General features: G+C 38.1%; 17 protein-coding genes and 1 long non-coding RNA gene across 38 annotated transcripts; 7 read left to right on the top strand and 11 right to left on the bottom strand.

Moving 5' to 3' along the window:
- Window positions 1–34,604: 34,604 nt before the first annotated feature.
- On the bottom strand, window positions 34,605–51,367 carry LOC115448769. The gene is made up of 4 exons (XM_030176331.1): window positions 50,654–51,367; window positions 41,281–41,416; window positions 35,265–35,558; window positions 34,605–34,835 (listed from the first exon to the last, which is right to left on the bottom strand). The coding sequence occupies exons 1-4, from the start codon at window positions 51,052–51,054 to the stop codon at window positions 34,605–34,607; spliced, it is 1,062 nt and encodes a 353-aa protein (XP_030032191.1). The 5' UTR covers window positions 51,055–51,367.
- A 4,261-nt stretch (window positions 51,368–55,628) lies between these two features.
- On the bottom strand, window positions 55,629–62,217 carry LOC115448767 (alcohol dehydrogenase [acceptor]). 2 transcript variants are annotated; one of them, XM_037437996.1, is made up of 4 exons: window positions 62,077–62,217; window positions 58,952–59,062; window positions 58,447–58,580; window positions 55,629–57,475 (listed from the first exon to the last, which is right to left on the bottom strand). In XM_037437996.1, exons 2-4 carry the CDS (start codon window positions 59,055–59,057, stop codon window positions 55,940–55,942), a joined length of 1,776 nt encoding a protein of 591 aa, XP_037293893.1. In that variant the 5' UTR covers window positions 59,058–59,062; window positions 62,077–62,217; the 3' UTR covers window positions 55,629–55,939. The 2 variants fall into 2 exon arrangements, with proteins under 2 accessions (XP_037293893.1, XP_030032189.1); XM_030176329.2 differs by lacking the exon at window positions 62,077–62,217 and adding an exon at window positions 59,319–62,033.
- A 5,688-nt stretch (window positions 62,218–67,905) lies between these two features.
- On the bottom strand, window positions 67,906–74,231 carry LOC115448766 (cytosolic endo-beta-N-acetylglucosaminidase). The gene is made up of 9 exons (XM_030176328.2): window positions 73,641–74,231; window positions 72,459–72,607; window positions 71,860–72,008; window positions 71,382–71,530; window positions 70,730–70,895; window positions 70,189–70,452; window positions 69,112–70,004; window positions 68,374–68,485; window positions 67,906–67,975 (listed from the first exon to the last, which is right to left on the bottom strand). Exons 1-9 carry the CDS (start codon window positions 73,934–73,936, stop codon window positions 67,964–67,966), a joined length of 2,190 nt encoding a protein of 729 aa, XP_030032188.1. The 5' UTR covers window positions 73,937–74,231; the 3' UTR covers window positions 67,906–67,963.
- On the top strand, window positions 73,735–83,168 carry LOC115448750 (beta-1,4-N-acetylgalactosaminyltransferase bre-4). 6 transcript variants are annotated; one of them, XM_037437835.1, is made up of 5 exons: window positions 73,735–73,907; window positions 77,754–77,833; window positions 78,395–78,805; window positions 80,147–80,503; window positions 80,980–83,168. In XM_037437835.1, exons 2-5 carry the CDS (start codon window positions 77,808–77,810, stop codon window positions 81,164–81,166), a joined length of 981 nt encoding a protein of 326 aa, XP_037293732.1. In that variant the 5' UTR covers window positions 73,735–73,907; window positions 77,754–77,807; the 3' UTR covers window positions 81,167–83,168. The 6 variants fall into 6 exon arrangements, with proteins under 6 accessions (XP_037293732.1, XP_037293733.1, XP_030032161.1 ...); XM_037437836.1 differs by having other exon boundaries at window positions 73,748–73,885; XM_030176301.2 differs by lacking the exon at window positions 73,735–73,907 and adding an exon at window positions 77,030–77,270.
- LOC115448748 (DNA polymerase nu) lies at window positions 83,163–89,357 on the bottom strand. The gene is made up of 14 exons (XM_030176296.2): window positions 89,237–89,357; window positions 89,061–89,124; window positions 87,789–88,838; window positions 87,462–87,578; window positions 87,225–87,345; window positions 86,848–87,082; window positions 86,400–86,641; window positions 85,996–86,126; window positions 85,650–85,759; window positions 85,271–85,445; window positions 84,525–84,679; window positions 84,132–84,305; window positions 83,684–83,833; window positions 83,163–83,429 (listed from the first exon to the last, which is right to left on the bottom strand). The coding sequence occupies exons 1-14, from the start codon at window positions 89,340–89,342 to the stop codon at window positions 83,311–83,313; spliced, it is 2,949 nt and encodes a 982-aa protein (XP_030032156.2). The 5' UTR covers window positions 89,343–89,357; the 3' UTR covers window positions 83,163–83,310.
- Window positions 89,358–89,615: 258 nt separating this feature from the next.
- On the top strand, window positions 89,616–97,419 carry LOC115448749 (vacuolar protein sorting-associated protein 41 homolog). Its single transcript, XM_030176298.2, has 2 exons — window positions 89,616–90,196; window positions 92,697–97,419. The coding sequence occupies exons 1-2, from the start codon at window positions 89,761–89,763 to the stop codon at window positions 94,778–94,780; spliced, it is 2,520 nt and encodes an 839-aa protein (XP_030032158.1). The 5' UTR covers window positions 89,616–89,760; the 3' UTR covers window positions 94,781–97,419.
- Window positions 97,420–98,944: 1,525 nt separating this feature from the next.
- On the top strand, window positions 98,945–136,763 carry LOC115448755 (regulatory-associated protein of mTOR). Of its 7 annotated transcripts, none has more exons than XM_037437829.1 (27): window positions 98,945–99,266; window positions 99,554–99,656; window positions 103,315–103,436; window positions 107,689–107,808; window positions 118,091–118,237; window positions 119,154–119,389; window positions 119,766–119,948; window positions 120,334–120,533; window positions 120,746–120,987; window positions 121,253–121,327; window positions 121,685–121,765; window positions 122,294–122,470; window positions 122,777–122,942; window positions 125,127–125,205; window positions 125,426–125,544; window positions 125,944–126,056; window positions 126,368–126,491; window positions 126,817–126,942; window positions 127,366–127,662; window positions 128,561–128,950; window positions 129,147–129,230; window positions 130,298–130,450; window positions 130,527–130,758; window positions 131,557–131,676; window positions 131,940–132,068; window positions 132,872–133,018; window positions 133,289–136,763. In XM_037437829.1, the coding sequence occupies exons 1-26, from the start codon at window positions 99,084–99,086 to the stop codon at window positions 132,936–132,938; spliced, it is 4,068 nt and encodes a 1,355-aa protein (XP_037293726.1). In that variant the 5' UTR covers window positions 98,945–99,083; the 3' UTR covers window positions 132,939–133,018; window positions 133,289–136,763. The 7 variants fall into 7 exon arrangements, with proteins under 7 accessions (XP_037293726.1, XP_037293730.1, XP_037293727.1 ...); XM_037437833.1 differs by having other exon boundaries at window positions 98,946–99,266; window positions 127,369–127,662; XM_037437830.1 differs by having other exon boundaries at window positions 98,946–99,266; window positions 120,334–120,539; window positions 127,366–127,614.
- An 883-nt stretch (window positions 136,764–137,646) lies between these two features.
- Window positions 137,647–138,463, bottom strand: LOC115448754 (EKC/KEOPS complex subunit Tprkb). Its single transcript, XM_030176307.2, has one exon. The coding sequence runs from the start codon at window positions 138,199–138,201 to the stop codon at window positions 137,668–137,670; it is 534 nt and encodes a 177-aa protein (XP_030032167.1). The 5' UTR covers window positions 138,202–138,463; the 3' UTR covers window positions 137,647–137,667.
- Window positions 138,464–138,842: 379 nt separating this feature from the next.
- Window positions 138,843–142,483, top strand: LOC115448752 (enoyl-CoA hydratase domain-containing protein 2, mitochondrial). Its single transcript, XM_030176305.2, has 3 exons — window positions 138,843–139,250; window positions 140,376–140,711; window positions 140,950–142,483. The coding sequence occupies exons 1-3, from the start codon at window positions 138,959–138,961 to the stop codon at window positions 141,213–141,215; spliced, it is 894 nt and encodes a 297-aa protein (XP_030032165.1). The 5' UTR covers window positions 138,843–138,958; the 3' UTR covers window positions 141,216–142,483.
- Window positions 142,484–143,205: 722 nt separating this feature from the next.
- Window positions 143,206–144,469, bottom strand: LOC115448753 (phosphomannomutase). Its single transcript, XM_030176306.2, has one exon. The coding sequence runs from the start codon at window positions 144,030–144,032 to the stop codon at window positions 143,280–143,282; it is 753 nt and encodes a 250-aa protein (XP_030032166.1). The 5' UTR covers window positions 144,033–144,469; the 3' UTR covers window positions 143,206–143,279.
- LOC115448751 (N-sulphoglucosamine sulphohydrolase) lies at window positions 144,113–149,607 on the top strand. 2 transcript variants are annotated; one of them, XM_030176303.2, is made up of 10 exons: window positions 144,113–144,283; window positions 144,694–144,823; window positions 145,043–145,179; window positions 145,472–145,628; window positions 146,119–146,293; window positions 146,466–146,529; window positions 147,524–147,838; window positions 147,920–148,092; window positions 148,324–148,453; window positions 148,588–149,607. In XM_030176303.2, exons 1-10 carry the CDS (start codon window positions 144,184–144,186, stop codon window positions 148,758–148,760), a joined length of 1,554 nt encoding a protein of 517 aa, XP_030032163.1. In that variant the 5' UTR covers window positions 144,113–144,183; the 3' UTR covers window positions 148,761–149,607. The 2 variants fall into 2 exon arrangements, with proteins under 2 accessions (XP_030032163.1, XP_030032164.1); XM_030176304.2 differs by lacking the exon at window positions 144,113–144,283 and adding an exon at window positions 144,602–144,621.
- Window positions 149,608–151,336: 1,729 nt separating this feature from the next.
- Window positions 151,337–155,245, bottom strand: LOC115448765. 2 transcript variants are annotated; one of them, XR_003939121.2, is made up of 4 exons: window positions 155,082–155,245; window positions 154,633–154,759; window positions 153,869–154,018; window positions 151,337–153,035 (listed from the first exon to the last, which is right to left on the bottom strand). It is a non-coding gene; the product is annotated as an uncharacterized LOC115448765 (long non-coding RNA). The 2 variants fall into 2 exon arrangements; XR_003939122.2 differs by lacking the exon at window positions 155,082–155,245 and adding an exon at window positions 154,844–155,070.
- A 512-nt stretch (window positions 155,246–155,757) lies between these two features.
- On the top strand, window positions 155,758–156,310 carry LOC115448763 (28S ribosomal protein S33, mitochondrial). Its single transcript, XM_030176322.2, has one exon. It carries the CDS (start codon window positions 155,890–155,892, stop codon window positions 156,247–156,249), a length of 360 nt encoding a protein of 119 aa, XP_030032182.1. The 5' UTR covers window positions 155,758–155,889; the 3' UTR covers window positions 156,250–156,310.
- A 709-nt stretch (window positions 156,311–157,019) lies between these two features.
- Window positions 157,020–159,035, bottom strand: LOC115448756. Its single transcript, XM_030176309.2, has 3 exons — window positions 158,656–159,035; window positions 158,061–158,208; window positions 157,020–157,411 (listed from the first exon to the last, which is right to left on the bottom strand). The coding sequence occupies exons 1-3, from the start codon at window positions 158,900–158,902 to the stop codon at window positions 157,204–157,206; spliced, it is 603 nt and encodes a 200-aa protein (XP_030032169.1). The 5' UTR covers window positions 158,903–159,035; the 3' UTR covers window positions 157,020–157,203.
- Window positions 159,036–159,456: 421 nt separating this feature from the next.
- Window positions 159,457–191,949, bottom strand: LOC115448768 (tuberin). Of its 4 annotated transcripts, XM_037437777.1 has the most exons (35): window positions 191,554–191,949; window positions 191,331–191,467; window positions 187,332–187,589; window positions 186,852–186,988; window positions 186,486–186,497; window positions 186,323–186,371; window positions 185,684–186,041; window positions 185,266–185,411; window positions 184,448–184,620; window positions 183,912–184,077; window positions 183,349–183,579; window positions 182,869–183,252; window positions 182,467–182,647; window positions 182,027–182,182; window positions 181,532–181,728; window positions 180,864–180,980; window positions 180,391–180,563; window positions 179,795–179,920; window positions 175,112–175,226; window positions 174,655–174,755; window positions 170,906–170,999; window positions 170,254–170,394; window positions 169,649–169,885; window positions 169,172–169,359; window positions 168,864–168,960; window positions 167,831–167,997; window positions 167,343–167,488; window positions 166,458–166,528; window positions 166,020–166,156; window positions 165,415–165,638; window positions 164,727–164,842; window positions 164,319–164,395; window positions 163,744–163,885; window positions 163,135–163,275; window positions 159,457–163,005 (listed from the first exon to the last, which is right to left on the bottom strand). In XM_037437777.1, exons 1-35 carry the CDS (start codon window positions 191,624–191,626, stop codon window positions 162,601–162,603), a joined length of 5,673 nt encoding a protein of 1,890 aa, XP_037293674.1. In that variant the 5' UTR covers window positions 191,627–191,949; the 3' UTR covers window positions 159,457–162,600. The 4 variants fall into 4 exon arrangements, with proteins under 4 accessions (XP_037293674.1, XP_037293672.1, XP_037293673.1 ...); XM_037437775.1 differs by having other exon boundaries at window positions 186,323–186,497; window positions 191,554–191,947; XM_037437776.1 differs by having other exon boundaries at window positions 167,831–167,976; window positions 186,323–186,497; window positions 191,554–191,947.
- Window positions 191,950–193,431: 1,482 nt separating this feature from the next.
- LOC115448762 (alpha-1,6-mannosyl-glycoprotein 2-beta-N-acetylglucosaminyltransferase) lies at window positions 193,432–199,294 on the top strand. Its single transcript, XM_030176321.1, has 2 exons — window positions 193,432–193,454; window positions 198,124–199,294. Exons 1-2 carry the CDS (start codon window positions 193,432–193,434, stop codon window positions 199,292–199,294), a joined length of 1,194 nt encoding a protein of 397 aa, XP_030032181.1.
- Window positions 199,295–215,272: 15,978 nt separating this feature from the next.
- On the bottom strand, window positions 215,273–221,040 carry LOC115448764 (fatty acyl-CoA reductase 1-like). 4 transcript variants are annotated; one of them, XM_030176324.2, is made up of 11 exons: window positions 220,944–221,040; window positions 220,464–220,639; window positions 219,724–219,840; window positions 219,275–219,397; window positions 218,692–218,817; window positions 218,182–218,329; window positions 217,626–217,727; window positions 216,985–217,171; window positions 216,465–216,571; window positions 215,918–216,047; window positions 215,273–215,684 (listed from the first exon to the last, which is right to left on the bottom strand). In XM_030176324.2, the coding sequence occupies exons 2-11, from the start codon at window positions 220,560–220,562 to the stop codon at window positions 215,462–215,464; spliced, it is 1,362 nt and encodes a 453-aa protein (XP_030032184.1). In that variant the 5' UTR covers window positions 220,563–220,639; window positions 220,944–221,040; the 3' UTR covers window positions 215,273–215,461. The 4 variants fall into 4 exon arrangements, with proteins under 4 accessions (XP_030032184.1, XP_030032187.1, XP_030032186.1 ...); XM_030176327.2 differs by having other exon boundaries at window positions 219,275–219,379; window positions 220,901–221,036; XM_030176326.2 differs by having other exon boundaries at window positions 220,897–221,035.
- A 42,323-nt stretch (window positions 221,041–263,363) lies between these two features.
- Window positions 263,364–265,439, bottom strand: LOC115451757. Its single transcript, XM_030180137.2, has one exon. The coding sequence runs from the start codon at window positions 265,437–265,439 to the stop codon at window positions 263,364–263,366; it is 2,076 nt and encodes a 691-aa protein (XP_030035997.2).
- Window positions 265,440–277,746: the final 12,307 nt, after the last annotated feature.

Genomic DNA, 277,746 nt, shown 5'->3' with positions numbered 1-277,746 from the left:
GTCGTAACGCTTGCCATCAGGCGAATGGCAAGCTCGTTTCGTCATTCAAAGCATAAAAATACTACAGACAATAGTTTAGTAATTAATAAAAATGGTTTACCCGGATACTGATGAAACATAATTTAATAACAATTTTGGGGCATTACGAGCATACATTATTAACGATCACTGCTCTGAGGTCCTTGATTCGAATCCCGGATCGGGAAAAGTGATACGAGGTTTTTCTTGTCAGTATCAGCCTAGAATTAGTGCTCGATATAACAATAGGCTCGCCCTATCACATCATTGGACGGAAACTATGTTAAAAAGTGGGTGCTTGGTTGCATCTCTACTTATCCGTTTGGGTCTAAAAGCGAGATGCATGTTATATACGGGCTTCTAGGTTTGTATAAAAATGGTTCTATGACAATTATGAATAAAAAAGTAATTTTACGGCTAATAAATTCCCAAATTTAATTTCGCATCAATATATCGTAAAGATACATGTCTATCTACCCTCATTGAGAAAGGGATGAAGACGCGGATCCCTTTGAACTCGCTTAGCTGCCCTTAAGTGAAATAACAATAACCCATTCGATAACCCTTTTCCTTATTGTGTATATAAAAATGTCTGTCTGTTGATTTGTGTTGAGTTTTCGCTTTTGATGGGACGAAGTTCGATTTAATTTAAAAGGTAAGGTTTAGTGAGTAATAAAACAAATAAAACGTATCAAAATAGGTCCATTCGTTTGAGAGGTACGCTTATACGGCCAGATATACAAACACACTTTAAAATTATAGCACCCCTCTTAGTCTGTTGGTGGTTAAAAAATATGTTTTAATCAGAATTCTTAATTGTTGAATAAATATAAATTTAAAGGTTTGTATAATGTCTTTGTAAACGCATTTAACATATTGTGAATCTAAAGGTGTTCTTGTAAAAGTATTTTGTTTCTTTTGATTTCCACCGTGTGACGTTGTTATGCCGTGTATCAAAATATATTGAAAAGTTTGTTTAGCGTACGAATTAATAAATATGAATTAAAAATCTTACTCAATTTTATTTAAATATAGTCATAACCCAACATTAATAATACATGATTATACATTATAATAATATCAGCCCTGTATTATATACTGTCCCACTACTGCACGGGCCTCCTCTACTACTGAGAGGGATTAGGCCTTAGTCCACCACGCTGGTCCGGAGACTTCACATACCCTTAAAATTCTTATAGAGAATTTTTCAGGTATTATATTTTTATTTTATATGCAGGCATGGCAACGGACCTCCCTACCTGATGGTAAGTGGAGTGGTCCAATAGAATGTCGACTGACGTGAGATGATTACCCCTCGACAGTCGACACAATTATGCCGGCCTGTTGTAATCGGATATATATAGGCTGATCCCGGAACGCGACACTCTTACGTGGGCTACTACGGCGGGTTTCAACACCTTGTGTACGGCGCTATCCGGGTGGATATTAAATATATCCTACCACCACCAAAGTTAAAGTAGATTCGTAACCAAGAGTGGGATAGCGTACTGGGGCCTTATTCTCTATGCCGCACGTTATTTTGACAGTGCGTAACAAGCACGTAACACAACACATCATGTTTAGGACTATAGAAATTTGGCTTACAGAATACCATTTCACGCACATTTCTCGAAGATAACATGACACGGCCGCGTTACGCGTTTACACTATCATACAGAATAAAGGCCCTGGGCTGGCATTATACGTCCATGGCATGCTAAATGCTAAGCAACCAATGTACTATGTCTTCAATTATATAACCATACTAATGCAAGCAAATACACGTGATACTGTAATATTAGAAACTCGGAACATATCTCGTTAAATTTGCGCACCGATGAATTCCTTACTCCAAGTATCTGTAAGTTGAGGGAATGAAAAATAATGATATACCCACGTCGAAGGAACTAACAAGGCATTAGTTTTACGCTAATCGAGTTGTTGAACCAAGAGTTATCTGTATGTAGCCAAAAGTATAATCCAGTTTTTTAAAGAATTATTTGATTGAATTTTTGTATCTGCCCGGATAGCGATCACCGTACACAAGGAGTAAAGTTTAAAGACGATTTTAAATTTCGTCGCTTGCCCGCGACTCTGCGGGTTCTGATGGCTTATATTAATTGCCTTTTTAATGAGTAGGAGATAGTTCAATGAAATTCTCTAAACGCAACCAATCCATGGCGAGACGCGACAATTAGTTGTCCATAAGGCGGCTCTTGCAGTGCTCTCTGACGGTGGGAGAGATCTTCGCACTTTCGACCTTGTCAGCACTCTCAATCTCTGAAATGACCATCACGAAGAAGTACAGCATTGCATACCAGGACCTTCGGCTGTCTACCATGTTAGCGAGCACGGCTGACAGCGAGAAATCCATCGTAACTGCTCTCTAATGCTCTCGGTGCGAGATTTTACAACAGCGTTCATGTTTAACCCAAAACTTGGTCCTAGACTGGTAATTTCTGCTCTACTCGAAAAACCGAGCTCGAAACCTGACATAGCCCTATTTACTGCACTATACTACCCAGCCAGACCCTTGCGTAGACCTATATATCAGTTAACTAAAATTGGCACATAGTACTCACAGAGTCACATCAATACAATTTACCCAGAATATAAAAGAAAAACTTATTATATTTAAGGGAATGCTAATAAAACATCATGCTGTATATTTTGACGTTGACGCGTGTTGCCATGACGACTGACGTATTTACTACACGCGAGTTACGTGTGTGTGTGTATTAGCTTTAATCGACCTATATGTATCAGGTGATAGCAATGTTTACTGGAATCTATCATTACCGAATTCGCTCAAACCGACTATAATTAGAGGTATTTGGAGCAGATTAGCGATGTGGAATGTATTAGGAGTGGGCGACCGCAAACCGCCGACGGCTGCGGCCACCGTCGTTTTATTGCGTATAGCATTGGTAATACCTCTAGTTGTACTGGACTTAATGGCTTGTATGTAACAGTCTATTTTGATGCAAGACTATGCTTGCAAGTTTGGATAGGTGTTGAATCGCATCCCATTTAGGTATTTCGTATGCGCAGTGATTTGATTTGGCTCTAATGAATGCATTTTTATATTAAACTAGCTATTGCTCGCGGCTTCGCCCGCGTGAAGGAGTTTTCCGGGATAAAAGTCCCACTATAACCTTCCCAGGGTCTTATACTATCTCCATACCAAATTTTGCTTTCTTATACCACGTCTTATGTCACGTCCCGTTCCCGTGGGAACGAGATAAAAAGTATTCTATGTCCGTCTCCTAGTTTCTAAGCTACCTCTCCATCAGTTTTCAGCCAAATCGGTTCATCCGTTCTTGAGTTATAAATAGTGTAACTAACACCACTTTCTTTTATATATATATAGAAGTATGGCAGGCGAATTAAATTCTTTTCGATTTGGTAATTTTGCGACGATGAGCAGACACTTTGAAGCAAGTTGTCTGCTTATATCGTCTTTTGTAATGCTTTTAAAGGAACTCCGAATGAGTTATATCTTTTTTCAAAGAATAATGTCTTTGAAATCATCCTGTATATATCTAAAAATACCACTTTAATATTATATTGTAAAGATAGTAATTTACTGAATCCCTAACCTATTCTATCTCGTTATATAATTTTCTATACATCTCATACTTTTTTGGAAACGTCGCGAATACAGAATATGAAAACATCTCAACTTGGTCGCAAAACTAACTTTCTCAATTACAGCGTAAAGGAACCTCCCGAGTTGTGCCGTGTGTTTTTTTTACACGTGTTCTTTTAATGGCCAGTACTTTTGAATTTGAAATTAGAATTTCTGGTCTTCATCGTGGCTGTTTGGAATGATGCTTATTTACTTTTCTCTTGTAGAAAGTGGGTAGGAGTCTAATTTATATGGTTAACAAATGACTTTCTGTTAATATTAATTATCATATGTTTTTTTTACATATATTGTGTTCTTTTAATAGTCTTTTTGAATTTGAAATTAGAATTTCAAGTTTTCATTGCAGCTGTTTCGAATGACGCTAACTTATTTTACGTGTAACAAAGAAAAGGGTTTAATAATAAAATTATCTGTTATATTTTGGGAGCGAAAATATCACTATGCAAGGCATACACTACAATTGTAACATTAATTGTAGTCTCTTATATGGGACACTGCAGTACTTATACATTGTAACTTAGCAAGAGAAATAGACAAAGCGAATATTCAAAAACACCCATACGCATTCATACATAATTAAATTAAGGAAGCGAAGTCAATCGATTGTCTGATTAAATTTTTCTGCATTAACGAAAGAATTTCCACTATCCTCATAGAATTTTCAATTGTCCGCACAATGCGTGAGGTAGTAAAACGAGCCATAAAACCGTTTCATGGGTTTGGAGCCGTGCGTACGGAACGTAAACGATGCGGTGGCGACACGATATGTCGTTTCGAAGTCGGATGTATTTTATAACTAGTTAGATCTTATGTTGTTGTCTTTATATATAATAATTATATCAGCCCTGTATAATATAGTGTCTTAATGTTGGGTACAGGCCTTTACTATGGAGTGGGATTAGGTTTTAGTTCTTCACGCTGACCTAGCGCGTATTGGCAGATTTATTACAATTAGTGTAGTGTTTTGGTGTTAACAGTATTAACACCAAAACACTTATATTCTCATTCAATAAAATCTTAACTAATTTAAACTCAAACTTCATATACTCAAAATTTTTGGAGAATTTTCAGATATGCAGGTTTCCTTACTATTTTTCTTTCATCGTTAAAGCAAGCTATAATTATGTCTGGAATTTGTGCCCGATATGGCGATAGGCTCGCCCCTGTCATATTATGGGACGGAACACACTTGGTGAAAAGTGGATGCCCTAATTGCACCACCGCCTATCCCTTCGAAGGCAAAGATGTAGTATGTGTTATTTTACAACAATAATTGTTTACGTCAAACCACAGGTGATGACAAAGTACTTTTGAGAGCAAAGCTTCACCTCTCGGTGTCATAAAATGCGTTCCACTGCTGATCCTGGCTTACAGGAGTTGTGGTGGGTGTGAGGGCGGGAAAGTAAAAAAAAACACAATTGAGTTAAAACTTTAATATCGTCGATGTGTGAACTAACTTCATATACCTATCTCTTTCTAACGGGATCGTTCGGTGGAATTAAAGTTTTATTGACGTATTTAAACGTCGGGTTATTTTAAAGTCAAATATAATTTATTAGATCTTACAACCCTGTGCTTAGGGTTGTTAGGTATACATTTTATTATGTGGTAGGACTATTTGAGTCGTATTTATTATTGCTAAGCAATGTGTAAGCATTTTTCCGATATTGGTTAATTACAGGTCGAAATGGACAATTTATGAAGGTTTTTACTTGAAAAATATAAGAATGAAAGATTGTAATTCAATTTATATAATATTTGAGGTTCGTAGTGGACTTTGTGCTGATAACAATAGGGTCATTATCTCAAGGGTTGAACTCTACTTAAGCTAGGTGCGTCTCTCCTTACCCCTCGAGGGATGAATCGCGAGCATATTATGTGTAAAAAAATTCATGAATAATACCAGTGCTGTGATGTATATCCAACCCACTCCCAAGCAGGGGCATTTTATACTATTGAGAAGGTTTGGGTCTAAATCCACCACGGCGGTCTAATGTGGATTGGCAGACTTTAAATTTTTTTGGTGGAGTTCTTAGGTATGTAGGTTTCCGATGTCTTCGTACACTGTTCAAGCGAGCTATATTTGACAAAATACATATAATATAATACAATAAAAAACTTTATTTAGCATAACAGTAAACGAAAACATAATATTATTCACATGCTGACATTTGAAGGAAAACATCGTGAGGAAAACTGTATACCTGAGAAGTTCTCTTTAGGAATTTTGAGGGTGTGTGAATTCTATCAACTAGCAGTAGGCCAGCATGGTGGACTAAGCCCTAATCCTTCTCAGTAGTAGAGAACGCCTGTACCCAGCAATGGGACAGTATATAATACAGCGCTGATATTATTTTTTATTACATGTAACTTTGAAAAGTTAGAGGTATCTTTGGGTTTTGTTGCTACTTATCACACTTCGGCAGTCAGTTGCATTGGCAACTAGACTATCGCTGCTCATAATATGCGACGTAAAACGAACGATCGGACATTTAGATTCGAATTTCAATGAAAATATTCAATTCATATTACATCGAATATCTTTTATTAGTACATGTTTTCAATCTTTTATAAGGTTATATGAAATTTTTATAGATACTTTAGATTTTGCTCACGTAGTCGCCCGCGTGTATATGCTTTCCTAGGTAAAGCACTGATATGTACTTTTACAGGTTTTGTAAAGTATTAGAGAACAAATATTCCTTATTAACTGCCTCGGTGGCGTAGTTGTATTGCATGCGCGGTACGGTAGCGTTATGAGGTCCTGGGTTTGAATCTCGTGTCGGGTATAATGATATTTGGGTTTTTCTTCTCAGTATGAGCTTGGAGTCTGGAATTTGTGCGCGATATGGCGATAGGCTGGCCCCTACCACATCATGGGATGGAACATTCTTGGCGAAAAGTGGGAGCTCTGGTTGCGCCTCAGCATACCCCTTTGGGGATAAATGTGTGAAGGGGATAAACGTGTAAAAATATATTGAATAAATCGTTTTTTTGAAATCACTTACAAAGTAGTCTTAAAGTTTTTTCAGGACATAATCTATCTTTGTGTCAAACGTGCAATTCCCTTCATTAACCAGTTACCTTCTAAATATACTTTTACTGGTCGTAGGTCTCTCATATGAAAAGAATATTATACACATTTGTATCGATGTAAATACAAACACTGATTCGAACCAAAATCGGTAATTGCTACACAAAATTCATTCACCAACAAATCTGTAGTTTACGCAGATTTATAGCTTACAAAAACAGAACGCGAAAGATAAAACTTTCCAACAAATACACGTTTCTGATAAGAGCTAGTAATCCCGTATTTATAGTGAATTTATACAGCAGTGAGATACATTAGACGCCAATTTGATGACGCATGTCGGACGAATATATATTCATTTACATAGATTTGAATACGTATTTCTGCTCTCTTTGCTTTACTTTCGCTAGCAGAACATGAATACAAAATAGACATGTTTAGCAAGCTACACGAGCTTGGACTTATCGAAAGAAGTTATATAAAAAGCAAACAGCGTGTAAAGAAATACATATTATGACATGTCTTCTCGTTAGTTACAAATTTTCGTACAAAGCGTTTAACATACATTAGTTTAGCTAACCACAGCAACAGTAAATGTCTACGATTTAATCTAAACTGATTTTTCTTAGATATATAAAATTACATTTTAATTCACTGTAATTAAGATCGGAGAGTGTATCTCGATGGCTTAGTTATATTACGTGCGCTGGACATCACTGTTCTAACTTACCGGGTTCGAATCCTTGACCAAAGTGATATAAGTTCTTCTGCATACCGTTTCTGTTAAATCTATTGTGTGTACATATTAATAAAAAATACTACAATACTATTTATAGTTATACGATGATGAGAACGTAAAATAGCATAATATATATTTAGACTTAATTAGCAACAGATATATGAATATAGTATACTAGCTTTTGCTCGCAGCCCGCCCGCGTACAGAAGTTTCCCGTGATAAAAGTAGCCTATAACCTTCCCTGTCTTAAACTATCTCCATACTAAATTTCATAACAATCCGGTCAGTAGATTTTGAGAAAATCGATAACATACAGACAGACAGAAAAGGGGACTTTGTTTTATAATATGTATAGATTTGTTACAGGGTGAACTCCTGCGCATCCCTACAACCATCGCCTCGCCGTAAAAACAACTTTCCAGTTACATAACGGATGAGTGACTGCGGAAACCGGAAATGGTTGTGCAATGCGCGTATGTGATATAATGACAAAACAACGTGGTTTATGTACTCAGCATTTACTAGGAAATAACTGTGACATCGTTTGAAAGATTTATTATAAATTGGTAGTACTAAACTTGGTATTGGTAGTACTAAAATAAATATATATTATAGATTGCGATATTTTTTTTATACGGGCACGGCAAATTGACCCCTCTGCACCTGATCGTAAGTGGAGTGGGGTCCAATAGAATGTCAACTGACGAGAGATGATTACCCTCTGCCGGCCTGTTGAACTGGATATACTCAGGCTGATCCCGGAACGCGACACAGTTACATGGGTCACTTTGGTGGGTTTTAACACCTTGTATACGGTGGTCGCTCCGGGCCGATATTAAATATATACAACCACCAGCAAATCAATATCACATATTCAAACTGTGGTAGTAATTTGTTGATTTAATTTGTGTATTTATTTTGTTATATGAAAGACTGACAGCTTAAAAAAATTAAAGGGTAACAACTATGTGTAAATAAATTGGCAAAATAATATATTTATATGTATAGTAAAATATCTCATATAAAATAATTCCTTTTACAGCTTTCTTCTTTGATGAGGTAAATTATTTATATAGTTATTTACTCCAATTTTGAAAAATTTAAATTTTGAAGCTTTAAATATTTGCTCATATATAATTGATTCAACGTACACACACAACTTTGACATTTATATATTTATTGCGTAATATTTACCGCTAGCATTCAATTTGTATTCCAGTGTCCGCTCGAGGCACTTTCACGATACTTCACTCTTATTTATGCTTTTCAGGACGTGATCTGTCCACATTTATATTTGAGTATATGCATAAGAAGCAGTGGTCACCAACCACAGAATTTTTACTAGGTGGTATCAATAATATTCTTTTTAGTATCAAAGATCCCAATAAGGAAATAATGCAATAAAAGATTCTTAATGCAAAAATTAAACTACATTGGGTGTGGAATGAACAGCCAAAACGTAATTTTGGGTACAAAATTATAATCGCATTACTGACTTTTCAATTACGAGTGTAATTATTGTTTATAAATTATAGCTCGTTTTACCGGCCAAGGAAAACGTGAAGAAACCTGCATACCGGAGAGTTCATAAGAATGTCGATTGTGAAATCCGCCTGCAGAAGAAAACCCTAACTTATCATTAGAAGCCCGAGACTAGAAGTGGGGTTTTCAATAACATATGCATACTATTTTTAACCTATTCTAATTTTATTTTAAAAAAAGAAAAATGCTTTTTATTACACAACAATATAAATTTAATCATTAAACACTGTTCTTTTTTAACCTAGGATTAGTTCGGTACGGTTTTAGCCTTGCAATTATATAATATTTAAATAAGAGTATACATTTACATAATTTAGTACCTACTACAAATATACAAACAATAGTAGTTAGCTTTCGTATATAACTCTATTATATCCACAGTTTTTGCATTAGCAACAAAGAAAATGACCTATTACGAAACTATAATTTAAAATATTTCACATTCTTTTATAGTTTGTGACTATTTCAAAAAATTCAATTAACACTGAAGATACAATTCCACGGGTATCGCAACCTAGGAGGCAGGTTACACCGCTTCTAAATGTTACTACACTCTAACGTTAATAAAAAATAACTGCGAAACAAGTTTAAACGTTATTATATATATAGAATGTGTGGAATGTTTGTCGCGACGTTCATGTTTACATACTAATACTTAATATTGATTCGGGAACTCCAAGGTTTATAATTATATTAAAAAATTAAGCAATTTTGTATACTGGGAACCTGATTATAATCTGTTTTGTGTGCAATAAATAAAATAAAAATATCACAGTCATAATCATTTTCTAGTTCGAAATTATAATACCTAAATTTAAGTTTTTTAGGTTATCAATTGCTTTATACAAGGTTTGATCAGCGGAGCTAAATGGAGCTACTACCCGCCTGAAAGAAATTACTGACCCTTAATGTTAATGTTCAAAATTATGTACTTATTTTTTAACTCCTTTATTTTTTATAAAAATAAATACAAGAATAGAGCATGGTGATGGCGCTAGTGTTGTTTTTATCGCGTCTATGTCGATGTCGATAATCGACAGATCTGTGCCGCGACTTTCTCGTCGATAAACTATAATTCTCGTGATTGTTTTTCTGCAGGTGAAAGTAACGAATTTTCTTATATTACTCGTGTTATGGCGCTTGTTTTCCACTGTGTAACCGCAGTGTTTTCGCAAATTGGTTCAATAATTGGTTTCTCATATTGCAATGTTTTTATGGATTGCGGAGCTCTGTGATCTATTGCTTTGTGCGTTAGTATAATACAAAACGTGCTATTGCGAAATTATAGGACGGGAGTTCAATTTACTTTCCTATGTAGTTGAATCCAGGAATCGTACTGCGTTTGGGGATAGCATGAACTGAAATTGCGTTTTTCATTATACACGATTAGATCTGTTTTCTAGTCCTAGCCTCCCAGGAAGATCCTGCGCTTCTGGAAGGAGTTGGACTGCCTACACCTATAGCTGGCACATCACACACAACAGCTCGACTTGCTACGGGCTAATTGCGGAAAAAAGAGCCCGTCCACATAGCACATAATCTTAGCCTGCGAACATCATGGAAGTAACTTAGCAAATGACGGCTGACAGCATTTCTGCCTACGCCTTCTAAAACCAAGCGTGAGGTTTAAAACATTCTAGAAGCAGTGAGAATGCGAAATATTTCGGTGCAGGTGGAATGTGCTGCATGCCGGCGGCGGTGTGGCGGCGCGGGGCGACCATTCGATACTAATTGCGCTGTTGCCAAACTAGCATAATGTTGCGCACTGAACTCAACTACCAAGTACGGACAGCATAAACATTACACCGTGTGAATATATAAGTACTGACGAGTTATGTGGTAAAATGTTCATAAAAATCAGGTCTTTACAATACCGTATTAATTTTAATTTTCTGTAAACTATTTCTTACGTAATTACAACTTAAAGTACTGGGTTAAAAATAACCAACTTAAATTAGCGTATATTAAACGATATTTTTGATATAGTAATCGATATCAAAGCAATCTTTTTCATATTTAGAGAATTTCTGTATTGAGATTTATACAAACAATAAACTAATATGATATAAATAAAGTAAGCCGTTATTTATTTCTTAAACACAAAAAAGTGCTTTGGGGACGGCACTTTTACTTTTATTTTAGTCAATGTCAGTACAAGAACATATTACCATAGTGTATGTAGCACAGTATGACGAGGTTTGTATATTCCTTGTCAAGCTAATCTTTTACAATACATTTGTTTGCTATCGGTACAAACGTAACATTGCGTGTTTACGTTCCGACGCGTGTGCACAGCGCTGTGGCTACAAGTAGCGTTGTTCAGTACTCTCGACACTGCAGGTTTGTTTTTATTTCAATGTCATTACTACAACGGTTCATTAGTTTTTAATAACAGTACTCACCGTTAGAGGCGTGTCGTGGTGACGACTTTATTTGCAAATGGTGGTAGAGTACGTATATTGTACGCTACAACGAAATGATATATAATATGTTATTTCAATATTTTGTATTTGTATTCTTTCGAAATAAAAGCAATATGTTGTTGCTCTGAAAGAGATATTTTTATTATAATAATTTTCATACTTTACATGTATAGATCTTACTAGCATACTAATAAATAAAACTAATCTTACCTAAAAGAGAGACAACACTTAAAACTATTACTTCACATTCATAAATATCTTAAATCTTTATTTATACGACTTAAATTGAAATGTCAGTTGTCAATATTATTGTCTATTAAAAAAACCATAGATATAATTAACAATAATAAAATTAAATGAAGTGTTAAGAACTTCATTTACATATATTATGTTAAGGACCTGATTCTATTGTGCGAAATGCGTGCCAGAGTTACTCCACATCAAGACTCTCCTTGATAACTCCGACTTTTTATTGCTTTGAATGACTAGACGAGCTTGCCGTTGGCCTGATGATACAAACGCCCATAAACAGTAGAAACATCATCCAAAACGTTGAATTACAAAGTATTGTTTGGTATGCCACTGCGCTCGCCATCCTGAGACATGAGATGTTAGGTCTCATTATGTCCAGTAGTTACACTGGCTACAATGTTCTTGAAACCAGATCATAACAGTGACTACACACTGCTGTTTGGTGGCTGAAATAGATATTGCGGTGGTATCTATCCAGGCGGACTCTCACATATGAGAGACTTACCACCGCCTACTCTTGTATAACTCCTAAAAAAGAATACCGATGTATCTCAATTCTTATTACTCGCGACCATATATGACAGAAAGAAAGAAATTATTTTTTGACCCCACTGTACTTACCATGAGGTACGGCATATACTCTTTACTAAGCGAAATAGAACAAAATTCTATGAACGAAGCTACTCGTACGCGAACTATGCAAAACCTCTCACGACCCTGGAGCCTAACGTTTATGCAACACGTAGTAATATAAAATCATAATGATTATTTGAGTTTAATATCGTTAATGTTCATTGATTTGAACATAATTATAAAGTTGCATCTATCACAAATGTTGTTAGTGTAACGGGACGGTACCGCGTAGTCATTCGACTGGCGCCGGTAACTCTAATGAGATATTATAATCATTTATATCTTTTATCGTAGGCTTTGACCCTTACTAACTTGTGAAGCCATGGTGAACCTTTAGATAAATGTCTGTCGCTATAAGCCCCACCCCCCTCCTAATCCTCCACAGTGAGCTTCATACAGGACCAGTTTAAGTATTATAAGGTAATACCTCGGTTGCTACCTTTCAGTCCTTGTGTTAAACCACATAAGCATCCCCTATTGTGTACTTATCGTAAACAATTTGGTAGAAATCTATATTCTTTGCATTTAATAATAATATCAGCCCTGTATTATATATTATCTTAGTATCTTATTGCTGGGCACGGGCCTCCTCTATTACTGAAGGTGATTAAGCCTTAGTCTACCACGCCTAGTGCGGATTGGTTGACTTCACACACCCTCAAAATTCCTATACAAAACTTTTCAGTTATGCAGGTTTCCTCATGATGTTTTCCTTCACCGTTAATGCAAGCGATAATTCACAAAGAATACACACATCATTTTTTAGAAAAGTCAAAGGTGTGTGCCCTTGGGTTTTAAACCTGTGGACATTTGTCTCTGCAGTCTTTTCCACAACCAACTAGGCTATCGCTGCTTATTATATACATCAAATATCACATTATGACTTGTAAAAGCTGGTGTTTAAAGTACATTATGTTTAGCACGTATGTGTTGTAGTGCAGAGTTGTTCTAGAATGTGTGCAGGCTAGTGCTAGGTGAAAGGGAGGGCCCTAACTCGCTGCGCCTAGATCGGACACGAGCGGGGTACACGTGCGTACAAACATGTTAAAAATTATGTATTGCTGTTTATAATAATACCAGCCCTGTAATGTATACTGACCACTGGTGTGAACGGGCCTCCTCTACTACTGAGTAGGATTTTAGGCCTTAGTTCACCACGCTGTTCTTTACTTTTTATCAATCTCTTGCACGGTGCATAGTGCGTAAAGAGTTTGCCGATCTCACACCATCGCATAGAGCCCTATATGTTTCACAAGGAAAATCCCGCTTTCGTATATTTTTCCTATCCCGGGGAGTTGAGGAGGGTTATAGTTCGAATTCACGGCATTTCAACTCAGTAACTCAGTTATATTATTTAACGTCCCGACAGGAGATCATTCTTTCTATTTACTATTGTCAAGAGCATCTTCTTCGTCCTTCTGCTACAAACGTCCTCATTATTTATATAAGTAACTACTGATGGAGATCTCAAATTCTCAACCAATTTTCCTAGACTAACTAAAAACCGCACGATGGCCTACTATACTTCTAATGGAATGGGCGTATTGAGTCAACCGCCTAAAAGCCTAATCCTTCTTAGTAGAGAACGCTCGCATCCAACAGGATATTCCAATACCTTCAGTTAATGTAGAGTCAACACTTCTGTAAGCGACTGTCCAGTCGTGCGCGGCGGAGGTGCGGGGCGGTTCGATTCCTGCGCGGGTATTTCACAAACCACTGAATGAGACGGCACTGGATTATTATGTTAAACACGAGGAGTGCGATCTAGTTAGATTATACGGTGGTTATCCCTGATAAAGCTTGAGAAATACATTTGTTCTTGTTAGAGCTATGATTAGCGAAATTGTTTTGTTAGTATAAAAGTAACTTAGGAATGAATTTGTTCAATATATTGCAAAACAATTTATAGTTTCATAAAATAAAGTAAAAAAGTCAAATTGCAATGAATGAGTTATTACACTTTTTTGGTTAGTAACCATTCTTCTAGAATGGCGATAATAAATGCTATTAAAAAAATACACCAAATATTTGTGTTTGAATAACAATAGACAACGAACCTTACCAAATACCTAAGTCTTAGCCAATTTCCTATTCGTTTTCTTAGCAATGCATATCACATACAATGCAATAAAGGATACACTGTCGAATTACAGCACCGTACAAGTATTTTAAAAGCGGCGATAGCCTAGTTGGGTGTGGAACGGACTGCCAAGACGAATGTCGGCAGGTTCAAATCCCAAGGGCACACACCTCTGACTCTTCTACAAAATCATGTGTGTATTCTTTGTGAATTTATCGTTCGCTTTAACGGTGAAGGAAAACATCGTGAGGAAACCTGCACATCTGAGAAGTTCTCTATAGGAATTTCGAAAGTGTGTGAAGTCTACCAAGTGGTAGACTAAGGCCTAATCCCTTTCAGTAGTAGAGGAGGCCCGTGCTCAGCAGTGGGCAAGTATATAATACAGGGCTGATATTATTATTATTTATTTATACAAGTATTTTTAAACGGGCTCTACAATGTGACCACACTACACCTGATGGTAAGTAGAGTATGGTGATTAATATACGAGGAATGATAGATGTAGAGACCAAAAGTGAAAAGTGTATGCTAAGGTGATTTTTGCATTTGGACAGGATGAATGATAGGAGACTGACAAAGAGGATTTATACTGCGAGTGTGGTTGGAAGAAGCAGTAGGAGTTAGATATCTAACATTCTGAGTAAAGGCCACGTCAAAGTGAGTACATTTTTCTTTTCATGCATTCGGGTTAGGGTTAACCCGGATGCATGAAAAGAAATATGACAGAATCAAGCGAAGTGGCGAACCATAGGCTCTACCTACCCCTATGGGATAGAGACATGATACTGTATATGTATGTATCTTAGACTGATAAGGTGGATATTAAAGGGCGGTAGAAACCACTTATCACATGTCCCTCTAGCACGATGGTTTTGTGTTTAAAAAAATAGTCATCAATACAAAAACATTGAAGTGAGATAATTGAAGATGTAAACAACGCAACAGTTCCCACAGTTAGTGGTCGGTGCGCGGTGATTGTGCGCAGGTGGCGCGGTCAGCTTGCGACATCAGCGGCGGTAATGACTCTTGAACCGAACATATATCGCAAGGGAAATATATATGGCGGATTTTTATAGCAGAGGGTCAAGAATGCTATTAAAATACACACACACGCAAATCACGCCTTTATCCCCAAAAGAATAAGTAGGGCTGCATTCAGGGCACCACCTTTTCGCCAAGTGCGTAGAGTTTGTTAAAGACGAAAATGTGATTTAATATGGGTGAAAAAGAAAATTAGATATAAGATGCTGCCTCCACCAATACATCAATAAGCTGATCGCGTTATGGTATTTCACAAGAAAATGATAGGTAACTCACCCTTCGACCATTTGTACTCTACGAAAAATTGTACACACTGGGTCTTCACCACTTAATTTTTATTCAATTTACCAAGAAGTGGAATGGTGAACAAATCTTCACGCATATACTACGTACGTATAATTAAATTGTATAAAATTGTTATTACAGCCATGCGAGTACCTCTAAATCTCCGATAAAACATAGAGCCCATAGAACGCAGCCTCTCCGTCTCACAAAATTAATGAATGTTCATTAAATGTAAACGATCACTGATTATAACTAACCCAATATTGACCTGTAACCCGACACACAAGCCCACATGTGGGCACCGTTATCAGTTATGATACCGTTGTGCATAAATCTATTCAGAAATATTTTTTCAAAGAATATGAACAGTCATTGCCAACAATAAATGTTTTGTAATGAACATACAATGACAATAATGGATTGAGTATTCTTTTATAATTTTTTTTTGGGACTTCATATGACTATAAAAGCACTCGTATGGAAGGCAAATATGGCTTACAAATGAATTAAATTAATTATTTCCGTTACCAGCGCTCCTTTCCTTCCAACTCTAATTTTGTAAGCCATTGTCGATAACAATGTTTGTAAAATGTGGCAATTGTGGTTCTCAAGGAACGAGAGACAGTTGCGACGCGTTTGCAACTCGCAACCGTGGCGGCGGCTGCGGTTTTTGCACCCTTACACAACACGCGTTTACCACGATACGGTTTGTAATGTATCTTACAGGCTAGATGATAGGTTTCTCCAATCAGAGTCCATCTCATTGGCTACTTACGGAAGAATTGGACATGATACAACCAATGGGGCTGACCAGGTGATTCTGACATTTTATGCACTCTAGACTGTATTTATGCATGTGCGATAAAGTCTACGTTGCTATGCTAGTATAAAAAAGGATGATCTTACTACATTTTTCGCATAATTATTGAATTGGTTTAAGAATCTATGGAACTCAAGAAAATTACATTAATCAATTGTACTGCAAACTCTACATTTTAATTGTAAAAAAATATTTATGCTGAATCCTCGTCGAATTCTTAGTTCCTCATAAAATACTATTCGTAAACAGCTACGACCAAAAAACAATGAACGGAGCAAGCAATACATACATATGTTCAGATGCAATCTGCTTACTGCGTGAATTCACTTACCTGTGAACAATGTAAGTAACATTAAAGTTGAGTTCGGTCGCACTACATAATGAAACATGCAAATAAATTAAGAAACAAGATATAACAAGTAACAAGCTTTTGCTCTCAGCAAAGCCTGAAATTAAGTTTCATTCCCGGAATAAAAATGTATAAAACCTGGAAATAATGTAGTTTTCTATTAGAATCCAAATAGAGATTAGAGCGTTCAAAATATTCATTAACTTTTATTAATTGTACAATACTGAATTTTATTACAAGTACCTTATAGTCCTAATAATTTAATATTGATCAACGAGCAGCTTTAAGTAAATCAATGTTCACCAGAATTATTATATGATATACACCAGCTGACTCCAGAACACATTTCGCCTATCTCTCACGGTAGAGGATATACATACATGTATATATTATATGTGGTACATTCTCTACCACTAGCTGTGAATGTTCCATACAAAATGTATAATTTTAGTTATCCGGACTCTACCAATATGGAAATGTTCTGGAAAAAATGTTCCTAGGTTCGGCTTCCGATGTTCTCATGTACTTCAGTCATGTTTCCGCCAGTGGCGATACTCTCGCTCGGTGAAAAGGAAAGCGGTCGAGCGGCATGCCGACGCGGGGTAGCGCCGACGTCACCCGCGTAAATACGCACGGTTTACCACAAAACTAGTGTACAACTATACAAGCGGTGACAAGATAAGTAAGATGCCTAATGGTAAAACACTACCGTCCATACTATAATTAAATTACTTACCGAATTCTTAAAAAAAAACTATGTAAGGTGTATGTTTTGTTGGCTGTTCAAATAAATAAATAAATAAATAAATAAGAATACATCAGGAACTTTGAATTACATAGTAATGTATGGCTCTACATTCGCATGTGGAAACGACTGATATTAAATCTTATGTCTAGCAATCACTAACAACTATGTTGTTTAAAATTGCAATCATTAGGGTTCACAATTCCTACTTGAGAGCAGAAATTATAAAGACACTTAGACGCACTCTCCTATACAAGAGACCTGTCACCCATGCAACCCACCAAGACGCAACAGAGATGTTTATCATATTTAATCGTTTCGAAATTTTCTTAAGCAAATTATTTGTATGACAAACGCGAGAAGTGGACCGCGCAAGCGCCGCCAAAACAATGCTCGCCGACAATTGTATTGTACTAAATTGTTTGAGTGCTCCGTGTCAAAATTACTAACTACGGGTATTTAGTTAGCTTCCGCGTGTGAAACAAATTTCTACGAGAGCTCTACTTTCAAGAAATGGCACCGGCTGTAATGTGACTCTCTCAGAAAAGCAGCGTGGAGTGACTGCTACACTGCATTTTGTACGCCTAATGCCTAATGCGCATTTGTAACTCCAAATAAATTCGCTTGATCTACTCTATCAATGATAAAATTTGTCTTCTGTAATAATAGTCGTGGCAGCGCAGTAAATCCGTACTATATACAGTATTGTCTATATCCTCGCTCTACCAAATATTTATAATCTTCCCATTATAATAAGTAACCGGTAACAAAACGTGTGCTATTAAGTCCCATCTATTGATTGTCGAACAATAAGGGTCGAGGCGGCCGGTCGTACGTTTTGCAACCTGTGTGAATGGACCGCAAAAACTACACGAACCTTCTACGAGTATGGTGACAAGTTTGAGGTTTCGTTCTAACGGATAGTGATCTAGCAAAGTTTAATATGGTCTAGAATTAAAATTGAATTTATCACGTAGATTTTCATTGGAATAATAATCATCATCATCATCATCGTCAATCGCAGGATGTCCACTGCTGAACATTAGCCTCCCCAAAAGATTTTCAGATCGCCCTATTGGAAGTGGCCCGCATCCAGCGACCTCCGCCAACTTTTATGAGGTCATCTGTCCACCTCGTAGATGGACGTCCGATGCTGCGCTTGCCAGTTCGACTATTTTATTATAATTATAAGTATTTTTAATTAAATGCAAAATTTTAGTAAACCCATAGGCAAGACTTTTTTGTTTGTATTTAAATACCTGTAGATACAACCCGGTATAATATTTTGCAATAAAACCAACAAAATTCTATGTAATTTTTATTGTAATACAGCGAATTCCGATTTAGCGAAAGGCTCTTATTTATAGTACTGTGAATGGAAAATAAGCACAACGAAAAGAGCGATTCTACCTACCCTTTGGGGTTAGAAGACGTATGTTAACGATTAAACTTAAGACAGGGCTATCAAGTAGAGTGAGCCGTGGGCTGTACGTATCACGTACCCGAGTTACATTGTAGCTTATAAACGATGTCGGCTTTCTTTAGTATTAAACGCGGCGATAGACTGCATTAATCATTACATTTCTATATTCTGTTTAATAATTTTATTTATTTTTTAATCTGTGGTTAATCTCTAATTTGTTTTTATGCATAATTTAGAATACATGTATGAACGAGGCATTTTAAACAACATAAATGACTTATTCTTTATGTGTAAAACTTTTGTAAAAGTTTTTTATTTCAAAGTATTTGTCCATTCAATCTATAAATTCGTGTTTATGATCATTAAAAAATTACAAAATTCAAAATTTCGTCAACCGTATTTTTTATACGTAGCATTAGATAGAGACTTTCCCGCCCTCACACCCACCACTACAACTCCTGTAAGCCAGGATCAGCAGTGGCACGCATTTTGTGACACCGAGCAGTGAAGCTCGGCGAGTCTCAGGGAAAACTAATATGTCATTATCCCGCAACGAAATTAATCAAATAGAAAAATAGGGAGGAGTTGGAAATATTAATTGTCCACTTCCCTCCAGAGCAATGCGGGTGACAAAATTATGATGTAAGGAGGCGATTTAACCTCAAGGAAAGGGACGTTTACAACTAGATAAGCTAGTTATAAAGCACCACGGATAAAATTAAATGAAAGGGTCCTATCACATGAGCTGTTAGATTTGATTACAATAGGCATGGCAAAAACGCCGGAAAGCACGGAAATTCCGTCTAGTCTCAACAAGGTCCATGTAGTATACAACCCCAGATGTTATTTGCATACTATTTAACATGATGTTGCGCTCTTCATGCCAGAGACCACACTCCCAAAGTACGTGATGAGCAGATTGTTCAACCTCGTAACCAGGTGTAGAGCATGGGCACGCAGGAGAATCAACCAGCCTAAATGAGAACAGTTTACCCTTAAAATTACCATGGCCGGTAAGAAATTGCGATACACAGTAATCTATTTCTAGCCAAGTTTTAATTAGGCGATCGCGAACGTACGGAAAGTATTTATATAAATGACGCCCTTTCGAAGACGAGTCCCACCTACATTGCCATTCATTTAATAACTCGTTGTGCACATCAGTGTGCGGTTTAAATAGTCTATCGATTCTTAAGAGCTCGCGAGACGTAAGAAACTTTTATCCATATCCTCTCTGGTTGAGTAATACATAGCGGCGCGACGCTGTACCTCCAAGTCGACAGGGAGTACACCCGCGAGGACAGGCAAAGCTTCTGTACTAACAGTTCTATACGCCTTGCACAAGAATATCAACGCCAATCGTTGACTCTGGAGCAGTTTCCTGCGCACAGCACCGATAGTTGCCCTATCGGCCCATACAGGTGATCCGTATGTAATGCAAGCTAAGTAAGTCGCTCCATAGATGATTTTGAGCGTAGTGAAAGACAGTCCCCACGTAGAGGTCGATATCCTTGTCAAGGCGTAAAAGTTACGTTTTGATTTTTCCCCGACGTTTTTATATGCTCTAGAAAGGAAAAATTTCGTTCTAAAATCAAACCTAAATAACAAACCGATTCTTTCCTTTTTACAACAATATTATTAAATTTTATTCGCGGCGGTGATTTTAATATACCTTTTAAAAGCAGTTGGAACGTTTTGTGAGGTGCGAATGTAAGGCGATTTCTTTCACCCCATTCAGATATTAATTGTAAACACGTATCCGCCAAACTTTCAAGTCCCGATCTACTATTAGATTCTATTAGTAAGAGGCCGTCATCCGCATATCCGGTTAAAGTGCATCCTACAGGTAAGGGAATTGAAAGAAAATCATCGAAGCTTAAATTCCATAAATAAGGACCTACAACTGAGCCTTGTGGACATCCCATACTCAGCGACTTCGACACGGCATGGTGGCCGAGTTTCAGTTTGGATGTTCCGTACGAGAAGTATGAGTAAATTAAGGAATATATATTCCTATAGCAGCCTCGTATTTTTAACTTAAGAAGTATCATAGGCCACCAAGCATTGTCGAAGGCACCGGAGATGTCTAAGAAGATACCGAGTACATATTTATGTTCCGATATACTTACTGTTCTTCTAACCGATATTGCCGCGTCTGTAGTCGACCTACCTATGGTAAATCCGAATTGATTTTTATGAAATACTGGTCCGCCCGGTAGCAGACGAGGGACAATGAGGCGTTCTAGAAGTTTACCTAAAGATGGTAACAACGTAATAGGTCTATATGACTTGGGATCATCGGGAGCCTTGTCGCCACTTTTAGGTATTATTCGAATGAACCACGTATACGTAGCATTAAAAACATCATTATATTTTGTCTCATTATTTACTAACAAAATGAATTGTAAGGCGTATAATTCTTTTTGCTTGTCCGTTGTGTCGTCCCAATGGATATTTGATAGACGTTCCCGCGTCCAATGCTAATGATATAGGACATAATCGGCCAAATGCCTGCCCACAAGACACATGTCATGCCAAAAACAGAATGTTTGAGATGTTTAGTTGAATTAAAGCTCGTTGGATGATGCTACGGGGTCTATACCCCGTTTGTCAAAGAATCAAGAATATAGTTCGGACTTCGGCGAATATATTTAAAGCCAGGTTTGTCTACTATTTATTTATTTATTTAAGGACCTCCAACGAAGGACACACAACATATAATAAAAACAATGTTGAAGCATTATTACAATTAACAATGTGACGTGCTTCTTCAATTATAGGAGACCACAGCATGCAAATTTATATAACTAAGATACTAAGATGATATTAATGGAAAATCGCATAATCAGGCTTACTCTTCATTCGTTATAAATAACAAAAGCCAAAATCATTTTGTGTTCGATTCACATGTCCTCTGGCACTCCTATGGCTATGTTGGATCTGGCAGTAAGTAGATTGTGATCAAAATATAATATCCTCCATGGTTACCAGCTATGTCGGTCTGTTTCATTAGTGGATATTAGTGACCACTTACCATCAGATAACCCACTTGCTCGAATACCGTCAAAATTTATTATATTCATCCAAACCGGTTTAATATATCCCATATGCATGTTTATAGCATTAGCCGGCAAACGCTCAAGTGGGTCATGTGATCTCCACTGCCCATAATAACCTACAATACGAGAAAATTATGGATGTGTTACGGGCCTTAAACAAAAGGAATGGAAGACAGAGTGGGGCCTGATTTCACTGACTACATGAAACGTGACAGTAAATGGTCTCTTCACATTAGTTTTCTGTGACACAATAATACGATAGTATTATTGGATACAATTGAAGCCGGCCTTCTAATGCTGTAACAGATATAGTACCTAGAACAGGCCCTATTATTTTATTATTTGAATTATCCTAGAGACACATGATGTGTGGACGCCGCAGTCGTCGGCTTTCCCAATGTACGGTCATCGACCTGTATTGTTTATGTTCCTATTGATTTATAGGTGCGTTGCGAGCTCGTGTGTACTGGAAGCGAGCTGAGAACGCTCTCTCATAAGCGCTTTCACAAATATTTGCGAAAAATTACACTAGACTGCCGATGTAAGGTATTTGTATTGCGGTACTGAGGTCCTGAGGTCTCGGGTTTGGCCCCTGGGTTCAGTTAAATAATATATTATCTGTATCAGCCAAAAGTCCGGAATCTGTGTTCAATAAGGCGATAATCTTCTCCTTTATTACATCATGGAATCGAATAAGCATGGTAACAGTGAATGCATTAGTTTCGCCTCTGCGTACCACGTAGGTCATTAATTGGCGAATAAATTAACGAAGAGAAAATAAATTGTAGAAATTAATTAACTACTCTTGTATAGATTTGCAGGTGGGTGGAAACCGGATATATTTATTGCATCTCGCTCTGACAAGTTGCTTTCCGGGGTCAGCAGCGTACATGAAATACACTCATTATTGTCATCTCTTTGTTGGATAGGATCTCCTCTACTTAAACTTTCATTTAGCACAATGATATGATTTAGGAACGATATTTATATAACCTAGCGTCGTAGTCGGACCGGTGCCATTTAACAATTAGGTTTCAATATAAAAATTGACAGTTATTTCAGTAAAATGGCATATACTTTACGAACGTTAACATGGGCTTATTCAGTGTAAACTCGCAACATGGCCGGGTTTCGTTATCTTCGTTAAATTAGCGTGGAATCTGTATGCCGATTTCAATAGACATAAACGCAATGAGGTGCGTTACGTGATTATATGAACTGTCAAACTAACGTGGAAGGGAATCAGGGCGCATATGTCAAGAGATGCCCCCGGTTGGTAGACTTGTAGTTCTTAAGAAGAGTTATCAAGTATGCGTTTCTACATTTCCTGCAGCTGTAATTAACAATGGCGCGTGGATCGCGTCCAGTTTCCACGTGGATGTCCATAAGGCTCGGGTGAAAGTCCCGCTCTGTAATTGCGTACGTTTCTACCGACTGCCCGCGGGCTACAACGTTTTTTGTGCCGCCTGTGGGTATCGACCTCTTTGAGATGGTAAAATTTTTATAAAGAGCATTTAGAAATTAATATCTACTGAAGAAATAGAGTTGTAACGTTTTGCAATAATTACCTAATAGGTGACCCGTGTTAGGCGTGTAAGAAAACTTTGACTCCTATCACTTTACTGTTAGGTTTGTAAATGTGTGCTACGGACATAATGAGGTATTAACATCTGTAAGTGTACCAGCAATACCGTACCCTATAAAATTCTTCAAAGGTTCCGCATATCTTTTAATATTCAAACTTCTAAAAACGACCCCTCTGCCTAATATAAGTGTGAAAGCAATACCATACCCTATAAAAATCTTTAAAGTTTCCGCATATCTTTTTATATTCAAACTTCTAAAAATATAAAACCCCGCTACGTAATTCTTACGCCACCATGAACGTCCCCAACATCGCACAATTATTCTAGTAATATTGGTTAGATAAACAGTAGTAAACCCTTTTTCAAATACCGGAGGTCATCTCAGTCCAAACTTTCGACTACACATACCGGATTGATAATTACATAAGTCGATGCCCGTGGGCTATCCTGTCGTATACCTAACTGTTCGTTGCGCAACCATCACCAACGACGCACGTCGCCCAAACTTGATAATAGCTGTTGGACTGTAATTTTCTTGTCTGGGACATTTATATTATATTTATAAGGGACTATGTGCGGGTTGATTATGTTTATAAATTGGCTTATGAAATATGTGTTTTGGAAATTAACTTTGTTGTGTTAGTACTAAATGACTTGAGTTTTTTTTAGACTATATAATTAAGCTAATATTTGATTGTTTCTTTGTTTTTCTAATATTAAAATATTAATTCTAGACCTTGTCTATTGTGACGGTTAGTGAGTCGCCACAACTTTGCCAGTGATCTAAAGCTCACAGCGTGTAGGGTAGGATATAACCAGGAACAAAAAAAATCAGTTGACGGTATACCTTTGAATATAAATTATCGAAACAATAATTATGCAATATAATTTTAACCGTATTTAAAATGACTATAGGGTTTAGTACACTTTCACTACCCACGCTGCGCTGAATCCATAGAATTATGAAAACAAGAGATTTAGTTCAGTACACTCCTCATGTTAACTAGGTTACCATTGCAATAACAATATAGCTGAGCCGCTTTGATAAAAATATACAACTCAAGTAAATTTTATTTTATTTTAAGTGCCAGGCGTAAAGCGCCGTAGATACTGCTAGGGTTAAGCACTTGGATCTTCGACTTAGGATATGTTTCACAATGTTTACGTAAATTAAAAATTTTAGGGCTATTGAGAACTGATATAAAAAGCACTTATTTGAAACATACTTATTTGTCACTATTTTCGATAGCGTGCCAATTTATTTGCATTTTTATATGAGTAGTATTTTCTTAGAAAAATTAAACACGATTCAGGATTAAGTAACAACGTAAAAAAAATTATGAGGTTCTCGAATTGTAATATTTTTTGGTTTTTGATAGTCTTTAGTGGTTAAATTTCTTGCTAATTTAATATTTATTTTATCAGCATATACCGATTGGTCCCGCGATATTGCGTAACGGAACGTCACCGCGGATCAATGAAATTCGTTCTACCGTCATTCGTCTCAGCAATCATCGTGTTTCGCGTTTAATGGCAATGCTGTTTCGAAATGTCAGTAGGTGATGACTGCATGACCTGGATCATTCGAGAATATATAGAAATAGTGGAGATTTTACGTTTTTTTTTACACATAACATTACAGACCAAATATAGTCGAAGTTATACCGTCAAGACCGTCAAATTTCTACACTTGCCGATCGAAGGATAGTGACGAACTAAGACGGGGATCGTGAATCTATTAGTTAACGTATCATTATTAATGAATATAATAATATTTTAGTTGATACATTCTCAGATTATTGGCGTGTCCGAGTTATTTAGTCGCGTGCCATTTCGCCATTTCTGGACTAAGTCGTCTGCATAGTAGCTTTTTTATTTCTCACTCTCAATACAACGTGTTTTATAAAAAGTATCGTAAATCAACGTTTCCATTCTATAGTTAATGAACATATATTAGGTTAGTTTATCTCGCAACCACCGAGATTACATACCGCCTTAACCGCTTCTAAACAAAATTGCACATAAAAACAAGTTTATATTATTTATAGGAACAAAACCATAAACCTCAAAGATTATAATTTCCTTATAATTATAGCATTTGCCTCAAGGAACCGCGAATGCGAAAATTACTCGCATAAAAGAAAGGTTATGTTCTGTCCCGCTCTGGCGCATACGTGCGTCTCACTCGCGCACGTCGGCACGTTTGACGGGCGTTAATTGTGCTGTTCCCGCCGGAAACGCCGCCATTATCCCATTATACTGCGTACTGGGTGAGGAATGATCGCACCCACTTCACAGAAGCGACGATCGTGTTTAGCTTTCACCGCATTGCGAGCTGTCTTAGACCTTATGCACAGGACTTCAACATAACTGACGGTGCGCTAACAACTAAAACGCGCAGTAAATGCGATGCAGTCGGAGTTATGTCTCTTTATCTTTGTAAAGTGCGTATTAAAAGCACGAGTCGTCGGAGACAATGAAACACACCATCTGCGTAGACCCTTACTTTAAATGAGTACGTTAGACGTCTACTCTATGGACTATTGTTGGTTTATGTTAACTGACGAAAATATTTAGTAACTGTCTTCTGCGTTTTGTCTAAAACCTGTCAGCAGTTTATTCATTTACAACAATACACCAGTCTTTATTATGAAAATTTTAAACAGAAAATCAAATAAGATTCATACAATTTTCTTGGATCTATGGTGTACAATGGGCAGCACATATTGACAGCAGTGTACAACGACAAGGTATAAGCAATCAAAAAATAAATATACAATTACTTGCTTTTCCCGCGGCTTTGCCCGCGTGAAGGAGTTATTCAGGACAAAAGTCACGCTATATATTTCCCCAGGATAGAAATTAGCCTATAACCTTCTCAGGGTCTTAAACTGTCTCCATACCAAATTTCATAAAAAATCGTTCAGTAGATTTTGAGAAAATCGTTAACATATAGACATACAGAAAAAGGGACTTTGTTTTATAATACGTATAGATTAATTAATATTTTGTATAGTACAATGATGCAAAGATATATAATATATGAACTTGCCCGCAAAAAATATAAGCTTATTTGATCTAAAAAACACATTCTATGCAGCAAACGACGTAATAGCTATACCGATCAAAACGCATAAAAACAGCATCTAAAGCTCAATAAAAAGGCGTTTTACGTCCCGACACGGTGTTGATAAATGTTGGCAAATGTTCTGAACTGGTTGTACTGATGTTGGCAATCCGTAATGTAGTATGAGTGGATTTCTGGAATAGTGGACTAGTGGTGAGACTTTGTAGAACTGGATATATGTATGAAATTTGTATTCTATAAACTAGTTGACCCGACAGACGTTGTCCCGTCTTATATGAATTTGCATTCTGTCAATCGCTGACAGTTATTTCAAATTATATAAAATTTATATTTTCGTTAAGTTTTCTTAAATATTTTAATTTTCCGCGCAATTTTTTGATTTTGATTCTTTCATAAGAACCTTCTCCTGACAATAACAAACACAACAAAAACAATAGTGAAATCGGTCCAGCCGTTCACGCGTGATGGCGTGACCAAGAGAAATAGGGATTCATTTTTTTATATATAGATAACTATTGCTTGTGAGTTGTGGTAGAATATTTGTCTCTGGGCGGACAATGATCATCGTACACTAGGTGTAGAACCTGCCATAGTGGTTCATGTAAATGTATTGCGTTTCGTTATTAGCCAGTGTATACCTGGTAAATAGGCTGGCATAATTATATGGACTGGCGAGGAATAACCATCTCTCGTCAATCAACAGTCTATTTGGACTCAACTCCACTTACTTGAAGGAATCGTAGAAGAAAAAACTGACGGCTTTACCCACCTAAAAATCTTCCCCAGAACAGAAGACGCACTGCATATCCGCTGGGTATATGCCTAAAGTAACACCTCCTGCTGTGTCAAACCTCATAGTAATCTATTCAAAGTTGATTAGGTGTACCTCTAAGCACTTACGAACATCTTTACAAACGTTCAGATTTATTATGAAGTAGTATTTACTCAAGATTGAATTTATACAGTGTCCATATTATTTTTCGTAAAAAAAATCTTACGAAACAATGATTACTAAAAACTCCATTTATTCACGTTTGTTAATAAGTATTAAACTAACGATCACTAAATATCGCAAACATTCGCAGCCGGTTACCATAGCAACGCGGTGAGAGACCAAGCGAGACGTGACAAAAACAAACCTCTATACAACTTGTATTAAGCTCTAGTACAATAGCTTAAAGTTTACAACCGCGTGTAACAATATTTAACAACTCAAAATCACACGCCGTGCCAGTTTCCATTGAGTTTGTTGTGTTTATTCTCGAATGTATTATTATAACGAGCGATTGTTGCACGCGGGTTCACGCGCAGTAATTACAACTGGCGACTTTATATTCCACTTGTCCTGTATACTTTGTGGGCCGTGGTATGTCCGTAAAATATTCCACATTTGAGATATCATAGTGATAATATCTACGATCTATGTATCTGTTTAAGTGCGCATTTGCATCTTGTGAGGAATGTTTTGTCTATTTCTGCATGCACAGTGTACAGAGGAATTGTTTTAGCCGTCAGATAAAATGTATACATCAAATAAATTATAACCTTATTAAATATAAAAGTGGGAGAAATTGATAACTAAATACATACAGCAAGCAAAAAAGTAAGTTTTGCCCGCGGTTCCGCCTACGTGAAAAGTTTTTCCGGGATAAAAAGTTGCCTATAGCAAGCACTCAGAAGTGTTGAAGCTTCTTCTTCTTCAGAAAAGCCCCTTCGAGCAAACAAAAAAGCTAACAAACTCTTCAATTCTGTATATTATAATCGATTTAAGAGCTTTGTTTTTCCAGGGACAACTATTACGACGACCGTCAAGGACGCAAAGTACCCTTTGGTAAATTCAGATAGTTAAAATCATATCTAGTCCACTTCACTACCATAACCATTATGGTTATATGACCAGACGTAAGTGCAGATTGGGCAAAGCAGTAAGTACCGGAGGCACACCTGTAGCGGCGGGGGCAACGCTCGCGCGGTATTCGGCACAAGGATACGCACACACTCGGCTCTGCTCACATTCGCGGACCCACATAGCTGACAGCCGCTTTGCCCTGGTTTCCCCATGATTTACACGAGATTTTAATGTTATTTAAAAATCACTTTACGGATTTTCTATGCGACACATAGACAATCTTTTTAAATATATTTCGTCTATTTTTGCCAATAATCAGTGTATGTCCACTATCTGTGCTCCAAGTTGAATATTGATGCCAAAGTTCATACTTTACATCCAGATGCAAATTTGCTTCTTAGGTCTCAGTGACACGTGCAGCCCAGTAATTGTCATATTGAGGTTTGTAAGTAATTTTAAGATCTAAATTGCAGGTTCATCTGCGTGCGAAGATGATTGATTTGCTAATATTTTGTGTTGCAGATTTGACTATTGCTAGTTTCTAGTAGTCGATATCTACGGTATAGCGCCAATCCACATGCGAATACATGTGAAGTCCAGGAATACGCGTAACCTTTGCGTGTAAATTTATATAGATAAAATTAGTGATTCTAAATACTGACGTAAATGATAGCTTCAGAACATTAATAGCATGTTAAATAACAGTTTATGGAAGGAGTCGCTCGCCGGGACCGCACGTGGCGAAAATTTGTCATAGTTGTACTTTACCGTACGTTACCAGTTTTGGGATGACCCACTGCGCGCGCAGTTACTTTGTAAATCTGTCAACTCATTGCTTATTTTCATACTAACTTATGCTCAGTTTCTCAAACCTTTGAATAAAATATCCATGAATTATTCAAATCTTACTTACATTTTTCTCTTTTAACGCGCTTACATTTCCTTTATATCGCTCTATTTTTTTGCAATCTCGCGTCTCATTGACTAAGCACTTCTTATCTGAAAACGGTGACGCAAAGGTAATAATTCGATAAAGCTACAGAAGCCCCGGGAAACTCATCTTGCTACGAGCTAGAGACATAGAGCTATGTTATATATTAGTTTTTTAACATAGCCGTGAAAACGGAACAAATAAAATCCTTTCCCCTTACAATGTCGGTTTGATACATTTTATGGTAATTAGGCACGATACTGCGCGTTCTATATTGTAATTATCCGCACGCAATACGCGCCATTTAACCAAACAATACGTTTACTATCTTCGCTCTAGTTCGTCAATTTTCAGTGTGTACGGGCGCGGATAAGATTGTGCTGAAAAGTGGGAAAGAGGTGGGCCTTGCCTGTTCGTTATTTACAATTTACTATAATTATTTTTCCTGTATAAAAACTTAGCTTTTCACGATTTGGATAAATTATATCTATTGACTTTCTCCTAGCCTTAGATTTATATTCAAACACCAACACGAGGTATATTTTGGGATCTCAAATTTTTTTTTTAATTCGTTTTCGTCACACAGCCTTGAAAGAAACTTTATCAGATCACAAAATTTTCCGGATGCAGGTTGTAATCCTGCGATTTCTAGTCTTACGTAAACCATAGCATCTACTACACTAAGGAGGCTCTTAAATTCAATGAATACAACAAATTATTGCAGACTCCGATCATAAATAAATCAAGAACGAAACAGGAATTCGCAACGACGCGCGTGCGCATAGCGGACGCTGTGGTTTTTACCCGGCTCTGCCCGTTCCGCTCTCATAGCCATTGCAGAATACTGAAGCGTGACCGCAGATTAAAAATATCTCCACCAATGAGATAACGAGGTGCACCAATTAGGGGAGACACGTGGCGGGTCGACGACTTGCAAATACTACTTGGTTAATGTCTTCATTCGCTTTTTAATGCGTTTCTTCTTCGTTCTTGTTCTTCGAATTAACTACTGGGTAATTCAATAATGGTTTGATTCAGTTTTTTAGGCTTTCTCACTAGTAGATGTTAAACGCAATGGCTGGGTTGAAACATCGATCTTGTATAAATATTATTTGTAGCAAAACCGGTAAGCAAGAAGAATCATAGTTTCGCAGCCGGATAACAAGGATTATGGAGGTGGGTGGATGTTTGGGCATCCAAAAATTTTGCATTACCAGAGATCATTAAAATTCGATCAGTGTAGGTTTATTGGCATTATTATAGTTGTCCTGTTTAATTTCTAGACTTTAAAAGCTGTAATAATATGTTTAATGAAGTTTCGCTTAACCTGCACCAAAATCCGTTCAATATTGGTATAATAACACATACCGTTCATTCGCTTACGTTATTTGCAAATATTAAACAGACTTCAACTTAAAAACCGAATATGAAAACTATTAAAAGATATTATTATTTATATTCCGTGCAAATAAAACTACTATACAGCACTTTAGTATGAATGCAATGCAAGCCAATCCTGCTTCTATGAAATATGTCTAGACCGAGCAAGATAAATATAATGGTTTGCACAAATTATATAAACGTCAACCTGCTCCGATATTAAATCATGTTTTAAAACTTCTCGGAACAATATTTTTGAACACATTTTTTGTCACGACACGAATTCTGTTCGTTTCTTTTATAAGTTGACACTTGAACTAAAGTTTGAAACAAAAAATGATCTGACAATATAAATACTCTGATATTGTAATCGAAGAGCGACAAGTGACAAAATGTTGACTTTATGATATACTTTGCTGGTGGTAGAATATATTTTATATCCGCTCGGATAGCGAACACCGTACACAAGGTGTTAAAGCCATAGTGGCCCACGTAAGTGTGTCGCGTTCCAAGATCAGCCTGTGTATACCCGATTCCAACAGGCCGCCATAATTGTGTCGACTGTCGAGAGATAATCATCTACCGTCAGTCGACACTCTATTGGATACCACTCCACTTACCATCAGGTGCAGAAGGGTCACTTTGTCGTGACGGAGGCGTGTGTGTGTGAATGTGGGTGTTCATGTGCTTATACTATTTATTATTTAAAACCTTTCCCGCGAACAGGTCCCTAAATTATTGTAGCGGTCCATGACACCATTTGTTTGAGGCCAGCGCATTCTATTTCCAGAATTTAAAAAAAATCCTACGGATGCAGGTTACCAGGATAAAAAGAGACCTGTGTGTTAATCCACGACGTGGTCTACGTGTGTGTCATATTTGACTCAAATCCGTGCAACTGTCTCTTAGTTTACTTCGAACAAACATCCAAATAGTTTTACCAACTTTCGCATTTATAAGGTAAAAAGTAAAATAGTATTATCTGTTTCTATAACATACTCCACCAACAACCAATCATGTTCATTTTACATGTCAATGTCTGAGGAGAAATCTGGAAGTTACATTTTTGGGATTCACAATGCGTATGCGGCGTCGCGTGCGCCTCCACGGCAATCGGAATTCTTGCACCGATCTCGTCTTTCTACTAAAACAATGTTGCCCCTTTCATTTTCGCGTGTCACTGGGTCGGCTGTAGTATTGGGGACCTTTCAATAATTCAATAGCTCATGTCTGAGTAGGTTATAGTGGGTATGCAAATACGTCCGGATAGGTGTCGTATGCCTGACTTTACCTAAGTGATTTGACTTCGCAAGTTATGTCTTATTTTTGTGGCGGTTTCAAGGATATTATTTCCAGTGTTATTATTATGTCAAAGATAAGAACAAGAGGGGAATCTTAATTAAGATAAAAATGACTCCAAGTTCAGGGTATCATAACCCTCAGCAATGAGGACTCAATATTTACTCGCTCAACTATCTTTATTGATAACTATTTCATTACTAACTCGCTTACGTCAAATTATGTAAGGGTCAATGAGACAAAAAAGTTGCTTATCTCTGATAAACACAACTATTTAGGTATGATTTAGGTTCCATTAATCTTGTTTTGTGTAATTGTAATCCGAAGTTATTTTGGTATTTATTAGTGTTTGTGACCGTTCACTTTCTTCTAATATGTATTAGTTGTACGGTGAAAACTACTGGATTTTGTTTTATAATTAATTTAATATGTTTAATTGTACTTATTCTATGTGTTTCCTAAATATTATAAAGAAAAACTTTTGGTATAGGATTTGATATTTTAACAAGATAATCAATGGTGTTATACATTATTTTATTATTTAAAGATAAAGATGCTATTATTTATAAACACTTATCAGACAATAGTTTCTTCCTTAATTTTAATTAAAAAAAACTGACCATACATTTATACAAATATACAACTATATATAATTATATTCGTAGTTAGTTACAGCGGGACAGTAATCAGCGTCGTATCACAAGGAAACGGTGTACAATGCGGAACATGTCCTCACGCATGCGCACTGCATACCAATTACAACCACTTTTTGTGATATATAGTTAGAGGAATTTAAGGTGTGTTCATTATGTTAATGCGTTTTTAAATACTTTATTTTTTTAGCACAATGGAGTATTTGGTTAGTATCTTGATAATATTAAAGAAACGAGGTGGTCTCTTGGAAGGTTGTGTGAAGGGACATTATTGCTGACTTTATAGCATAAAGAACATTGAAATTAATTCATCATATTAAGTCAATTATAAAAAATAAAAAAGCATGCGTTCTAAAGGTTCGACTTCCAGGAAGGATATTAAAACTAATTTGCCTGAAAAACCAACAAATATTGGTACTAAAGGAAACTTCACGACAAACTCCACAAATAAAATAACCAAATAATTGTCCAACGTTATGCCAATATTTGAAAAACCTCAATACACAAACATCAACCATTGCATAAACTTTCTCCGTTAAAAATAAACTATCTAAAGATCATGAAAAGGCTTCATGTCGGGTGAGCGTTGCGTAAGCGCCGAGTGAGGTCGCGCCGCGGAATGTGCGCACTCTCGAAGCGAGATTCATTCATTTGTGATATTACGCATGTTGGCAAAATATGTGGTTTTGTTGTATTTATTTAAGTATCATTGGAAGTTATATTGATCTTTTGGACTCTCAGATAATGCAAACTTAACAAGAGAGATGACACTGTTTCTTAAAAAATATTTTGTCGTATCTAGAAAATAAATAAATTCTTGGACATAAATAAGCTCGGCGAAAACTTACATTGGTGCTTATTTGCGACTAAATCAGAGACTTTAAATATGAAAAAATGAGACTTAAATTACATGCTGTTAACTTATATTTATCTAAAACAATCAAATTCCCATTGATCGTGAAAAAGGGCGAGTTACAAAACGCGTTGAAATCTTTTGTACGCAGACAGTTTATGTAACATTTTATAAATTGTACAAAACGAATGAAGCAATTCCTGCCGTAACAGTTTATTGACAAGTTTATTAAATGTTTATTGTGACAATAGCGGCGTAAATAAAAACTAATGGCCGTTGATTAAACATATTTGGTTGATGTAATTCGAAATGTTGATTGGTTACGAATTGTAAATATCAGAATAATTATTATTGGTTTCATTAGCGCGCAATCAATGAGAGTTAATTGAATGACAATATTAATTTAAGAAATATAATCACTCTTGCCTTTCATCAATTTTGTCATCGCTAATTGTATAGCGCAATAAATATGTTATAAAAAATATATATTCAGTAAGCTTGCTAAAATATTGGATATGTTATTCCAGTACGGCCTTTATTCGATTTCATGTTATTTTTTTGTAAAAGGCAAAAAGTACATAATAGGATATGGATTTAATATACAATTAAATAGGATGCCGTACAGTTGTTTGTAACTGAAAGTTGTAAGTTAAATCCCTTGTGTTTCAGTCACGACCGTCGCGTTAGTCAGCTGTAACAATCTACAGGCCAACAGTGGCGAAGAGTCCGTATAACCCGATTCCTGTCGGCTTCCCTTTATGTAGAATTTAATTACCATTAGAACGATTTTCAGACTGCCTTCATATTAATATTATGATGTGTCGGGTTCCCTTTCGGAAAATGTAACTTTTCGCCACTGCAGGGTGTAGAGGTTCAGTACACCGCGGGACTCACCGTGCTCGCCGGGTGCGCGGGCAGCAGCACGACGGGCGCGTGCGCGTGCGCGAGCTTCCGAGGCTTCCTCACGCCGTGGCGCCGCGCGCGCCCCGCCGTGCCCCCCGCGCCGCCCCCCGCGCCACCCGCCCCGGCCGGCTGCCGCCCGAGCCAGCGCGTCACCAACCGCTCCTTGCTGTTCGCGCTGCCGTACTCTGGACTCTCCTCCTGCTACACAGAAATATACATTAGTTAATATTATATCAAGATAAACTAACAATACTAACTGCTGGTCGGATATTCGTATCCGCCTGAAAAACGACCACCGTACATAACATCAGCGTGTAAAACCTGCAATAGTGGCCTACGTAAATGTATTACGTTCCGAGATCAGCCTGTATATCCGGATGCAAACAGGCCAGCATATTTGTGTCCACTGATGACGGAGAACGATCTCATATCACTTGACACACCACTTAACATCAGGTGCAGTGGGATTATTTTGGTGGAGCCATTATTCACCATAGCCGGTTAAAAAATTATAATATAGCCCTCACACGAAAACAAATTCCTCTATTATATCTATTAATTTATCTCACAAAACGTCATTTGTACCGTAAACTGCTATAGAACTAGATCACTCATAATTTATAAACCCACCTTCTTCTTCAAGGTCCCCTGCAGCTTCTTCTCCAACTCCTTGCAGAGCTCATGGTTCCGTACCCTCTCTACATCATGGACCCTCTTGACCTCATCCACGTGCACCACGTAAGGCTGTCCCGCCTTGAACGTGGGATCGAACTGGTTGTGGTCGAACGCCTGCTTGCTCCGGAAGCAGGGGCACACCCGCTTGGACAGCTGGTAGATGGTGATGATGCACACCAGGCAATGCACCACCGCGATGATCAACAATGCGATGTTGGTCAACACCGGCGTCCACGCTTGCATCTCATCCTGGTTAGAAAATTAACTGTTATAAAGGGTGATTCAGGTAATAATGTGTTTATTTTAAAGTAATTACATTCTATAATTTCCTGAGTAGTAAAACCTCTCTGTATTTTTGCTTGTAGTAACGCGTCACTTCAATCAGTTTTGTTCCTTCCTTTGTAAGGTCAGTCAAATAACTAGAAAACAAGTTGCGTTCCCATTTCCCGATCAATATTTCTTTATAAAATAGGTAAAGTGCGTATAATTCACATTTTTCTATATACAGGCATTCTATATACTTGTTTATCTAGTTATTATAATAGAAACTAACTTGCTTTAATGTGTGCATAGTTTTACAATTCATACTTGAACGTCTGAGCGTGCAGTGATGTTTAACACGTGTATCTATTAAATTTAGTCGCATCAGATAAGCGTCAAAGATCGTATGATAACCCAAATTCCTTACTACAGTAGAATCATATTTTAAATTCACAACGTGGATGATATATGAACTTCAAGGTTTACGTCGAATGTAGTTATGAAGTGTTTAGAAAAACAAAGTAATGTTTAATGTTTTAGAAGGCATTGAAACTAAGCCGACTTAATTTATATCACTATCTCATAGAAAATATTTTTTGTTTTATTTCTAATTCGTGCATGTAATGATATAGGAGCACTAACATTAAAAGTTGTTTAAACATTGGGATTGCGAATTTAATCCTTATGCCACGACATAATGTTTTAGTACGATAATACTATACAAATACTTAGTATAAGATTCTAGTCTATGATATGTAGAGCCGAAAATCCATCATAATGCCTATGAGACAAAATTTATCTTAGTTTGTAGATTATTTGTAACTGGTGAGATAGATTTGGAATCTAAACAATCAAATTAAATGCACATTTTAAGAATTTTATTGTTCCCTATAACAGTAAACATTACAACTGTTTAGTACAGTGCAGTCCAAATATAATGTCAGGCACCTTTGACGATCGTCAGACCGCAAAATATCGTTGTCATTTATTCTCGTAACACTCGTAACTCCAGTAAAGTCATCCACCGTCAATCACGAGTGAAACCGCGCGTTTTCACTTAACTAGCGGAAAGGCTCCAATCAGACACTCGGTGTGGCGAAACGACCATTTCGCTAAAACTATCGGTTTTACGAGTATTTGTCAGCTAATCTTAACTCCAAGAAATTTGTTTGCAACATAAATAGGGCGGCTTTTGCCTTGAATTTGCTTTTTGAAAAACCTGACGATGTTCTGAATTATTTGTTTATCAGTTAATACACGCAGTTTTGCTGCATAGCGTATAAGTGAGACGAGGATGGTGTTGTTATTCCACCTAAAACTTACGTGTATGCTTCGATATTACATTTTGTACTAGCCATGATATTGTTGGAAGCTAACACTAGCCTAATACCTTTTAATGAAGGTAGTCCATCCAACCACAAATCCACAGGTACTGTGAGCATTTATAGGTAATATTGATCACGTATCTAAGAACGGTAATTCTGGTCGAACTGGGATTACATCTGCCGTAATGTTTTCCTTAACGTTAGAACTAATCGAGGTCGCGCAGCCTCGAGTCGAATGCAATAAATACGAGATATATGACAGCCGTGCAACGCGATGCTATGTCAAATTAACATATATACATGGCATAGATATAAATATTAAACAAATGAATAGTAGATAAATTTATCTTTAGAATTTATAAATTTAGTAGTCATCTAGAAATTAAGTTTTATTTTTGTCATAACATAAATTCATACACTAGACTACTTTATCATATTAGTATAGACACCACATCACGGTTAACCAGTGAATAGTTTGGAATGAAATTGGATACATACTGGTGGTAGGATATATTTTATATCCGCCTGGATAGCGACCACCATACACAAGGTATTAAAACCCGCCCACGTATGTGTGTCGTGTTCCAGGATCAGCCTGTATATCCGGTTCAAACACGCTGGCATAATTATGTCGTTTACCGAAGGGTAATCATCTCATGTCAGTCGACACTCTATATGGACCCCACTCCATTTACCATCAGGTACAACGGGGTTACTTTGCGGTGACCATATAAAAAAAAGAAAACAAAAAAGACGAAGTTCAAAAGTTTCTACAGGCAATTTGTATTCCGAAAAACTAATTTTAATTTCGCGAAGAAAATCATGCGAGCTTACTCGAGAGTTCGTGAACTCATAAAGGATTATTACAAACACCGTGATGTTTTGAAAAGTGTAAGTCTCCCACGGGGCGCGGTCAAGGCCCGGCTCGTCGCTGTCTGATTACGAGTAATGACCCCCGAATCGAGTCACGACGCTTACAACCGCGCACCAAAACATTGCCTCATTGCGAGCTGGCGTAACCGCTCCGAAACTTAGTAATTTGTACTCAATGATGAGACAACCCGCTAGAGGATGGTAAGTGCCTCTGTCCAAGACATACCATTATTATTTTTAAGTACAAATTGCTTCATGGGTACTGTGCTGACACTTTAAGATGTAAGATGTTGTTTCATGTCAGTAAGTGCATTATGTTCTCCATTAAATCAAAACTTTTTGGGATATTATCACTTAACGGCAAGTGAGATAAAGTTGTGATATTAGAAGGGTTTCTTTTTATTGCTTTGAATGACGAGACGAGCTTGCCGTTCGCCTGTTGGTAAGCGATATGACCGCCGTAAACATTAGAAACAACATCCAATACCCTAAATTGCAAAGTATTGTTTGTTATTCCATTCGCCATCCTGAGACCTGAGATGTTAAGTCTTATTATGTCCAGTAGTTACACTGGCTACAATGTTCTCCAAACTGGAACACAACATTGACTACACATTCTTCTTGATTTCGATTCTGATATACAAGAACTAGGCACCGATTTAATTGACTAATGGATATTCGATCTAAAGAGTCACCCTCTCAGAGACGGCACAGCCGATCCATGTAGCAGTAAGTCAGTCAGTCAAAAATGTAGTCCGATTTCATCGAAGATACTCGTATCGACATTTTAGTAACGGTTTAAAAAATCCGCACCTCTCGAAAATGTCCTTGTGCCACATACTATGCCTTTTGGCGAATTGACAGGCTCAATTCGCACAGAATTACACTTTTTATAAGCGGATACATGAAATTCTAATTAAGCTGTTGTCGGTATACTTCCAGATATTAATGTGTTTGGGTAACCGCAATACGAATTATTATTATTAAACAATCAGTAAAAATACGAAATGTTTTATGAAAAGGCGTCTATATTTCCGAAGGAGTAAGCTAAGGAGGAATTACTAGACCGCCGCTACCACTTCGACGATATTTTTATACCACAAATTAACCAAGTTAGTAACTGGTAAATCACCATCAAACACCAACACTATCAGAAGAATGGTGCGAACTTTAAAGACGAAAGGAAAATTAGGCACTGCCTTTATTGATAACGGAGTGTACTAAACGAAACAGATAAGTTGCTTATTAACAAAAGTATTCAAAAATGAAGTAGTAGCTCCACCTCGCTCAAGCACCTTTTGACTAGACTAATGCATTTATCACCATAAATCCTAGTAAATGGGTTACTAGCATACCTCAGGCTTTGAAACTACAGTGATAGGGAAAGGGGAGTTGAAAAATGACGGTTCTCAGCCATTTTATAAATACTAGACTATCAAAACCTAGTTCACAGTCAAAGTAAGCTGTCATGAGACTAATGAAGCAATTAAAAAACGCAGATGTAGGTCTTAAAATTCAATGTACCTCTGGCTTGCCCCTTCACGGACACGTGTGACGGTAATTAACAACAGGAAATGTAACTCATTCCTGTGCTAAATTACTTTAGAATATTATCATTTAGCAACTAATATCCAAACACATTTGAATCAATAATATACGGTAGAAATAACGGTATGCAGCTACGTTACCTGTTATTCACTGTCGGCGTCCTAAAATCTATACTTTCACTAGCGTTTAGAGTTTAATATCTATAATCTAGGTATTAATTGAGTTTACCGGTATAAAATGCCCGCAAGTCTTTAGTCTGTAAAGCCTCGAGTAATTAGTGACTAAACAAGCCTGTACTAATCTACTGACAAAATTTTCGGTGTTCAAACACTTTTAGTTGCTATTATTCGCGACTTAACTAAACCGTTTTACCATATACAAATACAGAAATCCGCTGCCAAATCTGCGGTTTTATCTTTCGAGCTAGAATCGGTCTGATAAGTCACCAACGTAGGTGGATATCATAGCTCGCAACTTCTTTTCGCTACTTATTCATCCCACATAGATGTTAATTGCCAGTGATGATGATGATAACCAAAATATTAGCATAATCCGAACTAAGCTTAAGGTTGAAACAATAAAAATTGAGTAACTTAACTAATGGACATAATAAGACTTAACATCTCATGCCTCAGGATTGCGAGCGCAGTGGAATATAAAACAATACTTTGTAATTCAAGGTGCTGGGTGTTTCTACTGTTTATGGGCGGCCGTATCGCTTACCATCAGGCGAACGGCAAGCTCGTCTTGTCATTTAAAGCAATAAAAAAATCCCTTCATATGACGAGAGTTAGCAAAGCGCTTTAACCTACAAGTATTTTGTTCGAGATGTTGTTGACATGCAAAACACGTGTAGTTGTTAACGCTCCAATGCTTGTCATCCGAACGGGGTCTTAGTCTCCGGCTAAATGATTTATAAGGAGTACATTTTGCTGGTTAATGTTGTATCTACTTTAAACGACTGATTGGTGATAACACATATATAGTGAAAATTCGACCATAATGACATACTCGGTAGTCTGTTATTCATAAATTTTACAACGAAATCGTGTACTTTATCTACTAATATGAATGAACTGACAAATACCATACAGTCTTCACTATGCCTCTATCAGCATACAATTAGAGAGGTATCTTCATCACGTCATTGCATCACGTAGACAAACTTATGAAAGGATTCTCATAATTATCATTCAAAAGTTTAAAAAATTCCATACGACTATTATATAACAAAATGGTAATTTCAGGGAGGTCATACATGTTACCTGGGACAGATCTATCGATTGATTAACTATATCCGTCGGAACATGTGATGGCAAACCACCTAGTGGCTAGGTGAGGTGAGCCGCGAAGTCAAGGCCTGTGTATGGAGCGAACGCAAACTATTTAAGTGTAACCATGTGTGATAAGTTATTCACGATTAATTTATTTGTGATCCGCTGCCTTGCAAATAGTCTGAGATTGTGCGCACGCGCTCTGTGTTAGATCTGATCGTGAATCATATTAGGTTTTTCTGTTCAACAGGAGCCCAGAATCTTTATGTCCCGTATGGCAATAGGATCACCCATATCACGTCATAGGATGGAACACATAACCGAAACGTGAATGCTTTGATTGTACTTCTGTCTCCCTTTCTGAGATAAAGACGTGATGAATGTTTGTGTGTTGTTTTCAAACTTACGTCTCCAACATCAAATTAACATAATTTACAACAATTCTTTGTGAATTTATCGTTCGCTTTAACGGTGAAGGAAAACATCGTCAGGAAACCTACACATCTGAAAAGTTCTCTATAGGAATTTCGAAGGTGTGTGAAGTCTACCAATCCGCACTAGGCCAGCGTGGTGGACTAAGGCCTAATCCCTCTCAGTAGTAGAGGAGGTCCGTGCTCAGCAATGGGCAAGTATATAATACAGGGCTGATATTATTATATTATTATTATTAATGCTATTAAAAAAACTTACGTCAAAAGTGGCCGGCGTCGCGGGCGGCGCGCGCATCGAGTCGCGGTGGAGGCCCGTCGCGGCGAGCACCGCCGCGCTGTTGCCGCACGCCAGGCACAGCAGCGACAGCGCCAGGAACGCCGTCAGCAGAGGACTCCTGGGAACGAAACATGTTCAATAAGAGACAGCAGTGACGAAGGATACAATTTTCCAAAAGAGAACTCGACACTACTTATAGGTACTAATATTACCCTTTCATGTGTTATGAAAGGGAATCCGACAGGAATTGGATTATATGGACCCTTTGCCACTAAGAGACAGTAATGTATTTTTTTTTATATCTACAGAGTAACTAGGATACGACTAGGTCTGCCATAAGTTCGTAGAACATTGTGTACTTTTGATAAATTGACTTACAGTGATAAACAGTGTTGCATTAAGTACGGTCGATGAAATTTAAATATTGTACTACTGAATCGAAATTTGCTTAATAAATATTTGTTTTATCAATAAATTACACATGTGCGTAGGTTAAGACTCAACTTCTTTTGATGGAACCCTACAATTTAAAACATTTTACATCGAAATTATTACTTGTATAAATCTGTAAATTATAAAATGTAAATCAATCATGATTACAAATATTATAACACATAAAACTTTTATCACTTCAGAATCAGCGGATCACCGCGTAGACAAGTTTGCCGCCATTAATCCTATATATTTATTCCAAGAGAACAGGCAAAGGAACCATGAACCATACAGCTTAAATTGACTTTTTTATGAGCAAAATATAAATGCAATTACATTAAGAACCTTGTTGCAATTCGTGTTCAATTACTTTCGTAAATATATTCCCACACTTTTACGTCGAAAAAACACACAAAAACTTTAATTTTATTTGTAACACAGAACTAATATCGGTCAAATTAACCGCTCCAAACTTTTTAGACTTGAAAATAATCTTGGATCTACCCACAAATCGAGTTATAGAAGCAGAGGGTACAATGGTGCTGGATAATAAGGCAGTCATCAAGTCTACACGTTTTGTAATCAGCTGATAGTGATCGCTTACCGCAGCCGCTTTCACTAACTTCGGTTAATTATCTTTAACGTCTTGTGTTTCCTTTAGTATGGTCTTTTGTCATAAACTTAGGGTTTATATGGGTAAATTAAGATATATAAATTATATTATTATCACAAATAAACGGATTTGACTGTTATATATGCTTGTTCCTGCCTAAAAATATGGGATCGGCCTAATATACTTTTTTAAAACACATTGACAAAAATATTAGGCACTGATTTTATGACTCTACGTCCACTTAATTAAAAATATGTAAACTTTAATATGTATTATAAAAATTCGGCCAATCCGTCTGTGTAATAACTTCAACAGATTGATCTAGGTATCAGGTAAGAAATTAAAACCATCACTATTATTTTCTAAAATCTAAATTATTAAGAGACGAATAGGCGAAAAGTTTCTTGTGGCTTCGCCCGTGTTAAAAGCCCTTTCCGTCACAAAAGTTCCTAAAACACTGTAGTAATTTATAGCGCCATCTGTACGACACCAGCGCAACTATTTAAACATTCATTATTAGTTATTACCTATGGGAGCAAATTACCGTGATTAAAAGCAGCCTATATGTTAATTTGGACATGGTCTATCCCTGGGCCAAATTTCATTCGAATACGTTCAGCTGTTACTGTATTTAATGACAAACAAATGTGCAAACATTTTCACAAACTTTCGCATTTAGTAAGATAAAATTATCAACATATGATAATTTAACTCCATAATGTACACATGAGTGATTACAAACAAAGCGTTCCGGAAGTGGCGTCTACTAGACAAGTAGCGTGTGACAGAGCTGACAGACAGCATGCGCGCGCGCACGATGGGTGGCGCTGCACAACAGCAACGGTACCCTCACATGCAACTTCCTGCAAGCATCGTGTTGACTGATTGCTTTTATTAGCTAGCGTTTTTGTATTAGCTCTATAGAACGATAAATAAAGATGTAAAAGACTCTAACACGAGAGATGGGCGGTAATGCAAGAACAAACAGCTACGGAACTGATTTCATCGTCGACATATTCGATCGCAAATATTTGGTTATTATGGAACCAAATGTTCTGAAGAACCACGCGTTCACAATTACAGAAATGGTCTAACCCTGAGTGAAGCATATTGTCTCACAGAAAATCATAATCAAATAACAATAAGGTAATATTTTTACATAATATACATATACATTATACATGTATGAGGTCAGGAATAAAACCAAATAAGCAACTCCCTCCCTCCACCCCCCTCCATCGCTATCCCTTCATAATTCAAAACATAGCAATGCACTCATACATCCTCTCGATTTCGGATGTAAATGAGATTCTATAATGACTACCTTTATTCCTTATTCTACAAGATTGGTTGCTGGCACGAGACAATATCCCACCGACGCACAAAGGGCAACATCTTCCCACCAATTAAACCCAATAGAACCCAATAGATCAGCCATTATAAACTTAGATAAACAATAACAATAACTGGACATAAAACAATTCGTGAGAACATTACCATAGTGGCGGACTGTAGATGACGCGCGCGCGTGTGTGTATGCGCGTGTGTGAGTAAACAACAGGTGGTAAATTGCGGGTGCCACGCGCCGCTGCGCCTGCGCATTGGCAGGGAGGAAGTTCCCGAATAAGGCGTAGAATACTCACTGCGCATGGAGAAATTATTTAATTAGATCTTGTTTCTATGTGTAACCACGATTGCTAACATTTTGCATTACTATTTACTGTTATTTAATCAGATAGGTTTTTCGTATGAATCCATAGGAACTCTTCCTATGGTGTGCTAGCGTTTTATTTATTTCTACCGACAAATACTCTAGTTCTACTGCGCATTGTCTTTCGAGGTAAATTATAATGAAGCGAGCCTAATTTCATGGCATAATGAAATATCTAAAGAAACCTCAGTAAGTCGAGCGTAGTGAAGTATTGTACTGTTTTTAATTTGAAATTCTAGGAGTTGTTTCTGTTTGTGGAAAATGTAGTCGCACTTTGTAACAGCTGGTTTTACAAATCTTGGCGAGAAATTGAAATGGGAAATAATTATTCTTTTGTAGAACATATTTTGTTATTAATACAATAATCCAAAGAAAAATTTATAATTACTCAATACACTTAATCAAATACATTATTTAAATATGCTAGTGATAACGATCCAATTTCTCCACCGCAGTACGGTTCGCTGATTACGTACTCCGTCACTTTCTATCATACAGGTAAAACGTACAGCTGTCTTGCTTTAACAATAATTAGATGTTACAGAACACTAGTCAGCACTTGACGATCTCAACTGTATAGAGCGATATACTTACATTTGTGTAGACGTCGGTACTCTTGTACTTGAGTAAAGATCAATGAGTAAATTTAAATTTAAAATACCCGTTACTTAGCAGCGTGAAGAGATAAGTGGTACATTTTTATTTTCCAATATAGTATACCTCACACACACCTCTAACTTTTCTAAAAAATATGTAGGTATTCTTTGTGAATTATCGTTGGCTTTAACGATGAAGAAAAACATCGTGGGGAAACCTGCATACCTGAGAAATTCTCTATTAGGATTTTTCGAGAGTGTGTGAAGTCTACCAACCCGCACTAGGCCAGCGTGGTGGACTACGCCCTAATCCCTCTCAGTAGTAGAGGAAGCCCGTGCCCAACACTGGGACAGTATATAATACAGGGCTGATATTATACCTCGTTTATAATAAAAATTAAAATACTACAGATTTTAAAATATTACTTAAAAAAAGCGTACCTACGTAGTTACCATGCTATATGCAGTAAAAAAAAACTTACACAATATACGTTCATGTAATTTAGGCATAACGATGATACAAAATACTTTAATAGTCAGTAAAAAAGTGAGCTCTTCAGCAAAAAGAGTTACTCGGTCATAATCTCCTCGCACATTTAAAGTATAGTTATATAACAGCAACAATTGACATTCCACATTCAAAGATTCAAATAGAAAATTATATGAATCGGCAAAGGAACTGATTCCGCACATTCTCGCAAATATTTCTTCATTTATATGAATTCAAATATAAAGGCATTAGCACATGCAGAAATGAATACTTCTCACAAGAAATCTAGCACCTCGGAGGCATCACACATCGCTATAAAGACGTAAAAGTAATTGCGTCAATAATAATAAAAATATAATTTCATACACGGCGTTGTAATAAAGTCGTAATTGTCTAACGGATGTTGAGTATTGATCTCATGTGTGAAAGGTTTCCAGTAATTGCATTTTCACAAGCCTTTTGATGAAGAAAACACACTAGCTTTTGCTCGCGGCTTCGCCCGCGTGAAGGAGTTTTTCGGGATAAAAGTCCCGCTTTATATTTTTCCGGGAAAAGAAAGAGTCTTATAACCTTTCCAGAGTCTTAAACTATACCAAATTTTATAAAAACCCGTTCAGTACATTATGAGAAAATCGATAACATACAGACAAACAGAAAACACCTTTACTTCACTTTGTTTTATAATATTATTATGTATAGATAATAATCGTTGGTTCACTGCAACCACACCTGGCGTTGAGGAATGAATTATGTAATATTGTTATTTAAATGTGATATCATAGAGCTCTTATTGATTTTAACGGATGCATCTGTTGCAACTAAAACTAAGATCCAATGTATTCCGACTCCTGGTCTCAAGCTAGATATTTAGGAAAACAAACCTGATGAAATGTTATTATTTTCCAATTTATTAAGATGGATGTTGAGTATGAAACTTTATGAACACTAACTCAATTTATTTGCTAATCATCAAGAGAAGAACTTAATAATCATTAATCGTGAGCCACTGCAATAACTATTTGCAAAGTCCTCCAACCTCTTGCAACAATAAATAATTGTGTGCAAAAATCTGAAAGCTTTAATTTTAATCATCAAAACAATTGAATCAACCTTGGACGGTCAGATAAAAATACAAAGAAAATTAACATGTTATTCTTTATTTAAACAGTGTGATAACGTCGAAACTCCTCTTTATACGACGTTTTGTATCAATTTGAAGACCCGTACTTTTTATACACACACTTTCGGTGCATTTTTACCGCGCACATTTCACGTAAAGGTAACAAATACAGTTCCCGACTACATCGCGTTTGCCGCGCGCAAGATGAGCGTCATTAGCTTTTTTAAAGTTTTGGGCGCATAGACTCTAGTGCTGTCATTCTACTTCAATGTTATAATGGCTATTTACTTAAGTATAGAAAATGGTGGACGTTACTTAAGATTTCTTTTTTTTTGTAGTACATAATATGCTTTACAGTTAACGTCTGTCAACATTCATTGTAAGGTGTCCTCAGAGTATAAATTTAATATTCACCAATAGAATACCCACCATATTGGTTAAACACTTTGAATATTAAAACCGAAAATTGGATTTTGATTGAACAAAATAGTCGTCGTGACATGCCTAAATAAGCAATAATGGTGTAATTATGTTTCTTTTAATACAAATTTGTCTCTCAATAGGCCGTCCAGTTTAACTTTGTTAAATAACAATTACGAAATTGTTTGTGGCATTTCTATAAATACTTTCGCGGTAAATGTTGTTGTTTTTTAATTGGCAACATTACGAAACGTACTACGGAAAGGCGTACGTACAGCCGAGCCGCGGGAGAAAGCTGATCTGAACATGTTTATTATAATAAAAGTGATGTGTTGTGATAAATTAATTTTTAATTTGATACTAATCTTTTGATATAAGTAATCTAAGTATTTTAATGTTTTTATTTACAAGGAAAATGTGAAATATTGCATGCATGTCGTTAGAATGAATTAAATAAAATATTAAAAAGGTAAAAGTGGAATCAATATGTTATCAATGCTCCTTTTTATTGTAAATAACAATCAATATAGATGTTTTCAAAATCTGCAATAGACAGAAAGTGCACATAGGTAATGTAACTATTTATAAAACCTATTTGCTTTTATTCCAAATAGTAATCTTCATGCTAGCTTCTTAGAACCTTCGATAACCAATTTTGAACCAATCTGGAAAACACATAGTTTATGGATTTTTCTTGCGCCGTTTCTCAAACCGGTAAATAAGTAGAACACATCAGTACGTAGCGTTGCATAAAACATACTCTGTATTAAAAATAAAATAGTAATACTTTAATTATGTAAATATATAATCAAATCCTAGCGTCACCTCAGTTACTTTTGATGTTATATAATTTGTAAGGTAAAACGAACGTGCGTGAAACTTATCGCACACTGATCAAGGCGATGATAATATTACGCGTAACAAAAATACTTTCCATTGATGATTAATTACACTAATAAAAATACATTCGGGGGCTATAAGAGACAAGTTTTCCTTGTTGGTTTTGACCACGATTTTTTCGTAAATGTTTTAAAAATTCGATCCAATTTCAAGGAGATTTGTCTGTATTCTTGTGCCAGAACTTACTTCTTTATACTCTGAAGATTCTTTCTTTCGCTACTTAGAGCTACTTAGTTCCGAAATTTGCTGTAATGCCGGCGCCACACATAGACAAATATTTGAACAAAGACTTTGCCACACATTTGAACACAGTTACAGACACTGACCAAATTAAAATTTTGTGGCTTTTACTTTTAGGTTTTCGATATAATCGGTACTCCTTCAAGCAACTCGACAACTTTGAACGTTTTGATGCGTGTTCGGAAAACCGATACCGAATGGCAAATACGCAAACATTTAAACAAACTTTGCACAAATACGCAAATACCCGTGCCACATGAGTTCAAACAAGTGTTCAAATAAGTGTACAAATATTTTTGCTGTGTGTGGCGCCAGCTTAATGTATATTTGAGTACCATAACTTAAGTTTTATTTAGTACTTATATCAACCCATTGGATATTTAGATACTAAAGAGACCAATATTCCAAATGTAGTCACGATTACCTTTTAAAAATAAATTAATAAGCTACACATGATATGCGTTACCACACGCCACAGTGTGCGATGTACCTAATCAATATTATCAATGCACATGTCACATGCGATGTTTTATTCAACATTTGGAGGCGCAGCCGTCATCACGGAACTAGTATGTGCATGTTTATGCTGTTTTAGTGTGCCGTAGTTAAATTAGGAGACGAAACGTTGCATATTAATCATGATGTTGAATGTTAAATTTCTTTTTATACGCAGTCAGTACTAGAGATAATCGATTGAGTAGGTCTTGATGAAATTTTGAATGTTAATGACAATTGTCATCGGATAATCACTATCATTATAAATTGAAAAATATGGATCAATAATATTTTTTGCAACGATTGTTTAGATAAATCTAACATTAGGGCATCACTTAAATCTAATTTTCTAAACAATTTCAATATTTCGTACATTAAAATAAAACTATTTATCGGATTTTTACGTGATTTTTTATATTATGTGTGTTTCCCGACGCGACGTTTCGAAGACTGCAGGCTTCGTGGTCAAAGTGGAGGACTGAGGTGTTAGTCGTCCGAAAGTCAGGTACAATATCACATTTTACAATTACACAAAATTAAATTAAATCTGACAATATTTATTTATTTATTAAAAATTAGTGTGACAATATTTAAATAAATATTGTACTAATTTAGTTATTAGTTAAGTCAAACATTCGCGTTAACATTAGAAATCGATATTTCTTACTTTTAAATCTATACTAATCCAAAGGCAATTGACCCGACGTGTGCAATTCCCGCGCAATTTTATCATTTGTCATTGTTTATGTTCATTACTCCGATATTGACAATAAAATGCGTGGATTAAAGTCATAAATCACAACAATAACACCTAATGCATATAAATCGGTTTTTAGTACACTATTACATTTATAAGTCTATTAAACTTGGCTTCAATAGACAAATTTCCAAATTGTAGAAATAGTTATGCAGAGTTGTATCTGTGCGTGCCTCTAATTTGTCAGTGTTCTATTAAAATTATTTGGTTCAGGGATTATAAAACTAATTTAATTATTATTATATTAGTCTTTAAAATCATCTGCTTATTATTATACTTATAATATTGTCCTTTTCATTGAATTTTTCTTAAAAAAATCACTTAGATTTACAAGTGACTTCCCCCCCTATACATTAGAGATCATTTCTTATAATGTTTTGGCTCATTCTGAAGTGACAAAAATTATTATTAATTGTCCGATTTACAAATTTCCATTGTATGATAAGCCTCGGGCAACAAAATAAGTAACGAAAAAATATTAGCACCATAGAGTAAATAGTACGTATGTAGAATCGAGCAAATGTTTGGTTGTTTGTATAGCAACTGAAATGAAAAGTAACAAACATGACAACTTTCGGACGCAAATTGTTGATTTATGTGATTACGTATAGATGTTTTATTTGACTTTCTATACAAGCCGTCTTAACGCAATGTGTTATTTGCTAGGCCAATAACATTAACGCGTGAGATATTTACTATGTATAATTTTTATGCAATGGATGAAAGGTAACAAAAACTATATATATCATTTCTTTTTTATTTTAGGTACTTAATATTACACTAAGGAGGTCTACTTTAATATTAAATACTGGAGCCCTACAGTCAGAAGAGGAAGACAACAGGCTAATTAATGGATACAGTATGTAATAAATATTTTTAAACAGTGATTTAAATTATTTTTGTAGTCACGTACACTAATTATGATGGTTTGATAAGTGTTTATTACGAAGTAGAGTCCAGTTTCTACAAACATTTGTTAGACTTTTCATTATACATATTAGAATAAAGTTTAAGGTTGAATCGAATAAACCTCATCACGTTCAACTAGAACTACCTAAGTTGCGTTCATTACATTCAATATTGGCAGCAGATATTGAATTTTATCACAATTTGTACAAACCGCAGGCCCACCTTTTCCGTGTTTTGTTTACAAATTACTCGAAAGTAGGTCATTCAGCGAGTTAACAAAACTGTTTTTAATAATTTTAAACTAACAACAAATAAATATACTTTCACAAAACACAACTCTGGTCTCTATTTGAAACACTCCGGTCTGTTTAGAAATATTTTATTGTACTATTAAAATGACTAGTTCATTCATGTTCACACTCATTTTCCACTCCACACCTTATTACCGATTGCACGACAAAAAATTTATTCATAACATCGGAACAAGAAAAAGATGGTGTTTGAAATTTACAATAGAATCTTATTGTGAAAGACAACCGCGTTTCTCTAGAGATGTGTCAGTTTTTAACGATAGGATGTATGCACGAGAACATCACATTCTGACCGTCGATCTTAGCCCTTTCAGTATCTGATGTATGAGCATTGGGGTACTCATGCTAAACCTCAACTCACCCATTCCCAGCTACATTGAGTCCATAACAATCGTTGATGCCGGCGAGCACGCCAACCACTCCAGCGACGACAGACACACAGCCTGCCCACAGCCCAGCTCCGACCCTGGACAGCGCGGCGCCCTTCACCACAGCCACAGCGCCCGCGCCCACCAGCAGCGCTCCCAGCACCACTTGCGCCAGCCCCAGAAACACCACCAACTTCCTAGAGTTCTTATCACTGGCATCGTCGCTCTTAGTAACACTGGGTTCCTTAACTTCCTTCACTTTCTGCGGGGTTTTGCAGATGAGGTGCTCGGTGGAGTCCTCAGACTTGAGGCTGGAGACGGTGGCGGTGGGCGCGCGCTCGTGCTGCCGCTCGTGCCGCTCGAAGGCGTCCGTGGGCTCCGACTCGTCCGTCATGGCGCAGCATCCGCGCGCTCAACTCACGGCGCGGTTCGCACTACACTGCACGCTCTTCTGTTTGGACGCGAGCGGCGGACCGAGTACCCCCGACTAATAACTTGACGCGACTTTGTGTAGATACAATTTACAACTTGTGAGGTAAAGATGTTTATTTGTAATGATTGGCCTACGTGTTAATTATAATATTGATAATATCTATAAACGCTAAGTCTCGAATACCAGTTAATAGCACAACAACTCCTACTCAAATACAATATTATATCGCTTTTTTATAAAATATAAAAATCGCCCTAAGAGTGTATTATATTATATAAAATTATAATTACAAACTTAATGCAAACAAAAATAACCCAAAAATCAAAAACGCCTTCCAACTAAAATCGCCATTAATAACATTTCAAGTTATTATCTCAACAATTAAAAGACTCTCATTAATAAAAGCATTCGGTCAATGACCTGCTAATAAACCAAGTAAAATGTACGTCTCTTGCCAAGTTGTCTGCAGCAGTGCGGCGGCGTAACGCAAGGCGCGGCGGCAGGTGAAAGCGGCGGCTCTCTCGCGGCCGTCTCCGGACATTACTGACACTCGCCACTGCCCACAACACACGGTTATGTAAGCATCCCACTGCTGGGCACAGGCTTTAATAAAAGGGATTAGTTATGAAGTTTTTAATTAAGGGTTGTAGAAACAATAAATAGTTTGCGAAAAAAATGCTCATCTGAGTTAAAAGAAATTCAAATGTGTCAATTGTGTATGAAAAGAATTTTGTAAACTAGTTTTTTATGGTTGGTATTGTTAATATTCCAACATAATATGAGGCAGTCTGTACAACATAATTGAATATATAATTGGATTTCAAATCGTACAAAAGTGTTCTCGACCTAGGTATCGAACCGAAGACCTCTGGTAGTAGCCGGCTTATGTATACAGTTATACTGCGGCACTAAGAGTAATCCGATTAAACCTAATTTCCCTTCCTTAAACATTTTACATAGTATTCGAGTTTTTTTAAAGATTCAAAATCAAAACAAACCTCCGATTTACATATCTTAAAAAAACGTGCTCTATTTACAGCATTAGGTATTACTAAATACTGTCTATTGTAGCAATATAGTGTCGCAATACACGCAAAGACAACGTGGCGCAGTGGAACAGATTTGATTCCCGAGAGGAACAAATATGTAACTAGGCAGTCCTGGATTTGTAAATACTAACCGCGGCTATGGGCGGCAGCCTCTTAGGGGCGGCAGATTTCAGAGGACGCTCACTCGATTTAATCAATCATTCGTTTATTTAACTTTAGTGCCTTCCATAATACAAACAAATGGAAAATTATTAAGTATTTTAGAGTCCTACATACATACGTAAACCTAACTACATGGGGCGGCGGAAATAAAGTGACAATCATAAAAAATATAAATCCGGCATTGTGACTAGGTGAATATTTATTGCAATCATCACTAATCACACCATGGATCGGAGTCAAGGCTTCGATTTCTTCTTGATTTTTATGTAAATGAATTATACGCTATTGATTCATTAAAATCACACATGGCAACGATATATCGTAGTGAGTTTATCTGTTAGTCTGTCAGTTTATCTGTATAGTCCGTTGGCGCAGTTTTATGAAACGTGTGTAGATGTGAAGTGTGAACCAGGGGCCTTATTCTCTATCCCGCACGTTATTTTAACAGTGCGTAACAAGCACGTAACACAACGCATCATGTTTAGGACTATAGAAATTTGGCTTACAGAATACCATTCCCCGCACATTTCTCAAAGATAACATGACACGGCCGCGTTACGCGTTTACACTATCATACAGAATAAGGGCCCAGTGGTGAAGGGTCCCTATAACTTAATTACTGTCGACTTCCCTTTCGTAATTGTAAGATCTTATTTAGTTAGAACGATTTACAGATCTCATTTCTACATATCATTTGTACCAATAAATTGTGTCGGGTTTTTCGGTAAATTTCACCCTTCGCTACTGATGTGAACTGATCGACGCGGATTTTGGTGACTTGTGGTGAATATAGGACTGTCCGATATATCTGTGCAACTCAAATCGCTACGACAAATCGTTGTGATGTAAGCAGACATTAGAAAGATAGACTGCACAGTTTATTTCTTCGACTGAAATATCTTTAAGTAGGAACTATTTAAGGAATAATTGGAATACTAGGACGAGTAATGAAACGACAACTTCACAATCAGACGTATATTCGATGACTGGCGCAACCGTACGGGACGTTGAACTGATTTCAATATTACCCTCAATTTGTAATTAATTAAATACATACATTACAAAGTAGACTATAATAGATGACTTAAATTTATTCCATGAACTCAATTAAGCGACGGATGATTGACGGCTCAAAGTTCGTAAAACATTACGCGGGACAGTTGTTATTAAATATATAAACGGCATACATAGGATGAACCTAGTGTTTTTTTATTGTTTTGAATGACGAGACGAACTTGCCGTTTGCCTGATGGTAAGTGATATGACCCCCCCATAAACAGTAGAAACAACATCCAACACCTTGAATTACAAGGTATTGTCTGGTATTCCACTGCGCTCGCCATCCTGAGACATGAGATGTTAAGTCTTATTATATCCAGTAGTTACACTGACTACAATGTATATTAAGTTCAACATTGTTTCTGAAGACGTCTACGTTCAGCAACGTAAAATAATCCCTCTGTATATGCACACACGTACGGTACTCGATAGGACTGCAATATATTTATATCACCTACCTAGTGAAACTCAAGTGGCAGTGGGCAGGTCACATAGCTAGAACTGATGGCCGTTGGGGCGGAAAAGTTCTGGAGTGACGACCACGAACCGGGAGACGCAGCGTAGGCAGGCCCCCCACGAGATGGACCGACGACCTGGTGAGGGCCGCCGGAGTCCGATGGTTAAGGGCGGCCCAGAACCGGTCCCTGTGGTGCTCAATGGGAGAGGCCTATGTCCAGCAGTGGACGATTCCCGCCTAAAATGATGATGATGAAGTGTTTATTGGTGGGTAGTTTTCTTTAGTCTTCTATTTTCAATTTTACCGTCACTGCTTTTATGACTGTTTTTGAATATTAAATTGCGAATAAAAGAACATGAATTCCTGAACATTTTAGGGAGGGGCTAACACGGCGGAATTCAACACTCACAAATACTATTGACAGTTATACGATATGATAAAAAATATCATCCGCAACCCTCGTCAACATGCTGCGCGTGACATCTATATCCGGTAGGAAACACCAGCCCGGAAGTAGAACGCGTGCTCATCCGACACCTGTCAAAATATCAACCGCAAGTCACCATGTTTAGCGTAAAACAGCTACACAGTGCTTGTAGCCGTAAAAAAAACAGAAAAAAGTCACCACGTGTTGTCATAGAATTGGTTAAATATGCTTGTATTACTCCTCTACCTACCCTCAAAATAAAGTTGTATATATAGTATTAGTATGTAGATATATTATAATGCTAGATACTATATTTTTTATTACGAAAAATAATTAATAACAGTCTACGTTCCTTTTTTCTGTTCAAGCTTAATACGTACAAAATTACATGAAATAGAATTGAAAACTTTATTATTTATAGGGTTTTCTAAGCTTCGACCAACAGTAACTTCCGCAGTAACTATGAGTTTCATATTGCACTTTCCATAAAATTGAAAGTGTAATGGACTAGTAACATAATACATAAAACATAATATTACATTGATTTTTTTAAATTATATATTTTTTTTCTCTTAAAGTTAATATAATAATTAAACTCACTTATTTTTAACATTTATGTTTTGATAATACGTTTCTCTACTGCTTCAATATAATAATAATATCAGCCCTGTTTTATATACTGTCCCACTGCTGGGCACGGACTTCCTTTACTACTGAGAGGGACTGCTTCAATAAATGTATTTTTATTTCTCGTCTAGACCATAAAAAACGTAACCCAAATCCTTACAGTAATCCTATGATGTAACGTAACAATGTACGTTACGTTTGTTGCCCAACGCGGGGGTGAAACTACTGTCCCTGTATATGGAGTCGGCCTTGCGTTACATAAACATCGGCATGCGACATTGCCTTATCAGAACCAATGGGCGTAACATTATATTGGAATCTATTGTGATTGTTATATTAATTAGTTGTTATTAAATTATGTAAAGGATAGGCCCATTGTACATAGTGAATTTCTTGCAAATTACGTAACAAAATATGAGAACTACGGTCTGCATTGTGTTCTATAATTAATAAAATAATGTAAATGTCTTTAAAAGCGTCAAAGGTGTTAGTTGTTTAATTTTAAACGACATAACGTATTAGTGACATGATTTTTCAATAAGCCAAAAGTTTATATTGTAAGATATATTTGCTTTAAAAGTTATAGGCCTCTGGCTGCTATGAGTATAGAAGAATATCATTCTTGATATGGTATTTTTGCCTCAGTATATGACATATTGTTAGTTTTTACATAAACTGACTAGAAGTTAATTTCACTTGCAGAATACCATTATTATACATGAATTATTATTATTAAGTAAAAAATAGAATAAAGAAAATATTTACAAAACAATTTATTTTATTAAAAACTCGTAAATTATAACATGAATAGAATTTGACAAGACGGACAATAGAACAGAAAAATACTGTTTGCAAAACAAAGGTGCATCCAGATTCTTAGTACCAGGATGACATAAACTAAAGCAGTAAGTACACAAATCTAGTAACTTTTGGTTACCGATACCAGCATCGGCCAATCGCCAGCGATTGAAAACCAGAGACTTAGTGAGAAAAAAAAAGTCCATTACATAAAATGATCTGTTTAGACAGTGTCTTTGATAACAATACAGGTATATTTTATCTACTTCAGCACCATCCCAAATAATGCTGTTTGATGGTCTCAGCGGCTATCTCGGCCACCATCACGGCCGGCGCGTTAGTGTTACCTCTTACTACTGTCGGCATCACACTGGCGTCCACCACCCTCAAACCCTCCACTCCTATAACTTTCAGATTACAATCGACAACAGAACCCATAGCAGCCGTGCCTACGGGATGCCACGCCGTCATTGCCATGGCCGTCGCTATGCACTTCAACTCATCATCGCCTTCCAAACCGTCACATTGTTTCAGCCTAACGTCTACCACATGAGCATTCTTACTCTTGAAATATGTGGTGTTTACTAACGATCTGGCTAATTTGATTAGTCTGGGATAATGTTCCAAGTCTTCAGAGTTGTTGAAGGTACCAGCGTAAATTAATGGATCGTCCAAAGGATCAATTGAATTCAACCTCACTTCCCCTCTGGATTTAGGCTTCAGCAGTACCACGGCTATAGAGAGTAATTCGTAGTTCAAGTTAGTTGAGGTTAATGTAGCACAGAGATCCTCATTGAAGCCGATGATCGAACAACCCTCGCTGAAGCCAGGGCCCTGCGGGATACACACTGGGTAAAAAGCAAATTCCGGTAGGTTTGGCTCCGCGTTACTCAGTGGTAAGTAGGCGGCCATACTTTCTGACTTAGACAGTGTCCCTGTTCTATCGTAAAGGTATCTTATCATATTCAATGAGTTCAGCGCATCGTCTTGCGCGCAAGTGCCGTTGTCAGCTGCCAGGTATGTCAACACCATGGTATGATCTTGCAAATTGTCGCCAACAGGTAGATCCTGGACCACCTTTATGCCTAGAGACTCGAGATGTTCTCTCGGGCCTATCCCGGACAACTGTAATATTTTAGGAGTATTAAACGTTCCTCCTGAGACAATAACTTCATTATTGGCATAGAATACATACTCTTGGTTGTTAATCATAACGCTGACGCCAACCGCTGTGTTGTTTTCAATCAAAACTTTGTTCACCGTCGCGTATTTCAGGAGGAATAAGTTTGGTGTTGTTATTTTATTAAGAAGGGCTGTTAGAGAACTATGCCTTTTGCCATCTTGTATGGTGTGTGAGAATCGCCCGACCCCAATCTTATACGGATTAGTCATGTCATCAACTATATCAAATCCTAGCTCGTTGAAGGCTTCCAAAAACTTTTCAATGGCCAGTGTGGTGTCTTTAAAGCCCGCGACTTCTATTTCACCATCTTGGCTATGGTACTGCATGAAATAAGGATTGTTTATGATATTGACATCGGTCATATTTTCGGTTTTCTTGAAGGCCCTAAGCACGTTCTGCCAATTCCACTTGTTGCCGATAAGGCTGGCCCACTCCTGGTAGTCCTGCGGGAACCCTCGCGCGTAGATCATGTCGTTGATGGAGCCGCTGCCGCCGAGCATCTTGCCGCGCGGCTGTCGCTCAACTCCGCCGGTGAGGGCTTGACTCGTCCGCATATTATTTACAGTTGTTAAATTCCAGTCATACTTGCTAGCCTTGAGAGCATTCTTAAATTCTGGTATCTGAAACAAGAAAATACTTCATTAAATAATACATTTCTTATTCAAAAGTATGAGTAGATTTTCATATTCAGTAGTCTGCAATGACGACTCTACACCGTAATTTATTATTCCAATTAAGCTGGCACTCCTCTTTTTGCGACATCGTGATGACTACAAAGGTACGTCTAGTATAGACTAGATGGTGGTTTTATGTAGCCGAGTACGCCTTAAATCCGATACCGTACTATCAATAAATTCTTATTCCCTTAAATACAAAGTTAAAGTTAACATAGGTAAATATTCCTTGGCTAAAATACAAATGTGTAACTGAAGATATTCAATCAAGCCTATAGCAGAACCTTTAACTCGTCAGTATCGACTTGTGAAAGTGTGAGGAAGGCTCGGCCACACATATGGTCTAATGAGTCGGGTGACTTTCTCTCCATCATATTTTTTTCTATCCATGGTTCATTGCCTCGTATTTTCCGTACCAATGCAGTCGGCTGCATTCTCTGGTTTCATTGAAAAAAAAAACATAATTCGCTGGATTAATTTCAGCTATTGAAATAAAATTGTTATGTATATCAGGTATATTAAATATGAGAATATTATTTTCGTTTATAAATTTATAATAATAATATTTTATATAATCACACATCATTATTCCTAAAGAGGTACCTACACAGAGGTGCGACTGAAGTACTCGCTGTTCAAGATTATTTCCGCATCATAATGTAATAGGGGTGGTGAATAGTCATTTGTGAGAAAATTGCAATACCGATTTACTCACATAAATCTAGAATCTAATTACTAGGTATTATGAGATTTAACATCTAATATCTTAGAGTGATGAGTGCAGTATAGTGCTAAGGTTTTAGGTATTAGTAGTAAGCAGTAGTGATACCAGGCAAGCTTGCTTAACTCACCATTCTTTTTTATAAAATAGAACTCTATGCGCTATTGCTATAAAGTCCTGTTTGTTTGTAACTTACAATGCTCTCTTGGGGCGGGTTCCCTCCAGCCTCCAGTACCAATATAGAGAAGTTGGCCACCTCTGCCAGTCGTGCAGCTACTGTCGAGCCGGCCGTACCACAACCCACAACTATGAAGTCATATCTCGAACCATCTGCAATAATTAATACTTTCTTTGAGCAAACTGTGTTAAGGGAATAGTGTCAGATAAGCTACGAATAGAGGATTGTCCAGAGTATCATGATTCATCAACCAATTGGCTTTACTCAATTCTAAAATAGAGTCGGGACAACAAACTTTTCTACTATTACAGATAATATAATTTGCTTAGTTTGTACCATCAGTAGATTGCTTGACGTCAACCGCCTATCGAAGATCTGATCCTAAACAAATGGTTTTAGTTAACCCACACAAAATGTTACCCAATCTTATATCCCAAGACTGAGAAGATTTCGAACACTAGCAATATTGATAAACATAAATCAGAAAAACGGTTAAGGATTGGTGTACTGTAAAAATACTAACTGTATATATTAGCATCTCTTGGCCATGGTTCCGTGAGGAAGAACTGCGAGGATGCGAAGAACTGCAGCGCAGCCGCAACCGCCGCGCTTACTGTGCTGATGGCCATACTCTCTGGAATACAAAAAACTTTAACATAAGAAAACAGAAAACAAGTCAAAGAAGATATTTAACTTTATTAGTATTTCTGATCGCTGTAACTTGTGATAATATCAATAAGATGATTAATTGATTTATGATTATGTTTATTTCTTTGCTATTGAATAGATTTGTTTTGCGATAATTTTTGAACTTATTTTATAAGAGAATACAAATTAAAATTGCGTTTCGTTTTATCAGTGATATTCCTAGAGATTCCAAAGATACTTACCTTTCTATATAATATGGTCTATGTGTGTACGGCAAAGGTTACAGTATCCAATTGATAGGTACATGTAGTTAATTTAATATACGGTGAGCTAGCAATATGAGTTAATACTAATTAATATATCCACTTCGAAAAACCGAACTGGGGTCATCGTCCTGCCTTGAGTCATATTAAAATGTAAGCCACTTCAGTTTCATTATCTTTATATGTATAATTTGCATATTCATATATTTAACTGTTACAAGCATGTTATTAAAATGATGCTTATTATTGGAAAAGTACCAAAGCGTTGCTTTGTTTTACTACTGTTTTTTGCAATCGTACTGCTTCTAATATCACGTGAATGTGGCGCGAACTCCTTGTTCTAAGTAATTCGGATAAATAATTAAAAAAAAAACTAACAAAGACGTAATATAGAGAGGTATATTCTGTAAAATGAGGACTATCCCACCGCAAATATGTATTTTCCTAATGGAAATATCAAGGTTTAATAAAACGTGCACCTTAAAATAAAAAGTGAGCAAATGTTTATTAAAGTAATTTTGCAAATAAATTTAAGTAGTATCTTACATTAAAATGAGGGTAATATTGGAATTCTAAAGAAGCTACTCTGAATAAAAAAAAAACTTATTTCAGCCGAGAATATAAATACATTTTTTTTTACTTTTCAATGGCTGATTACTTACGAAAGTTGGAACCCCTTATATTTCTTATAATTTTTCGTTAACTATAAAATAGCAATTACTTATATAACTTAATAATTATTTTATCCGCGTTCTTATATTTGGAGTAAGTACTTACTTATAATGTTTTATCGGAAACTTTCCAATAACTGTCTGCTCTAATAAATCTGATAAGAGATAACAGTGCGACTGTCACAGTTGTGTATTTATTTATTCTTTTGTTTTCTATAAGAAAGGAATGATAAGATATAGTCTGACCTGCACCATTAACTAGGTACACTGCCCTCTATTCTAATGCGGATTATTCCTACAGCACTTCATGAATTAAAGTACGCACCGACAGTTGGTGGGCTCTGGGCTAGTTCTGGTTTTGGGGCCTGTCTAATTAATTAAACAATTACCGTCTTGTCGAAGAACGAGTTTCAATAACTACGTAAGTCCGCGGTATGGAAGAAATAAAGGGCATAGTCAAATATATTATTTATTCAATATGACAGAGACCTCTATCCCATGGGCGGTATTCATCTCCAGGAAAGTTGCAAAAAATCTCAACAATTCTTGCGTATTACACAATATACTTTGATAGTATACGTCTACGTCAAAAGCTCAATTCAAATTATTATTTTTTACGTTTGTAAACAATAGAATGTTTGATCAACGACCGGCGCGGGTCAGCACAAGGTGACGCGGCGGCCTTGACCGCGCCGACGCCAGCGCAGTGTAGCAAGAACTAGCGACCTGCCGTGACTCCGCTTGCCTATTACTAGGCAGGCTTCGCTAAATGATATCATTTGTATAGAATAAGGAGACGTAAATAGAGACCTGATAATCATCATAGGTGCAACGAATAAATCGGGAGAAGAATTGGCAACGCCAGTACAACTCTAGAATCGTGGTCTATTCTAGAGTTCAATATATCTTTAAAATTAAAGACTAAAATGTGGGAAGACCGGGCTACTATCAATCTCCTACGCTTTCCACTTGGCTCACTCTTTTACTAACCATACGACATAAACTTTTTCTAGTAGAGCCATTTTTAAAGTGTACGAAAACCTATTTCTCAAATCCCCACAATAACCACTGAACAATAAACATAACCTTGTACACAGCATTCTAATCATTCTAAATAATTTACGGCCATTCTATTATTTATACAACGGATGCATTTTTTCCACACTGGATCTATGATATTTAGATACGTTTTTTAGTCAGAAACTAAAAATACTACACATGTTTTCAATATAATTTGCAAACAATGTAAACGTCTCTATTAATTTAATTATTAAAATATAATAACATTCATCTTCAAAAAAGTGATCGAAGATTATAATGAAGCAAGCATTGACTCATCCACAAATATTATACCAGGTGTAGTGAAAATAATATTGGGTATAGTCTACGAAAGGAAAAGTACAAATATGTTGTCCTAATAACTCTGTTTTTATTTGATATTCGAATGGCAAAAGTAAACAAGAATATGTAATTATGCGATGTAAATGAAGTCAATAAAAATACCGTTAAGTTTAAAGCTATACATGAATTTAAAAATGTTTTATATGATAGATTATTTAGTTAGTGAGGTTTTTAGTGTTATATTCAAATCTACTCAATTATTCCGTATAATTTGTTTAAATATATCATCATATCAATATATTAAGTTTTTTTTAATTAAGAAAAATACGAGGTCCACGGGCATAATATCAAGAGCTCTAATCCCTTCATAAGAGTTTCAAAGTGACCGTACCAACTCGTAATGAGCCAACCCGATAGCCGCAAGTCCTAACCTCTCAGTCGTGGAAGCCCGTGCCCAACAGTGGGACAATACTACCAGGACTGATACGAAGATCCTAGATGTACAACATTATATAATATGCAACAGCACTGTTTGCAATTTCTTTTGCGAATTGCTCGTGCAGTGTAGACCTGTACTAATTAACAAATTTTAAACATTATCTTTATGGTAACTTCTTGTCATAAAAATTATAAAATAATGATACTAGTAACTGTTCAGAATAAAGATACAGACAGTAACTACACAATTAGAATAATATGAGCCTAAAACATTTTTTTTTACTTACACTCGCAGATAAACTCACAATATTTCACATAAAATTAAAATTCACACGCGAAATAGCACTATATTAAAATACGAAGTGTATTTTTCTCACCTGCCGGCGAGGTAATCTCTATGACTGCTTATAACGAAATCCTAAAGCTAACTGAATACCGCTCATACTTATATATAAGTGACTTCCTGTTATCTGAAGTCTTTAGTATCACCTCGATCTGAATAGTTCGTATAAATATTATTACCATAATTCTCATTCAGGTAGCCACAACGGCTGATACTGTGGGTTAATAGAATATCCACACATCTAACGCAACTCCTAAGATCAGCATGCAGTTCGTAACACCGGTCTAAAATAGCCATTCCTATGGGTACTGAACTGTCTATTTCTCTAACCTATAGTGGAACGAATAAGAAAACTTAATCAGGAATGACTGTCTCCATAGTTCAGCGGTTAACGAATCCGCTATGGATAGAGAATACGTGGATTCGACTGCTGCATTCATGATCCACAAAAAATCATTTTGTGTGAGACAGACAAACAATGGGATAACTGTATTGCTGTTAGGCTTTACAAATTACATTACAATCTAAAGAGATTAATGACAGGAAAATTATACATAATTTACCTACTGACCTACTGAGATTACTACTTTGGAGATCCAAAGGATAAAAACTGAACTTCTAACTTCATTATAGATTTGGACTTAAATTACCTCTGATCCATGCGCAGTAGTTCTCTGAGTCAATTCTTTTATCTAGCAGAAATTAAGTAAACTTCAGTTTCGAAAGTCCCAATGGTCAAAATGATCTAAATCTGATCGGCCCAGCGGACGATCAGCGCTGGTTTGTTTTATCAGCATATGATGAGCTGGTGTCGCTTTTGTGACAAACAAACAGATTTAAGTATTTCTTTTTGTAATTTTGCTTGTTACAAAAAATATTTTCTTTCTTCCCTCTAAACATTTATATATCGATGGATCTAAAGGATAATATTTTGAAGGAAAAAACCTAATCAATTCGTGTCGGTCCAGTCACCCTCGATACGTGAAAGTATTCTACATTTGTAGTTTGTACCTCTTGGCGACACGGCAGATGAGTCAGCTTCGAGAGAAGCCATAGTTCAATTACCACACGTACCTAACTATCAAATGCTTCTGCGATACGTAATGTTTTTATTTATTAATAAAGGATTATTAACGGAATTTAAAATGTCTTTTAAAAATTACTGGTGGTAGGTCTATTTCTGCCGCCAATCATCAGTGTGTAGTCACTGTTATGTTCCGTTTTGAATGACATTGTAACCAGTATAACTACTGGACATAAGTCTAAATATCTCATGTCTTAGGATGGCGAGCGCAATAAGTACTATGTAAACAATACTTTGTAATCCAAGTGGTTGGATGGTATTTCTACTGTTTATGGGCGGTCGTATCACTTATCATCAGGCGAACGGCAAGCTCGTCTCGTCATTCAAAGCAATAAAAAAAATCTACTCATATATTATAGTTATAACCACTTATGTAATTGTAGCTCTGCTAATAAACTTTCACGGTATGAGACATAATATGTAAAACAATATAAAAAACGTTAAGTACATTTTGTATTAATTGTAAACTAACAGAACACTATAAAAGTATTCAAAAATATTATTTTTGAATCAAAGAAGTAAAATCTCTCTTAGGTGATAAAAACTTGTATCTTATTGTTGATTTTGCAACAAGTTTCGAATGTCAGCAACATATGCAATAATTCAGGGAAATTTGTTGTTTTAGGAAATAATAATTTAAACTCAAAATATTTTCTTTACGAAAGAACTAAACAGGTCGATCTTACCTATTCCGGCGCCCCGAGCGAAATACTTATTGGCTTTTCATTTCTGAAAACCTTTTTTGTTTATTAAATCACAAATATATGTCCGTGTCGCCCTCTAAGAGCCTATAGCGCCTCCACTTGGAGCTAGCGCCCAACGAAACCGCCTCTCTCTCTCCACCATACAGACACCACGGGCATATAGAATCCTCCGATACAATGATCAGAGGGTGCACCCTGACCGTTGACACCTGGAGCCGCTCCATTCGCGTTATGAACGTAACGAAACTGCATTTAAAGCACTTATAGAGTGAGTAGTGGAACAGTCCCTGCAGGATTTAGCAGCCTTCAGCTCGCTTTCTCTGTTTTACTGATCCGCGAATTATAAGAATAATCTGATGACGTGGTGAAAGTCTGTTGTGACGAGAGAAAGCTTAACAGGATAAAGCGTGTGCGCCGACACGTCCGCCAAAGGGATAATAATTACAGTATGAAATATATAAAATAATTATATTTAGTAAGATTGGGAATTTTTTTTAGGAATGTAATATTTTTCTAATAATGTACCTACATCTGAAACGAATCGTGAAACCTCTTATTATTTGTTTATATAATGCACTACTATTTTAATAATGTTCAAACTTTCTCACAAGCTGTTTATGATGATTCGGTAACAAATAATTTTTTAGGGAATCAGCCTCGTCTCATTACATTATAACAAATTGGTTTTGTCATATTTAAAATTTACCTTAGTATAGTGTGGCCATATATTGTTTCCCACTTTATAAACGTTATATAATTCGTGTGAGAGCTTGGTTTACGAAATCACGTCATCTATGAAAAATTTTAATTATTACATAATCACGATTATGTACTTGCATATTTTTGGGTATCTTTCTAATAAAAATAACATGGAGAACCTTCAGTCCACTTAACTTAAACTCCACTATACAATATAAATACTATAACAGAACGTTTAAACCTACTTTTGAAATTATTATATGTAGCTTTTTTTACATAAGGTCAAAGACCTCTCTTCTAAAAAACGTACCTATATACGCAGTTTAAAATATACAAATACCAAAGGTCATTCTACTTCGCGTGCCGGATCTAAAAACTATGTCATTATGACAAAATCACTATTGAGTATAAAAATAATTTTTGTTATATATTTTTTGTTTCACCGCCGGCGCTTCAATCATCATAATTAGCAGTTGATTGAATATCATGGCCGTTTTTTTACACCATAGTCAATACATTGAGCGTCAAGTTTACAGTATCCACAACCGGGGGCGGCATTAGTGGGAGGCGAACTGGGTAACTACCCGGGGCCTTGCGCGGCGTCTTGAAGGACCTATTGTTAGAATTTTACCGACGTAACTCTTAAAACCGGGGAACTGTTAACTTAAAATCAGGTGCAGTGGAGTAACTTTGCCGTACCCGTATAAAAAAAATGATGAGCTGAATTTTTACGGTTTTAACAGTGTTTTGAAAATTCAATAAATCCTGTTTTAGCGCTATCACAACTAATTAATAATTGCAATATCATAACCTAATTCTAGGTAAGTCTGTCTCGTGACAGCCCATGCAGGCACATACCACCACATTCTTTATTGCTGACTCCAATTGGTCCTCAGCATAGAGTACCATGTGCAGTAGCACTGCGCTCATCCCAAGACGTAATAGAATCTCATAAATCCGTTCAACGTTCCGCTGAGGACTTTGCGTCGTTTAGGGCTGCTAATGTCCACTACCAATTTACTTTACCATCAAATATTCACTGCACGTCTTAATCTTGCAATAGTAGCAAGTACAATAAAATAAATTCGTGGATCACTTAGTAATTTGTCCCAACGCAGAAATCGAGCCTGCTACATCTCGTTTCATTGCCGGCTCAGGGCCTCTACGCCATTAACTGTCATTTTAATTGTAAATGACATAGAAACCAGTCTTTTGACTCTAAGCAATCGTTCAATGCATCTATCTTTTATATCTACTTTATTTAGTACAGGGTCTGTATTCTCTATAAATATGTTGATACCGCGTGGAATATTATTAAACACAAATAATACCCGTCAAATATATTTGCTAAAATATTAATGGTGAAATTATCTTACGTAATCCTTGTTGAATTAATTTTTTTCTTCAAAACCTTGACCTATACACACTTTATTTTTAATGAGTTTATTTAAACACAGAAGACAAATAATACACGGCAAATAGTTTATTAGCACAACAAAGATCGAATAAGCACCTCGCATCAATACTAATATGGTGAAATGTGGGAACCTTGGTTGGACCTCTGCCGGAATAAAAACGTAGTGTGGTGTGTTTATTGCTATAAAAAAGCGGAAACGGAATAGGAATCAATTCAGCATTAATATCACTTTTCTGATAAATACGGTCGGTTTAAGAAATAAGCAATGAGGCATGATTCGTGTCTTACGAAAATTCCACGTGGTATCTACAATATCACACAAATAAAACTAATAAAACTAATAAAAACGAATGCGGCTGTCGATGTAAGGGCGATGAACTTAAAAAAACTAGGTTGATGGCTTTTGCTTATCAATGCTTATCGTTGTCATCTTATCAGCTATGTCACTAGGCTGGATATATTAAGGCAGGTCGGCATAATTTGTCTCTTGTTTGAAATTGTGTTTGAAATTCACTGTACCTAATTACCATCAGATGATCTAATCTACTGTTGTGCTATGACACAATAGCCAATGTCCCTAATTAAAAGACATGAATGTCGGCAAGTTGAATTTCCAAGGACACACACCTCTTTTTAAAAAATTATCAGTCTTACTTATAAACTTGCTTTTGCGTTAAGCGGTGGTTAAGTATTGCTTACATAGCTTTCAAAAACATCACCGGTTTCCTAGTTTAAACCTTATTAGGTCGCAAGATGGCAGGTTTTGACTTACAGCTAATCGAGTAAATTTGTGTTTTAACTAAGCATAGCTTTGCCAAATTTTTGTAAGTAAAACTATATGTGTGTATTCTTTGTAAAATATTCGCTTTTTTTTAAATATGCGCTTGTTTTGTATATGTTTTATCATAAAAAATCTAAGTGGTCGATAGTTCCTATTGTAGTATTTAGTGACTTATATTTTTTGTTATTTATTTCTAGGCAGGAGGGTGTACGTGCACCCGCTTGCACCCCTCCCGGCGCCAATGATTGCAGAATTACATCAAATACATTATAAGCTCAAATCATTAGATAAATATGTACTAGTACATTCCTGCAACAAAGCTGACAAATATCCTTTAAATGTACGGTTCAAAGTAACATGAAAAAAACACTCTCTTATTTATGTTTAGGTGCGCGTAAACTCGTTTAGTTCACACGGCGGTTATCAGCGGAAGGAACGAATGCAACAAATACTTTATCAACAATCTACATTCTACTTTGTCGTCGACTGTCGCCCTATATCTTTTTTTATTTGAGGTAATTACTTGGAATAACGTTTTCACTTCCTTTGCCTTCAGCCAAAGCAAAGTTTTTAATGAATGAGCTAATCAAAGGATTGAGTTAGTTGACGGTGTCGTAACCACTATCTCACATGAATATGTACACTTGCATAGATATGTCATGTTCCCTGACAATTATTGTTCTATAAGCACTGTTATATATCCGTCCTGTCAGCAAAACACCTGTTTTCTATGTGATATTAGTATAAAGATTTTTTATTGCTTTGAATGACGAGATGAACTTGCCGTTCGCCCGATGGTAAGCGATACGACCGCCCATAAACAATAGAAACAGCATCCAACACCTTGAATTACAAAGTATTGTTTGGTATTCCACTACGCTCGCCATCCTGAGACATGAGATGTTATGTCTTATTATGTCCAGTGGTAACACTGGCTACAATTTCCTTCAAACCAGAACACAACAGTGACTACACACTGCTGCTTTTCAAGTTGTAGCCAAGTGTAATTTTTCCATCCAATTTTGAATTAAAAATCTTAAATGGTAGACATTGTAAAATACACCATACTGGACCATTAAATAATAAAATAAAACAGTATATTATATTTATTTATCTCGTAACAATATATCACTACATCTGGCAGTGTTAGTCAGGATTCTGAAACAAAAAAATGCACTTTAATAAACTCCATTGTGAGGTTATATACATTAAAAAAAAATACACACACACATCAGCCATTTATTCCCGAAGGGGTATACAGAGACGCAACCAGGGCACCCACTTTTCGCGAAGTGTGTTCCGTCCCATGATGTGATAGGGGGCGAGCCTATCGCCATATCGAGCACAAATTCCAGACTACGGGCCGATACTGAGTAGAAAAATCCAAATATGACTTTGCCCGACCCGGGATTCGAACCCAGGACCTCAGAGCGCTGCCGTACCACGCATGCAGTACAATTACGCAACCGAGGTAGTCACATTTTAAATATTATAACTTATAGATAACCCCACGTTAAAACGTAATAAGGGTGGGATGGTGGGGTTCGTATACTGACCTCTAGTTTGTGACAGAGGCCGAAGTGTCCCAGCAGGATGGAGCCCTGCTCCAGCCCCGTGCGCAGGTTCACCGACGTGATGAGCGTCCCGGGCAGGGGCAGCTCGTAGTACCTGCAGAAAAGTTAATAAAGAAACAGATTTAGTTATATTTGACGGAACCAGATTTTAATTGTTCTAGTGCTAGGCTATATTTTATATTCGCCCGGATAACGACCACCGTATACAAGGTGCTACAAGTTATAACCCGCCATAGTGGCTTACGTAAGTGTGTCGCGTTCCGGGATCAACCTGTGTATATTCCATTCCAACAGGCCTGTATAATTGTGTCGACTGTTGAGGGACAATATTTCGTCAGTTGATATTCTGTTAGACCCCACTCCACTTACACATAAGGTGCAAAAATTGGCGTGTAAGTAGAAAAAAATATTCGTTAACTGGAATTTTATACTGGGGTGATGGCTATCTTGCAGAAACACTGTCTGGCGCCGCAGCCATGATGGCTTTCGCAATCGTAAACGTTAACTGTATAGGATGGACATATCTTAGCGACAAATTTATCGTTCGGTATGTCATTCGCATAGCTTTTTTGTTTTCTATTAGCGTTAACAATTGTAAGGCATCCAGGCTGCGGCGTCTGGAGGATTTTGCCATTTTGTGTGTGCAATTTCTTTTTCTTTACTCTACAGTGGCGTTCCCCTCTTCCACATCTCAAACTGAAAAAAAAACTTTTAACTTACCTCACCACCCATCCATACGAGTTCTCAACAGGCATATAGAAGGCCGGCTGATTCAGCAGCATGTACTTCCGGATCTCCCTAAACTCCGCGGAGCCAGGGTCTAGGGGCGCCACATTCAGCACACCGGTCGCGTTACTATCCATACTGCGCATCTGAGCCAAAGACCTCCCCACCAGCACCACCGTCAGATCCTCCCCCTTGGCATTCTTCATAAACAACTTCACGTTGAGGTACTGCTCTTGGAAACCCATCACGGTTTTAGTAACCACGCATGCGATCAAAGACTCTTCGCATTGGAAATCACAATGGAATAATCTGGTTAATCTGTGATCTGGAGATAGTTTGTCTGACGGATTTATTTTAAGGCAAGAGCCACCTATGAAACTGTCGTCCATGAAATGCTCCAAGCATTCACGCTCTTCAGCGATATGGGCTAGCCCAAAACGGAGCTTCTCTGCCGACTGACCTAGATGCAAATACGTAGACATCTGCACCATGGAGCGACCTGACGGACCGGCTACAAACTCTTCCTCTTCAGTCTTCTGCGACTTAAACATGAATAGATGTTTGAAGGCATTCTTCATTTTCCTCTTAACCGACTTTGGTCTTTCTTCGTCTACTTCATCAGATCCCTCGTCTTCCTCATTAATGGCCAAGAGGCTGTCAGCTTTCGGGAGGATGGAGAGGTCCTTGCTGACAGAGTGCAGCTCCAGCCTGCTCATCTGAAAAGACTCGTTGTAGACGATGGCGCCGGACTGGTCGCGACGAACCTCGTGGCAGGAGATGTGGAGGATGTTGTCTACCGTTGAGAGTAGATATCCGTGAGGTCCGTGGGCGGAGTTGGGCTGGTAATGCATGTGGCGAAGGTTATACCATGGAACTGGACATAGCACCTATGGAGAAATAAAAAATTATGCCGTATTATACACGTGCTAATAAGCAGTCTTCTCCATAGCTTGAAAAGACCTACTGTATTAGGACATCACTACTATCTCGCAAAAAGAGTAGAAAGGAATGATTCAAATGATTGAATAATACAAATTCAATCTATAAAAATGATGGGAATTGTATACTAACCTCGCCGTAAAGCCGTCTCTTCAACCCCTGTCCTTTACAGAAAGAGGTCTGGAAAGGCAGTTGGGAAGGTAACCTCGTGTTAAGGTACTTCCAGATACTGCCCCAGAGCGCGCGGTCCCGCAGTAGGAACTGTCCGTAGCGGTCGAGCCCGTCAGCCATCGCCACGGAGTTGAGGTCCCCCTTCTCCTCACTGAGGCTCTCGTGAGTCCAGGCGGGCGCGAAGATCGCGAGCGAGCAACCGTAGGTGTGCGCTAGGCGTACTGCCTGAAAGAGAAAATAATTATCTTTGGTGTCGAACTGTTAATGATCATACCTCTATTCTCTTCTCGTTTTTTGGTTTGGAAATAAAAAACTGCTATTGATGCCTGCAACTGATTTTCCTCGACCCCCAACATCTTAGCAATTTCTTTCTCCCTTTCTCTTCCTAGCCCAAACTCTTCCCACTGTATTTCCCGCGTGGCTACAGTCGGCAAGCAGGAGCTTGTATGCCATTAGCACGGACCACCAGTGATAATATAACGATTCCATGATCGAAACCTACCGCCTGCACATTGAACTGTCCGCCGCCGTAGAAGTTCCGTCCCCAGACGTCGATCCCGATGTAGAGGTCGGTGAGTCGCTCGCCCGCCGTCTCCACACTCGTCTTGATGTTCGCCTCTGACCACGAATAGTTCGTGAAGAACGCATCGCACGCGTCGAAGAACGCCCTGCGAACATATTACTAGATAGAACTATGATGCGCTAATAAAAGTAGATGACAAGCAAACATCCACAACACAAGCACTTGGAGCTAAAGACAAATTAAAAAATGGGGACGTGAATTTATCCAAAAAATTAAAGAAAATCGAAAATAAATAATAAGCCGTGAAAACTGCTGTGGATAATACATTTGTATTTGTTGCTTTAAATCTACACGTAAAATTGTATTTTGTTGCCCAAATAAAATAAAAAATATTAAAATCCAAAATTAAAGTTATAATATCTACATCAATTAGCTTCTGTCAAGGTTTAATCTGCCTTCAGACGTAAACTAATTTCTACCAAATAAGAGCAAAAAAACTATCGAAAACTAAATATGTCTTTTAATAGAATATATTATCCCTCATACATCTCATAGATTAAATTATGATCTTACAATGGCCGAGAAAATCAAAATATTAAATAGAGAGAGGGGTTACAGTAAGAGTACCTACTTGTTCTTCTCGTTAAGTCCGTTCTGCCAGTTAAGGTTCCCCTGCACGGTGACGCTGTCGTACCACACCAGCACGGGCGCGGGCAACTCCTCGTGCAGCGCGCGGTGGAGGTACTGCACGAACGCTAACAGGGCATCGGGCTTTGCGATCTAAAGAACACGAGCATAAACTTACCACTGGATTAATATAAGACCCTGGTTAAATGCCTTTTACTGTTTGCCGTATATTGAGTTGGAGGTTTTCCATAGGTTTTTTAATGGAACGACTGTGAGTACACTAGAAGTAAGTAGTGTATACTATCGACATAGACGTCGCTACGATTATGTCAGCCTGTCTTACTTGATGTACTAGCTGACCTAGGAAAGTAACTTATCAAAAGAACAATAAATAGGGTAGGTTTTTGTAAGCTAAATACTCCTGATAGAAAAGATAAAATATTCTTTCTCCATCAAGTTAAAACATGTTCAATAGAATATACCTTATTTTCAACATTGAGCAGCCAACCATCAAACTTCAAGGTCTTGGCTATGGCGACAAGGGCACTCGCGAAGTTCTGGTACTCCACCTCCGAATCCAGGATCTTGTCCCAGAACACCACGCCCTCCGCCCACTCCGTGATCACTGTACCTGATGATCATGCAATAGCTGCTAGTTACATCCCATTTACCTAACACCAAGCTGTCATTTCATGTAGGTTTTCTATCAGGTACTACTCCATAAGAATTTTGCATGTGCAGCCTGCAAACTCGCACTATGACTCGCGTGGTAGACTAAACACTAAGCGATAGAGAAGGCATATGATTATATTACTAAACTACCTCTATAGAGCCTGATCACTCATGCACACATACAAGTATGACTGGCACATGATCGTGGCTAACGATTTGAGGTGCCGAGCTCCTTACAGACTGTACGCAATATTGAATTCGTAATTTCCAATCCACCCACGATACATTTTATGGAGTTGTATCAAATATTTCGTCTGCATTATAAATTGTCGAAACTAATGAATCTAATGACATACAGGTATTTTCACCATCATGTGATCGCTATCCAGCTGTATATAGCAAGACAAACCAATAACTTTGACTCCGTGCGCGTGGCCCACGTTGATCCAGCCGAGCGGCGGAATAGTGATGAGATGGTGGCTGAAATAGCAGAAGATGTCGATGCCAGACCAGTTGTAGAAGGTGTACGCGTCATGCTGGCCCGTGCCGTCTATCACACTGGAACATACCATAGAAATTTCAAACTAGATTTTGGCCTACCTTGATGACGTTATTTTGCGTTTGCGATTCGATTACCACTCTGAGATCTAGGGTCGAGGAAAGTTAATGATATTAGCTTTTTTCTGCTCAGTATCAGCAGTCTGAAAATTATGCCCGATATGGCGATAGGTTCGCCTCTTATCACATGATAGGACGGGACACGCATGATAAAGAGTGCGTACCCTGGATGTGCCACTGACAACTCCTACGTGAATAAAAGCGTGTGCTAGTATGTGGTAGCGTTTTTTTTTGGCCGACAGTCCTCCAGCCTATCCTAACATCATCCTGGCTTACCACGATACCACTCAGTAATTCCAACGTTACTAGATTAGGTTCAAGTATTTGGAAATTTTGGTGCAATCATATAAAACCTGGCCATATCGATAAAAAAAAGTAATTGTACCGCCCCAAGACCTTACTTAATCGAGCTAAGAAATAAGATATAGGTTAAATCCATTGCCTTAGTATGTTCCCTGATACAATTAAAGCAACAAAGATATCGCCTTTTAAAAAATTCATATCTAAGGTACAAATTAATTTCGCCCCTTTATTGGGGAATTGTACCCACGATTATTTGTATCTCAGCTGCTTAATACATCCAGGGTAATACTAGTTTAGGTAATAAGTCTAGACTTAGCTTCCTTCAATACGATGATCATAGACTAATATATAATACTACAACGATCGGCGCCTAACAGCAAGAACGTTGTAGGTATAACTAAAATATTAAATATTATGAGTAGTTTACTGTTTTTTATAAATAGATACTACTACGAGTATTGTACTGTGTTAGAATAAGTATCATAATGTTTCTGCTTACCCCTATGACATACAAGGTGTGTAGTTAGAGTACACAAAGAGTATGATCGTTCAAAAATCGACTACACGCGAAGTGAATAAATATGATGTCATCAGCTAATAATTTGTGATAAATAATTTTCTTATATTTCTATAAATAATTTTTAAAATTAATTATATTTTTATAACTTACCAATCGTCATGATATCCATTAGCCATATCATGGCAAACCAAAGTCTTGGGAAGTGTTTTTGCATCATGTCGCCGCACTTCTTCCGCATCCGGATTGAAATGGCAAAATGTTTCTGGCGCTTCCAAAACAGAAAATGTTTGTTTATTAATATCTGTGTTCCTTATTGATAACTCGCTGTGTGGTGTTAATTCTTTACAAAGACTCCTCCAAGGAGGAGGATCTTCAAGAAATGAAAGTATCTCGTTGTACGTATCTAGAGGTTTGCAGGTTAGCTCATCTTTCCAAACAACTTTCATATTTATTCTTTTATAATCACTCTTAATAGACACAAAAATCACAGAAAAATTAATTTCACACGTTTAACTTATCACTTATTGTAATAAAATTCACTTAATTACAGCAAAATACTAAAACATTGTTTTTGTTTACGTCGGTATGTCAGCTGACTATATGACAACGAAAATGGCGGGTGATTCGAATTGTACGTTTGTGTATACTGCAACTAACTTGGGGAGTTGAATGCGTTTAAATATTTATTTAAATAGAACACATTGTTAGGTAGTTCATCGAAACAACTAGGCCGCGTGTCAAGGTCGTTTTGCCACAGTGAATAGGAAATAACCCATTAGTAACAAATTAGATAACGTTTCTATGTACGCATTATGAATAGTTCTTTGTTTAGGACAGATAGGGCTGCTTTTTTTCAAAATATTGATAGTCGAACCATTACACAACAACAACAATACATTAGAAAAAAATCTATGAATACCGGCAAAGGCCGTAAATCGAGTTTTACTTAAAACCTTAAGGACAAACTTCCTTTTAATTTAATTCAAGTTTCGACAACCTGCTTCTATTTTCTTGTTATAGAGTACCTTATATAATATAATATACCCTCTTTCAGTATGTATAGAACACAATTGCAAGAGGGAAAATATACTTAACAAATGTAGGTCACATTTTAATTTGTTTTAACAGTTAATGTTATTGTATAACGCCCACTTTGTGATGTAAAGAATATTCATTAGGTTATTACTATCAAAATAATGCAGTCCTATGCCAATACGATAAGGGAATAAGGTATTTGGGACAAAGTAGATAAGGTCTTAATGCTTCCTGTTAACATAGTAAAATATAAAGGGCTTTATACATCATGTATGTATATAATAGATAAATATAATAGGATATTCCTTTGTTTCATAGTATACCTATGAAATTTAAATCAAGTTCTAAGTTACTTAAATATTTTTCTTTTCTTATAGTAATATATAGTCTGCGAAAAATGTTACGTATTGAAAGCAGCCTATGGTCCATTACAGTTGTAATGTGTAATGTGACTTGAATCGAATTAGAATAACTGTTTGCTCTAAATTATTTTCTACATTATTTGGAAAATAAAGAAAAAACCATTAAAATGTAAACATTTTCAGAATGTTAGCCCAGCCAATATTTGTGTTTTTCCAGGTTCAACGAAAGTTATAATCTAATTGTAATAATGTTAATAAGTAAGCATCTAGAAATATTTTTTGATAATTCACTGAAATTAAACCAAATTCAATTTCGTTCAATATTCCATGAAACACTCGACTATTTAAAAATCGCTTCTGAAAACTACTCGTGAAATCTCCTCAGGAAATAATTAGAAATTTTTCTAATTATATTTTGGTGATATGTGTGCTAAAAAAATCGTTCAATTTTAGTTTTTATAGTAAAATCTTTATAGAATTTTATAAAATATGTAAAAAAATAATGTGGCCACATAAGAAAAATGTGGCGTCGTCATAGGCATTTTCACTCAGAACAATGACAAGCATAGAAGTAGCACTATGACATTTGAGTGTACACTGTCTTTGACAGCAAGAAATTTAATTGTGTTGCGATCCCTTCTGACGTCTTATCGATATCGATAGATGCTTTGTCTATCGGCTATGGTAAATTCACAGACCTGCAAAAATAAACACTTTTCGGTCAGTCAACTACAAACCGTAGCAAATTGCTATTTTAGATAAAGGTTAAAAAAAAGATATCAAAAGCCTGATTTGGTATTCAAGTACTAAATGAAGTCTGGGTATATAAAAGCACTCGTTAAGAAGCTGTTAAATTACAATAAACTATAGAACTACCAGCGTTCTTCGAACTAAATTTTGTCCAATTTTCATTTGCTATTTACAGCAGTTTCCATGCCTTCCGAAACGTCATTTACTAAACACAAAAATGGTTTAGCATTTAGATTATTAAATTAATAAAATGTTAAAAATTTCGGAAGGAATGGAAATCGCTGTAAGTAACAAGCAAAAATCGGCCGGAATTTCGTCTAGGAGAAAGCCAGTACGCCTTCTGTTCTTTTCTGACTTTCTTAGGGATTAACAGATACCCAAGAGGTGTGGTTTGACAGAAGCTACTAAAATAGGACAGTAAAATTAAAACACAGCGGTATCATTCATGTCACATATGTTTGATAACTTATTTCAATGTTAATAAAACTTTGTCGAAATGCTTAGAGCAAACACGGTGCTGTTTTTTCAATGCCAATTGGGACGAGCTATGGCAACGATCCATTTTTGCCTCATAGCATCATCTGTGGGGAATCTGCAATGAAACACGTTGTATGAAACACACTATGAAAATCAGATAGTTTCCTTAACCCCCAGCCTTCGCGCACGGTTTCCAAGTGGCTTTTACCACTACACCACCGTATATTGTAAGTAAAACGCAATTTATGCAAAATGGTAAACTACAATATACTAACATCTATGTTATCGACAGAATATGCAGAACAACACTATTGAACACGACTACGTAAATTGGTAAAAATGAAAAATACTTAATAATTACTCTATCGAATGGCCAACAGCAGATTATAATATGACTACAGCATAATAAAGATTAATTAATAACACTTTTGCACTTATGTACAGGGCTTAAGCAAATATATTAGGTTTTTTGTTTACTCACCGATGGAAGCTGATGATTTCAGTTTCATTTTCTTTACGAGAAGAATGAGATTTACACCCCACAATGACGCAGGCCATTGCTTGTTCGTAAGGCTATATTATACTTAAACAGCACTGTGTATTTATTAAAATTAACAACAAAAATATTACAAAACATGTAGCCACTTTTGAAATGCACGCGCTGAAGTATAAGGTAACTAAATTGTGTGGGCGCGTTTGTGACATTGTTTTGAGGTTGGCAAGTTGGAACATTTGACATTTTATTTGCTTTTTAATTCGGCATCATAAAGAGGACCAAAGGTAACCATTTGATAATTTTAAAGTGTACGCAAGCCGACTTTAGCAACATAATATTTGTCTCGTTCTTTTCAACGGTTTTGGCCTATTTGAAAAAAAAGGATAAGTATATGAGGGTAATTTAGATTCCTTCTATGCTTGTTCTTGTTCTGAGCATTTTCATCTAAGCATTTTCATGCGAGCATTGATGCCATGTGGGCTGCCAGGTGTCAGGAATGTCATGTATGACATTGACATTTGTCCTTTTGAAGCAAAGTGGAGTGTTGTGAATTTTTTTAGAAGATTTGAATTTATTAATGCAGTTATCATTCTTATAATACCGATGACGAAAAACTAAACGAAATAAGTGCCAGTGATAAAAAAATAAAACAAATATAAGGTAGGCTATAAGTTTTCAAAAACTAGGTGTTTGCAAATTCCAATTTTCGGCATAATATTTATAACTATTTCCGTTTCAAAAATAAGTAATGCGAGTTAATTAAAATAACTGTAACTCATGTGCTTGTTTCGTGTTAGTGTTTGAGGACAGTTTGGAATTTCTTGGACGTAAATATAGAGTAAGCCGCATACTATTAAAAATATACAAAATAGATCCAACAATTTGTTTTAGGAATAGTACAATTTGTAACTGTTTGTATTGTATTTACGTTCAAAAAATTCCAAATTGTTCAATAGTCGTTACTTATTAGGTAAAAAGAACACTACATATATTTTGAGAGCACAATATTGTGTTGTGTAGTTATTCACAATTACATAAAATTTACAAGCACACTTTATGTGTTATTTTATAAATTCCGTAGATTAAAAAACTTTAAATAACAATTCCTTGTAAGTTAATAAATCTTTTTTATTTATACTTCAGAATGTCATAAAGAATGTACAAGTTCCTGCAATAGTCTATACAGTAGCCGCACAAATGCCTAAATGGGCCATAAAAACCAGGTAACCATTAAATATTAGAACATTTGTATACAATTATGTAGACTATTCCTTAAATCCCACAGCATGCACATTCAAAATGCCATAAATAGCAAATCTATTATATATTTATAAAATTTAACCCTTATAAAATCTGAATAAAGAGAAAAAAGAAAAGTAATACATTTGTCACAGGCAGACATGCATTTTGATAAAAAATCATAACAAGTACATTTAGTAATATAAAAAAAAACTATATCCTTGTGGCATATAAATTAAAAAAGCCCTAACACTGCATGTTAAGTGTGTGACAAGCAGGTGATCACTCAGCATAATTGATTAAACACCATTTTCAATCATAATCATCATCAGCAAAATGACCACTGCTGAAAATAAGCCTCCCACATCTCCAATAACAACCCCAGTCACTTTTCTGATTTATCTCAAAAATTAACTAATCAATATTTTTTTTGACGTTCTTACAAATGACTAATTTTGATTAGTTCATTCTCAGAATTAGATTGATGTTGGAGATATGGATTATTTATTGTAAATGGCTGTAAATAGTTTATACTTTCTATGCAGGTTGTTACAACTGCGTCTAAGCACATTGATATTTGTAGTACTATGCTTGATAGCAATAATACAGCTCTTCTCAGTATATGGTACATACAACTACGCTCACATACCAGAAGACACCATACAAGTGGAATTATACAAAGAGATCTCACCAGATTTGACACTGAAAAAGGCTAAACATGATTGTAAATATGAAGATATATTAACAAGCAAGAAGAGTACTCACACATGGGACTTGTCCAAGAAATACAATGTGTTTTCAGCTCAAGGCATTGAGAATGGTAGCTATGTGCCTGGTGACTGCAATCCGTTGTTCAGTGTAGCAATCATAGTGACGTACAGAAATAGACAGAAACAGTTGGATATATTTTTACCATACATGCATAATTTCTTAAGGAGACAAAGGATACATTATAAGTAAGTATTTGTTGATTAATATAAATTATGACACTCAAAAGGTAATCATATCTTAGTGCAAATTAATAAACATTCAATGGAACAATTTGATGTTTATAGAAAACAAAATAATAATTTAATTATTTGTTGTATAAAAATACCATGTAATAATATAAAAAGCATCTAAATAATGCTGAGAAATCGAGCAATTTCAAATATCTATATAATTCGTTTTCAGTATATTTGTCGCTTTTTAAATTATTGCCCTTCAATCGTCAGAATGCCTGTTGTTGCCTATGATTCTTATATAATATTTTATTGAAATACTTCAGAGACATGATGTCACTTGGCTTGATAGCCAGCTTTGTTGATACAAAGCATAAGTAAAAATTTTAAATCAAATAAACTGAATTTTCTTGCATAAATTCCTCGAGCACTACCCTAATCACCTAATGATAACGAAATATAACAAGTATTTACAATCCTAAATTAATAAAATTTTATACTGAATACCATTGATTTTTCCTACCCATTTCGTAAAAAAGTTAAAATTTTTAAATAAGTTCAAAATTCTTAAATACCAAAAAATACAGAATATGTAACTATTTTATTTGTAATCAGTGTAAAAATTATCAGGTTGTATATAGTGTGGCCCTAATTCCTATTAAACTATTAATACAAATTCCAGATATCCTTCAACCCCTCCTGAACACTCATAGCCTCCTTGTTTCCTGCCTCTCCATAATAAAAAATTTGTTTCAAAGAAAAGCTAATCAAAGGTAACTTCTAATAATGATTATTACTGTAAGTACATAGTAGGTGTACATTTGTATATCGCCTAGTATTTGTCTAACTCAACACCTAATGATTTGATAGGTAATTTTTTTAAAATTAGAATTTACATACTGATTGGTAAATCTAAACTTTTTCATATACTGCAATTTATTTTACAATACATTCACAACAAGAATTTCTACATTTGGATCAAAAGTAATTGTACAAAATACATTATAAAATATATTTAATAATAGATAAGTGTTGCACATACAAGTTGATGTATCTGATACAAAAATATTAATATGACGTGAAGATGCCCAGTTATCATAATCCATTTCAGCTGTAATAAAGGATTATTGTACGATAGTGTGCAACATGATCTCGGGTGGCGCTATTCGCGGTCAAGACATGCCTTTATGTCGTTAAAAATCGCTCTTAAAGCGCCAATGTTATAAGAAGCATAAATTACATTTATCTATATTTTTATTAAATCTGCTGAGAAAAAAAACATATTACACAATTCTATAATACAATATATATTATCTAGCATATTTTGTAACTTATTAATAATTAAATTTGTTACAGAATCTATGTAGTTGAGCAACAAGACGAAAAGCCTTGGAACAAAGGCATGCTGTACAACATAGGTGCAAAGAGAGCTATATCAGACAAGTTCCCCTGCCTCATATTGCATGACGTAGACCTGTTACCTCTAGACGAGAGTAATCTATACGTGTGCACGCAACGACCACGACATATGAGCGCCAGTATCGACAAGTTTCGATACGTGCTCACATATAGTTTTTTGGTAGGGGGTGTGCTGGCTATCCGCTCGGATCAGTACATTGCCGTGAATGGATTCTCGAATAAGTTTACTAGTTGGGGCGGCGAGGATGACGATTTTGCTGCCAGGTTGGAGGCGTACCATTTGGAGGTAGTCAGGTAAGTTTCATGTTAGAAACAAAAAAAAAACTTATAGTTTTACCCCCTTATTCATAAACGTTTTTATCTAAGGATGGAGTAAAGCTGTGATAACAAGCCTGTTTCTCAGTGCCCAACGGCACTGAGAAATAAACATAGGGCCGTTGTGATTGGTTATTATTGTTGTATTTCAATATTAGCCAATCACAACGGCCCTACGTCTACGCACTGCGAAGACTGCCATGCCGTCAGCACTGAGAAACGGACTTGTTATCACAACCTTACTCGATCGTTCGATAAAAAACGTCTATGAATAAGGGTGTTAGTTTCTACATTTGGATGTAACATATTCCCATACTTGATGGTGTATAATATGTTCTAAAACCAACTGACAAACCTACAACCCTACAGGGACAATATATCTTGTTAGGTTTGAGTACACTTGTTATCTATATATACAATAGTTACAACATTAATTTTAAAAATTAATTTCCCAGGTTTCCCCGTGACATGTCCCGATACACTATGCTGGTGCATCATCAAGAGAAAAAGAATGCAGAGCGGCTGCGCATCATGGCAGAGAACAAACTAAACAGGGAACACGACGGGATGGACTCCTTGTACTACACCAGCATCGAGGTGAAGCCGCAAAGGCTATTCACGCTCATAGGAGTTAAGTTATGATACCCAAGTAGGTGATATGACTGATCCTGAATGTACTTAACCTAACTACATAAAACAATTTAAGGTAATTGAAAAAAAAACTCGAAATATTCGTTTTAAGACACCATGTCATAAACAAAAAAAAAACCATGTAATGTCTATTTTGCATACAGGGTTAAAAATAATTGAAAATATACTATATGTAGATAATTTAAAATTGACTGAAATAATATAACATCTTGATATTCCTGAGTAATGAATCTATGTTTGCCTTATCGATATTATTTATCCTTATAGATAAATGCTCTCCATATTTATGGCTTGAAAGTTAATTCTCGCTTTATCTACGCCTCTAATAATATTTAGTTGCCGAAAGATAGCTGTCGTGGCGCTAGTGATTGATTTAAGGAATGCCAAAAAGATTAGATCAGACTATACTAACTCATTATTGTGTAGTTATATAGATTATTTTACCAATTTGTCTTTCCTTATTCTTATAAGACAAAAACATCTTTATTATTCTATTAACTAAATTTAAATTGTAAGGAAAGAAACTACTCATGAATATAATTGTCTTTTACTAATATTATTTTTATATGTGTATTTTTGTTTAAAGGTTAAACATTGAGATTTTATTCATTATATTTATTTCGAATCGTTTGCAAAATATTTTATACTTACACCTTTAAGTAATCATATTGGAAATATTCCATTGATATAAATTGTCTTTGTTTCACATTTTATGAAGTATTTAATTAAATAAAAAAATCATGATAATTTATCTCTTTTTTAATTTAGCTTGTAAATACATAAATAAAATTTATTTGAATGAGATTATAGTGTAAAAGATGTATAATGATATTATCCTACAATGTATTATATAATTATATTATTCTTATATGAAATATAATTGTAATATGTGGTGTAGGTATATACATACTTCACATATATACTAAAACTGGATAATTAGATGAGAAAAAATTATTCATAGATTCAAAATTGCACTAAGGAGTGAGAAGGGCGTGAGTTCTCTTTCGTTAAGTTATGGGGGCAGAGGGAGCCATAAGATAATAAGGCAGAAATGATCCAGCTTTATTTGATCGCGTACACAGTAGGTAATTTTACAGGTCACAATATTTTATTAATATTATAACGCCTTAGAAATATTCATTAATGCTGTGAATAAGTGTAAATATTTATTTATTATAAATAATTATGGGAATGTAAAATAAAATGGCGATAAGTATAATGTATAAGGTAAATGCTAAAATAATAGCAAGATATTATTTGCAACTCCGTGTGTTGCGTCACACGTTTATAGTATGCATGATAAAAGCAAGTATTTATGTTTAAAATAATATACTTAGGTATGCGGACTGAAGTTGAATTTTCCTCTTGAAAACAAACAGTAACGAATACAAACACTTGAATGGTACTTCAATTCACCTACTTTAAAGATACCATTAACCAGAATAGCACAAAATAAACACCTTTAAATAGCCCCTAAGTAGCCTATTTTTTTTATTCCAATAATTTTACGTAGGTTGTCATATAATTTATGAAAAACTTGTATAGTGGTTGCAACCAGAGAAGAGAGCGGGACGAGGTTCCATTATTTTATACTTAGCTCGTACCCAGGTGAGCCTATTACAATGATATGTTTTTAAAAATCTCAGCAATTAAAGCTTTATTAATGTGATAAGGAACCTTTGTCCTTTGCGCTTGGAAATAAGATTTATTTACATAATGTGACATTGAAGTGTAACGTCGTTAGTTAGTATGTTGTCTCTGTCTGTAGTTATTTAACTATTTTTCCTTTCTGCATTATTTATATTCATTTTAGTTTATAAAAATCGTAAAAACATTGTCAACATTCCGATGTCGAATATTTTTGGGTATGAATGAAGCTCAATTTTTTATGTATTACACTTTTACCTCTGAATGCACAAAACAGATTTAAAATACATTATGTTTACATATTTGTGTCCGTATTTTATTGCAAATAAAAGACATGTACTTAAAACAGTTTTATTTTTATTGCAGGCATGCATTCATAAAATATTTGTAAATCTAAATGCTATTGAAAAGCACTTGCTTAGGGCATAGTCTGTATTACAAAATAAAAAAAATGCATTTAGTAATTAACTGTTCTCTTAGTTAATTGCTTACTTAACGCTATATTCTGACATTTCTCCCCAGTTCTTACCAGTGTGAAGGTCTACAGGTAAATCCACAGACATGCCACAGAGGCGGCCGCAGTTCTCCATTACTTGTTTGATTATAACTGCGTACAAAAAAATAATAATTTAGGATTGATTTTGCAATCCACGGGTAGAGGTACTATCAAATAAACTATAAACTGACTGAAAAGTGAGGGTTCAGTTGTACACCTGCTTACCCCTTCAAAGATAACGGCTTCAGGTGTATGTTTTTTTTTTAATTTGGTACACTCTATTTTATTCTTACCAGTCATTTTGAAATCAAAATTTGAAATTATACATGTTGTATTATTTGACGAATATTTATATCTGATCTCACCAATGACAGCATCTACGTGTTCATCCTTCACTTCCCAGATGAGTTCATCATGTATTTGCAGCAGCAAGTGCGCCTCGACTGCTGGACAACACTTCCCCAGCTGTTCATATGCCTCTATCATCGCCATCTTGCACAGATCTGCTGCTGATCCTAGTTGATGAAGGTGAGAGGTAGATGGTTATTAGCAGTTTATTACATTCAATCTATTAACGCGTATTTCGGAAAAAATTCCATCCATCGTAAATTAAATAGTAAGTCCTAATAAGACTCGGTCTCCAAATTCCCGCTTGGAAAATTGGAATTGTCGCCAAAATTCACATTAGTATGCGTGACTGTAACTGGCGAATATATTTTAGTAATCAAACTCAACATTCATGGTTTTTGTCTCCAACTACACTACCACTGGACGTTTTGAATACTAAAATACCGCAAACGCATTGTAACAGACCTTGCACTACAAAGTTAACGGCCTGCCTCTCCGCCTGCGAGCGCAGCGTGAAGTCTTCGCTGCTTATGTTCTTGAACTGCCGCGCTCGGCCGCATATCGTCGACAATCGACCTCCATTCTGTTCACATCGCGTCACCACAGAACGTCCGAATGACTTTAATGAGGGGAAAGTCCCTAAAAATATCGGAAGTAAAAAAAGGCATTTTATATGATGTACTAATGACTTTTAAGTCGTAGTCTATCAAATTCGAGATTGGGTATTGTCTCAGGACAGTTGATAAATTCAGTCGCGCAGAAAAAATAAATATTAGTCGTAAAATATAGATAATAGCACTAAGCTATAGTATAATTTAAGGATGGAAGGTGAAGAGTATAACTGAGTGAAGGTCTCACTGTTAAAGCTGGCGGTGATGGCCAAGGTCTGGTCGTAAGTGATATTTAGAATATCCATAAGTTTCCTAGTGCCTGCGCCGTAGAGGCTCGCATATATTATACGCTTGGTCCTCTCGCGGTCTTCTGAGGATATTTCAGCCTCGGGCTTCTTTAGCCTAGTTTAAATAGTGTAATTAAGTAAGGTTATTATGTAAGTGAAGCAATTAACTAGACAAGTAATGTAATCACAAAAGTATATGTCCCAAAGGACCACCAAGTTAGTACAAGGTGAAAAATCTGGCTCGAAGGATCACATGAAATAAAAACGTACTATATGAATGTGGCTACACGAGTTTGGAATTGAGCATGAACTTTTCTAGAAGCGTCTTCGTCAATGGTGAAGAAAGTTTTTGACGAGGAACCAGAAAATAAAATCCATGAGGGGCATTTTTTTTATTTAAAGAGGGAACACGCACGCCTTCTTTCTATTCGAAAGTTTGATGGTGCGATTGTTTCGGGCCGTAATAGTTTTAACAATCAAGCTGTGGCTTTGCACGACAGCACTAGAGTGCTGGAGTAAATTACAACAATCATAATGTTTTAAAAATGATTATTAAATTATTAAAAGTTTTAGATAGGTATTTTATAAAAGTTTTTTGTAAGTTGAATGCTATGACATGCCATGATTGTTAGCGGGCCGGACTGCCATACTTTATAGTAAGTACCTCTAATCTATGTTTTACTATAAAATACCTACTGTTACCCACCATTTAGCAGCCAGTACTTTGAAGAGATCCTGTCTGCTCCTGAGAACATCTAAGAGACTCGTATCGGCAGCAGCATGAGCAAACACGCGGCATTCTACGTGCTTAAAATCCGCCGCAACCAGCGTGTAGCCGAGACGGGAAGTGTATACCGACCGAAATTTCAGCAAGGGAATTTCTTGAACACAACGTAAAATAGGTAAATCATTACATATTCGTTAGGTCAATTAGTATTGTTTTTTGGGAACAAATTATTTATTTGATGTTAGATTATACATAATGAAGCTAATTTGGAAAATTGGGGCAAGAAAAAATAGAGTCGATTGCAATATTATTGACGTTAATAATATAGAAGAAATCGTTGATGCCTTAAAGCACTTACCTTCATGATTATCTTCTAGGAACATAACGGGGCTGAATGGAGCTTTCGGTATAGCTTGTAAATTGGGATTGTTTGAAGCGATGCGACCAGTCACTGCTGCTGTCTGTACCCTAAAGCATATCTTTGCCTTCTATAGATTGCTCCAAACTTAGAATTGTATGGAATACTATAGCTTAACAACTTGACCAATTAATCTAGGTGGGTCACCATGCCATGCAGTCTTACATCAAGACTAATGCAGTTAACAGATACTTTGAGTTGTTACTGTCTCTAAGTAGACCTCAATAATCTTCACGAAAGCGACCTTATCATTCAATCTTATAAAATATCTTGAAGATGGACTCACCAGGTCGGCATGACGACACCATCCTTGACGTGGTGCGCGATGCCGGCGAGGAAGGTGGCGTGCGCCTTGTGGAGATGTCGGTACTCCAAGATCAGTCGGGGGAGCGGATGCTCCGACACCAGGCTACGAAGCTGATATCAATTAATTAGCGATGATAGTTTTGATACAGGGATTAGATTCTCCAGAAAAGGTGAAAGAGTGAAGTAGGAGAACGGTTTAAATATTAAAGACCAGGAGTGCAGAAATGTTTGTAAGCCTTTTTAGACCCAAAGTGTAAGAGCTATCAAGAGTAACGCGCAATTCCCTAGACGGTTAGGTATTGTTTCCTCAAATATAAACTTACAACTTACATATACAGCTCAAAATGACAACCAGCCTAGCCAGGATGAAACTGTTGTATTTACCATGGTCTCGGAGGTGGACTTCGCTCCCTTGCACAGCGTTTCCCGGATCTTAACGTTGCACTTGGTGTCTAGCTGCAACTCATCATACAGTATGGCCCTGATCTGCAGCGGGGAGTTTATCTGAAACGGTCTTCCCGCCGCCTTGTAGCAGCTTTGTTCTACTGACTTCATTTGTTCGACCAGAATGTTTTCCATTGATTTCAACTTTTCTAAATCCACTTGCACTCCTCGGCGTTCCATAGCTTTAAAATAACGTTAATTTCATTACAGAAAGATCAGGCAAACAAAATACTAGTGCGCTCAGAGATGACGTACTTTCTATCAAAGACAAAATTTTTCACTAGTTCTGAATACTTCCAACATCGAAAGTCTTTACCTTCATCTAATACTAGTGCATAGGTATCTAACCCTTTAAAAATCTAGTACTGAAAAACAGGTAATTAAATACCTGCAACAACAGGCAGCAAACGCATTTCAATATTGACGAAGACGTTCCACAATGAGTTCTGGATGAGCATGTCAGTCATAATCACGGCGCACTGTTTCAACAAAGTGATATACCACGCGGTCTTCTGCAGTGGACATTCTGTTGCTATCGTGTGCTGGGGCGTGAAGGACAACAGCTTCTGGACTTCTGAGAAGTTATCTGGAGGGTCGTCAGGGTTTAGTAAACTGCTTCCTATCTACAAAATTACAAGGAGATTATTATACCTGGGTACTTATACAATCAGTCCTTAAATAACAGTATATCTACTTATAACTGTAGGTATTATTTCGAGGTGCTGTATCAAGATATAAATGATTATAATTTGAATAGGCACTCACCTTCACGTCAATAATACGGGGTAGATTAATTTTGATTTGTAACACAGATGCTAAATAATTTATAACATCTTTACCTTCGTAAAAAATTACCTTGCCTTCTAAGATATTTGTAAGGATCTCCCTAGAAATCATTTAGATCGCATTATCCATTTTCGCACGTTTATGAGAGCACATGTTAATAATAGTAGGTTCTCGACTATGAGAGAATTGCGTATATAAAAGAAGTCCGCCACTTACTTTGTACCTTCAATATTTTCATTAAAATAGTAAAATTCGTCATAAACATTAACCATGAGCCCATCAATGTCGCAAGAATCGTCGGTGTAATGACTGTTCAGCTGACTGAATTTATTCCTGTCAATACATTAAGATAAATATGTTAATACCTTACCAAAAATCTAAATAAGCAGAATAGCACATTCGTTAATTAATCAAAGGCATTAGAATAAAATTTTTGAGACTGAGGCAGACTTGAAATGATGATCAGTAACAAGAAAATATTGTTAAAGTGTTTACGTTTATAAGATCACTAAGAAATATCGATGGTACAAATTCTTTTATTACCTGTAAACCAAAACAACAACGTGCTCTTGATCTGCAATTTTAAATGCTTCATTATATAGTTTAAAATCACTGCCGTTTACAGAATGAACTTCATACGTAATATCCTTCACAGGAGTTTGGGACTTTATCGGAGCAACGAATTTTGCCTTATTTCTTTTCTCTTTTGGTTTGTCTGAATTAAAGACTTTACTATTTTCTATTGTTTTTCCATCATTATTAATGTCGTTCTTCGGTTTACGAAATTTCATTACACCATCTTTATTTGCAAGTTGCGCTTGCACTATTTTCTTTGATTTATTTTTAACAGTTTTAGCAGTTGTTTTTTCTATGATAATGTCATTGGATTTTAATTGCACTACGTTAGATTCGTTGTTAGTAATGGCTTCGTCGTCTTCATGATTTTTTGTATTAATATCACTTAACCAATTTTTAACAGTTTTTGTATATTTTTGCTTACGCAAAATATCGTTGTCGTTATCTTTGGCTTTCTTCGGTTTCTTTGGTCGATTATCTGTAGATTTGATTTGTCTTTTACGTTTTGTTTTTAGTTTATTGCCAAATTCAGTATCGTTACAAACATTAAATGCATTAGAATCATCTCTATTATTATTTATATAATCAAATAAAAATGGTCTGTCTTCGTGACTTTGTGATATTACACATTGTTCATCGTTTCTCTGCGAAACAAATAATTCTGTATCAAAAATATCATCCCAAGCTATGGTTTCCACTTCTTTTACAACTTCTTTGTTATTCTGTGGTATGTTTATTTCTAAATTCAAATGAGGTACATTATTATCAAAATCACATAGCTTTTCATTAGCATGGTTCGTGTTAACCGTATGGAGTAAATCTTCTATAGAACAGCCTGCCACCGCAGTATCATTGTTATTCTCAATGGTAATTAAAAGTTTCGCAGAGTTTAGTGTATCATCTAACCCTAAAGCGTTTTCGGTGGTTGTAAAGTTAAACTGCGCGTTTCCACTACATTCATTTCCTGAATTTATTTTAGGACTACCCGTTAATAAATTAGCATGCGAGTCCCTAAACCTAAAAATAGAAAGCAAAATAAAGACTTTAGTTCACAAAACTACCAACACACATACCTACCTACATTGCCATATGCCATATTGTGGCCATTGCCTTGTTTATCCATTTCTGAGTTCTGACCATCTTACGTTTATTAAGCTAACTGAGACTCTTGTGCTTAAAATAAATAATACACCCACCTACCTACACAGATACCTAATATAAAATAGACGAAACACTTACTGTAATATCCTTTTCTTCTGAACGGGAATATCTCTCAGTGGAGTATTTTTATAACTATCTTGTTCTGAAAAACATGGTAAGTGGGTAAATACTTTGAAAAATTAACGGCGGTGAACGTTGTTTTATTTATCTTGTATTGGAAAAGTACTACATATACTTTTTAAACCTACTATTACCTTTATGATAATGTTGAATTAGTGTTTGCAAAACTTTTTTACCAAAAGGAGATAATTGTTTTTCATAATAATTATAATCAAAATTAAAATAATTATTGTTATTCATAGTTGCAATGTTTGTCGCCAAGTAGGAACTAGGAATACAGTGTGAAGTGTCATTCATAGAGAATTATTATAACTTTCGCATGTGGCAAAAATAAAATTACTGACGAGAAATGTTATGTTGAATTACAAATTCGCGCCAATCCCAGCCAAACTATAATTTTTTTAGGTTGTTAATTTTGATACTAAGGAAACGTTAAACATACAGCTTTTGTATTTTTATAGGTAAACAAATGTAAGTTTTTTGGTTCTAGCAATATAATAAAATGATATGTCAAACTGGTTTGTGAATTTGTGATTGTCAAAATTGCAGTGTCAATAGGTGTAGTAAAATCAGAAAATAACAAAAGAAATAATCGTAATAAATTAGTAAGGTCATAATGTGAATGTAAAATAGGTCGCATGGTACACTAAATTATATCATGGCGATCAACCTGGAGAGTTGCGACAGCCTCCCGCCAGACGAGGAGCCAAAACTTAAATATGATCGAATGGAAAATGATGTGAAAAAAATACTTTTAACGGACGCTGTGAGCTGCATATGTGTTCACACTAAGTTTATATGTATTGGTACGCAATGGGGAGTGATACATCTGTTGGACCACGAAGGGAACAAAGTGCCGATATCGTACGACGGTAAAAGTACAGAGTTGCAAGCTCATGCTATAGCCGTAAACAAGATATCGGTGGACCAGAACGGGGACTACATCGCTAGCTGCTCGGATGACGGGAAAGTGGTCGTACACGGCCTGTACAGCGACGAAAACACACACAACTTGAACTTGGGCAGGGTGGTCAAATCCATCTCATTGGACCCTTATTACTTCAAATCTGGGTCTGGCAGACGGTTCTTTACAGGTAATTAAACGAGAAAATAAATGGCTTCAAAGTCAAACACGAAAATATTTAGCTGTAGTTTCAATTTGCAGATCTGTTCATAAGTGAATGTAAATTATAATAACTTGTGGCACTATGTGACCAAAACTTTGTCATAGTTCATGCTCAATATAACTGCTAACCTGTTTATAATCATGTTCTGCTGGCTATTAATTTAGGTTATGGGTGTATTTATTTAGCCTATAAATACTTTTACTTATTATTTGTTTTTCCTTCTTCATATGACAACCTATGCTTTATAATAATTACGTGTAACTAAGAGAACAATTTGATATTATTAAAACAATAAATTCAATTGAAACCAGCTGTAAGAACATTGCTAAAAAAATTTTTTTTTCTTTTAGTGATTCAATAACAAAACTGCAGATCATATCCCTGTAATATAAAAATATTTGTATGGTACAAAGTACCTATAACAACATAGAAATCATAGAATTAAATGTATTGGTTAAAGTAACAATCATAGTCAGTTATAATGACCAATCATATTTTAAATAAATCAAATTATTTTCATCCTTAATCAAATATAAAAATCCATACAAACACTCACACCTATACCTTTATTCCTAAAGGGGTAGGCACAGTGCAACTATTGTGTATTCCGTCCCATGATGTAAGGGGCATGCCTATCGCCATATCAGGCACAAATTCCAGATTCCAAACTTATACTGAGTAGAACAACCTAATATCACTGTCCAACCTGGGGATCGAACCTGAGTTGTCAGCACTGCAGTCATACTATGCCAACAAGGCAGTCAAGAATCTATGTGTACATGAAATGCTTATCTCAATCTTTCTTCACTATCTAAATTTTAACTGAAAATTTAGGCTAAAGGTTAAAGGTTTAACTCATTACCTATTCTGCTACATTCACATACTGTCCACTCTTAACTTGATTACTGCATCTTAAATTTATTACGTAGTCATATAAATATTTTTAAAAAGCTAGAATAAATGAAGTAAATTATATAATAATTGTTACTTTAAAGTTGTTTGTATGGTAACCAAGCATGTATTAATGACTGATGTAATGATTCACTAATATAATAATAAATGGATCTAACTATGACATGCTCACTTATGACATATAAGTCTTGTGTTGTAGATTTAACAGCTGACTCATCACCTACTGTACTCTGGCACATGTTTCCAGTTAGCTCACTATACCTTAGCATAAGCTTTTTGAGTCACATTTAAATTTATCAATAATTTATGCCATTTAAATTGTAACACTGTAACCATGGTCAGAATCCAGTTAAAAATCAACAAGATAAACTACCCAATTGTACAGTGTAGACACATTATCAAAAGTAATACAAAAGCATACTAGATGGACATTGTCCTCAAAAAATGTTCGATGGTATAAAATATTTTCTGTAAAGTAGTGGTCTTTGATTCAAAAGCTATATTATTGATTCTGTATGGCTTAAAAGGTAAAATTGCCAATTGGTTTCAATTAAAACATTCCCAATTTATATTATCACATGATGGTAAATCCTATTTAATTAACAAAATATTTTAATCGTGTTAATTAAAATGCATTGTTATAAACAAACTTTCACTCACATGTAAATGTGAGGTTAACTCAAATAAATGTTCTTTTGTATGCCTTTATATATTCCTGCCTTTGTGATGAAATTCTATATTAATCTGAAAATATTTAAATCCACCTATCTCAATACGTAGTAATGTATTATGTAAACACAAACATGGCTACTACACATTATACCTTATACCACAAAGGTACAACGCAAGCATTTATCATACAAATCAAATTTAGTTATTTATAACAATTTTGATACATATCATATGTAACTAATAACTCCTGTCAACAGCTGCTATAATAATTTTCAAACATTTAAACATTACAGCATTGTTCTAGTGTAAGCATACTGATAAATTATAGTAGTCATACAATTTTTTGTTTCATTTGGGTACAATCATAGATTTACTTAAAGGTCCGAAATAAAAAAGATTTTTTTTAAGTTTTATTTATTTAAATGAAATGTATTCACAATTAACGGAATGATTTTATTCTTATAAGGTTACGATGGAGTAATCAATTTTAGGAAAGGGCTTTTTTTCTGGTTTTAGTAGAATTTTTTGAGTCAGGTGAGCTACGAGCAATCGGTTAGCGAGCCGCAATATGAATATAACTGAACTATGGTAATATAGCAATCCTGTCAGAATAATTTATGTGAAACCTCACAAAAATACTTATATGTAACAATCATGTGGGTACTATGGAATTATACTCATTTGCAAATTATTTAATTATTGACTTCTTAAAATATTTTCATTTGCTTGTATCGAAATTCTAGGCGTCAGTTATTTATTCAGCTGTCCACTTAAAACATGTCCTATGAGAGCCTTTAAAGAACATGCTTTTAGAACCATAAAAATAAGCAGCCCATCGTTTTCGACAGCTCAATTACATTCCTAAATACTTGTTTCCTTGCAGGTGACCATAAACTCACGCTATACGAGAAATCATTCCTGAACCGTCTTCGCGCAACCGTCATCAGTGAGTGCAAGGGCTACGTGCAGGCGATATCCTGGCACGACAGGTTCGTAGCGTGGGCCAGCGAGGACGGCGTCCGCGTCTTCGATCTCGTAGCCAGGTGTTCACTAGGTTTAATCCAATGGGAAAAAAGCCCGAACAGGTCCATAGAAGACTATCGCTGTAATCTCCTCTGGTCTGCACCTAAAACCCTCATGATAGGATGGATCGATACCATCAGAATATGTGTCATACGAAAACGAAGTCAAATCGAACTGCTCACTAGAGACGACACCGAGTATCTTGTGGACCCCGTGCATACATTCCAAGCCGAATATTACATTGGGGGCCTTGGGCCACTGGACGATCAATTGGTTCTCCTGGGTGTACCAAAAGAATGTGATCCAGAAACAGGCAAATCTCAAAGACCGGTCCTTATAGTAGCCGAATATAAAGACTGTGAATTCCTTGAGGTCTCGTCAGACACACTTAATATAAGAGGGTACCAAGAATATACCTGCAACGACTATTATTTAGAAATACTTATTGAAGAAAACAGATTCTTCATCGTGTCGCCGAAGGATATAATCATTGCTAGTCCTTATGATATTGATGATAAAGTCAGCTGGCTAACGAAACACCGAAGGTTCGAAAGAGCTTTAGCCGTTTTGGAAGAAGTAGGCGGTAGAACTTCAAAACATTCAGTTACTACTGTCGGCGTCAACTATCTGGACCATCTGATGTCGGAACACAGATACGAAGACGCAGCCATACTTTGTGCCAAAATATGCGCAAACGACAGAGTTTTGTGGGAAAATCAAATACTGAAATTTACCAAAGTGAACCAGGCGAGAGCGATCAGTGCTCACATACCAAAGACACGGGAGCAACAACTGAGTTCACATATCTATGAAGTGATACTGTATGAATACTTGAAGGTCGACTCACAGGGATTTTTGAAAATTGTAAAGGAATGGGATTCCGGACTGTACAGAACGGGAGTCATCATCAAAGAAGTTTTAGAACATTTGCTAACCACGGAAGTTGATAAAAATATATATTTAGAAGCATTAGCGTTACTTTACTGTTATCAACATAAATACGACAAAGCTCTGACGACGTATCTTAAGCTTCAACACAAAGACGTGTTTGAACTTATCACCAAGCACAAGATGTACAACGCTATACACGACAAGATCCTCGACCTGATGACGCTGGACTGCGATCGAGCAATCACGATGCTCGTCGAGAAAGCGAAAGTGCCCGTCGATGTGGTCGAGAAACAATTGCTCAATCACGAGCTATATCTCTACAAATACTTGGATGCGTACAGCAAGGTGGAATCTAACGGCAGGTACCACGGCAAGTTAGTCAGATTGTACGCTAAATACGACAAAAAGAAGCTGCTGTCGTTTCTCAAATGTAGCGACAACTACCCTATACAGGAAGCCCTAGAGGTTTGTCAGAGCAACAACTTTTATCCAGAGATGGTATTCCTTCTCGCTCGAATAGGTAACACTAGCGATGCATTGCAAATTATCATCGAACAATTAAACGATATAAACCAAGCAATAAACTTCTGCCAGGAGCAGAATGATAAGGAATTGTGGACCGACCTGATCAAACACGCCGTCGACAAGCCCGAATATGTGACGCTACTGCTCAAGAGGATCGGCAACTACGTCGATCCGAGAATGCTCATACAGAACATCAAGCCAGGCTGCGAGATACGTGATTTGAAGGAGTCGTTAGCAAAGATGATGTGCGACTACCACCTTCAACTGTCCGTGCAGGAGGCCTGCAAGGCGATCACGCTCCGAAACTACTTCGATATCCACGAGAAACTAGTGACTGGCCAGCAGCGAGGCATATCGGTGACGGACGAGTTCTTGTGCTGCGTGTGTCGAGGCCGCATCATAATAAGGGACTCGTCGAGCGCGTCGGATCTCATGGTGTACAACTGCAGGCATTCGTTCCACATAGATTGCCTGCCGGACGGTATTCAGTGTCAGAATTGTACAGTGTGCAGTGCTGTTAAGATGTGACCGGTTCGCGTATCGCTCAATGTAACCTATGTAGGTAGAAACTGTATAAACCACGTCGACTATTTTCCACAGTAAATGTGTCACTTGTAGACGAAGTTGCAGTATTAAAGATGAAATTAACGAGGAATGTAAATATCTTTGAATCTCTGTATCGCAAAAAAGGAGTTGTATTCCTTTCTGCTTTTTACTATTCACTGAAATTGGTGTAGTATGTTATCAATAATGCTTTAACTTGAAGCTACACGCTCTTGCCATTGTCGACAATTTGATTGAATTACAAGATCTGTCATATTATAATATTATTGTGGTCTCGAAACTTTAATTAGTTTAATTCTTCGTTACTGTCACTGTAACTTAATTAAATAAAAATAATATAAATCATTTACCATAAAATGTATAAGCGAAACACAGTATGTGAAGTCAAGGGCATTGGTAGGCTAAGAGGGCCAAAGCTTCCAAATACGGTGGCCAATAGTTACTTTGCAACCTAATTCCTCCTCCTAATGATACATAAAAATACCCATAAAGTAAGTTCCCACATTAAAATTTTTCATTTATGAGAAATAAAAGTATTAATCGAAAATTGTAATTAAATTGCACAAAAATAAAAATAAACCCGGTACTTAATTTTATTAGATCTAATGTCGCGTAATATAAGAAAAGGGTGGGGCATCCACCCTCTGCTCTCATGTTGACGGCAATTTATGTTATGCCTTACGCCACGAGACCTATATACTGATACTATGATTCTATAACATGTATTGTGAATTTATTTCTATATCCAATGTCACAATACTGCACTTCGTCTACAAAGCGAATACATCAAGGCATGGGGTCCAATTCGGCAGGCAATAAGGATCCGGGTCGATGGTATGACGCGCAATAGAAAACACAATAAAAACTCGCTTCCACTGAATCAGTTGTTCAGTACTATTCGTTTAAATACTAGGTACTATAAAAACAAGTGAGTCATAAGTAATCAGTCCTGCAGTCCACCCCTGTGACGGATCCTTGTGAGAAAATGGTCCATACGTAAAGCAGTGCAGGCTTCATTCGATTACAAGACGATTTCACGCCACTAGATTGTGGTTGAAAACGACAAACACGGCCAAAACTTGATTATAATTGGTCGACATGAGACTTTCACGTTGGTCTCTCGACCAATCACAACTTACCCAAGGATTTGTTTGATTCTTATGCCATATTCGAGGGGTCACTTAGCGTTGGGACCACAATTTTTATAATAGAAAATCTACCAAAAAAAATTAGCCGGAGGTAAAGAAAATAAAGGTCCTTTAGACTAGTCTCGGTTACCTACCGAGAGATTAGTACACAGGAAGAAGTCGCGGAAGTTCGAAGCTTGCACTGTGCAAGCTATTGACTTAAAATTATACCTCTTCTTTGGTACCATTAAAATCCAATACTTTAAAAATACTCTTATATTAATTGACTTACATGCTATAGTTCATAACACAGGAGGAACTGCTTGGAATGTACCTAATATTTTGTACCCAACATGATACTAGGCTGAGTTACTTTGGCAACTGTTGGAACATGTAAAATCTGATGCTAAGGCCACAATATGCTGTATATTTTAGCGCCAAATTTTAATCCGCTGCCACACAGATTTCTACCTTATTTATTAGGCAATAAGACGCCTCGTTCAATTCTATAAAGTCCTGTAAATATCTGTTTCTAAATATTTTTATACTAGTATACCCCAACAGTTATTTTTAGTCTACGTTCAGGAGTCATATTGCCATATAATATTAATGAGTTATAATAAATGTAATATACTTATTTATTTTGTAGCGTAAATTTTTATACACGAGTGTTTGTTCCATGACAAACTATAGATCATTCGTTCACGAAGACGCGCCCCTCCACTGTAGAGTGGAGGTGTCGCGGGGCAAGAGGACTGATCCAAGCCACAGCCTCAACGTTATTCATTATACATTGTAGTGTACGTGTGCACTCATGCACACTGTAAGCGATTAGCAAAAGTAGTGGGGCGCGTCTTCGAAGACGAAATGACCTTTATCTACTGCATATAATTATCATCTAATTATTACTACAATTATAATGGTATCACATGTGATGTGAGTATCGCCGCAGAATATTATTAAAACAAAAATGTTTGATGTAATGCATTTTATTATTAAAGGGAATACGTCATTGAGTGTCAAATGCATACGTTGTTATATACGTTACCTGTAAAAATAACTTGTATTACACCCGCGTGCTCGACGAAGTTTTAATGCCTCATTAGTTAACACCCATGGCAATTATATAAACGCCGATAAAACTATAATTAAATATATATGTTACCTAATCTCATTAAGGATTTGATGTACATTTTATACCTTTTTCTATGTAAATTACCAACATCATTTTTATATTTAATTGATGTTAAATTATAGCCAATATATCTGTATTTGTAAAGTTACTTTTATAATTTATAGAACCGGGATAATATTACTGTAAATGTGTTGCCACCAGTATTGGGCCCCATGTATCCGCATGTTATCAATAAAATGTATAATTAAATATTATCACGTCTGGTGCTTTTATAGTGATGTGGCTTGTGTTATTTCCCCTATGTAATTATATCTTGTAATAATTAAATAATGTTAAGTATACAAATTGTTTGATTTACATCGCGTTATCGCGGAATAGGACAGTCGTCTATTTTAGTTTGGTATTTATCAATGTTATAGCAAATACCTAAAATAAACTAGTGTGAGTATAAATATGGAAGATTAGTACGTACGTAAATAATTTTTTAATGAGGAACAACATTTCGGTGAACGCAAACGTAGTGTTAATTAGTCGTTAGGATATAAATGGACTAATCTATCGAAAGGAAAATATAAGAGCAGCTGCCATTTTTAATAAACAATCCTGATCGCCTATGTCGATCCATCGTGAAAGTCACAATATTTTTTGACATACTTACAAACGACTCATTTTTATTGGTTTATCTTCGGAATCGAAGATTGGTAACACTTATAGAAAACGACAGTAAAACATTTAAGTAAAAAGCATATAGATAATACCGATTGCAAATATTTACAAGAGAAGATTAAGCGGGCGTATACTTAATGCCAACATTTCGCATACCTAGTCAAAAAGGTTAACTAAATCATTTACTCTCCCATACTTTTCCACTGACTAGTCTTAAAACCAAGTAAGTACCACGCTTAAAAGTTGTACACTCTGAACAGTTTTTTCAGTATCGTCTTTATCATTATCTTAATGGGCGCGAAAACGAGCTGTGGACGGGGGAGTCTTAGGTTCGTTTCCCAAATCAACTCACTTTGTATAAATCTTTATCAGTGACGATTTCGACGCGTTAGATAAGGCAGCCTGGTCTTTATAACATATTTTCTATTATGTTAGTATCCGGAAAACTTCAGAGCTTGCACACTACTCTGATTAGCAACAAAAATACATGAAGTTTTGGTAGATTATTATAATTAAAGGATTGAAGTCTCTCATCGCGTAGAACTCAGAGCGTAGAAGCTCAAAGAGAATATATAATAGCGGCTAGCGCACAAATAAATTATGTATGGGGTTGAATCGAAATCACCGTTGTATGATCTTTATTAATACTTAGGTATTGCAGGTCAAACCCGGTAGATATTGATATATTGTTATTGGAAAAAAAATGTAGAACGTTATGATTTTTAAAAGGGGAATTCCGTTTTCGTAACCTTTTTCGTCATAGGATATACTTAACATGTTCCGTTTACAATGTGAACTTTACTTTCATTATTTGATGACCTTGTAATATTGTAGTAAATGTAAGAGCATAAATTGAGATAAAATCTGTAGATAAAAGCAGTTCAACAAAAAGTTGAACTGCAAAGTGCAAGAACATGTTCTTGCAAGAAACAGCAATTTTTTATTTCCATAGATGTGATGTGTGATGTGACAATGATAAGTGGAATGAAACGTAAAAATCCGCTCCGTTTCACATGTTAAAATTCTCATTAAGTAATAGGTATTTACTACCAGCACTGGTACTATCAGTTTCAATTAGATAAATTTACTAAATGAACATAAATAACAAAATTATTTCGTCAAATATATATACATATTATTAGTACAAATAATTAATAAGATTATTGATTCCTCGATAACAGGTGCCTATGCGTGAAAAGGAACATAAATTATTGTTTATTCCCATGTGGAAAAATGGACGCGCACATGATTCTGTGAGGTTTTGAAAATGTTTTCCTTGAGTGTTCGCGTGCGTTAAGCGTTGAAAATTGACCAGTACGTTGCAAAGTGTTGTGTGAAAATGACAGATATGCCTCCTTATCTCGCCGTTAAAGATGAGGAGAAAACTAGTGGACAGAGTGACAGTGATACATGTATCGACGTAGATGATTGGGATTTACCTTTGTGTTTCAATAAACCGCGGCACACGGAGCCCATAAAGGGCGCAGATCGCGTGGAGCACTCGTGGCGGGTGAAGGAGAAGGTGGGTCCCCCTTTTTGTCATGCAAACTTTGATCGATGCAGGTCCAAAACAAACGCACATGGTGGTGTACCGAGTGCGTCGGTCGCAACCGGACTCTCGGTCGTTGCCCCTCGTACAGACACCATAATACAATGTTTATTATGATAGAAAATATATTTGTTTTGATTGTTTCATGTAAACAAAAATTATATTGCGAAATTTAAAAAAATCAATAAACTTGTATGTGGTGGTGATGTATTCGAGTAAGGTGCGTAGTTGTGTAGTAAGTGCGTAATGTTTGTTCGCAGTACAAAACACACTGCGTAGCACTGGTGCTGTGTCTCAATGTGGGAGTGGACCCACCAGACGTGGTCAAAACACAGCCATGTGCACGACTAGAGTGTTGGATAGGTATGTACCATATTTCTATTACAATAAATAACTTAAATATATAATAAATAACCTACCAATACCACCTAACAAAAACATAAATACTAGACATACATTTTTGTTAGAACATAAACAAATGCATTGAATGTTTGTTATTATTTTGGCTTGAGTATTTAATGAGAAGCATTCAAATGATTGGTGCCAATTTAAGGGCTACAATTTAAACTATTGTAAGTTTTTTTTTTTGGACACCTTATTTCACACACAAATAATGTTGTAATATTGCATCATATTACAGTAAACAAACCTCTCTTATCATTCTAATCTAAAATAGAATTTACCAATCTTGTGTCATGCTTAGTATTTGTAAACTACTTGATTGGTTTCGATACAGTTTACACAATTATCCAATGTTTTTAATATTTTTGTAGAATATATAATTCTTGTGGGAAATCAAATGAGGATACTAGATATATTTTACTCTTATTCCAAAATATATTAAAGTTTTGTATCATACTAATATAAGTATAAATAAAAAGATTGTGAAAATGTTTAGTTAGATAAATACAGATTCTTTCAACAAATTTTGATGAAATTAGGCACATAAATAGCATATTAAATAGGCTACTTTTTATTTAGTATTACTATACAATGGGATGTTTATCCAGAAAAGGACATACACATAGGAGAAGCCACAAATCATTTCTAGAAGGAATGTTATAAAAAATACAAATATGTATCACAAAATCTGTATTTATATGTCACAATGTTTTTCATGTAGCTTTATTTGCATTTAAGTATTCCTATATCTCCCTATAGGAACTTTGTATTTTTAATGACGAAAAATGTAGTCCTTAGCTCAAAAAATAAGTAATAACTGTGCAAATAATGTGGTGATTTGTAATTCTGTTATTGAATTAGCGATAGACAAAACTAATATACAATTTGCAATTATGATACTCCCGAGGACAATCTGGAATTGCCAATAATTGCACTATTCTACATAACTTGTTAAAAATAAGCTCTATTTGGTCATCTCTAAAGTATTAATTTGAATTAGTAAATCCTAAGAAAAGATGTATCCATCATTATTGTAACAAGGTTTATTTCTAATGAACATCTAATTATTTTTGCAAATTATTGCATTAATAATATTAATAAGTTATCTTGCATTAAGGTGGTGAAATTTGTACCTCATGATTTGGGTGAGTGGTGCCTTAGGACGATTAAGACAGGAACTCAATCTAAACTCAAGTTGTACTAATGAAATAGCTACAGACTGCTAATTTATAATAGTTTTAATTTATCTATAGCAGTGGTGTAGGTTCCATATAACCCATTACCTGCCGACTTCCTTTTTGTAGAATTTCTGTAGAATGTAATTATCATTAGAATGAGTTGCAGACCACATTCATGCTTTAGTAGCTATATGTTGCAGGTTCTCTTTCAGAAAATTTTACCTTTCACCATTGATCTATGCCCTTTCTTGGATTGCTTTAATGTCATGATATAAAAATATAATCTTGTTACCTTCTTGCCATATTATTAAGCAAAGGTGCCACTATAAGGTCTGAGACTACTAAAAATTCCTCTACCTGTAATATTCATTTCCCAATTATGTGAATAATTTGCTTGTTTGGCTTACCTTCCCCAAAAAAATTAACATTACCTCACACATGTTCTCGTAAGGAGCAACTAATTCTCTACTGGTTCACACACACGTTAATTGATCAGACACAAATCTCAAGATGCTAGCTAACCAACGATAGACTAGTTGAGAGTGTAACCAACTGCTGAGTTAAACTCTCGGGTTGAAACCTAGCTCACAAGACATGCACCTCTGACTTATAAGTTATGTGTGTATTCTTTATTAGTTTTATATACCTAGCTTGTTTTAACCATGACAGATTTGATAATAAGTTGTATAGGCAACATAGGTATTTGTACGTAGAGAATGCACGGAGGCACAAACTGAGTGACCTTTACTAAAGGAAACTATAAATTCGGCACGGCGGTGAAGGAAATCATTCTGAGGATACTTCATACCTAAGAATATGTATGACAAAACTGGCAACCTACACTAAGCCAGCATGTTTGGCTAAGATCTATACCCTCTCAATAGTAAACGAAGGTCGTGCGCAGGAGTCTGCAAGTGTACAGTACAAGGCTGTATTATTTCATATTTTAAATCCAATTCCAAACAAATAACTTCAATAATTAAAATATAAAAGTCATGCTGATTATTCATATTGTGGGCCAAACCTAAAAATGTTATCTGGTTCAAAAAGTACGTAGTCCAGGGTAATTGGGAACATGAATAATGCATTATAATTAATGACAAAGTCCTGGAAATGTACATTAGTAAATACGCAGTGCAGTCGTTAATCACTCGGTCTGGCAGTGCTGGGGTTCTCCTATGAGTCACTGGGAGGCAGGTTGGTGACTCACCCGCTCCGCACGACTGGGTCGCGTGGACATACGAGCGAGATAAGGCTGTTATTTGTTTCTTAAACGTAGCCTTTGCTTGCTGCTCAGGCATTGTGAAAAACAGGATAAATCGATGGCTCCTAAGTAAACAATCGTGTCTGAAACAAATGCTGTATTCACTTTTTTAACGTTTCATTATCTAGGTACTGTTTACTACCAAAACCATTAAAAAAAGTTATTTTAATTGAAGTTTTTTTTTCGTTTATTAACTTCTGAATTAAATGGGTTTGGTAGTAAACAATACCTTGATAATAAACGCAATAAGTGAATATTTCTATCTTTCCAGATACGATAGTTTACTTAGGAGCCATCGATTAATATTTTGCTTGGATAAAACGAAGCTTATAGCACTCAGGAGTAATATAGTTTCCAATTAGTAAAAGAATTTTCACAATTTGTTCATTAGTTCCAGAGATTAGCCCCTACAAAATACAAATTTGCTAACTTTTTCTCTTTATAATATTGGAGATAGGTTTTTTTTGGCTGTCTGGCTGGATCTGCTTCGTATTCATCCGTCGCCAAGAAGCAGAGTACTAGCAAAATTTGTGTTCTGTTGTGGCAAATATTATCGTCAGTGTAATTTAAAATACCTCAAGTTGATGGAGTAGAGATTCGAAATTCTGCGACCTTATGCTATTTTTTATGGATCAATCTGCACTTTGTTTTGAATAAAAAAATAGACACGAACTGAAATCAATCTGAACAGGGTAATATAAAAAAGAAATGTAGGTTCTATTTAGAAGAAGAATATAGCTGGATAAACAATAGTATCGATTTGAGGCAGCTGTGGAAAAAACACTCCCGGCTTCAAATACGCACCAAGACCAATTTCTATTTATTTTGTAAATATTTTTATCGCATCTAAGTTTTGTGACTCTGAAACTTCGGAATTGTTTGATTTGTTTCGAGTGGACATCTAATTCGGCATCTTATTTTATCATCTTCATTAAGATCGGCCACGGCGAAATGTAGGCAGACACGCTACTAAAATAATTTCATGTTACTTTGTTTCATTAGGATCCAACAATCGAATACTAAGGCATCCAACTCATATTCCTTCCATGCGTAATATGATCGGCTTATATCTTAAATTAACACATAAATACTATGCATTTCATTAGGTACACAATTTTACAAATGCTATTTATTTCTATATACAAAATGCTATATTATTTTTTATGTATACCAACAGATCCGCAGTCGATGTCGCCGAGCAAGGCGCTCGAGAGCATCGGCCATGCGCTACAGTCACAGTACGAGCGATGGCAGCCGCGCGCGCGATACAAGCAGTCGCTCGACCCCACGAGTGACGAGGTGCGTGCATTCACGTCATAAAACTACTAGTACCTAATCCCTATGAGTTATCTCATTGATTCCCAAAGTTGTCCAGGCGGACCCCCAGGAGTCCAAGGGAGACTTGACTGGGGTCTACGTTGGCGTAACCAAAAATTGTGGTTCACAATTCGTAAACCATATTATAAACAAGAATATTTGTAATATGGTTTTGAGAGTAAAGAACTAAAATATTGACTTGACTTCACATATCAATGTAGGCAGATAATATTTTAAGCTCAACGACTGTCATATGTAAAAATTGCATATTCTGGGGTATATGATAGAAAGAAATTTAGCTGCAGGTGGTCCACCAGAACCAGCAAAATTTTGAAAGTGGTCTATGAGAAAAAAGTTTGATAACCTCTGAACTATCTTAACGGTGGACGTCCGACGCATAGTTAAAATAGACCAATCAGAATATACTTTATTTGACATGCTTACTGAATTATTTTGAATAGTTTATTCTTACCATTAACGTGTGGTTAACGGTTTTCTTTGGGTATCGGACCCCGCAGTCGATACCGAGGGAAACCTGCGAACGATATACTGGAATCCCCCGGCTTTGCGACTGCAAGGCCTGGAGGAAAGATGGGAAGGAAGTGTGGGGGAAGGACAAGGAATTATTTTAACATGGGAAGAGGGGATAAGGCTAGGAAATGTTCGCGAGCCCTTATAGGTCTCAATGTGAATGGCAACCATTGTATACACACTTAACTGTGTGCCTACGGCCGCGATAAATGTTCCCCTGTGCATGGGCGTGCATTTGGTATGGAGACCAAATGCACAAGAATTGTCTTAGAGGGTATAGTTAAACGTTGGGATAGTTTATTGGAATTTACTGGGGAAAAAAGATGACAAGAGTTGTAGTGTTGCGCGTATTCATTGATGCGGGGCGAAGATATTCTTAAATATTTTCACAACTTAGTCATAATTATAATTACGATCAATGAGAGGCGTTGCGCACGCGTTTTTGGTCGGTGTTATATTTTATCCGGTTACACTGGCTGACCCCGGAACGTGAGTCATTTGGATAAGCGTTTTTAGTTTATGGCGTATGACGTCATCGGGCAGGTCCCTTAGTAATACCGATAGGTAGTTTAAATGCGAGTCAATTAAACAAAAATAAATAATCGCTGTAACAATAGGTACTGTGTTTTGTTTTTATAATTTGACACAATCAGCGGTGGGCGCGGCCGAAGCGGTGACCTCTGCCACGATACTCGCCGAATTTATCACGTGATACTACTAAATAATTCTAGAATGATACTTTATTGATATAGGTTTTTGTATGAATAAGTCGGAATAAGTGTGAAATCAAAATGGTATCTTTATATTATACAAGACACGATGTTCACGGTTACAAATGTGGCCCTGAATCAATGAATTCCTGATTGTATGGAACTGTTTCATTTCATCTCCATTACGCGCCGCACACGTAAGGAAACACTAAAACCTAAGACTAACTAGGGTCTCATACAATATGCGCAAATCACGACGTAAAAATAATAGAATACTATCGTAACGACGGGATGACGTCACAACAGTGCGAACTAGTATGACATCACTGATCTATGTGGTAGATGAATAAACTACACCCGTAGTTATTACAGTATACTGGGTGTCATCAGATTGTCTATTGCTTTCTTCAAGCACCAGTGCGAACGCACTGTTGTATTTCGAAGGGCTGCTGTTGTGGGTGACGATAACCGATCCTGATGAGACTTAGCTTAGGTATTGCAGGCAGGGATGTTATGGATATGAAATTTCTGATATGGATATGGATATAGGAATAAAATTATATCGGTTTCGGATACGGTTACGGATATGTAATTATTTCGGATTATCCGGTAGTTTCGGATAGTTTCGGTTACGGATATTAGATTAAAGTAAAATAAAAATATTATGTAATACAGTAGGGCGGTGATTCCTAACTATCGTTCGTCGTCATCGTCGATTATTAAGTATCGATGGACTAATTGGGGGACATGGGTGTTCGGAAAACCTCTGTGTTTTAATTTGAGATGAAGTTTCAGTGAAGTAGTGCCATCTCCTGCCCGTGAAAAGTTTTTATCACACTGTTTACATTTTGCAAAATCAATTTAGTACGTAACGCAACACTTCTCCTTCACTTTACTAAATGAAGTACCTACCTACTCCTAAATAAAAAAAATACTATTTATGAATGAAGTTAAGTATGTTATGATTAAAAATAACAAACAAACTATATAAAATTCACGTAGCGCGTGAGCGGTGAAACAAAAATCTGTAGGGTGCGACGCAATATAGTACCACGTAGAGAAGCTGAATTAAAACTCGTTTATTTATGAAAAAAAAAAAGAGATTTTATGAAGTGTCTATAAATATTCCAACCGGCTTACCTTTGGACTATTTTAAATACTAATGCATACTATATTCCTGCATATTGGTAGTAAATAAAAGAAATAAAAATGACGTATTTCCTATATACATAAACTTACAGCGTACGTCGCCGAGAAATGCATCAACTCGCAATACCTAGTGCTAACATTCGAACGCCTCAATAGATCCATAGTTGCGTCTACGTATGCCGCTAACGCGAAGGTCGCAGATAATGCAATAATAGACGCGGATATAATAGGAATTGCGACGCATCCTATTTAAGGCCCACGCACACTGACGGTACAACGTGACGACACGGCAGAACAGAGTAGCCAATTCAAAAAATAAAGGGACATGAGTCACTGCAGAATCATTTCTAAGTGATATGTTAATTCAATGATACTAGATATATTTTGCGATCCATAATGATCATCATACACTTGCCGAGGAATTATAGAGGCTCATTTTGGGGACATTCGGGTGTCCATCCAAAATGTTGGCGCCCAACAAGTAGTGTTGTTTATCGTTGGGTATCACACTTTCCTATCACGTGTAATCGCTTAATTGAGTGTCAGGAACGCAGCTACCGTAAGACTAGGATGCCACCCGAACCTTAACTGGTATCCTTTGTTGTTGATTCACTACCCAGCGAAAAGTAACAAAGCATAAAACCTACCAAGTTTAATCGCACCAGTTAAGCATGTCACATATAAAGGATCGAGAATTTTTGGTCCTAGACACTTGTTTACCTTGCCACTGGCTAATAAAATTGTCTGCCATAGAGCTAACCGCTCCGCTGTTCCTTCACCGTGCGTCAGGCCTTAGTCGGTGCGTCGAGCGAGCGACTAGCGAGTGACTCACCGCGCCGACACTCGCGACGCACGACGCACGGCGCGCCACTTGTTTTAATTCAGTCCAATGTCACCTCGGTTTTGCGTAGTATTGCGAACTGTATGAATGTAACCACGTTTGGTATGCGATGCTTGGTTTAGGATCATTCCTATATGCTAGGTGGTTTACCCTTGAAGCCATTAAAGGTCATGGTTATATAAATTATGCGGTTTTAGTCCAATCCAGGACATAGTAATGAAAAATAAACCTAAATCATGAATTACGTCAGTTTAGATTTTAGAATGTTTGGCTGTTTATATTTCCCTGTCGATAAAAATTGTATACAACTAGATTTAAAATAAAAAATAAAATTCGACAAAATGTGTTTAGATATGATATTTATTTGAAATGCAATACAAGTAGAAATAAAAAGATGACCGTTTTAACATTGATCAAAGCTCAGTATGTTACGTTCTTACTAAATGACGACGAAATTTCAAACTATAGGTAGTTCTTACAAAATGTAATCAATTCCCAACAATCTTGTGAACACTTTCATCGTCAGCTGAACCAAAAACAAGCAAAATGAATTATTAACAAGAAGCTTACAGGTTCAAGCTGTTAGTAGGTGTTACATTTTGTACAGTTTACAATATTATTATTAAAAGCTCCCGTGGGACAGTGGAACAGTACGGGTGATGAAACAAAAAGCCGTAGATACGACACTCGAATCGATATAATTTTGCGTGATTCGCAAATCTTTTCTATATACTTACTGTAAATTCTACAGCACTCTACACTTCGTAATACCCACGACTTACTGTTAAGCCTAGTTTGAACTATACTAGTTAATCCGAGTAGCGAGTGAACTCCGAAAAATAAGTCAATTAGTATAAACTATTTAGTTACTAAATTACTCGCTACTGGACTAAAATACTAGCGTAGTCCGAAGCTAAAGAGATAGTACTCAGTGCAGTAGTTAACATTATGTGTGTTTTTATTTACTTAATAATAATTTATTTTTCATTATTATGTGTTGTAGGTGAAGAAATTATGCTGCTCCCTGCGCCGCAACGCGAAGGACGAGCGAGTGCTTTTCCACTACAACGGTCATGGTGTGCCCAAACCCACACTACAGGGGGAGATATGGGTGTTCAACAGGGTAAGATATTTTTATATAATCGACTTTGTAGTAAATTGGGTGAAGTTTAAATAACTCTGTTATAAAAAGATAAAAAATTTACTCCTGTATTCATAAACGTTATTTATCTAAGGACGGAGCATTGCTGTGATAACAAGTTATTGTTTTAAAAAGAATTATAAGTTGATTTAGAGATGTTTTCATTAATGATTATTATTCTTATTAGTAAATAAATTAGCAATAAAAATGTTTACCAATATTTTTAGTATAAAGCATTGTATTACTGTTAATTTGTTTCATATCGGTAACATAATGCTATAGCCTAGTTGGGTGTGGAACGGTTTGCCAAGACGAATGTCCGCAGGTTCAAATCCCAAGGGCACACACCTCTGACTTTTCTACAAAAATCATGTGTGTATTCTTTGTGAATTTATCGTTCGCTTTAACGGTGAAGGAAAACATCGTGAGGAAACCTGCACATCCGAGAAGTTCTTTATAGGAATTTCGAAGGTGCGTGAAGTCCACCAATCCGCACTAGGCCAGCGTGGTGGACTAAGGCCTAATCCCTCTCAGTAGTAGAGGAGGCCCGTGCTCAGCAGTGGGCAAGTATATAATACAGGGCTGATATTATTATCTTTTTATTTGTACGAGCCAATAATGCTCATACAGCAATTATCGTACATATATTCGTCGATATGTGCTAAATAAAACAGTCGTCACAAAACACTCGTCACGCGCTAAACAATTATAAACAAACGTGCGACTCAGATTACTAAACGTATATCTTTATTTACAATAAACTCTTAAGCTTCAAAGTGGTTTGGCGTTAACTATTTTGGCCTACAACAAACACACAACTACTACAGGGCGTCGTCAACGGCGAGAGCCCCAACATCCTTTTTGGTCCTTCGAGCATCAACAAAGACTGTAGGATCCTGTTTGATCCTTCAAGTCTATCATCGGTGTGCTTGGGGTGGTTTCTTCCAATTTTACGTTAGCAAATCGGTGCTGTTGGCTTCCCAGAAGCGGGTTTCCCCAGCAGTATTGAGACGTTGCACATAGCGTAGAAGAGAGAGGGCTACACTGAGTACCAACCATCAATCAACCGGCGGAGATTACGTCTACTGCTTCCAAATAACAAGAATTAACTAGCAGAGATTACGTCTACTGCTTCAAATAACAAGAAACAAGAGGTGGAGATTACGTCTACTGCTTCAAAACAACAATAACTATCAGCGGAGATAACGTCTACTGCTGAGCGGGGATAACGTCCATCGCATTCACAACTACGTGCAACAGACACTTAACAGAGATAACGTCTACTGTTACTTTAACTCCTTCATCTGTGTAAATACACAAAACCTACGTACAACTACTAATAACCCACAATGTCGAAAGAAGACTATCTCGAATTCGTGGAACTTATAAACAAGCAACAAAGCAGCTATGAAAACATCAAAGCTCTACAAACAAACTATAAAAAGGATTCTGTGAGTAGAAAATCCATAGACTACCTTAACAAGCGCGTCGAGGCTCTACAATCCCACTGGGATGAATTTCGATCAAACCATGAGATCATCAAGAAATACGAGTCTACCAACGGGGACCATGACTATTTCAAGCAGAATATTTTTGATATAACGAGAAGAATATTCGATGAAACAATGCAATCGATGACTAAACTACGTAATGAACTAATTACGGAAACTGGGTTTTTGGGTTTATCAAAGCCGAAAACATCAGGAAATCTGGGAACACCGACGACTGACAAAAATGGAGTACATCAACAAACGGAAGATGATACGGACAAGCGCTTATCAATGCTGTTACGAAATCAAATGTGCAACTTCAGTGCTTTAGAGCGAGCGGTCTCCAAAACTAATAAAGGTCACATAAAGGAAAAGTGGCAACTTAAAGATCATCTAAACATATTAGAAAATAAGTGGGAATCCATTGACAAGATTCATTGGGAAATAATCTATTTACTACAAGGCACCGATAAAGATTATGAAGCAAAATATGACTATTGGGAACAAGTCTACGATGACCTCAAAGAAGATTTGAATAGAAAATTTTTTGAAACATCTCATTATGAAAAAGAAACACCAAAAATCGAATTGCCAGAATTCAACGGACATTTTAATAACTGGATATCCTTCAGAGATTTATTTTTAGAGACGATACATAACAATCCAACTCTAAATAAGACGCAGAAAATGAAGTTTCTTAAATCTAAATTAAGAGGTGAAGCAGAAAGGTTAATCAAACACCTTCCCGTGAGCGCCGACAACTATGACTCCTGTCTGGACATCATTCAACATCGCTACGACAATAAGCGATCACTTTTCATCTCATACATAGACACACTACTCAATCAACCATCCATCGATAAACCGAATTCAGCGAATTTGAAGAAGCTATACGACACCACGAAAGAGTGTTTAAATGGCCTTGAAAATATCGGTATCGATATTCCTGTATGGGGTCCACTTATAGTATACTTACTGTCTTCGAAACTGGATGACGTCACGAGCAGTGACTACAGGAAACACATAAAACATGCAAGAGAACTTCCTGACTTAGATGAGTTTATGGAATTCCTGGAATGGCAATTTTTGTCGTTAGAAACATCTCGAGGCAAGAAGAATAAACCAAACAATCCGATAAATAACCAACATAAAAATTATAATTATAATAATTACAAGTCAACGAACTTTAAGGATTCAGAAAAATGGACAAAATCATACCATGCGTCACTTAGAAAATGCCCGCTGTGCAAAAACGATCATACACTGAGGCAGTGCTCTAGATTTTTGAATATGGATGTCGCAACGCGAAATGAAACAACAACTAAATTGAATGTATGCAAAAATTGTTTGTACAGTCACGCTGGAAATAAATGCAACTCGATTAAAAGATGTCGCAATTGCAATGGCAAACATCATTCTCTCCTTCATGATGACAACTTCAAAGTAAAGTCGTCGACGGCAAATGAACGAACATCAAATCACATAAACGGTGAACAAGAGATACTCCTGACCAGGGATGTTATGGAGCTCCGTAACCGTAACCGAAACTATCGGATATCCGAAATAAAAATATATCCTTAACCGTAACCGTATCCGTTAAAAAAGTTTCGGATAAGTTACGGATAATATGTTACTACAGATTTTTGTTTCACCGCTCACGCGCTACGTGAATTTTATATAGTTTGTTTGTTATTTTTAATCATAACATACTTAAGGCGATACCTCAAGGTCCATTTTCATACATTTTGTTTCGGCTTTAATCTGGGTAACTAAACAAGTATTGGCAAGTAAAGAATTTAAATTCACGTCTAGTTAGTGATTAGTTCTCGCAGTTGAAAGGAAAATGTAAAAATAATTAATAATCATGGATATTTCTGCCTTTAAAATTTCGTCATATTAGATTTTAAAGGCCGAAATATCCATGATTATTAATTATTTTTACGTTTTTCTTTCAACTGCGAGAACTAATCACTAACTAGACGTGAATTTAAATTCTTTACTTGCCAATACTTGTTTAGTTACCCAGATTAAAGCCGAAACAAAATGTATGAAAATGGACCTTGAGCTACCACCTTAACGTCATTCATAAATAGTATTTTTTTTTATTTAGGAGTAGGTAGGTACTTCATTTAGTAAAGCGAAGGATTAGTGTTGTGTTACGTACTAAATTGATTTTGCATAATTTAAACAGTGTGATAAAATCTTTTCACGGAGAGGAGGTGGCGCTACTTCACTGAAATTTCATCTCAAATTAAAACACAGAGGTTTTCCGAACACCCATGTCCCCCAATTAGTTCATCGATACTTAGTAATCGACTATGACGACGAACGATAGTTAGTAATCGTCGCCCTACTGTATTACATAATATTTTTATTTTACTTTAATCTAATATCCGTAACCGAAACTATCCGAAACTACCGGATAATCCGAAATAATTACAAATCCGTAACCGTATCCGAAACCGATATAATTTTATTCCTATATCCATATCCGGATCCATATCGGAAATTTCATATCCATAACATCCCTGCTCCTGACTACTCTTCAACTTAAGGTCAAGAACAAAGAAGGAGAATACATCATCCTTCGGGCGTTACTTGATCAAGGATCGCAAGTAACATTGATTACAGAAAACGCTGCTCAACGATTGAACCTACCTCGACACAAGATGAACGCTGCTGTCACTGGCGTCGGTACTGTGATGGGCACGAGTAAAGGAATGATAAAACTCGAATGTAAATCTATTCACTCTGATTTTACATTCCACGCCGAAGCATTAGTAATGCGAAAACTTATTAATAATCTTCCCAACTCAAGTATCAACGCAAAACACTGGACACATCTCGACAACATCAAATTAGCTGATCCAGACTTCAACATCTCTGGGCCCATTGACTTACTCCTCGGAGCAGATATTTATTCCAAAGTTATTTTAGAAGGAGTAATCAAACAAAGCAGTGACTCGCCAGTAGCACAACAGACTAAATTAGGTTGGATATTATGTGGCGCGACGAAGCGATTCAACTGTTTAGTCACTCTAACTGAGTTAGAGGATATAACGCGATTTTGGGAGGCAGAAGACTTCCCTTCCGAACCCGAAAGCACAACCAAGGACGACTACTGTGAAAAATATTACACAGAAACAACAAAACGAGCAAGTAACGGGCACTATATAGTAAAGATGCCCATGAAAACTAATTATTATCAAAATGTTGGCAAGTCCAAGCCTCAAGCTATAGCACAATTTCTTCAATTAGAAAATAAAATGGCGAAACAAGAACATTTTGCAAAATTATACAAGGAGTTCATCCGAGAATACATCTAATTGGGGCATATGAAACCCGTGACAGAAACCGAATGTCGAGCACAAATTTACCTACCACATCATGGCGTATTAAGAGAAAGCTCAATAACAACCAAACTACGAGCTGTTTTCAACGCATCAATGAAAACAGACTCCGGCTACAGCCTAAACGACTTGATGGAAAAAGGGCCTAATCTTCAAAAAGACATCTTATCGCTTATCATCAAATGGCGGAGTTACAGATATGTTCTAACGGCGGATATTGCCAAAATGTACCGCCAAATCCTTATTCATCAAGAACAACAACATCTTCAAAAAATAATATGGAGGGATTCTACGAGAGAACCACTCAGAGAGATGCAACTATGTACCCTAACGTACGGCACCAAAGCCGCACCATTCCTTGCGATGCGCACCCTGCAACAACTGGCCAACGACGAAGGCAACGCCTACCCTTTAGCCCAGAAGGCGCTACAAAACGATTTTTATATGGATGACGTCATCACAGGACACCATACCATAGAATCAACGAAAGGTCTACAAAGAGAGCTTTATGAATTGCTACAAAAGGGTGGTTTTATTTTAAGGAAATGGTCTACAAACGAACCGTCTATTCTGAAAGAGATACAACCTGAACTAAGGAATGGTCCCATCGGAGATTTCAGTTTTAAACAACAAGAGTTTAGCAAAACGCTCGGACTAGCATGGGATGGAACAAGTGATACATTCCATTTTATTTGCGAAGAGCTGTCTAAAAACAAAAGGCTGCGTACACAAAACGCAAGCTATTGTCTGAGATAAGCAAGATATACGATCCGCTCGGTTGGTTAGCACCAATGACCATAGTAGCTAAACTAATTTTTCAAAAATTGTGGAGCGAAGATTGTCGAAACATTGGATGGGATGAAACTGTACCAGAACCTATACAACAAGATTGGATAAAAATGAAAACTGATTTACCAAACATAAACAATATCAGTTTACCAAGATGGATAAAAAACGAAAACAATAAAACAACGATCGAATTACAAGGCTTCTGTGACGCGAGTGAGCAAGCATATGCCTGCGTCATCTACAGCCGGACTACGTCACCTGCCGGCACTTACAACATTACATTACTAGCAGCAAAAACTAAGGTAGCACCACTTAAACGGAAAACAACGATTCCGAGATTGGAATTATGCGCCGCTGTTTTGCTAGCGAAACTCCTAGAAAGGATAACAAAAATCCTTGAAGATTACGATTTAAGAATATCCTGCTGGACTGATTCCAAAGTGGTCTTAGCATGGCTTCAGGGATGCCACAAGAAATATGAAAACTACATATTAAACAGAAGAACAAAAATAATTAACATTGTGCCTGCGATAAAATGGGGTTACGTGAAGACTACCGAAAACCCTGCCGACTGTGCAACGAGAGGACTTGCACCATCCAAACTGGTTGACTTTTCCCTGTGGTGGGAAGGACCTCAATGGCTCAAAGAACACGGAAATGAAGTCCATACAAATAATGAAATTTATACTACGGACGAAGACATAAGAACAAATTGTTATACGATGAAAAGTACGGAACCCGTGTCAATTAAAAACAAATTAATTGATTTATTACTTGAACGCTATAGCAACATCGATCATATAACAAACATACTCGCATGGATATTGCGTTTCGCTGATTCATTAAAAAATAAAAGGAGGTCAAATGAGTGCATTAGACTGACTTTGACTGAAATTAACAACGCACTATGTATAATTATCGCAGCAGTACAAGAAAGTTATTTCGAAAATGAAATAAAATATCTCAAAAGAGATGGAAAACTTCCCAACCGAAGCACAATTTTGAAACTCAACCCCTTTTTAGACTCGCATGGAATTCTACGCATTGGAGGCCGTCTGAAAAATTCAGGCTATCCCGAAGAAATCAAACATCCCATTCTCATACCAGGACAGGGAAGACTAACTCAACTCATAATTGAAAAGGCTCATAAACGCACATTACACGGTGGAGCAAGATTAACGCTGGCTTTCACTAGAAATAAATATTGGATTATTAGCGGTAATCGAACCGTCAAGAAGACACTGCGACAATGCATACGATGCCGTCGTTACGCTACCACACGAACAGAACAATTAATGGGAAATCTTCCTAAACACAGGATAACTCCATCGAGGCCATTTTCACATACTGGCGTGGACTTTACTGGACACGTGGATATAAAGATAAACAAAGGCCGTGGGATAAAAACTAGCAAAGGCTATATAGCTATATTCATATGTATGTGGTCAAAAGCAGTGCATATCGAACTTGTTTCAGATTTATCAACGCAAACCTTTATAGCAGCGTTGAAAAGAATGTGTGCAAGAAGAGGCACTCCGAAACATATCTACTCGGATAATGGAACTAACTTCGTTGGAGCAGCCAAAGTATTGATTGAAGAGTTCCAGCAGTACAAAACAATGTTATCTTCAGAATTCTTTAAAGAAATCAACGACCTTCAAATCGAATGGCACTTTAATGCTCCATCTTGGCCATCGGCAGGAGGCTTATGGGAAGCCGCTGTACGTTCCATGAAGGCACACCTGAAAAGGGTAATCGGACAACAGAGGCTAACGTACGAACAATTTGGAACGCTTCTTACTCAAATCGAAGCATGCATGAACAGCAGACCACTGGGTCCTTTATCGGAAGATGTAGAGGATTTGGAATATCTTACGCCCGGTCATTTCCTCACAGGGTGTCCAACGCTCATATTACCACTTAATGAACCGGAAGAACTTAAATCTATAGACATCCGAAACAACTGGAAACTCATTGAACTCATGCGCCGACACTACTGGGATCGTTGGTCAAACGAATATCTGCATTTGTTACAAAACCGAAATAAGTGGCAACATATTAAAGAAAATTTAAAAACGGGACAACTAGTCCTCGTGAAGGAAAGTAATTTACCTCCCTGCAAATGGGCTATGGGTCGCATAGTCGAAGTGCACCCAGGCAGCGACAACATAGTTCGAGTAGTCACACTTAAGACTCAAAATGGGTTACTCAAAAGACCTATAACCAAACTAGCTCCACTACCTATTAACGAAGATAGCATGGAAATTGTCACACGAAAAGGTCCTGAGGCTGAGCATTGTAAGAAGAAGAAAATAACTCGGACAATAAAGACGAAAACAGTCAACAGCTTGTTAATAGTACTACTACTTGTGTTAACAATGCTGACAGGTGGAAATGCTACACCCATACAACATTTTAAAATAACGCAATTGACCGACAACCAACCGATTTACTTTGACCCCGTGGGAAGTATTCAACTTATACACGATGAGTGGAAACTTCTAGTATACTACAACTTGTCAACATTCTGGCAAAGTACAAAAAAGGTCGAGAAATTCGTTAATCGTCTAGATCAACTATGTGACACTATGCCGAATGAACCCTGTCTCTCTGTGATAGAACAACTAAGATTCGAAATGAATCAACTGAATGAATACAACATGTTGCTACTATCACAACATCAAAAACGTAAACGCCGCGGCTACTTCAACGGAGTAGGAAATGTTGCGCGAGCTCTGTTTGGTGTCCTTGATAGCGATTTTGCAGAAAAATACTCTCAAGACATTCAAAAAATCAAAACAAACGAACAACATTTACTACAGTTGATAAGAAATCAGACACTCATTATCGAAGCAGAAAACAACATTATGACGAAAAATGAAGACTTCGTAAAAACGCAGTTAGGTGTGATTCAGCAATTCATGGAAAAAACGGAATATAATACCGCAGTCATAGAAAACAGACTTCAAATTATGAAAACGATGAACGACGTTAACGCTGGAGCAATAACTGCAAGTTTACTACTTTCCGTATTGAGAAGAAACCAACAAATGCTCCTAGATGCATTGACAAATATTTATAATGGAAATCTCGATAGGAAACTATTCACGCCAGAGCAGTTATCAGAACAACTTAATTACATTGCCGGAATTATATCGAAAAGGTTAACTCTACCAATTAAAAACAGTAACGGAGCGAGCATTCAAAATATTTACAAGCTTATATACGTCAAAGCTCGTCTCACTCAACAATACCTACTATTTGAACTGCATATTCCGTTGTTAAGCGATGATGAATATACATTATATCGCAATATACCAATACCTAGACAGCTCTCTACCAACCAATGTCAGGTGATAGAGATAACAGCAAAGTATATTGGAGTGAACTATGTAAAGAATACCTACATACAAATGGAAGAAATAGATCTTCAGCAATGTACGACTATGATGGAGGATGATTACATCTGTCACGCCTACACACCAATAAAAACCCTGAATGGAGTCACAGCATCATGTGTAGCCAAACTGCTGAGTCAACATGTCAATAATATCACATGTGATTGGATAACACAGCCATGCTCGGACAAATGGATAAAATTACATAGGCCAAACATATGGTTATATAACTGCATCGATGACTGTTCGACCCGCATCGTATGTGAAAATCAAATTACAACAACAATTATGACAAAGGCGGGACTTCTTGCCATAGGTCAGGATTGTGTAATACAACACAACGATGCTACAGTATACTCACACAACGTTTTTAGTAGTAAAACCAACATCGGCATTTCTTTGGAAATACCTACTATTGATTCACCGAATGATATGTGGAGTACGTTTAAAAATACAAAGATTGTGCTACCTAAACTGAACTTATCAGAGGATCAGAGTTTGGTCGACAACCAGATAACCGTCCAGAAGGAACAAGAGAGATTACCCAACGAGTTGAGCATCCACGACATTGGTAACTACTCGATTAGCACTTTGCTGGTAGGAGGAATCCTCTTCGCTATCATCGTATGGCAAGCTAAAAGATATCTTCCTCGGTGTAAGAACAGTAATACCCCCACAGCAGTTAAGACTCCACAGATAGCAGAGAACATAGAAATAGGGGATAGTGCCGCTTATGCTGAAATAGAAGATGGACGTCGGAAGACATTAAAGCCTCAACCAGCAATAGAGACAAGATTTCAACTATAATAATTCTTTTGTAAAAAATTATAGTGTGCTTATTATTTTAATTGCTATTTTTGTAACATTTTTACTATTCTATGTAACTTGTAACGCAAGTTTGGTGATCTGAGTATACACATTGGTATACACACCTTTCCCCCGGGAGCATGTACGAGCCAATAATGCTCATACAGCAATTATCGTACATATATTCGTCGATATGTGCTAAATAAAACAGTCGTCACAAAACACTCGTCACGCGCTAAACAATTATAAACAAACGTGCGACTCAGATTACTAAACGTATATCTTTATTTACAATAAACTCTTAAGCTTCAAAGTGGTTTGGCGTTAACTATTTTGGCCTACAACAAACACACAACTACTACAGGGCGTCGTCAACGGCGAGAGCCCCAACATTATTTTTATATTAACATAATGCTGTGTGTTTGTGCAGGCTTACACCCAATACATACCGCTGTCGATGTACGACCTGCAGACGTGGATGGGCGCGCCGTCGCTCTACGTGTACGACTGCTCCAACGCGGGCGTCATCGTCGACAACTTCAAGCAGTTCGCCGACCAACACGAGAGAGAGTATGAGGTATACACTGATACCTGACAAGTGTCGTTGTAGATGTATTCAAAGAATTAGTGGACCTTTTGTCTTATTCAGCTTTTGGAAGTACACTGTTGAACATATATCCTTTAAAGGACCGCCTAGAGATAAATTTTATAGGGTATGTTCAAGATTATAGACAGCAAAAAATCATGTCATGCTAGAAGTATTTTACTTACTTATAAATCTAGATGTTAATAAATGAAAGCCAAAGCTAGCGTGTGCTATTTATTACAAGCGGATCTTATTTATTTCTTTGGCGCATTTGCAGTGCCAACTTTAAAAAAAAGCACAGAATTAATCTAGAAATCATGCCGACAACATGAGGTCTTCATTGAAGCTACTTCTCTTGATGTACTTTAATTTTACCATTTGAAGTAGTACATACAAACTAAAACTGGTTGCATATAGAGGCACGAGTCGTGAGCACACTCGTGATTGGTCGGATTGACGCCAATCGTGTCGATGTTTCGCGCGATTGGTTACTTATGCTCGTCGTCTATTGGCATACAGATGCCATGTGGTTATTGTACACTTTCGTCCAATTTTAACACACGCAAGCTCGTCCCCACCACTGTTCCTCAGAGCAGTCCCGGATCTTGAATTTTTTGGAGGCGGGGCAAAATCTGGATAATTCCGCCCCCGACCACCTATATTTCTACCTTTGTTATCATCATCATCATCATCATCATTTCGCGCCCCGTGGGAAATAATTTATTTGTTTAATGTACTGAATGTCATGTACTGAATGTCTCAATAGTCAAAGTTGCGTTAATGATGAGTTGTGTATGCGTTTGCCAAGTGTGAATTTGCCGCCCGGGGCACGGGCTCTGGCTTGCCCCCGCCTAGGTCCGAGCTGTTCCTCAGTGCAGTTGACTAACACGTAACATTTTGCTGGCAGGCCCTGGTGAACTCGAAGGGCGAGGAAGGCACCCCGCCGCCGCCGTGCGTGTCGTACAAGAACTGCATCCAGCTAGCGGCGTGCGCGGCGGGGCAGAGCCTGCCGATGAACCCCGAGCTGCCGGCCGACCTGTTCACGGCGTGCCTCACCACGCCCGTCAAGATGGCCATGAAGTGGTTCGTGCTGCGCAGCCGCACCAGGGTCGCGCCGCATGACGTTCACGATCTTATTGACAAGTTAGTGTCACGTTTATCACACTACATACGCTATTTGAGTTGGTAATGTTATGCAGTAGCGAAGGGTGAACTTTTACAACACACACACACACAACTTATAAGTACTAATAATATTCATAAATTAAGTCTACAAATCGTTTTAATAATAATTTCATTTTTTCATCAAGTACGAAAAGGAAGCCGGTAGTAAATAATAAAAATAAATGTAAAGCTTAAAATTTGTGATGCTAAAAAGAATTGTAATTGATGTTTCATACTAATGTCTATACTGTTCCACATCGCCTACAAGTCATTTATCGCTTAGTTCATATTAACCTACTTTCCTTTCATAGCATAGTATCAGATTTTATTATAATACAATATTTAATTTGTACAGAATCCCCGGACAAGTCACAGACCGCCGCACCATGCTGGGCGAGCTGAACTGGATATTCACAGCGATCACGGATACCATCGCGTGGAGTTCGCTGCCCTCCGATCTCTTCCAACAGCTGTTCCGGGCTGATCTCCTCACGGCCAGCCTCTGCAGGAACTTCCTCCTCGCCGACAGGATTATGAGGTAAACATATACTAATGATTAGAAAGTATTCATTTGAACTGTATTTGTAGTGTGTTGTAGAATAGGACTTCAAAACTAATACGTAATAAGGAGGGATTATTATTTATTATCCATTGCAAGATATTTATTTACCAATTTGAAACTTGATTAAACAAAATTACCCTTATTACTTATACTTAAGAAATATTTCCCTATACTTTCCTCCTTATACATAGGCCAGCATAATTGTGTTGACTGCTAACAATATACTTGTCTTATCAATCAACACTGTACTTGGACCTTTCTCCATTTAACATCAGGGTCAATGAGGTCATATTTACTCCTTTAAGATCTCATTCTTCAACGTCTTGCATAAAAGAATCCTATCAAGCGCGGTTATGTTCAGGTCATACAACTGTACGCCGGTATCGTCGCCGGCACTGCCCTCGCTAGCGAGCCACCCACTCTGGGCGGCGTGGGAGCAGACCCTGGACCTGGCGCTGGCGCAGCTGCCGGCGTTGGTGCGAGGAGACCCTCTCGCGGAGTACAGACACTCGCCATTCTTCAGAGACCAGCTCACCGCCTTCCAAGTGTGGCTCGACCTCGGTAAATGTACGATGTTTCTTTTGTTTATTTTATTTTTGAATCTTTCATTATGATTAATTTTAAACTTATTTTAATAAGATTACGTTGCTGTAGGATATTTTCTTTACTATTACATGGTGAATTTGAATAAACAATATCAATCGCTCTAAAATGCAAAAAAATTTGAAGCTTTTTGGAAGGTGGATGCCTTAAAAATGTGATGATGTCGCCAGGGTCCCGGTCGCGGCCGCCGCCGGAGCAGCTGCCGATGGTGCTGCAGGTGCTGCTGAGCACGCTGCACCGCGTGCGCGCGCTGCAGCTGCTGTGCCGCTTCCTGGCGCTGGGCGCGTGGGCCGTGCGCGCCGTGCTGGCGGTGGGCATCTTCCCCTACATGCTCAAGCTGCTGCAGGCCTCCGCGCCCAACCTGCGCGCCTCCATGGTCTACATATGGGCCAGGATCATTGCCGTCGATCCGGTGAGGGTTACTTTTTATATAAACCGCACGCGAATTGCGAGGAATATATTACGTCAACATTCAGTAAGGTTCCTCGGAGCTTGCGCGCGGAATACGTCTAATGAGCTTCGTTTTATTTAGTTGGTATTATTATATAAATCGCTAAAAACTATACAAGCTAAGCAGTAGCGGCAACCCGAAGGCAACCCGAGACGGTTGCTCGATTAGCACTCTCCCGCTATTAAATGAATATCTCAGCGATTTTAAAGGTGTGATTGTATTTCAGAGTTGCCAAGTGGATCTGGTGAACGCCAAGGGTCACAAGTACTTCCTATCCATTCTGCAAGACCCGACAGTCGATGTGAGTTACTGTGTCAGGTTATATGAACTTCAATATTATTCATTATCATATGTTACAGATCTATACTAGAATCTTAACTATTTGACACTAATTTTACCTACATACTCATACTAACAGCTCTAAGAACTAATTTGAAGAATTACAACATACTTGGTACTATAAGAGAGATACTGGATTTGACATTGGACTATACATTTATCTGCCCGTTATCAATATCAATAAAATATGTGTTTGTGAGAGATAACCTCCCGTGCCAGTCATCGATGCTTGTATATAGAATGTAATGCCTAAAAAATTGTCACTGACCAATTAATAGTAATCTTATAAGCTTATATTAATGTTATGATGTGTTCGTAGAGCGAGCACCGAACACTGGCTGCGTACGTGTTGGCGGGCATTGTGGACAACTATCATGCGGGACAGGAGGCCGCCTTGCAGGTAACTACTTCTCCATACCTCGGTTTGAACTGTCACATTTCTTAATGAACGAGAGGTAAGATATAATGCTGGTAAACCACTTCGCATCCATCGAAGTTACAGTAAAGGCTAAAGAGCCAGTGAAACATCCACTTTAGAAAGTGTCCACATGGTAGGATATTCACACACACACACCATCACGCATTTATCCCCGAAGAGGTATGCAGAGGTACAACCAGGGCACCCACTTTTCGCCAAGTGTGTTCCGTCCCAGGATGTGAACCTATTGCCATATCGGGCACAAATTCCAGACTCCTGGTTGATATTGAGCAGAAAAACCCAAATATCACTTTGCCCGACCCGGGATTCGAACCCAGGACCTCAGAGCGCTGCCGTACCGCGCATGCAGTACAACTACGCCACTGAGGCAGTCTTGGCTTAGTAGTTGTTTTAAAAGTACATTCTATTTAAATATCAGTAAAAAATTCAATCGAAACAATACCCCCCTATCCAATAACTGGTCCGTATAAACAACTTGGGACATTCCAGGGTTCTATGATCTCGATCTGCCTGGAGCAATTATGCGACGGATCTCCGCTACTGGCGCAGTGGGTGTGCATCAGCCTCGGACGGCTGTGGCGCGGGTTTGACGCCGCGCGCTGGGCCGGCGTGAGAGACCTCGCGCATGAGAAACTGTACCCGCTGCTGCAGCATCAGGACCCAGAGGTACTTAACCACACATTTAGTTAACACAATAGTACGAGCTGGTGATTATGTTTCTTACTTATTTTAAACAAAAGTAAAACACATAATGTTTTTATTTCTCGAAGGAGTAGGCGGAGTTGCAACCAGGGCACCCACTTTTCACCATGTGTTTAATACCATTATGTGAGAGGGGGCGAGCCTACCATTATATCTGTCATAAATCAAAACTCCAGGCTGAAAAACACAATACCCCTGCCCGATCTCGGCGCACGCACAACAGTATATTTCTGTAGCTTGATTTCGGTTTTGTATGATCGTTACGTGCAGGTGCGCGCGGCGTGCGCGTTCGCGCTCGGCACGTTCGTGGCGGCGGGCGGCGGCGCCGGGCCGCGCACCGAGCACGCCAACGCGCTCGACCAGCAGGTCGCCGTGCAGCTCGCCGCGCGCCTCGCCGCCGACGCCTCCTGGCTCGTGCGCGCAGAGATACTCGCCGGTACTGACCACACAACACACACACACAACACACATACCCTCGCACCGAGCACGCCAACCCGCGCTCGACCAGCAGGTCGCCGTGCAGCTCGCCGCGCGCCTCGCCGCCGACGCCTCCTGGCTCGTGCGCGCAGAGATACTCGCCGGTACTGACCACACAACACACACACACACAACACACATACCCTCGCACCGAGCACGCCAACGCGCTCGACCAGCAGGTCGCCGTGCAGCTCGCCGCGCGCCTCGCCGCCGACGCCTCCTGGCTCGTGCGCGCAGAGATACTCGCCGGTACTGACCACACAACACACACACACACAACACACATACCCTCGCACCGAGCACGCCAACGCGCTCGACCAGCAGGTCGCCGTGCAGCTCGCCGCGCGCCTCGCCGCCGACGCCTCCTGGCTCGTGCGCGCAGAGATACTCGCCGGTACTGACCACACAACACACACACACAACACACATACCCTCGCACCGAGCACGCCAACGCGCTCGACCAGCAGGTCGCCGTGCAGCTCGCCGCGCGCCTCGCCGCCGACGCCTCCTGGCTCGTGCGCGCAGAGATACTCGCCGGTACTGACCACACAACACACACACACACAACACACATACCCTCGCACCGAGCACGCCAACGCGCTCGACCAGCAGGTCGCCGTGCAGCTCGCCGCGCGCCTCGCCGCCGACGCCTCCTGGCTCGTGCGCGCAGAGATACTCGCCGGTACTGACCACACAACACACACACACACAACACACATACCCTCGCACCGAGCACGCCAACGCGCTCGACCAGCAGGTCGCCGTGCAGCTCGCCGCGCGCCTCGCCGCCGACGCCTCCTGGCTCGTGCGCGCAGAGATACTCGCCGGTACTGACCACACAACACACACACACACACAACACACATACCCTCGCACCGAGCACGCCAACGCGCTCGACCAGCAGGTCGCCGTGCAGCTCGCCGCGCGCCTCGCCGCCGACGCCTCCTGGCTCGTGCGCGCAGAGATACTCGCCGGTACTGACCACACAACACACACACACACACAACACACATACCCTCGCACCGAGCACGCCAACGCGCTCGACCAGCAGGTCGCCGTGCAGCTCGCCGCGCGCCTCGCCGCCGACGCCTCCTGGCTCGTGCGCGCAGAGATACTCGCCGGTACTGACCACACAACACACACACACACACAACACACATACCCTCGCACCGAGCACGCCAACGCGCTCGACCAGCAGGTCGCCGTGCAGCTCGCCGCGCGCCTCGCCGCCGACGCCTCCCTGGCTCGTGCGCGCAGAGATACTCGCCGGTACTGACCACACAACACACACACACACAACACACATACCCTCGCACCGAGCACGCCAACGCGCTCGACCAGCAGGTCGCCGTGCAGCTCGCCGCGCGCCTCGCCGCCGACGCCTCCTGGCTCGTGCGCGCAGAGATACCTCGCCGGTACTGACCACACAACACACACACACACACAACACACATACCCTCGCACCGAGCACGCCAACGCGCTCGACCAGCAGGTCGCCGTGCAGCTCGCCGCGCGCCTCGCCGCCGACGCCTCCTGGCTCGTGCGCGCAGAGATACTCGCCGGTACTGACCACACAACACACACACACACACAACACACATACCCTCGCACCGAGCACGCCAACGCGCTCGACCAGCAGGTCGCCGTGCAGCTCGCCGCGCGCCTCGCCGCCGACGCCTCCTGGCTCGTGCGCGCAGAGATACTCGCCGGTACTGACCACACAACACACACACACACACAACACACATACCCTCGCACCGAGCACGCCAACGCGCTCGACCAGCAGGTCGCCGTGCAGCTCGCCGCGCGCCTCGCCGCCGACGCCTCCTGGCTCGTGCGCGCAGAGATACTCGCCGGTACTGACCACACAACACACACACACACACAACACACATACCCTCGCACCGAGCACGCCAACGCGCTCGACCAGCAGGTCGCCGTGCAGCTCGCCGCGCGCCTCGCCGCCGACGCCTCCTGGCTCGTGCGCGCAGAGATACTCGCCGGTACTGACCACACAACACACACACACATACCCTCCCAACAAACATATTGTTAAATTTAAAGTACATTATGAGGTAAAAGGTTACTAATTTATTATAACAATGAAATAAAAACAAGTTGACACATAGCATTATGCTTGCAGCTCTTCAGTGGCTAGTTCTGATATTCGAACAACACTTCATCGCAGTCTACATTCAAGAGCGGATTAGGCGGAGTGACAGGTGAGGAGACAATGTATTTCAGATAACCAAATGTAATTAATATAAACCGACAGACACTTTTGTAATTGTTAATAAAGTATTTGGCGACTATCAGATGGGTCTGTAAATAAATATTAGATAATATTATAATAATTTGAATGAAGTAATTGCAATTTGTTTGCGTTGAAGTGTGTGTGTAATTGTTGAGTGAGCACGGGTAGTGAGTGCGTTGTGTGCGCAGGGAGTCGCGGCGCAGCGGGCACGTGGAGAGCGGGCAGGACGCGCTGGCGACGGGCGCGCGCGGCGCCGCGCACACCACGCTCGCGCGCTCCGCCGCCGCGCTCGCGCTGCCCTCCATCGGTACCCGCCCGCACAAACGCGACATGCGTCTTGTGTCTCTTTCTCTTAACGGCTAATATCACTTTTTTTTCCAAATATTTCAATATTAAGTTTTGTATTTTACAAATTATAAATTCTGTTTCGAATAAATAGGGAAAACGGGGGCGAGCGGTTTTCGCTATTTGATACGTCTTCCGCTTAACAGCTAATGTCATTCCACTTACTACAAAACAGTAAACAGTTGGATACAACTTTACTTTAATAATAAAGGATGTGTGTGAACGTCGGCGCAGGCGCAAGACACTAACATTCATCCATTTTGTTATCTTTAAAAATAATACAAGTATATGTTTTTCACGTTTTTCGAGCGATACATTATTATTTTTAAATAAACTTCATAATAGTCTGACATTGGTGCAGGTTTCGGTTCCGTGTACATGAAGCTGTGGAACACTCTAAGCTTGATGTCGCGCGAGCCTCACCCGCAGGTATCGCAGATGGCCACCGACATCATCAACTACATCTCTAATCAGGTAATATTTATCATTAGCAACCTCTTCTAATTTTCATGCAATTTCAACTTAATAACCTATTTCGTTCACCTTACCAATGAACGTTATTAAAAGTCACAGAGACAAATTTAGGTTTTGAGTTAATTACCAAAAAAATTAAAACCATATTCGTTTTTAAATCGATTGTACCAAGAAAGAAGATTTTTTTTAAACTAAATAATATGTGTCATATATTCCATGGTACCCAAATGTCCGGGACGTTTCGGCCCACGGACAATTTGGCCAGTTTTGGCAATTTATGCAACAGTAGTGATAATGTCTGACGTGGTCAGGTGGACAGCGTGGGTCGCGAGCTTGAGTCGGCGCGCAGCAGCGGCAGCTCCAGCAGCCTGCCGCCCTCGCCCAACACGCGCGTGCACCACCACCACGAACACACCAAAACTTTACCTACGCCAGGTAACCACCAGTATGGGGAAAAGCAAGTTGCTTCTTAGGTGGGAAGTGATTATCGACTTAAACGTCAACAATATAAGTGAAATCGTAAGCGACTTCATCAGGTATAAAAACAGAAATGAAAATAGAGCTCTCTCTAAAACACCACACATACCTCTGTATGGCACAGTTTGGACAAATTTCAATCTCAATGATAGTAAGAAACACTGCAAAACAGTTTTATAAAAAACAGTTCTTTCAGTAGACCCATAGCTGCTAATTTCTTAAATATTTCAAAGGGTGTTTTAAATATTTAAACAACAATATATAAATTCTTAATATGACCCAGGTCACCGGCGTGGCAAGTCTGGACTCCCGCACACAATATCCGAAGAGTCGGTCGCGAATCGGGATCGGGATCGTGACTCGACAAGCGAGAGGGATCGCACACGGGACTCTACTTCCTCCAATTCTAGTGAGTACGCTTTCTATGGCAAAGTGGTTGTGTATCAGTGTTCATGTTCGATGAAATCATAAATTCTTTATTTGTATTTATATTATTTGAATTGAGAGGCCTGGACCCATATTCATGAACATTGCTTAGCTAAGTGTGGATCAATGCTGTGATAATAAAACTGTTATTTTATTTATTTAATTTTAATTAACAACTTTTTTATGCTGTTCATCACAGCAGCTTTTGTAGTGTGCAAACATAGAAGCGCTGTGATTGGTTATTATTGAAATAGAACTTTATTTTAGTTGGTCTCACGGCTATAAGATAAATAAAGCCAAAAATATATTTGATTGACGACGCCATGCGTTCGGGTACACTGCGTCTTCATAGTAATACGGGTGTAAAAATATAAATTTTCGAATATCTGAAAAGAAAATGTATTAGCAGGTCAACCAACAAAGAAGCCGATAGTATCTACGCAGTTTGTGGAGTGGGCGTCGAGCATGTTCGCGCGCGGCGAGGAGGAGGGCGGCGGCGTGTGCGCGGGCGTGGGCGACGCTGACGCGGCGTCAGTGGCGGCGGCGGCGTCGACGTCAGCGTCGGCGTCAGCGGCGGCCGACGTGGAGTCGCGCGCGCACCACCAGCGCGTGTGGCGCCGCGCGCGCAACCGCTCGCTGCGCCGCGACGCCGCCGGTCAGTGTCGCACGCCACCGCCACCCGCCGACACACCCCTCCAGACATGTCAGTCGCTCACTCTCTCATACGCATGTTACCTCTCTACCTGTCTTGTGGGATTCCAATACGCTCATAGTTCCGGGTACCCAAATGACAATTATGACTTTTACGCATTCAAGCTGATCGAAATATCGTGGTAGCTCAAGGTCCATTTTAATACATTTTGTTTCGGCTTTAATCTGGGTAACTAAACAAGTATTGGCAAGTAAAGAATTTAAATTCACGTCTAGTTAGTGATTAGTTCTCGCAGTTGAAAGAAAAACGTAAAAATAATTAATAATCATGGATATTTCGGCCTTTAAAATTTAATATGACGAAATTTTAATTCTTTACTTGCCAATACTTGTTTAGTTACCCAGATTAAAGCCGAAACAAAATGTATGAAAATGGACCTTGAGCTACCACCTTAACGCTTTATAAATCTACGTGTAATATTTATTGACAGCGACGAGCCCTCTCACTGACTTGTCTTATTGCTACCTCTTCGTGTGACAGCGCCTGACGCCTCTGCAGTCGCGCAACAGCTATTGATTTGAATGCGCTATAAAAAGGCCTAGAACTATGTGTGTGGCTCTGGGATTTCTTTATATTTTTGTTATAAAACTAATATCAATCAGTTACATTTTTGTGCTAGTACTAACAAGCTAGTATTTTAAAAAATCTGCCATACATGTGTGCATTATTGTTACTGTGTGTTAATATTGGTGACTTAATGCATGCCAATAAGTTGTTTTTATTGTTTTTAAATGTCGTTGTCTATTTTACGTGTCTATATATTAATTTACTGAGCTTATATTCGTTTTGTAATTAAATAAAGCGCTGCAAAAAATCTGCTTCCGCATGCACTTGTGTGTAAAATGGAAGGTGAAATGTTGAACAATGAACAGTGTGTGTATGTGTGCAGCAATGTCTCGCAGTCGCGTGGCCCGCCTGGAGACGCAAGTGTTCAACTCGCGCTGCCCGCTGCCGCCCGCCGTGGTGGTGTTCCACCCGTACGAGCAGCACGTGGCGGTGGCGTCCAAGGAGAACTTCGGCATCTGGGACTGGGGCACGGGCGCCAAGGTGTGCGGCGGCTCGTGGCGGCGCTCGTGGGGGCGCATCTCCGCGCTCGCCTACCTCAACGCGCACGAGCGCGCGCTGGTGGCCGTGGGCGCCACGGCGGGCCACGTGGCGGTGTTCCGCGCCGGGCCCGGCGGCGGCGGCGGCGGCGAGCCCGCGCTGCTGGCGGCGTGGCGCGCGCTCGACGTGCGGCCCGCGCCCGACTACCGCCCGCCGCCCGCGCAACCCATCTACAGTCAGTACACACTTACTAACTAATATTACTTTATATCACTAATAACATTGATAAACTAAGTCGGACTGAATCGTTATTTCAACAATCCAACATCAAATTTGTTGGTTTGCTCAAAAGGTGCAAATATTTTAGCATATACGCTAAGTATAGTGCCAGCATTACAAGACAGAAATTCACCAATGTTGCCATTGCCCAGGTCTAGCGCAACTAGTGTCGGATCAGTTCACCTCGACGGACGATAAGCAAGCGAACAATAAGGGCAAACAGGCGGACCCTAACCGTGAGTCGCGAACGTACACCACAGGCGGATCCAGGGAGCGAAAATTTGTGGCGGTCGGATTGATCCCTAAAAATTTTTTAATAGAAATTTTGCCCATAAAAATAGGACAAGGAAAATAGGGAATAAAAAGCTTCTAAGTCGAGTCAATACTTATTTTAACGCGTGTTTTTCGTATAATTCAGCAAATTGTATGGTTATAAAAATTATGAACATATTGAAATTTTGAGAAGAAATTTCCAACTTTTATGGGACAGGTATACTGGTGTACTATCACTACAGTAATTATCGTAGATACGCAACGGCGTATTAACACATTAGCAAAAAATACAAATTTAAATATATTATCAGCTCGAAAGTGCCATAAAAATAATAGGCAATATAGTTTATACCGCAATTACTGTAAAAACGTCTGGATCCGCCATTGCTGTACATCACTGTAGTTTCCTTTTCTCTCTCTCTCTCTCTTTCTGTCTCTTACTCCTCTGACATGTAATCGTAGTTGCGCACTTCTCCGTTTGATAATCTTGCTTCGACGCTTTCGTAGATTGTGTTCGCTAACATGTAAACCTACCATCACTTAAATGTACTAAAATTTTTAAATCCACAAAATGTGTAGGAAAAAGAATAATTTCCTGGGTAATATAACAAGAAATTGTGTTTGAATTAGGACGGATGGCAACCCTATTTACTGATTGTATTTATTGTAATGCCGGCATAGTATTTATTAAGATACAGTTACGGTGGTGAGGCTGTGAGTTATTCTGTAAGTGTATTTATAAATCCCTTAAAAAATCATTGATATTATGCGCCAATAGTTAACTTTTTTTTTTAATATGATATCGAAACTCGGAATGAGATGAATATGCAGCGCAATCGACTGATTTAACATCTACTCTATTATAAATTTTCTTTACATATAAATCAAATTGTTACAATCTCTATTTAAGTTTCGATATTTCATGTTCATGTTTTCTGCTTACTTCTATAACCTTCTCTCTTCTATAATTTTCATTCAATTGTATGTTTATACATTAGACTCGGCTGTTAATGTGGTGTTGTGTGTTCAGTGTCCGGGGGCGGCGGCACGTACAGCGCGCCCCCGCCGGGCGTGCAGCTGCGCTGGTCGGCGTGGCGGCGCTCGCTGGCGCTGGCGGGACCGGCGCCTGCGCTGCGAGTGTGGGATGCGCATCAGGAGCTGCACTGCCTTGACATTCCCACCGGTACGAATGCTGCCTACAGTACGGCCACTATTGTAGTCAGTGACAGCATCCGTTGATGAATGATTATGACTGGCAGGTTGCGAGGCGGCGGCGACGTCGCTGTGGCGCGGCGGCGAGTGGCTGGGCGGCGGCGGCGGCGCGGAGGGCGAGAGCTGGGCGTGGCAGGTGGTGTGCGGGTTCGGCGACGGGTCGGTGCGCGCGTGGGACGAGCGCGCGCCCGCCGCCGCCGCGCTCAGCCTGCACCACCACGCCGCGCCCGTGCTCTGCGCCGCGCTGCGCTCCGACAGGCCCGCGCTCATCACGGGATGGTAACCGCACACACACATTATCGTGACTCCTGTAAGCCAGGATCAGCCACTGCTGTGTGTGCCACTGCACTTACTTGTATAACACCGAGCGGTTAAGCACGGCGCGCTGTAATTAACTTCAACGCACAACGAAATTAATTAAATAGGAGGATACGGTGGGGTTGAAAATATTTTTTATATTCGTAATTGACATTTACCGTAAGAATTTAATTTTTCAAATGCTCAGTATTATGAGAATAGGATAGATTTAAAACATAACTCTAGGTGTCACTACAAAAATAAAAGAAGCCTTCTCAAAAAACAAAGTATAATGTTTGACATTCAACAAAAACATCCGATACATAAGAGCGCGAGAGCGTGCGGCGCGCGTGACAGCGTGAGGCGGACTGCGGAGCGCGGAGCGGCGAGCGAGCACACAATACTGACGCGGCAACGATCGCTTGCGCCGGTTCCAGGCGGCATACTTTGAACAAACGCACTACGTTGTACCCATGCAGCGCAGTCTATAATTTTTATTTTTATAAAATTTTACGATACATAATAAAAAGAAAAATAATATCAAATTTGATTTATGATCGGGATTTTTCGTGCATTAATTAAATTCAACAAATCAACCGTTACCATTTTTTTTCTTTGTACTCCGTCAAAATAATATATTTGAATCAACAACCTCTATTACATAACGAAACGTTAGTGGCGTGAGAATATCCACCATCTAACTAAAAGTATGGACACCTGTTCTATATTATTTAAATTTCAATCTTGATAGCGTTGGCTATACAAACTGTGTGTTCACAGCATGAACGGCGAAGTTCGTCTGTACGACACCCGCAAACCCTCCGCGGTGGTGGAAGAGGTCCGGGCGCCCGGCCCTCTCGCCGCCATCGACCTACATCCGCTGTGCAACCTACTCGCTTGGTCAGTATATAAAATATTTTCTTTTTTATAACTGCTTGAAAATAATTATATAGAGTTTTCTCCGCTATCCAGTACAAACTATTCTGGATTCATTATATGGATGTTGTAAGCATTTCAAATAAGTATTATTTTCATTAAATCCAGCAGTAAAGTCTCGAATGCATTAGTTGTTTAGTGCTGAAGACAATATTGGCAACACCATAACTCTATCTCAAAGATTGTACGATCTATCTGTAAGTTATTTATCGTAATATTATTCACAGCGGGTCGGTGAACCAGTGCATCAGCATCTACGACCTGAAGGGGCTGTTGTTGAATACGATCAAGTTCCACGAGGGGTTCATGGGCGCGCGCATCGGCCCCGTCTCCTGTCTCACTTTCCATCCGCTCAGGTGAACCTCATAAACCTGACTTTGGACTACCACATTGGACTACTTCACTCAGAAATATTCAAATATGTCTAAACTGTGTCAAAAAACACGTCACGACTCAACTCCGTGACGTTTTATTGGAATTGATTCTAAGATTAACACTTGGTCAATCACACACATCTAAATTAAACGACATCGACTTACGAGTCGCGTTTTTTGGGATATTTTAAGAGGAGATGTTGTTACACTAATGGCAATATTTTAATAATTCTATACTTTTACTCGCCGAAAGCTTTACAAACTTCAACATTTACGTCATAACTCTTTAAAGGGTAAAAATCACTGGCAAAAGATAACTACTTTTAATGAACAGTCATGACGGATTAAGAAAGCAGCTTCCTTGTTTCATTGTATAATTTTTTTTTTTGTGTCAAATCGAGTATTGTGTGTGGTCCTTAACCTTAGTGTATAGCAATGGCGAAAGGTACATATAACCCGGTTCCTGTCAGCTTCTCTTTATGTAGAATCTTATTATCATTAGAACGATTTGCACACCGTATTAATACATACGTGTCGGGTTCCCATTCGAGAAATTTAACAAATTCAAATAATTTATTTGCTGTATACAGTACATGTACATTTATAGGTGTTATAAAATGATAAGTCTCGCCATATTCTACGAACATAATTATTAAATATAAGGACAGAAGTATTACATAACATGAGTTATTATATAATCACATTATATTTATTATATTACATTGACAAGATTAAATTTATTATGATTTGAAGAAACATTCGGCCACTGTCGTGTTGTGTTGCAGATGCGCGATGGGCGTGGGCTCGAAGGACTCGACGGTGTCGGTGTACGTGTCGGAGGCGCGGCGGTGACCCTCGCTGTACAGCCTCGCGCTGCCGCTGCCCTTCCACCAGTGACCGCGCCGCCGCTGCTGCCCTACCGCACGCTACAGGTGATACTCACGTTCGGACATGTAATTGTGCTCTGATGTCAAATTTAGACTTACTTACTGGTTAGTAAAGTTCTAATTTTGTTATTACCTTTCATGGATGCCATGTCACATACACAAGGACGGAGTAATCTCGACTAACTCTAAAAGTACTATTAGCATATCTATCTTTTCGGGGATATATACGTTTAGTTACGCAAGTGTTACAAAATGCGAAAGATACAAAATGACTAGTACACGCAGTCAATAAAATGTATATGTGTTCTTTATCAGGTGAGCGGATGTGTGCGTGAAGAGTTGCGGGACGGCGCATGTACAGCACGGGGGAGGGGAGGAGCGTCACACGCGCGCGACACTGCCCTAAACAACTACACCCAGGTGTTTATCGAAATGTCACGTGTTCCGCGGTTCATACAGAAGTCGAGACAATATCTACATTATGTAGTCCTCTTGATTTTTTTGTATACCAAACTACGTATCCAAAGTTATGAAATAACCCGGGATATTTATAGATTAATTACAGATAATTAATAGGAAAATAATATTTATTAGGTACGGTATATGTACATGACGTCACCTTTCGATAAACACCCGTCAAGTCTATCGTATCGATAACTCGTATTGTTCGGTTCCAAACGGATGTATTTTACAAAATATGGTTATTTTTTTACACAACTCTGAAAATATTTATCGAAAATTATAATAATTGCCGCGCGCGTGTGTCGCTTGTAGTGAATTGTCGCGTGTAAGTTAGTTCGCATTTACCCGACGATGTGAAAGGACCGCGCACCCGCAAACTCAGTAGATTTAATGTCATTATGTTCCTTTAACGTTTTTTAGATATTATCCGACGGTGAGAGGTGGCTTTGGGCCGCGGTCGTGTGATACCGGGACCGTTATAGGAATGTCATTTTACATGAACGCGATTACACGTCTCTAGAACTTCAGTGTCGTATTATCACGTTCATATAAAATGTACTAGTTTTGTTACTTGCATGATCTCGTCACTGCCTTGACACTGCACGACCGTGTCGTCAGAGTGAAGTAGTTACTTTTCTATAGTCAACCTGTTAGTACGCCACTGCCATACTTGTGTTGCATTTTCAATTAAATACGACAAATGAGTCAGCTGTAGTGTGTAGTGTAAGTCGGTTTGCGGTCGCGCCGCGTCCTATGAATATTTGGTGCTACATACCGATATTGTAATGAATATATATTAATTTATTGTTATTTAATGTAATAAAGGCCGTGTGATCAGACAGGCGGCGTCTGTGGCAGCGCTGTCGTCCACCACAACGCTTCAAGTATTCCTTGGCTAGAAACGCATTGAATAATTTAGTCAAGCTAGTAAGAACTATAGCATACGCTTGGATTTATCGAAACAGCGTTAAAAGCGCTTCATGGCTAACAAAGTACTCGTCACATGCTTGCTTACGAAGGAAATATAATCGAGAATTGCTAAAGCGCTACTACAGGCGCCCGCCACGAAAACACACAAACGCTGTGTGGAGATCTGTTACTCTGAGAACACGGATCTACGCAGAGATCTATAAAACTAACCCAGGCTAAAGTCTAATTAGTCATATAACAATTTATATTTTATCGATAAGCAATATTTTCATTAGAAATTTTATTAAAATGTTGCCGATATCGAAAATACCGCGTGAAACGAATGATATTGTTTTATGACTCGGACAAAGATTAAGTCGAGGTCAGTTTCATAGATGTCGCTATTGGTAGTCACGTTCAAGCTAAACTCGGCGTGTAAGTGACGGTCACCATCTGCAGAAGTCAGCGACAAGAAGAATGCGAGGTACCGCAGTCAGTGACCGGCAGTTATTCGCAGAATATAGCCACGCGTGACTCCCGGCATAGATATAACATCATGTATATAACTTGTGATATATCGATATATTTATTTGCTATAAGGCGTCGTACAGCATCGTTGGCAGGAACGAGCGATGTCTCGCGATCAAAAATACTCGTACAATTTACTGATCGCGCGATATAGGACATTACGATCAATAAACGATTCCTGTGAGCGATTTACAATTAGAACGACGTGTTTTCATCACTTCAGTTGGCGGGCCGTAACGTAGTCATCTTGTATAACGACTGCCCACCCGCCAACATGTTGAAGTTTCAGAGCGTACATAACACCGCGAATTTATTTTAATCGTGTACAGATGGCGTCAGTACTTACGATCGGCTTGAAGTTAGCTACGAGCTTTATTGAAATAAACTACAGTTGCAGAGTTCGTAGTTTACTTCACACCGATCATAAAGATTGGTGGCTGTACACAACTAATAGTTACTTCACAAACCTAACGCTTTAATGTATTGTTTTCGTGTAAATATCGTTGTCTAGATAATTGCTAACGTATCAACGCAATAGTTAAAATTGTAGTCTATAAGGCGTATGAGTACCATTCAATAGTTAGGTTCTTTTTCTACGTTTTTGGCTTGTCGATGCGAGTTAGTTAATTATCGTATTTAAATTATTAGGTGATTGTTTTATAGGCGATGTTTATCGCACGCTGCGTTCACCGTTGATATAACACGTGATTTCTACATCACAATATTTAGCAATTAGAAATCAGTATCGCTCTTAAAGGGGACTTGTTTGAAATTTTCAATAGATTTTGATTGTTGTATGTGAAGTTATGTCTATATTGTTGATTTTATTTTTAATGTAAATCAATTATAATGTTATGTCTGAATGAAATGCGTTTGGAGCGACGTCTCATATCGACGGTGCACGCAGCGTGCCCGTGTTTTACTAAATATAATATGCGCTTGGAGTATGTCTCTTGGCGTACATTATATTTAGTAAACCACACCGTACCTTAGTGTACCGACCCAGTGGCAAATCGCAACGTTTCAGTCCAATTCCTACCTCTGTACATAATTAGTAGTTGTAGTCGTACTGCGTACGTGAACATTGTCCCGCCGCTGTTCGCTAGTGACGCGACTCGACGTCCGACGTGCGAGCGAAACCAGACGTAACGTCTCACCCGATAGTGTTCAACAGGTGCTACGCGATGTTAACTAAAATAATATTATATTTAGCGCCTCTACTTTACACCGCCGCCTTGTACTGTGTACATTGTTGTGGCTTGTTCATGCGCGATACTCGTTGCCGAAGAGTGGAACATGTGCATGAATGTCGCGGTTCCGCGCCTCACAGCGACAGCGAATATCGCGCACATTGGGACAGGCTGTAGTTGCTTGTACCGCTGAGTTGCGTGCTCCATACAAGTATTGTATGTAATTTTATAAATATTTGTTTTTATTTGTTCCAAGTGAAATGTTTTTGTGATTAGCGATTTACAGAAAGTTCCTAAGACTTAATAATATTAACTAGATGCCATTTTTAGTTTACAATAAGGATTTCGTTCGATAAGGTAACGTTTGTGTTCGTCTGTAATTATAGGTACGTAATGATAGAGGTGAGAACGGCAGCTGTAGGAAAATCGATACGGGACATTTATCGAGTCAGCGATGATCGTAATCGATATGATTCGTGAACAAATAACGGGGAAACTTAATCGGATATAACGAAATATAAATATTGATTCGTTGCCATACACTCGAGGATTTCTATTAGATAGTAAGTGATAGCGGGATTACCGCCGCGCGTTGCATTTGTCTGTGAATTGGATAATTTTCGCTTTTACATATTTGTGTAATTTGAATGTACATTTTACATAATAATAATTGTTGTTGTTAAAATAAAACATGATTCGAAGTCTTTGTTTCAATTACCCTTTTAAACAGCACTTTCTTTAATGGACTTGGACCTGCATCAAATAAAATTAAGACTGCCTTAAACTTCATCTAAATTAAACAATCAAGACCTCTTGATTGTTTAATTTAGATTTACTTCTATAGGGAAGTGGCTATTGCGGGCTCCCATCACAATTATGTGCATAATGTTCAAAACATTCTGTGGACCTATTGTGGACACATTGACTGAGAATTAGTTGATGATATATGTTAAAAAACAGTCTTGGTGGTACATTTATGACATTGTGTCTACATAGGCAGTTCCTCCATCGCTCTCACACAGTCTGTGCGTATCACATTTATAGACATTATCATTACAGCTGTTACTCCAATGTGATGATTTTTTATTAACAATCTTACAAATCTAATCTAAAAAATAAAGGTATATAAATCACATGTACAAACATTGTAGTCACATTTTAGGCTCATGAATCTAAGCATTGCAAAGAAATAAATAAGAAAAGAGCAACTAAAGATCTCTCCACCTGTGGCCATTAATTACAATTATATGGGTGCAGTATTGTGCCCAGAATGTGCTCACACTTTCATAGTAAAAACTGGCTATATGTTAAGTAAGAGCACATTAAAAGGTAGAAAAACCACTATTGGGCACCCAGTTTTGTTCGAGCTAAACTTGCATGTAGTTTTTAGTATTTGTGGCCCAAAATTGGCTGGGAAGATGTAACATTTTAGCAATTACATATAAATATAATGTCAAAGGAAGTTTTGGTGAAAATTACTTTAAACTGATTGTGATAAAATATACATAATTTCATGAACTTCTTTTTGAACAAAAGGCTTATGTAGTAAGAAATAGGAGAAAAAGTGATTCACAAATAAAACCATGAAAAATATAATACCTATATTTAATGTGAAACAAAATTCTTAGTTACCATTCTACTTACAATAACATCTAATAAATTTTCATCACTCTTCAGATTATTTAACTTATATACAGATTTAATCTCTTTCAAGTTTGTGAATTTACCGAGCTCATTGATGGGTCGCTGTTTACCTTCTATTTGAGGTAGTATTTCCTTGCTGTCATCCTTTTCGGCCGTCACTACAAAACATATTAACAAATCCTGGTCGGTCTCTATACCGAACTTACTAAGGCTCTGTGATATATTCTTGGTCAATGATAAATTGTATAAAATCTCAGCAAATACTGTCCGTGTCACCATGGAATTATATTTCCCTGACACTACCGCCTTATTAGCTGCTACTGCCACTTGAAACGGGTCCAAAATAAGACTTGGTTTTATAACCGCGCAGTTCCAAATGCCTTTCATAATATTATTTCTGATTTCTGAAACGTTTTGCACGTTCTCAAACAAGTACATCTTAAGTGAAGTCCTCGTGTCTGGATCCAAGCTACATGTGTACAGTTCTGGCTGCATTTTTGCTCGAAACTTAAAGCAATACAAATTTTACTTGGTAAGAATTTGAGGTTACTTTGTGCACAACGTTACCTTCTCGGGAGTAATAAGTTACAAAGTAAATAGTAATAGAGCAATAGAAATAATCTGTGTGGTTTTGTTTCAAATGATATATGTTTATTGTTATGACATGAAAATTTATATTCTGTATATACGAGTGTATATGAGTAAGTATTTTATCAATGATAGCAAATGACAAATCTGGGATGGTGACAACTGACAGTTTTTCACGATGACACTGATAACGTTACGTTCCTATATACGTTTCGCAAATTTAGGTTTTGAATACAATTAGCCACGATTTATAATTTCCATTTAATGAGTAAAATTAAATTGGGATAGAAATTATTACTTATCACTCTGGTGTTTGTGTAAACTAAAAATACTAACTAAGTACAGTAAATACGTGAACATTTTTGTAATTGAAAAAGATCACATAAAACTTCTGGCTGTAACAGTATAACACCTTAGTCGCCACCATAATAAAAAAATATTAATCTTATTAAAACATATTTACAAATGAAATGTTGCCGTATGCCAGAAGTTTTTAAGTTGCATATTGAATATCCAATAAAGACGATGTCAAATGGTGATGTTTATCATGTAGTGGCGATAAGATTACTTTGGGACAAGTAAAAATACTTCGCTCATTATAATGACATTTAATTTAAGTGATTTCAGATAACGTTGACTGAAGACTGAATAGTTACAATCCAACATGCTGGTGCAAAGATTTGATAAACTGCGTTCATTAACCAAAATCGTGAATAGTCGTACGCTTGCGACAAAAACTCAGCATCATACCGAAAATGTAGGACCGGTAGTGTTCGAGAGGCTTCTGGGGCCAGACCGCGGCATCGCTATATACGGCCTAAACAGTCCTAAAGACAGGAATGCGCTTGGGTTCGGCCTCCTGGACGCGATGAAAGAAGTCAACCAGATCATTCGAGAAGACACCAAATTGTCGGTCGTTATACTACACAGCTTGGTTCCCGGCATATTCTGCGCCGGTGAGCGTTCTAAAATTTTTAATTAATAGTTCATTACTATTGGAAATTATTGAATTAAATGCATATCATTAAACAAGCCCCTCATCAAAAATTATAATAAATTATGTAACATAAGAATATTCATTTAAAAATGAATTTTGTTTGCATTTTGCATAGAATGCACATTGACCTTTTGAAATATTTAACACAATAAGCTTCTTCATGGCGTAACTAAGTAGTTAGTCAGTAGTGCTGCAATACAAAGTATTGACCTCTGTTTAATAATTAACTAATAAATTATATTTTTTATTACCACATTTGAATATTAAAAGCTTTTCTGGTTGATTATTCTGTAATCAAATATATAATATTATTCTGAATACTTTTAATAATTCTGCATAAAGTTTGTATATGCCTCACAATAGGGTCACTCCTAATCACATCATGGGGAGGAATACACATGGCAGAAAGTGGGTGCACCTAGCTACACTTTTGGGATAATACCTTATCAGCAGCAGTGGACATCTAAAGACTAATTTATGAAACACCTGAAAATGTTTTTATGCACCCAATTTTACAGTAGTTTTAACAGAACAATATTTACTTGGAGATAAACAGAACTGCAACTTCTCAAGGTTAATATTAAAATGACTACATAATATATTACAGATGATAATAATAGATCTTGGCACTATATCTTTTATCAAAAACCAATTAGCCTATAAATGTATTTAATTTAAATATTTCCATAAATTTCTTAGGTAACAATATCAAGAAACACATAATAATTAATATCTGTAATTAGTATTTTTATGATTAGACAATAATCTTGTCTCATATCATAACTTAATATAAAATGTTTTGAAGTAAACTGATACATAGCAACAAGGTAAATCCTTGTTGATAAATGAGTATTACATTCGGCACTCAATGAATGTAATCATTGTCACTTACCATGTATGATGTGCAGACTATGATTGCTGTTAGCAAGTGGTAAAGTGTCAATCATTAAAATATAGAAGGTTACTTATTCATACATATGTTTGATGGGTTTGATTTTATCAACATAGCAATATTTCCAATTTAATAATATGCTCCATAATTTGACAAATAAGCAAATGTATTAAAATCAATGCTGAATTCTAGGGGCCAATCTAAAGGAGCGTTTCAAGATGTCAGATGATGAAGTGGCGAAGTTTGTTCGTGGTCTCAGAGGAACCTTCATCGAGATTGAAGACCTACCGATGCCTACTATCGCGGCTATAGAGGGTGTTGCTGTTGGCGGCGGCCTGGAGCTTGCGCTCGCGTGTGACATCAGGATAGCTGCGGAGACTGCAAAACTTGGACTGGTGGAGACTGGCAGAGGCCTTATACCCGGCGCAGGAGGCACGCAGAGACTCCCGAGGGCAGTGCACTTGCCGATCGCCAAAGAGTTGATTTATACCTCAAGGGTCGTCGGCGGGAAGGAGGCAAAAGAATTGGGTTTGTTTATTTTTTGTACAATAATATTATGCCTCAATTGTAGTGACCAGCATGCTCTATGGCCGATCTGAAGTCAGCCGTTATTCCGGTCTACCACACTCGTCGCTCGTTGCCCTTTGAAATCAATAATAAGCCATTGTCTCGTAATTTCAGAGCCGCCTAATTAAAGACTCTCAAAATATAGCTATTTAGTTACCTTGAAATGCATCATAAAAGTAACTGTACATTTTGTAACCAGGAATAGTAAACCATGTGGTGCCTCAGAACAGCGCTAACAATGCAGCGTTTGAGAAGGCGCTTACATTAGCGAGGGAGATCATCCCCAATGCGCCCATAGCATTGCGCTGCGCCAAACAAGCCATCAACGAGGGGATCCAGCTCAGCATCAAGGACGGTTACGAGGTCGAGCAGAAGTGTTACGAGATCAACATCCCCACCAAGGACAGACAGGAGGGCATGATCTCATTCATGGAGAAGAGGAAGCCGATTTACGAAGGGCATTAGATGTCTGCACTTGTTTATAGAGCTTACATGAGCTTTAAATGAAGTAATTTTGTAATAATTGTGTCAAACATATCAAGAAAATATTACAAGGGTATAATATCATAGCTATAATTAATGGTTATGAACTATATGAACAATGAATAGGGTACTTTCCTTATGCTATTTCTTTTATAATATTTTATACGCAATAGTAAATAGTATTCGATGAAGTACAAATATGGTTCATTTTCAAATGATAAAATGATGACCAAGAATAGGCGCGTTATGATAACATCTCGCTATCTCCCTCATATCGCCGCACAATAATGAAAATGACGTCATTGCTGCAATATTGCATTTCTTATTAGTTACTTGACATCTTTACCTCCAGCAGATTAGACATAGATTTGTGGAATTTTTAAAATTATATTTCACGATTCAGATTTAGGCAATAAATGGCCAAGTTTTATAATAATTGTTAACAAGATTCACCTTTATATTAATTCCAACATGTTAATAAATATTATATTATTGCATTACACAGCTATGATATTTGTTTGTAAGTTTACGTTTTTTTTGCATTTCTTAAACCTTTTTGAGGTATTTGGGTGGGGTATATTATTTTTACTGCTCATACATTCACAATGTTGTAACTAGTATCTATGCTAATACAAATCACAATGATGAAGCAAAATATGTCTCTACCAAAAACAAAATACTTTTATTTACCTATACTAATATAATACATATAATGTAATCTAAAAGCATTTATAAAATAAATATATACAAGTTTTATATCCTTAGTATGCAATATATGCACTATACATTTGAATATATTTTTTTAATTTACAACTTCACAATTCATGGGCGAAGCCCATGTTCAGCAGTGGATATCCTGCGGCTGATGATAATGATACAATCTAGAGTATCCCCTTATAAACTTCAAATACTAAGTATTCTCATTCAAAAGCGTTTAATATTTTGAATTGGTGGATGACTTTACATGTTTTTGATACTATTTTATTTGTTAATTTTAAATTGCATTCATTACATTTGTCAGAAATACTAGTTTTATCAGATGGTATGTTGATACCATCTAATTGTGAATAACATCAAGGAGAGACTAATGTGTGCTTTGTTACATTTATGACTGTTTTACTTCCATTATATGATATTCTTATACACCAATTATTATTTTGATATATATATTTTTATTATTTGATAATTTTCCTACGATGTATTCAATGAAACTGTTTGTGGTATGTTAATAAACGATTTTGTTAAAATGACTAGAATTTTCATATTCCATGAAACATTTTTTCATAGTATTTTTATGTATTTTCACTTTATGTTTTTCAACAACAGTTTAAGCCCTTATGAATTCCAGTTATCTTTATCTAAAAAAGCTTTATTGTTGAAACACCAAATCTTGGATATTAATTAAATCAGTCACTGTTTATAATATTGTCTGTATCTTCATAAAATTGTTGTAGGTTTGAGAACAGAATTTGATTCTAGACACATTTTCTTGGATTTTATCAGCTGTTGTCTGTTGTACTTATTTCATAAAATATAAAGCATACAGGAATAATTTGTGCAGTAATTATTTCATTGTCTTAAAAACTGCAGTTGTCTCAACCAAAGTAGTTAGTTACATTGAATCAAGTTATATTATTATGTTTGCCTTTTCTGATTACTAATATATTTTATGTAGAACAGGATATTAATACCCAATGACTACATTTTTAAGCATAAAATGCTATGAATGTGATTTACTAAGCAGATTTAATATTTATGTGATTATGTATTTGTTAAGAAACTGTTTTATATGGAAATTTGTTAGTTATAAGAACATTTTGCAGAGAGAGCTGTGAGTTAAAGTTTGTATGTAATGATGTAATCCAATAACATGGGTTATGCAATGTTTCTGTTTGTTCAATGATTGTAGACCATGCTTTATCAACAATCCTTATCAACAGCTAATTGAAAGAGGCAATAACAAAGTCTACAATTTTAGCAATAAAAAAAATTATAATCTCCATAATGTAATAAAATAAAATTATATATCACATTTCTTATAACACATTATTCAATATTGAGGCACTTCTGAAGCTTTTCTTTGGTATCATCTGGTGAGGTCACTCTGTGTCCGATTGTCCGGGAGTCATTGTAGATTTCATAGTCATTACCTCCAGGGTCTGTCTTATCTCCAAAAAAGTGGATTTCTTCGAAATTCTCATGAGCAATATGGTTTAAGCAGAATGTCTTGTCCCAGCCCGTGGGGAACACGTCCACACTAATTTGTCCACCGAGAGCAAATGTCAAGCCAGAGTCTGAGAACTCCTTCTGGAGAGCATCTACAAACTTCTGCCTGATATGGTGCTGCTTGTCATACTCAGAGAACTGATCCCTCTCTGCCTGGCTGCAGGAGCGGCCCACAGGACAGATGTTAATCATGCTGGAGCGGAACTCTATGAAGTTACCTCTTTTCGCCGGCAGCTCAATCTTGGACATGTAGCCTAGTGCGAAATTAATCACTTTCTGCAGGGTCTGCTCTCCAAGATGACCGACGATGTTGCCAGAGCTGATCATTTTGCCAGCCCTATACTGCACCAGGCCATTTTCGCAAAATACGTAATCGAACTTGGCTGCTACATCTTCTCCACTCATCTGTTCTGCAATTTTGACGTAGTCGGAGCCGCTGACGAGGCCCACGGTCACGCGAGACTTCACCTTATCCAGCAAAAAGGATTTTAGCTCTTCTGTAATCACTTGCCGCGGTTTAGTCAGTGTTCCGTCTACATCGAACAGGTACAAAACAGTTTTCCTCGAAACCATTGTGCAAGGTCACGTTTTACAATCGAAATGCAGGTGTAATTTGAATTTTGGTGGCAAAGTGGAGCCGGTCGATAAGTAGGGCGCCGGCAGAGGCCGCGAATTGCCAACACTTCACTTCGACACGTCAAACGAGTGCCGTGTTATCGCAGGGATGGCGCGCGCTACCGGTCTCGTGTACGCGCTTCTCGTGTGTTTGTTTATAACTGAAACTGTTCTATCTGATAATACTCGAAATGTCCTCATATTATTGGGTGAGTAATGCTAAAATATAGTGTAATATCTTTCATGATTGCACCAATTTAAGTTCGTACTTCGTGATTCACGATACCATTTTGACAGATACAGTTCGTTCAACTTAATTTGTTATTCTTCATAAAAAGCAATAAAATTCCACAGTATCCAATAATTTCTAAATTTTTCGTAAACATCGCAATAACGATGATGCAAAAAGAAAGGACACAATATTGTTTCACTGAAATGAGGATAATCTTATTTTTTTTGTATTTTACTTGCGAGCACCGTTCCGTTTTACGTTTGAGGAAAATTTTGATCCAATTTAATTTTCTTACCCGATTTCGGTGAATTGAGGGTATTGTTTTTTTTTATAAACCGTTATGTTTTATAACTTCCTTATAAGTAAACCTGTTTGCTTTCATTTCAGCTGATGATGGGGGCTTCGAGATTGGTGCATATATGAACAAAATATGCCAGACACCGAACATAGATGCGTTGGCAAGCCAAAGTTTAATATTCAATAATGCATTTACATCAGTCAGCAGTTGTTCCCCGAGGTATGAATATATAGAAAAAAATATTCTTCAGATCATTAAATTATTGACTGTATGTCTCATTAGCATATAAAGGTACTAGTTGGGTTCGATTCCTGGAATGCGTAAAATAATATTGTCATATTTTTAACAGAATTAGTAGAGTATTTAACATTGTAAATAGCAATGGGCTCCTCTCCTATTACATGGAATTACTGTTTATCTCATCTTTATCTTTCACAGCCGCGCGGCGTTGCTCACTGGCACTCCAAGCCATCAGAACGGAATGTACGGGCTGCACCAGGGGGTACATCATTTCAACTCCTTCGATAACGTCACCAGCCTGCCAAACCTGCTACGTGAGCATGGTATTAAAACCGGTACGTCAAAACGTCGTAACTTGTGTCTACTAACATCACAAAGAGTAGGTGATTGACAAACAATGGCTTGGTGTAAAGGTATCGCAAGCGGGCATGCTAGATGATTCAAGCTTTTTCAAGTTAACCCTAGAAATGCAATGAGCTGCCCCGGAATAACGTTATCATCGATATACCCTATATATAGCAAAGTACCTTTGACACAACTCATACTGGAATTAAAGCGTGAACTCAGGAGTCAGGATTATGTACGCGATTGTCGCTCATAAAAACAGACGTTAATCGACTTCCTCAGGTATAATCGGCAAGAAGCACGTGGGTCCGGCGAGCGTGTACCGGTTCGACTACGAACAGACAGAGGAGAACAACCACATCAACCAGGTGGGGCGCAACATCACGCACATCAAGCTGCTCGTCAGGGAGTTTCTGCACTCCGCCAACCAGGAGAAACAGTATGCGGGATTTTATACTTATTTTTTTTTTAATTAGCAATTACGTAGTATTCTGTGACGTACCTTTTAATAGACGGGCCCTGTATCAGATATTCTTGAGGGTCCTTTAGAGCAAAGCAAACTTATGGGCTAAGTTTAATGCAGGCATGGGTCAAAAGGGGCCTCTGGAGCTTGGGGGCCCCGATTACTGATACGGCTATTAACGCGATAGCTACGCACTTGGTATTGTTACTAACGTCGCCTTTTATCATTTATGTATCTACTGCTATATTTGATAAAGGGTCAAAATTTGATAGAAAAGACATTAGAACTTGATGTCGCTGGTAAGAACTAAGAAAGTTAAAATCTGAAGCTGGTCAATTCCAAGTTCTATAGGGCTCTTTTGAGTACTATAAACATATTTGTAATAGATTTTAGAAGCGCCGTTTATCTGACGACATTCATACATTGTCAAGTTTTTTGTCCAAGCGAACTGATTGTAATTTGCCAGACCGTTCTTCCTTTACGTGGCGTTCCACGACCCGCACCGCTGCGGCCACAGCGAGCCGCAGTACGGGCCGTTCTGCGAGCGGTTCGGCTCCGGCGAGGAGGGCATGGGCGTCATCCCAGACTGGCAGCCCTGGTACTACCAGTGGGATGAGGTGCAGCTGCCATATCACATTCAGGTATTCCCATTAGAATACGGGGGTAAACTGTATTAGTATTGAATATCGAAGCCATTTTTAGAGAAGATATTTTGAAACGAAATTTTGAAGGAATTTGTCCTTAATTGTCATATTATTTTATGTATTTCAATCGTCAAATATTTTATATACCTGCCTATTGTTACTTTTCCAGGACACTGAGGCGGCTAGGAGAGACATCGCGGCGCAGTACACCACCATGTCACGACTCGATCAGGGTGATTAATTTATTGTTTGTAATTTTTTTCGTTAACCATGGATTTAATATATGGGGTAAGTGTGTGCGAGTAAATTCAGAATCAGGAAGAGTAAAGAAGAAAAAGTCCAAAGTTCAGTCCACGATAGGTTTTAATACACACACTACACAATTAACATAAAACACATAAGATAGAAGGAGAGAGAGCAGAAAGTCCAGATAGCGACAGATAGTTTACAGCGCGAAACAGAAAGAATACTTAGTTTTATTACAAAGCGATAGACTTAGCGAATATAAGCTAGCAGTAAAGCGACACAGGTTTATTGTCTAGTGATAGCGGTACGACTGTTCGGCGACTGTTGTGCGTGTGCGCATACAGCGGTCAACGAAGGACGGACCCAAATTGACGTCATGCGCCAGGTAGCCGATGCGAACAATTGTCTCTTATCGCATTAACTATAAAAAACTAGGTCGGGTTATATATATAAAATCTTATTTTAAATATTAATTTTATTTGTCTGTATGTTGATGTTAAATTTTGATTTTTTTTTTATTATAAATTTGTAAATAGTCTTTATGTGTCTTTTTGTGTTATACATTAGTGTTCTCCCTGTGTGTAGTAAGTGGTGACATAAGTCACCTACAAATACATACCTCAGATATTAAAGAGTTGGATCAAAATAATAATAATATTCACTGTTTTCCTCCACCTGTAACGTAAGCGATAATTCACGATTTGTATAACTATAAATAAGTCAGAGGTGTGTGCCCTTGGGTTTTTAATCTGCGGATATAGGTGTCGGCACTCCTTTCTACTCTCAGTTGGCTGTCGACGCTACATCTAAGCTGCAAGTACATTTAGAAAATAAGGAGGAGTTCTAAATCCTGTAGTTAAATACTTCAATTGTACGTAGACGTGTATGTCGACCTGGACTGACGCATTCCAGCTTCGAATTAGTTTTTTGAATGTCGAAACTATCTAAGCTAATCATCACGTCATCTGATTTATCTTCCAGGAGTGGCTCTAGTACTCAAAGAGCTCGAAGCTGCAGGTCATTTGGACGACACTCTGGTCATCTACACGTCAGACAACGGTATCCCGTTTCCATCCGGACGGACCAACTTCTACGATCCAGGGTTGAGAGAACCTCTCATCGTGCGGTCTCCGCTACCCACCGCGCGAAGGAACCAGGCCTCCGGGGCCATGGTCAGCCTGCTGGACCTCATGCCCACTGTGCTGGACTGGTTCGGTATAAAGCAAGAAGAAGTTGAGAGTAATGATGTATGGGACAGCGATAAACCGAAAAGCTTCTTACCGGTGTTGGAAAAAGGTGGGTTTTAGAAACGTTTGCGAAGTAATTTTTATAAGTAAACTATTTTTTTATAATAATGTGTTTCGATTCTATTTTCAGAGCCGCCGTATTCTGACAGCGAGGCGGTGTTCGCGTCTCAGACGCATCACGAGATCACGATGTACTACCCGATGCGGGCGGTGCGCACGCGCCGGTACAAACTCATACACAACCTCAACTACGGCATGCCCTTCCCCATTGACCAGGATCTATATGTGTCACCCACCTTCCAGGTAATCGGCTCGATACTGATAAAATATGTATAATCAGATTAGTACCTAATAGATTTAATTTCCTGTTATTTACGATGTTTATCTACGGCTATGTCCGCATGTTTCTATACCTACTCAAACTTATTACCTACTTTCTGTAATCTATAGGTACCTATTATTTATGTTTATTGAAATATGTGAATGAAAGCTGCAACAAAATTCATTAAATTTTTAATCTATGTATGTATGCAGGACATCCTGAACCGCACGCGTAGCAAGCAGCCGCTGCCGTGGTACAAGACGCTGAAGCAGTACTACTACCGGCCGCAGTGGGAGCTGTATGACATGCGCGCCGACCCCGCCGAGACCAACAACCTTCACGGTATGTACTATTCAGTGGCGGCCTTGGGGGGAGGGAAGGACCTCTTGCTTTACAAGTGGTCCCGCATTTACATTTGCCTTGCGAGGTGGGTTGGTTATAGAAACTTTTTTATTATCGAAGTTGTGATGTTCCAGGCAAGCCGAAGCTGGAGTCGGTGGAGGCTGAGCTCCGGTCGCGGCTGCTGCGCTGGCAGCGAGACTCGCGCGACCCGTGGCTGTGCTCGCCCGACGCCGTGCTGGAGCGCGGCGAGCACAGCGCCGTGTGCCGCTCCCTGCACGCGCCCCTGCACCACTACCGCCCGCACTGAACCGCCACGGCCAGGGGAGGGTCCGACTATAGATGCACAGGCTACTTATGTTCTACTTCAAATTTTTAAAGCCACTAAAATTATCGATTTTCTGATTACAAATATATGATTTTTAGGCCCCAGGGAACAGCAACCTTTGAAAAAGCTATGCCCATGCACTACGACCACTGGCGTCCTCACATGAGACCGCTTTGAAGTTTAGCGGCAAATCTCAAACTTTGATTCAAGAAAGTAGAGGTTGGGTCATAGCGGTCATTTCATATTGGCATTCCTAATAATCCAGGGGACAGCTATCTCCCCTGCCCTCCCCCCTGGCTACGAATATGCGTCCTCACAATTTCCTAGCACGCTTCATGGACGCAGCATTCTTTTATCCAGTGCTGTTTTCATTTAAGTATTTGTTTTATTAAGGAACGACAGGCTCTCTAGAACGTAATCGTGATCTCGTAAATTTACATCACTAAGATCGTATTGAAAGTTTCATTTACGCATTAAACATTATATAAGTAATGAAATTTTCTTTTAAAAATTATTTATTTATGAATTACAAATTAATCGAATATCACAAGATAAAATTACAAATCTGATTATGTTGACCGTCAGTCAACCAGGTTCGTCTACAACACATTACTGTAAGTAGACGGATGAATTCTTTGTTAGTTTTGGTTTTAATACGTAAATAAATAAGTAAGTACTTACTCTACAATATACCTATTGCCAAACCGCTTATGCCCACTTGTTTTTGGTACTTTCTTAAAGGTTACGTCATCAAAGAGATGTACTTATTTATAATTTAACTAAAAATGTAGCAACAGTACAGTCAGCCTCAAAAGTGGCTGATCAAATTCGAAACTTGTAAACGCTTCTACATATTACCGTCAATGGAAATATTCCTTTTTATTTATGAGCTATAAAGTAACGGAATAACATTTTTATGTTGACGCAGATAAAAGGTTAAAACAACGGACGAAATGTAATAGTTGACATTTTGAATTTGTTCAGCTTCTTTTATGGCTGACTGTACATAACCAAGTAAATTCACTCATACTTTTAGGAGTAAATTATAATTTGTAAAACCTTAGCTGTCGAAATGTTTGCTTTCCTCGGAAACAAGCTTGCTTAGGCCTTATCAGATTTAAAATCTGCGAGGTAGGTAAAGATAATTATAGGTACTAGGTAAGCTTTTTGCTAATCTAAGAAAACTATTTTATTTATTTGGGAAATATTCAATATTTTTATTCTTATAGGTTAGTTTTTTTTACAAGACATATCATAAAGTTATTAAGTATTTAAATCAAATTAATAAGTAAACAGTAATTACAGTAGATTGGTAAATGTTACTAATAACAATAAATATAAATACTTTGATTGAATAAAAAATATTTCGAATATTTTCATGTTATGGATATAAAAGAAGAGAACAAAAAATAAGACTTCGTAATAATAATAGAGATAATTAATAAAGTTAATTATGTCTAGAACTTTCTTCAGTTTTATTTTATAAAGTTATTAGATTTAATTGTTAAAGAACAACAAAAATAAATTAATTGAAAAATATAAATTCATACATAAATTTCATATAATATCTATTTATAGCGTCTATCATGATTCTCCATTTATTTATTTCAAAATACGTTTTAATATTAAGTAAGGATATTTATAAAAGGTTTAAAAATTTAAAATTACGAACATATTAACGTATTCTTTAACATCTGTGATGGATATAAAAAGTTAATTTAAATTTAAGGAAAAAATATTAATGTTTTGATATCTTTGATTGGCGCCGTCAAGATTATTTTTATATACTATAGTACGTACTACATAACAATTTTTTTTCTAATAAAAATCGTACGTGTATTTGTATATTATGCTAAACCATAATATACAACCGGTACCCACGGATATCTTGATTCTTGCCGCATCTCTATAGGGTAGTTTTATATATAATTTTAGAACGTTACTGAAATTCAGAGATTACTGCAACTATCGAAGCGAATTATAATAAAAGTTGTTGTGTGTCTAAATGTTTATAAAATTCTAAGGATTTTTATTATCATAAATTAAAGGAATGGTGTTGACAGAGCAAGAACAACACTATCGTAGATTTAAATTAGCATCAACATTGATAAAGAAACTCGTTATTTTGTCAATTTACTTTTCGGAAGAATTAAGCTACAAGTTAGTAAGATATTTTTATTGTAGGTATAGGTAAAGAATATAGGTCTGGAAGTTTTGTTCTTGCACAACACTAAACACTCATTCTTGTTGACTAATTAAAGATTTTTATCTATGAATTGTTTTTCCAACTTACTTATAGATCTAATTACCATAATTATAATAATTTTCAGATAATGTAAGTGCAAACGTTAATATTGAAAATATATTTTATTCGCTTTCATTTAGTTTTATTATTCCACTAAAATACCTACACTTCCCGCCATAATTTTGACGACTCAGTCTTCATTATAGTACGTTGGTGTAGCTCACCTATATAAAATGTTCATGTGTTTGCGGGCATGTGGGGGATTGACACGGGATTTTTACTATTCTTCGGTATAAAAAAAAAAAAACGCAACTTGGAAGATATATTGTTTATTTTATTTATATTGCAGTTAAATATTACATTCAGAAACCTTACTAATATTAAATGCGATTGTTGCTACGTTTATTCCAGAAATTTGCTCCTACGGTTTTTTATTAAATATATTGTGCGGCCATCGAACAAGTGACTTGAATATGTACAATATTCTAGAGACTTTTAGCAGGAAAGGTATATCATGCGGGGGAAGTCGCGAGCAACATCTAGTACATTACACAGATCACACTTTTTATGTTAAATTTGGTACTATATCTAAAAATAATGTAAAAACGAAGTATTAGTCAACAAAATACACTTACTTGAATCATAACATATGACTTAATAATATAAATAAACGGATAAAACTTTCTTCCGAACAACGTCATAAATATTATATTCTTAGTTACATACCTACATAATCACAATTGATATTTAGTAATGTAACCTATTATACATCCTTAGTGTACACTTAATATGTTTGATCTTAAAAAGGTAATGATATAGTGCTGATTGCATCGCTAACATATAACAGGGTAATTTTGACATCGCATTACTAAATGAAACCACATACTTATCTTCTTGAATATAACACTTCACAATAACTACTCGAACCGTAGCTGTAAAACAAAAAGTGTGCAAACAAAATAAATATCAATAAATAGTACTTTTAATTTTATGCGCTTATTACAGCTCTAAGACAATACGTCGCAGCGGCAACATCATAGTTTCAATCAGAAATACACTCACGCAGTTGCCATTTTCGCACTAAACTACAAAATGATAAATTAAAAAACCAGGAAAATATAACTGTGAATATTTGTTATACATGGATAATATGTGGGACAATGTTACTAGAGGTAAAGTCGAGTATGTGGTTTAATTTATTAAAGCAGTGCCAAAATGAGTGTATACATAGACAAGTTTATCTTATAACAGCTAGACAGAAGTGCTACAGGGACACCAATTATTTGAGATTTAGATTAGGTATATTGAAATATTTTACCACAGCTCCCACTACTCGTAACATCTAATAAAATTGCAATTTGAATTTCATTATAGCTATAAACTGACAGGATATTTCGAAATACTTTTCTATATTCTACTGGGTGTTGTCTAAGGTTAAAATCACTCATAGTGAAGCAGTCGACACATTTAGATGCATTCTTATATAGAAATTTAATAATATTCTAAGAGAGCTTAGTATCTAGTTAATGCAGGCCGTGTGAAACGCCCAGCCTGAGTTAAAGAAACCATTATTGAACACATGCGATGTTATGATGCAACCCCATAGGCCGATGTTAAGCCGCTTTAGAGATACAGTAAATCGCATAAGTCATGAGCACAAGTAAATTGGACGAAAGTCACATGTAAGCCAGAGAATGAGCATGGACAGACGAACCAATCGCGCGAAACATTGGACATCAAACTGACCAATCACGCGCGTGCTCACGACTCGTGCCTCTATCTGTACCGCAGGACAGTCATATCCGTATCATTAATCAGTCAGTGTCATCCTGCGGAATGAATCGCTTTAACATGAAGCTCGGGTGCATGAACTCAGGCCCTGAATGCAATAGTCAGTAACCAGTGTCGTATGTTGTTTTGTTCTTGAGAAGACTCTTCACGTAGCCAATGTGGAATGCCAGCTTATTGTCCAATATTTGCACTCGATCCATCTCCTGCCTTGTTTCCAAAAACTGCGGAATTACAATGCATAATTCTATTAAATTCGTTGATAGGAGGTAAATGATAGGACCTTTGTTGGAAGCAGATAAATCGTAATATTGCGGCAATATTCAACAATACTGGGTGCTGGATCTATCGAGAAGAGGTTTAAATGTTTACACAAAGTGTACTTTTATTGAGTCGGTACTGACATATTAAGTATTTTGTTTATCACTAACATTACAGATTAAAAGTATATTTGATAAATCAAGCCTCGACTGCTGCTTCTCCAGAGCTAGTCTGTTCTAGGGACCAGGGATAAAGACAACAAATAATCAGTATATTTAAATACTTATTCCTATCAGCTCTACTACAGATTGTCCGTGCAAGAAAAACTTCGGAACGTAATGAACAAACCAGAACAGCACATACAGTAAAACACAAAAAACTATTTTAATATTTTTTGAATTTGTTGCAAAAGGAGATTTGTTTATAATGTACTAAAACAAATAGACAAGTGGGTCATTTGATTAGTGTTCTCCACAGCTCATAAACTTCCACAAGACGTGCTTAGATACTAGAAGTAGGGTCATGGAACCATATCCGATTATTAATGTAGGTCTTAGGGGGGTAGCGAACAGGGTAACCGTCCAGGGCTCGCGTTTGAAAGAGGTACAAAGAAAAATCATTACCCTCCTTCGGCAATCGGGTAAAAAGGTCTCGCAAAAATCTGTCGCCCAGAGCTCGCATTAGTTAAGATCGGTCATAAACGGAAGTAGGTAATAAGCATTAGTGAGGAGAGGAGGTTGTTTGGATTCCCATAATAGGACTAGTGTATATAAAAGATCAATAAACCGATGCTTACTTTCATTCTCACCTGAGTCAACATATTTTCTTGCTTCGTGAGCATCATTTGGTATATTCTCAGCAGCATCATCATATATAGATACCAGATGACGAAACAGAGTACGCATGTATTGTTTATTCTAAACGAATAGCTTTTCCGTGTTTTACGCTGCAGGTAAAAATACTTCGGTTAATATAACTAGTTGTAGTTCGATTAATAGACCAAAATCCTTGTGAAAAAAAACATCATGGATTTGAGCCACGGTTTTGAGCCATCGTGCGAGATGAGATGAGATAAAAATGATTTACCTAATATTATCAAACTAAACGTTGTGTTTAATTCTTTTTTGTTAGTTTTTGCACTAAGTAAATTATTTTGACACGCTTTAATTTACCCAAAAACGGGGATACGAGCTTTTCGATTTCTGCCGACGTTATGTCTGATCATAAATAATCGTATTTTATGTTATGCGTCGGATGGTGTATCTACATCCTGCTAATGGTAGGTACTTTGTGTGTTCCTGGATAGTCACCATCGGACACAAACACCGCCATAGAGACCCACGTAAGTGTATAGCATTCCAGGAGCATACTGTGTATATCCGGCTTTAAACAAGCAGACATAACTGTGACAACTGGCGAGGGGGAATAATCTCGTCAGTCGACATTATTTCCGGACCCTACTCTACTTACCATTAGGTGCAGTGGGGTCACTTTGTCGTGATTTATATTTATATTTAAAAAATGCTAAACGACACCGATTATAAGATATTAAGTACTTACATTATTGATTACTAGCTGAGTTTCTTCAAGCATCCAAAATTCATGCGTCTCGTCATCATCCATTTCTTCGTTCTAAAAACTATCTACTTGCCTTATTCTTAAATGTAGAGACTGTTGAAGTACGTGTCTACAAATAGAAATGGTCGCACTTATTTACCAACGTTTATTAAACATATAACATAAAAAAAAAGATTACATTCTAGGCACTTACCAACAAATACCAATGAAAATTAACATTTTATCGAAAACATTAAATGACAAGTTATTGATCTAAGGTAAATGCAAGAACTGTATTAACGATTATTTTAAACAAATGACAACCGACAAGTGTCCGTAGCAAACATAAACTATTATTGATTGATTAGCACTTGATTGCACTCAAGGGGTAAGTAGTGGATACAATCAGAGCAAAAATGTAATATTATTAGGGTACAATGGGGTATACATACGGCGGTTGAATTATATGCACAGACTACTGCAGATTCTACACATTATATGGCCATGCATAGACCCGTTTTCTAGTTAAAAAGGAGTGACAACAAATTCATTGTTTTCGGAGACTAGCGGAAGTAACATCCTATACAGAGGGCGGTTGCCCTATAGCAGCTAACTTCAAGCTGGCCGGGCGGCTGTATCGGACAATATGTATCCGGAATGGCGTTCCGATTTCAGAGAAGGAATAATAATTCATCATTATATATTATAATATAAAGTCCCCTGCTGTCTGTCTGAACGCGACAAAAAACGTATACAACGGATTTCGACGAATTTGGTTCGGAGACAATTTGAGACCTTGGGAAGGACATAGGCTACTGTTTATTCCCGCAATAAATACTAGGACTATTGCGGAAAAATCTTTCATATGGACGAGATCGTAAATATAATATTATAATGTTCAAATACATATGTATTTTATTTAAATAAGTGATCAAGAGTAAAGTAACTAAAACAAAACAATTATCATTTTTCCATCAAGGAAGAAACGAAAGGCAGTCAAAAGTGTCGACAGACAATATCCGACGATTTGATTTCAAATCGATGTTAACCATTATCGAGTCTGTGAAATCGAACAATTACAAGCAGATTACAAGCTTACATAAAAACAAACGCACATCTCTAAGGTTACAAATGTCAACTGTCAACACTTATAGGTTATGTCTTGGAAAATAAATATTTGAATTTCGGAGGATGAGTGTTGTGTTATAATATCTTAAATTTACTGTATTTGTAACACACGACGTTGTAAAAAATTGAATAATGGCTACAAATTATGCAAAATACGCACAGCTGATAAACGCGTCTACGAACTACGCACGTCGTATGCAGAGACTATCCAACAGGATCTTCGGAGAAGTCGCCATTCCGACAAACTCCAAGTCTATGAAGGTAGTTAGGATATTCTCCGAAAAACCGCTGCATACTAATGAAGAAATCATACACTATTACCCGAAACATGTTGAAACTAGTGCCTTGATGTTGAAACTGAGAGAGTATGGCTTATTCAGAGACGAGCACCAAGACTTCAAGGAGGAAATGAAGAGGCTGCGCGAGCTTCGCGGTAAAGTTAAAGTTTGGAAAAGAAAACTAGACCAAAACAAAGAGTTAAATGTTCTGTAGATACTTTGAAATGTAGAGTTTATGTTGTAAGATAGCAATAAATAGTTTAATTTAACTGTAACACTTATTTATTATGAGCTATCCTTGAAGATACGGGACTCACATGAAATTACGAATATTGTGCACTTATCAAGTTCTAAAATCTTTTATATGTAATACAAATACAATCACATAGTCTGATATCTATTAGCCAAAGAAAAAACATTGTACCCCTTTTCAAGCATATTGTGCATACAGAGATTTGGTAAAGTAACATCCATATAGGGAAGAAGTGCAAAAAAAAATTGATAATATGTGTCTTGAATTTTGACCACTAGACAACTAGTTAAAATGAAACTATTTAATCTTTCATAGTTCTCTCTGTGTATGAATATTGCAGTCTTCACAAAGTCGAAACATGGGGAGTAAAATAAAACATAAAATACTGCAAAAATAATTTAGTAAAAAATTTAACCTGATGTTCTATTTTACTCAAAATGTTTGAGAATAAAGCCATTCTTGTTTTGCTTGTGCAATACGCTGCCACTCTGAGGTACTGGGTTCAAGTCCCAGGTTTAGCAGATATTGTTTTGTTTTTGCTATCAGCCCAATTCTGGAATTAGTTCCTTCCATGACAACAGGCTTGCCCTCTATCACATGAGACAGAACACATATGGCAAAAATTGGGTGCCATGGTTGCACCTCTACACTTTAGAAATAATCCCATCAATATAATTCAAAAGCTTTAATGATATAAACTTAAATTAACAGAAAACATACTTATAGTTTAATTAACATCCTGGTATATAGCAAACAAGTATGTACTAACTTGTACAATACATAATTCCATTTTAGAAGCCAATATAACAGCTAACGCAACAAAACGTGTATGGTGTATTATACAATAGAATATAGACTTGGTATACTTGGCAAAAATATTTTTTTTTATATTTTTGTATAAGGCTCATGAACAAACTACACTCTGGTCGCAACTCTGAAAGATTTCTTGTTTTTGGGCCTCGTGTAGAAGAGAATGAATAGGAAGAATATGATAAGTGCGGCTGATGGTAGCACTCCAGCGACGATGAACATCCGCGTCGGGGAGGCAACATCATCTGCCCACTTGGCGTATGAGTTGCCGTAGAGGAAGGTGTGAATTGTTTTATGCAGCCATGGCTCGTACCTGTTGTGAAAATTCATTTCTCGTAAAAAATGCGCGGTTGCAATGCGGCATAAATACCCCGAGCAAGAATTACCGTGTTATCGTATAGAAACGTAATGGTTTCGACAAAGAAGATTTTTGTATGGAAATTTGAACAGCGCTCTAGTGAGCGTATTTGGAACTAAAATACGGCAGTGTGCAAAATGCGCACGCGTAAACTTCGAATAGTTTATCACGTATGTAAAAGTAAACTTTACATGTGTGGGAAACGGCAGTTCGAATTTGTATTTTTGACGTAATATCTTTGTTACAGAACGATCGAGTAATACGACTACACGATAAAGCCTAAATTCCTGCTAAGGGTATTAGGGCAGTTTACATGTGATTAACTCATTACAGTAGTTTATTCCAATTTATTAGTTGGTGAACTATTATTTTTGTTATACAATCTGGTAACATCATGTTTACTTTAGTCATTTTGTTATAAAATAATAAATGCACCATCATTAGTGTGGCTCGACGAGGCCAATAGCTTTGTTGAAATCTCACAGACGTATTAATCCCTGCTCATTTTCCTGCGCATATTTCCACTTGCATTTTAGAACTTTAAAGATTATTATTTATAATGGCGTGGTTTAGTTCGTCAACATTCTGACAAAAACGTGCTTACCCTTTAAGGTATTCCTGAGCAAGAGATTCGTTTATAAGTTTTTCCACGGATTCAAACGGACTGTCCAGGTACAGTAGACATATATCCAGCTCAGAATCGGGGAATGGAAAACTGGCGTAAATCCTACGCGCAGTATCGCTCGCTAACCCTGGATGGATGGAGAAATGGATGAATTTATTTATAATTTAAGATTCTATGTCATGTACATATTATTTCATTATAAGCTCTCATTTGGAGCGTCACAATTTTGCGACACAACTTTATTTGGCCGTATAAAAATGGCATAAATGAGAACGAACTTGAGAAAGGATATCTATGGATAAACAAAGCGGGTAACTATCCGTTATCCATGTTAGTCAGTCTGGAGTAATAAAGTTATTACGAAATTATTATTTTAGAATGTCGACAGCCGAAAGATACCCTTCAACAGTCGATACAATTATGCCGTCGTGTTGGAATCGAATTAATAATCAGAAGTTCTCTATAAGCAATTCTGCAAACCCGCATTAGCCCAGCGTGGTTGACTAAAACCCTTTCAGTAGAAGAGGAGGCTCGGGCCCAGCAGTAGGACACAATACGAGGCTGGCAATATTACCCATAAAATAGTCTCCGCAGCCCGTCTCACATTTAAAGACGGCGAGCTGCCCGAGCGGCAGTTCGTCGATACAGCTGCTGCGCGTGAGCACCCACCGCGGCTTCCACAGCGCGCCTTCGCAGTCCACAGTCGCTTCTGTACATATCGTCAGCCGGTTCTGCCCTGTTCCACCGTACAGGCTTTCCAGAAGCTCGTCTTGCGGTGACACATAACTAGCTAGCAATACTATCAGTATTATTCTCAACATTATATTGTTTTCCTTATATATTTAAAGAGTAAATAAATACAATTGTAGACACATGTCAAATGTTTTAGTACCTATCAGCAAAGAGATTTTAATAAATTTATGAATGTATAAGGCCAGTATGATTTTTACAATATTCATCTTTGATGTAAGTAGTAAAAATGTATAATTCTCCAATTGTCTAAAACCTTTTTTACATTTATGTTAATGTAGTGCGAGGAAGCAAATTGAAAAGGACAAGGACGTGTCCCAATAATCTCCATCCTATCATTTATATGTATATATTACATGGATCTTAGCAGGGCCGTAGCTACCGCCGTATCAGGCGTATCAGTGATACCGGGGCCCAGGAGTGGGACCCTTGGCCCATATTTACATTAAAGTAAGCGGGCGCCCAAACATTCACACTGCCCTGAAGAGCCCTCGACAAATATAGATATAGGGCCCCTTTATGGAAAGCTACACTATTGGACCTTAGGTTAATTAGGTTACTAATGGCCAAAAAATATATAACAAATTCCACGAAGATATTGGGTTTAATAAATGAAATATACGAAAAAATAGCCATCATTTATTTGATTACAAAATCTTTCGTCAGGAAATAAATTGCTACATAAAATATATTTCAACAAGAAATGCCTCAACTGCTTAAGGACTGGTCGCTGTTGTAGCCGATGGTCGCAGCTCTGTGCCGGCCTGGTGTGGGCGGGGCGGGGGGAGGGACATACGCGTACATACTAACACCTTAACGTTACCTTTAACATTACTCAGTTCACAATCTAACTTTAGATACGAAATTAAACTAAGCCGCAGACAAACGAGGCAATACATATAGTTACACAAAGGATAAACATGAACAGGGCGCGTGCGCGTGCGCCGACGCGGCGGTGCGAGCCGCAGCACGCACGCACGGCCGCGCACGCGCACGCGCACGCGCACGCGCACGCGCACGTAACTCAACGTGAGAAGCGTGTCGTGCCACGTGAAGTGGGTGCAAAACTGTGTCACTTACAAGGCGGATACCGTACTAACTTTAACGACTATGTGAAAAACGCGAGACCCCGTAAGCGAAGCGTATTCGTAGAAAACCGTGCCAGCATTCGTTTATACATATTTTGTCCGTATTACTATGTTATTTTTTTTCATATTTGTAACTGTTAATGCTACTATCACATCTTACAAAAAAGTATATAATTTTTCATTTTGTTAAAAAATGTTAAGAGTAGAATACGTTTGATTTTGTCTGGAAGTCGTAGCTTAAGCAAGGAGCCGCTTATCGTACGGCGGTGCGAAGTGGACGCAGTTGGGAGGCCGCGAAGGCGACGACACGAGTTGCCGCGTATCACACAACACAAGCTCACGCACTTATCAGTGGCGGTTAGGCGCGAACAGTGCACTCAAAATCCGCCGAATTACCGTTCTCCGTGGTAACGGAACTATCTCATTATCGGGTATGTTCAATAATTTTTTTGGAAATCCACCATCGAACCCTGGATTTCACCAGTTTCACAGCCATTTATGCTGCCACTAGACCAAGACCTATTACATCGTAATAATCGCGAATTCATGCAACGAGTTACGAGCTTACTTTAATACATTCAAGCTTAAATCATTAAAACATGCAACTGTGGAGACTCGAATACAGTAGACGTCACTTGTTGCGCAACATCTAACATGTTTAGCAACGTTGTCGAGTGACGTGTCGTATAAGTGTAAGCAACTTGACGCGTACTGCGTGTAGTATGTTGCGCCTCAAATGTAGTCAATACGAGGTATGTTGCGCAACATTTTTGAGTTGCGACGCGCAAGTGTGTCACCGCCCTAACGACTAATTGGCCAACGAGCGGCGCCATCTTGAACCATAATTAACAATAAACAATGAATTATTGAACATAATTATTATTTTTACTTAACACAACTTAAAACTAAAAGGAGGGTGTAAAAGACTGCTTAAGAGAAATAAGGAGAATCAATGTTCCATAAAGATAAGAGGATGTAAGGAACCCTGCATAGATCTTTGAAGCCCAGGATATGATCAACTGCGTAATGGAGTATAACCCAAATATTCCTTATTCATGTAAAGTAGCGCAGATTTTGGACCTTGGTGTCCAGCTTTTGGACACCATGTTCGCCACGATTTATAACCTAAACAACACAATATGCTTGTATTAAACTATTTTTGTCAAAGAACATCAAATTCCCTTGTCACTTAAGCAACCTCAGCAACCCTCAGAACCGTGTATTTGTCATCTGCGCCGCTCTTTGGCCAAAATTATTTTTCCTTACATTTCTATTTACAATTCATTCAATTATAATTCATAGCTCCCGCCTATGCAACACATAGGCGGGGCCGTCGCCATGTAAAAAGGTGTTTATGTATTATAAAAATTCATTACATAATATCTAGTAACGTCAGAGGGTCCTTTACCCTCTTCGGGGGTATATCCGTCTATTGAAATCACAGGCGTTCTAATTGAAGGATAGCTTTTATGGCCGTAAAGTTAAATAGGGGAGTTTTGACTCTCTTACCTATACGGATATTGAAGCTGTCCTTCGAATAAAACACCCGTAATTGCAAAAAGACGGATTCGCCCTTATAGATGGAATAGGGACCTTTACCTTAAAAAAATCAATCATTTACGTTGAGGTTTAGCGTCAAAGCGGGCTAACGGAGTGGTGATGAATGATTCAATAACAAAACTAAATCAGGCTTTTGGTATATAGCTGATATTTGTATAACAATAAGTATAATACGCGCTCCGATTTTAGCCGCTGTTATACATCATCGTTGACGACAACAAACGTTTCTTCGAATCTAATGCTTTTGGCGTTATTACCAGCACAAATTTTAGACATTTTGTTGTCACCTAACACATTAACACCTAATTACATGGAAATATTTTGTCATTACAAATTTGGGATTCCATGCTCGTGACGTCTTCGAAATCTATTTTGGGTGCGCGACAAACGCTTTGAAATGGGTTCTGAATTTGAATCTTAAGATTTATAATTAATCAATCAAAATGGCGTAATTCATGCTTTATGCTGATTGGTTAATTTTTATCGATTTGAAATTGTAGTTTTTAACTGTAGCGTTTTTATATTCAATAATACGGAAATTGTGTGAGAAAGATTAGACACACATGCCTTTTTTCGTGCTATTTAGCATGCTATAGTCTGAAAAGAAATGACGGACGTGTTTACACGTTTATATATGGTTTGATACACTTATGTTTTATAGTAGTGCATGGTCTCGACGCAAATCGATGGCTGCATGTCCAGTTTATTGATGGAACTACAGCCTATTTCGTCATAGAGTATTTTACATAGCCAACAATATTATATAAGTGTTTTATCACACACACGTGATTGTTCGCCAATGTCTTAGACGTCAGATGGCGAAAGTGTGAATAAAAGTATTACACAACAGATTCAGTCCGTAATATGTGCTTCTTACTCCCACTGAGAAATCACTTAGAATAGTGATGTTGTGAGTGACGTGACTTCAGAAAATTTTAAACGTAGACGTAAAAACGCGCTTCAGAAAACTGTCTTTATCGATGTCAATTTATATTGCTGCCCGATATCTAAGAGTGAAGACCATTGTGACTTGTAGCTTTAACCCTAAATAGCTGCCCACGAAGGAGACAGAGTATTGTATCGAGGGAGAGAGATGGAGTGTGGCGTGTGCGTGGTGGCGACTAGGTGTAGTCGTTGAAGTCGTCGATGGCGACGCGCAGCGCGAGCGCGGGCGCGGGGTAGGGCGCGTGGTAGGGCGCGGGGCGCGCGGCGGCGTGGCGCTCGTGGCGCTCGGCGGCCACGCGCGCGCGCAGGCGCTTGATGGCGCGCAGGCGCTCCAGCCAGTTGGACGCGTAGGCGCGCGCGCCGCCCATGTTGAGCGACTGCGAGATCTGCGCCGCCAGCGCGCAGTGCAGCGCCACCTGGCGCGCCAGCAGCGCCACGTTGGCGTCCGACACGCACACCACGTGCGAGTCCAGGTGCGACAGGAACTTCGTGCGGATGCGCTCGTCCTTCGTCTTGATGAACACGCGGTTCATGCCGTGCTCGTACGGCTCCACCACCACTATGCAGAAGTTGAACTGACCCTGCCACACCGACAACCATTAACACTATTGTGACAATTGATAAATATAAACACAAGTTCCTTCTGAATCAACATTATTGATCCTTCGAGCCAGATACCAAAAATAAGTATACTATATAACCCAACAAACCTTAATAGTGTGTATGTTGAACTCGGCGCCGGAGTCGTTGTATACTATCGACACGAAATCGTTGCCGATGTATTTCCGCTTCTCGTTGCACGTGGGGTCCTTCGGGGACGAGGGCATCGCCGTCGCCACGTGGAATAGAACCTGATGATATTTACATACACACTCTGAGTCAATTAAGATGTTACTAACAAAAATATCTATAGTCTGACCAAGATTATAAAACCTGCTTTAGAGATATCACTGGTTTTAATAAATATTTCCATATTCCATCTTACATATCACAACATGGCGGTGTTTTTTATTTTTCTGGTCAAACTATAAATTGTATCTTAGGTAGATAATAAACTAGATTTTATAGGCCCTGAAATTCAGTTAAATATGTATATTTTTTAACTTCGACTTTTTGGTCGATCAATGCCTCAGTCTCCCCGTAACCATGAAGGTTACAGTCTTCTAAACGTCGACATAGAAATAAAAATCCTTACTGCGATAAAAAAAAAACTAGTTTTATTTCGACGTCAGACATTAGCGTAAACATAAAAAACCGTTATAGAGTTCACCGATAGTATATCCCAGCAAAAGATATGCAATATATTAAAATATAATGACCTGCATAATATCGTCGTTCCAGACGTACGTGTAACGCCCGTCCTTGCCTCCCTTCTCCAGGTTGAGGAACAGGTTGTGGTCGTCCTCGCCGGTGCCCTCCAGCGACACCAGCGTGCCCAGCTGCGTCAGGAACTCTGAATACCTGGACCACAAGGCAGTATTATGCTGGAGACTGCTATAGCATGACATTACTTTGAATAACCATGGATAACTATACTAAGTATACTATCTATACTTGACTGCCTTTGTGGCGTCGTACGGCAGCGCTCTGAGGTCCTGGGGTCGAATCCCGGGTCGGGCAGTGATATTTGGGTTTTTCTGCTGAACATACTTAGCGAATAGTGGGTGCCCTGGTTGCGCTTCTGCATACTCCTTCGGGGATAAATGCGTGATGTGTGTTTGTGTGTGCGTGTGTAAAAACTATGCTATAGACCAATTATAATAAAGTTCCATCGACAAGTCTTATTTTGTGTGGTTTATCTTGGAGAGTGGTCTCACGCTATCCAGGCTGCATTTTTTAATCATATCGGCTGCTATAGACTGCAATATTGAAAAAAAAAAATACTCATACATACCTCACACTTCCATATTCATTTTTCAATATTAATACTTCGTTGTCCTGTTGACCTGGTCCCACGTACAAAATTCCTATCTGAAATACGAAACAAAATATATACTATGATTATCCATTCACATTAAAGAGTTAAATTGTTAATTGACTGATATAAATGTTTACGTAAATTAGTATCGAATATTATAAATATTTAATTTATCGATAAGGATAGAAAAGAATTAAATCGATTATTCGATTAATTCGAATGTATTTGATAATGCGTTAGACCGCAACAAATACTCGTGCCTAGATACTTGGGATATTTAATTAACAAATAAAATATATGACAGCAAAGATAGGAGGAAAGACACCCATATAGGCATAAAGGAAAGAAAATACGGGAGGATTTTGAGGGGGAGAAGCGAGTAACCTTATAAGTCTCGAGCGGCGGCACGAGGTCCAGGTTCTTGATGGTGCGCTCGTGCTGCGGCCCCGACACGCGCAGCGGCCGCTCCGACAGCGGGTTCAGGATCGTCGGCGACTCGCCTGCCGACACCCGCCGTCACACATCAAGTATACAAACAAAACGACGGTATGGCTTCTACTTGCATCGAATTAGCTTTTTCCGACTGTGCTCCCATCTGTCGCTTACCGCCATTTTCAAATAAACGACCCCAATCTCTTTTTTTTCTATCTAAAAATGGACCAATCCGAATAAGGTATTTTTTTAACATGTTTACAAATGAATTATTTTGATTGGTTCACTCTCGAAATCGGATTGAAGATTGAGATTGGGATTGTTTATTAAAGACGGCTGTTAATCACATCAATCTTTACTGACAATTTTTTTTACTAGTTTAGTATTCGATGAAATTGTACCCCCAGGGAGCTAATTATTAGAGTGGATTCATCGGCAAGGATTACTCCCCAGGACGCCAAATAAGAGCAGCTTGGCGAAACCGGTTTACTCGAGCTGATGGAAGCATTATTAAATTCCCATTGCTGACCTACGTTATGTATAGTAATATACTGGTTAAGCTGTGCTTATCTATCATTAGTGTACAAAGATTAATCACGTAGAGCACATAATGTTGTGACGGTAATTTATTAATTCTGACCGGGTACAGGCGGCGTGATGGGGTAGGTGCTCATGTTGTGGTAGAGCTGCAGGAAGACGAAGGAGGGCGTGAGTCCGCCGCCGCCGCCCCCCACGACGCCGGGGGCCGCGCCCCCGCCCGGCGCCGCACCCGGGCCCGCGCCCCCCGCCGCGCCCGCGCCTGCGCCCGACATGTGCGCGGAGCTGTTCGACACGCTGCATGATACCGGCTGGCTGTTGTTTGCTCTAGAATAGAGCAATATTGGATATTTCATGTGGAAGCTCTGCTAGCTGTATTGTAGCTGTGATATTGAGTTGTATGAACATTAATATGCTTAGATTTTTCAAACGACAGAAGATTAGACATCTATTTTATAATTCAAAGTTGATAGTGACGGTAGTATGTGTTCGAAGTGACAATTTTACATTGCATAAGCCGACAAACGAGATAACAGCTTCCTTCGTGTTAAATGTTACCCTATTACTAATCAATACTCATAATATCATTAGAATAATGGATTTGCTACAGGTTCTAAATAAAAAAAATAGGGATTAGGTTAGAGATAAAATATGTAGAGTGCTAAAGTTTGTCTTAATTAATTTTCTATACTCGCACATGGTGTATACCTGTGTCTCCTGGTGGGGCTCATGACAGAGATGGTGTTGGAGCGCTTGGACCTCGCCAGCGGCGGCAGCTCGTCCCTGGCGCGCGGCACTGTGGGCGGTCTCCCGCGGGAACCGCTCACGCTGCCGTCACTCGCCGTCTGGAGAGCGATATATCGCAATTAATGAAGTGGTGTTTATTTGACATTATTATTATTTCATACGGGCACGATAAAGTGAGCCCACAGCACCCGATGGTAAGTGGAGTGGGGTCCAATAGCATGTCGATCGACGAGAGGTGATTATCCTATGGTAGTCGACACAATTATGCCGGCCTCTTGGAGGCGGATATACACAGGCTGGGCCATTATGGCTTTAACATATTGTGTACGGTGACTGTCATCCGAGCGTCAGCAGCAAACCCAGTGAAAGCGTGTTATAAACGTATATGGTATGAAGTACCTTCTGCAGCTGGTTGTGTGCGGCGTGCGCAGGCGCGTCGGCGCCCTCCGCCGCGCACTCCGACCCCGAGCCTGCCGACACATGAACACAAACACGTCAAGCAAATTTTTGTACCAGTATTATTATAAATCTTAGTCCTTTCTGTAGTTTTTAGGTATTAAAGTTGAGAGATTAAAATTGCAATAACTCTCGATACAAAACATCGGTATTTCGAAGTCAGAACAATAGTTTTTTATATCAAAAAAGGCGAAGGAGAAAACGCGTTTCTTTATAGACGAAAGACAAAGATAAATATCAAGTACCAAATAATCAATAGACATGTCTTTCTAAATCATGATTTCCAAGTTACGTGTATATTGTTTATCAATCAATGTTCTTTAATAGTGAAAGAAACCAGATACCTAAGAATTATCCAAATGAATTTCGAACGTATATGAAGTCTACCCGGATAAGGCCAGCAAGGCCAGTAGCAGGAGAAACTCGTAGTTAGCAGCGGGCAGTATATAATACAGGGTTAATCTATATATATAAAAATAAATCCCTATTTTCCTTGGTCACGCCATCACGCGTGAACGGCTGTACCGATTTCACTATACTATATTTTGTTTGTTGTGTTTGTTATTGTCAGGAGAAGGTTTTTATGAAGAAAAAAAAATCAAAAAAAATGCGCGGAAAATTATAAAATTGAAGAAAACTTAACGAAAATATTAATTTTATTTACCGACTTCAAAAAAGGAGGAGGTTATCAATTCGACGTGAATTATTTTTTTTATAACTGTCTATTGTTAGAAATAATTGTCAGCGATTGACAGAATGCGCGTTGCAAATTCATAGTTAAGACGGGACAACGTCTGTCGGGTCAACTAGTATTCTATATGTCCTCACCGGGGTCGGACTTGTACGTCATGAGGTGCGGGTGGCTGGCGAGCGGCGAGGTGCCGCACATCTCCTCGGGGATGGCCTCGCACGACACGCGCATGTCGCTCTTCTTATTCGCCTTCTTAGACGCGTGCATCGACACTGACGCGCTCCTGAAAATACGAGTTTTATCGATAATGTATCAAAATTATACATCGATATTAAGTACATTGAAAATGAAAGAGACTATAAAAAATAATCGATAGATCCTATTGTTATAACATTTACATTCAAGATAAATACACGTTTGGTCATGGACGGCTTGAACTTTGTCAAGAGTGACGATAAAACCATCATTACCGGAGACTAGCAGGTGACGACAGATACAAAGAACGGGTGTTTTAACTAACTGCAAATTGGGTAAAAATTGTGGCCGTACTTAAATCGAAATATGGAAGATATTACATTTTCAAATTACGAAAAAACGAAGGTTTATATGACAGAGATATACATACTGCGGTTCCACGCTAGGCAGCAGGATCATCTCCACGGGGTCGAGCGCCAGATCCTCGTCGTAGTCCCTGGGCTCGCGCGCCACCTTCCACGAGGAGGACATCTCCGGCGAGGAGTTGGAGCGGCGCACGGGGTGCCGCGACTTGCCCTGCCGCCCGCACACACGCGACTACAGTACCCGCGCACGCACACGTTAATACAACACGCTACACCCCACAACACCTCAACGTGCCCATTCTCTATGGGGGCGAGGTATGTGGTATATATAGCGGAACCTCGCCCCGCTTGACACCTTCATTCGATAACAGACTTATTATGTAAATAAAATCATGTAAAATTTAAAAAAATAAACGACCTGAGTAACTCTTCTGTCTCAACCGACGTGGTCAACTTGCTATTGCGTTGGATGTCTCAAATGAGGCAATAGGCCCTATAATGTCTTGTAAATTATGAAAGTAGCCCATCCATGTTTATTTTACCACGTTTTTAAATAAACGATACCAATCTTTAGATTGATGGTCAAAATGGACCTTTCAGATTGTTTTGTCATGCTTACAAATGACTTTGATTGGTTTATTCCTTGGAACGGATCAAAGATTAGGATTGGGATAGTGTATCGAAATCGGTCGATAGACTCATGAATGCCTATTAGCGGTGGAATAACATCAGTTGATCGCAAGCTTTTAATGATAGAATCTGTTTGTCAGATAGAAAAAGCGATATGATAGTGTCGTTATTTAATGAGATGGGAAGTTTCGAATAGGTGTCCGTTTTTCCTTATAGTAATCATTTAAAAAATTGCTGCCTCATTTTAATCCCTATTTATTTATATGAAGATTACACAATTTTTTTATTTCGATGTTGAAGATGGAACCGGTGATCTATTGCAGTCGACTATATCGGGTACTTACCCACATGCTTTTATCACAAAAATCGTACTACAAACTGTACATGGTGCTAGCGAGTAGTTTATATTGGTATGAGTTAATTGATGAATGAATGGTTTGTACATACAAATATGAGTAGACGTGTTACCTCCGGCACGATGAGCAGCATGTCGTCGTCGTCGGTGGTGCTGGAGGAACTCTGCCGTTGCGGCGAGCCCGGGATGTTGATCGGCTGCGTGCACATCCTGACAACACGAACCAATGAGTTTATACAATTTCAGTCCGTATTTTTACGGACAACGTGCGTACGCGCACGTGCTCGAACGTACAAACGATTATCGCTGTAATAATCGCAATAAAATGCGGACTTACATGTACATCATCAATCAATCTGAAATGGACGTTAATTTTGGATACTAGGATGCAATTTAAAGTGTAGAGGTGTAGTGTTGTTACCTTGCGGCTGGCGCGTGTCGTCCGCTGCGGTCGGCCGCCACGACCGAGTCGGAGTTGGACTTGTGCAGCTCGGCGGCGGGGCCGGTGGTGGCGGCGGTGGTGGCGGGGGCGGTGGCCACGCTGTTGCGGCTCGCCGATGACGCGGAGCCGCTGCGCTCGCGCCCCTCACGCGATTCGCTTTCCGGGAACTTACCACACCGTCGTATGAATAACATACAATGCGTCTTAATATGTAGGTCAAAATAGGTTGATCTGTTATTTGTTTTTGAAACAATGTTTTGAAAATTTTAAGTATGTTGAATGTTATTTCTAAATATCTTGTATATTTATGGTGTCGTCATATGAAACAATTAGGAATAAGGGGAAGGAGTAAAAAATTTGAGATAGTTCCTTGAAGAAGGCCCGTACGAAACAAAAATATATTTAGTTGACGTAAGGTTAAAAAATGTGGATTTAACTCAGCCTTAGTGTACTCACAGCATCAGGTTTGAAGTCTGCCACGGCGTTGGGTATTGACGGTGCGGGCGCGGCGGCGGTGGCGGCGGGGGCCGGGGGTGCGGCGGTGGCAGGCGGTGGCGCCGGGGCGGGGGGCGCGGGGGTCGGCGCGGGCGCAGCCGCGGGGGCTGGGGGAGGCGCGCCGTTCATAGCGCCCACAGGGTTCAGTATCGCCGCCACGTCTTGCAGCGGCGACTCGAGCAGATAGTCCCAGTTCATCTGTACAAATCATTTGTTTATAATTGAAGAGTATTTAATATTCACTCAACATAGCGACTGGGTTGTAGTCTCGACAGCAAAAAATAATCTCAAAGTATGTTTGACAGTTAGCTTTATTACTCATGTCTACGTTAATATTTGACATCGAAATAAAATTAGTATTCGGATTTTATCGCGATTTTTTATATCACAATTCTCACTATGTTTCAATATTAGCAGCGGTCATAATCAAAAATCATGGCGATAGAATCCGAAAACTAGATTAATTTCGAAGTCGGTTAGCCGTCAATTCGGTTTAAATTTTGTCAGTCAATTTAGGCAAATGGGATCGAATCATTGTTGGTTAGTGTATGGTGGTGGTGGCGTGCCTGGTTCTGCACGCGCATGACGAAGCAGACGTCCCCGGTGGGCGAGCGCACGTGCACCTCGGCCCAGCGCGAGCACCAGCACGGACACGCGCCCAGCGCCGCCGCCTCGCCCACGCGGGACCAGCCCGGCTCCTCGCAGTCCTGGACACACATTTATTATTTTAAACTGACAACCGGTTTCAATAAACGAACCTATCTCAATCTACAATCCGATTCGTAAGCCAATCAAAGTAACTCATTCGTAAACGTGTCAAAAATACTTTGCTCTGATTGGCCCATTTTTGAGATAGATCGAAAGAAGCGAATGGAATGGAAATGGTGTATTGAAGATGGCGGTTAATCAGTGTCGAATTTGTACTTTCCTTAAATACAGGCTACATGGTTTCTGCAGCCTCGTATGTCCTACGTGCCTATTTAGAATACAAAAAAAGTCCCTAATTGCAACCACGACGTCCCATAGACCGTTGCCATACATAGACCTCAGGGCTAAGGCTCTTATAGGGTCTGTTAACACATCAGATACTGGACACAAAATTAAGTAATATCCTCATGATTTTCTGTTTTGTATAGGTTAAATGTCACTATTACACATCGAGTCGATTGTCATCTCTCCAAATCTCTGATTAACATAATAACTCAATGTCTCCCTCACCACTTCCTTGGAGATCCTCTCGAACCTCTGCGAGAACTGGTTGAGCACCTCCACCAGCGGGTCGTTCGTCTTGTTGTTCTCAGATGAATTTTGTCTAGAATTTACAACAAGCTACCTTAAGACCAGTATTACAATAGACACATTGGAAAACAGAAGATTGACTGTTAAAAAAAATACAACATAGAAGAGATGCAGTTTGTCAGACTTTGAAACTAAAAAAAAATAAGTTGTATTAAAGTATGGTATTATTGAGCATAATATGCCTTCTATGAAATAAATGTAAATGTTTGTAAATATTATTGTAAGGACAAAATAAAATGTATAAAAATAAAAAAAAAAACTATTCGATTTACTAATTTTTGTGCAGTCGCTACTCTTGTACTCTACACTAAACATGATATTGATTTTTTGTACTATTTTATAAATGTTGTTCACTTATAGAAATACAAAAATGATGTGAAAATATTGTACTAAAAATATTTCGTGCTGTACCATTCATGATTCCAAGTATTACCGATTGTAATTAGTCAAAATTAGCGTGCATAGCGGTATTTTATAAAGCCGTAGTAAAAATAACATAAGTAAAATGTCTAGGAATGGTATCTAAATGGTCCAGTAAAAAAATATGTTAAAGCAATAACATTAGAACGCGAAATAGTTGCGTGCAGCAACAGCGGAAACATGCTTGTCTTTCTTAACTGAGCCAGGAAATATGAACCAATACAATAACAGACTCTCGGTGGCGTAGTTATATTGCGTATGCGATACGAGGGGTCGAGGTCTTGGGTTCGAATCCTAACTCGGGCAGTATTATTGGATTTTTCACTTTGAAGTCTGTAATTTATGTTCGATATAGCAATAGGCTTATCTCTAAATCATGAGTCGAATCACACATGACAAAGCGTGTGGTGTGGGTGGTCTTGTTGTATCTCTGCCTATCAGTGGCGAAGGGTGAAATTTTTCAAAAGGTAACCCGGTGTAAAAAAATTGGCGTCAGTTAAGATATCGGGGCAATTTATCGGCAAACAAAAACTAAGACAACGGATTAGTCTTGATTCGAAATCAACAAACGTTGACATACATACTAAATTACGTATTATGCGTAAATAATTGAAACATTCATAAAATCGAACAATAAACGAAGATAATTCTCGATCCATTAATCAAAATATAAGTATTTACTTACCTATTAATTAGTTATAACAGCAACAAAAGTAAGTATTAAAATTATAACCACACTACACTAAAAGTATCTGTTTATTTTCAAAATAAAACTATAAATGTAATAGAAATAGGTATCACGATCGCCAAACAGACCAACAGTTTAAGTCTACCTACATGATAAACTTATATAATTATCAATTTAAATTATAATCAAGAAAGGTTATTCGTTAACTTTTGATTGTATCGTGGTGCTACTTTTAATTCAGTATAATATCATATTTATTTTCTTCTAACAAACATTTTGTGTCTAAAATCAAAAACTTTCAGATCTTCTTCAAATATTTTACCATCTAAATACTAATATGTGAAATCACCGACTAATAATATACTTACGTAAAGGTAGACATTAAAATGATCACAGGTAGTTATTTCCATTATAATACACTTTTATTTGTAGTTTCTAAATAAACAAAGCGCTGGTAACTAACTATCACATAACTATCAAAAAATAAAATGAATATGACAATTTACAAACACCGCAACTTGGTAGCATAATAAATTATGACGTTTGAAGGACGTAAAAAGCGACAACTATACAAAGTCGGTTAACGTGAAGCCGAACTAGCTCGGGTTACCTTTGCCCATATCTTCCGCGCGATTTCGACAAAAACTGGCATAGAAAGTCATAGAAAGTGCTGCCATCTATATTAAAAACATACTACGACATTAAGCCGCTTGACAGCGGGTTACCTTTGCCTGTGGCGTCACAATTTCACTTAGGTAACGGAATTTCTGGGGAACTAAATACAAGGTGCGCCATCTAACGTCATATAAAATAAGTAATTGATATCGATTAAATTAACAAACAACGGGCTAATGGCCGATAGATGTCATTATTAAGTTATCAATTATAATTAATAAGTTAAGCTATTATAATTATTATATTTGCGTATTAAATATATTGTTTAGTATCACCGAAAACCTAAAAGGGAAGCCGGTGGGAATCGGCTTGTATGGACGCTTCGCCACTGCTGCCTATCCCTTTGGGGATAAAGGAGTGATATTGTGAGTTTTAATTATCGCACAAAACCGACCCGACAAGATCTTATACAATTGGTTAATATTTCACAGCTCAGCTTTGCAGGGGGAATGAATAGCGGGATACCAGCATGCGAAGACGCGGACAAACTAATGTGTATGTGTAATGCGCTAACATGCGTACAAGTCGGTGTGCGGGCAGACAGATGTAAGTAATGCACTAAGGCTGCGGGAGACACCTGGAGGTGCGGCCGCTGGGCGGGTGCAGCGGCGCGTCGGGCAGCGAGGCGGACACGTCCACCGAGCGGCTGTGCTGCAGCGAGTGCTTGCTGTAGCTGCACACACACACCGCTCACAACACACACACACACACACGCACGCACGCACGGGCCATCCCAATACAATTAATCTTGCTAGTTTTGTCATTACTAAGTACTGTGTAAATAATGTTGTTCTCAACGTAATTTACGCAGTTGATTTTCGGTCGCATTATTATTTTAATTGATGGATCCAAAAACCCTCTATTGGATGCTATTACATAAACATCAAACACACGTAAATAAAACTGCGCTTAAAATATGAACTTGGAATTTTGTCCTTCAAATTCACCCATTGAGACGAGACAGTATAAAAGCTGCTAGATCGGATACATTGGCTTACGTACGCATAAAGACTGCATCAAGCGATGTGTTTGGGAGTAGCCCGAAGCGACGCGTTAGTGGAGCGAAGCGAAGTTAGTAACAATCCAGTTTTAGTAAAACACACGTACACGCACACGCACACAATTAGTTATTTAAAATTACCCACCCCCTTAAAGTAAAATTTTGTCAGGACAAAGTTAGTTTCAACTTGTTGAAAACATGTGATCCCATGGCAATATAGTATATTAGTTTAAATGTTATATATCTATCCTATATCTCAAACCATCACCGCTAAGAAAAGCCTGTAGGTCACACGCAAGTTCCAGATAGTAAGTAATTCATAATTAATAATCACATAGTCTCTATAAGATGTTATGGGTATAAGGACCTAAGAATAGGGTGTTTGACTATGTCTAATTTTGTGCATTTTTTTATCTGTAACAGCAATTAATAAAAAATGAAGTCGTTTTGTGAAAACAGCATTAAAATGCGATAAGAAATGAGACAGTAATGTGTTTTTCAAATATTGCTACATACAGGAGTGGAAGTGAAGTGGGGATATCGCTCCATCTCTTTCATTCGCACGCCTCTAATTCCCGATGACGTCACATGCAAGTATTTTGTCCCTTTTTTTTTGACAGGCACCCCTACTACCTAATTTGAATGGCTTATAACTCGTATATTTTTCACCAGATTTCCATGAATTCTTCTGTTTTAGAATTTATATGTCATACAGAATTTATAAAAATTATAGATAAAATTAATTCAAATACTCTATTGCCAATTTGAGACCGTCTTACCCATATTTGTAAACCACACTATCTACACATAAGAACTTAATCCTCAACCTCTATAGTCAGTTAGTCTGCCGTCACACAACGAAGGTTACATAACCGCGGTGCTTACCGTTTCACTTCAGGCGGATTTTGCGGCGGCTGTACTTGTAAATGATTGCTATTTGTGTTCGCTAGGGGCTGACTATCGTTTGGTGTTTCGTTTATGTGCACCTGTGAAACGGGTAATAAACATTAATTAGTAGCCGAGTTGAGCAGAGATGATCCAAGGAGGATACATACTAAGTTTATCTCATTTTCAGCTTTTGAAAGTCTATAATGGAACATATACTCATGTCGGTAGAGTTTAACTAAATTAATAAGTAGGTCAGCTCACATATTTTGATTACTATTTTTTTATATACTGGCTTAGAAAATTGAACCTATTGCACATGGTGGTAAGGAAAATAGAATCTAGATATAGTCAATCACTAGATTGTCAAGAAATAATTACCCCTCGTTCAAAAATGTGGTATATTTTTTTAATAATTAAATAAGTAGACAAATTTGTTATGAGTGCTTAGGCGTACCTGTGTGGCGGCGTCCATGTGGTTGTGTGTGTGTGTGGGCTCGCTGGGCGGCGGGGGGATGGGCGGCAGCGGACTCGCCACGCTGTCTGCGTGCAGCTTGCATAGCACCGCGCACCTGCGCACGCGCCACCACACATACTTAACTAGCCAATTATGTACACCGCCATTACTCTATTTAATCGGGTTTCAACTTTAACATAACACGAACATAATGTGATAGTTGCTTCATTATACACGAAAAAGGCAGGAACGCATGCAGAAAAGTACGTATTACAAAGCATTATACGCCCCTCAAAAATATACTCAATTACGGTTAAAGAAACTTTATTATCTCATAAGAATTGGATTCACTTACATGAGATACAAACAAAATAAAATAAGTTTATATGTATAGGCTACTAGTACAGGTGTTTGTGTAATATATATAATACATATGCGTAAACATTAATAGGTACAATTCTATAAACTACATTAATTACAATTAATCACAATATTTAAAACTATGAAGGTAGTTCTAAATCGATCTTAAAATCGGTGGGACGATGTTGTTGAATGTTCGGACTGCGCTCGTACCGCTTCGTGAATTCTCGTCGCGCCACTACGTCACTAGAGACATGGGTTTAATGATTTCTGGATGTGGCTCACAATACGAACTCGTTCTGTATTATAATGATGGCTGTTATATATATTATATATGTAGCTATTTTTATTTCTTTTTTTTTTTTTTATTATTGGGAACTTTATTATTTGTTTATTTTTTAATTATTTATTTTTCATTAAATGGTGTTTTAAGAGTCTTTTATATGTGTACATCGATTTTGATTCTTTTATATTTTTAGGTAGTCTATTATACAGCCTGACGCCTTCGTACATTATACTTTTCCTGCCAAAGTTTGTGCGTGGTTTCAATAATCTAATCATATTATCATTATTGCTTCTTAAATTCATTTTATGGAGCTGTGCTTTTTTAGAAAAGGTTATTTTTGTGTGTATATCTTTATTTAGTATTTTTCTTACTAGTATGCAAATTTGATAAGTATATGTTTCTGAAATATTCATAACTTTAATTTTTTTAAAGAGTTTATTAGTCGGTGTGAGATAGTCAAGATGAAATAGAACCTTCAGTAATTTATTTTGAACTATTTGTAATTTAGCTAGATTTGTTTTGGCTGCAGTTCCCCAAATTTCTATTAGATAATCTATGTGCGGCTTTACAAGGGAGTTGTAGATAGTGTACTGTACAGGACGAGGAAGACAGCGAGCCATACCTTTAATCATGCCCATTAAATTTCTAAGTTTGGCTTTGATCTTTTCAATATGTGGGACCCAAGTTAATTTATTATCTAGGATTAGTCCTAGGTACTTTTCTTGTTCCACTTTTTTTATTTGCTTTCCATTTATAACTAATGGGCTAAAATCATGAATTTTTTTGTTTTTTGCAGCAAAAATCATATAGCTCGTTTTCGTCGTGTTAATTGTTAGGAGATTATATTGAAACCACTCGTTTAATAGATCCAAATCCTTTTGTGCGTTAAGTACAATCGAGTCTATTGAATGTCCAAAGTAGAATAAGCAGGTGTCGTCTGCGTACAAGGTTATATCACCATTCAGACCTAATTTTCCTATACTATTTATATATATTAAGAACAGTAATGGCCCTAAAATAGAGCCTTGAGGTACACCGAAGGTTATAGTAGCAGGAGCACTTTGTGATTTCCCTAACTTTAGTATTTGTTGACGATTATTTAAGTAGGACTTAAAAATATCGAGAGCAACATTAGTAAGGCCAATGTCGGATAGTTTTTGTAGCAGAACCTCATGACTCACTGAGTCAAAGGCCTTTTTAAGGTCTATGAATATGCCTAGTATAATTTCTTTTTTATCTATACTCCATTTTATTTTCGTTATTACGTCTGTTGTAGCGGAAAGCGTATTGGACTTTGGTCTAAAACCATATTGTTTGTCATAAAGTAACTTAATTGATTTTAAAAACGTTTCAAGTCGATTATACAAAACTCTTTCAAATACTTTTGAAAGCACGGGAAGAACTGATATCGGTCGGTAATTCCCAGGATCTAGTTTTGAGCCAGACTTATAGATTGGAGTAACTTTGGCAATCTTAAGACTTTCTGGGAATGTTCCTAATTCTAGACAGTTATTTATACAGTTTGTTAGCTCTCCTATTATTATTTTTTTTATACATTTGATAGCTTTAGAGCTGATGCCGTCCAAGCCAGAACTAGAATTCGAATTTAAGTTATCAATTATTTTAGAAATTTCATCTATAGTAACCGGTTTTAAATGACTAAGTTTTTGTGAGCCAGATCCAGAGTCAGCTTTTGGACTACTATCATAACGAGAGAGAGAACTTTTAATTTGATTAGCTAAAGTCGATCCTATCCCAGCAAAAAATTCGTTAAAACATTCAGAAATGTCTTCTTCTTTGGTTAGGATAAGTCCATCTCTGTTTTTCAGTTTTTTTGGTATTGACGATTCTTTTACTTTATTATTAGATATATTGTTAATTAAACGCCACATTTTCGCTGGTTTATTTTTAAAGTTGTTGAAGGCCCTTAGATAATATCTATTCTTTGCTCCCTGCACATTTTCAGAAACTTCATTTCTTTTCTTTACAAATTTATCTTTTATATTATCATTTGTAGGATCCTGTTTGTGTTGTCGCCACAGTATATTTCGGGTATTAATTTCTTCTATTATTTCTTTGTTTATCCAATCTTGGCGTGGGGGGTTTAGAATCTTCAGTTTAGTGATTTTGCTTTGTTTTATGCTATTTATCAGTTTTTGTTCCAGTATAGTATACGATTTAGTAATATTTGTTGTATTGTCATTCTGTAAAATTTCGTATAGTTTTTTGTAATTAACAGCCTCATACTGTACTTTCCTGAGCGGTGCTATTTCACATCGCTTAACTTCAACATAAAGTTGTTTGTGGTCGGAGATAGGTGTATCTAAGATTGCTAAATGAAAGTATTGTTCTTTAAGATTGGTACATAAATGGTCAATGATAGTTTTTGTTTTTTCAGTTTCTCTCGTACAATATTTTTCATCTATTTTATTTATAATCCTGTATCCACTTTCTAGCAGGGTTTCCTTATATAAGACAGTTCCCCGATCATTACCCATTAGGTTAAAATTGAAATCACCGATGATTATTGCACGTTTAAATTTGTTTAATTGGCTAGAATATTCATCTAAAAATTGTGATATATTTGTACCTGGTTTCCTATATATAGTTCCAATGTTTAAGCAGTATTTTTCAAGATGGATCCAAAGAAAATGGTGATCGTCAATACACGAGTCTTCAATGTGGCAGTGCTTTAGATCATTGTGCACGTACATCGAGATTCCTCCACCTCTTCCAATCATTCTGTAGTTATAGTAATGACTATAATTGGGGATTTGAAAGTGTTTTGCTTCTTCTTCAGTCTTAATCCAAGTTTCAGTCAGAATAATAACATTTATGGTAGTTTTAAATGCTTTGATTGCACATTTTAATTCATCAAGTTTTCCTGGTGTGACAATACTACGTATATTACAATAGTATATTTTTAATGATTTGTTACATGAGACAATGTGTTCATAGTCACTAGTCACTTGGTAGGTATCAAAATCATTATCATCGAAACTGGCCCCATTATTAGGAAATCTTATTATTCTGAGTTTTTTGGAATATTAATTATTTTTGGCACGTTATTTATGTATTTTATTGTGAGATTTTTTTCCCCCTTTTCAATTCTACTCGTTAATTCTTGTGTTAGCTCTTTTAAATATAATTTTTGTATAGGTGTTTGGTCCGAGTATAACTTTATCTTATCACTTTGTAATTTTTTCTTATTCTTTATGGTTTCTAATAACTTAGTTATCGCCGATTTATCACTTTTCATTCTATCTTCTCTATTGGTTGCTGTGTTTTCGGGTATCCCTACAACTACGATATTTTTGCTTCTGTATTTACGTTCATTTATTTCCGCTACAATTGCTTCAGTTTTTGTCGATGTAGGACAAGTTGCTGGCGATTTTTTAAAGTCTGTGATTTCAGATTCAAGATTTAATATCTTCACTTCAATATTTTTTTGCATAGTTGATAGGTTTGTGACATCTGATCTTAGTGTTTTGTGTTCCTTATTAACGAGGTCTACAGTTAATTTGATGCTGTTTACTTGATCTTTTAAATCTGCTACGTCCAAGGATATTTTTTCCATAAATTCTTTTTGATTAGCACAAAGTGAATTTAACATTGACATCATCTGCGCCATATTACTTGACAATTCACATACTTCTTTCTTTATAACCGCAATGTCCTCTCTTTCACATGGATGTTTCCGCTTATTTCGAAAATTGACCACTTGCGACTCATTAATTTGCGAGTCACTAAGTGCGTCGCGCAAGTCACTTCCAGTCGGCGAGCGTAGAACATTCATGATGATCGGTGTTTACGCAACAACAGTGGGCGTGGTTTTGCTTACGTAGTGGTTATCAACTCCCGCGCATCGGCCGAGTGTGGTTTAATCGTTCAGACGAGTATAGAACTAACTTTCATTAAAATACGGTTGAGTTTAGTTTAACAGATATTGTTAATATTTCGGAGAAACTAAATACACGTCCGCACTGTACGAAGCCCAAGCAGCTGTCTCTTTGCAAAAAACTAAGTTATGAGCGTACCTGTCGCACAGTCCTTGTTTGATGGAGTTCTGCAGACAGCCGGATGTGGTGATGGTGACCAGCTTGTGTCCCACCAGCCACGTCATTGACTGGCCGCCGTTGAACAGGAACTCGGCCGTGTCACTTCTGTGTACCGCACATACATATGATATTAACAATATGCTACATATTTTAAAATTTTGTCATCGATTTTAAGATATAGATGTTGCTAGTAATGTCATTTAGAAATGTCACGTGTTTAAAGCAGATTATAATTATTGCCCTTAATTATTAATTTGTATAACTGACAAGTAATAATAATTGCACAAAAGACTGAAATGACATAATCGACATGACCGACACGAATGACACAACCAACATGACCGACATGAATGACAAAAACAACATGACCGCCACGAATGACATAACTGATTAACAGTGACACATGACAGTGACCACACTGCATCAGGTAAGTGAAGTAGGATTCAGATAGCGTAGACTGACGAGTTAAACTGTCGCTAATCGACACACTTACGTGGGCTAGTATGGCGGGTTGGCAGGGTCCCTATCAGGTTGGCTACGTACCACAGTTACAATACAGTTACAAGTTGCGTTACCTGTGCGGCTTGACGCTGCAGGGCGTGGAGGTGTATCGTGCGAGCAGGTCGACGCAGGTCTCGGTAAGCTCGACGTGGAAGGCGGCGGAGGCGGAGGCTGCGGAGGCGGCGGAGGCGGCAGAGGAGCCCCCGTTGGAGCGCCCCAGCGGCGCGCGAGACACCGCCCGCGAGCCCTGCCACACACAACAACGGCCACTCGTGTAACTACGCAACCAGTGCGGACTATTTATTGCAATATACCTCATGTAGAAAATTGTGGAGTTCAATAGAATGTCGACTGACGAGAGATGATTGCCCCTCGGCAGTCGACACAATTATGCCGGCCTGTTGGAACCGGATATACACAGTCTGATCCCGGAACGCGACACTGACGTGTGCCACCATAGCGAGTTTAGCACCTTGTGTACAATAGTCGCTATCCGGGCGGATATAAAGTATATCCTACGACCAGCAAACTCGCATGTTGTACTTACAAGACTGGAACTCCTCTGTCTGTTGGAAGAGTCCTCGTTCGCGTTCGCCTGTTGGAAGTTGTTAGAGTTGTACTGCAGTTGCTCTTCGAACGGCATTATTATGTAGTTGTGCAGGCCCTGTAGAATGGAACAATTTGCTTATATTGCGGTAGATTTATTTCCTTTATTATATAACATTCACAATTGATTTTAAGTAACTTGAAGTCAGTTACAATTAGTCTCATTCTTCATATATGGGTATACTGTGGGGTTATATATTTTTTTTATTGCTTTGAATGACGAGATGAGCTTGCCGTTCGCCTGATGGTAAGCGATACGACCGCCCATTAACAGTAGAAACACCATCCAACACCTTGAATTACAAAGTATTTGTTACTCCACTGCGATCGCCATTCTGACACATGATATGTTAAGTCTCATTATGTCCAATAGTTACACTGAATATAATGTTCAGAAAGGACGAACTAAATTGTTGATATCGTAAATTTATAATAATTTTATTGTTTAACTATAATCATAAACAAATCCACACAAAGTTATGTTGGATACCAATGAGATTACCATCGTAATTACTCTTAACATAATCGATTCGAATTTGACAAATACAAATAATCGATACACAACTGAAACGATTGTACAATACTAATCGATTAAAAAACATTACATACGTGTATAATAAACCGCACGAAGTTGCGTCTGTACGAGAGGCGGCACTTGAGGAACCACGCGGCGATCACGTGGTGGGCCAGCGACACCACGTAGTGGTTGTAGCGCGATGGGTTCGTGTAGGGGAGCAAGATGGCGAACACGGACATGTACTGGTCTTCCACAAATGAAGCGAACACCTTCGGAAGTCTCGTGAGAGCTGGAGAAAGATGGATTTGTTAGTTTCTACGTGTGCCGCGAGATGGCGTTATGTAAAAAATATGTAGTAGGTATATTGTAGCCAATTTTGTTTACTGCATTAATGTGCTGGCTAATGTTAGTTCTTTCCTTCAGTAACGTTATTGGTCGTATAGCGATTATATTTTTCTCATTTGGGTACACATTAATTTCTCCAAGATAGCAAGAGTTCATTGTTGACCACTTACCAGCCATAAAAAGGGATTGAAGCATTATCTAAGTGTTATATGAGGATAATTTCCATCAAGTCTGATACTCACTAGAGAGAAACTCGAGCATGGGGCTGGCGATGGCCTTTGTATCTGAGATCTTGGAGAGGTCTAACAGAACTTCTGGCAACATCTTCACCATCGTCTCGCGGGTCTCCAGCGTGAATATCGTCAGCGCGTTGATGTACGGCTGTGGCGTACGGAGCACTGCAACATCACATTGTTAGAGAGAAAAATAAAGTTGATTATAACCGAAAGGACAGCATTTTTTTTATAAAGCTCTGTTGTGATCATATGCGGCTGATATTTTAAGCGGAGTTGCGGAAAAAAAGAGTATCGATCAACATCGGTGTTGTCAAAAGGGTTGGCAAATATCTTTATAGGATATTTGAAAATGTGTTTCAAAAATCTATAATAATTTTTATCTATTGAAATCGACTATGCTATGCTACTCTATGGATGTTAAGCGCTAAGCCGTAGTATCGACTCACCCATCCCATACTTGAGCAGGCACCTCACAATGCGCTGTTGCGTCTGCGGCTCGAGGTACGAGTGGTACGGCGCCAGCGCAGCCAGCGCCGGCAGCGCCGCCGCGTGGAACTCCGACACCAGCAGCTTCTGGCCGTTCGCCACGCGCAGGCACTCCGGGAAGTTCAGGCTGCGGTCCGAGATCTGAACACAGGGCGTGACGAGTCAAAGAGTTTGAAGTGACTAATTTTTGTGTTGGGTCTGTGTGTTAGTAATTATATATTGTAATATTTTATTTTATTTTAATTATAATATTGGCTATATACTGGCTGTCAATTTTGGATTACGAAAAGAAAACACAATGAATTTGGAATCCGAAGAATTTCATTTTTTTTTTTAAGTCGGTTTTAGAAGCTCGCACTGACCATGGAGCAGAGCGTGGAGGCGAGCAAGTCGATGTCGGCGGCGCGGCGGCCGAGCGCGAGCGCGCGCGTGTGCAGCAGCGGCGGCAGCGCGCGCAGCACGGCCGCCAGCACCGCCCAGTCCGCCTCGCGCGTCAGCGCCGCCGACACCGCGCGCGCCGCCCGCCCCGCCGCCGCGCCGCACGCGCCCGCCGGCAGCTCGCGCGGCGCCGGCGCCTGCCCGCGCACCGCCAGCGCCTCCGCCACCAGGAACGGCGACCACACCGGCTTCAGCCGCGCCGCGCCCGCGCCCGCCCCCGCGCCCGCCACCGGCGCCCCGTGCGCGTCGTAGCAGAAACCCACGCAGTTCAACGCGTTCACGCGCAGACCGAACACCAACTCGAATATCTATACACACAATAACAATATTCATACAATGAAAATTAAATTTATAATTACTATACACCATAACACATCAAACTCAAACACAAAGACAGCACGAACCTTCATCCGTATATCCGGATGGTGCATGAACAGCGCCGGGCGCTTGTAGTGGTTGTCGAGGTGGTCGAGCAGCACGAGGAAGCAGCGCGTGGCGTGCGAGCCGGGCGAGGCGAGGAGCCGCTCGTGGAACATCTCCAGCAGCCCGCTCACCGCCAGCCGCAGGTCGCTCGTGTCCGCGTCCGCGGGGATCGGCACGTCCGTCACGTACATCTCGAACGGACGGTTCAGGATCTGAACGGAAATTATACTTGATAAAACCAATTGCTAGCTGTTCATTCGCCATCTACCTCTACTATTATAATTAACCAATATTAAAAGAGCATACTAGATATTCACTATTATCGAATACTGGCGATTCCACCATAATTAATACATTCTTGTTGCAAAAGGAAAATTTTATGAGTTGAGAGTTTTAACATACTGGTGCCTTGTATACTTTGTAATATCCTTTAGTACCAACACTATCGTAACTCAAATTCATATTTTTGTAATTCTTTGATTAGTATGTACTTGTCATTAGCTCAGTGGGCGGGCAATAAATTATGAAACGCTGTTCATTATACCTTCTCTAGCAGGTCGACGAGGTCGGTGCAGGAGTCGGGCGCGTGCCGCGCCAGCGCGGGCAGGTGCTTGGCGGCGGCGGCGCGCAGCAGCGGCTCGGCGTCCAGCGCGCACGCGCCCAGCACCGGCACGCCCACCGACTCCGCCAGCTCCTCGCCGTACGCCCATCTACCAACCACAACATATTACAATCTATAACACCTCGTTTATATAAGTGTATTTATTCGCAGCTGACAAAGTATATTTCATACAGCAACAGGCAAACGTGGTAATAATATATGGTAACGTAGTGCCATTTTTAGCTACTCGAAAAACTTTAGATACCTAGAAAACTTAATTTAATCAAAATTAAAAAAAAGAATTTGGTGTTGTCAACCATGTCAATTTATTTTTCTATAATTTACTTGTTAAAAGGTAAGTTATAGTGTTTATTAAATTAAATCACAATTCCTATACACGATCCCTAGAATGAGTTATGATTCAAACTAAAATGTAATATGAATAAGTTGAACTATTCATATTTATTGACTTTGTGTACCTGTATCTGTGTATGAACTCCAGTATGTGCGTGAGCGTGTGCAGGCGCACGTTGATGCGCTTCTCGTGGCGCAGGTAGCGGTCGGCCAGCGCCAGCGCGCCGCTCGCCCACTCCGGCCCGCTCGGCGACAGCGCCGCCGCGCGCAGCCGCACCAGGCGCATCGTCGACGACTCCTACACACACACAAACATGAATAAACATTATCCAAATTACCAATATATGAACACTACCTTACTAAATAATTGTACTATATAATTGCACACATCACGCCATTAGCCCTGAAGGGTACAATTAGGGTACCCACTTTTCTCCATGAATGTGTTCTGTCCGTATGCATATATGATAAGGGGGCGAGTCTGTCACCATATCGGATATAAATCAGTTACTCCGACCCGATACTAAGAAAATCCCCAATTGTTGTAAGCTTCACGAAAAATAATATATTCTAACAAAAAAATTTTCATAACAACTGAAATTTATAGAGACAAACAAAGATAACACGAAAAAAAAAACATTGTACAATTATGAAATCTATTTCAAAATAATTCTATTGCGTATACAGGGTGTACTATAAATTGTTGATCAATTATTTTAGTCTTAAGCGAAGTTCGTATTAGCAAAACAACCTGTAGAATTCGACTCGCATTTTTTACCGTGCTAACAAGGCAAACTTACTTCTGCAAATTTTGAAAATTTCGCAATTTACAATAAGTGGCATGTCTATAGAACTATTGAAATTATTCCGTTAGTGTAAACACATCTCTCAATCATTGCTATATATTGCTGTAACTTCCTAGTGTATACTTATTTAACTTTACCGGTCGGTCATGCCCGCAGTAGTCGATGAGGTCCAACAGCGCGTCGACGTCACCGAAGTACTGGCCCGCGTCGTGCAGCTGCTCGATCGACGTGATCACAGCGTGCAGGCGCGAGTGGATCAACTCGTTTGGCGGCTCGAATGACTCTGAACGAACAAACGTCATTAAATTACTGCTACATTTTTAAGGTTAATGTAGACCAAGTATTATAAAAATAGTAGAATTTTGTAATCCCAAAAAACTATCAAATTCCAACGGATTTATATACGCTGTTCTTTTTTCGCGTACAATCTTCTTATGTATTAATTATTTTCATGTTGTTTCTAAAGAAAAATTGATTTTCGTAATATTCAAGTTGGGCGCAAAACTATTTATAAGAAAACACCCTGTATAATATGATGGTATCAAGCGGTCTCACTGTCATGGTCGACGATGGTGCGCAGTATGTTGAGCAGCACGTCCCAGGCGGGCTCGTGCAGGTCCTGCGGCGCGCGGGTGACCACGCTGTACACGCCCACCGCCACCTCGTACGTCAGCACCGGCCGCCGCCGCTCCAGCGCCTTCAGCAGCGCCGGCAGCACCGCCAGGAACGACACGCGCAGCGTCGGCACGCGCCGCGGGCCCCACAGCGCCATGTTCATGTAGAACACCGCGCCCCGCGCAACCCCCGCCTCCGCCTCCGGCTCCGACTCCGACCCCGAGCCCCCCACTAGCAGTGATACCATCTCCTGCAGCGCCGCGTGGCCGATGTCGCCGCCCACCACGCACCTCATCAACTGACAACCAAACATTTTGACGGCTTAGTCACCTGTTCATAATATAAAATGTTTTATTTTTAATAAAATAAAAAACACTTGTATGACTTAAGGATAAAGAATATTTTTTCTATGTATAGTATGTAAAATAATATTTCACTTTAAAGAAACAATTGTCAAAGGATGCAATTTCAAATTATAATTATCATCGACTCATTGCAAGGATAATTGAATAAGTAAAATAATATTCTTAGAGAACTACCGGTTCATATCTAGTTGATTGTTGTATGATTAGCACATACCTTCCAACTGGCCTGGCAGTGGCACTCGACGTTGACGGTGCGGCACAGCGCGGCGACGAACGTCGGCAGAGCAGCGCGTGGCAGCAGCGAGTACGACACCACGGCCTCCAGCAGCGACAGCGCCTGCGACACCACGCCCGCCTCCGCGCTGTACGCGCACAGCTGGCACGCGTTACTGTAACACCACATCCAAACATATAGTACACATTCATTATTTTTTGTCTGGGATTTATATGTGTTTGTAACATTATTTCAGTGTAAAATACGATATAGAGATAGATTGGCTCCTTGTATATGATGATTCGTCAGACATTGATTATTGCCGTTGCACCTTTGTTTCTTAATCAGATTCTTATAAAGGTATGTTCATCCGAATAGGGGAAGTAATGTACATTGTAACAAATTAATATAAATGTTCAATCTAATAACAAGTTCCCACAATCCTTCTTAAACATATTTTTAAATATACCACCTCTAGACTCTCATACTAAATCCCCTACTACTGCAACACCCTGTATAATACACTAACTTGACAATTCCGTGTACGATGTGCTCGTCCAGATAGGTGGCGTTGAACTTGACCACGTTGATGATCAGCTGGAGGAACTCCACCGTGTGTGCCGGCGTCTGGATCAACGGCAACCACTCCAGCAAGAATGGTCCAATCTGGAATAAGACGTTTCATGATGATTAAATACGACAATTTATGAATCACCTTTTTTGAAATTGGTTAATAAATATACCAAAAGTCATAATCTTAAGTCCTGACTTCTCTAAGGTATAGTGTATTGCAGGTATCAAGAAATATAATTGTAACTCTTAGTCCCCGGATAGGATTTCAAATATTTTGATTACAGAGGGAAATACAAGGTTTGATTGATTGTTTTACAGCTGGTTAAGCTACTGTAATTTCAAAAACACCACCCATTGTTCGATTTAAATGATTATATATCAAAACAAATTTCATAATTCATATTTTTATACTAATTAAGTACAAAAGTGGCTTCACCTCCTCCTCAAAGCAGTTAATATTCTTGCCGCTATTAGTTAACGTGTGTAGAAGTTTGAACCGCAGCTGCGAGTCTTCGGCCGGATGCGCGGCGTGCGTCTCCCGCAGGTACCGGAAGAAGATCGTGCGCATGATCTGAAGGTAGTCCGCCTGCCCGCCAGCGATGCAGCGCAGGAACCATAGCGCCGCGTGACGAGCCTCCGTGTTGCTGTCTTCTAAAAGGTCTCGGGTGCAGGACCATAGCTTTTCCACCCCACCCTGAAAAACGCGTTGTTTGTTTTTTTATTATCCTTTTCCTTTAGTCCCGGGATGACACCCGTGATTAATCGCAGAATAACATACACAAATGAATATAACGAAACGAAATATTTTTATGTAGTAACATAATGAACGAAAATATAGTGAAATATTATTAAGTACAATTTACAGTGATTATGAGGTAGATTATTAAAGATATAATGACATAAAAAACAATTAAATATATAAACTTCAGAGGTACGACAAACTCGCAGATTCCCAGTAAAATATCAGCTATGTTTAAAAAAGAACTTTTGTTCCCAGCTTAATTTTCTGAAATAAATTAAATTTAATTAAAAATATATATATGGGTTACGCAAGAACTATGTATTTTTATATTATGTAAAAAAAAATCAGTTTAATTGGCTGCCTCTATGACCTAACTATAATAGCACCAAACATAATTACCACAATTTTGAAAATCTATACCCCCATCCTTCTGCTGAAAAGGGAAAAAAATAGACCATAATATATGTTCAATAGACCGAGCATCTATTCCTCATAATTCACAATATACAAATGTTACTATTTCATATAAGTGTACATGAATAATTTGTTCACTTAGCAACAACTCATATAACAACTATATATTATACATGCTGACATGGAAAAAAGCCGCACAAAGGCAAATACATTTGTATAAAAGATCACTGACACAGTAAACAATTTGCATCATTCATTTATTCAAATTCATTCAGTTGAGGCAGGCTGGCATATTTTTTATGATCGATGAAAGATGCAGTCATTTGTTCGGTTTTGTTTATCCAAGCAGATTAGAGGCCTGATTTACAATTTCTGAGGAAATTTCTCAATATAATATAGGGAAATCAAATAAAAAGTCAAGTGCCCAAATAAATGGTAAACAAAAGAGTGGATTTAGCATTAAATGTCTCATAATGTGAAAAAAGCCTTAAGCACTCTGAGCCTAATGGTTAAGTTAGTGTGGTCTATGTGTACAAAAAAATCCAGAGACTATTGACTAATGAGACACATACTGTTCCCTGTCCTCTTGTTGGGTTTGAAGTATATTTGGTGCCTGGGATCTATTTCTACATCAAATTTAAAATTCCGTCATAGTTATTGCAAAGTGGAGTGTATGAAATACATTAATAAAGGCATTGTTCAAGTATATATTGTTTTAAACTTCCCTAATAATGAATACCAATTGACTTTGTATAAACAATCAGATAATATATGTTATTGTCCCTTTATTATTAAATTCTTAATAATAAGGTGGAAATAGACATTTTAAATTATTCCAAAGCAATAGGCATTTCAAATCCCAATACTAAAATTACTAACATTGGAAAACACCTTTAAAAGCCAATCATATGCTGATATGTTTACCTAAAAATATTACCTGTATAGGATAAGATTTTTTTATTCATATAATAATGGAAATTCCTAGACTCATACTCTTCAAAAACATACTGCGTATTCTATAAATTATAACATAAAATCAAATTTAATCAAAATAAATAATTATAATTCCAGACATGTCATACAATATAAGTGCTTTACATACAGTTATACCTACTTCATTGTGCACATAGGCTTACTTAAATTATGTATGTAAAATTCACAATAATATGTTGCATTTACCTGTAAATTAATGATATATACAGTCTCAACATTGTTGATCATTAAAATATAAGAATGATCAATTATTACACTAATTATTATATAGACATGAGACATTGTAATGCATACTATCTTGCATGGTTTGCATCAAGAACTTGAAGGAAGTAATTTTTTTTATTATACATTAAATCAGTGATAAAAAAATCTATAAAATATTATTACAACCTACCCTAACCACAAGTTTTATTTGGATATCTTCATTTTAAATAGTAATAAATGACTTCACATTTAGAAATTTTTTACAATGTCAAATACTATTTATTTGAATTAACTTAGAAAGCATTTTACTAAACCTACAGATTGGCACGGAGAATAACTATAATAGCCAACCATGAAATAAAGGCCATACAGAATTTATCCTCTTTACCTACCTATCAACAGCTATGGTAACCAATGTTTTGGTATCATAGCCTTACCTTATGTTAATAGTTTTCATGAATATTGCCACTAATTAACATACTATTAATTTCTTCCTTATATAAAATAACTAGCAATAGCTCAGGGATCCACCTTTTTCCATGGTAAAAATCCTGCTTTATATTTCTCTGGGGTAATGAGTAGCCTATAGCACTCAGAACTCAAAAAATCCAAAATCTGTTTATTATATCTTCTGAGATTAACATGTTCAAAACAAACTTACTCTTCAGCTTAATATAATTGATTTTAGCATAAAAAATACTGTACTAATGGCTTACAGATAAACAAAAAACAAATAAGTCCATTTTGCTTAATGGTTACTGTTGTTTAATATGAAAGGTTATGCATATAGTGTTTATCAAATAACATAAAGGTCTCTGAAGGTACCTCAATATTTTTACCCCTAAAAGATACCTCAAATCATTTAAAATGAAGGAATATTTTTTGTTTATTAAATATATACTAATGAACTTGGTTGCACCAGTAGTTGTGCCTGGCAAAATTCGGCTTAATGAGGTGGTTCCAGACCAATTAAATTATATTATATGACTGTCTTATCTAACACAAGAACACCAACAAAAATATTTTTTTAAATTCATTGTCTAAGGCGTTCTCTCGATGATTTCGGAGTAAATACTAATTGTTGAATATAATACAGGATGACACAATACAAAAGTCAAGGTTCCAAATAATGGTAAACAACAGAGTACTATACGGATCAACTATATTCTTTAACTGGATAAAATTTACTTGAACATTGAAACAGATCCTGAGGGGGTTAACTTATGTCCTATATAATGCTAGCTATTACAACTTATTTAGATACGGTAAGCATTTTAAGTTTTTGATGCTCCATTATAGATTTTAATACAAGGTAGGTAGGACTAAAATAGAGTCAAGAAATGGGATAATGATGCAATAAAGAAAGTAATTTCATGTTTTATTTATCTGTAATAATTGTAGTGTATATTTACAAATGATACAAACATAATTTTAAAGAACTGTGACAAGTGGATAATGAATTAGTAAAATAAATAAAACAATGCCTGACCTTAGGGCATTTATGTATTATATATACTTGTATATAGTCCCAACATAGTAAGTTATGTAGCACATTGGACTAGAATGCTGAGTTCAATTTAAATTACATCAAGGTATGTAATGGGTTTGGTAAACAGTGTATCGTGAATATTGTAGTGTTATAACTAATTAAAAAACCATATTTATACATCCATTAGCTCTACCTGTAAATAATTAACACTAGGTCACTTTTCTTTGTTGCCTTGCAAGTGTTTTGACAGAATGTAACAATGTTATTGTACAGAAACAGCATCTGAGTTAACGCTGCCATAGAAACATATTGTTTGAGAATGAGTCAGCAAAGAAATTTGTGTCACAACACCTAAATATACAAACAAAGTAAAAATCTTACATGTATTGTATTCAAACAATAACTTCACATCTCACTTGTAATCTGATAATAAAATGATAAATATGTTTGTGAGACAATCTTGTGAGCACTGCATGCGGATACAACAAAAGACGCCGGAACATAGGTAGGATGGTAAAGGATGTATGAACTGTGTTACATCAGGAATCAGCTGGTTGGAGGATAAAAATATATTGAAGGTAGATGTGAAGTACCTCTTGCACGCGCACGTTGATCGCCTTCTCGCCCAGCTCCTTGAGCGCGCGGAGGCGGCGGTGCAGCGGCGCGTCGGCGCACAGCTCGCGCTCCAGCTCCGCCGTCACCACCAGCTCGTTGCGGGCCGGCAGCGGCGCTACACAGACCACACCACACACGCGTCACAACGCTGAACCACGCATACTACACGCACCAAACCTCGCACAAACACCGCAAACTCACCCGATCCACCCTTTTTGAAGAATACTTTCAATTTGTCTTGTAGCGATTTCGAGTCCCTGTCCCTGGACCCCATGTTGCGTCGACACCGGCGTTAAATGTTATGTCTAAATACGCTAAGTCTTTCGGTTAGCCGCGGCGATTACCTAAGTGTTTGATAATGCGAATAAAAAGACATATTTATTAGAAAATATTCTCACTACCGCTCCTGCTTTGCTATTCACCATTTGACAGCTACCTAGCCGAACTACTTGTACAGCTGACAGACGAACGTCCCGCGCGATTCCGAACGAAATCAAAAACCGAAGCTGCGAAAGGCATTTATTACTGTTCCACTATTTACTAGCGGTGTAAATAAGTGAAAAATATTGAGCAATCTATATAATTTACACCCAGACATGATGTAATCTATTTAAAGAAATCGTGACGTCGGAATAAACAACATGACCTTGATAATATCAGTTTCTGAACGAACTAATGGAAAATCTTGGTTATTGCCACAGCAACTTACCTTTGTGCCAGTAATGTAACAAAGAAAAATCTCACAGAAGAATTATAGAATTGAGATTTGTGTTGATAATAATTTTATTTTACCGTAAATTTGATAAAATATATTGATATTGTATCTTGGCGTATTATTCATGCGAATGCAGTTTAGTGTTCTTGTAGCAACTCGAGAGATGTCGCTACACTTATTGTTTTTGAATCGAATAGACTTGTTTTTTTTGCTTTTTATGTTCAAACGGTGTGCTGGTTTACAAGAAATTGACTCATAGGTATGTACTACATCCAGTTTCATTATATACATTATCATCTATAAATACATAAGTAATAATCGAAAAAAGACCAATGATATATACTTATATATATTTTTATAAGGAATCTTTGTTTACTACAGATTTGTATCTTGTTGAACAATAGATACTTATTACTTGTTAGACATATAATATTTTATTTTCAACTACCTGCGCATAAAAGTCTTCTTTATCCCGAAGAGTGTTCCTGTTCTGATACATTTACATTTAAGGAGGCGGGCCGTAAACAACATCAATTCATTGTTAATTAGCAATCATTAGGTATGTTATGTCGCTGGTAAGTAAATAAATGGCATGGACAATATAAATAATAGCGTACGCGTACTTATTTATGTGCCCCGCGTAGACCATCAAGTGCGTATATAATAGTGTGGCGGTGGGCTAAACGATATACCAAGTAATATGGTACCGGGCAGAGGCGAACTTAGAACAGTGGGTCGAAGGACGAATAATAATATTTAAAAAAAAAGCAAATCTCTTTATTCTATTAGCTATCTAAGAACTATTTGGATATATTCAATCTTATTATATTTTTAACAACTCTGCTCACATGTTGATATCAGTCAACTCAATGTGCTAATTTCTGCATGATTTAAAGCAGTGGATTTAAAAATTTTAACGCATCCTTAGAATTAATGAAATCTTATATTACTCTGAACTTACTAAGAGTTGTTCATCAGCTATAGAGGGAATGTAAAATATTAGAAAATGCAGCATTTTTTATTGTTCTAAAAAATAAAAAGCCCGGTCATAGTAGAATAATTAAAAAACGAAATGGCTTCCGTCTCTCAAATTATGCACGGTGATTTTCGCCCTATCCCTTGTCTCAGTATTGTCGTAAATCGAGGTTGGTTCCACCACAAGTACTCTTAAGTTGGGAACGTCCACTGTTCGTTTGGTTAGGGCAATTTAAAAGCTCGCATTTTTTACCCTCGCTGCGGAAGTCCTTTGAACTAACAAAAAATATATAGCCGTGGAAACGTTCTGTGTACTAAGATGGTACAAATTTGTGCTCTTATTATTGTGTTTCTGTTATTATTGTTTCTTAGAGGCTGAATTTCGAAAAATGATTCCTTATGAAGGTGGAAGGTACATACATCATGGAACCTCCAGGGGTTTGTGCCGGCCGATGATAAGGCAGTTATAGGTAAAGATAGGTTAAAACTATATTAACAAACAAACAAAAACACTTCACGCCTGTTTTCCCAAAAAGGTTGGGAGTGGTGCAATCAGGGCCCCCACTTTTCGCATGTGCGTTCTCATGATGTGGTAGGAGGAGAGCTTGACGCCTTGTTGGGGTCACAATTTAGACTCCAGGTTGATAGAGCAGAAAAATCCAATATCACTCCCCGACCCGAGATTTGAAACCGGGCCCTCAGATTGTTGTCATACAACTACACTAAGCATATAGATTTATCTTTACAATAAATATTTTTAGTTACTTTTAGTTCTAGTTAAAAAGTTTCTGTAGGTGACGGCCGTGATGGTGTATCTTCACAATTTCAGAGAATACTTTCGTGAAATAGCAATTGTATTTTTTTTTATTAAAAGATCAGGTAACAAATAATAAACTTTTCACCTATTTCTTTTGCCTTGCTTTTGAAGACAGGTTCTTCGAGAATTAAATAAACGAAATTTCCCATCACGCATGTTACAGGTATTCGGCTCAGAGAGAAAATATTTCAATTTGACCCATGTAAATGATTAGGACACAATGTGGACGTCCCGCGTCCTTTGTTATGTCCTACACGGGGCTCGTCTGAATACGGCCCAGGAGTCTGTAATCTGCCGGCGGGTGTGACGAGGGTCGACAATTTGCTCTCACCTGCGTGACACCGACAGACGGTCACAATCAACCTTCTCGCCCTAAATGCCTGCTTGACGGCAATTTATTGTGAAAGAATTTATACATACTCGGGGTCGCATTTGGATATTTTGTGGGGTTTCGAATTAAAGTTATAGATTTTTGAATAACTTTTGAGGTTAGTGTCATAAATGAATGCTTTTGTACTTCGTCTTTAATTATTTTTTAATTAATTTGGTGTAACTTGTTTATATTTTTTAGTTTTAAAAATATAGGCTAGAATAAACAATGTAACTCCAGTATATACAATATTATTGTGAAATCAAGACATACGTAGAGAAGGTGAATGATTCAAATACATTACAATGTAAACTATTTGCGTATATACGCGCGCCATATTTATAAAATCTCGCCCTCGCCTCTCCTCTATTTATAAACTACCCTACTATTTAACATGTATTTGATATTCTTGTAAATAAACTAAGCTCCAGTAATCCATCCTTAAATAACAAAACACTGGTTTATTTTAGTTTAAATAGTAAAAATGGCTAAGCGTTTGGACCTTTTTTACTAAAAACTTTTTGATAAAGGATTCTTGAGTGGTTGCCAAGTGGCGGCAAATTTACATGAATTGCTCCACAAAACGGCACAGTTAGGTATTTTGAGCTTAAATAAAATAAGCGCGGGGCAAAGTTATGTGTAAGTATGCGAATATTCTTTTCTAACCTTTTTGTTCATGAAATTGTGTATTTTAAAATACAATATATATTCATATTACTTTATAGGCCAGACTAAATACATTCAATATGAGATTAGGTAAGCAAAATTTCTTATTATTCGTACTAAGAAATTTTAGCTAAAAGAGCTACGAATAGCTGAACTGCCACGAAAAGAAACTGCGTACCATTATAACTATGTGGTTTAACTATAAACTAAGTTCAGGCTTTGCTTAATCCTTGGGGTATGACTAGAAGAACAGCAAGGGTAAGACATAGCTCGTAGAGCAGACAACAGATGCGGCAAGAAAAATCTTGAATGGAGACCACGTATCGGCAAAGTCAGGGCACATAGCTCGTAGAACTAATAACAGCTGGGGCAAAAATTCTCGAGTGGAGACCACGGATCTGCAAGCGTTGGACGGCCACCTACAAGATGGACAGACACCTGATAAAGGTCCTAAGAACATGCTGGATACAAGCTGCTTCTAAGAGTTTTGTCTGGAGATTTCTATATAGGCGGGAGAGGCGAGCGGGAGGGGTGGATATGTTCTGCAGTAGCCTTCTAAAGGTATAATGATGTTTAGATTTTAGAAAGTAAGCTTTTAGCTAACTAATCAATATTTTTATGAGCCGAGTCCGCTTCTGTGAGCCTCCTGAATCGCACATATTGTTCGAGATCCCTGAGCACGGCCCTCACAGAGGTTTCATGTATTTCCTTCTCAACGTTATTCGAGCATGACAGTTGGTGATATTTCATTGATCATAATACACTCATTACATATGAACTGTAATTTACTCAGAAATATAACGAAAGCTGGTATTCTGAGGTAATGGGAGATGATTTTTTAATAAAATTAATTTGTGGTAGGAATTTTATAGTTCAAATGTTACGTTCGAAAACTAGATCAATGAAAATGAGTTTGCCAAACCTGTTCGTTCAGGCGTACCATGAGTTCTCATAGTATTGTTTTAAATACGAGTGTAGATTTGTAGAGTATGTACGAGTATGTAATATGAATACCTTTGATTCTTTAAGCGGGTACTTTAAATCCGTATTGGGTTTATTGAAAAAACAATCGTACTGCTTGGGATTAGAATTTATGTCCGTGATTTCGACGGGTTCGGTGATCGTTCCCTATCGCATCGTGTGGTAGATTAAACATTATGAATCGAAGGTCTACTGGTGGTAGGTCTCTCATATGTGAGAGTCCGCCTGGGTGGGTACCATCGCAATGTCTATTTCTGCCGCCAAGTAGCAGTGTGTAGTCACTGTTGTGTTCCGGTTTGAGGGACATTGTAGCCAGTGTAACTACTGAACATAGTGAGACTTATCATCTCATGTCTCAGGATGACGAGCGCAGTAGAATACCAAACAATACTTTGTAATTCAAGGTGTTGGATGGTGTTTCTGCTGTTTATAGGCGGTTGTATCTCTTACCATTAGGCGAACGGTAGGCTCGTCTCGTCATTCAAAGCAATAAAAAAAAAACAGGTAATAATTTTATATTTTTGCTCACACATTCGGACATAAAAGCTTGACTTTAATGCCGTACATGTATAAAATGTCATAACAACATCGACAATTATATATTTTTTACACAACTAAACGTCTCTAATTTCCATATTTAAACATTGTATCAAAGTTTGTCGATACTGAGAAGAATATTATTTTTGCAAGTATAATCTTTTGTGAATAATAATCTTTTATCCATTGAAAATAGAAAACCCACGTTTTAATTACGATTTTTAATTACAAACCGCTAGTGGTAGAAGCCGTTCGTACTGCGTATCGATTTTAATACGGAATGATTAAGCTTGTAATCTTAGTGTAGAATATTTAGTATAGAAATTATCTTTAGCAATAAGTCGATTTTAGGTAAGTGTTTTTAATAATTAGTAAAGGATTGCTAAATAGACATATTAGGTATTAGGAAGGTAATTAGGAAACTATAATATTATCATTTCATTTCTGCTACAAAAATGTGATGATACGCAGTCAAAAATATATTTTTTTACATAATTTAACTATTACATTCTCTTAGATTTTATTTTAATAAACTTCATATAATATTGAGAAAGCAAACTGTAGGTAATACTTATCGAACCTGGCCCTTTCCTTCCCGAAATAACTTGCTAGGAAATGGCAACAAAACGAATGAGTACAAAACGTTAGACGGGCCGCGCGCCGGAGACCGGCGGCGGGTGTGCGACGCATTATTTGGACTTGGCACTCACCAACTTTCTTCCAATCTGTAATTTAAGGGGAAATCCAATAAAAACAACAATGAACGAGGCCCTTTTGAAGTCCGGATTGGGGGATTGCGGGCACTTCTTTAATTTACGACGCTTGTGCTCGTAGGGCTCTCTCGGCCGGTGTTTAAAATGAATGTCAATATAAATTCCATTACCCGTGCCGAATATTATTTATGTGCCGGATGAGTCCGCCGCCGCGCCGGGACCGCCGTTCTCCTCCCCTCCCTCGTCCGACCCGCCGGCCCGCCGGCCCGCACCGCAATCCGATGTCGAATCTTCTTAAAACTTTATCTAAGGTCGTAAAGAATAAAAGGAAATCGTAAGCCCATAATGCAAATGTACTTAAGCGACATACTTAGTCAAATTGAATTTTTTCCTGCTCGAGAAAAATTAAAACCGCGAAGTCGCCGCGGAGGTTCGTCGCAAAGTTTTAAGCTCTCTCTTACTTTGTATTCGGGCAACATTATTTTTCCATTAAACGGCATTCCTGAGTCGCCGATTGTTCCCTGATGTGATCCAATTTGCTCATAGTGAACGCCAAACAATATCTTTAAAACAAACCGTCCCAAATCCCCTGGAAATTGACTTTTCTTCTAAAACCAAGCGCTGCCGAGTCGCCGCCATTGTATATTCATGAAATGAAATCTCATCGACGTAGTTTCGTATTACTGGCCTAAATAACTTGCCGAGGTAGACACCCGAAGAGCCTCTTATACTTTTATGCCTCTTTATACTTTGTTGAAATTACTCTGAATAATTTCAAGCAAATATTTTTGATCGCCGCGAGCTATTTGCGCACGTGGAATATTCTTCCACACGAGTCAAACCTCCATGCTCGCACGTTCGTTTTGACGATTAAATCGGATGCCATTTTGATAGTCAAAATGAATTTAAAACGGGTGCTCCATAAAGCGAGGTCAAAGAATATTCCGTTTTACATTCTCGTTTTATTTCTTTTTTATATCGCACTGAAACATTTCAGTCGGCGGCCATCGGCGGGTCTCGTGCCGGAAAACTTGCGTCAATATTTGAGGTTTAATGAAAAGCATACAATCGGCGGGGAGCTGACCGACTCGGAGGTCGATCGCCTCCGGGTTCAAGTGGAGATATTGAACACGGAGCGGCGTGTGTACAATGAGAAGCGATTCGGCCGCGTGTTGCCCGAGACGACCACTATTGTGGTGCAGGCCCATCGGGACGTAGAGCGGCTGCAGTACCTGATAGTGTCGCTAGGACAGGTGCGGTACATCGAGGACGCGGTCCTGGTATTCTCACACAGCTACTATCATCCGGAGATCAACAGTCTAGTGCGGAACATCACGTTTTGCAAAGTACTACAGGTATTTTTTCCGTACTCGCTGCAGCTGCATCCACACCAGTTTCCAGGCGCAGATCCTAACGATTGTAGTAATAGTTCCAACGCTTTATGTGGCAAGTTGAATAATGAGCGTAACGCTCGCGACGCCGAGCGCAAGCAGCATTGGTGGTGGACTGCGAACCTCATTTTCGAGCACGCGAGCTGGTCCTACACGTACAGAGGGATGGTCATATTCCTCGAGGAAGACAATTATGTTCTACCAGATTTGTTGCACATGCTGAAGTATGCTCAACGTTCCGTAACTTTTATTCCTCAAGTGGACGTGATATCCTTCGGCAGAACTTATGCAAAAGACTTGGACTACAATTTACTGACTATTGAAGCTTGGCGACCCCCCTATGACAAGGGTTTGTCGTTTAACAAAACCACGTGGAGGAAAATCGTCTCCTGGCTATCTGTGTTTTGCATGCACGATGATATTAGTTGGAGTTACTCATTGCTTCACCTGTTCAGCCGATTTCCAAAGGGATACGCGGAGATGGCAGCATGTATGGCGCCGAGGGTTTTATCGACGGGGATGTTTCCCAGCGGTAAGAAAGCTGTAGAGGTTATTTGGAAAAGGTTAGAATATAGTAAACTGTATCCTGAAAGCGTGAGTGCGGTGATGCTGTTCAGCCAGCATGGTAGAGTGGTGAGGAAGACCAGATTGCCGCCAGGTAGTGGCGGGTGGAACGATTTGCGCGACCATCTGCTGTGCCTGGATCCGTTGATGTCCACCATCACGGATCCGACGGAGGACGAATCCACAACCACTAGCCCTGTGTTTGTCACATAAATAACGTATTTCATAATACAATTTGTGTAATATATGTTTATACCTCAACACAATTTCTTGCGTTTCTTTTTTAAATATTTGTTACCTTAAAAATAGTCATTTATTAAGCGATTTGGAAAATATTTTGTTTATTTCAAAGGTTATTCCAAATTGGTCTCATAGAAATATTTTTAAAACCGGTTCAGTTTAATGTGGTTTTAAACTAAAATTACTGGAATTAGTATGTCGCCTAAGTAATGGAAATTGCGAATTTTGCTTCGTTGTGACTTTTGCAGTGCTGTTTTTTGTATTTTCTACTCTCTTTCGGATCAAAAATAAGATCTTGTGGCTACCTGACTGCAGGTATTAAGACATACTTACCTGAGTTAAAAACATACTCTTCTATCACAATTAAATTGTAATTGCTCTTAAAATCATAATTTTATTTGCATATCGTTTGGTTTAGCCTGACCACCAGTAAATATCCAGTATACACAGCCGAACATTTTTCTAGGCAATATCTCAGGGAAAGTCCAGCGTATTTTGTTTGAGCTCTAGAGCTCCGAGCGGATAGGACAGTAATCCGAACAGGGATGGGGGTGAAGCTTGCGAGTTAAGTGCATTTGTAAGTGTCTGCGAACCGCCGGCGTGCAGGACATGCGCCATACAGCTGGGCAGGGTCAGGAACGGGCCTAGTCCGGAACGAATGTATTTAGATCTTGTATGAGATTTTGCAAGTTTGTAATGTTTCGTAAACGGACTTGTCTATGAAGACTTGTTTGATAAGGTAGATAGACTATGTCTAATCACATTATTAGAACAATAAGTGTCCAGTTCTACTTGCATCATCGATTGTGTACGACGGCGTATATTCACTTTGAACGCCCGCATTACCTTCATCGCTGATATTAGCTAGACACGCACTGCCTTACACGTCCTTTACTGCTATCCGTGAATCAACACGCATATCCCACTGTCCCTGCCCTATCCCTGCGCGAGGCCATACGTCCAGTGGTTTATTTGCATAGCACGGCGTGGCGGGCGGTGGAGCGGCGTCGGTCGCCTCGCTGCCTCGCCCGGGCACCTTGGCATCCAGCCAGCCTCTGCCTTTTAACTAACAATCGGGAAACCGTGTTTAATTTTTTAATTTGGCTGTTACTGGCGCTATTAATATTAAAGGTTCTAGTTATATTTGCCATAATATTGTTTATATTGACATGAATTAATAATTTCAGCCCCAGAACAGCAGATTGTAAACTATTTTTTACTATTTATTGGACTTTGTAGCTAGTTCGATGCAATTTTGCTTAATTATGTTATGAATGCGTAAGTTTGTAAATTATTTCGATGTTTGTTAAACGTCGAAGCAGAAACTGCTGAATGGATTTGGACAAAATTTGACACTGAGATAGATCTCCAATTTAAAATATTCTTCAGGCCACTTTCATTCCAAAAAGTGAATTGTGGAAAATTTCAAACATGAACAGTGGAGCCTCTAGCGGAACCAAGTTGTTAATACAAATATTTCTTCTTCATGGCCATTATATTTGAAGCTGTTTATTGTAAGATAGCTATTTTGATTGCATATACTAATTGATTTTTAAATTCCACTACAGTTACTCGCTACGTGGCACGCGCTAATCGTATTATGTTTCGGCTGTGTACAACAATGCATTCGCGTTTACTGTTACTGCACTTACTGCTAATAGAATGAGCTGGTTTTACATTAGCAGTTTCATTGTTTTCTATTCTGACACGGCGAAACGACTGCACTGCACCTGATAGGGACTCAGCATTACAAATACACAGTCTTACTTATAAAAAAATCGCAAAGCTATGCTTATTTAGAACACAAATTTACTCGATCAGCTGTAAGTCACAGCCCGCCATTTCGCCTCTTAATAAGGTTTAAACTAGAAAACCCATTGTTCTGAGAGGAAACCGGTGATGTTTTTGACAGCTATTTAAGCAATTTTTTATCACCTCTTGACGCTAAAACAAGTTTATAAGTCAGACTGGTGTCTAAAAGATGACGTATCTTCACAATAGCCAGAATTCCTCCATTAAATATTGAATGGTTAGGCCGAGACGCAACTGGTGTTCCTGTGGAACCATTTTACGCTGGGTTAATATTCCTCCCATAATGCAGTGTGGTACGAGCATACCGCCTTGACGGACAAAGATTCAAATCCTTACTTACCACCACGGACTACAGAGACTACACCTTAGGTACGTCTACTTTTTTTCGTAACTAACGTCTAGCACAGATTTCTCCCTTGCCTAGGTATCGAGCCTTTAATCATTTTAGGGCTTGGTACGCTGCTAATCACTAAGGCAAACATTGTTTACAGTAAACATTTTTACCCTCCACGCATTTTAATGTCGGCGAGTGCAGAAATTCTGCCGTCGCCCGAAAGTCAATTAAGAATTAGCATGCTCCCTTGCCGTTTTAATTTCCCGGACCCGTTTTGAAGCACTAATAAAAATTCGATAGATCTAATCAGGCCGGTGCGGCCTGTTGCGAATGTTGGAATTGGGGTAACGAGGGATTCGAGAAATTCACATATTGTAACATTTGTAAGGCTCGGCGAAAGGTAAACGAAGTGGATTAAGATGCTACGGTATTGGTATTGGGCTCGTAATGCTAGGAAATAGTTTTGCTGTATTTTTACCCACATATTACGCATTTATCCTCGAAAAGGTAGGCAGAGTTGCAAGCAGGACATTCATGATGATGATGATTTGATCAGAGGCGAGCCTATCGTTATATTAAGAAATATCAATTCAAAGGTAATCATAATATCGTAACTGTATTTTAATGGAAAAGGATATTAGCGAGTGAGTGAGGTATATTAGCTACCTAGAACCTTAGGTTTTTTCAATATATTTAATTATGAGACATATTATTATTTTATACGTGCACGGCAAAGTGATGCATCTGATGGTAAGTGGAGTGGGGTCCAATAGAGTGTCGACTGACGAACGATGATTACATCTCGACAGTCGACACAAATACGCCGGCCTGTTGGTCGTAATATACACAGGCTGGTCCCGGAACGCGCCACACGTGAGCCACTATATCGGGATTTAACACCTTGTGTACAGTGGTCACTATCCGGGCAAATATAAAATATATCCTACCACCAGCAAATGAAATATTTATACCGAGGGGCGTATTACAACACAATGTTGCACTTTATAATTCAATATACTCGGCAGTATTGCTGGTTGCAATTTTTTTGTTGCGTATCGGAAACCGTAATCATCCAGGGGAAACCTGCGAATGAGATATTTTAATCTCCCGGCTTAGCGACTGCAGGGCTTTGAACAAAAGTTGGGAGTGGATGTCGGGGAAGAAGAAGAAGTGTGGGGGAAGAAAAAGGAATCTCTTAGAATGGGCGGAGGGGAGAAGGAGACTTGATAAGCCTCAATGTGTAGTTACAGCCGTGTGTTTCCCCCCCTGCATGGGCGTGTATTCGGTGCGAAAACCGAGCGCACAAAAATTGCCTCGGGGAACGGTTGTTGGTTGCTATTGTTAACGGGAATTGGAGCGCATCATACGAGCGATGTATTTACGATTAATGTAAAAAAATTGGCCAACGACTTCTATTACGGCCATGATAAGCAACTCGGTGTATATTACAATTCCTTAATCAATAATGTAAACAACATAAGAATTTGTAGATCAATACCTTCTGTATTTTATCAAATTTCACGTCATTTTTACCTTATATTTAAACTTGAATTGATACTTCAAAGGAGAGAGGAGCCCTGAAGCTATTTTAATAGTAAGATATTGAAGGCAAGAGTTTTAAATGTGTGAGGGTGATTTTGCAGCGATTACGTATTCAGCCAGGCACTGATCGGCTGGTTATGAATTCCTCGGAGGATCCCCATCGCACCCGCTTCATTGAGTACAGTGCGAGGTAAGGGAGACAGCGTATTAGTGATTTAATTCTATAAGTCTTAGTTGGAACTTAATCATCTTAGTGATGATATTATTCCTTTACTAGCTTTTGCTCGCGGTTTCAACCACGTCAAGGAGTTTTCTGGGATAAAAGTTCCGCTATATATTTCGCCGGGATTGAAAGTAGTCTATAACCTTCCCAGGGTCCTAACTATCTCCATTCCTAATTTCATAAAAAAATCGTTCAGTGAATTTTGAGAAAATCGATAATATACAGACAGATAGAAAATGGGACTTTGTTTTATAATATGTATAGACAAAAAAAAACAAAAAATTTAAATAAAATTCAAATAAAATGCACAAGTATATTATTCTGTTTTCTTACATTTCTACCTATGTTACCGCATATCATGTCAACTTATTTTTGTGTTTGCTTTTTTGTGGCTCTGACTGCGTGATAAAGTTTTTCCGGCATAAATATTTTTTGAGATAAGATGTAGCTTAAAAGTCATTACTTCTAGTTAGATGCCTACAAGTAAAAAAAAAATCAAAATCGGTTTAGTAGTTCTTAAGATTAGCGCGTTAAAATAAACAAACTTGCTTTATATTTTAGTATAGATATATTCAACAATAGATTAGTTCTCTAGTGACCAAGACGCTGCAATGTCATAGGCAAACTGCTCTGTTCCTTTTGCTCCATGCTTAACTGATAGTCAATGGCGATTTTTACAAGAAAGTCATAAACATATTCATTTTGATAATGCAAATTTATAAACATTGCCTGTAGAAGTAACTGCTTAAATTATATTCCTTCCCACTGGTAATATTCTTAGTAATTAAAACCGCTATACCTATTATTTTGCACCATCCCCCACTGTCTGAAGTAGTAAAATATTAAAGTCCTTTCTGGTGCTAATTTTCATATTAATTTTGATTTACGACTCGTGATTGAATGCTAAGTTTTAAACTGTGAATAATAATTTGAATTATTCAGGTTAATAATTCATTAACGTGAGGGGGTGGAGAAGATATCGGAATAATTATAATATTTTTAGTATCTTAGCTTATAGTTACGTTTTTTTATATGCCACGTCGAAGTTACTAGGTCGATTCATTTGATTCATGTGTCTCTGTAAATTTTGTCTTTTTTATCTTTTTTTAAGGAGCTAGGTCGAAATTTCACAACCATGTTATTCCGCACTATCGCTTTTACGGGTCTTCACTCATTTTTCACAATGTTTTTTTTTTTTTAATTAAAACCCCATAATATTATCCTTATGACTAATAATATTTGTTAATCAAGATTTAGCTAATAACTTTATATTCTTTTCAAATTAGAGAGTCGAAGAAACAAAGTATTGTTAAGGTTAACTACAGATATAAATCAAGTAACTACGTATTATATTAAAAACCTATATGTCAAGATAGCTACTAAATTATGTAAGTCGGTCTATATACATACAAAATTAGTTAAAAGACAGAATATGACTACATGCGGGGTCATTTTGAAATTGCGTTACTAAGTGAAACCACATACTAACCGACTTCATCTTTGTCGACATTGTCCCAATAATCATTCAAATATTTTCACCAAATATTGTGGTTTTAGTATTCAAATTTTTTGATCATTTTGTAGTTTAATGCGAATATGGCGTGTGCGTGAGTGTATTCCTGGCTGAAACGACTCTTAGAGTAGTAGTTGCATTAGACCGCAAAATTTTAAAATTATTTTTTATGAATACTTATTTTGTTCAAAATTTACAATTTTTTATTTTACATCTATGGCTTAACTAACTTATTGTAAACTGTTATTTCCAAGTAGACAAGTATGTGGTTTCATTTAGTAACGCAATGTCAAATATTACAAGAAAGCTCACAAACACAGAATCCAAGACTGATATACGCCAGATTGGAACTCGGCATAATATTATGCCCATATTAAATATTAGAATACCTTTTCATGAGGTCGGTGTCTCCAGGGAGTCGTGAAATGAGAGAGGTTCCAGAATTTTACGACACGCATGAGGCTTACAAGTACGCGGGTTTGTGGGGACTTAAAATCTTTTGACGTCAAATTATATAATCGGCGTTTATATGACGCACATTATTTCTGTATTGGGAATGAAAGTATTGCATATTATGATATTCATCTTAAAATGATGAATCTGTAACTGAATCTGTAGTAGTATTCTTGGAAGGTGACAAAACATAACTCCGTGTCGTTTTATTGGTATTGCTGGAGAGGCTAATACGTGACTGACTTATTTGTCTCTCTATCGATCTTAGACATCAAAATTAAAGGACATCGACTGCGAATCGCGTTTTGCGGGAAATTCTGATAGAGCAGATGTCCTTTCTAATTCTAGAAACATACTACCTACACTACTGCTTGGGGCAAAAATAGATAATGCTAAAAGAACTCCTAATGCTGACTTTCGCATACAATGTATTCTCTACGTAATACCTAACAAATTTAATTGTGAACTGTTTGAAAAGGCAGGAATGTGTGAAATGTCAACATAGTCTAAACGCCGGGAGCTGTACGGCCTAGCGATTCTGACAACATTGGAACACTGACGGTCCGCGTCGTCCTCCGGAAACCAATCTGCAGTCCAGACAACGCCTACAATTTCTATATTTTTACCAACGAGCGAAAATCACCCTTACACCCACAGCATAAAGTTTAAAAGGCAGATTGCCGGCCCAGCTCGTCAGGTGGGCCGGTGATCGGTCAGTTGATTTCTATTTGGCTTGTGTTTTGTCAGCGTTGCGCTGTGAAGCGCTGTTTTTATTTCCACAGCGGATTTGAATTGAGACAGTTTGCACACCATCTGCTGAAAATAAGAATAAATGTTTTGGATTAAATGGTTTCAATTTTGAATCGTGGAATGATGGATGGATATTGCACCTTGTATCTGTTTCAGAAGTAATTTTTGAAGACTGATTTACGTAGATGTTTGAAAAGAGAGGCTTTATTTCATTCAAGGAATATTTAAGATGGAATCAAATTCGGAACAAAAAAAAAATACCATCTAATATTTATTATACTTACCTAAGTGTATTATTTACTGCAAAACTTACAAAAAGGCACCATTTACTTATGCACTTCGAAAGAGAATTTGAATCGACAACTTACATTTTGCATTTACTGCGTTAGTTAAGAAAGTTGCAAAGATTTCAGCAAGTTTCAACCAGAAGAGTTTCACGCTGGAATTGAGTTAACTCGTCCGCAAGTACGGCAGGTGTTGCTTATGATTTACTGCACTGTTACTTTGTTTCATTACGACTTTGTGTTGAATTTAATAAATTATTAAATAAGTGTGTTCCGTCTCTATTAATCTTTAGGTGTAAAAGACGTGTTTAAGTATGTATTTATTTTATATTATACGCTATAATACCACCTTTCCCAATCTCGTCTTTTAAGTGTTGGCAAATATACCGGAAAACGTACACATGGGTCACTTCAGGGTTACTGATGGCAGGTATTTCGTATGTGAGAGACCGCCTGGGTAAGTACCAAAACAATGTCTATTTGTGCCGCCAAGCAGCAGTGTGTAGTCACTGTTGTGTTCCGGTTTGAACGGCATTGTAGCCAGTGTAACTACTGGACATAATGAGATTTAACATCTCATGTCTCAGGATGGCGAGCGCAGTGGAATACCAAACAATACTTTGTAATTCAGGATGTTGAATGGTGTTTCTACTGTTTTTGGGCGGTCGTATCGCTTGCCATCATGCGAACGGCAAGCTCATCTCGTCATGTAAAGCAATAAAAAAAAACTTTGTTTTGCTTATGTATGGTACGTATACTGGCAGAAAGGCTTGGTGGCGCTGCTATTGAAAGTAATGTACATGGTTTGAAAAGGTGTGTGGGATGTAAGGCCATCGAGTATTTCACTTATAAATATGAGTTACTTTACAAGTTTTTAGTTTTTATATGGTTGCATTTTTTTGTTTGGGTTTTTCTACTCAGTTTTATCTCGGAGTCTGGAATTTGTGCCCAATATGGTGATAAGTCCCTATCACATGAGACGGAACACACTTGGTGAAAAAACGGTACCCTGGATGCGTCTCAACCTATCTCTCCGGGGATAAATGTGTATTGCGCATTTTTTCCTTCTTTAGGTATTGAACGTAGTGTAGGACGCCCTCCAGCTAGGTGGATGGACGATCTGCGAAAGGTCACTGGCAAGAACTGCATGCGACAGGCCGAAGACAGGGTAAAATGGCGCATATAAGAGGAGGTCTATGTCCAGCAGTGGACAAAGATATATGCTGATGATGATGATGATGTCATAGTAATCATCAAAAGATTTTTTATAATACTTAACGTTTCTAAACAATTTTGAAACAGATTACACTTGAGTCCAAAATACCGGAATAGAATTGTTACGTAACAGGAATTGTAAAAGGGGAAAAATCGCTTTGTCTGCCTCTCCCGTGAGGGTGTTGAATATTCATTTCTGTCGGCGGTCCGGCGAGATACCGTCCCGCCGAAAAAACGTCTACGCAGGTGCTCCAGACAGGGGAAATAGCTTTCACTAGGCCTCGCTTGTGGAGTCCAGGGGATTTGGTTTAAAAGGTTTGTAGTTGCAGGTATTGGTCGCTGTAGGTGATGCTGTTTGGTTAGGTTTTATGAATTTTTACTGGCAAATATTGAGTGTAAAAGTTTGAAGCATTTTGAAGCTAATATATTTTTATTATCTACGTAATATCTAATATTTCAAGATGTCAGCATGTGTCGTGTAATTGGTAATTTGAAGTATTCACTGTCTTTATGGATGATTAATGAGGTGTGGGAGTTATACAGGCCAGACGTCGCATTGCCATACTTTAAGCTGCTGCAAGCTGGTCACGTCACGACGGTTTTCTATGGGAAAGTATTGTCTAGTCACATCGGCACTTTTATACTTAATAACCCCAATTTTAATCTTCAAGTCGTTCCCGAAAATTATCTAATCAAAATAAGTCATTTGTAAATTGTAAGCATGTTAAAACACTTTATTCTGGTCCATTTTTGGGATAGACTGAAAAAGGGGGTGCGATTGTTTATTGAAAAAAGGTGGGTAGACAAACTATATCTTCAGCGCGTCTGTATCATTTTAAAAGGTGGACAGATGGCCTAATAAAAGTCGCAAGAGGTCGCTGGATGTAGGCCCCTTCCAAAAGAATGATCTGGAAATATTTGGGGGAGGCCCATGGAGCAGTGGACATTCTGTGACTGATGATTATGATGATAATGTGTTTCACTATCCCTGATTTATTTTGCAACGAAAAAGTTTTTAGTATAAATTGCGTGAAATCACATTAATTCTAAGACAGATAAGTACAAATGCTATATTTGCCAACGTCTGAGCAAATACCACCGCGAGAAATACATTAGCATTGTAATAACTTGATGGATTATCCGCCGCCTACACAGATATAGTAACTAGGCCGCGACGAGTGCTGCGCCTCAAGTTAGTTCTTTTGTTGTTTTATCGCGCGGCAAAGTACGCTAAGATACCTATGCGGAAATATGTTGAAGTAGAATAAAGATTTTATGTATTTTTAAATTTAATGTGTTTTGATCATGGATTTCTAATGATTGATTTATCTTAGGTTTAGGGTATTGATAGGGAAGATCTATTAAATATGCGTTTTTGGTAGTGATATTAATGGTGTAGTTATATTGCGTGCGCGGTACGACACTGCTCTAAGATGGTTCGAATCCCAGGTTGAGCAGTGATATTGGGTTTTTTACTTAATATTAGCCCGAAGTTTGGAATTTGTGCCCGATATGGCGATAGGCTCGCCCCCTATCACATTATGGGACCGAACATACAGGTGTAAAGTGGAGGCCCTGGTTGCACCTCTGCCTATAATAAATCTTCTCCCCTTATCCTTGTCTCCTGATGTATAATCCTCTTTGTATAACAAAGTAGTACGCAGTACACTAGCAAGGTATAGTTATATGGCTGCACCGATGAAAACTAGAAGATATTTCACATAAAATTTTATAATTGGATCCCAGACGCTATAAGTGTGTCTATAGCATGAACATATGAATTAACGCTCTCTTTCCATTGACTTATAACCAGAAGGCATATCTACATTACATGTAGAGTGCAGGTTGTTTCTCACACTGAAACAAATTGTGTTATCCACAAATATTTAGCCACTTTACTACGGAGGGTTGTGGAAGCTAGGGGCATACGAACTTGATATCTACGACGCATTATGTAACTCTGGAGTTAGGACTGTGTGGATGGTGAATGTAGGTATTTATGTATGATGTCGCCATAATTCTTGTCCCTTATCGTCAGTATTTAATAGCGATGTTCACTAGCATAGAGTGCGCACGCGTTTACAACCAAAACTATTGGTAATTAAGTGAACATTATTTTAAAATCCATGGGCTAATTGGAAAGTGATTTTTTCCTCATATGTTTACTTAGTCGGGTACAAAATATATCCGGTCCCTTCTTGCGCTTGGCACATTGGCCGGGCGAATGACTTTGTTGGGTATTAAAGTTCCACAGTGCAGCACATCTTATTTCTTATCCTACTAAAATTATAAATGCGAAAGTTTGTAAAATTGTTTGTATGTTTGTTAGAAGTAAACTCAGAAACAACTAAATGGATTTGGATAAAATTTGGTACATGGGTAAACCATGTCCTAGATTAACATATAGATAACTTTTTATCTTGATAATTTGCTTTTATGGGTAATAATGGATATTGTAAATCTGACCTTTTATCTGAGGTTTAAGGGACTTTTGTAGAGCGAAATTATTCTCACGCGGGCGAAGTCGCGAGCATCACCTAGTAGTAAACAAAAGTTAATTCAGGACTTAATATATTCTCTGCTTCTAATACCATTAAAATGAATTAATCACTTTTACCGAATACTTCTTTTCAAAGTTTCGCATTTCAAACATTATACTATAACAGCGGGATGGTACACATATTCACAAAGAACGTATAGACTGTAGACTCAACATATTCTATGCATTACCTCTTTATATTTTTATCATTCTCCAAAATAAACAATGAAGCTCGTATATCACGTGGTGACAGCTTGATATGAATAAATAATGATGAGTTATCGTGAGGGCTTGACAAATGATGTTTGGTGTATTATTCTGTCGCCCCTCTGTCGGCTGCCGCGTGATTATCAATGATAAAACGAGTTTTGTCAGGTGTTATTGTGGTGTATGTCAATATCGTGGAGAGTTGGTGGGTCTCTGGTATAACCTTAATATTAACTGCTCTATTTTTTTATATGTTCATGGCAAAGTGACCTGCACCTGACGATAAGTAGAGTATTTGATGGTAATTTGAATGTGGGTATGAATAAAATTAATATTAAAATCGAAAGTTCCAGTCTGAAGAAGTGACTGCAACACGGATATACATACCTCGTAGGCACATCTAGGATGAGAACCATTCAAAAAAGTTAAAATTGTTTCATAAAATATGAACGCTGCACACTCTCTTAGTGTTGGGAGATTTTATTCAAACTTTTCATTATGCTTAGTTCTCGTGAAAATGTCTGTATAAATGTAGCGGCCATGATCAAATTAAACTACGAGCTTGAAATCCATTTAAAAACGTCCCCCCGTAAACGAAGGCTGCAAAGTCTTTGAAACGTCGGGAGAAGATTAAAATATTTAAACCTAAATATTAAAAATATCTATTTAAAGCTTCGTCATACAATCACACAGTCTAAGATCATTACAATCAAACGAAAACGAAACGTACAGGAACCTTGCCAAAATAAAAAAAAAACTACGAATAACAGAAACTACCTCCGAGTAAAGTGAGGGAAGTATCTAAAACGTTTCCAAATGGAAACGTAGCAAACAAATCTGAGCGCAACAGCAGCGCAAGACGAACAATTAAAAGTGTTGCCGGCGAGGAGGGACACGGAGGGGCGCGGAGGGATACGGAGGGACGCGGAGGAGAAGGGAGGTGTCGCGAGATTGCTCGGAACCACTCACAGCTTACTTAATTAGCTGAGTAGAGGGACGATTTTAACCTCATTGCTGGGACGCGGCGGGGTACGCCATGGACTTATCAAGCTATATTTGATTTAATTACAAGGAGGGATGTGGCTTTTTAGCTCACTTCAATTATCGTACTTATTATTACTTTATCATAATGATAAATATGTAAAAGATTGTAACATGTTTGTCAGAGATAACGCATCAAGCGTTCAATACATTTAGATGAAAGAACGACGTATGCATAGACCATGTACTGAATTATCGATATGATCTTTGTATTTTAGAAAATTTCAACGCCAAGGAAAACATTCCACGCGAACGCGGCCGTAAGTAAAAGTTATATATTTAATAAAACATATATGTTGCTTTAAATCTTTTTGTAGTTTAAACCATTAGTATTGCTAATGATAAAATTAAAATTAAATGAAAATCCGTGTACAGTTCGAATATATCAATTCCCCGTAAAAGTTGCGACCACGATCCAGTATACTAAAATAAGGACAGGTGGTACATGCGCAGTATGAACACTTTATGTTCTACTACTATATGACGTCTGTATTCATATACTGCCTACTGGTCAGAGCCTGGTCAGAACTGGTCTATTAAGTGTTTAGACCTCAGTCGACCATGCTGGCCTAGTGGAGTTTGGCAAACATACTTTGGAACATTCGTCTTAGCTTACCATTCCCTATGACTATCGTGACACGAACACTTCAGGTCATCTATACTAATGACAGATATCTGCATGTTGACTCAAATCAATCGTGTAATCAGCGTTGTAATTTATGCGGACTAGTACTGCACACAACACAATCTCACACGTATTTACCTGTGTTACATACTTACTGATAATATAATAATAAGAGCCGTGTATTAATATTATCCTACTGCTGGGCACGGGCGTCCTCTACTACGGATAGGGATTAGGTCTTAGTCCACCACGCTGGCCTATTGCGGATTGGTAGACTTCACACACCCTCAAATTTCCTATAGAGAATTTCTCAGGTATGCAGGTTTCCTCACGATGTTTTTCCTTCACCGTTAAAGCAAGCGATAAATTCACAAAGAATACACACATAATTATTTAAAAAAATCAGAGGTGTTTGCCTTTGGGATTTGAACCTGCGGACATTCATTTAGGCAGTCCGTCTCACACCCAACTAGGCTATCCCCGCTATGATACTGGTAATATTATGTTATGCTATTACTATACCTTCCCAGACAAACCATGCCAACGAAGCCGTCATATTGGGCATTAACCGCTGTTTTTCAAATTTCATAAACAATCTCAATCGCTTTATCGATCGGTCGTGAAAATGGACCAATCAGAACAAAGCTTTTTGGCTTGCTTACAAATGGCTTACTTTGATTGGTTTATCACGGGAACGTATCAACGACTAAGATTGAAATCGTTTATGTAAAATAATCGTCCAGTGTTTTGTTTGTTATTCTGAGTGATGCTACCAGTGGTGAAGGGTGATATTTCCGAAACGGAACGCGACACAACATATAAGTACTAATAATAAGCATAAATGCGGTTTACAAATCGTTCAAATGATAATTATATTTTACATAAGAAAGGGAAGCTCGTAGGAATCGGGTTATATGGACCCTTCAACACTAGATGCTCCTATTGTAGAGTTTATGATTCAGTTATACATCAGTGACATCAGCTATATTTTTCCATAAAGATATTATTAATATTAGGTAATAATCTCTCAAAACGTTACATTTGTTTTGCTATTCGCGTAATTAATTTACCAATAAATAATTATTCTTGTAGCTAAACCTTTTTTGTTGGGAGTCGTAAAGCAAGCTCCGCACCTGAGCGAGACTATATCATTCCTAATGGAGTAACCCCGTTCTACAAAAGTATAATATAAACTGTTATTAATTATGAATATAACTAGTATTATTATGTTTTTAAATATATAGTTAAAAGTTATTTAGAATCGATTACTACTAACTTTTTTACCACGTGGTCACCAGATAGTGACTTAATTGACATTATAATTTTTTAAATTTAGTTTTTAGTGGGGCCGTCACAGATCAAAACACAAATAACATTGGTCCATGGTCCACGCATTGAGCACATTCGAGCTTCAAAATATTTGCCCTGGATTTATTTTAAAATATATATTCGAGTACCTACTTATATCTTCAGAGGTGATATTTCCAAAATGTTTCCATCCTGATGCCATTTATTTTGTAGTTACATCACAAGAAGATTAATAACCTGGAGATCGTCACCTGCGTCGCGACAAGTGATAATACGCTCTAATGAGTTTTTACACGAGCGATGGTCTGGTATTAATGATAAATTGCTTCGATAAATTGCCATGTATCTATAGCATCACATGAAAAGGAAGAGCATTTGTTCAGTATGCGACGCTTAAGTTTGGCTGTTTGGGCGTCGCATAGTAATACGAGGTAAGATAATATAAGAGTGAGGCTAGGTATGACCTAAGATCTCGAGTTTAGGTAGTAATTCTTATAAAGGGGAGTTTTCTCTGGTGATCCATCAAAAGTTTTGAGCGTATTCTTTGAGATGTTTGTCTGTTTTTAGTTGTCAACAAGCAAATTCTGGCGGCCCTTATTTGTATTTTCAAAGACGCGTTGTTTTAATTTCAAGTACCTGATACATCAGTGATTAAAAAAATTAGTTGTTTTCATAATACTCAAAAGTTATACTAGCAAAATGGTTACTAGCTTGATGGTCCTTTGAAACGGAATAGGATTCTTTGAATGCTTTTTCCTGACTCACTTTCGCTTATTATTATTAGTTTTATCTTCTATTTCATGACATTCATTAAGAATAGGTTATCTGTATTTAAAAAAAAATCTACGTCTTCATACCCTAATGATGTTGTCATTTTTTTTATCTGAATATGGAAACGTCCCACGGCACCTGATGGTAAGTGGAATGAAGTGCAATAGAATGTCGATGGCCGAGGGATGATTACCCCTCGGCAGTTGACACAATTATGCCGGTCTATTGTACGCGACACACTTACGTGGATCAATATGGCGGGTTTTAACACCTTGTGTACGGTGGTCGCTATCCGAGCGGATATAAAACATATCCTACCACCAGCAAATTTCATAATCTATCCCAAAATATTGCAGTACCTTGCAGTATTCCCACTAAGAAAGCTACCAGTCCGTTATTCCGTTGTATAAAGAAACAATGTAATTCGGCAAATTAAAAACAGTCAAGATAATGTGATACTAGAGTAACAAAGTATCGAGGCATTAGAGAATTTTGTAAAGGATTGTACAATGTAGCGGAGTTTACAAGTTTATTTGTAACGTACCATCCGATTGATTTTATTTATCCTAACGCTATATTATAATACTATGGGCCTGTTACACAACTTCTTATACAAAAGTCACATTCTAATTTATCAGTCTTACTTATACAATTTTCGCAAAGCTATGCTTAGTTAAAGTACAAATTTACTCGATTAGCTGTAAGTCAAAACCCGCCATCTTACCTCATAATTAGGTTTCAACTTGGCAACGGTGATGTTTTTGACAGCTATTTAAGCAATTCTTAACCACCTTTTAACGCTAAAACAAGCTTATAAGTAAGACTATTCTCTCAAATACATTTTAAATCGTGATATAGAATTATATCGTGATATAGATATACCCCCTTATTCATAGACGTTTTTTATCTAACGACCGAGTAAAGCTGTGATAACAAGTCTGTTTCTCAGTGCTGACGGCATGGCAGTCTTCTCAGTGCGTAGACATAGGGCCGTTGTGATTGGCTAATATTGAGATACAATAATAATAGCCAATCACAACGGCCCTATGTCTGTTTCTCAGTGCCGTTGGGCACTGAGAAACAAGCTTGTTATCACAGCTTTACTCCGTCCCTAGATAAAAAACGTTTATGAATAAGGGGGATAGTATCTACATTAGTTGTCAAATAGAATTTACTTAAAACTTGTAAGACAGGCGCTTAGTGTTCAGTACACTGTCGACTAAATATTATATCAACTAACAAGTAAAGTTATTTAGACGGTTGCCAGAATTATATGCCAGCTTCAATGTGTGTATAGTCAGTAGGACAGAGTTGAACAAATAAAAAAAAAATACTTTTCTTCTCATGACCTTTTTTGCACAGATAGACAAAGTTTTTAAGAAACGAAATATATCAGTTTATTTTTTAAAAAGTAATTCTATTGACTTACTATAATAAAAGCTGAATAATGGATTCATTTCTTATTTAATTTACTCTCAAATCTTCTACCTTGATTCTATTACAAATATAAAGGAGAACACTTCCTACGATTTCCTCGCCAAATACCGCTCTATGCCTACTAAATAATGGAAAATGTACTCCCGCCACTCAATGTGTGTTGTGTCACAGCGGAACGCCTTCCGGTCCTCAGGGCTTAGAGAAGAATAGAGGGAACACGCGCCTTCACTGTGTATCTGCCAGGAGCGGGTCGAGAAGAATTCCAACATGTTGCGCCCTTGTAATACTTTCGATTGTAGTTTGAGGTATCTGAAATGGATATATTTAACTTAGTGGAGGGTATGGTGTAGTTCTTTTGTAGACCTGCCATAATTTATGTAGATTTTTTATACGTTTACCCCGAACTGACTTCTCTAAAAGGGGTTGATTTTGCTACACTGAAAAACCAAGTCCCGAATAAATCTAATCAACTTTTTTATCCTGGAACCACTACACGAGCGATATAGTAAACTAGACTTGATAGTTATTCAGTTGATTCTCACTTGGGTTGCTTCCCCTTGCATCTGAGCCACATATCGGCCATGAAGGCTGGTGAAATTTGCATGAGGCACGTCAGCCCGGATACCAACGCTTTGTTTTTGATGAAGAACATCGATACATGATGGCTGGCATCTGGAACAATTATATTATATCAACATATCTTTTTGTTATGATCTACCTGGTTTAGTGTCACTAATAGCTGTAGACTTAAATGTCTCACGATTTTTACGTATTTGTAAATATTTGTCTTTTTTAAAATGTTATTTACAATACTTTGTGTTATTTTTTTATACGATTTGCCTGGGATTGATATAGGCTAGCAAACTTCAAATTGATTGATTGAAATCTCTTTCCTATAATATATCTTATAACGGGCCTCACGATCGCTTTATCTCTTTCACACACTTAAATCTGAGACGCTTCTTGCTTCAGCCCGTATCCACATGACAATTGCGTAGGAATGGAGTCTTCGTCATCAGAAACCTATATCTGTTGTGCGCTGCATTCTCCTGTCTCAAGTTATCTTTTGTATAAATAATGTTCACTCACTGTTATTGTTTTGGGAGGTGAATTCCTTGATATGAGTATAGATATTCTTCAAGGTGATGGGGTTGGTGGTGCTGCTGCAGCTGTGGTACACGCGCAGTCCTGGTACCCTGATAAAGATATTAAACAATGGTTTACATACAATTGTCACCGTCGCTTTGTGAAATAACTTTAAGATCCCCTTGTTAATGATGCTTCATTGAAATGGTATTTTTTAAACAAATTATGTACTTATTTACCAAAATTTTATTTTTGAACTATCAGTATCTATAAATAAAAAAACGCCCTAAAGATTCATGCAAAAGTAGAATCGGACAGGAATTTCGAAAAGTACGATTTCTGAAAAGCAAAATATAGTTTTTCTGAAGAATCATTTCCTAACATTAATTATCTCTCTCTGGATTCAGACTGTTTCTAATATCATGTTGATGAGGAAATATTTAGGGGAGACCTATATGTATACATTAGTAGGCTTCCAAATGATGAAGATGATGATGTTGATGATACAGTCACGAAGTCTTACAGCGAGCTTCTGCTAGCCGCCACGATGGTGAGGTTGACCACGTAGTCCAGGGGTATGATGTCTAACACCACGTCGCCGCTCGCCTCTATGACGTGGATCCAGCCCTTGACTAGAGATGTGATGACACCAGTCGCTGCGGTCAAGTTATCTACCCATCCTTTCACTGGCTCTCTTTCTGATGCTGATACTGGAAATTGCGCTGGCATTTGAATTTTTTTAGTTTGCTGCGCCCGTGAATGAAAATGGGTGGAAATTATTGCATACTAGTTGACCCGACAGACGTTGTCCTGTCTTAACTATGTATGCACGCGCGTATTCTGTCGATCGCTGACAGTTATTTCAAACCAGTTATGTAAAATTAATATTGTCGTTAAGTTTTCTTAAACTAATTTTTCGCGAATTTTTCATTTCATCTTTTATAAGAACCTTCTCCTGACAATAACGAACACAACAAAAAAAATAGTGAAATCGGTCCAGCCGTTCACGCGTGATGGCGTGACCAAGGGAAATAGGGATTCATTTTTATATATATAGATAAATTAATTTTATACAGATTATGATATATTAAATTGAATAACGATAACTGGAGTGGCTGCTTGAGTAGTACATTTTGACTTTGAATGTCAATGGCGCATACTGACCGATGGACGGCCTGATGATTATAGTTGGTAAATCCCCTCGGTTCTCCGCTACAACTTGCTCTGCCAGGGCTTTTGAAAATGTGTAAGTATTCGGGTGGTTTTCTGAAAGTAAATTAGGTACTCTTACGGATTTTAATGGAATAGTAAGCTATTATTTAACGATTTTGTATGACATAATAATATTAAAACTTACGCGAGACATATTAATTTACTAGATGACACGGTTTCAAGAAGACGATTTCTATGAGTTTTTGGTATATATTCTACATGCGGTAGGCAATAGGTGTACAATGTCGTTTGCATTGCCAAGCGGCATAGTAATGAAGCCACTCGCTTGATGAGGAGCGTATCATAACGCAAGCTGTTTCCTGAGCTTGTTATTAATTTATTAAAAAAATAACAACCTTTGTAGAGTGTATTCTTGTCTATTCATCTTATAACAAAAATCTACAGCGTAACTACCATTTTTAAAAGTACTACTGCCGTAAAGGCGTTTGCTAACACGCGATATCTAGCTCTAATTTTAAAATAAAATAATAAAAAATATTGTAGGTACTTATAAGTTCTTTGTCATCGTCTCCTAAGATATAGTGCTTCATGGCAAACTTCTTGGCCTCTTCCAAATCAGCGGGCGGAGGGTACAGGACCTCTTCCACCACATACTCTTGGCAGTTGGAGTACGCTGTTGAGATGTACACGAAGGTCTGGTGGAAACAAAATTATGGTTTATTTATTGCGGCAAATTATGGTTAACCGGCACCATTGGCGCAGTATAGTCCGGAATAAAATGATCCCTGTAGGAGGTCACGACCCTCAGCATTGAGGACATCGACGCAAGAAGAACAACCGATGGTTAATACGTGTGTACTATTTGCTTTTCAGCTTATCGTTTCGCTGTAAGAAGCATGGGTCACCCACTTGCAAATAACCACCTTATTGCTTATTAAATGTTACATACATTAGCTACCTCTGTATCCCTTAGTTATGCAGAGATTTATATAATAAGATACAAAAAGATAAGGGTGCAATTATGAAAATAAAATCTATAAGATACTTCTGTACTTACGCATACATTTTTCATAAGTTTTGCTAGGCTTAACACTTTCCTCGTGCCCTCTACGTTCGCATTAATGGCGTCTTTTAGAGCTTGATTGAATTTGACAACCGCCGCCGAATGAATTACTACTGACACCTGTGATTAAATTATTAGATGAAAATAGGCAAATTATAATTAGTATGATCATTAATATCATAAATCAATAATAATCGTAACGACATATATCATGTAAATTATATTTGAACGAGTGAACTATAAATTTGTGTTGAGACTATTACGTCATCGCTCAGATGTTATTAACTTGTTTCTATTGAATTTAGTAAGTAATACATAAAGTTGCTGGAGCAACGCTACTGGCCAACAATGTCATAGCAGTTGCGCGACGATTTCAGTGGAGGAGCAATTCACACTTTAACAATAACTGGGTATTTTATTTGATTTGGGACAACAAACAATTTTGTAATAAGACTCTTAAAAAACAATAGTATAGAAATAAACAATTACACAACCAACATCATTATCCACTAAGTAATATGTTACAAGAACCTCTTTTTATATGTAGGTATCTTTTCGTAGAATTTCTTTACATTACCTTATCAATCAATGTCTGTTCATCTTCAGCTTTGAGTCCTAATTTGGGTGCCGTTATGTCTCCTAGTATTGGAATTATTTTCTGTATCACCTCTGGCCTTTCTTCCTTTAATCTCGTGAAAAACTGTACGTTAATTAATTTATATTTTTTATCATATCACTATTGCTACCTCTGAGACTTCCTATATACTCACTTCTCTTTTTTGAATAAATATTATATTAAATATTGTAACGTGCAATATTATGCAGTTCATTATTATTCTCTAATTTGATTGGTATTGCTCGTGTGTGGAGGACTTTATTTCCATTATAATAGCGAAATTAATTGTTATAAAACAAATATAATTTGTAATGTCCAAAATTATATACTAACAATATTATTAAGATTAAGTTCTAGCATTTGAATTGCATCACTTAAATACTATAGATAAAAATTGTGTTTTCACATACCGGTTGATCTAAATAATTTTGAATTCTCTGTTCAAGGTTAACAGCTTTCTTGTGCCTTATTAAAATGTAGATTTTATCGATTTCTCTACATTCATAGGCAAGTTTTTCTACATAAGCCTGAAATGAAATGCACACAATAAATATTAGTTGTATTCTTTAATTAGCAATGCGACTTAATTAATAATGAGGCAAATTTTAATCGAGGAAAATACGTTGTTTCTCACATATCACCCTTGTATTATATACTGTCTCACTACTGGGCATGAGCCTCCTCTACTACTGAGAGGGATTAGGCCTTAGGCCACCACGCTGGCCTAGTGCGAAGTCTACATAAAACACGAGAAAAGGCAATGTTTTTATTTTAAAGGAGCTTAGTCGTATTTTTACAATAATGTTGTTCCTTCGTCTAATTTCATTACTGCTTACTTAATTTTCATGCTTTTAAAATATTTTTTAATAACACCTTAAAAATGGTGAAGGGTCCATATAACCTGATTCCTGCCGCCTTCCTTTTATGTGGAATTTATCATTAGATTTGCAGACCTCATGCATGCATATTAGTATCTATGTCGGGTTCTGTTTCGGAAAATTTCACCTTTTACCACTGCACCCTAGCCCCTTCTGACGCAGGAGCGAACAACAAACTATTTAGATTGTCTACATTGATACCTAAAGTTTAAGGTCTACTCCGTATTAAATTAAAAAAGTCTATTATAATATTAAATTTAATAATCACTTACTTTACCGAGGAATCCAGTTGCTCCGGTGATAAATACAGATCTTCCGGAGTAGAAATCTGATACGGATTGATAGCTTCCATTTTGAAATTCTTGTGTCATTTTTCCTAAGGTATTATTTAGCCAATGTTACACAGTTTCTACTTGATATTTGCCGTTATTTTTATTCCGAAATATATCTGCAACGTGTTTTTACTATTTTAGAAACAATTTATAATATTTTCATAGTACTAATATTAAAATAAGAGACAATTGCCGATGGATAGAATAGATGAATCGATGTCACAAATTATAGCATATAATATACTTATTTATTTATCATATTCTTATATGTGTAATATCTATGTATTTTAGAGTATTATATAAAATATATACATAATTTTTTATCGCATATATGCTTTAGTAAAATTATATATCTCACTATTCCTAGACACACCTACTTTGTTTATTTACATCACCCTAATGCCGACTGGTAGACAATACCTTTGGCATTAGTCCGACTAAATGCTCCTCTGTATATGAAGTGTATAAATCAATAACCTATAAATATCACAGATTCACATTTCGCACGTTCATATGGTTTAACACAGTATTAATACATTTTATAAGGCTATATAATATTTATTATCGCTACTTAACTCCTGACATTTCTTATTGGTGTCAATATTTATATTACCGAGGTCGATGGTCGTTAAAGCGGAATATTATAATAATAAAATATGGTGATATTACATTTCATAGACATTTTACTATTATTATGACTTATTAATGTAATTATAGTTTTTTTACGTGCATGGAAATGTGGCCCTACTGCACCTTACGGTAAGTGAAGTGGGGTCCAATAGAATGTCGACTGACGAGAGATGATTACCCCCTTGGCATTCGACACGATTACGAACGCCTGTCGGAACAGGATATACACAGTCTCATCTCGGAACGCGACACTTTCGTGGGCCACTACGGCGGGTTTTAGCACCTTGTGTACGGTGGTCGCTATCCGGGCGGATATAAAATATATCCTACTAGCAAACTAGGTTACAATAAGCATCTGTAAAAATAGCCTGAAAATCAAGCCTGTGCATCAGGGTCTCTTCCTTTGTCGGGAGGTCTATCAGCCCGAAGTTAAGGCATTTTGCAGTCGTGCCACCCTACAGTTACGCCCTTCAGTGTCAGTACTGTAAATAATTCAAACTAACACGTCAGTATTCCGAGGCGACTTATGTTGGTTCACGCCACATTCCTCAAACGACGGGCTGCTGGTCAGCGATTACTATAATTGTCCGTGTTTCACAAATATTATGAATAATTGAAATAAAATCCGAAAATAGTTTTATTTTAATGTCTTACATTCGCGTAAACATAAGAAATCATTATTATGAATAATTTTAATCAAATGCAAAGAATAAACAGCTGAATAATGAGGTTAGCTCGCAGCTTCGTTTATGTACTTCTCGGAAATTAAAATATCAATAAGGATAAATACCTTTATCCTAATTCCAAACATGACCTATCTATAAACCAAATTTAATCTAGAACCATTCAGCAGTCTTTGCGTTTACTTCTATAAAACATTCATCATTTTCACTAATCATTAATAATTTTAACAATATAATTATTGTTTATTAGCGGAGTTTATCTACATACATAATAATGAAATGCACTGAAATTCGTACAGATATTTTTACAAAAACGAATTAACACACAAACTATCTAATTATAGATTTGAATATGTCCTAGACAAATATAATTCAGTATTACTCTGTCTACTCTGTATACAAATGTTATTAAAAACGTGAGGCGACGGTTGTACGTATGGCATTTGCGGAGAACCGAAGTGTAGCGTTCATATAAAATGTATGCACCAGTGTTCGGTCTAGTTTACTTGCTGTGGTCAAATTTATAGGATTGAGAGCTATTCCAATTGTATACACTAATACTATCTAGAAATGTTTTTCGGTGTGAAAATCTCTGAAATACTATGATTATTCTACAAAATCTTAGACATTCAATGGTACATTGTCTTTTAATAACATAGTTTGTCTATTCCGATTTAATGGCTAAACTAATAAACAGATTTCGATAATGTTTAGTGTGAAATAACCTAGATTCTAAAAAGGATAAACAATTCGAATTCCATGCACGTAACACCAAGTAAAAACTATTTATAAATTTCTATCGTTTTCCGGAAGCGAATCACGGACGAAGTAACAAGCTAGCAAACACTAAAGAAAACTAAACAAGCTGAGAGTAATTAAAACAAAGTTACAAGTAAATTGTAGCAAACCGGAGACTAAATGTTTGCTAGCTATAAGATGGCGCGTGACACCGCCCGCATGCGCGGTCTGTGTTTGAGTTGCGGTGCACTGTTGACTCAGTAATTGAACCCAGAACTAGGCAAACATGCTTCACCGACTGCGAAAAAAGTGCATGCACACTTACGGACCGGTTGTGACCGAAACCTTATCTATGTAGACGAAGTTTTTACATGATCATGAACTCAAACTGAAACAGTAAAGTTCCTTAAAATAATTGATATATTATCATATAAAACCGTAATATGAACTTAATAGAGGTTCAAATTTCGTACGGAGTATACGGGTCGACAAAAGGCAACACAAGTTCCGTGAAAATTTAAACATTTTTAACCTATGATTCAAAAGATAATCCTTTGTAACAATGGAAATCCGTTGGTACCGTACAAAAATCCGCGCGAGTGGGCGCTGTGCCTAACCGCATCCGTGGTATACCGCGGGATATTGGCACTTCCGGCGCGGATTATGAGTCGTCGGCGGAAATGCGGCCCCCTCCGCCGCCCCCGCCACTTTCCGGCCATATCCGCCGTACATACCACATCCATTACTAAGTCGCATATGCTGACAGTATATTATTGCTATCAGTATTAGAACATTCATGCTGTGACAGGAACTAAGAAAAATGTATTTTGATTTATTTCGGAGAATAGTTGGTTGAGGATATATTTTGTGCCTGTCTAGGATAGACCACTGTATTCCAGGAGGAACTCGGGAAACAGGCTCGGTCCCGTGTTTCGGAGTCACCTGATTTACAAACTGGGCCGGCATAATTTTGGAGACATGGAGAAGTAAGTTGATCTTCAATTTATTATGATATTTATCAGTATCAGACGAACTGAAGTCACTGTCGTTACAGAAAAAAATCGGATAAGTGCGAGTTGGACTCGCGCACTGAGGGTTCTGTACAAACATGTAGGTTAAGTATCTAATTATATAAGTTTAATCTTGACAAACTTAACTTGCCGTTCGATACCCAGCGAAAGTTATTGACAAGAGACTAATAACTTAATACTAAATTGTTTTTTTTTGTATTGAAGTACATATTTACGCCTTATAGCTTTTTTTTTTCTACATGTGCTGTCAGATATTGCTTCTTGGCCAATTTTCTGATTCTAGGTCAACGTAAAGTATCCTATACGTTTTGATTTCCTTGTGAAATCACAAATTATGCGACATAAACTGCCATTTTAGATCGTATTGACTTACAAGTTTTATTTTTTTACAGCTGAGAGAGACCGTTGACTCGAGTATTTGATATAAATTTCAACTTGATACCTTTACGCGTTCCTGTAAAAGGGTCTTGACAGGTGGACAGGCGGACGACAAAGTGATCCTATAAGGGTTACCTTTGGGGTATAGAACTCTAACAAAGAAATCCATTGATAAGTCATACAAAACACTACCATGTCCCTAGATTTATTCTGTACAAACATAAAACAAAAATATTTGTGTGGGATTTTGAAAATAAATAATCGTTTCCTTTATGTTCGTTTTATATTTTATATTTATCCGTTTTCATCCTTGGATCTTTTTAGTTCCATACACTATGAAAACTCTATTTTTTAAATTTTGTTTATAAAAAGTTATAATCTTCTCTTGAGATCTTCTTTTATAATACATATTTCAATCGTTCAACCTGAGGTTCAACCTTCTCTTTCCCGCTCACTCATTACTCATTCCGTTTCGTTCACACATTACGTTCCGTTAATCCTATATTTGAAAAGTACGTATGTTTTTTACCGCAGTGTGCATCGTTTTGTATCGTGCTGTGTGCCAGGTGATACCGACATTGGAAACTTTGTCCTTGTTTTGTATTTTATACAGGGTTTTAAATATATATTTTCTTGAAATCTTTTTGATTTTATCTTAGCATTATTGTTTTTGGCATGGTGTATTGTAACGAGTCTTCTATTAGCGAGATTTTATTTTCATTTTACTTAATTTTGAACCATTAAAGTACCTAACCTGTTACATAAGGTTGTCATCTAAACATATCTAAGGGACCAGTGGCGTTGTGTGAAATTTTTTGAAAGGAAACCCGACACAACATAAAGGTACTAATAGGCATAAATGAAGTCTTCAAATCTTTATAATGATAATTAGATTCTACATAAAAGGGAGCTGACAGGAATCGGGTTATAGGGACCTTCCCCACTGCAAGGGACTGAAAACACCTTTTATATTTCCTCAAAAATTTAACACACTAATATTCAGTTCCAGGCTATCCAATTTCTAATTTTCCTTCCATTACAAAGCATTTGCTTGGCAATGTAATGGCTGTTTCCCATTATATCTGGGAGGCTCGCGAGATGTTATCTTTAAAATCACTTTGTATTCCCTGTTTACCCTTTTAGTAAAGCCAGGCTAATGTTACGATGAGCACTAATACTCAATAACCATGTTATTTCCTAATATTTGTTAGCTAAAAGGAAGGAGCGGTTTTTGTATTAAAGAAAGATACTGTTGACTTTTGATTCAATTAAATGAACGCTTTAGCAACTTACTAGAAGCAAAGTTCTATTGTAAACAGTGTGATGTAGGAGTGATGTATTTTATAAACAAAATAATATTGATTTAATGATTTCTTATATTTACGCAAATGAGACATTGAAATAAATCCGCGATATAATCCGTAAATAGTTTTATTTCAAGATAATATTGACGCTTGTGTCAGCCAGCAGATTTCTTGTTTGATATAAAATTACCACTATATTTAGTAATAAATACCCGATCAAAAACTAACTCTAAATCCTAACGTGCAGTTGCACTGTTGATGCGACCCCAAGGAGTAAGGAAGCGAGGGGTGGAGGTTGCTCTCTGTCAGACCTGTGTTGCGAGCGACAAATATTTCATTAATCTTCGTTGCTCCGTCTCGCCGCTCTGTTCCGCCATTCAACATTGCATTGCAAAATTTTAACAACGAAAAGGTTATTGTCCTTTTAGTCCATTGAAATGTTACATTTTTTAGGCCCTACCTGGCGTTTTTTAGAGGACGCAATTTTATTTTTTTTAAGTGTAGGGGGGGTCAGTGTAAAGCTAAAACCAAGTTTGTGGGGTCGCCACCCTTGTCCCACGGCCGCCATCTTGAAAATAGAGGTTGAAATGGTTTTTACGATGTATCTCTTACACTATTTATCTGACAAAAAAAAATTATAAACATTTTTTGTTGCAAATTAAATTCTCTACAACTTTGGTTCAACAACTTTTTGTCGTAGAACTATAAAAAAAAGTTATAAGCGAAAATGTTAAGAAATTCAATGTTAAGCAATGTCCATTGCAACGTCATCAGAACGTGTGTTTATAAGGTTCATAATACTTTTTTGTACTCTCATTACGTACAACACAAACCCGCGGTTGTCGGCTTGTACGCGAATTACTTGGATCCTGAATCGCTTTGGCACCGATGAAGCAATTGTTCACAAAAACAAATTTTTACGAACTGTTTCGGAAGTTACTGTACATATTGCGTGTTATTGTTATTACGTGGACAATCGAATCGATAATGTTGTTCGTCGTCGCAGCAGAAGCTCCAGTAGTTTATCATCAGTTTCAGAAGTTCCAGAGCCAGACTTTGATTTCGGTTCGATTGTCCACGTAATAACAATAACACGCAATATGTACAGTAACTTCCGAAACAGTTGGTAAAAATTTGTTTTTGTGAACAATTGCTTCATCTGTGCCAAAGCGATTCAGGATCCAAGTAATTCGCGTACAAGCCGACAACCGCGGGTTTGTGTTGTACGTAATGAGAGTACAAAAAAAAGTATTATGAACCTTATAAACACACGTTCTGATGACGTTGCAATGGACATTGCTTAACATTGAATTTCTTAACATTTTCGCTTATAACTTTTTTTTTATAGTTCTACGACAAAAAGTTACTGAACCAAAGTTGTAGAGAATTTAATTTGCAACAAAAAATTTTTATAATTTTTTTTTGTCAGATAAATAGTTTAAGAGATACATCGTAAAAACCATTTCAACCTCTATTTTCAAGATGGCGGCCGTGGGACAAGGGTGGCGACCCCACAAACTTGGTTTTAGCTTTACATTGACCCCCCCTACACTTCAAAAAAATAAAATTGCGTCCTCTAAAAAACGCAACCCCAAATGTAACTTTTCAATGGACTATTTGTTTCTTGATCATTTCTGTTTTAAGGGATGTGTAAGTCAGGTGCATATTATAAATATAATTGTATTGTCAGTATAACTTATAGGCAGTTTCCTTTTGTAAAGTGTTTGCAATAGCTTGTCAGTATAAAAGTAAATAAGTAATTTACAAGGCACAACAGAGTGATTATTATAATACATCTCTTTATTTTAAAAGTTGTTTTTTACTTTTTTGTGTGCATATTTAAATTATGAACGTGTATCTATATTATTATATAAAGGTAAAGAGTTTGTTATGATTGGGCACATAGCTCGAAGAACCGATGGCCGTTGGGGTCGAAAGATTATAGAGTGGAGGCCACGTACAGGCAAGCGAAATGTCGGACGCCTGCCTACAAGGTGGACGGACGACCTGGCTAAGGTCGCAGGAAGTCGCTGGATGCAGGCCGCTTCCAACAGGTCGACGTGGAGATCCTTGGGGGAGGCCTATGTTCAGCAGTGGACTTCCTGTGGCTGAGATAATGATGATGATGATGATGAAAGAGATTGTTTGTAACTGGAGACACTTTTTCGATGTAGTTTTGAATAATGTGATGGAAATATGTTTTACGGCATGTCGACCGTAAATTTTAATTCTAATCAACCTACATACCTATATCTATTTGATTTCAAAAGTAGGGGAAAGCCGGGCAAAGTGAATACCCCAGGCAAAGCGAATAGTCTCCACTACTTCTAAATTATCCGTTCGACGCTCATCACGCCACTGTAGTGGCGTTCCGCCATCTTGGTTTAGTGCGCGGCAAATACTTGAGCAGGAGGCCCCGTCGCGTGGCACCCGTAGAGGGGAGATTTGTGTTTTCGTGAAAAAAAGATTGATTTTACAAGGTTAGTATATTGATTTTATTTTCAATGTTATTAGTTCTTGATCTTTACAAATATTCAAATTCAGTACCATGTCAAAGTAGGTTTTTATTGTATCTTTCACAGAAGTTTAGAATTATTCTTTTTTGTACAAAGTTTGTTAACCTCAAAAGTTACCTAGTCGGGCAAAGAGAATAGGGCAAAGTGAATATGGTATCCACTTTGCCCGCCATTTGTTATTATTGACTTGTGATTTCATCATGTTGTTTATTTGTTTCAGATGGTTAAAAAACATAAAAAAAAAAAAAACTAAACAACGGTCATGGGATGAGAATGTCATGAAAATCAATTTGTTCTGGGGAATCCATAAAGAGCACAGCTAAAAAGTATGGGTTGGCCTATGCAACCTTATACAGACACGTCGAAACCGGCACCACTACTCCAAAATTGGGTCGATTTCGTCCTGTTTTTAATGGAGATCAGGAGATGGAGTTATTGACATATCTGAAGGATATGGATGCTGTATTTTTTGGCCTAACTCGAGACGAGTTCAAAAATTTGGCATTTATATATGCTAAAAAAAATAATTTTAAGTATCCGAAAAACTGGGACAAGTACGAAAAAGCAGGAGATGACTGGTTATCGTCATTTTTGTCTCGCCATAATCAAATTTCCCTGAGGACTCCAGAAGCAACATCGGTTGCAAGGCCTAAAGGATTTAACAGACGTGAAGTTGGATTCGATGTGATATTTGTCAACAATGGTGTCACGAAGAATGTTCCGCATTTTATTGCACGGAAGGGTATATTTGTGATAACTGCCAATCTTAATTTTCTAATTATTTAAGTTCAAGTTATGTTTTTTTTAGTTTATTAAGTTTGTAACTCTCGTTTCCAGAATTATTAACATGAGTATTCACTTTTCCCGAGTACTGTATCCGCTTTGCCCAGGGGTCCGGGCAAAGCGAATACTTTCGTACTTTTTTGAATTTTATTTCCAGTTAATATTTGTTTAATTATGTAGGTTAATTGATGACAGTATTTGTAAGAGGAATTAATAAAGACCGATTTGTACTAGTTATTTTGTTTTTATACCTTATACCTTTTCTGCTATAACCTTAAATATCTTAAGGTATCCAGTTTGCCCGGCCTTCCCCTATTTAAATTTTTGTTTACTCTCACATAATTTTCTAATCGGGTCCTAAAGGAGGCGACAAGACACCACAACTTGATCCACATCGGAGTTGATGTTAAATCGCTTGAAGTTTAGTTCGAGACTCTTAGAGGCGCCTGAGGGAGGAAGGAGTAGTCAGATAAAACTACGTGAAGAGTATGTGTTCGGACAGTGGACATTAGAAACGGCAAAATACGAGTTTTAAACTCAAATAGTTGTTTAAAGTCTTTATTGACTCTACAGGTCAGTGGATAACACTAGAAGTAATATTTAAATATACATGCTTATTAAGATACTTGTTTGCAATATTTATTTATTACGAATATTCTTTGATCTCTTAAATCTATTCATATAAAAAGTTGAAGAGTTTTTTTGTATAAAACGCTTATTTCAGGAACTACTTAATCGATTTTAATTTAACCTACATTATTTCTCATTGCTAATTACTATTTATTCCGGGAAAATATTTAGCCTAGAAAAACTATATCACACGGAGCCGTAGGCAAATCTAGTTTATTATATACATTGAGGTACTAATTTGTAGGATTTTCGCCCGCCATGTTCGCCTAAGAGAGCTTATACACTTGGAAATTCTTTTTAAAATCCTCAGATAACTTGTAAGAAAAAAATTAAGTAGCAAAAATGTATGTATGCCTAAACCAACGCAGACATTCTAGACACAGAGTATGCTTTGTCGTCGAGCGGCGCCGAGCGCTGTCTATTGTGTCGGATAGCGTTCTTCATAATAACTGTTGTTTGAGTTGGTATCATTCATGAAGATGAGCTCATTCATGTCAAGGAAACCTTAATATAATAGCGGTAACATGAGCTTCGAATTGTATATCATTTAAGAGGTGGTATTTTTGTAAATAGGTTAGGCGTCACGGGAAGCCCGTTAACTCGTCGTCAAGGAATGTTTGCGTCAACACCTGTTTCATAGTAGTGTAGTATACGGTAAATGAAATTCTCTATTTAATATTTAACATGAACACAACACGCCTTTATCCTCAAGGCGTAGACAGAGGTGGAACCATGGCAGAAAGTCTCAATATCAAATACAGTATACACATAATTCGTATTGAATATGCTATTAGTTAAAAATTCAATTCAATCTTTTTATTGATTTGCTTTCGGTATAAATATCAAGATTACTAAATACTCTTCTAAATCTATTTGCCAGTTAATAAAAATTGTAAAACTCAAGTAGATTTAATAATAACATGAGGTGCGAGAAAGATTTCATTACGGGCGGTACATTTATTAGAAAGAATTCAACATCATATTTAGTTGTTTTGAATATTATACTCCATTGTAACCCTAAGATAAAACTAGCAAAAAGCAATAAGAAGTTCAGTTATCTAAGTGAGTTCCCTGATGTGGTTTCCCGCACGTCCACCGCTGCAGCGCTGCGGGCTCTCCGCGGTCATTAGACTTATTGAATAGAACAGCGCTGGCCGCGAGCCAACGGCGGTGCGACACATTTTTCTACCATATCTATGGTTCGTTAGCACTCGCTGCAACGTTCATGTTGTAGCCTTACTTATGTGCACGTCGCTTTAATTTATTTGGAGGTTTAAGTTGAGCTGTAAACATTTTTGTTTGAATTGATTGGTGATACCACTCTTTTAGGGACTGGCTGTTTGCTATTGCGTTGTAGATGCTCAGTTTTAAGCTCCAAAATGAAACGAGATGCTCGCTTATTGGTAAACGACGCGACTGCTCATTAGCAGTTAACGAACTTCGAATCATTTGAATTGGCGGTGGATGCATTGAGTCGGTACCCCAAAATTCATTACATCACCAGATTGTAAATCCAAATCCAAACTTACAAAATAAGTAAGTAGAACAATCGCGGTCGCAAGCCGCATCTCGCATTCGTCGCGGCGGCATGCCGGCACAATGCCGCAACAAACTTCCTAACGAGACGCTGCAACTTTTAACTGGCGTCGACGCGGACGTCGGCGTCATTGTGCCGCAAACACGCTCGTGTTAGTGCGGCCTAACTTCACGTAAGTTTTATTTGCGTGTTCAGTACAACGTCTCATAGTCTACAATCTACATAACATCTGCAGACATGACCCGGATTTACGTTTTGTGGATCTGTGTACCTGAAACGGCTGTTTTTATCCTAAAATGGCCGCATTGATCCTGATGGTGTACAGTCCAAATTAATGTCGACTCATGCGTCATATTTCGATGGTTGATTTTCCTTCAACAGCGGGCTAGATAAGCGATTCTTTCCCCTGATTGCGGGAGTGATAAACTTCATAAACTACTTATTATTTATTGGTATTTGCAATTGTAACTCCACTGTATTGAACTATGTTCGGCATTTCAATCATATTTTCATTAGATATTTCGTCTTGTAACTACCAGTAACGACTCTTACCTGCATATCTGTGCTTAGCAGAAAAAAGAAAGCGCTGGCACCAACCCTCAGGCATATGAAAGAATGAATGAAGTATCTACATCTATCGTACTTGTGTTCCTTGGGTAGTGATTTTACATTCAACTACTCCACTTACACATATCAGCACATCTTCTAAATTTTCTTAGTAGGAACAGTTGTAATGCGATCAAATTGGGCTACCTTTTTTTTATACGTGTACAGCAAAGTTACTCTACTGCACCTGATAACTGGTAAGTGAGTTCCAATAAAATGTCGACTGACGAGAGATTACCCCTCGGCAATCGATGCAATTATGCCGGCCTGTTCGAACAGGATATTCACAGGCTGATCTTGAAACGCGATACACTTACGTGGGCCACTATGACGGGTTTTAACACCTTGTGTACTGTGGTCGCAATCCGTGTGGATTTAAATATCGCTACCGGCCTAATATGCCTTTACTCGATTTTAAAATCAAGCCTCAGATCTTAATACAGTCGTACTCCATACGGAATACAACTACACTACAGAAGCGGCCTAATGCCGTGTGGACAATCTGCACATAAACATTAATAGCAAGCGATAGCAGATAGCACATGTGGCTAATTGAACAATAACGCGGTTGTTAGCGGACAAATTGGCTATTATCATAATGATGGCTCGTGATTTCCTCAAGATTAGTGCCGGGTGATGCGGGCTTCGTATTGCCAGGGCCGTTCCGAAATGGTAGGACTGAGAAGAAGATCAAGAAGTTAGTTAAGGAGCAAAAGGGGCATGAACTTGGACTTTTATTACTCCAATGGATCGGCTGAATTATGAGAGCTTGATTATTAGTAGATCAAAGTAAAGTGATTTTATATGTCATTAATTTTAATTTTTGTATCCTTTCAACCATTCACCCTAGTTGTTCGTAATTACAAGTTCTTTTTAATTCTTTCTATTTAGCTTCAACTTCTTATTTAAATGTTTTGATAGATTTGATAAATTATGCTTTTTAAGTAACATCACTATCTACATGTTTTGACATTAATAAAAATCATCACAGAAATGGCGGAACCATAAACCTTATCAAAATCTAAGACTAGAATACCGAGACAAGCTTCCAAGAATAGCTGGCAACACAGTGTAGGGACGCAGGGAAGTGGGGGGACACTGGCTAATTCTATTTAGTGATTGTGTTAGAACGTCTCAAGACTTCGCTTCACTCACCCATTGTGGCCGTAATGTAGTAAGTCTACTTCTTAGCTTAGTCTTAGGGGATGCTTTGTGCTATAGGATTCTAAAATAATAAGTTTAATAATATTTTTAGAACAATCTAAATATTTCAGGTTCAATTGATGGAGAAATGTTCCAAGAAATTAAAGCGGGTGTGATTATTTTTACAGCATTTGTGATTTTGGAAAAAGTTGTTAAAATTTTTTGTTACTTTTAGGTAGTTTTCTCTTTTGCCAAAGTTTGGATAGTAATCAGTTAATAATATTCATATATCCTTTGTATCCATTACGTCGAATTGTTAATTATTTTCACCATCAGATTACAGTTTTTAGCAGTAAATTGTATAATGGTGGTGAAATGGGCAGCACGCCAAATAGCAAAACTATGAAAGTTAGGGTTTGTGATCATTAATAACCGAATTAATGAACTTTGGAACTGGTGTCCGATGGGTGTACATCCTGTGGAAGATCATGAGTTTATTTATTTTGTATTCCGATTTGCGGATATTGTCGCCGGATTTATATCTGGTAGGATATATTTTATATCCGCTCGGATAACGACCACCGTAGACAAGGTGTTAAAACCTGCCATAGTGGCTCACGTAAGTGTGTCGCGTTCCGAGATCATCTTATGTATAACCGGTTCCAACAGGCCGGCATAATTGTGTCGACTGTCGGGGATAATCATCTCTCGTCAGTCGACATTCAATTGGACCCCACTCTACTTATCATCACGTGCAGTGGCGTCACTTTACAATTCCCGTATAAAAGTAAACAAATATTGGGGATTATGAGTCTGAGGTTTACAAACGCAGTGTTGTGTAATTTATACTTTGAGTCCCATTACACTTCATGTGCGGTCGTGACGTTTAACATTAGACGAGTTTACTCGCCTCGTCACTCTGTTGTAAAAAAACTATCTTTTACAATAGACAGACAAAATAAGTCATTTGAAATTTTCACAAAATTGTTTCTATTTGATAATATTCCGTAATGCGTTATAAATGATTCAATTTCAAATGTACAAAAACCTTAAAAATAATATTCGTACGTGACTAAATAAATTAGAATTTAATAGCTTTTGGCTTCAAACTGACCATGCATGTCGGGGTGCGCGAACAATTTACATACCATTTGGCCGTATTCAAATTATGTGAAATTCCGCGAATTATAGGACGATATAAAAATATTATGGCCGAGTTTTTAAACTCGCGTGCTAACGGGGATTACACACTTGCAATTTAATATATAATTTTTTGAACCAAACGAAAATACTTGCGAGCCACTTGACTGTTCTTGAAGGTCACGACCACCTAGTAAACATTACTAACAGCGTTTGAATTTTGAGTTATGAAGCATGTTAGATCTTCGGTCTCATAATTCCTACTAATTGTACTGCTCAGAATGTTCTTTGAAGCCGCTATTAAGAAGAAGTTAGTAACTATCGGCAGAACCGACCAATCTTTATAAGTGGAAACCGCCTTGCCAGAGCATTCTGCCAACTGTCGCTCATGAACATTATATTCGCAATTTATTAAAATGAAAACTATATTTCGGATTTTATCGCGGTTTTTATATTTAAATTTTCTCCCTAAGTTTTGAAGACTTTGCAGCCTTCGTAGTCACGAGGGGGAGGGGGGATTGAGGTGTTAGTCATCCGCAAAGTCAAAGCTACAATATCTACCTACATTTTACAATCATACAAGTTTTTTAATTTTTAGTTGTTGGTGGTCCGATCCCCGCAGAATGAGCTCATAGTGTCTTGAAATCTTTCGCAATTTAATTCGTTTGATATTTTGCTACTTTTTGAAGTAAAATTTGACTAAAATCCTAACATCTGCAGTCTGTAGCATCACAATTCGACAAAGCGGTAAAAACCCGTAGCGGGTTAGACTGCAATACCCTTTACTGGAATTATGTTTGACGAGTGTACTCTCGGAGCAAAATGAAATTACGCAATCAGTGGAATTACATTTCCAAATCTTTTGAACATTCAAACGAAATTACAGTAAAAGTATTGAGTTTTAATAATATATCAGTATTTAGGAATGGAGCTAGGACACATCCTGCTCTCGATATAGGTATTTTTTATTACCTTTTTATTATTTTCTATCTATATTAAAAACTTTGCTGTAGTGATTGTACTTTGATTAAACATAATATTATTTAAGCATATCGATCACTACCGAAATCGACTCTATCAGAATTTGAAAGCATGTTTTACCTGATACAGTCTAACTGTGCTAGCTTGGGGAACCACAGATTGCTGATAGCTTCCATCTCGGCGCCAACCCAAACAGTTCGGTAACTCATATCTGTGTAGCACCATCAGGCTGTGGAATGGTTTGCCAGCATACGTATTCCCTCCTTCCTGTAACCTGCGGTCCTTTAAGCAGACTGTGAAGAAGCAATTATGCAGGTCGCTATGATTGAGCCGACCGTCTCAGGATGCCTGTATCTTTTACCGACTGGTATTTTCCTTGAGCTTCACTTCGGTTAACATCAGGTGCAGTGAAGCTACTTTGTCGAGCTCAGAAAAAAACTCGGAACACGGCTAGCTACTTAGGATTTTTTCACCACGCATAAGTTTATATAGTTGCTATCAAAAGTAAAAAATATCCTACACACTTAGCATATCGTGTGACGCACGATAGGAGCGTCTGTGTCGTTTGATTGTGATTGGTCGGGAGAACAACACGTGACGCACCCTTTGGTCTCTCGACCAATCACGATCATCACAATCAAACGACCCAGACATTCGTGTCGTATTTCCTACGTCGCGTTCTACGGGCGCAGTGTCTTCATATTTAGTGTGTTTTATGAAATAACTCTATTAAACGCAAACTCTAGAAGTTTCCGAGCTGTAATTGCTAATGACTGTCGGCCATATTCCCGCTTGTATGATACACGTACCAACTTACACACTTTGTATGTAAAGCAACCGACGATAACCGTATCGCATCGTGCCGGCAAAGTTGGCGTTATCGGACCATATTAAGTTTTAGCCCCCAGTTATATACGAAAATGTTAAATATAATTGTTATAGTTTCTTTGTAGAAAATTGTGTTATTATCTCCATTTATATTCATTAGGGAGACGTTGAGAAAAGTTGGCAGAAGTATGTTTATGAGTTGTACTTATGTATGCAAGTCCGGGCTTGGTTTTTTATTCTCATCCAGAAGATAAGCAATTGAACAATTTAGTATGTAAGTTTTTAAAATTACATTTAATCAATATATTGGAAAAACAACACAATTGTATATTGTTAATAAGCCGTTTCAATTTTAAATTAAATACGTAGAAAGAATACAAACCAAATAAAAGTAAATCAAACATACAGAAAATAAGATTCGTTTAAACAGTGCTAACTCAGCTGAACAATACCATTCTTCATTTCTACATTTACGTTCTACATTAAAATTAACGTCCAACACGCCAGGTAAATTCAAATTTAAATTCAACTTCTATATCAGTACATTTGATTGTTAATCTTACTAACAGTAATTACTGCAGTGGCGACAGCATTGCACACCGCAATAAAGTCCCCATTCCATTACAGCACGTACACCGTATAATTATTCAACCGTTATTGTAAACTAGCAATGTAACACAGTTATACAATTAGAATAGTTAGGTCGCACACAACCGTGCCGTGGACGAGCAGTGTGTTATCACAATAATATTCAGGTACTGACTGTGACTTGCAACAAACATATTTTCTGCAATAATGTCAACATTTATGTTACGTAAAGGAAAATATGAAATGTGGACATTGCGTTCTTCACCGACCGTTAGACTTATGCCGGTTTTTTACTAGGTATGTTTCATCTTTTCTTTGTCTTCAAAAATTATAATTTAATGTAAAATTTAAGTTTGTGTCAAATTTTCACGCACTATAAGTTTATTGTTTATTTTGTTTTGTATTATTATGTGAAGTTGTTTGTGTTTATATGCATGCCGTGTACGCCTATATTGTGTTACAATATATGTAACGATATTTAGCTTAAGATTACTATTAACGTTGTTATTTAATGAATTATGTGTTAATGTACGTTACGTTGGAGTTACTAAATAAATAAATAAATAAATAAACTGTACACGGAACATTACTTCTGAAACAAATTGATATGCAGGCTTTTAACTATTCTGTCCAAATATCTTTATAATGTATAGCCTTTCTGGATAAATGGGGTACCCAACACTAAAATATTTTTTTCAAATCGAACCACTAGTTCCTGAGATTAGCTCGTTCAAACAAACTCTTCAGTTTTATATAACATTTACATTAACTCTGAAGACAATATTATACTAAGATAATTTACGTTGTACAATATTTCCCTGGCACCGCACGGCCCTGTCACTGCTCGGAGGGTATAGATCGGAGGCTAATTTCGATTGGTTGATTTTATGAGCATTTGATTGGCGCGGCCTCACTGCGGCTACTGGCACTGCTCTACGGGTTAATTGTTATTATATTTATAGCCCCTTTATTCGTGTTGTACGACATGATTGGGCTTCCGTTTTTATAACAAGGCGAATAGGTATGCTTCATGGCATGATAATAGAAGCTATAGTACGGCAATATGAGAGGAGACTATTTATAAGGACTTCAGTGAGTGACTGATTTCGAAAATACCGAAATATCGGATCAAATAAGGACGTTAAATACCGGTATTGAATTTCGCAAGAACCAGGATACTCGGTTGAATTATGCTGAGTTTGATTGATGAAAGATGCTGAGTAAACTATATTTTCTTCTTGTAGGGTAGTTTTTTAATATCCAAGTGACAGCGTCTGCGCACTGCCTTAAAACAAGGAAGGATTCGATCAGAGAAGGTAGTTGTATATCTAACATAACTGCCACGGTAACTGTTAAATATTTCAAACAAATGCAAAATTGAATATACATTTCAAATAATCGAACACAAAGCGCCTGTTGAATAAAACTTAGCAATAACAATGCATTACCGTTAACCAAGGTTATTTACCGATATTCGTTTACCGGCACCGGGGTAAAATGCGAGATAACATAAAACGGTTTAGCATCAACATCAGTTAAACAGAATGACCGCCGATCGAATTTACTATGTTGCCAAGTACATAAAGCGAGTTCATTTGAGGCACGGCGAGGACGCCGGGCTGGGGCGGCGCTAGGTCGAACGGCTCCGGCTGACTTTACAAGTTAAATTATGCCGGCCGAGTTGCACGGAGCGCGGGAATTGTGCACGTACTCGGGGTAGGGTTGGGGGGCCTATTTGAGGACTTTAAGGCATTTGTAAGACTGCGGTAAGTTAAAAAGATCTAGGTTTCTCAGATTTAAGGGACATTGAAGGCATTGATTTTAGTATATAAATATTGCTGTAAAAGGTGCGCCTTAAACTGCGTGGGTGGATACTGGATTTACTTTTGGAAAATCAAACAGTGAGATCTCAATTCGATTAGTTCGTTTTTTTTATCCATAAAAGTGGTGAATGACTAAAAAGTTTAAGTTCTTTAATGTTATAAATATGTGTCTTAAAAAACAAGTCTATATCTATAAGTAATTAATAACTATTGAAATACTAGTATAGGTAAATACTTAGGGGGTCAACCCATTACTACGTCATCTAAATCCACTCCGTCAAACTAGCTTCGAAAGCAATTACAAGTAAGTAGGGCGACAAACAGCGCAGCCCCGTCGCTTATATACTTACTTGTGTGTTTATTGTTCATATACTGAACTGTTATAGGATCATAACAAAATGTCCAGCACGGGTTACCCGGCTGTTTATGGGCCCCTGCGTACTACCGTGGGCCCCATCACAATAAATACGCGTAATATGCCCCGAGATAATTTCAAATTCCGTCTCTGTATATTTGAACAAATTCAGGCTGATTCATTAAGCGTTAATATTACAATTTTAGTTGATAATTAGGGAACGTGCTGAAACCACGAAGCTAGTATTTCGATACTGATTTTACGAACCTTGAATAGAATAATTATGTTTTTGAATTACAATAGTGATGCTCCTACATACATTTTGGATATATTTTATATCCGCCCGGATGCTAGTGGCAGAATAACCATATAGCGGATATTTTCCAAAAGTACTGATCGGTTTTTTAAAATCAAGCGTAGGAAAACCATATAGCGGGAATTTTCGAACACTACTGACCCGTTTCTTAAAATTTACCCTAAATCTGATTTTTATAGGATATTTAACTAGGGAACGGACGCGGACGGAGCCGCGAGTAAAAGCTATTCAAAATAAATTGCGTATTTTATTACTTTTATGGGACCAATATTCTCAAGAGGCTTTTAAAATACTCACTGAGGAGCACGTAATGAATATTTTCGCCGCAATTTTTTACTGCATTGTGTCCAATCTTCTAATATCGACGGCATTGGAGCTGATTTAAATTCCTCTTCCTTGGAACTTGTATTTTTTGCTTTGTTCCATGCGTTGTCAAACTGAGAATGTTTTTGCGGGCCATTTTGATGCATAAATGGTGTATAGCCTTTGGAGGAATAACTTGTATAATGTTTTTTTATCCAGGTAAGTGACCCCACTGCACCTGATGGTAAGCAGAGTGGGATCCAAATAGAGTGGTAACTGGCGAAAGATAGTATCTCACGCTAATTGCCACAATTATGCCGGCCTGTTCGAAACTGGATATACACAAGCTGATCTTAAAACACGACAAACGTGGGCCACTGTGGCGGATATTAACCTGGGTATGGTAGTCGCAATCCGGGCGAATACAAATATTGCCCGTCAATTGCCTTCGAAGAGCAATGTAGGTACTTTTTTGTTCTTTTTTTAGATAGGGGTCAAGTATTGCTGTGTTGTACAGTTGTTTAAGGTATAAATAGCCCTAATTCACTACTAGTTCAACTGAGTGATAAAAAATTGCGACGCTAGAGCTTTTCTCTTGAATTTCGTAGATATGTTCATTTGGTGATCAAAATAATTCGTCCTTAAACTAAGTATTATCCTATTCCCTGTATTCTGAAGAGCAAGAAGCTGACGAGCGAATGTTTTACTAATGTAGATACAATGATATGATAATCATTAACCATGGCGAGGAATCGTCGTCACCATGAATACCCAAAACAGCAGAGAAATCAGTGGGAAGTTCATCTTTGAAAGCTGTGCTTGGCCATTTAATATTGACATAACTGTAAAAAGGACGGTAAGTATGTATTTTTTTTTGTATATTTGAAATATCTATAATCGGAAAAAAACTATGCAAAGTTGTTAATTCTGATAAATAACATCCTGTATATAAAGGTATTTAAGAAAAAATAAAATCGAACTTAATATGCAAAATTGTTCCTGAATTCTAAAATAAAATTCATGTTTCAAAAAAGAACAACTTTTAAATTAAGAAAACGTTAAAATAACAAGGAACTTTAAAAAAAAAGTAAAACTTCAGCAAACTGTTCTAGCGTAGTTTATACTGACAGAGCAAACTCAACTTTATGGATGACTAGTTAGTGTAATTAAAATCTAATGACAGCCGGCTGAATGGGAAATAATTTGCTGTAATGTATAAACATTTATGATTTCCACTGGCAAACGTAGTTACGAGTGGCACGGCATGTTTAATTGGAGAGGTGGGGGTAGGTTTGGGAGGGAGGGGGGGTGTATGATCAAACGCGCTTCCCGCCGGACTCATCGGCGAGTCCCTTTGACGCTGTAAACGAGATGTTAGCTTTAACGATAGATTCATTAGTTTATGTACGTGGTTGGAGGTCAAGGATTTTACCAACATTTTATGTTTATATCGTAAATATAAATTCTGTTTTCTATGGAATTTCTATTTTAATTAACTTGAATGTCTAACCCAGATGTTTCTAGGAATTTGGAGCTAGACCTTTCACAGCGTAAGCTCGTGTGCCCATTCTGTATAGAAGTAAATCAATAGGTTCCATATTCATAATTCACGTGGCATGAGCTTCCGGCGAAACCCTTGTTAATTACGGGCAGGTCGCGTCGACCCTTACATGAATTATTCTATTAACCCTTTCCGCGCGCCTACTTCGCGAGAGGTACGCGTGTTTACACTATACACTTGATGGGTTGTGATGTGTTCTGAACTAAGTTGGAATTACTTCGAAATACACCTCGTTTCCGGGTTTTATAATGGATTTTTATATTGTAATTTTCTCCCGACGTGTCAAAGACTTGGAGTTTTCGCAGTCACTGAGGGGACTAAGGAGCTCTTTTGAAAAGTCAACTTTACAATATCTACCTACATTTTACAATTATAATAATGTCAGCCCTGTATTATATACTTGCCCACTGCTGAGCACGGGCCTCCTCTACTACTGAGAGGGATTAGGCCTTAGCCCACCACGCTGGCCTAGTGCGGATTGGTAGACTTCACACACCTTCGAAATTCCTATAGTATAGAAAACTTTTCAGAGGTGCCGGTTTCCTCACGATGTTTTCCTTCACCGTTGAAGCGAACGATAAATTCACGAAGAATACACACATGATTTTTAGAAAAGTCAGAGGTGTGTGCTCTTGGGATTTGAACCTGCGGACATTCGTGTTGGCAGTCCGTTCCACACCCAACTAGGCTATTGCCGCTACAGTTATATAAAATTGAAATTCTGTCCTTCGGCGGCATATTGCTTTTCTTTACCCTTTGGAAGGCCATTGCTGAACAAAAGCCTCAATGATTTCCTGAGATCACAATATATTAAAATTAACCAAAGCAAAGACTAATACGTCCAATTTTCACTGACGTACATCGCTGGAACATTACATGGTTCTAAGTTATATTTTTGCACACATGGAATTGTATATATCATATATATTCTTTGCTTTTTCAATAAAAAAAACAATAATCCCGAAAGATAAATAAAGGGGCAACCACGAGTTAAAATGGTTAGTAAATAAAATTTTTAAATCTCATTTTACAAAAATAAAAAGGAACATAGGACCTTATAAAGTGAGCCAACCATATGCCATGTGATGTGGTAGGTGGCACAATCAAACATTACATTACGAACTCCAATACGCCAACTCAGTTATGTTTTTCCATTCAAACGCTATTACCAGCTGTGATGGAAGGATGAATATATCCTTTTAAGATGGTTTTAGGTTTGTTGGGATAGTTAATGCAGAAATGCAGGAAAACTTGTGGATAGTTTTTGTTAAACACAATTTTATTATTAAGAATATAAATCAACGACATTTGTTATACGACATATTGACAAAAGGAAGAGCATGGAGGAGGGCAAAGACAATTATTTCCTTTTAAATATAATAGATGGCGCCACAAGTATGATTCATTAACAGATTATGATATTTGCATAATACAACAAGGTTCTTTATTAGACTGCAATCATAATACTATACATTACATGACTTATATACTAAGTACACACCGTACACACACTACACAGCATTATTTATGCAAAGTGGTCACTACTATAAAACATACCTGTTTACTTCTAACGCTAACCCGACCATGTAAAACGTACCATTATTTCACGAAAAAATGGTCCGAGAGACCACACCTCACGCATTTTACACGCGCGCAATACTTACTTACGCAGAAAAGTGTCAAGTGGGTATTTAGAAGGTGCTCGTAACTTGCGCAAGTTATTATATATATATACGCAAGGATATACGGACGAGACGATCTTCCGCCGTAAGAGAATTTCCCCCAAGCACCGAATTCAATAGTATTGGAACTTGCGATTGAATTTGTTTTTGTTTATTGGTTATTGGAAGGAGGTATTTTGGAAATATAAATGGGTCGGGTGGCTTGCTAGTTCAGTGGTATGGTTTGGTTTTTGGATGACAAAAGTGGTTAGTAAATCTGTTGTCATGTTATATGTGTGGGGACGTAATTTTTTATGTACGAAATGCACATGTCATGTATTTTAAGGTATAAGGTTCGTTGAAATAATATACACAGTTGTCAGTCGAGACTCTTTGGTTTTATTTCCTCTCCAAGAATACAAAGGTAGACAACTTTATATTGATGACCCTCACTTGATATATTGCGTCCATATTTGAATATCTTATCCTATAGTTAAATTATAATATAGCACACCATTTTAAAACACAGCCACGCATTCAAAAATATTATTTAGTAAACAGGCGATGGTGACCACTTACCATTACACAGCCTATCCGCTCGGTTCCTTATTATAAAAATATCTTCACTAAGATTCTAATTGTAGTGTACACAGACTTGGTTTACAGTTTAAATATAAGTAAACAACGCCACAAACCACAGTTACGTTCTAAAACTAATTAACAATTACCATATCTACAATTACAAATGTAATTTTAATTGTAATCGCGGACTTGATCGTTCTAACACTAAACAGTTAAAACCATTACTGATAATTACAGTTTCCGAGTTTTATTTATTTATATTATTAACTATTTTGCGAGCATATGAATGAACTGCTCTAAACAACATAAAAAAATAATAGGTATTTTGTTTTCTCTGTATCGTGTGCTGTAGTTTTTAACTGAAACTGAATTTGAAAAGAGCAACAGCAGAGTTTCTTGCCCGTTCTTTTCTGGTGAGAACTGTTTTCCGAACTGATTTAGAGTTAATATTGAACGAATCTAAATAATGTATAACATTTCACGTGTTCAAATACATTATTTCATTTTATATTACGTAATTTAATTATAGCCACAACTTAATTGTAAATTTGATTCAATTAAGTATAGTTTCTAAGTAGAAGATAAATAAACATTAATTACTATGTACTTGGTGAAATTCGTTCATGTTTCACGAAGACGAGTGCAGTATTACGCAGCACTTTAAATTGTTAATCTACGCTAATATATAAAGCTGAAGATTTTGTTTGTTTGAAAGCGCTAATCTCGGGATTTTTTTTGATTCCCTAATAGTAACCTACATTTTTGAGTGCTATAATAATATGTTACTTTCTATCCTAGCAAACCGCTGTCAAAAGCTAGTGGTATTTCAATTTTAGTGCAGGTGTAACATTAACTATCAGGCGAGCTATATTCTCGATTTCTTAATCTGGTGGTTCCTTAAGCTTCTATGGTATCTATCAACCAAATAATACAAATGGAGTCCATTTAAAATGATTACGAAATATTTTTCGAGATATTTAAATTAAAATAATCTTTCCTGAATTATTCCAAAGATCTCCATTAGCAGAGTCCACAATACTACTAAAGAGGGGGTGAGATTACTCGGGAATTACAGTGGTCGAGTCTGGCCCATGACCATAAAGCGGGCAACGTAAACCCAGCTTCTAATAAGAGAATAAAACGTCGAGTGGATGTCTTCGATCGCCATTGGAGCGACCTAAATCCCTGCTGCGGTCGGCAACATTGAGACCAGCTAACATTGAGCCAACTCGCCACCCCCCCGCGCCCGGCGCACCCCCCCAAACTGCGCCACTAACTTTTCTGTAATTTCGAGGATTCTGTACCTGTTTTGGAGTTTATTGAAATTTTCTAGTGTATTTTTTATAAAGTGTAAGTCGCGTTGTTTTTATTTGAATATAATGAAAGCTCCGCAAATAGTCGTATGTTGCGTTTTTGTATTTGCGGCCGAGTGAACATCTGTCGTATGAATAAAATTTTACAAAATACAAGACAAATGTTCATGATACTAGTAGGTATACGGCTTCTCAAATGGTAAACTTTTTTTTGCGATGATTCAGGAGTTCCCTCCCCACCACTAGCGAAGGGTGAAATTTTCCAAAAAATCCGACATAACATCATATAGGTACTAATTGCATAAATGTGGCTTGAAAATCGCTCCCATGATAACTAGATTTTGTATAAATTACGAAAGGCTGGTAGGAATCGGATTATACATGGATTTTTCGCCCCTGCCCCCCACAGAGGCACTTATCACTACATAGTATAAAACAAAGTCGCTTTCTCTGTCCCTACCTTTGTATGCTTAAATCTTTAAAACTACGCAACGGATTTTGATGCGGTTTTTTTAATAGATAGAGTGATTCAAGAGGAAGGTTTATATGTATAATAACATCCATTAAATAGTGGAGAAATATTGAACCCGTGCGAAGTCGGGGCGGGTCGCTAGTATTATTATAAGACCTATAATTTGCTGGCCGCATTTATGCATATTAGTGCCTATATTGTGTTTGTCGCATTCCTTTTCGGAAAATTTTAACCCTTGCCACTGCTAGGGGGTAACCTTTGGGACTTCTGAATCATCTCTTTTTTTTGTGTAAAATGAGTATAAACTATTTGTATTCGTATATATATTAGCCACGTCTGTTTTGATTTAGATCTATCTCAGCCTGATATTCCCCTCTTGATACACTTCCCCATAACAGTGTCTCCCCTTGTGACTTACACTATATTTTTCGCAAAATTATGCTTAGTATTCGTCAGTTTTAGTTTTTGAAACTAATGATTGGTTTTGATCTGATACGAAAACAAACATTTGAGCAAACAGACCAAAATTTCAAAGTTGTTTTACATTCTGTTGGCTATCGCTCGCGTCCTTAGATATTTTTTTTCAAAAATATTTGATATATAGATACAGAAAATCTACGATTTTATTACATGTATAGATTGCATTGTCCACGTATATTTTGACCTGATAGCGTCTCGCCAAGGCACTAGCCCTGTACGACTGTAACCAAAGCCTTATCTAGCGGTTTATAGCTCTACTACAGTGAAATTGTGTTTTCGGTCTTGGGCCGGGCTTAGCCAGATATTGGCAGGCTTTTACACAGACCTATAAATTTGGGATTTGGATAGAGTTTATCAATTTGTTGTACAATTTCTTACGCTTTGCCATTTTTTTTGTAGATTTTTAGATTTATTTCAGCTTTATCGGGCCGGGTAGGTTGGTTACAAGTGTGCTCTTGGTCCGTATATTTTAAACATGCAACGAGCATGATTGCCGCAAAGGGTGTAGAGATCTTAGACTAAAAGAAAATTAAAATTTTGTATCTATTTATGACAAGCAAAGTGGTTTAATACGTCTTCTTTGATTTAATATCTATACATATTATAAAACCATGTCCCCTTTTCTGTCTGTATGTTATCGATTTTTTCAAAATTTACTGAACGGATTTTTATGAAATTTTGGTACGGAGATAGTTTAAGACCCTGGGAAGGTCTTAAACTATCTAAGGACTTTTTATTCCGGGATAATTTATAGCGGGATGTTTATCCCGGACCCCTTCATGCGGGCGAAGCCGCGAGCAAAAGCTAGTAATATTATGAAAAGGATGTTAGTTTTAATAATAACATTATCAATTACTACTATATTTGCTCGGTAACTATACTATAGACTTTTGTCAAATTAATATTTTTGTCAAAACGAAAGAGGAAACTAGACCGCACTTAAATCTAGGAAGCCTTCCCGCGGTCCAAGAGTGGCCGGCCGTTGGAACCTTAATTAAATTTTCTTTTATTTGGTATCGAACAGCGGCAAAGGCGTGCGGCTGACAGCCACCACCTAACTTTCTTAACACACCAATTTTAGGTTTTTACGATTCCAGGTTTCATTAGTTATTAGTGGACATTTTACCATTAATATCGGTAATGTTTGAGGTTTCTCTTCCATTGCCTTAAATACGGATTTGTAGACCAAAAGTCGCATAAAATCTCACTTATGCAGGTTTTTTCACGTTATTTGATTGTTAGATTCCGCGCACACGGTGTCAACTTATTACCAAACTAATCAACAATTGGTTAATCGATAATTGTTTCAATAACATAGCTAAATGATCACAACTATGTGGAATCTCATTACAAATATATCATAATGCGTTGTATAACATGGGTAGTTTTAAGTAGCCCGTCTTTTAATGTATGTTGGATTTACAAAAACACAATTTAAAAATACAAAGTTGTACAGCCGCCAAGTAATATTTTAGCAAATTCACCTTTTAGCTAATTTAGTTTTACAAAAGCATACTTCCCCTCGAAATGCATGATAGGCTAGTAGGGTATGGAACGGACTACCGAGACGAAGGTCTACAGGTTCAAAACCCAAGGCATGCTCTGACTTTTTAGTTACGTGTGCATGTAATGGCTGGTTTATTGCAACTGCATATACACAAACTGCACGTGGTACGTGGAGAGGGGCTCAATAGAGTATCGACAGTCGACACAATTATGCCGGCCTGTTGGAACTAAATAACACAGGCTGATCCCGTAAAAATTGCGACATTCTCATTTTAGCGTTTCGTTATCTAAGTACTGTTTATTACCAAACCCATTTAATTCAAAAGTTAATAAACGAAAAAAACACTCCATTAACAATCATTTATTAACTTTTTTTAATATGTTTTGGTAGTAAACAGTATTTACATAACGATACATTGGCAAAGTGAGTATCGCTATTTTTTTCAGATACGACAGTTTACTTAGGAGCCATCGATATATCCTACCACCAGCGCTAGTGTTATTAAAATCTAACCCAGTAAGGGTAACATCAACGTAGTTTTGCCCCAGTCTTCGTCGACAGTCGGTGCGCGCTCGGATCTCGGAGTTGAATTTAAAATACGCATTCAATTTAACTTGTCCGGAGGCTGGTAAGGGCTCGTCCACACCGCCCCGGCTACTGAAGCTTAATGTAAATCAGAAGCATTATTATAAATAAAAATAAAATAAAATACTTTATTTAACACGTAGGCGAACAAAGTTGCACTTATGATACGTCAAAACAAAGAATAAGAATAATTATTATTTCTAAACAACTATTAAAATTACTTATATAACTATGGACATTTTAAATTAGGGATAAAGTTTATACAAAAGACAAGGTACAAACCGACGTAACCAGCTCGGGCTGGCAAGTAGGGGGAAATAGAAGGGTAACGCGTCGCGATCCTCACCGGCGAGGACATGAGCCCTAACCTAGCTAACCTACCAGCCTTTCACTAGCTACCTAAGTGATGACTACCCGAAGAAGAAAGGCAGAAAGAAACTCCGGGCTTTCTTTTTTGTCATCAATTGTTCAGTACTTCTTTTGTATTTTTTTTTCAAGTCTTTCTTGTACATAGTCACAATAGTTATATAAGCCGAAACCGTAGATATAAATAAAAAAGTGCAAGTATAAAAAAATAAATACCTATTAAAAGTAATTTTTATTTTACATGGCCTTCATTACTACTACTCTAAGAGAATTCATCGCAGCGGCAACATCACACTTTCCGTTAGAAATACAGTCACGCACCCGCTATATTAGAACTAAACTACAAAACAATTAGAAAAGTAACACCCGGTTTTCTTAAGAAAATATTCGTTATTCACGGTAGATTTTTGGCAAAATGTTAGCTGAGGTAAAGACATGTACCTATATGGTTTCATTTAGTAAAGCAATGTCAAAATGACACTGTATTTAGTATACATTAAAAAAACAATTAATATATTAGCTTTGATATACATATGAATATTTTAAACGATATTTTGTATTACAATACAAAATAGGCTAATGATAGGCTCGCTCCCTATCATGGAAGTCACCTGCTCAAGCTGCGCCGCTACCTACCCCTTCGGGGATATAAAACGTAAGTGTGCATTAGGCGAAAAATGTAACCTCTGATATAAATTGATTATCTCTGCACCACCCTAAGGTTGACTGGTAGAGAATGCCTATGGCATTAAGTCCGCCTGTATACATTTGTATATTAAGTGCAATAAATAAATAAAATAAATAAAATTAGCAGGTTTGAATATTACTATCACTGTTCGCCTATGTAGTCATACATAATATAAACGTGTTTTCATGCATATTCGCCAGAGAAATTACTGGGCATTTTGAAACATATCTGTTGTGTCACTATGACGATCGCGAACTCCGCCATAGAATTCTCTAATTCAAAGCGTTTGCTTTGCGTTGCTCGAGTGTGAACTAGCCTTTACACGATATCAGCTACATTTATTGTAAGCGTTCCGAACTCGGGCTACAGTTGAAACTTTCAGACTAGACTTTTTGTTGGGAGATGTAAATGTAGCCTATGACAAAGCGAGAAACAATTTTTATTATATTTTTACAGTAAAACCTCCTGTGGAGTCCTGTGTGCATTTTGTTTTTCATAGTGAAGTATATTTCATGGAGTACGTTTGAGTTTTTTTTTATGTCAACGCGAAGTTATCGGTTAGGTTAGTTTATTGGAATTGACCTAAGGTTTTTTTAGGGTTCTGAATTTGAACCGTAGTACCAACTACCGCCTGACCAAATTATGTCCGCCACAGTGGCCCACGTAAGTCACGTTCCGGGATCAGTCGGTGTATATCTGGTTCCAACAGGCCGCCATAATTGTGTCGACTGCCGAGGGGTAATCATCTCTCACCAGTCGACACTCTATTGCCTCACTCTACTTACCCTCAGGCGCGGTGGAATCATTTTCCCGTGGGCGTATAAAAAAATCATTAAAGGTGGTGCCCCAAAACCTATATATCGGTTGTTAATATGGATCGCGTTTCAACGTTGACATATGCTTAGAGATTGAGAGAAGTAATATCTACTCTTTCACATAATGATGGTGATTTTACTTACAAAGGTTGCTATGGATTAATTTTGTATGATTGAGTAGTAGCGTCGAAAATATACTTTCTTTCAATGTAGGCCACTCAGTTTATGCCGCCGCGCATGTCCTGCGTATGAGCGCCTTTTTTACGGTTCCACAAAAGGTCCCAATTGCTCTGCCACCACCTCTTAATGATTCGGGCACTGTTAAGCACCGTCCTTAATATTCGATGGCTCTTAAATAAACTGTCGTATCTGGAAAAATAGCGATTCACTTTTAGTGTTTCGTTATCAAAGTACTGTTTACTATCAAACCCACTTAATTCAATATTTTATAAACGAAAACTTCATTAAAATCATTTTGTACCTTTTTTAATGGATTTGGTAGTACCTAGATAATGAAACGTTAAAAAAGGGAATATCGCTATTTTTGCATATACGATAGTTTTTTACTTTACTTAGGAGTAGGGATGCCAGTTTTTTTTTTCAGTCCGTAAGGAACAAATGGGCAAAAATATGGGATTTCAATTTTTTACCCGGGACAAATGAGAAACAAAATTATTTTGTGACATTTAAAAAAAAAAAAACGAGGATCGAGTCAATTTTAACATATTTGTAACAATCAATACAATTATAATCACAATTAAAAACTGGTATCAACTCACTTTTTATATATTTTTTAAAAACCGTGTCGTATTGACATGTATTCGGAAATGCGAACGTTGCGTGCGTGAGTACTTTAATCGTAGATCGATTGATTTACGAGATATTTTAAACTATGCCTAATATACGGGACGTCCCGGTAAATACGGGACATCTAGCAACGCTACTTAGGAGCCATCGTATTGTGTGCCAAATCAATTGCACACGAGAGGATACGTTATGGATGGACTTTGCCAAATCGTTAATCACAATCTATTATGATCTGCTAATATGCATATTAACCATATTAACAAATATTAAGTGCTGACGTTTACGTAGAGTATAGAGTAGTCTACGCCCTTATTTATAGACATTTTTTATCTAAGGACGAAGCAAAGCTGTTATAACAAGTCTGTTTCTCAGTGCTGACGGTATTGCACCCTTCGCCGTGCGTAACCATAGGGCCGTTGTGATTGGCTAATTTTGAGATAGAACAATATTACTAAAATAATATAATAGTCCTTAGAAAAAACTTCTATTAACAGCATTTACAATCTGCCTCCATAACATAAACTCGTCCTGTAATCATGACATCAGCATCGCTTTGTCTATTTCAAATATTTTCTGTCTGTCTAATGTTTGAGTTCAATATTTTACAAGTATTTCTTACAATTGTAGACTACGCTTCATTGAAGCCTTTGAAAATAAGAAACCTTTTTTAAGATTTGAAATGCAGCGTGGCTTCCTTCCCCGCCCCGATCCGTCCAATAGTTATAAAACTGAATTGTTTTGGCGCTCCGATTCACTGACTTCAAAAACTGCAAGAGACAATGATGCAGTAAGATGGTATGATAGTACTGACCCCCCTCGCCCTGGTTCAGTAATTTAAAAGATATTAGCGCGTGGGAACGGGCAGCTGCGCGCCACACGCGATCCGGCCATTACAAAATAACCTGCACCTTGATTAGACCAGAGGTTTAGTGATGATCTCCTGGCGTGATCAAGCTAGGAATGAACTCTTACGGATGGAATTTTTCACAGATTCTACTGTTAATGCATGCAGAAATTTGTGATGATTTTGAGATGTTTGGATACTTGGTGTAAACGAAGGAACCGCTTAATAGTATCAAGAAAATATTTAACATTTATGTAGCAGTTTCGAAGAGTAAAATTTGACGACAGAAACCCAACCCAATATATAGGTACTGCTAATATGCAAAAATACGGTTTGCAAATCGTTCAAATATAATAAGATTTTATGTAAATTATATTATGAAAGGGAAGCCGGTAGGAATCGGGTTATATGGACCCTTTACCATTGATGTAGCTTTTTATAATTATTGAAAATTTCATATTGAAGTCTCTATATCAGGAAAAACAGACGGAGGCGCGAGCAACATATTTTTTTTTTTATTCTGGTTCGGTTAATTGATCTCACTCTATCTGATGGTAAATTAGGTGGAGCTAGATAGTTTCAACTGACGTGAGATAATTACGCCACGTTATTCGACACAATTATGTCGGCCTGTTTGATATTCACTATAATAGTCCTTGACGTGCATATATTATATAACATTTTCTTTTAATTTGAATGCCCTAAAGAGATCTGACACACAAAAGACCTTATGTAACAGTAAAACCAACTCACAGTTCTTTGTTCTCCAAGTTGGAATATTTAGTTAACAAGCGAGTAAGTTATCTCCAAATGGATTACATTTGTCTTAACTGTGTACGAGAACTGTGTGAAAGATGGAAAATGGAACAGATATGTCAGTGAAGTATGATTTAGTTATACTATTATCATATATATCGCTATTTAGCCCAGTGGCAGCGAATTATATGACTGAAAATATGTCCTAGATCTGATTTGTAAGTCGAGAAACAATTTATATTAGTTTTCTACTCACCTTTAGCCCAGGAATTAACCATTTAGAAGCAATAGACATTAGGGAAGCCGGTGTTAAAAATTAAGATTTTTCGGGGCATACTTAGATGATTATGCAGCACCTATTTAATCGTTTGTTAGCGTTCATCAGCAACTCTCATTCACGTCAACAAAAGCGATTTGAAATTGTATGTGAAGAGCGTTGATAGTTTCCGTTAATATATATTAGTTTTTACCTTACCTTTAGTGCAGGAATGAATAAACAGAAGCAATAGACATTATAAAAGCAGGTCTTGACAACTGCGATTTTTACGGGGTAAAGATCAATTGCCATTAGCACCCGTTTGATCATTTGCCAAGCTATAAAATAAAAGAAATGATTTCTACTACTGTTGCTAAGTCATCGTCACGTTTATCAGTAAACTCGTTTCAACCGATTTGAAATTATATGTAAAGAGATCTTTCCGTTGTGAGTGATCTCTCCAAGTGTTGACAGTCTCCGTTAATACAGTATTTATTTACCTCATCTCTGTATACAGCTCGTATAATATAACGAGATCATGCTCATAAACCGACGACGTCTCATGGCGTTAAATTTCTTTATTATATGAGTTAACCTATTTACTTAATTAAACTCATGCTTCATTCGGATATCGTTTTATGGTTTTCGAGATATGTCTTCCGTTTATAATATAGAGAAATGATAAAAGGGTAGCCGTGGAAGATTTTTCATTTTAGATTAGAAGGCAGCTTAGATATCAACCGATTTAATAACAATCGTGTATATACGTCTACAATAGTTTGTATTTAGTCTTGCACTTTTAAATGATATTCAGTGGAAGCAAGGGAAACACTTAACTATAACAGATGCATACAACTAAAATATCACTAAGGCCTTAACAAATTTAATCATCAAATTGACAAATGTCAAGGCCTTATGCGACGTCATTATACGTTGAGCCCAATTATGTTAACGTCAGATTATTAAGTAAACCTAGTTCACAGGTCCTTAATATTACTTCATTAAGGATATAAAGACTAAAATGTCGACAATCTTTTCAACGACGTCTTATCACGTCCAAAACTAATATAAAGTATAAAGTCGAGTCACGCTGTATAAAAGTTTCCGAACTCGGTGATAACTGCACAGCGCCAGTGGCTGTAAACTCGCCATAAATCAACGTCAGACGTAACTTTAATTTGGTATCGCAGATGCCCTGCAACGGCTGTTTTAGACAATGGCTCCGTATTAAAATATTTGATATGGAACGGAATTAAGGTGAGATTTTAATTGGTTTATGGTGGATTGTGGTAGAAATTCTTAGATTTTCAGTGTATTTGAGCGATAAGTTACTAGGTTTTACTGGCGACTTCGCCCGCGCGCTATAAAATTCTGGGTATATGGATATTGTAGCTATCCACAGCGCCATCTCTTGAAAAATCAGATTATAGTCCGGAAACAAATTACCAGAAAAAAAGTAGCCTGTATAGTAATCCAGCACGTGGGTTATCTACCTATATTATGTACCAAAATTCGTTCAAATTCAGAACACAATCATATTAACAGTACTTAAGCACTAAATAACATTAAGACTAGATTACCTCTCTTAAACCTATGCCCTAAACAATATTAGGTTAAATTGCAGAAACGATTATACAAGAAACAATTAACAAGGTCTAATCTTTAAATCATTACATACTATCAGGACAATTTAATTTGTAAAAAATCAAAATAATCCAAATATATATGTATGCATTATTGATTCGAATAATAAGTAAATATTCATGAAAAATACTTTATTAAACAAAATATCTTCAAACAAAGTTGTCATTTAATGTATACAAACTAATCTTCGAGTCTGCCAAGTAACAGAGAGACAGTTAATGGAAGATGTTTATAGATGAAATGGCTTTAGCAGTTGAAGTTCGGTCAGAGTTCTCGTGCAGAGTGCGGGCAGGGGTCGGCGATACTCTAAATGATTCATGTTGTGTGTGGATATTTACAAAATGTATTTACGTTGCGAGATTGATTGATGAGTGAATATTTCAAAATATAATAATAATATCAGTCTTGTATTATATGCTGTCTCACTGCTGGGCAGTGACCTCCTCTACCCCTGAGAGGGATTAGGCCTTAGTTCACCACGCTGGCCTAGTGCGGAATGGTAAATTTCACACACCTTTAAAATTCCTATACAGAACTTCTCAAATATGCAGGTTTCCTCACGATGTTTACCTTTGCCGTTAAAGCAAGCGATAATGATTACAAGAATTTTAATAGTTGAGAATTATTGTAGAACCTGAAACGAGTTCCGAGGAAACCTACCAGTACTCACGTATATTTGACTGCTTTCATATTAATATTAAAAAAAGTAATATAGGTTATATTTTACGTACGTAGTCTACGTTGCTTCGTTTCTGTTTGTAATGGACAGCAATAAAACAGGTTCTCTGATTGATTCACCTTTATTCTTCTATTATAAATCTTACTGCTTACACAAAATCACTAGTCATCCATCTTGTACAATTTTAAACCATCGAACATAGATATGTACCACAGCCAACACCATCATTCCTAATATTTTTTTTCATAGATAGCAAACGCGGGAAATACAAAATCACTATTTAACCAATTTCTATTTTGGATATAGCTGCTTCGGGCACGAGCCGGCGCCGCTCGACTCTAGTGTGAACGAACCTTTTGTCCGTCTGGGAGTGTACACAGACCGACAGTAGACAATCCTTTGCACTAAAATATGCTAATTTATACTTGAAGACTTAATGCTGGCTAAACTTAATGTTCAACAAGTTTCAACGGCGACGTCGCACTTTGGAGATTTTAATCAAAATTCCACGATGGACTCAAATATTTTGAGAGCACACTTCTAAGTTGATCAAGGACGTCTCCGGTTAACGTCCTAGGTGTGAATATATTTTAATAAGTATTTTATTCCAATATGTGTAAAGTGTATTTCTGATATTAAGCAGTTGCAGCAGTGCTTACGTTGTGTAGCGGCGTGTAGGTTGATAGCAGACGGTCGAGTTCCTCTATGGAAGTGGAATATCTCCCGTCAGGCTGATGTTGCACCTAACCGGCCACAGCCTCTCCGACGATTTCTATTCGGAAGTTGTGTATATACTGGGCGTCAAGCAAATTCTGCTACCGCAATTCAGGTGAAGCAAGTCACTGTAATGATTAGGGTATGACACTTAATGTAGAATAATTTTATGCCATTTATAATTGCAATGTTGCTTGACGGTAGAAATTGACATTATGGTGGTACCTATCGGTGGCGAAGCGTTCATATAAACGGATTCCTATCGGCTTCCCTTTTGTAATATATGAAAGCAAATTATTAAAACTACTGATATTGTTACCTAATAAATAATAAAAATTTATAGCATAGTGGCATAAAATTGAATTATAGTTAGTATTAGTGCCGACATTTTATATCGGATTCCTTTTTGGAAAATTTGACCCTTCGCCACTGGTACCTATTCATCCAGGCTTTTCCATACAAAAGACCTGAGATGACACTGGCTTCGTATAGACGGCGTTACGGGTCGCTAAAGGGGGTCTAGCGGCTTTCACGCGGTCGAAGCCGCTAGCAACACCTAGTTCTACTATATAACCTCTAATAGGCCCCTTACCATCCACGACGTCCCTAAAAAAAAAAAAAATAATATCAGCCCTGTAATATATACTTGCCCACTGCTGAGCACGGGCCTCCTCTACTACAGAGAGGGATTAGGCCTTAGTCCACCACGCTGGCCTAGTGCGGGTTGGTAGACTTCACACACCTTCGAAATTCCTATAGAGAACTTCTCAGATGTGCAGGTTTCCTCACGATGTTTTCCTTCACCGTTAAAGCGAACGATAAATTCACAAAGAATACACACATGGTTTTTAGAAAAGTCAGAGGTGTGTGCCCTTGGGATTTGAACTTGCGGACATTCGTCTTGGCAGTCCGTTCCTGCCATCCCATTAATAAAGCTCCAATTTAAAGTTGTCGTAATTATGTTGGTGTTTTGTCTTTAATTAATTTTTCTTATCTCGCCGCTAATTGCCGGCGGGCGGCTGGACAGTTCGCTCCTTTGATGTTGGATAAATCTTTTTTACTTTGAATATACTTTGATACAAATTGGCTGCTTTGGGGCTTTACACCTAATTACTCTTAGTCACCGCGCAGACTTATTTTGTACTAGATTACGAGACAATATTTCGTTTTCATAGAATGTCTGTTAATCCAATAGTTGCTTCAATTACATTGTTAATTTAGTGAGAAGTTAACAGTTGCTTTAAGTAATTAGTCGTATGTATATTGTATAGCGCATCCTTGTCACCTGTGAGCCATTTATATACAACTATATTTAGTTGAGTTAAGACTAGAGTCAGTGGTTGTATGAAACGATAATAATCATCAAGGTCATAGCACAAAAGGACACTGCACACTCGTAACACATTGACACTTTAGTTTCCCAAAAATACTAAGGGGAGCGGACCCGGGACCTGAAATATGTTTTTGTGTTGATGTGAGACCTTACAATATATAATAACAACCAGCCCCGTAAATTATCCCACTGTTGGGCATTGCATCCTCTACTGACGGTGTTTGCATTTGGATACTTTTCAAAGGATTCTTTCTCCATGTGAGCCAATTTGACATCTCGTAGGTATGTAATAACGAAGCAAGTTCCAAAGCAAATGGCTGCGGCCGTCGTCCGCCCCGCGCGTCTTATCCTCACCCCCTTTTACGTAATCATGTAAAGACTGACTATAGGGCTATGACTCTATTTCAATTTATTTTATTTACATTTTGTTTCAAGACACTGTGAAATTTTGCGTAGATTGGACCGTCTACAGCCAAAAACATTTAATAATTGTAAATTGTAGGTAGATATTGTAACTTTTACTTGCGAAAGGACAATACCCCAACACGCCCTGTGACCATGAAGGCTGCAAAGTGTTCGAAATGGGACAAAATTATAACATAAATAACCGCTATATAATTCGTAAATAGTTTTATTTCAATGTCTAACATTCGCGTAAACATAAGAAATCATAAAAAAATTGTGTGTTGCGGCAACATTATTTCTATCCCATACTTGACTAGGATAATGATTTCTTGAATACAGTCGCTGAACACTCTGAAGGAGGCTCCAATCATTATCTGCGACTAGACAAGCCACAAATCGAATTGCGAATTTATTCTACAAGCAGGTTTATGCGAGCGAAATCGCGAATAAACGCTAGTTTTATCTTACTAATTTTATAAATACAAAAGTTTTGATATTGTTTTAAATAAACGTAGTAACCGATGAACAGATTTCGATGAAATTTGACACACGGATAAACCATCTTTTAGATTAACACATAGGCTACATTTTCTCTTGGTAATATTTTAATATCTGTTCTATTTTTAAAATAGTTGTCGTTAAAGTCATATAGATGGCGGGATGCATTGCTGTAATAATTAACTATCATAATATGTTTCGCGCGTGCGAAGTAGCAAGTACCAGCTAGTATTGTATAGCAGTCGTACAGATGGTGGTTTGTATAGCGATAATATTTCTATATCATTTGTTTCACGCGAAGTCGCGAGTAACAACTAGTATTGTATAAGTAGCAACCCTCAACTCCGGAGTGGCGCAGCATTAGTAGCAAAGTTGTAAATCCGTTAATCTGTTTGCATCTTATTCAGTGTCACACCCGGGCTGAGGTCAGTGGCTCACGCTCGCTGTTCATACATAGTCTTATGTATTGTAGCGAAGTATGTTGTAGTACATTCGAACATTAAATAAAATATACCGCCTTGGCACACCACTAAAAACCCAAAAATAAATTAACCTTTATCTACATACTGGATACCAATTTTGGAGTCGGTGACTAATTAGAATTACTAGTTAATCTAGATAAATATACGAACAAATTTATAAAAACAATGTTTTTTTTAATTAGGTAATGTTAAATTATTTTTTAGATTTTTAGTGGTTTTGAAGGCGGTATTATTTTTTATAAAAAGTTATGGTTGCTTTTTGGTGTTAGTAAAAATCAGTATACGTTGAAAACATTATAGTTGAGGAAAACATTTTAAGAGTTTTTATGTATTTCTGAAATCAAGGGTCCAACAACGATGAAATTTATATAGAACCACATGGGAAGCATCAGTTTCCAAATAAAAAAATCATCAAAATCGGTCCACTCAGTCAATAGTTCTGCGGTACCAAAAAAAGTACAGTTGAATTGAAAAGCTCCTCCTCTTTGAAGTCGGTTAAAAATTATTCATACACCTAATTTTACCTTTTTCAATACACGCTGGCGCCATAGTCTCTCAATTTCCCTTCCTCTACCTGAACCGATATAAATAAAGATTTACGGTCGCTTGTCGCCTTACATAAAATTTTTACCAAATATCCTCCTTCCCATATTGTTTTAGGAGATTGGAAATTATGTGACAAAGTTTATTAAAACATAGGTGTTTTCAACACCTTTTGTAAGAATAAGGAAGTTGACTTTTTTATTGGATCGGTAGTTAGAAAATTGGGGACATGGTAAATTACATGGGCAAAGTTACATTAGCGTGGGTGGTAATACAATGGACAAAGTGACAATGGTAATAAGCTTGTATATAACCATAACACATATTAATTCGACATTAAATATGTTAAGACCATCGCAATTCAGAAGAAATCTGGGAACAATTTAATGATTAGCTGTTGCTCGCGGTTCCGTCCGTGCGAAAGACTTATCCGAGATAAAATTACCGCTTTATATTTTCCTGGAATAAAAAGTAGCATATTATGTCCGTCACAAGGTCTCAAACTATCTCCAAACCAAATTTCATTGAAATCCGTTGGGTAGTTTTTGAGTTCATCGCCTTCAGGCATGCGGACAAATGCCGCGGGGTATTTTGTTTCATGATGTTTTTAAGAACTTTTGAAGAGGAATAATTCTGTCATACATGTTTTCTGCGTAACTTTAACCATTTACGCAGCGCACGCAACAGAAACTCTCTAAAGGAATACATTTTCACCGTTTTTGCAACATTTTTCATTAATGTTCCGCTCCTATTAGTCATAGCGTGATAATATATCGCCTATAGCCTTCCTCAATAAATGAGCTATCCAACACTACAATATGTTTTCAATTCGAACTAGTAGTTTCTGAGATTTGCGCGTTCAAACAAATAAACAAAGTCTTCAGCTTTATATAATAGTGATAAAAAAGAGTATAGATAAGTCAATTTTAAAAGTCGACATAATTTTCTATCAGTGGCGAAGTGTCCATACCCGATTCCTGTCAGCTTCCCTTTATGTAGAATTTATGTGGAATCTAATTATCATTGGAACGACTTGCAGACCGCAATTATACATATTAGTACCTATATGTTGTGTTATGTTCCCTTCCGAAAAATGTCATCTTTCGCCACTGTTTTCTATACATCATGATACTGCATAAACAAGGCGCAGCACAGTCTACATATACGTAAGAGGAGTATCCTGTCGCTTTGTATGTATTGTAGAATAGAGTATTGTTATCAGTGACGGCGCATGTCCCGGCTCGAGCCGGCGCGGTTGATAAGCGTCACATTGAGTCGCTGCTTTTTGTACAAGTGCGAGTTGTGACGCGTGCTATGAAGTTGTTTAAAAATGGTTTATGTTAGTATATAAAAATAAAATAGCATTTTAAATACGTTGGCAAAAGAGTGGGTTGGTAGTTTGATGTTAAATTGTAGTAGACGACGATAATATTGTTAAAAATACCACGTGACTATAAAACTAATAGTTGCTAAAAGTTTAACAAAGTTGTTAGTTTCATAGTATGTTGTTTCACCATTGAAGGCTGTCTTTGTAACACTCACGATTGAAGACCTCCTTTTTTGGAAGTCGGTTGAAAACTGGAAAGATTAGTGAAATATGGAACAAGGGGAATGTCTCTGAAAATATTGACCCGATACAATTTTTTTTACTGGTAACCCTCATTATTGAGTGCTACTATTTTATCACAACAAAATAAAACACGGATAAAACCACGCACAAAAATAGTTACAAATTACCAAAACATACCAGCTTTTGGTTTTGTATAAGAACTGAAATCCCAATAGACAGTTACCAGTAATTCCCTTTTTTTTTTTTTTTTTGTTTTCGCGGAGAAAGTGCCTTATGACTACCGCCCAGCCTTCGGGGGGGGCGACTGAGCGGTTATGTTGGGGTCACCGTGCCTTACGGCCCGGCGTTGAGCCACCCGGATTTGATCTTTACCTTCGGGTGACCGCCCGGCCGAGTCCCTAACCTATATAACGCACGGCATACCAACTAAAACTCCGCGGTGGCCCTCTTCAGCGCATTAGGGACGACTGTGGGCTTCCTCTGACTGAAATGCCTAAGTTTTCGTCCGCAGTCGTTCCCTGCGCGGTGCCGCCTGTTGCGGCCCGTCTCCCTATGGGGGGCTCAGAAGCCCCCGCGTAACCGAAGGACGCTCTCGGCGTCAACGGCAGCATGAGGCCTACCTTCCACACTGCCGTCCATCCCGGGGGTCATCACAATGTGCGAGATGTGCACAATGTACACTAAGGGCGGACGGCCCCCAGCCGCCCGCCGACGACCCCCCGATGGCCCCTATTAGTCGCCTTTTACGACAGGCAGGGGATACCGTGGTAGAATTCTCCAAACGCCCCCATTCCACAGGGCGGGAGACGCCGGTCAGTCGTCCGCCCGGCGCCTCCTACGTCTCCTCTGGCGGCGGGAGGGATCTTCTCTCTCCCGATCCCTCTCGGCACTCTCCTTCTGCGAGATGACTACCTCACAAAAGTGGGCCACCGCACGCCAGGATCTTTGGCTGCCAACCATGGAAGCGACCACGGCTGGCAGCGAAAGATCTCCTCCGACGACTGATCTAAGGGCGCTGCGCTCTTCGTCCCAGGCTGGACAGAGCTCCAAAGTATGTTGGGCCGTATCCAGCGGGCAGTTGTCACAATGGTGACACACGGCCGACACCTCCGTACCTACGATCCGGTACAGATACTCACCGAAGCAGCCATGTCCGGTGAGTACCTGTGACAACCGAAAGGTTGCCGCACCGTGGCGCCTGTCTAGCCACTCGGCAAAGACAGGCCGCACTGCCGCAACGGTCCGGAGCCCCGCTGTCGGAGCCTCCAGCCTGAGACGCCACTCCTCCACGGCGGCTCGTCGTAAGGAGGCCCTCTTGGCCTCCACCTCCTTCAGGGCCGGACGCTGCCCGCGACTGAACGCCTCCTCCCGCCAATGAAAGACACCAGACAGAGATTTGGCGTCCAGATCCCAGGGCAGGAATCCGGCCAACAAGCAAGCCGCCTCGAACGAAACCGTGCGGTATGCCCTAATCGCCCGCTGCGCCACTACGCGCTGCGGGCCCCGCAAGAGAGCGGCAGAACGCTCTCTTAGGGCATCAGCCCAGACCGGGCTGCCGTATAGTGCCATGGACCGCACGACTCCGTGGTACAACCTTCGGCAAGGGATACCAGGACCCTCCAGGTTGGGCAGCAGACTGGAAAGAGCGCCCGCTGCCCGGGACAATTTCGTTCGCAACTTTAAGAAATGGGTGCGGAATTCCCACCGGCTATCTAACACTAGACCTAAGTATTTCATATCTTTGCCGATGGGAATCCGCACCCCCTCCACAACGATGTGGGCGCCGGCTGGTGGCCCTCTGCGAGGCCCGTGAAAACAAATGGCCTCGGTCTTCTCGAGGGCCACCTTCAAACCTAAACGTCGAATTCGGCTAACAACGTGGCCGGTGCCCACCGCCGCTAGAATTGCGGCGCCCTGGAAGGTCCTAGATGTCGCCGTGATCAATGTGTCGTCAGCGTAACACGTCACGCCGACTCCCCGGAGATTGGCACCACGGAGCACCCAGTCATACCCGATGTTCCACAGGAGAGGGCCCAAAACCGAGCCCTGTGGAACACCGCAAGACATTGCTCTGCGATGCCACCCGTCGGCGCCCGGATACACCACGTCCCTGTCAGACAGATACGCGTGCACCAGACGCCGAAGATAGGGCGGCACCACGTGGTACCGCAGTGCCTCGTGGATGCAGGGCCAGGGCAACGAGTTAAATGCGTTGGAAATATCCAACGATACCGCTATAACTACGCTGCCTCTGGCCACTGCTTCCTCCGCCTGTGACTTGACCCGCAGAATCGCGTGAACGGTAGAACGTCCCCTCCTAAATCCGAACTGGTTGTCGGCCAAGTTTGGACCGACCCTCTCGAGGTGCTCGACGAGGCGAGCATGGATGATACGTTCGAAGAGTTTGGCGACCTCGTCGAGCAGCACGATGGGCCGGTAGGCCGACGGTGACTCTGCGGGCCGTCCCTCCTTCTTCAGCAGGACGAGCTTCCCGGTTTTCCAACGCGCCGGGAAGACGCCCTGCTCCAAACAGGCGGAGAACAAACTGCGGAGCCTCGGACCTAGGTGCTCGAGGGCTAGCACCCAGGCCCTCCCGGGGATGCCGTCGAGCCCCGGGGCCGTGTTTTTACTCCGCAGTCGAAGCACCGCCGCCCGCATTTCCGCGGGCGACACCTCCGGGATATCCCTTGCCGAATTCATTTCCGACAATGGCGCCACTTCTGGTGGTGCCATCGGTGGAGGAGTGGTCTCCACCATGGCCGGGAACAAGGCCGCGACTACTTCGGCCAGAAAATCTGGCCGGAGACTCTGAGACAGCGGGGGCGCCGCTGAGCGAAGCTTATTCATCACCAAGCGATAGGGGCGCCCCCACGGGTCACCGTCGAGAGTCTCCAGAAACTCCCTCCGTGCCGCAACCTTGGCCCTATGAACGGCCACGCGCAGCGCCCTCTTCGCCTCTTTGTAGAGGCTGTAGAGCTGCCGCTCCTGGTCTGTGTGATTCTCGCTACGAAGCCGGCGACGGCGATGCCTGGCGTATCGGCGGCGTGCAGCAACACAAGATGCACGCAACTGCGCTAACTCCGCCGACCACCAGTACACCTGTCGCCGCGGTGGGAGACGGAGAGCCCGGGGCATGGCGGCGTCGCAGACATCTGACATTGCCACCCCGAACCACTCCGCCTCCTGCTCAACCCGTACCGGCCCGTCCGGCACGGAGAGCCACGACCATGACCAGAGCGGCTAACACTAGGGCCTCCTTATCGAGGCGACGAAGAACCCACCGCGGGCCGTCCCGCTTCGGGGCACTCGGTCGACTACCGGGCTGGACACTCGCGGACGCAGAGACGTCGAACCTGATATAACGATGGTCTGACAACGTCTCCACGCCCGCAAGGACTCTCCAGCCTTGGACACGGCGTGCGACGGCGGGACTCGCAAACGTCAGATCAACTATAGACCCGCCGTTGTATCGCACACACGTGTCCACCGACCCCCTGTTCAGGACGACCAGGCCGACAGAGATAGCCCAGTCCTCCAGGACCCCACCGCGAGCGTTGGTCGCCCGCGAACCCCAGACCACGGATTTGGCATTGAAGTCGCCGGCGACAATCGCCGGGTGAGGTTGGCCTTGCTCCACCAGGGCCCCCAGCCTAACGAGAAAGGACTCAAATTCGGCTAGGGGTCTGTTGGGAGAAAAATAAACTCCTACTATCCAAAGGTTTCCCAACAGAGCCGCGACGCATCCCTGTCCCTTCACTACCTTTTCAAAGGGAGGGGAGCCAGCGGCACCCTGGGTGATGATGGCCACCAAACCGTTAAGGTCCCCGATCCAATTGTCACAAGGCGGGACGAAATACGGCTCGGCGACCACGGCCACTTGCACCGACCACTGCGCCAGGCTTTGGGACAAGAGATCCTGGGCGCGGGCGCAATGGTTGATGTTCGCCTGGAGGAACTTTAGGTCCATTATTGGGCAATCTCTTCGGCTACATCCATCTCGACCTCTTGCGGTGAGCTCGCTGACTGCGACTGGGCCGTAGCTTCAGAGACAGCCGGTCTCCTGCGCGGGCGACGCCGGGTCTTCCGGGAAGAGGCAAGACATGCCTTCCCCCCCATTTGATGCCCGGCGGGCTTACCAGCTGCGGCACATAGGGCGCATTTGATCGCACCTTCGCATTGCCGAGCTTTATGTCCCGATTCACCGCAGCGGTAGCAAAGATCGCTGCGGTCTGTGGGCCCGTCACATACGTTTTGCACATGACCGTGCTCAAGGCAACGATAACAACGCATCGGTCGCGTCTCGAGCACGGTCACACGGGCTATCGTCCACCCGATTTGCAAGCGGCCCGCCTTAATTCTAAGGGCCGCCTTCGTGGGCACCTTGGCCCATACGGAGCCCATGCCCGATTTAGCGGGGCGAATTTGACCTACTTTAATCGAGTCAGGGCCACACTCGCCGACACTGCAGAGAGCCGCTGCTATTGTTTCAGGAGTTGCTGCGGGGTCAAGCTCTGAAACACGTAGCTCCGAACACTTGGTGGGCCGGGAAACTATGACGTCCTCTGACCCCCCAAAATATTCCCTCAGCCTCTTGGCGAGGGAATCAGCCTTCCGTTCAGAATCAGCCCCGGGCACCTCGTACAGCATGGCACCTGTGGCTGCATATTTCGGTCTAAGTCGATCTATGTCTAGCCCGTCAAGGCTTACCTGACGCTGGGCATTCGTTAAGACCCCAGCGTATGTTAAGCCTTTTTGGACAGCCGCCGTCGTAAGGGAAATCACCACTGCCGCGGAACGTGGTGACCGCAGCTTTGGTTCAGCTCGGCGCGGTAGTTGCTGCGGCAAAGACTTTGCAACTGAAGCCGCATTCTGTTTGACTCTCCTTGACTTCCTGCTGGCCACCACAGTCCACGGCGTCTCGGTCGACGCAGGGGCTGGAGGTAGCGGGCGCGGCTCTGTGGCGAGTTGCATAATGTGTGCCGCCCCTTTCTTTTTGCCCTTTTGGGACATTCGGCTGTTGGCCGATTTCCCCACCGGAATTTTCTCCGTGACGTTTAACGATTTGGAGGTGCCTGCAATTGGCTGCATTAACGCACTTGAAGACTCGGCTGCAGGGATTGAGCGAACCGCCTGCATAGCTCCTTTTCCTTTTCCCCTACCTTTTCCTTTGGTCAAAGTGGATGCGGGTGCTCCGTTGACATATCCATCCTGCACGGGGAGTGAGGTGTCCACAGGGGCGGAGCGCCTCTCATGGGCCAGAGATGGTCTTTGCGCCGGCCCTGCGAGCACCGATTCCAGCCTGGCCTGCATTCTAGCCTCCATCCGCTCCAGCATCTCCTCCGTTGGATGCTTACTCGCAGCCGCCTCTACCTCCTCGAGACGACGACGGAGGGTGGCGTTCTCCTCTTGCAGCTGTTTCATCGCTGCCTCCAAGCGGGCACTATTTTCCTGCCATCTCTTCGCCTCGCCTTCAAGGCGGGCAATTAAGGTTGTCTCGGTCACGTGGTCTTTCTGTGAGGTCCGCTTGAAATTCTCGATCACCTCAACGGCCTTGGATGACACTGGTGATTTGCCGGAACGGAGCTTTCCTGCCAATTTCTTTTCCGCCTTTTGGCGAGCCTCCTCGCGCTTTAACTTATCGCGCTCCATCTGAGCCTTTTTTAGGCCGACGTATTTGCTTACTGAGGGCGGACGGCCTCTTCCGCGACCGTCGGTCGCCTGCGCTTTGGACGCTGGCTCGTCTGTATCGCTGGTGAGGAGCGAGCAGTTGCTTTCAATGCGCTGAGAGTGTCTCCTCCAGAACCTCTTACTCCGCATTGACGAGCCACTCTCGCTCGACTCTGAGTCGATAGGTATTTCGAGCGGCCGAGCAAATTCGGCCTCCATCACCGTGGGTTTCAAGCTCACGCTTTCCTGCATAACATCTACATGGTCGGCCTTGCGCCCTATAACCTCCGCCTCTCCTACCCCAGAATCTGAAGCAGGACGAGGCAACTTCATCAATAGGATATTAGGTTGTTTTGTTTGATTTTTAGGTTCCATTTTGAGTCCCACGAGTATGGGGGAAATAACGGTCCACCCAGGCAGAGCCCCCTGTACCTGGGTAAGCCTAGCGTAACCCGCACAGAGTGGCGGCTGGTACTCTGGCGGGGGTCGCACTCAAGACCGAACTACCCATCGGCCATGCATCCCCTCGCGGTGCGCCGCCGCTTGAGATTCGGGGTGACTTTTTATAGAGGTTTTCTCCCTCGCGGTCCGGGCGGTTAAGCCAAGACCCTCGGTCCGGCAGAAGCGCGAGACATAACCACGACCTCCATACCGGATTACGATATACGACGGCGGCAATGGTAGAAAGAGTCCCCAATGCCTGCTTGGGGCGGGGTGAGTGCACACCAAGCCCGTCGACACCCCCAGAACAGAAATGGGAGCCACCCGTGAGAGCAGGCCACCTCAACTAGAACTAGATGACGGTCGTCGCAACAAGCTACGATCGCCAACCAACTCTGCTGTCAGGATATTGGCCGGCGCGGCGACCAACTTGACCGACGCGCCGTTGCCCGGGATGCACCGCGTGGAGGTTTCCTGACATCGCACCCCTACCAGTAATTCCCTGCACATGCAAAGCGTCGTGGTGAGGTGTCGAACAATGAGCTCGTTACCAGGTAGGCGCTGCGGACCATGCCAGGGTTGCCAGCTTCTTTGGATACTAGATTTTGTTGAGGAATAAACTATATTTTAGTAATAGATAATTAATAACCATGTGTAGGAGTCGAATAGTAAAGTTAAGTTTACCTTTTAACCTTGTTTGTATTTTAATTATAGGAATAATATTAGATGCTTTCTCAATGTATCTACTTATGAAATTTGTATAGAACCCTCAGTGTGCAAGTCCACCTTGCGCTTATCCAGGTTTCGTGTCCTAAAAATGGTAAATTTCACGGATGTTTGTAAAAACACGCACCTTATTTTTGCAAGGCGCGGAGAAGAGGGTATCTGGAGGTAAATGTAAGGCACGTAACTGTGCGTAGTTTAATCGTTCCATGACGTGATAGAGAAGATTCAGATGTGCGTTTTTAATAAATTACACAAATATTGATTGATCGAATAGACATGCAAACCTAACACCTCAAATTTGCACAGGGTTCCAATGAAACGACTATGAGTTAATGTCCATACGTCGGTGGTGGCAACCCTGCATATTCTGACCCCTCACGATGCATAATCAGCGTTGGCATGCTCACGGGCCGGCGCGGCGCGGCGTGCGGTCTTCATTCACACGTATCGCAAGTATCAACTGATTGCTGTTACATCCATCTTATTTATGCCAGCCTGGTACAAGTTAGCATAATTTTGCCTTCGAGGAACGTAACGTGTTTATTAGATTACTCTGCTTTTTGGACCAATGTATATTCGTAAAAATGGGTCGGATTGCGGCTACAATAATTACAAATGGAATTGTAATTCTTTATTGTTCAGGTTTTGCTATGCTGTGTAATTTGCAACTATAATAAACGTTTTAGGGCACAATTGGATGTTTTGTAATTTTTCACTAGACCTTTGAAGCTTTTTATTGAGTTATATCATGTTTATTGTGTTATTCTGCCTATATTAATCTTAAATTTTTTCTTTGCATAAAATATGCCTTACAAATTCGAAGGATAAAAGGATGCTTTTAATACGCATTGGCATACTTAACTCATTTTAAGAATTTTTTAACAATTGCGCCTTTGTCTTACCGAGGGTATGATATACTTATGCTTTGTACAGTTTCTGCTCCAGGTTAAAAATGTGTGATTATTCAAGAGTTTATAGCGAAATGAGTAGGTGAGCTCCATAATACTAAGCGCCATGCTTGTTCATTTATACAATAGCACTATAAAAATTTTAATAATAAATTGCTGCGTGGCACCGTCTGGTTACTCTGAGACATTAAAATGTAAAAGACATCATGTGATAATATTGGATTTGATTCTTCAAACTAAAACATAATACTGCATAATACATGCATCTATCCCACCTATGCCAAGAGAAATATACAAAATGGTGGTTCTAGATGGAGTTGTAAGTTCTTGTACTTTTATAATTTTTGCGCCATTTTTTTTCATTATCCTAAGTTGGAATTTTTACAAGATAAACAGGAAAAAACTAAAGATCCTACAAGGAGCGTCCTAGCCGGGAGCTAGGTCTGTAACCCCGATCTTGGAGCGAGCAGTCGCCGCTCGGTGCATATTTAAACATCAGGTGCTGCTCTTTCAACAGATTATTCATCTCGGACAGAGCTTCCCAAAAATACAGGTTATCCTTTTTTAAAAGAAGTATTTGGAAATTCATACATAGGATTACGCGTCTATCCTAAAGGCGTAGGCAGAGACTTTGGACCTTTTGATTTTTTTATTTGGACTTTTAGAAATGTTGGTAAGTAATCAATGCCTTATCCGCATTACTAAAGGAATGACATTATTATTCACAGACTGTAAAATGTAAATACCTTACAAATTTCACTACTGAAAATAATTGAGTTTCTTTATGAGGCTGTCGTACACCATTGAAGCGAGGGAAAATTGAGAAAGAATACACGTAACTTAGAAAGGTTAACAAAGGTTTTGAGTGGACCTTCGTCTCGATTGTCCATTGCATTCTTAATCACTACTGTTACTAATGTCAAGTTACTGTCGAAAACTGTCCTTTTTATACACAGCAAAGTCACCCCACGGCACCTGATGGTAAGTGAAATGGGATTAATTATCCCACCCCAGGCGAAACAAATGCGGGACACCTGAATAAAACGCGACACACCTTAGTCATTATGGCAGATTGGTTGATTCTGGAACACACATGTGTATGTGCGTCATTATGGAGAGTCTTACAGCTGCGGGCGGATATAAATAGCCTAATACTAGCATATTTAAAGTTTGAGAGCCGCCGACGCAATGTTCTAGAGCGCCCTGGCCGAGCATGTTGCATGAGAACCGCCTCTCCACATTACCCGGGTAGCGTTTATGCAGATTGCAGATCAAGTGATTGAAGCTCTAGTTTATTACTCACTGCTACGAGTATTCGGTTACGTAAAATTTACCACAAAAATACATTGTAGCCTACATTATTACTACACCTACATTACATATATACACACACACGAGCACAACGAACAATACTCCAATTTATATTTAATAAAACATGTGTGATGTACCGCTAGCTTCGTATAAGCGGCAGGCGATGTAACGATGTCGAGTCCCCGCTCATCGGCGACACGACACTCGCGCCGACCGCACGCACCAGTCGCAATTTACACCAGGGGCCTTATTCTCTATCCCGCACGTTATTTTAACAGTGCGTAACAAGCTCGTAACACAACGCATCATGTTTAGGGCTATAGAAATTGGCTTACAGAATACCATTCCACGCACTTTTCACGAAGATAACATGACATGGCCACGTTACGCGTTTACACTATCATACAGAATAAGGGCCCTGACGCGGGACGCTTGTCGCTCGTGCCGCTGCTCCTATGTATTAATATATGTTTGCAAATCGGACAATAAATTAGTCGTACCGAACAAATTAGTTTCCGTTACGAAGAAACCCTGAACTACCCTAAAACATTGTGGTTGGAGAAAAATTAAATCAATAGGTAAAATATAATTTGCCGAATTCGTCATTTCTTGAAGTCGGTTATAGCCGGATAGAATTCATAACAAAAGTCATGGAGTGGACATCGAATTGCCAGCTTGGAAAACCTATGTAGTCACAAATGCTGCGCTCGAGTAGGTAGAAATTTCACGGTAACTCTACAAACTTTACTATGTTTCCTGTTTAATTAGTAAGTAATAATTAACAAGAAATATACAGGTAATTTCGAAAATAGATCCAGGTTTTTGAGTACACTTATTGGTCATAAGCACACGAAGACGTTAAAAAACCTATTTTCGTAAATAGTATATTTGTTAGCAAAAACAAAAAGTGTGTATACGCGTGGAAATGTGAGACTATTTTAGAAATAACACCCAAATAGTTATTTCAGGATAAAATCTACTTCCTATTGACGCGTGAGGTCAACGACGTGAATCCTTAAAAACACATTCAACAACTTGTGTCAAAGTGGGAAGAAAGTAAACAGTAGTGTTATTGTCGCCTGTCCTGTACAAACACAGTGTGACCGACGCTTATCGATCACGTGTATATATTGATACTAGGTGGCTTCGTCTGCGTTAAGTTCCGTTTCTAAAATGAAAATAGATAATTTAGCTTATTTACAGAAGAAGCGGCGATAGCCTAGTTGGTTGTGGAACGGTCTGCCGAGACGAATGTCCGCAGGTTCAAATCCCAAGGGCACACACCTGTGATTATTCTAAAAAAATTATGTGTGTATTCTTTGTAAATTATCGCTTGCTTTAACGGTGAAGGGAAACATCGTGAGGAAACTTGCATACCTGAGAAGTCCTCTATAGGAATTTCGAGGGTGTGTGAAGTCTACCAATCCGCACTAGGCCAGCGTGGTGGACTAAGGCCTAATCCCTCTCAGTAGTAGAGGAGGCCGGTGCTCAGCAGTGGGCAAGTATATAATACAGGGCTGATATTATTATTTATTATTATTACAGAAGAAGGCCGATTTTATAGGTCAGTCTGAAAATCAGCACAAACTGGGCATACCTCTAATATTTATATCCTAAATATTTTTTTTTATCTAATCCCAAATTGTTTTTATGAATTGTATTCGTACTCTAAGCGATTAGTTGGACGCGGGCTGTGACCTGAATTAGTTTAATATCTATCTCTCTCTCAAGATACAAGGTTTGCTTAGTTTGAGAGACAGCTGGTCTATTTGATTTTGCGATATCAATTAGTTATAAGACATATTTTTATATATCTCTGTATTCGTATTAACTGTATATAAAAAATAAATAAATTATTGTTATTATAGCAGTGGACTTCATGTGGCGGTAGATTTTAGCTTTTTATTAGAAAAAAATCGGACTAGTTACTTTTAGAGAGTAAAGCGTTCAAATAGGGTCCAGTGAACTTAGTCATTGAAAAATATTGTAGATTACTCTCAAAAATTCGTCAACAAGCCGACCGGTTTAGCCGCTAGACACAAGCCCCTACAAAAATACAAAAACAGTTTCATTTTAGCGACCAATACTATTAAATATGTTTGAGAAAAAGCCTAAATATTGTAGTCATTGTCAATAAAACATTTAATTACTGTTATATTACGTGTGTTAGTTAGTTGAAGTTATTTAGACTTATTCCATTTAAGAAGTGTAATAACTGTTAGTGTTTATAAATTATTTCTAGTTTTGTTAATTTGGGTAGACCATTTACATTTTAGTGTAATTAAAACTAAATTACCCATTGCGTGAAATATCAACGATGTATTTTAATTTTATAGCACATAAAAACAATTACTTTTAAACAAGATTGAAGTAGATTTAATTTATGATTTCTAGGAACACGTTTTCGATTGTGATTTTATTGCGTTCTAACAAAAACAAAATTGTGTATTTTTATGTTCTTACGAAAGAGTGGGTACAAAAGATTTGATGGCAAATTTTGTGCAGTCGTGAGTGTAGTGATATATTTTTTATTTGCCCGGATAGCGACCACCATACCCAAGTTGTTAAATCTGCCATAGTAAAGGTGTCGCGTCCCGGGATCAGCCTGTGTATATCCAGTTTCATCAGGCCGGCATAATTGTGTTGACTGCCGAGGGGTAATCATCCCTCGTCAGTCGACATTTTATTGGACCCTACTCCACTTGCAGTGCTGAGGCGTCACTTTGTCTTGCAAGAATAAAAAAAGACTTCTCTTACTAGACGTTAGAATCATGTCGTCCCGTTGTAGATGTATTAATTTACTTCACCTCTCCAAATTTACAAAACACAAAATCAATTTGACATCACTCGCCTTCTAATAAGTGCTCAGTCTATATACTAGTAATTCTACTTCCATTTGTGTTAAAACAAACATGCCATCACAATATGCTCGCTGTCCAAACCGATCAAAACTCAAATCTCATAATGCTTCACTGGCTCCAGTGTCCGAGTGGCCCATCATAAAATACAACCAACGCTGAAGATTAACACGCTCTATCCATCGGACCGACTCAAATCCCAATCACCATCAATAAAAAAGATTGAAACACCAACAACGGACGCAGCGTCGAAAAAAACCTGACGTACGGTCTCTAACAGTCAACTAACGATGTGAGCGGATGTATCCACGGTCCACTGCGAACACCAGTTTACAGTTCGCTCTTATGTTTATTGGAATAGATGTGTTATTTAGTTTTAGAGCCTGTTGGATATCTGACTATAATCGTCGATATAAGGCAACTAAATAAAAAAGTCAAGCTTCTGAATAATATAAACAATGAACAAAATGAATTCAGTATTAACTGTCTTATACGTTGTGTAGATGACTGCCCTCGCTGGATTGTCTGTTGCGAGTTTTTTTATTGCCTTAGTAGACAAACGAGCGAGCGGTCCGCCTGATGTTAAACAACATCTTCCGTCAATGGACTAAAGCAATACTAGAGGCGCAGCCAAGCCGTTGCCTACCGGGAGGTGAATATTATTTTTAACCTTGGTCAAAGAACTGCCTTAAAAGAAGCCGAAAACCGAACAAAATGGAAAGATCTTATACATAAACCCGCGAAGATCTTTCTAGTACACGACTTTCAGTAATGAAAACACGACCAAGAAGAAGAGACGTGTATACTGCCTCGGTGGCGTAGTTAGCGGCGTATGCACAACGAGTATGATTACCGCGCTGAGGTTCCGGGTTCGAATCCCGGGTCCGGCAAAATAATTGTAACTGGGTTTTGCATCTTCAAATTACTCAGTCACAACTCAGACTCGGGAAGTTGGCTGTGTGATACCTCCGTGGCTAGGGAAGTTGGTAAAGGCGATGTTCCTGGGCCTGATCTCTCTCCGATCACAATCTACTATTATACGTATGAAAGTGGCTTGTAAAGTTAAGCAACGCGGTTTACGAGCCTTCGGTAATGTTAGTTATTATACGAAAAACAAGGCGTCGGTTCAAGATTGTTTTCTTTGAGTTAGTCGTACATTAGTCAAGCTGGCCCATGAATGTTGATTAATATAGCTATTATCACATCATGGGACGGAACAGACACCGCGAAAACAGGGTTGATCTAGTAGGCGCTTTAACATGACTATCTTTTTGATTTCTAAAAAAATCACACTCGTGTTATTGGAATCACTGCCTAAAGTGTAGGCGTATAAAATCCAACAAAGCTCAGTCTAGCGAAACAGCGCAAAAAGTATTTAGTACTGCTCCCCCCTCTACCGCCCACCCCCCATGCTAGCAGTTGACGAATGGCCCGCATCGCGTGCTATCTATTTGGCTTAAGCCCGTTATAGCGCACGGCACCGTTCCGACTATACACGATGATGCATTACCAAGGAATCGAATATTGAACCGTAATCATTGTGCCAATCTATTGTATATAGGTATGATATATGGAATCTTATTATTGGTTCAGTGATGGTACTGCAAGATGGATGTAGTGGGTTGGAATCACAAATTGGATGTAAAAGTGTAATAATACTCGATTACACGAATTGTTTAATATTTATTTTATTTATTTATTACACTTTATATACAAAGAGTATAAAGGCGGACTTAATGCCGAAGGCATTCTCTACCAGTCAACCTTTAGGTGGTGCAGAGACTAAAGAGGTAGGTGTACACAAAGAGAGAAGGTGGTGGAGAGAACATTAACAAATAACACTGAAATCAATTAAAAATATAAAAGGTACGTCATATAAATATGCCCACATACATAAATACGTACATACATACATACAAACGAACAAACATACATAAATAATATTATATATATCTACATATATATCATATTGTCATAACTGAAACTAATGACGAGATTCTGCCAACCCATCCAAGAGTAGTTTCCGAACTCTCGTTTTAAAACCCAGTCGTGTAGTGGAGGATCTTACTTCGAAAGGGAGCGCGTTAATATGGCGTTAGTCATTATAGTACGATTGTATAGGGAAGGAACCGTTTGCCGAGGAACACGTCTACAGGTTCAAAACCCAAAGCACCTCTGATTTTCGATATTCCTTGTGTATTACCAACTATCGTTTGCTTTAACGGCAAAATAAATCATTGTAAGGAAATCTACATACACGATAATTGTCCATAACAATTTTGGGGTATGTGAAGTTTGCTAATCCGTACTTAGCCAGTGTTGTGGACTAACGCCTAAACCTTCACAGCAGTGGACAGTATAATAAAGGGTTGATATTATTCATTATCATCATCAGCTGCTGGATATCCACTGATGAACATGGGCCTTTCCCAAAAATTTCCAGATCGTCCTATTGGAAGCAGCCCGCATCCAGCGACCTCCTGCGATTTTTATGAGGTCATCTGTCCACCTCGTGGGTGGAGCCCGACGCCGCGCTTGCTAGTTCATATTATATAGCAAGAAATACTCCGCGAACCGTTGTTGCACTAGATACAATTGGCATTCTAAATATAAAAGGCCAAGTCAAGTTACCTTACTAGTATACTCACATGTTATGCAAATTGTTCTGGCGTACGTTCCAAGTTGCAGGCGACCCACGCCCTGCAATTTTGATCAGGATGCGCTTCTCTGCCTACCTTCCAATTTGTTGAACATTTGGCAAGGTAAAGGAATGCGGGGACGTGGATAACTTTTGCTGGATAAATCAAGTTAACAAAATATATTATACTAACAATATATAGATTTAATAACTAGATTTTTCGTGCCTCGCACGCGGTAAACTTCTACTAGTGTAATGAGAATTTCATAATTTTCTGGGAGTGAGTTAAAAATTAGTCTACGGTGCTCACAATGCTATATCCTATTAAAATAATTTTTATTATGGAGAGTGTATTGGTTCAAGAGATTAGCATGTTGAATATGTTGAATTAATACATCCTATTATATAATTTTCAGTTTTTATTTTCGGATAGTTCTAAAGATTGTTAATCTTGATTTAATTTTAATTTAATTTAATTTAATTAAATTAAATTAAATTTTATTTTAATTGATTTTATGTTGATTCTCTATTGTTTGAAAAAAAATATTTTAATACTTATTAGTTATATATACAATCGCATGTAGTCTTCACTTTTAATTACAATGGCATTAAGTTAATCTATCAATATTTTTAAATTTCATTCATGTATTGGTGCACATTGGTTGGTGATCAATAAATAAAAAAAAAAAAAAAACTCCCAAGAAGGATAACATTGTACAGGCTATTTTTATACTTGCACGGCAAAGTGACCCCACTGCAGCTGATGGAAAGTGTAGTGGGGTCAATTAGAATGTCGGTTAACGAGAAAGGTTACCCCTCTGCAGTCGACACAATTATGCCGGCCTTTTGGAACAGGATATACACCGGCTGATCCCGGAACGCAACACACTTACGTAAGCCACTATGGCGGGTTTTAACAGCTTGTGTACGGTAGTCGCTATCCGGGCGGATATAAAATATATCCTATCACTAGCAAATGAAATGCAATGAAGTGAAATAATACCGAAAAATAAAAACTACAACAAATTAAAACTTAATAAATAACTGAGAACCTTAATGCTTGAATTTAACACATTAATTTGTACTGGTAATCACATTATATTAAGTAACTATATTTATATGTGTTACTTGTTAAATAAATATAGGCATTTGGTATGGAAAATAAAAACTGAATAGGAGTGCATAACTCCGAAGAGCAGTCGGCGTCAAGTAATAGAATATTCGAGAGGTTTGGAAAGAATCCAAACGCCCCGTGCGGTGAAGGAACGCGCCACAGCCGAACAAATTGTTTTGTTGTGGCTTTGTTATATACAAAATGTATTGGTATCTGCTATCAAGCAGACCTGTAGCCTGGTTTAAATAAATTGTAATCAGTATTGGGAACTATTAGACAATATTAGCACCGACTGAATGCATAAAGCAGCAGATCAAGCTCTGTGGCATACCTTGTGAGGCCTATGTCCAGCAGTGGACTACATGGGGCTGATGATGATGACTCTCAGGATGATGAGCGCGATACAACGTTATGCAATGCTTGTTAACTTTGGTTATACTATGTGTAAATTATTCTGCAGGTGAAAGTGTTGGTATCTAATTTAAAAAACGATGTACATTGTACAAAATTAATTGATATTACTCGAAAATATCACAAAAATTATTGAGGTTGATTCTAATGTTGGAAATGTTTCATAGTTTAGTGCTAACATTGTATCGTAACAAAGGTAGTTATAACGTTAGGGGTACTAAAGCGAATTAAGATAATACAATTTTAAAACAATTAAGTTCAAAAAATCCTTTCCCATCCCATGCAGTGTCGGTGAGCGCCTTAAAGCTAAGTACTTGGCACTGCTCCAGTTCGCTTCCCACTAAAAAATCGTACTCAAGCCTTCAAATATGTTTAAATATTCGCGAACGTGCCAACTTTTCTAATTTGTAAGTATCTTCTGTTCTTAATTAGTGGTATTCCTGTATCAAATGCCGATGTGGGCAAAATTAACAATTATTACCTCGGATTCTTGAATTTGTGCCGGATATGGCGATAGGCTCTCTACCGCAGTGCACGTGGTGAAAATTGGGAGCCTTGGTTTCACGCACCTCCACCCCTTTTTGGCTGAAGACGAGATATGTGAGTGTGGATGTGTTGTCATTTAGTGATCAGATAATTGTGTAGGATGTACATGGATGGACCCTAGGTGCACAGCTCGTGCGTATGCTTCTTGGTTACTAAGTTCACATTGAGGTCTGTCTAAGGGTTCGTGAACATTTCCCTTCTCTTCCTTCCAACCATCCTAAAAACTCCTCTTCCTTCCCCTTCTCTTCCTTCCCTCTATCCCCTCCCTTCTTCCTCCCGGGCCCTAAGACCGTCTAGCTGGAGGCTACCGAACCTCCAGTGATAGCGGTAGGGCCTACCAACTCATCATCATCCATAGTATAAACAGCCACTAGGTGGTCAATATTGTGTTCCTATTTGGAACTCTTTCCATAGTTTACTAAACCAATGAAGGGGTTTTAATCAAAGTTTTATTATAGGCTATTGTAATAAAAGCAGTTAGAGCAACATGAAGCCTTACCTTGTAAATGCACGCCCATGCACGGGGAGACATTTTACTGACTGACTGACTGTGTGTATATCTCGTTGTTGTAATTGTACATTGAGGCTTATAAGAGCTCGAAAACATGTACCCCCCCCCGCCCATCCTCCCCTATTCTTACTCGCATCAATTCCTTAACCCCTTTCTGCTCCGGGTCCCTCCAGTTGCAAAGCCGGGGCATTCCAGTATTCTATTCGCAGGGTACCCTCGGAATAGACTACAGGGACGTCTTCTCTGAAAAAACCTATGCCTCTAAGTGATACAATTATGTGAATCGGTTTAGTAGTTTAAATAAACCTTAAAAATATGCCTCTTTTGCAAAATTCTAAATAAGAATACGCATTCATACGAACGCAACCTTTAACATCACAAAAGATCTTAACTCCAGCGCCGTAAGTACAAAATTCTTGAACATCTAAAAGAAACTCAACGTGACTTTGAAAAAAGAATATTCTGATAAAAAAGCTTAATATATTCATAACAGCGGGGTTGTGTAAATTAAGAGTTCGCCGGATATTGAGGCGTCGCGCGACTTCCGCTCCGTAATTTGCCCACTTCCGGCGGGATCGCGCGACAGGGCCGCTGGGAACTTGGGGTATTTTTTTATGAATTTTTTAAATAATTCATTACGTAAACTTTGAAGTTTTTATTCACAGTGACTAGTTAAAACTGAACTCTTGGAAGTTTATTGCGGATCAAAATAGAATCGGAATTTATCTCATTATTGACTGTACTGACGTCCATATGGTGAGTTCTAAGCCGCTGGCTCAGTATTACAAGGTCCAATGTAAATTTTTACTTATGCTAAATAAATGAGATTAAAAATTGTCATGTTTTTATAAATTAGAAAAGATGACGGACTGCCGAGATAAATGTCCGCAGGTTCAAAATGCAAGGACACACACCTTTGACTTTTCTTAAAATCATATGTGTATTATTTGTGAATTATCGCTTGCTTTAACGGTAAAGGAAAACATCGCGAGGAAACCTGCATATCCGAGAAGTTCTCTATACGAATTTTTAGGGTGTTTGAAGTCTACAAATCCGCACTAGGCCAGCGTGGTGGACGAAGGCCTAATCTATCGCTGTAATAGCGGGACCTGTGCCCAGCAGTGGGACAGTATAATACAGGACTGATATTATAGAAAACATAATAATTCATGATCCCCTCTTCATTTATTGGGGGTTATTGGAAAATTACACAGAACA

The sequence above is a fragment of the Manduca sexta genome, chromosome 12, assembly GCF_014839805.1.
Source record: "Manduca sexta isolate Smith_Timp_Sample1 chromosome 12, JHU_Msex_v1.0, whole genome shotgun sequence".
NCBI lineage: Eukaryota > Metazoa > Arthropoda > Insecta > Lepidoptera > Sphingidae > Manduca > Manduca sexta.
Note: the sequence above shows the minus strand (reverse complement) of the source record. Positions and strands in the feature narration are given on the sequence as shown.

Bases quoted from the DNA above. Each gene is read 5' to 3' on its own strand.
- LOC115448766 (XM_030176328.2), bottom strand. From the start codon at position 73,936: ATGAAAGTTGTTTGGAAAGATGAGCTAACCTGCAAACCTCTAGATACG. The intron at 71,531-71,859 runs GTATATTCTATT...CGTGTTCTTTAG, and splicing joins TGCTCAATGTTGAAAATAAG to ATCGCAAAGCCCGATGCCCT. The intron at 70,896-71,381 runs GTAGGTACTCTT...ATATGTTCGCAG, and splicing joins GGACTTAACGAGAAGAACAA to GGCGTTCTTCGACGCGTGCG.
- LOC115448754 (XM_030176307.2), bottom strand. From the start codon at position 138,201: ATGCAGCCAGAACTGTACACATGTAGCTTGGATCCAGACACGAGGACT.
- LOC115448749 (XM_030176298.2), top strand. From the start codon at position 89,761: ATGGCGATCAACCTGGAGAGTTGCGACAGCCTCCCGCCAGACGAGGAG. The intron at 90,197-92,696 runs GTAATTAAACGA...GTTTCCTTGCAG, and splicing joins TGGCAGACGGTTCTTTACAG to GTGACCATAAACTCACGCTA.
- LOC115448769 (XM_030176331.1), bottom strand. From the start codon at position 51,054: ATGACGGACGAGTCGGAGCCCACGGACGCCTTCGAGCGGCACGAGCGG. The intron at 35,559-41,280 runs GTAAGTTTTTTT...TTTTCTAACCAG, and splicing joins CGACGCCGGCCACTTTTGAC to GATGAGATGCAAGCGTGGAC. The intron at 34,836-35,264 runs GTGGGTTTATAA...ATTTCTGTGTAG, and splicing joins AGGGGACCTTGAAGAAGAAG to CAGGAGGAGAGTCCAGAGTA.
- LOC115448752 (XM_030176305.2), top strand. From the start codon at position 138,959: ATGCTGGTGCAAAGATTTGATAAACTGCGTTCATTAACCAAAATCGTG. The intron at 139,251-140,375 runs GTGAGCGTTCTA...GCTGAATTCTAG, and splicing joins TCCCGGCATATTCTGCGCCG to GGGCCAATCTAAAGGAGCGT. The intron at 140,712-140,949 runs GTTTGTTTATTT...TTTTGTAACCAG, and splicing joins GAAGGAGGCAAAAGAATTGG to GAATAGTAAACCATGTGGTG.
- LOC115448750 (XM_030176299.2), top strand. The intron at 77,834-78,394 runs GTAACCATTAAA...CTTTCTATGCAG, and splicing joins AAATGGGCCATAAAAACCAG to GTTGTTACAACTGCGTCTAA. The intron at 78,806-80,146 runs GTAAGTATTTGT...AATTTGTTACAG, and splicing joins AGACAAAGGATACATTATAA to AATCTATGTAGTTGAGCAAC.
- LOC115451757 (XM_030180137.2), bottom strand. From the start codon at position 265,439: ATGGAACCTAAAAATCAAACAAAACAACCTAATATCCTATTGATGAAG.
- LOC115448763 (XM_030176322.2), top strand. From the start codon at position 155,890: ATGGCTACAAATTATGCAAAATACGCACAGCTGATAAACGCGTCTACG.
- LOC115448751 (XM_030176303.2), top strand. From the start codon at position 144,184: ATGGCGCGCGCTACCGGTCTCGTGTACGCGCTTCTCGTGTGTTTGTTT. The intron at 146,294-146,465 runs GTATTCCCATTA...TTACTTTTCCAG, and splicing joins AGCTGCCATATCACATTCAG to GACACTGAGGCGGCTAGGAG. The intron at 146,530-147,523 runs GTGATTAATTTA...TTTATCTTCCAG, and splicing joins CATGTCACGACTCGATCAGG to GAGTGGCTCTAGTACTCAAA.
- LOC115448748 (XM_030176296.2), bottom strand. From the start codon at position 89,342: ATGAATAACAATAATTATTTTAATTTTGATTATAATTATTATGAAAAA. The intron at 87,346-87,461 runs GTAAGTGGCGGA...AATGATTTCTAG, and splicing joins GAAAATATTGAAGGTACAAA to GGAGATCCTTACAAATATCT. The intron at 83,430-83,683 runs GTGAGATCAGAT...TTTTGTACGCAG, and splicing joins ACACGTAGATGCTGTCATTG to TTATAATCAAACAAGTAATG.
- LOC115448768 (XM_037437775.1), bottom strand. From the start codon at position 191,626: ATGGGGTCCAGGGACAGGGACTCGAAATCGCTACAAGACAAATTGAAA. The intron at 182,183-182,466 runs GTGAGTCGATAC...GTGATGTTGCAG, and splicing joins CCTGCTCAAGTATGGGATGG to TGCTCCGTACGCCACAGCCG. The intron at 163,006-163,134 runs GTTTGTTGGGTT...TCGGTGTGGCAG, and splicing joins TCAACATACACACTATTAAG to GGTCAGTTCAACTTCTGCAT.
- LOC115448756 (XM_030176309.2), bottom strand. From the start codon at position 158,902: ATGTTGAGAATAATACTGATAGTATTGCTAGCTAGTTATGTGTCACCG. The intron at 158,209-158,655 runs GTAATATTGCCA...CCATCCATCCAG, and splicing joins CTGCGGAGACTATTTTATGG to GGTTAGCGAGCGATACTGCG. The intron at 157,412-158,060 runs GTAAGCACGTTT...TTTTCACAACAG, and splicing joins GCTCAGGAATACCTTAAAGG to GTACGAGCCATGGCTGCATA.
- LOC115448767 (XM_037437996.1), bottom strand. From the start codon at position 59,057: ATGGCCATCAGCACAGTAAGCGCGGCGGTTGCGGCTGCGCTGCAGTTC. The intron at 58,581-58,951 runs GTTAGTATTTTT...TAATTATTGCAG, and splicing joins AAGAGATGCTAATATATACA to ATGGTTCGAGATATGACTTC. The intron at 57,476-58,446 runs GTAAGTTACAAA...TTCTTGTTTCAG, and splicing joins ACCCGCCCCAAGAGAGCATT to ATACCAGAATTTAAGAATGC.
- LOC115448762 (XM_030176321.1), top strand. From the start codon at position 193,432: ATGATTCCTTATGAAGGTGGAAG. The intron at 193,455-198,123 runs GTACATACATCA...GAAACATTTCAG, and splicing joins ATTCCTTATGAAGGTGGAAG to TCGGCGGCCATCGGCGGGTC.
- LOC115448755 (XM_037437827.1), top strand. From the start codon at position 99,084: ATGACAGATATGCCTCCTTATCTCGCCGTTAAAGATGAGGAGAAAACT. The intron at 127,663-128,560 runs GTCAGTCGCTCA...GTATGTGTGCAG, and splicing joins CGACACACCCCTCCAGACAT to CAATGTCTCGCAGTCGCGTG. The intron at 132,069-132,871 runs GTGAACCTCATA...GTTGTGTTGCAG, and splicing joins CTCACTTTCCATCCGCTCAG to ATGCGCGATGGGCGTGGGCT.
- LOC115448764 (XM_030176324.2), bottom strand. From the start codon at position 220,562: ATGACACAAGAATTTCAAAATGGAAGCTATCAATCCGTATCAGATTTC. The intron at 219,398-219,723 runs GTATGTGAAAAC...ATTAACGTACAG, and splicing joins AAAATTATTTAGATCAACCG to TTTTTCACGAGATTAAAGGA. The intron at 216,572-216,984 runs GTAAGACTTCGT...TATCTTTATCAG, and splicing joins GCGGCTAGCAGAAGCTCGCT to GGTACCAGGACTGCGCGTGT.
- LOC115448753 (XM_030176306.2), bottom strand. From the start codon at position 144,032: ATGGTTTCGAGGAAAACTGTTTTGTACCTGTTCGATGTAGACGGAACA.